The sequence below is a fragment of the Heteronotia binoei genome, chromosome 6 (assembly GCF_032191835.1).
Source record: "Heteronotia binoei isolate CCM8104 ecotype False Entrance Well chromosome 6, APGP_CSIRO_Hbin_v1, whole genome shotgun sequence".
NCBI classification, from domain to species: domain Eukaryota; kingdom Metazoa; phylum Chordata; class Lepidosauria; order Squamata; family Gekkonidae; genus Heteronotia; species Heteronotia binoei.
The window spans coordinates 41,282,831-41,571,188 of NC_083228.1; the positions used below are offsets into that span (position 1 = coordinate 41,282,831).

Sequence of the window (288,358 nt, forward strand, 5' to 3'; positions counted from 1 at the left end):
AGTGCCTCACAATCCTCTCTGGTTCTCACCACCCTGAACAATTTAGTGTCATCTGCAAACTTGGCCACTTCACTGCTTACTCCCAACTCCAAATCATTAATGAACAAGTTAAAGAGCATGGGACCCAGTACTGAGCCCTACGGCACTCCACTGCTTACCATCCTTCGCTGCGAAGACTGCCCATTTATATTCACTCTCTGCTTCCTATTAATTAGCCAGTTTTTGATTCACAAGAGGATCTGTCCATTTTTTATCCACAAGAGGACCTGTTCATTTTAAAAGGCATCCTGTTAAACAGCTTCTGCCTGGAATTGAAGAGTTACTGTTAAGAGTTATGCATGACTTCACTCCTTGATGTTTTGTGGTTGGCTTCCTGTCCTGTGGCAGCTATTTTGTGTTATGATATCTGTCAGAACTTCAAAAATGCCCTCAGGCTCAAAAGGTCTGGGGACCCTTGTTTTAGCTGGCTTTATAGTTTGGGTTCATTTTTCATTACTTTGGGTAGGCAGAAAAGGAAGAAAGTGATTTACTTCTTCATATCTAGTTTAAAAACTAAAACATTATGCTGGCTAACTTTTTGTGTAAAATTATTTATTAAATAATGTCAAGATGTAAGTAAATGCTAATTGTCCAAGTTCTTGGTGGACAGTCTAGTCTATTTAGCCTGATTGGCCAGGGCCAGAAGGCTGGAAATTAGGAGCAGGGTTGCTGCTTAATGAATACTGGATATGTCAGTATAGGACTGCCAGTACATTTCCTTCGTATCTCTGTTAGGATTGTTAGAAACTGCTACCTGTTCCTGGAGGGAGCACATAAAAAGTTGGGGGAGAATTTCTGCATACTCCTCCTTCACACTGCCAACCTACATTTCACACATTTCCCAAGGATCCTCTCATTAGAAGGTTTCTGGTGTGGAACATCCAGTGCTGAAGGAAGAAGAGGATAGTGAGTGGATAGGGCTGGATCTGGGGGGAGCAGAGGGGGTGCTTGTCTCGGATGCCGTCAGAGGGATGTCCGAATTGGGTATGGAGTCCATTTTATTCTATGGGCCCATAAGATAGAATGAGCCTATAAGCAGGCATCATTGTTTAATTTTGCCCCCCCCTAAACCCCCCCCCACACAAACGCATGAAGATCTGGTCCTGTGAGTGGAGCTCTTCTTGTGGTTGTTCTGATCCAATTCATAATATAATAATAATAATAATAATAATAATAATAATAATAATAATAATAATAATAATAATAATAATACTTTTTATTTGTATCCCACCCTCCCCGCACAAGCAGGCTCAGGGCGGCTCACAACGTATAAATGCAATACAATACAATAAAATCATACATAGCAATAAAATAATCATAAATCAATATACAATTATATTAAAATTAACATTAAGGTGCTAAATAGGTCTTCATAAGTTCAGTGGGTAGAAAAAGAAAACATACACAGCGACATTATCTTAGCTCAGTATGGGCGAAGGCTATTTTGAAGAGGTATGTCTTACAGGCCCTGCAAAATTGGTCTAAACATCGCAGGGCCCGTACCTCCTCCGGGAGTTGATTCCACAGCAGTAGGGCCGCAATGGAAAAGGCCCAATCCCGGGTGGTCTTCAATCTGGCCTCCCTTGGCCCAGGGATATTCAGCTGGTGCTTACCAGCTGACCTCAGTGTTCTCTGGGGCTCATATGGGGAGAGACGGTCCCTCAGGTAGGCAGGCCCTCGGCCATATAGGGCTTTAAAGGTCATGACCAGCACCTTGTAACGAACTCGGTAGACCACTGGCAGCCAGTGCAGTTCGCGCAGCCCTGGCTGCATGTGCTCCCATCTTGGGAGCCCCAATAGCAGCCTAGCCGCCGCGTTCTGCACCAGCTGCAACCGCCGAGTTCAGCACAAGGGCAGCCCCATGTAGAGGGCATTGCAGTAATCCAGTCTCGAGGTGACCGTAGCATGAATCACCGTTGCCAGGTACCGGCGTTCCAGGAAGGGGGCCAACTGCTTTGCCCGCCGAAGATGAAAAAACGCGGACTTGGCAGTGGCCGCTATCTGTGCCTCCATTGATAATGAAGGCTCCAGAAGAACCCCCAAGCTCCTGACCCTGTGGGCCGCTTTCAGTGGCACACCGTCAAGAGCTGGCAAGGGAATTTCCCCTCCCAGAGCACCACGACCCAAGCAAAGGACCTCCGTCTTCGCTGGATTCAACTTCAGCCCACTCAGCCTGAGCCAGCTAGCCACGGCCTGCAATGCAAGGTCCAGGTTTTCTGGGACGCAGTCAGGTCAGCCATCCATTAGTAGATAGAGCTGGGTGTCATCTGCATATTGATGGCACCCAAGCCCAAACCTCCGAGCAATCTGGGCAAGGGGGCGCATGTAGATGTTAAACAACATCGGAGAGAGGACTGCCCCTTGTGGCACTCCACACACTAGTGGGTGCCTCTGGGACAGCTCTCCCCCAATTGCCACCCTTTGTCCCCGACCATCAAGGAAGGAGGAGAGCCACTGTAAGGCCGACCCCCTAATCCCTGCGTCGGTGAGCCGGCGGGTCAGTAACCGATGGTCGACCGTGTCGAACGCCGCCGGCAGGTCTAACAACATCAGCACGGCCACGCCGCCTCGATCCAGATGCCGCTGGAGATCATCCACCAAGGCGACCAGCATTGTCTCCGTCACATGGCCTGGACGAAAGCCAGACTGGCAGGGGTCTAAGGCGGAAGTGTCATCCAAAAAAACTCTGTAACTGTAGTGCCACTGCCCTCTCAATAACTTTACCTAAAAATGGTAAGTTCGAGACCGGTCGGTAATTCGCCAATTCGGCCGGATCTGCTGTACTTTTTTTTAGGAGGGGGCGGACCATAGCCTCTTTCAATGATGTTGGGAATTGCCCTTCCAAGAGGGATCTATTTATGATATCCCGTACAGGATATCTAAGTTCTCTCTGGCAAGATTTAATTAGCCAGGAGGGACATGGGTCAAGATCGCAAGTTGTAGGGCGCACAGTAGAGAGAATTCCGTCGACTTCCCCTAGGCTGAGTGTGTCAAAGTGGTCCAAGCTAAGACCAGAGGACAGGCACGGAGCCTCGGGTTCTTGTACTGCATCTAATGTGGCGGGAAAGTCCTGGCGGAGCGACGAGATTTTATCTGCAAAAAATTTCGCAAAAGCCTCACAGCCTATTTCTAATTCCCTCATATTTGGTCTGCCTTGAGGCAGAGTGGTCAAATTCTCGACTATCTTAAATAATTGTGCTGGGCACGAATTTGCAGACGCAATCCTAGTCGCAAAGTAGTCTTTCTTTGCGGCTTTGACTGCCATCTCATAAGACTTCATAAACGTTCTGTAGGATGTTCTCATAGCTTCGTCACAAGTATGCCGCCACCGCTTTTCTAGTCGTCTGAGTCCCTGTTTCAGCTGGCGCAACTCCGAGGTATACCACGGAGCCAGCCTATTACGGGGGCGCAGAGGACGCTGGGGAGAGATTTCGTTGATGGCCTTAGATAGCCTGTCATGCCAGGCCTCTACCAGGTCATCAAGGGAATCGCTAGGGGGCCAGGGATCCCGCAGAGCCATTTGGAACCGCTCAGGGTCCATCAGGCTCCGCGGGCGAGCCAAAGTAGGCTCGCCGCCCATACAGGGTCGGGGCGGCGCACCCACACGAGCCTTGAGGGCCAGGTGATCCGACCATGGTACCGCTTCTGCAGCGATATCGTCCACCAGATAATTTAAAGAATGAATGCTGAACATTCAGGGAAAGGGACTATGAGGCATAATCCTTGCAATTCCCTTTCTTTGAATTATGACCTATGTTAGAAACTAGGGTTGCCAACGTCCAGGTGGTGCCTAGGGATCTCCTGGAATTTCAGCTCCTAGAGAGGAGAGAAAATGACTTCTTTGGAGGGTGTGGCTTATGCCCTACTGAGGTCCATTGCTTTCCCCAGGCCACATCCTAAAATCTCCAGCAGTTTTCCCAAACCAGAGTAGACATTGCTTCTAGAAATGGAGTGCTGGATAAGAAGTCCTTCTCCCCACACACACCTTAATTGTTTTGGCTCTTATTCTAAACTGGTTTGGCTCATTTGAATGAGGGTTGCATAATGTAGGCTATCTGCTTTAGCAGATTGATTTTTTGCTGCACACATGCTCTTTCACTGTGGTGCTTATTGTGTACATTTGTCCTCTGGGGCTGGCTGATGGGTGGTGTTGACTTTGATGAAGGTTTGGGCATAGTGAGCTATAGATCTTTTCCAACAATAGCTGCCTCATTTTGGCTAGAGTCCAATTCTGTTGCTGCCTTCTGTTCATTTAGTATTGCTTTTGTTATATTTTAGCTTTCTATTGTTTAGGTTAATTGTCTGTTACTTTGGGTGACTTGAGGGGAGAAACACTTTTAATATATATACCAGATAATCCTAAATGCTCCTATTGGGGAGCAAGTCCCACTTAGCTCGTTGGAATGAACTTCTGCAAAAATATATTTTGGATCACATTGCACATCTTGTCTCCTGTGTTATGTTATAAACAGTGGAACTCAAAAAAATAACAATAAAATATGGACATATTTAAAACCTACTTGGAAATACAGATAGTAGAGCGAATAGTCCCTTTAGGGATTTAAACATGAGGCACTCATTAGGCTTTCTCTGATGTTAAGTGTGGGAATATCTAACCATGTAAACCTGAAGAATGCATTCCCACTAATCCTTCCAATACACAAAATTGTCATTTCATTTGAACAGAGTTTCTGTTTAATCCAAATGGCAAATATCAAGGTAGTGGGAAGATCATGGGTAGTGTATATTCTTAGTCCCTATGATTAGATACCTCCAGGGCTTTTTTTGTAGCAGGAACTCCTTTGCATATTAGGCCACACACACCTGATGCAGCCAGTCCTTCAAGAGCCTTGTAGTATGGGGCCTACTGTAAACTCCAGGAGGATTGGCTATATCAGGGGTGTGTGGCCTACTATGCAAAGGAGTTCCTGCTCAAAAAAAAAAAAAAAAAAGCCCTGGATACTTCCAAATGTCACACCTGAAAAAAGTTACTGTTTGTATAGCAAAGGTGATTAGGGATCTAAAAATACTCAGCTGGAAAATTTTTAAATTTTTTTATGGTGATAATAGTAGTGACATGTATAATTTTTTATGTGTAACAGTCAACTCTGCATGAAATAATGCCTCTCTACAGTAGATCAAATGGCCTAGAACCTGATAGTGCATTCTTAGAATGTGTGGTAGGAGAACAGACATATTGCTGCAATGCTAGTTATCTGCTCATTTTCTGAGACTCTGATGGAAAAGTTCCCAGTATGTCCCTTTGGTCTTTTTATTTTGTTCTTGGGTTCTTCAGCTTGTATTTACAGAATGCAAGAGGCAGTTAATTGATTTCTGCGCTCTGCTTGTGGTGTGCAGGGGAATCCTTTGCATCTCTTCTTACAGTTGAACACCTGTCTGGTTTTCTCTGAGGCAAATGGAAACAGAGATCTCTTTCGACCTCACCCCAGCTTTTAGTTCTGAATGGAGAGTTCAAAACAGACACCCTCAGCTGAAACTCACTTTGCTGTGAACACCCTGACACTTTTGCTTAGTTAAAAAAGTAAAATGAACCAGAAACTTGCCAAACAGCAATACTTGAGAAAGCATAAACCAGAACTTTACATTAATTAGACACCGATATGTAAGGAAGGGAAGGAAAGGTCCCCTGTGCAAGCACCAGTCGTTTCCGACTCTGGGGTGACGTTGCTTTCACAACGTTTTCACGGCAGACTTTTTACGGGGTGGTTTGCCATTGCCTTCCATTTAAGGAAGAGGACATTCAAAATACAGTAATGTGCATATATTTTTATTTGCTTTTTAACCTTGTAATATCACACATTACTTGCTTTTGCCAACTAGTGAAAGTTGTGAGCAAACAGAAACCTTCACTATCCCAGATTGGAGGCATACAAAAGAACCACTAAAGAAGGTGGCATTTTTCTTTTCTATAAGAATAATAGACTTCATTAGTTAAACACAGTGGGTTCTCTTGCGTTTTCCACCAGTTTTGCTAATCTACATCTATCTTTATTAAGTTACAGCCTGTTTTCTAGCATTGATGTTACATTATGCTTTGTGATCATTCATTATGTAAAGAATAATACTAAAGAATAATAATTTGAACACAAATGTGAACCAAAGAGGGCTCCATATCTACAGTGGAAACATAGCATTTATAAGGATTTCCTAATTACAAGTAGTAACACTGAATGGACAAAACGGTTATCTCAATATTAAGCTGTGTGAACTAGAGGGGCCCCTGCAATTAAAGCTGATCTTTCAACATCACTTGTATAGTCTGCTTTTTTGGCTGAGAATCCTATGGGGACTCTTTTTAAACTGTTCATTGTCTTATGTTGTTTTTATGCCCAAGTTGGATTTTTCATAATTAGGTTCTTAATTGTTAATTTTTATTGCACTGAGTTTTGTTTGATTTTGTAAGTCATCTCTATTCAGGTGCTCTGGGGAAGCAGCATAAACATTTTCTAAATAAATAAAATCTCCATAGTTTGGATGCAATCCAATGTTTAATGTAAAACATTATTTTAAACCACTGAGGACTATGTTGGACTTCTCAGCTCTGTAAGCATATACTCTTGGATGCATACATTCAAATATAATGTATTCCAGGAAGACCTTCACTGTTCTTTTCTGGTCAATATGAATACTTAACTTGAGATCAGGGTGCTCTGTTGAGAAATATAAACAAAGCTAGAATTTTGCTTTTAAGTCAAAGAATTATAAATTCAGACTTGCATCCTAATATTGGACAAGGCGGGATTTAGAGCCAACTTGTAAATCAAATACTTCCATGGTTTGCTATGCGCATGTCAATTGCTGTCAAAACTCTCAAATGCGAACCCAGTGAAAGAAAGGTGTGCCCTGTTGTCCTTGAAATTAACAGAAGAAAGGAGTTGTCATTTCAGTGAGATTTAAGCATAACTCACTGCGGCTGCATTAGAATGTCAGTGTGCTGCACTCACAGTCAATGCTAGAATAAAAGCAAAGGAGATATTGTACTTGAGTCTATTTTATGAAACTGTATTTCAGAAGATCATGGTTTTACATATACTCTTAAGAATTGTCTTGATGGACCTTACCAGAAATACTAGGCTGGTTCAAGGTATTGATCAAGCAAGGTGTACTCATGATACCTTAGCTCTTGGGCCCTACTACTGCCATCTGGGTACAAGCCAAGATCTTGCAGTAGGGATGCCAACTCTAGACTTGGAAATTTTGAGAGATTTAGGGATGGAGCCTGGGGAGGGTGGGGTTTGGGGACCAGTGGGGTCCAAAGCAGCCACCCCCCCCCCCCCCCCGGAAACTGATATCTGTAATCAGGAAATCATACAATTTTAGGAGATCTCCAGGTCCCATATAGATGATGGAAACCTACCCTGCAGCCATGCTGATGATTGAGCCTTGGAAGCACATTGGTACCCTCTTTGTCGTGCCACCCTGAGCATTTGCTTGGGTGGCTGAGCCAAAAAACCAACCTCGTAAAAGTCCATCTATCCATTCTATCAGTCTGTCTTATATCAGTAGTTTGCCAAATGCCCTGTGACTCTCAAAAGCCATGGCATATTCCCTCTAAGCTGTGGAGTCTTTTGAGATGAAATTCTACTTAGTGAACTTCTGGCATTAAAACTGTGAGCTAGTGCATAAATTAGTTTGCTCTGGGGTAATTTTCCCTGAGCTAAAAAAATGTGTGAGCTGGAGGCTAAAAATCTGTGAGCTAACTCACACTAACTCAATTTACAGGGAACATCGAAGATAACTATCACTTTTAAAAATCCCACTATCATTAGAATATTTAAAAACTGAGGTATAATAACAATGCATTCATCTTTATCCCCTACATTGATTTTTTGAACATCACAGAAATGAAAATGGCAGCTGTGTTTAATCAGCTAAATCAGGTAAATTAATCAATTACAATTGCCTGATTGGTTAAAATGGTGTCCCAAATTAAACAGGAAGCCAACTTTTAAAAAATCAATTATTTTTCAACACAAGTGCTTACCAAAGCTGTAGGGGGCAGGAGGTATCTTAGGGAAGGTGTCCCCCTTTCTCCCTTGCCCAGCAGGGAATGCTTCTTCTAAGATGGTTCGTGCTGTGACACATATCTGCATCACTAAAAACAAAGAAACAATATTGTTTGGACTGTGCAGGACTGTTATTTCAATTATATGAAAATGTATGCAGATTTAATGCATTTATGAAGTACCAACAATTAAGATACCTTTAATGTCGGTGACATTCTTAAAGATACATTTGTTGCCTCATTAATTTTTTTTGCTACTATTGATTATTTTTTAGTATTCAGTTTTTAGAATATCCCTGATTTACAAAACAGAAAGGCTTTTTGCAATTCAACTTCAGTAAAACTAGACAGGACTTTGGTGGTTCTAGTACTGGTCAATGACTTCAGAGAAGGCTGGAATGTACTCATTGTGCTGGACTCAACACATATTTTCTGATGATCTGGAGAATTTTTGCCAGTTCATCCTTCCACTGTGCCCCCCCCCTCAAGTTGTACCTGGGGGTCTTTCGGGGCTTCCCCTGATCCACTGGAGCAATTTTCAGCAAGCATGGTATGCTGCAGTGGGCATGGTGGCAGAAAAGTTCCATTCCTCCTTTTAGCTCCATTTGTAATACTATGGCTATGATCACACACACTAAATAATGCACTTTCAATGCACTTTCCAACTGAATTTTACTGTGTGAACTGGAAAAATTCAGTTGAAAAGTGCATTGAAAGTAGATTGAAAGTGCATTATTTAGTGTGTGATCACAGCCTTTAATTCCATCCCTTTGCTGCTGTCATTCGAAAGATTAGAAACTGCATGTAAACATGCCTATATCATGTTTACATACCAGAAGTGAATGACAAAGCACTTTGATTTAGACTGAGTAGGCACAATGGGAAGCTTTATTGCATGCAATCTCTCTCCAATATTCTTTTGTGAACTAAGAAGTTGCATGATCAAGGTAAAAGTAAGATCAATACATCCATCTTATCACTTGTGTACATACACATTGGACTTGACAGTGGAGGCTTCATTGCGGCACCTAGACAAGTGAGGTTTAGGGCAGATGTTTCCCAGTGCTGCCCCTCCTTTTGCACAGCAAACTATACAGGTTTGACTGTTATTATTTTAAAAATTCACACAGTCTTAGTATCTACAGTCTGATCAACTGGATAAGTTCAGAATAAAAGATTTGTAGGGTTACCTACACTGCCCCCTCCATGATGGCAGAGCACCTGTGCCTTAAACAGCTATATAACTTTAAGAAATCATCAGGTGATTCATTTTATACATACTGTTAATATGGTAGGAAAAACTCACCTTCTAAATTTATGTATCTACTTACTGCGTTTTTACCCCTACCCCTACCTATGGGCAGCCAAGTTGCTTCACATTATTCTCTTCTCATCCGTTTTATCCTGTATTTAGATTTCTACTGTCCTATAGTTAGGGCTTTTTTGTGGACTTATTTGCATATCAGGACTTATTTGCATATTAGGTCACATCCCCTGATATCACCATTGTTTCGCACAGGGCTTTTTGTAGAAAAAGCCCAGCAGGAAGTCATTTGCCTATTAGACCACACACTCTGACACCAAGCCAGCCAGAACTGTGTGCCTGTGCGTTCCTGCTAAAAAAAAAAAGCAAGAAAAAAAGAGCCCTGTCTATAGTTGATAGAAACCCAGGAACCTCTATGGCGTAATCGGAAACTGTGATCAGTGTGTGTAACGGGGATTACACATGGTTTCTTTAGCACCACATTGCCTGAATTAAACTTCCACGGGTACTTTATCATAATTTATATTTGAAAATGCTGGCAGACGTTGTCTCCACAAATAGATACATAATGGTGCACTTTTCAGGAAGTGTTTGCTGATGCAGCAATTACTGTCCAATACCTCTGATCAGGGCTATAAGTCATGCGAGTCCTCTGTGTGCACCTAGTGGAATCCTATCTCCTTTGAGCCTGATGTGATGGCAATATTTTGCAGCAGCCCCGGGGCTGCCAACTTAACAATGACAGCAACTACAACTAATTAACACTTTACTCAGACAGAGTTGGATTATGAACAGAAGTTTCAAACTGTAATGAATGCAGAATCATTCCCTGGTGGTAATTGGAACAGATGCCTGAAGTGATAGTAAATTAAGGTGGGAGGAAGTAGAAAAGCAGATTTAAAGTGGATCTTATTTACCTGTCTTATATCTGGGCTACAGGTATCTGTTTTATGTGTACGACTCTGTGCTAAGCAACGTAATACTGAAGAGATGATTGTGTAACATGTGTACTTCTGTTGTGAAATTATTTCATTGAGATTTTATTGAAAGATAAAGAAAAGAACTGGTGGTATGTGGCTTCTAAATGTATAGGTTTTGGGTAGAAGCACCACTGGAGACAGATGGAATGCTCAGCAGTAAATAAAAACCCAGATCTCAAACACACAGCAAGCTCCCCTAAGAGAAATAAATAACAGACCGTCTGCAGAAATGACAATGAAAATATCCTAAGAAACTGTGGTGAAAAATGCAGCATTTTTTTAACATGCTGGCAAAGACAACACAACCTTACAACCTATTTAAGATTATTCTTGAAACAAAATCATTCTAAACCCTTTGAGCCAGTGGAATTTAGATATCTAATAGTGATGTGTGGCCTCCGTCTGCAGATATTTAAATATGTGGATCAGGGCCACACTGGCACTAAACGGATTTTCCTGCAAACGTGGAGGAACACCCCCCCCCCCGCTGTTTTTCAGGGAAAAAATAGTCCTGGCCTGGCTAGCCCAGGCTAAGCTGATCTCATTAGATCTCAGAAGCTAATGAGGGTTGACCTTGGCTTGTATTGGGAGGGGCAACTTCCAAGGAATACCAGGACTGTGATACAGAGGCAGGCAATGGCAAACCACCTCTGAAATGTCTCTTGCCTTAAAAACAAGTCTAGTTTGCCACCTAATGGTGCATAACGCTGAAAGAGCTAGAACTTCTGGCTGCCAGACAATCTTAGACTCTCCTGTCTATATGATGCACAATGCTATATGATAATAATAATTAATAATCCAGAACAAATTCAATCATGAAAAATACATTTGAGGGTTAGAGCCCCTTCAAAGAAAAAGCATTGTCTGTGCATGTGCAGACAATGCACTTACCTTTAACTAGAGCTGGTTGCGGTTGCCAGAAGGCTCTCTGAGCCTGGCAGTAGCAGATGCCAGGAGGCAACCTGGACTTGGCTGCTGTTCCCAGACACCAGTGGTGCAGCAGCTGGGCTCAAAGGTGGGCAGTGGGGTGTGGAGCTGCACTGGACTCAGTGATGGAAGGGAGATGGGATTCCCATCCCTGAGAGTCTCGCTTTCCCCCAGACGTGTATAACATAACTCTGTTCAATTGAAAACAAACAAACCTTTAGCTCACCAGTTGAATCTTATAGCCCTGCTTGTTGTGCACGTACCTTCATAGGGCAGCCAGAGACAGAGCTTTATTAGTAGTGGCACTTTGCTTGTGGACTGCCCTTTCCTTTGAGGCTCATCTGGTGCCTACGTTGCATTCTTTTAGATGCCAGGTTAGACTGTTTCTGTCCACTCATGTTTTTAAGTAAGGGGCTGATGTTTTTCTATCTTGTTAATTTTAGTCTGGAAAGTGGTATTTATTTTTAAGTTGCCAGTTTGGTGTAGTGCTTAAGTGTGTGGACTCTTGTCTGGGAGAACTGGGTTTGATTCCCTGCTCCTCCACTTGCAGCTGCTGGAATGGCCTTGGGTCAGCCATAGCTCTCGCAAGAGTTGTCCTTGAAAGGGCAGCTTCTGGGAGAGTTCTCTCAGCCCCCACCTACCTCACAGGGTGTCTATTGTGGGGGGAGAATATAAAGTAGATTGTAAGCCGCTCTGAGACAGGGACTGATTTCACACTCACCTTACATTGCTCTCACATTCGTCTTCTCAGTGCAGCTTCCTTCTGATTTCCCACTATCTGCCCCATGGGTGCAGCAAGCGTCACCGTTTTTGTGCAGCAAACAGAAACCACTAAAAACCAGTTTCTGTTTGCTGTGCGAAAACGCTGATTTTTGCTGCAGCCCCGGGGCAGATAGTGGGAAATTGGAAGGAAGCCGTGCTGAGAAGGCAAACGTGAGAAAGGCGTAAGGTGAGTGTGAAATCGGTCGGGGTATAAATCTATGCAGGGCTTTTTTCGTAGCAGGAACTCCTTTGCATATTAGGCTGCACATTCCTGATGTAGTCAATCCTGCTGGAGCTTACAGGGCTCTTCGTACAGAGCCTCCTGTAAGCTCCAGAAGGATTGGCTACATCAGGGGTGTGTGACCTAATATGCAAAGGAGTTCCTGCTACAAAAAAAGCTTGAATCTATGATCTCCGTCTCCTCCTCCATCATGCTATTGTGTTCTGGTTGGTTGGTTTATGCTGGGTTTTAATTAAGATTTTTGATTGTTTTATTTTGTTAGCTGCCTTCAGCAGGTTCCCTGGAGATGAGGCATACAAATCCTCTAAAGCAGGGTTTCTCAAGCTTTTCTTTCCCATGGCCTGATTATTTTCACACTTCTTCCTTGTGGCCCACTAAAATTTGGGGGTGGAGCCAGGAGACTTTGGGGGTGGAGCTGGGAGACAGAAATTATGTCATTTCCTGTAGTGTCAAGGACCAAGTGATGTCACTTCCGAGACACACTGAACCAAAATTCCACCTTTTCCTGTAATGTCACTTCCAGGGCACTCCCCCAAACCTGCTTCTTCTTCGGAAGTAAATTCATTTTCAGAAAAATCTCTCTGAATCTCATGCTGAGCCAAAATGGGGGTGGAAAGTGGGTGGTCCTCTCTTTTCATCTCCACACCTGCATGCACCTATCTGTTGTGTATTCCTCTCCAGCTTGCAAGCACTCCTAATGCCCATGTTCAATTGCCTGCACCATCTACACATCGCTTCCTCAACAGCACTGGCCAGTGTATGCAGTTGGGAGTACTGTTGCCATTGCCATCAAGAATGCCAGCACTGTGTACCACCCACACTGGGCCCTGGCAGCTGCTCTACTCAAAATATGCTGACAAATTTAGTATGTCCTTCCTTCAGCTGCTACTACTGGAACCCTGCCTCAAGCTACAACCAAGCTTGGTTGGTTTCAAGAAAATCTTTTGACAGCTATTTTTCATACTTTTCTTTGGTTGAAACACGGGGAAATTGATGTGAAAGGTAGCAGAGAATTATACTGCAATTAATGAATTAATTTCAAGTTATATGAAGTTCATACAAGCTTTCCTGCAGTTATCCCAAAAAAGGATATTTATGAGGGACTTGCAGCTTTTTACTGGCTGTGTTTCCCATGCCTTTAAAAGCTACCTTTTGTGCAGATACTTAGCCAATGAACTACTTTCATCTTTTTTAATATCTACAGGAGGAGTTTAATTTTGGTGTCAGACAGCTGTTAAAAGCAGGACCAGTAAAATGGTGCCAGTTCATAGTACTATCTCTTCCAGTGCTGTTGAGATATACCACAGTAATCTCCAATAATCTCTTTCTGCCCCACACCTCTTACTCTCACTCACTCACACAGAAATCTCTTAGAAGGCCACCTGGCTACAACTAGGGTTGCCAACTTTTCATTGGCAGAGCTCCTATGTCTGCAACAACAGTATGATGAACAGAAAAGTTTCATGCAGTAAAAATGGAAGCAAAGAAAGGGAAAGAAAGAAAGGGAAAGAATGAAAGGAAAGGAAAGGAAAAGAAAGACATGGAAAGAAAGAACATAAACATAAGAGGAGCCATAAGAGGAGCCATCAGGCCAGTGGGCTATCCAGTCCATCCCAAAAAGCACCAGAATGTCCACCAGTGGGGCCAGGGCACTAGAAGCCCTTCCACTGTTGCTTCCCCCACCTCCAGCATCAAGAATACAGACAGAGCATCAATTGCAGGGAAAGAAAGAAAGAAAGAAAGAAAGAAAGAAAGAAAGAAAGAAAGAAAGAAAGAAAGAAAGAAAGAAAGAAAGAAAGAAAGAGGGGGGCAAAGAAAAAAAAAAGCCTTCCTCACCATCAGATGACCCCAGTCAGCAAAAATTCTGCCCAGGGGTCGTTTGGTAAAAAAAAAATAGCTACTGGGATGCCCCTGCCCCTCCTGGCTGAAAAAAACCACACATCCCCTTCTTTGCCACCCAGGCCTCCCGGGGAAATCTCCCCAAAGAGCATACTGCAAGGCCCATGAAAGCTCATATCCTGAAGAACACTTCATGGGTCTAAAGTGCCAGTGGATGCTCGCGTTTCTCTCAAACACTGGGAGCGGGGGAGAAGGAAGGGGAGTCAGCCCAGCTCCTCTCTGCACAACACAGAGATGGGGCGGGGCTAGCTTTGCTGGGGGTGGGGCTAGCTTTGGTTTTCTTGTGGCCTGGTAGTGAGGCTTTTGTATCCCTGTACCAGATCATGACCCTGCAAATGGGAAACACTGGTCTAAATAAATAAATAACAGTTAAGACTCTCATATGTTCTCTGTGCACACCAAAAATTGCAGCAACATCTTCCCATGGCTTTCTGAGCAACTTGTAAATGAGTTTTTAAAGTTTGGCTGTGGTCTATTCGCAACTTTTGATGAATTAGCCATGCTGTCTGAATCTGAATCATTTTCCTGCACAGAGGAGAAATATTCTTTTCTAGTGAACTAAACAACCACCTCAAGTTCCTGCTGAGCCTAGTATAAAAAAGTACCATATATGAGTTCTAAGTCATATGAGTTCTAAGTCAGCAACTTTTAACCGGAGTCTCTCTTTGAAACCCTTGCCGAAGTCTTTAAGTCCATTAGTAAATACCCAAGGAGGTTGAAATGCTCTCCCTACTGATTACTGGACAATCCAGCAAATGTTACATCAAGATCCTATAAAAATATGTGATATTCAATTCACAGGGCTTTTTTTGAGAAGGAAAGCACAGGAATGCAGCTCCAGCTGGCTTGGTGTCAGGAGGTGTGGGGTTTTTTCTACAAAAAAAGTCCTGGATATTCATAATTACTACAACAACATAATTTTTAGTTCAACTCCCAGTGAATTAAATGAAACTTAACTTCTGACCAACAAACCATCTTAAGACTGGGTCATTCTGTTGCTTTTCTGGAGAACCTCTAGGTACCTAACTTTTACCAGCTAGTATGTCTGTGTGCTAATACTAAGCATCCAACTCCTTTGTTTAAGTCTCTTTAGCCCTGAAACGTTTAAGTCTCTTTAGCCCTGAAACATCTTTGTAAATAAGATTTAATACTCCTCCTCACTTCTCTTCTGCACTTGTTTCTTAAGCAAATGGAACTATTTTCTTGAGAAACCCAAAGAAACCTATGATGCACACTGTATAGCAAACAGTTCTGTGGCCATTGTGGTTTTATACCACTAATCATGGGTAGTGAGGAGTAAGATATTGCATATGATATTGTGACTCAGATAACGGAAAGCTTTGTAGCAGCAGCTTCGCTTTGGACTGGCCTTTTGCCAGCCCCGATGGCTGTTGTTTGTGGTGACCAAGGGAAAGTGTGTGTGCTAAAATTCCAATTAGATATTTGCTAATTTCTCAATATATAAACCAACCCATCTCTTTTCTCTTTTTTATCTGAATATATGAAATTAGTGCACCAAGTTGCCTAGAATATAACACAGAGTAGATAACTTATAGTAGAGGGCCACATGGGAGAGCCACGTTCAAATCTACTCTGTGGGGTGATCTTGAACCAGTCATGTTCTGTCAGCCTAATGTATTTCACACAGTTGCTCTGAGGATTAAATGTAGGAAGAGAGAACCATGCCTAACATCCTAAAGGCAAGATAAAAGGTAATAGACAGATAGCACATAGATGTATCTAGGGCTTTTTTTTGTAGAAAAAGCACATCAGGAACTGGTTTGCATATTAGGCCACACCCTTAATGTCACCATTGTCTCACATGGGGCTTTTTGGGTAGAAAGAGCCCAGCAGAAACTCATTTACATATTAGGGCACACCTGCTGATGCCAAGCCAGCCGGAACTGGGTTCCAGTGCGTTCCCGCTCAAAAAAAGTCCTGGATGTATCATTGCTATGAGGCATCGGGCTTTTTGCTGTTAATCGTTGTTCCTATTTATTGTTTTGTTTTTGATGGTTTTCTGATGTAAGCCACCTTGCACCCATTTTTGGGGTAGGAAAGGAAAGGTCCCCTGTGCAAGCACCAGTCGCTTTCGACTCTGGGGTGACGCTGCTTTCACAACGTTTTCACGGCAGACTTTTTACGGGGTGGTTTGCCATTGCCTTCCCCAGTCATCTACACTTTCCCCCCAGCAAGCTGGGTACTCATTTTACCGACCTCGGAAGGATGGAAGGCTGAGTCATCCTCAAGCCAGCTACCTGAACCCAGCTTCCACCGGAGATCGAACTCAGGTCGTGAGCAGACTGCAGTACTACAGCTTTAACATTCTGTACCATGGGGTAGGGCAGGGTATAAATCAAATACATGAAATGAAACAAAATCATTATGTTGAAGAAAGAATATTACAAAATGAAGGTTCTGATAGGTTTTGTTTTTTAAAAAATCTGTTTATTGCTTACAGCTTATCTGCTTAGTTTCCACTGATAGTGGGATGAGAATATTAAAAGGACACTGAAAGAATATTTGGCCATTTTCCATGATCATAGCAGATGTATGGTGGTAGTTCTTGGCTTGTGGACCAGTGGCACCCACGACAGAGCAAAACATGATGTGCCAGGGTGGAACTACACGTTAGCTTTGCAAATGCTTGTTCTCAAGCCTGTGTTTGCTAAGAACATGAATGAAAGAAAGAAGGGAGATTTGCAGGGAGAAGTAGCATGAGGGATGGGAGACACCCGGGTGTCTTCTGACTTTCCCCAGCCAATGCCTTTTAATGGTAAGTTTCTCCCCTCCAGCCAGGCCTACATCTGGGTTTGGAACCTGGCTGAGGAAAAATGCTAAAAAAACTCCCTGGGAAGGCATTTGCAAGCAGAATAAAAACTACAAACCCTTCTATCCTTGTACCATACAGTTCTGTACTCATTGACTGTAAATATAGTGAATAGGTTGTGTGATATGCTCAAAACAGCTTTGGAAGACTCAAAATAAATCTAAGGAGGAATTTCCTTGGGACTACTATCAGTTACACTTTTAAAATTGCAAAAAATATTTTGCGTAAATGCACAAAAAAAGCCTCACCTACTGGCCTGGTAAGTCCATGATCTAGTTCTTGATTAAAAATGGTGCCATACCTGTCAACTCTGATGTAGTTACTATCTATACCAGGGGTGGCCAAACTGCAGCTCGGGAGTCACATGCGGCTCTTTCACTCATATTATGTGGTTCTCAAAGCCTCCACCATCCCATCATTCAACTTGGAGAAAGCATTTCTCTCTTTAAATCACGTCTCCAAGCCAAACCAGCTGGTGGCTTAGCTAATGCATTTAAAGTTACAGTTGCTTTCTTTCCATCGTTCCCTCCCTTATCTATTTGCCTTCCTTCCTTCCTTCCTTCCTTCCTTCCTTCCTTCCTTCCTTCCTTCCTTCCTTCCTTCCTTCCTTCCTTCCTTCCTTCCTTCCTTCCTTCCTTCCTTCCTTCCTTCCTTCCTTCTCTTGCGGCTCTCAAAAAGCTGACATTCATGTCTTGTGACTCTCAGACATCTTACATTTATTCTATATGGCTCTTATATTAAGCAAGTTTGGCCACCCTTGACCTATACTTAGTTTTAAGAGTGGTTCTAGATGACATTGGTAATGATCTGCAATTGTTTCTCCATTATTCACAAAGTTTTTCTAGGAGGAGAACTTTGCATCTTTTGTTGTTGTTCTGGAATAGAAGCACTGTTTTTGTGGCATGGGCATTCTTTGCGGCATTTCCTGTTCATCGCAATTTCCTGGCCTTTCACCGCCAAACTATGCAGTAGCACCTGCTGCACATGTGTGTGTGTGTGTAAAGTCCTTGGTACTACAGTATCATTAAGAATTAGCACCATTTCTTAACCATCTGATTTCCAAGGTGAAAATTTGAGAGCTTGGAGCTTTTGACTAGACTGAAATTTGAATGCAGCCTTCTTCTTGAGGGGAGGGGGTTGCACCAATTGCTTCCTGGGAACTGGACACAGGTTTAGAGGATTTACTGATTAATTGTCATACGGGGATGGTGGGGTAGTAATACGATTCCATAAAGTAATAACGCAAATCAGATTTTTTAAAAAGGTCATGAAGAGATATCTTAGCAGATGTCAGTAACTGCTGGCAGGGAGTAGAGTTATGGCCAACATAAAAATGTCACATCTGTATAGATGGGAAATTCTGGAAGATGAATTATTTTAGTGACAGAACATTCACTGATGTGGATCCTGCACTGTTTATTCCATGTGCAGTTAAAGGCATAATAGAAACCACTGAGCAGTACAAAAGTGTAATATGGAACCACCCTGAATGAAATAAAACCAGTAGTTTTATTGTCCATATGGAGAGAAAATCCAGAAACAAACTCTAAAGTTATCTGAAATTCTGTGACTATTTTTTCCCTGTTAGTTTTTTTTCCAGGTAGAATTAAGAGAAATGACAGCTTCAGTTTTTCTGCTTGTCAGACTTGGAGAAAGTTTGCAAAAGGCATTTTGAGTCATGACAGGGTTGAAAAGCAATTGATCTGTTTACTCTGTGTAGCTTTGTTTCTGACTTGGAAAGAAAAACAGAGCAAAATGACATCATGGGATGGTGGCAACCAAAAACTGTCTTTGAGCTGATGTTTTCCTGAGTGAAGTTCAGGTTTCAGCCAACAGCAACAGAAAGTGCCTGTTGTGCCACGGATAAGATCCAAATGACAGATGTTCTTCCCAAGAGGAAAAAGCAGAGAGGGATGCAATTTTCAGCACCTACAAACAGCTACAAAATACAGTTCAATGACATTGTCATTTTTATTCTGGAGAAGAAAATGGGAGTGACCAGGCGTATGTTCCTGATGGACCTAGCAAGAAGAAAAGGCTTCAGAGTCGAAAACGAGCTCAGGTATGGGGGTGGATGGGTGGGAGAAATCATGCATTGTATTTTGTGTTTTGTTATGTGTAGACGAAGTCTAAAAGCTTTCTCGTGGAATGCTAATGCACACTAATAATCCTTGATTATTGCTTTGTACAAGTTATTTTCTGTATTCAGAAAATTCAAAAAAGGTCCAGGAAGGTAACAGGAATGAGATTTAATTTCGTTCATTCTGCAAGCCTAGAATAAGTGGGATATTTGTGAGAAAGTTCAGTTAGCATTTCTCTTTATTGTTCGCTTCTTTTCAAACATATGAATATTCACTATGTGGACCATGTATTCTGATGGTCAATTTCCACAGGGAATTCACAGGGAATGAGAGTGTGGGGTCAAATGTGATTTGTGTGTTCTTCTCTGTTGTCACATGTGCTGTTCCTGCTTCAGATAAGACTGGGGCACACATGTAAAAGGACTGTCTTCCCATGATGTTTTCACCAAATACAAATGGTCTGTACGGAGGTTTTTTGGCTTGTTGCAAAAGACCATATGACCATAGGTTGTTCCCCAATGTTTAGTTCTGTCCTTGGTCCATTTCTGTTGGTGTTAGAAATGAAGGGGGAACATTGAAGCTCCTATTGTACGTATGGCTCCTAGGGTTGCCAGTCCCCAGTTGGGAGCAGGGGGCCTCCTGATTTCGATGCCCTCCCCCCACTTCAGGGTTATCAGAAAGTGGGATAGGAATGTCTGCTGAGCATTCATACCCTATGGAAACTGATCACCATAGGGTATAATGGAAAATTGATCCATGGGTATCTGGGGCTTGGTGCCCCCCCCTGTTTTTCTGAGGCAGAGGCACCAACTTTTCAGCATAGCATCTGGTGCCTCACCTCAAAATCCTTCACAAGTTTCAAAAAGTTTTGGATCAGGGGGTCCAATTCTATGAGCCCCAAAAGAAGGTGCTCCATCCCCCAGTATTTCCGATTTATATATTTTTATTGGTTTAGAAAAATAGGGGGAAAAGGGGAGGGTGAAAAGGGAAATAAAAAAGATAAGCTATTACATATCTGCACTACGTAGTATACATATAAAAGCAAAGAGAACGCTGAACGTTCTAATCACAAAATAGTTACAAACCATGGCTGAAAACATCAACATACATACAGTTATAAGATTTAAAAAAGTATATCTTGAGAATATTCTAATTGGGTTATCTTATGTAACTTCCTCCTACAAATGTACATCCCCCAGTATTTCCAATTGACAGAAGGCATTTAAAAGGAATGTGATTCCTTAAAATATGATGGCCTTCGGAATTCAATTGTGCTTGTCACAGCCTTGCTCCTGGCTCCACCCCCAAAGTCCCCAGATATTTTGTGAGTTGAACCGACCCTACATATGACATGGCCCAACCCAGAGCAGGAACAGCACACGTGGCAAGAGATAACACACAAATCATGCATTACCCCATGCTGTCATGCCCCATACTCTCATTTTATGCATTCTATTTTATGCATTTTATCTGCATTTTAAGCCACCTTTAGATCCATAAGGTAGAAGGTGGCTGCTAAATGTTTTAAATGAATAAATAAATCAGTAATACCTTGTGAACTCCAGCTCTTGGCAAGAGAGGTGAATATGCAAATCATATATGACTGTGGTGAGGTTTACAGTTTGAGTGCCCCACCCTGTGAAGTCATGGAAATCATCCCTCAGTTAAATGTATCCTTGGACTAATTTTTTTCCATCACAAATCAATGTTTATTGAAATTTTGAGGAAAAGCCCCCTTTCCGAACATCTTACCAGCCCGGTTGCCAGGGCACCTGGAGAAGTACCGTATTTTTCGGACCATAAGACGCACTCCCCCCCCCAAAAAAGTGGGGGGGAAGTGCGTGCGTCTTATGGAGCAAATACCGTACTTTAAAAAAGGAGACAAGGCAGGGGGGAGGGGGCCTGCAGCCCCCCGGAGACAGGTGCCGGGATCGCTCCCTCCACCCCCACCGCAAACCCAGCACTTCGCAGGTGCTGGCAGGACACGTGACCCTTGAGCAGCGGAGGGGGCGGTGTGCTTCCCCCGCGCCTGAGTGCCTGGCTGGGAGACAAATGCCAAGATCGCTCCCTCCACCCCCACCGCAAACACAGTGCTTCGTGGGCGCCAGTGGGACACGTGGCTCTTGAGCAGCGGAGGGGGCGGCGTGCATCCCCCGCGCCTGCATGCCTGGCTCCGGCTGTGTGGCCCCCGGCCGAGGCAGCCCAAAGGCTGCAATGGCGCCCGCATCCCCGACGGCTGTGCTGGGAGGCGCGGGCAGCGGAAGATGGCCGTTTTCACACGTAGATGAAGGTGCGTCTTATGGTCCGGTGCGTCTAATGGTCCGAAAAATACGGTAACTCACACACGTCTGGCCAGAGAGTGTGGGTAAACCTATCCAGGAACATAAGGGACTTATGCAGTACAAGCAGCCATAACGCCACAAAAGGCACTCTAGACCGGTACAAGAGTGCCTACCAGCAGCATGAACGTCTTCTCATCGTTCTGTGTATCAGCCATAGAGTGGAAGAGACTGCGCCGCCAGGAGCTATCCAGGTGAACGGTTATGAAGTTCTGACCATGGAATCCACCATGGAGGGCTAACACCACACGTAGCCATCTTCCCAACAGGCTTGACTCCAGTTCATCCCAGCAGAAGGCTCACGTACACAGCAGATGTCACCTTTGGCCTACAAGCAACCTACCCACCCCAGGAGTGGTTAATAGTCCAACTGCCACTTTCTTTGTTTAACGGAACTCTAGACAAAGACTGATGCCTAGAAGAAGACAGAAGAAGAGGAAGACCATCTTCAGCCAGAGCCAAGTTCCTTTGTACATGCTGGGTGTTACCTAGGCCACAATTAGACTCTCTATTGTCACCCTTTCAGATAAGTTCCCTAATCTTAAAGTGTTCCCCATTCAGTAGTCATTTCTATTCTTCTTTCCAACTGTCACTTTGGAGTCACCCCCTGGTCCGTTTCAACCTGAAAGTTCTCTCAGGTATACAAGATCCAGGTCAGTCCATTGGTCAAGAGCAAGCACCCAATTAGGTGCCACCAATGAACTTTCTATTGGCTACTGCAGTAGTCCAGTCCTTATGGTAACTGCAGAGCCTCCCCTTTCTCCTCCCTCGTACCTCCCATTCCCTGAGGGCTCAAGAGAGTCCTTATAATCTGTGGACTAGCTACCCACAGGTGTGCTTCTATCAGTATCCCAACCTCTGCTGCACAGATCCATCCCCGATTCTAAGGCCAAGTTTCGGGTCCCTTCTCCCATTTCATCGCTTGTCGCCATTGGAGCCTTCCTTGAAGACAATGATAGGTAAATATCACCCTGTTGTCTACCCATGTGTTCCTCTGTCTGTCTGTCTGTCTGTCTGTCTGTCTGTCTGTCTGTCTGTCTGTCTGTCTGTCTGTCTGTCTGTCTGTCTGTCTGTCTGTCTGTCTGTCTGTCTGTCTGTCTGTCTGTCTATCTATCTATCTATCTATCTATCTATCTATCTATCTATCTATCTATCTATCTATCTATCTATCTATCTATCTATCTATCTATCTATCTATCTATCCTAGGACTGAATGTGTGTTTTGATGAGTATTTTAGCTTGTATGGAGGCCTATATTTTTCCCAATAAATTATAATTGCTTTTACTAAATTAGAGTCCCTAATATTTTAAGCATTGCTTTCTGGACGTGTATCTTGTATACATTGGTAAAAGATCCCTAGTGAGCCAAGTGCCAACATAATAATTCCCCAACCTCATTGTGAGGGCATTTCGGCTTACAAAATGACATTGCTTTTACAATACTGTATCTTAGTTTTTACCAATACAACAAATAAGCATCACCACAAATTTTAAAATAAATCATATTTTTGTATACAGGATTAGAAGGTATGATTTCTTCTTGCTTTAGATATGTAATGACTGGATACCGTGTTGCTATGACTAGACTAACCCTCTTGTCTTCTAAAAGAAACTGTTCTACCTAATGTTATCACTTAGGGATGCCAGCCCCAACATGTTACCTACGGATTCCTTGTCCCCAGACTACAGAGATCAATTCCCCTAAAGAAAAGGGATGTTTGGAGAGTGGACCATATGGCATTGTACCCTGCTGAGGTCCCTGTCCTTCCCAGGCTCCATCCCTAAATCTCCAGGAGTTTTCCAACCTGGATCTGGCAACCCTACTTTCCAACCCCACCAGTAGTCAGGGTGAACCTGGCAACCCTATTAACATTACCAGTTTGGTGTAGAGAGCCAGTTTGTTGTATTGCTTAAGTGCGCAGGCTCTTATTGGGAGAACTGGGTTTGATTCCCCACTCCTCCACATGCGCCTGCTGTTGTGGCCTTGAGTCAGTCACAATTCTTACAGAGCTGTTCCTCTCAAGAGCACTTTCTTTTAGAGCTGTCTCAGCTCCACATACCTCATAGGGAATCTGTTGTGGGGAGGGACAGGGAAAGGAAACTGTAAACTGCTCTGAGACTCCTTCAGGTAGTGAAGGGCGTGGTATAAATCCAATCTCCTTCTCCTCCTCCTCCTTTGGAGATAAATAAATTTTCTAGTTCTCAGTGTTATGAGCATACCTATGGTTTTAGTAACTCAATCTAACATTTTGTGATCACTTCAAAGTGTGTAAGTCAACTGTCAGTCCCATCAGTGGATATAAAAGGTAAAGGTAGTCCCCTGTGCAAGCACCAAGTCGTTACTGACCCATGGGGTGACATCACATCATGACGTTTTCATGGCAGACTTTTTACGGGGTGATTTGCCATTGCCTTCCCCAGTCATCTACACACTTTCCCCCCCAGCAAACTGGGTACTCATTTTACCAACCTCGGAAGGATGGAAGGCTGAGTCAACCTTAAGCTGGCTACCTGAATCCAGTTTCCACCAGGATTGAACTAAGATCATGAGCAGAGCTTGGACTGCAGCACTGCAGCTTACCACTCTGCACCATGGGGCTCCTCATATAGCAGCCTTAAAAAGCAGAGAGCTGTATGGAGCTGCCTATTAGGATGAAGGGGAAAAAACTCTGTAGAAGAGCATTGAGTATCAGTGTTCACACTGTGCTTCTTTACCTATAAAGAGCTGCTGGATTGGTGATGAGCAGACCCACAACCAGTGTGAGGACAGTACAGGTGGTGTCTCCTATCAATTTTGCAGTGCCCCCATAGATTTTTCTGCCCCCTCCTATCTCCGCCTTTATTCTCTCTCCATGGATACCTCATGGCTCATGTGGAACTTCTCTCACTTGCTGCCATGGAACGGCTGGCCCACCCAGCTCAGTGCACCCTCTGGCAGTGGGCAGGCACACCCCAGTGGGCCCAGAGTGCCCATCTTCCCCATGGCAGGAGGCTGAGTGAAGTGAAGGCAAGGAGGAGTCAGCAGCTGCCAAGGGGGGGGGGGGAGGAGGTTCAGCATGGAGTTTGGAGGAAGCCGGCCCCTGTTACTATCCCCCTATCCAGGAGAGGCTCACATTGCAAATCCTGGGCTCCTTAGGGCCCCCACCACCTGACCAGAGGCAGACATGTAGGTTGGGCTTGCAGAGGGCTCAGGGCTTGCTTTGCATTGAGGGATGCAACCAGGTGGCAAGAGGCAGGCGGGGAAGGTGGCCAGTAAGAATCAGCCTCCAGATGCACTGCTGGGAGGTTTTGCTGGGTCCTACATTCTGTGAGTGACAAGAAGAAGACAGGACACCAGCTGAGCATGGGGGTGGGGGTGGGGAGGACAAGCAGGGAGTCAGAATGTTTTAGGACTGGGGGAAACAGAGACAGGAGGATAGAGGAGGTTCATAGAGTAGCTCCAGCATCCCACCCCATCCCTTTGGAGGATCCAGAGGGAATTCTCAGAGTCTGAGACTTCCAGAGATCTGCTCTGCTGGTGAATGATTTTTTATTTTAGTTTTGTGATGTCAGTCAGTGATGTGATGTCACAACTCCTCAGTCCTCCCCCCTCCCCCCAAAAAAATCCTGGCTGTGGGGCTTGTGTAAGAATTCTTCTTATAGATATAGAAACTTCTGATAAAGAGCGCCGAGTTTTAAAAAAGTAGAATAAGGGTTGTTGGGGAAATAAATATTATTCTGCATAGAATCTGGAGAGTTGCTTTGGGGTCACTGTAGCTATCAGAGTTAGACTGAGCAGTTTTCATAACATGCATTTTTCTGCTAGATGAGAGCCTATTGAACAACTTAAAGGAAATTAAATTCTGGTACTGACATTGAATCTTGACATCATAGTGCTACAGTGTATTAGGATGAGACCTTTCCTTGTGAATAAATGCTCTTGAAGACTAACTGTTATTTATGGAGCTGCCTATTAGATATTCATTATTTCATTGTTAGTTGTCATTGAAGAAGAAAGTAATGTGGCTTTCAGAAGGCAATTACTTTCATTTTTTTATGTACATTTTCTGGCGATGTTTGCCATTTGGATACAAAATTATGGAAAATATGAAGTGCTGAGTTTTAGCAAATGCTTAATGGTTTTAAAATGTACTTGATTTCTATGATTTTTAAAATGACAATGTTCATTGTTATGCAAAACTGTGAGAAACAATCACTGAGCTGGAAAATTCCCAGTTCAAGCCTAAGTTTAGCAATGAACTTATTTATGCCCTTGTTCTTTTCAGTCTTAGGTCCCTCTCTGTAGCTCTGATTAATCGTTTTGACCTGCCATGCAGAGCTGCAATAAGAATAATGTAGAATGTATATGAAGTGCTTTTTTACTAAACAAATACAACATATATGGCTGTATAAATTCTAAGTACCGGGCATGATGGGTCACCTGCTGGTTCAGTGATTATCCTGTTCATGGGTCGTGACCAGGAAGCCAGTGTTTTGCTTTTCAGAGACATCCAAATGGATTCAGTTGTATCTGTATGATTAGGCTGCTTTCTTGCATGATTAGGATTAGGGATGGGAATGAACTGGGAAAATGGAGGTTCATGAAGGTTCATGAGATCCCATGATCCACAAACCTCCATTAACCTTTTCATTTAATGAACCAGTTCGAGGTTTGTGGTTTGTGATGTGCTGTAGCTTGCAAAAGTAAATTAAAGGGTCTCCTTTAAATGGCTTTTGCGAGCCATTTAAGCCAAACAATGTTGGTGAGTCTCACAGTGGTGGTGCAACTTGCCAGAACCATTTAAAGGGATCCAGCTACCTGGGAGGTTTGTGAGGGTGGGATGGCACAAACCAAGCTTTGCAAGCCACAAACCAGAATCATTCATGATAATTTTGGTTTATAATTTGATTCATGACCATCCCTAATTAGGATGCTTCCTCGTGTGACTGTACCTCTCCCTATCAGTTTCTAGCAACTTCAGTTCTTGATAGGCAAATAAATCCATGTGATATTTTTTGAGGTAAGACTTACTACTCAGATGTCTCTTTCCGTCTTTGATGTAATCTGCCCATGAATCTAAATAATCTTGGGCTCGCTAAATGAATTAGATGTTTCTGACTGTGCAGGAACAAAAAGCAGGCAAGGCAATGCTTCTGATACTGGTAATCTAACAGGTGGATCAAAATGTACAGGTGAAAAGGGGAGCTGAACTACAAGCAATTATGTCTTTGACAAGTAACTCTCTTTAATGACCCAACTATGATCCAATGGATATGTACCTCTCATAATTAATAAGATGTATTCAAGTTTTTTTTTTTATTGAGGAAAGTGGATGAAGAGCTCACCTTATGTGCCACTGAGGAAGTTTGATCAAGATTAGTTTGCCTGGTGATTGTTTTTGTGTCAAAGTTCTCAGCATGCCTAAAGATTCTTCAAAGTGTATCTAATGTCCTTTAAAAAAAAGGAGCGAGCAGGACTGTGATATGCAACATAAACCATTGGTGTGAGTATGTGTGTTAGAGAGAGAGATTTCATGAATATCTTCACTCTCTGTGCTTTCTCAATTTTGCCCCATCAGTTGGGAGTCTTGAAAGACATTTTGTTTGAAAGGCTGAAAGACGTTAGGGAATCTGTACTTGTCCCAAAATGCATGGAGATTTTAGTGCATATCGTTGGAGCAGAAGTGGCAGCAAAAAGAGAGAGAAAGCAGAAGTGGCAGCACAAAGAGAGAGAGAGAGAGAGAGAGAGAGAGAGAGAGAGAGAGAGAGAGAGAGAGAATGTTTGTTTTCAGACCCAAGATATCCATATAACATGATACAGTTCAGTCAGTTTCTCTCATCTCTGCACTACAATTCTGGGGAGATAATACACAATTTTTATTATTAGAATCTGAAAGGAAATGAATTGGTTTCCAGACAATTTCCAGATTATCAACCAGAGCGTATAAAACTGTTTTCATTTGTTTATGTACCTGTTCCCTTTTAACTGCTTTGAAACCTTCTACTTTCATTACATTGTAGAATTCATTTCAGTTATCTCCTAGCCTAACTTTTGCTGAAGTTTGAAGAGACCCACTGTGTTCAAACAACTTTGCTTTTAGAGAGTGGACTGTTCAAAATAATAATTTTTGAAAAGCTGAGCAGAATTGTTTGATGACTTTTTCATTCCCTAATAATTGTGTGTTCTCTTCTAATTGCCATGGGGCTATGATCTATTTTAACATTTTTGATGTCTAATTTATATCTAATGCTTACAAATGTCTCCTAATTTCCCCCTTGCTATGAGAATAAGGGTTGTCAATCTCCAGGGATTGCAACTGGTCTCCAGGTGACAGAGATTGGTTCCCCTGAAGAAATGGCAATTTTAAAAGGTGAACTCTATGGCATTATATCCCATTGAAGTCCCTCCCCATCCCAAACCCCACCCTCCCCAGTCTCCACCCCCCAGATCTCCAGGTATTTCCCATCCCAGAGCTAGCAACCCCAGAGAATGTCCAGTTCTCTTGTGCTGATAATGATTCTCATCCAGATATCCTGAATTCATCACATGTGCTTTTATTTCTGGTGTGTCACTACCAATGTTCCTTCTAAGCTGCAGAGTCTTGTAAACAAAAATTCTACTTTGTGAGCTACTGGCATTAAATTTGTCAGCTACTGCAGGGGTGGCCAACGGAAGCTCTCCAGATGTTTTTTGCCTACAACTCCCATCAGCCCCAGCCATTGGCCATGCTGGCTGGGAATTATGGGAGTTGTAGGCAAAAAACATCTGGAGAGCTTCCGTTGGCCACCCCTGAGCTACTGCATAAATTAGTGTGCTCTGGGGTCATCCTTCCTGAGCTAAGGCCAAAATATGTGAGCTGGAGACTAAAAATCTATGAGCTAGATTATATTAATTCAGTTTAGAGGGAACGCAGGTCACTACTGGGTTGAAAGTAGTAAGTGCGAAGAAGCAGAAATCAGAAGCCAGCAATCATTCACTAGGAATCAGGAAACAATAGACAGGGCACTCTCGTTTCTTAAACGAACGTTCTGTTTGACTTGGAAGCTTTTGTAGTCAGGAAGTGTTAGTGCAGAGACTGCTGTATATGTTTTAGTTGGTACTCATATTAAAGTTGTTCAAAGTCATGCCTCATTCAGTTAATCTTTATCTAGCCGAAATCCACATGGATTTATGGCCTTCCAGTTTTTTAGCCCTGGTCTATCCTGTCATATTTATTTATCTGTTTAAATATTTATATGTCTACCTTTCTTCCAACCATATCAGGGCCCAAGGCAGGTAACAGTAAAATCAAATGCATTAAAATCTTATAAAGTATGTCTCTTTGTGTCTTTAGTGTTAGTCTGCTCATGAACCTAGATAATCTTGTGATCACTTTATGAATTAGATGCTTCCGACTGTGCACTGGACATATATAATCATGTAATTCTATGTGGCAGTGGGAAAAGTGAGGAAGAGCCTACTGGCTGGCTAGCAGGAAGTGCCTGGAGATTTCCAGAATCCTGGAATTCCACCTGACCTTGGACTACAGAGATAAAATGTCGGCTTTGGAGGGTGGACTTTATGGCATTATACCACCTCTCTTAAATCTTAGGCCCCACTTCCAAATTTCCAGGAATTTTCCAAGGCAGAGTTGCAACCCTTCTAACAGAAGCTGAATGAGATCTGGCTAGGCATGCATGAGCAGGTTCAGAGGTGCAAACTGAACAGCAAGAGCCAAAGGGCTCTTGTCTTTTGGCCCTTAGCCTGAGGAATGGTACAGCTACCAAAAAGGTTTGAGCATGGGATGTTACTAGGGTTGCCAAGTCCAATTCAAGAAATATCTGGGGACTTTGGGTGTGGAGCCAGGAGACATTAGGGGTGGAGCCAAGATCAAGGCTGTGACAAGCATAATTGAACTCCAAAGGGAGTTCTGGCCATCACATTTAAAGGGACGGCACACCTTTTCAATTCCTTCCTTCTATAGGAAATAATGAAGGATAGGGGTATCTTCTTTTGGGCTCATAGAATTGCCCCCCCCCCTAGTCCAATCTTTTTGAAACTTGGGAGGTATTTTGGGGAGAGGCACTAGATGCTATACTGAAAATTTGGTGCCTCTACCTTAAAAAGCAGCCCCCCCAGAGCCCCAGATACCCGCAGATCAATTCTCCATGATTTTCTATGGGAATAAATCTCCATAGGGAATAACAGAGTTCCCAGCAGACATTTCCCTCCCCTCACCCTGCTTTCTGATGACCCTGAAATGGGGGGAGGGCCTACAAACCGGGGGATCCCCTGCCCCCACCTGGGGATTGGCAACCCTAGCTGTTACAGAGCATGGTCTAGGCAATCAAGGTCAGAGTTTACATTTTTACACGTTTGCCCTGTGACTTGAAAACTCTACTGCAGTTGTGAGTTTCTGGTGGCAGCTCCATTTACAAGTGTTGCAGGGACCCAATTCAGACTGGTACTGTTGCACAAGGGGGGGGGACAGGAGCCCCTCTTCCCCCTGCACCACAGTAGGAACATGTCACTGCAGTATTGTTTCAAGTTGCAGGATAAACTCATATATAAAATGAGATATTTTGCTTGGCTTCAGCAGGCCCTTCCTGAAAGAAGAGAGCTGCCACACGTGATCAGGTTACCAGTAAATCACTGAAAAGAAATTGTGATATGAAAAATCCAGGTTCTGACATTCCATCCCATTATCTTAACATTCTGGCACATTCTAGCATGACCAAGAAATAGTACCAATGCCAGGGCTATATTGATTGCTGCTACTGAAAACCTCATCTGCACCTTAGAAAATGGAACAATCTGGAAAAATCAAGAAACATGTACATCCTGCTTCCTACTCCATATACTAATAAAATCAAGGGTAGATCTGCTAAGAGTTCCTGTAATATTCAGGTCCATTCTTCACACATATTCCCCTTTTCATAATGATGGACATCTTGCTAGTATTACAATGTAGCAAATCTGAAGGAAGTCACATTTTCTCTCTGTACCATTTACATGTTTGCCACTTAGTATGGAGCAATGGTGAAAACACATTCCCTTTTGTATTCATATATGTGTGTTTTTGAGATCTGGGAATTCCATGTTTTCCTATTATAAAATCCTCAGGCAGTGACCTAGGGATGGCAGCCTCTAGGTTAGACCTGAGGATCTCCAGGAACTAACAGCTCATCTTCAGACCACATAGACAAGTTACCCCAGATAAAATGGATGCTTTGGAGGTTGGACTCTGGCATTGTATCCCGCTGAGGTCCCTGTCCTCCCCAAGACCCACCCCCAAATCTCCTGGCACTTTCCAACCTGGAATTGGCAATTCTACCCTTCTACCCCCTGCTTGTTGCCTAGGGAGACCTGGAAACCCTACATATGCCTGATATTCATGAGCATAATGACCTCCCAAGAAATCATTCATTAACAATTTTTGACTGTATGAAAGCTTGTAAGAATCCCTTCCCCCCAGCAGTAGTTACTAAAATGACATTGCCAAAGAATACAGTTGATGTTCATTTCAATCAAACTTGACATGACCACCCCTTTGCAATGGATTTGTGTGTGCTGGCAGTAGAAACAGAGTGAAGGGAGAAGAGAAATTTGTTGCCACTGTTTCCTACTTCCAGTGAGGGAAGTGGAATGTGTTATTTTTGTTTTCATGTATCCGTTTTGAATTCGCTGCAATGCTAACCAGGACCATTTAACTGTACATTTCTTTTTTAAAAATTGTCAACAATATCAGGACATTCTCCATTTCTTACATGTTTTTGCCAGGAATATGATGCAGCTGCAAAGGTATCAGAGGAAACTGGGGCACAGTTAGCTAACCGCTGCTGTTGTGAGTACAGAAATGGCAAAGTTCCCAGATCTTCAGCTCTGTACAAATGCATTAAATATGCACATTTTATATAAAGGGATATAAACCACAGGAAGCAGAAGTTAAGCATCTCTAACTGAATGTTTTTTGAGACAGCAGTACAGAGCACAGCAGTTTAATTAAAGGGAAATCTAGCAGTGTGTTGGAAACAGAAATTATTGTATTGAATCCTATAATTCAAGTACGGCAATAGTAAAGTCTTACACGCTTCCCTTCTGCAATACGCTTGACTAGTACAATTTATAAAGTGACAAGAAAGATGAATTAGTTTTAGTACATTTTATATGAAACTGAAAACTAGCTTTCTTGGTTATACAGTGCTGGCATTGATATGAATGTAATATGCCAGATTAGATTTAGAAACTCCTGCAACACCACTGATATACCTGAAGATAAATGAAGGTCAACTGATTCCAAGAAGGTACATAGTTAAATTTATTACATAGCCATTGGCCATTACAAGTTAAAACAGCTTACAAATTTCTAAAAAGGTAGGGGTTTCTCCAAAAAGAGACAGAAAGAAGAGAGCAGAAAGAAATAGAGATACAACCAGAGAAGTGGACTTGAAGAGGGGGAAATATACAATGTACCTAAAGGATTAGGAGTAACATCTGATTACTTTGTTTCCCATGTTACAAATTCATTGTTCTTTCAGTTTTTCAAAAATGCTGTGTTGTACAATATTTTGGGTAATATTTTTGGGTTCTACCAACTATGCTGGTCTTGAAGTTCCCCAGCCCAGCCTGAGCTTCACTTTATACCTCATGCAGTTGTGCTCTGTTATTCTAGGGCAGCAGGAAAATGTTGCTTCAGTGTATATGGTACAACTCTGGTGAGCACCCGGAGAAATCAGTTTGAAGTTAGACATAGGCATGAACTGAACCATGAATCATGATTTGTGCGGGAATTGAGTTGATTCATGGTTTGTTCTGAACCAGTCTGGACCTTGGTGCTTCATTTGGTTCATTTTTGCAGTTCATTTTCCCAGACAGCCTGGTACTGATTCAATCAATTCCAAGCAACACTGGGGGTGGACTTCTGGGAGCCCTAGAAACACACACAATAGCTTGATTGGCAGCTCTGGGAGCCAATCATGGAGCTCCCATTCTGCAGCACAAAGCATTGTTGTGAGAGTTAAACTTTCCTGGGGGTTTGGGGGGCTATAACTTTGGGGGGCTATAACTCAGACATTCCAAATCTAATCTTCACCAAACTTGGAGGTTGGGTGGAGGAGAGCCTCCTGAAGACTCCCAGAGAGTTTTATACATCTTGAACCAAACAAACCAATGAAACACAAACCGGATCAGAAATTGAATGAATCATGAAATGAAATGAACCACCGTTTTCCCCACTTCATGCCCATTCTTAGTGGCAACCTTCAGACCAGAAGATAGGGACCATAGAGCCTTCATGGACCTGGGACAGTAACCCCTTGAAAGTTCATATCCTTGAGCCATAGACCTTGCAGGTAGGGGGACTGGATGTGGCACACCTCCTTTGAGCACTAAAGAAGGCTTGGCAAGGAAGAGCGTGAGCTGTGCTCACATGACAGCTCAAGGCTCTAAGCCAGAGTGGCCTCACCCATAAGATCAGGGATGCACGAAACAGAGGAGACCTGACTTTTCTGCATCCCACCAATTGCCTCTGCTGCCATTAGCTCTCGAATGGGTTTTTGGCCTGTGTGCACTGCAGTTGGAGCAATGAAAATAAAGTTGGCCCTTTGATCATCCCAGTTTATGGTGTTGGCTCTCCTTACTCCACAGACAAAGACTAGTGTGTTTGAAAATCAACAACAATGTGTTTCAGATGTACATTTTCAATAGCTATGTTTAAAAAGTACAAAAGGGTTATGGCAAAGTGGCCTTGCTTTAAATCTCGCAGGTTCCAAAGTATTATGAAGCTCTCTGTCATTGAATAGACACACTATTTATTCTCAGAGCTGTCAAGTAGTATTAGGGAGGCTCTTCATTACAGTAGTATGTGGGCAAGCCAAATGTTCTCCATGCTGTAGGCTCTGATGTGTAGAATGCGTCTCTTGAAGATGTTAATTGATACTGACCCTGAGTGTTGGAGAATGTTCTAAATACAATTTGAAAATGCCTTTGAAGATATTGTGATCAAATCACCTTCTATTCCTGTCAAATCACCTTCCATTCCTGTGATAGGTACAACCTGTTTCTTAGGAGGGAGGTAAAAACTTGTCTTTATGTTTCTTTTTCTAGTGATTCTGTCACCCACATTGTGGCAGAGAATAATTCTTGTGCTGAAACATTGCAATGGCTGCAAGTCCATGGGACAGAGGACAGCTCACGATTCAGGCTCCTTGACATCTCATGGTTGACAGCCTGTATGGAGGCTGGGAAGCCAGTGGATTCAGAGAAGTACCTGCTCCTGGTAAGCTGAGTATGCCCAATGTGAGAGCAACAGATGGAGCAACATGTTGCATAAACCAGATCACCTTTGTAATGAACAAATGGTTATGCCAGTTTGCTGGGGCTTAAATTGATCTAATGCTGACTTCAATGGAGCTAAATTGGCTTAAACTCAAGTACTTAACTTGTTTGTGAGTCACAGCCAAAATCACTATACATAAATTATATTCTGCCAAAACACAGCTTTGGAGTGACCTTTGAGAGAGGTATGAAGCAGTGACTGAGTGGGCCCTGGAGGGAACTTTGGCAGCCGTGGTTTTCTTCTATCCAGCAGCAGCGGCGGCCGTGTGGCAGGAGAGCTATGTGTGTGTTGAACTCCATCAAGCACACATGCTTTGTTTCTTTGAGTGGCTGCAGTGGCATGCCGAAAGCAAACCTAGACTGGCTTCCACACTTGGCATAAACATTTATGCCACTGCTTTGCCAAAGTAGAAATCTTCACCAATTGATTGGAAACTGAGGCTGCTGCAGTTTGAGAGAGAATTGTGTGCCAACCCTCAATCACTCTAGGCTAATTTGGATTGATTGCCTATGGCCCACTGAGTGTCTGCTCAATATTGTTAATGAATAAGGAGATGCAAACAAAATACAATCACATAGCAGAAAACAGTCCTGGCTATCACTTATGAACCCTTCAAAGCCTTGGCCCATCTTATTTGTGGGGCTACATCTAGGGATGGGTATGAACAGAACCATGAAGCAAAATTTGTCATGAATTTTTGCCCTGTTTGTGGTTCATGAACAAGCTTGTGACAGGCCTACCATCATGAACTTCTACAAACTTTTAAAGCAGTTCATAATTCATGGATAGAGCAGAAAGCAGGGCTTTAAAGGGACTCTGAGGCCCTTTAAAACCCTGCTTTCTGTTCCCTGCAAAAGCTGCAAAAACAGCTGAACAACAGGGAGGCACTCCCGGTCGTTCAGCTAGTTTGGGCTGTCTTGTGCAATCCCTTTAAACAGCTGCATGATGGAGAGGCACTCCCTGCCACTCAGCTGTTTCAGACTGTTGTCTTCAGTTTCCTTTACTTTAAGGGGACTGCACAAGGCAGCCTGAAACAGCTGAGAAGAGCAAGCTGCTCTCCCTTACTCCACTGTTTTTGGGGCTTTCATCATGTCCTGTTTAAAGGACCTATGGTCTTTTTCAACAGGGGTTACAAGGCCATGAACCACAAACTGGTTTGGTTTAATGTGTCATGTTAATACCTATGCTATGCTTCAGTTCTTTCTGGTGGTTCCAGACTTCTGAAATCCTAAAGCATTGGTTCTTGAATATCCCATTTGGTTGATTGTATTGACTCACTATGTGTAATCATCCTTGAGTCCCTATGAGAAAGGTGAACTATAAATAATGTAAATAAATACATTCACTATCAATAATGGGAGTATCTAACTTTGTGTTGGAAGTCTGTGCTATAGATCTTCATCAGGGCTTTGGTGTCTGGTGTTAAACTCTAATAGATGCCAAGTTTTACAGTACGTATCCAGGACTCATTGTTGTCAAGGTATGCTTAAAATTGCAATCTCTTGCTTTATTGTTTAGTGAAGGAAATTTTCTGCCGTAAACTAGTGGCTCTCAAACTTAAGCTACTGAACTGCTTTGATTTAAAATATTTTGCAGACCCTCTCCCCTCAAGAATCATGGGATGTGCAGGGCTTTTTTTGTAGCAGGAACTCCTTTGCATATTAGGCCACACACCCAATCCTGCAAGAGCTTACAGGGCTCTTAGTATAGGGCCTAGTGTAAACTCCAGGAGAACTGGCTACATCTGGGGTGTGTGGCCTAATATGCAAAGGAGTTCCTGCTACAAAAAAGCCCTGTGTGTAAGTATAGCCATGTAGGTTGTATGGGAATGCAGTGAGGAGAGAGAAGAGTATGAAATCAGCCTTCCTTTACAATGGTGTGGTATTTGCACATATTCCAACCCATATTGAACATTATGATATTATTGGTGGTTCATACACCATTAAGAATGTGCTGAAACCCACAAGACATGTGCCCATGTGCCCAGGAGGTTCATTCAGCATTTTCCAAAACAGCAGCCATGTGTGGTGGGTATAGAGAAAAATTGAATATGTAGCTCTACAGGTCTCTTGAAGATGGTGTACAGTAAGTTCTTAATATAAATTAGGGACAGTTCATGTACAGTATGTCACAAAAGTGAGTACATCCCCTCACATTTTGTAAATATTTAAGTATATCTTTTCATGTGACAACACTGAAGAAATGACACTTGGCTACAATGTAAAGTAGTGAGTCTACAGCTTGTATAAAGGTGTAAATGTGTTATCCCCTCAAAATTATGCAACACACAGCCATTAATGTCTGAACTGCTGGCAACAAAAGTGAGTACACCCCTAAGTGATAATGTCCAAATGGGGCCCAAAGTGTCAGTATTTTCCAGCACTGCCTTAACCCTTTTGGGCATAGGGTTCACCAGAGCTTCACAGGTTGCCACTGGAGTCCTCTTCCACTCCTCCATGATGGCATCATGTAGCTGGTGGATGTTAGAAACCTTTCATGCCTCCACCTTCCATTTCAGGATGCCCCACAGATGCTCAATAGGGTTTAGGTCTGGAGACATGCTTGGCCAGTCCATCACCTTTACCCTCAGCTTCTTTAGCAAGGCAGTGGTCGTTTTGGAGGTCTGTTTGGGGTCGTTATCATGTTGGAATACTGCCCTGCGACCCAGTCTCTGAAGGGAGGCGATCGTGCTCTGCTTCAGTATGTCACAGTACATGTTGGCATTCATGGTTCCTTCAATGAACTGTAGCTCCCTGGTGCCAGCAGCACTCATGCAGCCCCAGACAATGACATTCCCACCACCATGCTTGACTGTAGGCAAGACGCACTTGTCTTTGTACTCCTCACCTGGTTGCCATCACACACACTTGACACCATCTGAACCAAATAAGTTTATCTTGGTCTCATTGGACCACAGGACATGGTTCCAGAAATCCATGTCCTTAGTCTGCTTGTCTACAGCAAACCATTTGCGGGCTTTCTTGTGCATCATCTTTAGAAGAGGCTTCCTTCTGGGACAATAGCCCTGCAGACCAGTTTGATGCAGCGTGTGGCGTATGGTCTGAGCACTGACAGGCTGACCCCCACCCCCACCCCTTCACCTTCTGTAGCAATGCTGGCAGCACTCATACGTCTATTTCCCAAAACCAATCTGGATATGACGCTGAGCACAGGCACTCAACTTCTTTGGTTGACCATGGTGAGGCCTGTTCTGAGTGGAACCTGTTCTGTTAAACCACTGTATGGTCTTGGCCACCGTGCTGCAGCTCAGTTTCAGGGTCTTGGCAATCTTCTTATAGCCTAGACCATCTTTATGTAGAGCAACAATTCGTTTTCTCAGATACTCAGAGAGTTCATTGCCATGAGGTGCCATGTGGAACTTCCAGTGACCAGTATGAGAGAGTGAGAGTGATAACCTGCTCCCCCTTCATACCTGATACTTTGTATCACTAGTGAGTCACATGACACCAGGGAAGGAAAATGGCTACTTGGGCCCCATTTAGACATTATCACTTAGGGGTGCATTCACTTTTGTTGCCAGCAGTTTAGACATTAATGACGGTGTGTTGCGTAATTTTGAGGGGACAGCACATTTACACTGTTATACAAGCTGAAGACTCACTACTTTACATTGTAGCCAGGTGTAATTTCTTCAGTGTTGTCACATGAAAAGATATACTTAAATATTTACAAAATGTGAGGAGGTGTATTCACTTCTGTGACATACTGTATGCAGTGCCACAAAATTCCTTCCGGGCAGTCATCCCATGTGATTTCAAAGTGCAACATCTATGTAGCTAGAGAGGCTAGAATGCTTTCCTCATCTTCAGCAGCTCTGAGACTGCTGCTGTGACTGTAGGAACCACTTCAGATTTATGTACTCTTTTAAATCCCACTGTTTTGCACTTAATGCGGTTGTGGATGAGAGCAAGTCAGAGGATGATCACACGAAAGGAGCTGAGCAGCGCTGCGTGTAAGAGAAGATATGTTTGTTAACATACAGGGGTGGAATTCTAGCAGGAGCTACTTTGCATATTAAGCCACACCCCCGATGTAGCCAATCCTCCAAGAGCTTACAAAAAAGAGCCTTGTAAGCTCTTGGAGGATAGGCTACATCAGGGGTGTGTGGCCTAATATGCAAAGGAGCTCCTGCTAGAATTCCACCCATGTTAACATATATTTGAGGAGGGACAGTGGCTCAGTGGTAGAGCAGAAGGTCCCAGGTTCAGTCCCCGGCATCTCCAACTAAAAAGGGTCTGGGCAAATAGGCATGAAAAACCTCAGCTTGAGACCCTGGAGAGTCACTGCCAGTCTGAGTAGACAATATTGACTTTGATGGACCGATGGTCTGATTTAGTATAAGGTGGCTTCATATGTTCATATGGTAACCATTCATTCCTTTGCTCACTGAATGAGTCAAGGGTAGGTACAATAAACATAGAAGTGTTTCTAATTAGTTAGTTATAAAGGGGTACAAATCTAGGGGATAGTAACAGCTCTAGAAAAGTTTCATCAGCAGAAATCCCACACTGATCTGTCAGTCTTTTCTTAACCTGAACTGATAAAAATCCAATACTGTTCCCAGACTCTTTTTGAAAACTCTGTTCATTACAGACACCACACATTCAAAGTGTCGTCCTAAGAGCATTTATGAAGACATGATAGGGGGCAACTCATCTATGCTGATTAATGAATGTGAACAAGATAATAGGCTAATAATTCTAAGGGTCAGACAACTTCTTAACTAATGCAACTTTAGTGTCTTATCAAAAGACAAATGTAGCCACCAGATGGAGCTATTGTTCTCAGCTCTAAATATTTTGCATTTAGTATTTATTGCCATTGCAATGGTTGAAGAGAATTTCTAAAAAATGCAAATCCCACAAAGCATGATGCTTATGGTTGACATGTGTTTGTTTTACTGTATTTGGTCATATACATACATGTGTACAATTATATAATCATCCACTGCATAATATGGGAGGTTTCCTAAAAGGTTTTGACTTAGATCCCAAGGTTTCATTCTGTTGGTGTACCACCTCTGAAATGGCTTTTCCATTTGTGGAGGAGGGAGATTTTTGCTGATTTCCTTCCAATGACAATTCTGCCCCAGAGCCCAGCAGGCCACACTTACTCCTTGCTCAGGAAAACAGCCCTTGTTCAAACAAGACAGATGCAGGCCTGTTCAGAAGATAGGACAGAAGTAATTCATTTGGTGAGGGCAATCCACTTACCTCAGCAGAAATCCCTCATGATTCTCCAGCCTCCTGTGAGGTGGGGCCCAAACAACTCTCCTTTAATAGCCTTCGCTACCTCCTGTTCCTAGCCAGGAGGAGCTGCCAAGAAACAAGGAATGTGGATAGGAATCAAGGCAATGACATCTTAATTAATCCCACTTTATAACTACAGGCACAACTCTAGAATTAGTACAGTTTCAGGACTCAGCTACAGATTAAGAAAACAAATACAGGAAGGTTACTAACCTACTTGAGACTAAGAATCCTGGCATCTGATCTCCCAACCCTGTTAGGAGATTCAGATGGATAAACGAGTAAAAGGGGTGCTGAGCTTCTCACAGTCTCTCCCCACCCTGCTAAAGTCACACACATGGACATTAGGGAAAGCTCCTTTTCAGATCTCCTCCCATGAGCGTCAAAAAGGGCTTAATGAATCCTGTCCTTGGGTTCTGGGGCATAAAGCCCAACAGAACCTGCTTAGCCAACAGAGAGTCATTAACATACCAAAAAGATGGCCGTGTTTTCACTATGAGTCTTAACTAGACAGATGAGGTTTCCCCTAGCCATGGGGTGGCCTCAAAGTTGATTGATCGTCATAAATCTTCTTGTCACATCTGCCCTTCATCCATCACACTCTCTTCCTGCTGCAGACTTCAAAGCTGCTGCCAACACTGTTCCATTGTGCCTACTGACCTGCAGCGATACAGTCTTGGGGAACACAGAAAGCTGTAGTGAGAGGGGGTAGGTTAGAGTAGTTGCCACTTCCTGGTACAGCTCCACCAGTGCACTGCTGATGATCCAGATGTTTCAGTTTGCATCGCAGCCCCAGAATGGAATTGCTACATGGACTGTCAGAATGACCAGTAAAGCTAGTAACAGCAAACAGTGCTTGTGAGCTTGTGTGTTCACAGCGAATGAGTTCTGCATGATTATTGCCATCAGCATTAAGTTATATCCAATACTTTACCATGCCTTTTAAAATTACAGGAACAGATATGAAATGTATGAAATGAGGAGCTTTCATTTGTCCCTGTTCTTGTAGCCTCTTGTGATCCCTGGAAAGATCACATGGAGGATCATTTGTACAGTTTGGTGGGCTGAAGTGAGGGAGAATGGGGGACTAGTATAATCACCCCTCTTTCCTCTTCTTGCAATGCACTCCACTGGGGTCAATTTTATCCTCTTGTCCCTCTTCACTCCAGCCTACTGACCGGTATTGCTAGTCCTGTGCATGGATCCTATGATCTCCTCTTAGGAATGATCTTTCCAGGGGTCAGAAGGGACTCCAAGAATTGAGAGGAGTGACAGAAAATTCTGTGTGCTTTCCATGCTTGGATGGTTTTGTTCCTGCCCTTTAAGAGCTCTGCATCCATACTAAACTAGAGGGTAGCGGTGAAAGAGCTGGCTGATTATTTCTATTTCATATATCAACTTCAGTCTGAGTCAGCTCCTGCGTATGCGAGTGACTTCCTTCTGATTGTTACCTCTTCCTATATAATCAGAGACTGCGGGTAGCTGTGTTGGTCTAACAGAAAATCAGAAACAGAAGCCATGTTGTGCAGTTAATTAAGGCTAATCAAACAACACAGAACAGCATGTAAACTTTGAAGTACTCCAGCATTCATCAGGCTGTATATTAGAACCCAAGGAGCAGGGAAGGAAAAAAAATATTTTGGGCCTCTTGAATGTATCCTGTATAGAATGCCATGCAGGCTTGGATTAGAAGGTTCTGCATGTAGCTGGTTTCCAGTTACACCTTGATTCTATGATGAAGAGAACTGATGAAGAGTGGTGGGGCCTTGAAAACTTGCTATGGTGATCTTGCCCTCTACCCTCCTTCAAACACAGGATTTTCCCTCTGTTTTTTCTTTCTTTCTGGCTGAGCAACCCCTTTATCTGTTTTATTCTTATCTGAAGGTTTATGGCTGTTGCACCCTGTCACGTTGTAATATTTTGATGCTGTCTTAGCCCAGGGACATGAGGGAAGAGACAAGATCACCTCCTTGACTTATACTTCTGAAAATGGCACAGAATAGGCTTCTGAAAAGTTTAAAAATAAACAATATATTTTATTCAATGTAAGGAGAAAAGGTCAGGTAGAATCAGTGATAAAACATCTGAGGTAAATTAGTAATGACTCTGAGGTAATTTAGTAATTTCACAAACTTCAGTTAATATATTTTCAACAAGTAAGAGTTTTACCCTGGATTTTTTTTTAGTTTGTTTTTTTTTTGCCTATTCCGCTCTGAAAACAGTAACAGGAAATCCACCAGTTTCAACAGTGGCTGAGTACTAGTATGTTGATGGTAATAGTGTGGGTGAAGTAATACAGCTTAGATGAGCCCCCTGGAACATCATTTGGATGGTGAAGGGTTGTATCACCACCACCACCACCACCACCATCAACTTGGCTTTTTGTAGCAGGAACTCCTTTGCATATTAGGCCACACACCCCTGTTATTGCCAATTTTCCAAAAGCTTACAGGGCTCTTAGTACAGGGCATACTGTAAGCTCCAGAAGGATTGGCTACATCAGGGATGTGTGGCCTAATATGCAAAGGAGTACCTGCTACAAAAGCCGCCGCCGCCATCATCATCATCATCATCATCATCATCATCATCATCATCATTACTGTTGTTGTTGTTTCAATTTACTGCAGGGCTCTCGGTGATATACAGAAGCATTAAAAACATTTGCCAAATAAAACAGAAATATATAAACAGATGGTGGATACTAATACAGTAATTATCCAGATTTGCAGACTGCTGGCCTCTCTGAGGGCAGTGGGGAGAGGGGCAAAGCAAGCATGAAGAATAGAGGAGGGTGCCAGCAAAGATGGGAACGTTTGTTGTCCTCAACTGAAGGCCTAGTGGAACTTCTCTGCCTTGCAGGCCATGTGGAATTGCATAAGATCCCAAAGGATTCTGATGGAATTTGGCAGAGAGTTCCTCCAGGTTGGGGCCACAACTGAAAAGGCCCTAGCCATAGTCAAGGACAGCCAGATATCTTTAGGGTTAATCCTCAGACCAAGCCTGGGGCCTTGGTGACTTCATGGATTTGGGACAGGAAGCCCTTCAGCGATACCATTATCCTTGACCAATAGACCTTCCGGCTAGGGAGACAGGAAGTAGTGCACCTCCCTCTAGCATAATGAAGGCTTGTCAAGGAGAAGTCTGAACCGTATGTATGTGATGGCTCAAGTGTTAGAGCCAGGATGGCCTCACCTATAAATTCAGGGATGCACAAACAAGAGGAGGCCTGATCCTTTTGCATCCCACCAGTCTCCCACACAGTAAATGGATTTGGAATGAGGTTTGGCTGGTGGATTCCATGGATCCCCTTTGATCAACATAATTAATTCATTAGTTAAACTTGGCTTTTTAAATTGCCCAACTGAAGGTGTCAGCTCTCCTTATTCTGCTAGGTTGATGGGATGCCAGTTCTGTTTCTTTTCAAAAATGTACTGCTCTAGTACAAATACAAGTACAAATATTATACAGTGCAGGTATTTCAAAGATTGGAGTAACTTGTAGCTAATTGTTCATGCTTCTTTTTTACTTTCTTATGAATACATTGCTATTAAGAGGTGCAGTAATGATATCTCTTTGATTCGGGATGGCACATTTTTAAAGAAAAGCATGAACAGCTACAAAAGGAAGGAGGGTGATGTCCCAGCAGACCTTCATATTATTAGGGTGCTAGTACTTTGTGTAATAAATGGCTAGTAGAATAAGAAGTACACTAGCTAGAATAAGAAGTACACTAGCTAATTAGCATGTATCCAAATGAACTTTGTCTAATCAAGACACTTATCAATGTAATAACAATTTTAATGCAATAGAACTGCTGCAAATAATACAAGGGGAGAGAAGACCTGATCTTTTTCAGCCGCTTAAAAGCTGCTCATGATGTCGCGCTGCCCGAATGGTAGAATTGTGCAGATACTCTGCTGCCTCGAGGACCCAGTAAGAGTTGAAATAAAGGTTAATTGGTTTTTAAGGGTTTTCAAATTAATTTTTTGTTGTAATTTAATTGGAGCGACATGAAGTAGAAATTTGTTTTAGTACGATCAGCTAATTTTAGACAAGGGTCAGGGACAGCATAATGGACCCTATGAGGGTGTGGACTTTTCTGCTACAGGGTAGCTGGTGAGACAAGACAAGGTCAAGCTAGCCCAGGAGGTGGAGAGCTGCAGGAGGCTGATGCTACAATTAGGTAAAACAAGGCAGCTGTCTCAGATTTTGAGCCCCATTAAATATTACTGATTTGTGATTTTTTTTAAAAAAAACACACACCACAATTGCTGTACATTTATTGTTGGGGAGGCAAGATTTTCCATCTCAGTGTGTCCTGAGTCATCTGTCCTGAGGGCTGGAGCACAGAACCTTTGTGGTCAGAGGGTTCTGGGATGATCAAGTCATTATTTAATTCTACTGGTCAACCAGTAGCAATTTTATCAAAGTAGTTTTGGGGAAGCAAATGGGCGGAAAGACAACTGTCAGTAGAGCAAGGATGTTGCTTTACTTAGATGATTTCAGAAGCAATGTCTGAAGAGCCTCTCCTTTTAAAGGGAGCCTTGTTAAGGAAGACACAATGAGCCATTTTGTTGAATGGCAAAATATTTGCTTTTTTGGGAGGTGTTCTGTTCCCCTTATGGGATACCTCTGAGCCCCTCTTCGCATTTACTTTGACCCAACCAACATGATTTGTCTAGCTGTGTAGGCCCATAGAGTGTTCAGGGCTCCCCAACTTGTGTTCTCATAGCTCCCCCTCTTGGCAGCCCTGATAGACTCCTGGGTTCTAGGACTGGGCCTTCCTGCACTGGCTTCTCAGGTTATGGTTGTCTCCCAGTTCCAGACTATGTGGCAGAGAAGATCTGTGCAACTTGAACATTAAGGGGCAGTGGTCCAGAGGCAGAGCATCTGCTTGACATGCAAAAACTCCCAGATTCAGTCCTTGGTATCTTCAGTTAAAAGTACCAGGTAGTAAATGGTGAAAGATCTCTGCCTGAGAACCCGGAGAACTTCTGCCAGTCTGAATATAAACAAAACTAGTAATTTTGATAATCCAATGGTCTGATTCAATATGATACAGATTCACATGCTCATGTGTTTGTGTTCAACATTAAGGTGGAGATCACCCAAGAAACAATCTCAGTATTACTACCTCTTGCACATGGATGGACTTACCCAACCCTGTTCTTTGTCAGACAGAGGCAGCTAAGGGATTGGTCTGGAGAAGCAATGGTTTCTGCTTATTGTTGGAATGGAGGATGGGAGTGAGTGAATCAGGTGTCCTTAATTTGGTTGTCAGTTCTGGCTTGGGAAGTTCCTGGAAATTTGGGGGTGGTGCCTGAAGAAGTCAGGGTTTGGGAAGTGGGGGGAGCTCAGCAGGGTTCCGATGCCATACAGTCTGTCCCCAAAAGCTGCTGTTTTCTCCAGGGGAACTGATCTGTCATCTGGAACTTTTAGGATTTTAAGATATTGTGACTGAAAACTGGTACCGTTTTCGCACACAGCTTACCATGTGGTCACGTTCCTGTTCTCTCCGCAGCGTCCGTCGGATTTCCCACTATTTGTGCTGGAGTTACAGGAAGTGCCGCGGCTTTTGCGTAGCAAACGTAAGCTGGGTTTTAGCGGTTTATGTTTGCTACGCAGAAGCCGCAGCGCTTCCTGTAACTCTGGCGCAGATAGTGGGAAATCTGACGGATGCTGTGGAGAGAACAGGAACATGACCGCATGATAAGCTGTGTGCAAAAATGGTCTGGGTGTGAGATAGGGTAGGCAGACCCCAGGTCCAGTCAGGGAATCCCCCAGTCTTTGGGGTTCCAATCTGCCACCAGCTGGCCAGCAGGGGAAATCCCACCCCCAGATAGGGATGTCATCACGTGACATCTCTGATGCAATGACGTCACTAGGAAGTGATATCATTGCCTCACTGATATTGCATGACAAGGCTCTGGTTTCTGGACAAACCCTATGGTTTTATAGACAAAAAAACCATATAGGTTTTGCCCAAAACATAGAAAATCAAATGTGACATCAGCAATGTGATGACATCACTTCTGAGAAGACTCCCAGGCTGGCTCAGGATCCCCGCCCCCCAGGCAGTGAGGTAGGACCTGGCAACCCTAGTGTGAGAAAATAGAGGGAAATATTTTTAGAGGAAGTGCCTGCTACTTCTTGGTACCTCGTCATCATTGTTTTGAAAGGGGATAGTACACACAGCATCTAGGTGTCAGCATTCTAGTGAGGAGGCCATTTGAGTAATTTTTGGTTTCCTTTCCAGGTTTAAAGACAAATTGACCAGGTATTGTAAGCACCTTTTCATCTTCTAGCCCACTGAGTGATAAACAGAATGAGATTTATTTAAGCCATAACAAAATGAAATGAAGTGGGGAAGATACAGACGTAAATATACAACATAAAATGCCATTGGTCTGATTTCATTTCAGCTCACAGAAATGATGGCTTTATGGATAACCATTGGAGGTTATTTGAAAATAGAAAATCAATTGTATATCTGTTAGACTAAGACAGCTTTTCCATCAACAGGGCAGTGAGGAATCTCTCTCACACACTCTGTATTATGGGATGGCAAAGCCAATAATGTAAAAAACCTTGATTTGTCCTGTTCTGCAAACCCAGTGACACTGACTGCAGGCTGTTTCACAAAGTTTCTGTCTGAAATAGTGGTCTCCAGAGGTATAAAGTTTCCGCAGAGGGAGCTTGTTTTAGGTGATTAAACAATTTTCCAGGCCATGTTGATACTTAATCATGTTGTATTAAGGGGCCATCCTAACTGAAGCCATGGTTAATAAATCACACTTGAACATACACTTTCTTCAGCCAGCTCTTGGATTATATAGTTGAAACTGCAGTTCTGAGGAGTCCTAACTTTGCAGGTTCTGAGATGAATTCTGTTAATTTCCGATCATCAGTATTGCTTCCAAATCTTTTGAATTGCAATGGTGTTTTCTGGCATGCCAGCTGGCTGCAACATAGTGTGATGTCTGCCATTTAAAGATCACCTTTGAATCATAATTCATACACTGTATTATTATCATCTGAATAATTTTGTTGTAATCTACTGAATCCCTTTGAGCTATTCACCAGGGAATGCTCAGACACGCACAGAGTAATTTCTTTCCCTTCAAAACACACAGCGAAAATTGCCAGAAAACTGTGCTTACTACCATCATTATAAATTATCCTAATACAAGTACCACTGAATGAATTTCTGGTCTCCACTGGATCATATATAATGGCAACTTCTCCATGAAATAATATTAGCATAATAGCTTATCTAGTGCAGCAAAACTCTTTTGTCCCATATATTACAGTCATGTCTCTCTTAGAGGCACGGAAGAAAGCTTCCCACTGTGTACCTGGTTCCCTCCACTTTCCCCCCTTAAATTTGTCAATTCAGAACTAATCCATCTGGAACAACTGTTCACATGCTTTCAAACTGAGCTGTTCTATACTTTTAGTTTGTGGATCAATTTATTAAGAAAGGAAGGAGCTCTGTGCGTTCATGACATTGAATTCTTTGCTAAACTCGGTTATTCTCTCATGCAAAAAATATTTTGATAAGTCGCTAGCAGAGCAATCCAAAGCAGAATTACAGTTTTTAAACTGCACTGAAGTCAATGGGCTTAGAATGCTATAACTCTGTTTAGGACTGCATTGTAGTTTCCTGGCTATTTGTTTCTCTTGTAGGGTAGCGGAAGTGTTAAATAAGCTTTCATAAATTATAAAAGCATTTTAAAATGGAAGCTGTTCTGAATTTTGGAATTAGAACCATTTAATTTTCCTAATTAAAATGTTGGCTTTTATTCAAAAACAACTCGGAAACAGAACATTTGACAGCATTCAGAACACACAGCAGGACTATGCAGTATACCCCATTTCTCCTGGGTTCTCTAGTCATGTTGTGGGCCAGTATACACCCATCTTCTTTGATATTGCTTGGGCAAGGCTGACCTAGACTGTCTGGCCCCTCAGGCAAGGCGAACTTCCGGCACCCCCCTCTGCAGTGATAATGTCACCGAGTCACATGGGGATGCCCAATTCGGTGCCCCCAGAAGGCTGGTGCCCTAGGCAATCACCTAGTTTTCCTAGTGGCAAGGCTGGCCCTGTGCTTGGGGATGGGGCACGTTTGCCACTGGACGTTTCTCAGACACCCTTCCAGTTTCTTATGTTTTAAAGTACTTGTGTTGTAAGTTTATATGTTCTCTTCAAATTTTGTTTATAGAAACACACAATTAGATGAAAGCAAGCATGGTGTAGTGGTTAGAGAGTCAGACTGCAATCTGAAAGATGCAGGATTGAATCCCCACTCTGCCCTGAAAGCTAGCTGAGTGATTCTGGGCCAGACATATTCTTTCAGCATAACCTACCTCATAGATCTTGAATGGAGGTGGGGGAAATGATGATGTAAGTTGCTTTGGGGACAAAAACAATGTATAAATAAATAAAGTGTCCCTAACGTACCTGATGTGCGTTTCCAAATGTTGTAGCCAGAAGGCAGATCAGTACCATGGGGACTCCTGACTTGGCACCATCCTTGTGGCAGATGTAATGTGTGCTCCAGCTGTTGGTGATTTTGTTTATTAAAACATTTCCTCTGCACCTTTTGCCATTTCCAGCCCTCAAGGCAGCTTATCTGTTACTTAAGATAGCAATGATATTAACAATAAAAGCAAGAAAAAAAATGTAGCAGAAAAAAAATGAACTCAACTATTGCCAATAGAAACCCATAAATTGCCAAGAGTCACAGGCTACTGAGAGGTGTAAGTAAAAATGAGTTTTCATAGATACCCAAATGTCAGTAAAGTGAACATCTGATAAAGGTGCCTGGGGAAAACATTTATCAATCTGGGTGCAACAGCTTCCCTTGTCTTTGGTAGCTGGTCTCCTAACTTCTGAAGGTGGGGGGAATCCAGACCAAGGCTTCAACAGATATCTCAAAACTTGAACAAGCCCATATGTGACCATGTGGCCCTTTGAGAGGTTCAAAGCCATGTCTGGTTCAAAGCCATGTCTGTGAGCCAAATGTTGAGTAACTTCACTCAATAAGTTTGGAGATGATGTGAAGTGATGTGATAGTTCAATTTGTGATGGTATGAATGTGTTATTCAGACATGCAAGTTATCACAAGATACTGCAGTCAATAGAGTCGCATGTGCTTGTGAATTTTCATTTGCTTTAGTTTACATGTAGTACATGAAGTGTATTGGCTCTGTATTAATTTTCTATATTGTCAGTTTCAGAGCTTGTTGAGCTCCTTGTTGATAAAATAATTCCCCATAAGAAAAGAATATTGTGAGAACGTATCTAATTTATTTTGGTTAAAAAGCACCAGTGTCTTTATGAGAGTGGCAGATATACTTGTTGCTAGATCAGGCCTTTGACTGTTTGCGGCATGGCCATAAAAAGGATAAACATATTCCAGAGAAGCAGGACTCAGGTTTCAAAGTAAATTTTGAGTTGACAAACTGCTCATTTTTCTCCTCCGTCTAGGTGACTGAAGAGCATTCTTCTGCATCTGTGCATCCATTGGACACTTCATTTCTTGCCACCGTCTCCCAATATGCATGTCAGAGGAGGACAACTTTAAATAATTATAACAAAAAATTCACGGTAATGTCTAACTTTATTCTGAACCTGGATTATTGTACTGAACTGCAGTTGCTTTTAAATATCATGTACTGTTTTTTAATATTGTTCACAAAGCTTCCAGGAAATGGTGACATCTGATGAGAATACATGCTATCAGGGTTTTTTTTGTAGCAGGAATTTATTTGCATATCAGGTCACACATCCCTGATATAGCCAATCCTCCAAGAGCTTACAGGGCTCTTAGTACAGGGTCTATGGTAAGCTTCAGGAGGATTGGCTACATCAGGGACATGTGGCCTAATATGCAAAGGAGTTCCTGCCACAAAAAAAAAAGGCCTACATGCTATGCATGTTTACGCAGAAGTAAGTCCTGTGGAGTTCATTACTCAGGATCTTGGCACAATTCTGCTTAAAACAATTTGCATGATTGAGTTCCACTTTTAAAAATGTAAACTCCTATCCTCACGTGTTATCCAGTACTAAAACTGGTGTTCTGTTGTGTGCTGATGGCACAGTCATTATTTTTCAAAGTACACTGGTGTTTCATGGGAACTCAAACAATTGTTACAAGGGTACTTAAGAAGTGATACAATGGCTTGGATCCTGAACAGCATTTTGGAAAGTGCAAAGATTTTCAGCCTGTTGAGTATGACTTTCTCTCCTCTCAATCCTGTGACAGCCACAGGTGCCTCCCAGAATCCTGTTCCTCAGTGACAGGGGTTAGGCCCCTATCAATATGTACATAACATTAGGACTATTTCACCCCAACATGCACAACTTTATACATACTTATATTGAATCTTGTTTGCCCAAGCATTTGGCCACTCACCAAGTTTGGAGAAATTATCTCAGAGCCCTTCACAATTCACTTAACCCCCCCCCCCCCTCAGTTATAGCTAGTGAGCATGTGGTTGTTCCCGTCTTTAATAATATTTTGGGGTTTTTTTCTAATACAAATGCAATATAGACTTGAAATTGTTTTCTGTAGTTATACATTTAAACTGGATTTCTATTCTCCAGGGAACATTGGGAGACATAGGTCTCTGAGTTTAGACATTTTTAATAGGTAATTTGCAACACATTGCAAACTACAGATCCCAGGACTGCTCCGTGCAACCCGTAATAGTAAAAGTTATGTAAAACTAGTATTAGTGTTCAGTGCAGAGTTGCCCTATAATGACTGGCAAGTTGCAGTAGAGCCTGCTCTTGAGGTAAAGAACAAGGAGTTGTACTTACCATGAAGCTATTCAGAAAAGCTTTAAAATTTAGACCTTCTTTCCTGCTGTTTCTATATCTGGGGCTGGTGCTATGGGTGTAATTCATAGGCTTGGGAAAAGATGTTCTAAAAGATTGTTTTTTGCACAAATAAGGATGAGAAATGACGCATCAGTATAATCTACTTATACAAGCTGTGGGCAACCAACCATTAAATGACGCATTGTCTTGGGCTGAATGCCATGTTGCTTGCAAATTAGGTCCAAACCATCTTGAATTATGTGTTGGTGATGGCATCTTGTTATAACCGCTTTATTTTAAGATATAAATATATTGCTTTCCCCCCTTTCCCTTTGTAAGTTGGTGATAGCTTTACTTGGCTTAGCTATTTTTAGCTTTTTATGTTAGAACTGCAGTCTGTGTTAGGCTTTGCCGGCTTTGATAAATACAGGGATTTTTCACTTAGAGGTGACCCATGGGAATCTGAAACCTCACTTTCCCCCTAGTTTTCTCTCTTAAAAGAGTAGCTGTTTTATAAAGGCAATTAAATGTGACATTTTCCATGCTGTCAAGTGAAGCAAGAAAACAGGTGTTTTGTTAACATGGCAGTTTCTTGAGCGTAATGAAGCTTAAATAGTCTTTCTTAGTTGTTGCTGAGTACTTTTAGGTGATTAAAATTTGTGTTATTTTGCATTCTGAATGCTAACCAATGTATGCTTTACAGCTGATATTTGAATTGGTTTTAATAGCAACAGCATAGCTTTGTATATATATAATTAAAGATCTAATTGCTTTGACCTGTGTCTACAATAGGAAATATTCCAGATTTGTTTGTACACTGTTTGCTATCAGTTTATGTAATGTGTATCATATCATGCAGTGGTAATGCTATATTGGATTTCAGATATTATTTCTAATACAACACAAAACCGTGGCTTATTTTCATTATGATTAGCATGTGAAACCAGGGTCTGGATTGTAGATGACCATTATCTTATCTCTGGTTTATCCTGATTAATCTGTCTTGCTATCCCAGAACAAACTGCAACACAGGGAAAAGCATCATAGTGTCATCCACTAATTTATCATTGGCTAGTGGCACTGCAGGGGTAGGGAAACACAACTCTCTTGGCCCAAGCCTCTTGATATCCAACAGGTGAGATTCCACAATCGGCAGACTTCTACATTCTGCTGCTTAGAGGCCGCCTTGAAGCCTGGGAGCAGGAAGGCCAGTCTGGAAACAGTGTGTTTTCCATACCTGGCCAATAGTGGAATGTAGTATTGGAACTTGGAGATCTCCCAGAATTTCAGCTTTACCCCATAGAAAAATGGCAGTTCTGGAAGGTAGATTTTAGGGAATCACATCTCTGCTGGGTTCCCTCCACTCCCCAAGCCTTTCACAGGCCCTGGGCAAATCTCCAAACATTTCACAATCCAGAGTTGGCAACCTAGTGCTGTATATCTCCCAGACCTGATTCACCACCATCTTGTTTGGGCAATGAAACAACTAAAGCTTCCTTTGATTTTGATTGCCACATGTAAACATGGAGCATGCCAACATTCCTGTACCTTTAAAGAAGACAAGACAAAGACAAACGGGGAAACTGCTACTGAGAGGCAGTGAAAGGTGACAGTGGAATAAGTTACGAGGAGCTCTTGTTGGGTCACTTGGTAGCCTGAGAACTGGCAAACCAGAATGAAACATGAGTGGGTTTCCCATTTATGGGCAACCTGAAGCCACAGTTAATGACCATTGTTCTTAATAAATTAGCTTGAGATCCTGGCTCAAGGTAATTCAACTAACATGAGTAATTAAACTAATGGTTAGGGTTTCCAGATTTGAGCTGGGGAATACCTGAAGCATGAGGTTTGAGGAGGGGAAGTACATAAGTGGGGTATAATGCCATGGAGTCTGCCTTCCAAAGTGGCCATTTTCTCCAAGTTGCCTGGAGATCAGTTGTTATCCCAAGAAATCTTCAGTTCCAGGTGGAGGTTGGCAATCCTACTAGCTGTTAATTAGTAGAACGGAATTAAGAAGCTAGCTATTGATAGGTTAATTAAATCACAGCTTCACATGATGCTTGAACTGACATATTACAGTTTTGGGGTCTGTTCTGTGTCTTGAATACTATTAATTCAGGGCTTTTTTCCTGGACAAAGAGGCGCTGGAACTCTCAAGAGGGAAATGGAGAAACACATGGATTCTCCCCATGATCACAAACTTTTAAACATTTTTTTATAATTCTGTTTCCTCAAAGAGGTTCCAGAACTCCAGTCCACCATGTTCCACCAAGGAAAAAGCCCTGGTGGTCATGTATAATATAATTCTACTTGAAGACTCTTCTAACATTTTGTTTTTGTATGTAAAACAACTATATCCTGCCATTCAGTATACAAAAAGATCTCTGTGGGGTATGATATAACATATAAAAACAAACAATGAGCCCTCCCCTTCAAGAAATCATAATTAACAGCCTACACACAAAATAAACAATATTAACATTTATAATCTAAAAATCATCTGAAACAGTGTTTCTTCTAGAAAGACAGCACTGCGGGGACAAGGCAAAACTCCTTCAAAGTATTCCATAATGCTGGAGCTTCCTTCTATCAGGTACCCAGCCATTTTACTTGCCTTGACCCCCCCCCCAACAAACACCAATTTTACCTCTCATGGACACCACCCCTGCCCCCATTTTTCACTTGTACAGAAAGTTTGAGTAGGCAATGTGGTGTTTCGACAACTCTGTTCCTTTGTTTCAGAACAGTGTTTTAGACTGTCCAAGTCCACTCCAGGGCTTATTGTGGTCAAGAATGGGGAGGAAGGAGGTTGTCAGCACAGCTCCACACAGAAAGAACCTGTTTTATTAAGTTTTGCTCCTCTTTGAAACTATGTTGCCTCCTTATTCTGGGGCCTGGCATTAAGGACACAGCAGACTACATGCTGGGCAGTGTGGCTTTTTCAAGACCACTTCCAATATATGTTCATTGCTTTTTATGGTTGCTGATTAAAAGGGATCCCTCCCCTGGGCCGAGATCAGACGCATATAAACTGACGAGATGGGCATGGATGAAAGCCAGATGCATGTCAGATTTTATGCGGTTGTCCAAACATCAGCATCTGGCAATGGTCGTTGGCTCGTTCATGTCCTGCACTGCCACGACTGGGATGCTGACTTTTTTGATGGTATGTTAAATCCGGACCAAGAATGCCTCCGACGACTCCTGTGCGTACTTTCTATGCTTGAGCGCTCCATTGTAGCCGACTCTTCGCAAGTGCACATCCGCTTCCCTGCGAGAGCCCACTCCAAATGATATCATTGCACCAGCAATTGTTGACTCAGCCTTCCAACCTTCCGAGGTCGGTAAAATGAGTACCCAGCTTGCTGGGGGGAAAGTGTAATGACCGGGGAAGGCAATGGCAAACCACACCCTAAAAGGTCTGCCGTGAAAACTTTGTGAAAGCAGCATCACCCCAGAGTCGAAAATGACTGGTGCTTGCACAGGGGACCTTTCCTAAATGGGGGTGGGGGTGGGGAGGCAGATTGCCCACCTTTGCTGTCTCCCTGCCAGGCAGGGAGATGGCAAAAGCAGTTCCCGGGCTTCCCACTCCCCCTTTAAACACCCAGGCAGAGAGATGGCAAAGAGAGTTCCTGTGCTCCCCCCCTATTTAAACACCCTGGCGGGGTGTTCATTTTTTGTGACAGTCTACGTTGTTTGATGCCCATTCCAGCCTGTTCCGGTCCATTCTGGCTTTTACCTTGTCCCGTTTAAATGGGGGGGGGGAGGAAGATGACCCACCTTTGCCGTCTCCCTGCCAGGCAGAGAGACAGCAAAGAGAGTTGCTGTGCTCCCCCCCATTTAAACACCACGGCAGGGTGTTTAAATGGGGGGGGGGGGAGGAAGATCACCCACCTTTGCTGTCTCCCCGCCAGGCGGAGAGACAGCAAAGAGAACTCCCGGGCTTCCCCTCCCTGGCTGGGTGTTTAAATGGGGGGGGGGGGGGGGGAGATCGCCCACCTTTGCTGGCACCTTTTTTTTTAAAGCCAAGCACGATATCCCACGGTACTGCGCTTGTGCGAGTGTGGAATGCCATCTCAAAAAATGAGGTCTGGTTGGGACCTCTGATCAACCAATGACGGGACCAACGCTGCTTAGAACTGAAGGATGGAGGGACGTCTGATCTGGAAATTCGTTGTAAAAAAGCTGCGGGGTATAATAGCGACGGGTTAGGGATGGATTTAATGGTGAGTGTGAACACGGCCCTGGAGTATCTGGCAAATTTCATGACAGTTCCAACAGCAGCAGTATTGACTGTAAAAGCATATCATCCTGTATTCTTCCACCACAGAAGAACATAGAAGAGCCCTGCTGGGTCAGACCCAGTGGTCCAGCATTCTGTCTCAAACAGTGGCCAACCAGTTCCTCTGGAGGGCTAATAACAATGCATAGAGGCTGAGGCTTCCCCTGATGTTGCCTTTTGGTTTTGGGATTCAGAGATTTTGTACCTCTGAACTAAGGTTTGGAGGCCCTCCTCCTGCTTTAAGGTTATCAGAAAGCCAGTGTGTGTGTGGAGAAGGAAATGTCTGCTGGGCACTCCATTATACCCTATGGAGATCAATTCCCATAGGGTACAATGGGGAATCGATCTGGGGGTTTCCAGGGTCTTGGGGGGGTTGTTTTTTGAGATAGAGGCACCAGATTTTCAGCATCTTTGGGATGGTGCTGATTGCTGCTTTCTGTACAATGTCACGAATCTCCGTCCATAGTTCTTCAGGCACTCTGTCTGTCAACTCTAGTTCCTTAAACCTATTCTTCCCCTCCACTGTATATTCATAAAGGATGTGATCAAGGTCCTGCATGGTCTAATGGCTTCCCCAGTTTTCTTCAGTTTAAGCCTGAATCTTGCAATGAGTAGCTCATGATCAGAGCCGCAGTCAGCTCCAGGTCTTGTTTTTGCTGACTGTAAGGAGCTTCTCCATCTTTGACTAAAGAGCATATAATCAATCTGATTTCTGTGTTGCCCATCAGGTGAGGTACATGTGTAGAGTCATCTCTTAGGTTGTTGGAAGAGGGTATTTGCTATGACAAGCTTGCTGTCTTGACAAAACTCTATTAGCCTTTGCCCAGCTTCATTTTCTTCTCCAAGGCCAAACTCGTCAGTTGTTCCGGTTACCTTTTGACTTCGTACTTTGGCATTCCAGTTCCCTATGGTGAGGAGGACATCTTTTTTTGGTGTTAGTTCTAGAAGGTGTTGTAGATCTTCATAGAACTGATCCTCTTCTGCGTCAGTGGTTGGGGCATAGACTTGGTGTAAGCCAAATTGCCCTCCAGAAAGGTTAGAATTAGTTTGGTAGGCAATGAAGGCTTCAGCGAGATCCAGGACCTGTGTATACAGGAGATATTTCCCAGGAAAGTCACCCAGTAATGAGGAGATGTTGACTAAATCAATGGTTTTTATTATAAAAATACAATCACACATAAACAATCAAATGTTCATGCACACCAGAACTAAGAAAAATAGAGATGAAACATATTGGGATATTTAGGAATATTGCAGAGGGAGGGGGTTGATATGATCTCTTCCCATGGATCCTTGAAGCAGAAGACATGATGGTGAAGGAGGTGCAAGTCTGTGGTAGGATAAGACAAGACACACTAACTTGTCATGTGCTTGGCCTTATATTACCTGATTTGTGTCCTCAGGGGGTAACCAAAAGGGCGGACAGGAGGAGGAGGCTCCCAGTAGTTTCAAAGGATTAACAAGTACTTATGGGTTTTACCTATTGAAAAACTATCCTAAACAAAGAAAAGAAGTTGGTGAATTTAGAGCCAGATTGCTATCTCATTGTAACACCAGAACAAGCACAATTGGGCTCTCGAGCAGCAGTTACTTCCTTGGGTTAATTCTTTGTTTCCAGGGTCCTCTTTAGGGTTGCCAATCCCCAGGTGGGGGCAGGGGATCCCCTGGTTTGGAGACCCTCCCCCTGCTTCAGGGTCGTCAGAAAGTGGGGGCCTTCTGACCTGTGGGGCTCATCTTCCAGCACCATATCTTTTAGCCTTTTGTAACTGTCCATGGGGTTTTCTTGGCAAGAATACTGGAGTGGGTTGCCATTTCCTTCTCCAGTGGATAGCATTTTCAGCATTTTGTCTGGGTTCTCAGCTGCGGCCTGTCCATCTTGGGTGGCCCTGAATGCATAGCCCACAGCCTCACTGAACCATGCAAGCCCTCTCGCCACGGCAAGGCAGCAATCCATGAGAGAGCAGTGCTTAGTTCCCTCCATTGTGAAAACTGTCCATTTATTCCTACTTGTTGTTTCCTGTCATTTAACCCATTTTAATCCATAAGAGAACTTCTCCTCTTATCCCGTGACTGCTAAGTTTACTTAGGAATCTTGGGTAATAGAAGACCCTGCTTTCCAAATGATTGGCAATGGTGGAGAGTTCTGAAAATTACTTGGCTAGTAGGGCCTTCAACTCCCCCTTCTATTCTGCTTTCTTTCTATTGCACATCTCCTTCACCACCCAGCCCTCTGCCCTCTTGGCTAAACAGCTTGTGGCCGCACACATTCTTTCTCCCTCATTGGCTCTCCTTTCTCACCATTTCTGTTTTTATTTCTCTACTCTTGCTCAACTGGTTGATTGCATTATCCACTTTCTTCCTTCCTCTTATCAATACACCTCCTTCCATCCCCTCCCCACACTACTACTTTCTCCCTCTACTTATATTTTTCTATGCAGTAGCCACTCAAAATGCTAACCAAGGTCCCCCTCCCTCAGCAAACATCACTGTTCTATTTTTTAAACAACTTTGAGGAAAATTTCTGCAAACCTAGAGGTTCCCTATCTATCCGTAGCTCTGTGATGTGGGTTTTTGGATCCATGCTTTGGGGCATGATAAATTTTGGTTGTTTGATTCTTCCTCAGTTTTGGTTTTCCATTTGGGTTGGTTAAGAGTTGGCGGGTAGGTTTTGCTCAGTGCTCTGTTTTTGGATAAGCATTGCATAAAGTATAGCCCACTCAACTCCTACTTGAAATTTTTTAAAAATAACTAATCTTAACAAATTTTAATAGCAGTCTGTGCTTCTCCCTGTATGGCTATGGTTTAATAAATGTCCAAGACTGTAAAATCATATGACAGTCTTTATCCAGAGATAGTTTAATATCTTTCTTTGCTCCTGTAATGAAACATTAATATGGTCAGTGACCATGCTGTAATAGCAAATGATTCTTCTTGCCTTCATGCACTAAAGCCTTGTTGCGTTTCCATCTCCTTCCATAAGGCACAGTTCAAGCCTGTAGTGTGATTTTTATGTGGTAAAATAAACACTGTCATTCTTTCTTCCTCCCAAGAGGGTTGGTTAGCATAGAATATTAATACAGAACTGCAGTAAAATTCAGGAGGGCATTTTTCTTATGGACAAATACAGTTTAATTCTGAGAGGAGAAGCTAGTTAACCCAGGAGTGTACAGTTCTGTGATCCTAAGCCTCATCATTTACAAATGCAGCTGAGTTGTGCTGGCCTTTTATCATTACTCATGATAATAAGAAAGTAAATGTTTAAATACTGGAAAAACACCTGTTGTGTTTCTGTACCTGGGGAGTCCCCCCCTATTTATTTTGTATTTTGTTCTTTACCAAAAAAAGTCAGCTGTATCTGGTAAACAAATAAATTTTAATGTAGTTTTAATCAACTACATCAGGGGTGGCCTGTCGTAGCTCTCCAGATGTTTTTTGCTTACAACTCCCATCAGCCCCAGCCATTGGCCATGCTGGCTGGGGCTGATGAGAGTTGTAGGCAAAAAACATCTGGAGAGCTACGACAGGCCACCCATGAACTACATGACATCCTTGCTTTGCTTTATAATAGAATTTGGCTTCTTGTGGGCTGAAATATACTGAAGAGAATATATCCTCTAAACAATGTCTTCTTTGTTCCACCGAAAGTCTTTAGGGAAAAAGAAATCCTCAAGTCAAAAAAGTGAAGTAGAAATATGTTCTCTGTGAATCTAAGCAATAACTTAGAGTTGGTTTGTTCTGAGCAAGCAAGATTCTTTGCTTGGGGCACAATCCAGTAGGAATGTGTCCTACTCAAGAGGTAAATGAGAAAGCCCAGAAGTATATTTCTGTTCAACTCATGTTTATTTTAAAAGATTGTGTTTAGAAGTTACTCATAGACTTACAGTGCAATTCCCAGAAGATTTACACCCTTCTTGAGTCCATTGAAATAAACAGATTTACACTACAATCCTATGGGGAATTACTCCAGTCTAAGTCCATTCGTTTCTCCAGTTTAGACTAGAGAAACGCTCCTTATGATTTCACTGTTAGGATTGCATCATTAATGTATATGGTTTCAGTGATGATGTGAAATAGAGGATAATTTGGATGTCTCTGAAAAAATGGGTTTCTGTCAATGGAGTATGATTCCTCTTCCCTCCTCCTTTCTGTTGCAGCCCTGATACTCCTGAAATGCTGCTCCTGGGAAATAGGGGTGGTAGTCAAAGGTGTGCCAAAGCACAGATACACCTTTCTAAGTCAATGTAACTTTAAAGGGTATATCTCTACTTGGGAATGTGCTGTATAAGCAAACTTTGGCTGCATTAGTTTAATGCCTTTAATTCTTTAAGATGTTTATCTTTTAAAAGAACAGGAAACATGAAAGTTTACTATTTTGCAAGGGGTAGTAAAATCTTTTTGTATCATATAAAAATGAGGCATTGCACTAGGATGGAAGCTATACAATATCTAATATTTGTTATGCCTGTGCAATTCATGATATATATATTCTGCTTTTTAGAATGGCCAATTCAGATTATAGCACAGTAAACAGAAAGAGGGGCAGTGAAATAAAAATTGCATTTTCATCTTGAGTCTATCAAAACAAACTGATGCACCGTATGAAAAAAAAATGCAACTCTATAATCTATTTCAACGTTTGTAGTCAATGTTTTGTTTAGGGAAGAATATACATTCAGTGTTAGTCTAATTGTTTATTTAACATATCTTAATGAGCTCTGGGTAGGCTGAGAAAATATTGAGCAATGAAAACACCATTTAAAAAAGCTTTACTGACATTGTGCGGTTGACTGTCAACAATATTTGACTAGACGTGGCATTCTAGTTTTCTTAAGGCAATAACACATTTCCCCCCAAGATCTGTCCACCCACTAGCAGAAAACAACACGTATCCAGTCTAAAATAGCAGTGGCATTATGTTTTATATCATTTATCTTGATGGGCTGTGCAGCCTTACTTGATTAAGGGATTGTTCTGTCTTTTGCTCAGTTAGGAGAGTTGCCATTATTCTTTAAGGCAAACATTAACATTTCTTGAAAAACCCTCTGATGTTGTGCTCCTTTCGCTAAGTGGTATTCATTTCCATTGAGGGGTAAGATGTGAATTTCATTTCCCCAAAAAGGCATTGTGAAGGGTACATTTCTGAAGGCGACCCAAGGAATGAAGATCAGTGTGTGTGCGTACATACAGAGTTTTGTTTCAAACACAGATACTTCTGTCTTAATATCATAAAAGCCAGCTGAAAGCACAAAAGTTGACTGAAAACACAAAGACAAGAGAGAGGGTAAATGAGGCATCCCCAGACATAATGTAGTCCCCAAGCGAAACATCTGCTGCATTTGTATATGATAGAAGGGGAAACAGGTGTTGAATGAGCAAGGAAGAACAGATCATTTCTAAGTATATGAAGAAGACAGAAGCAAGCCCTAAAATATTTTATTTTCAAGGTGTTCTGTAATTTTGATCTAGTCCTTACATTGCAACTTACAGAAGTTACATTTTACAATTAAAAGCATAATTAGAAAAAATAGGAAACAGAATGCTAGAAATGTGGAGAACTAGATCAAACCAAGATAAACTGGCATAGGTATGGGCTTTTCTGCATTCTCAGGCCTGGCGCGGGGGAGTAGGCCATGTAGGCAGCTGCCTAGGGTGTTGCATGGCCTACAGGTGCTACAAGGCACCCCCTCCCCAAATGCCAGCCAGCGCAGCTCTGTATCTTTCCCCCACCCAAGACTCGGGCGGAGGAAAGAGGTGGTTCAGCCTCGCTTCCAGGCTGCCTCCCCTGCAGGAAAGACAGTCCAGGAGCGAGGATGAGCTCCTGCACCAACTCTTTCCCCTGCCCAAGATTCGGGCAGAGGAAAGAGGTGACTCAGCCTTGTTCCCAGGCTGCCTCCTCTGCAGGAAAGTTGGGAAACAGGGGAGACCCATGTTCTACAAAAAAGTAAATTTCAGTGAAATTTACAAAACTATACTGCAGTTGCTCAGTACAAAGAATTTTTTCAAAGGCTGACTACTAAAGGAATATCTCATACTATGTTATAACATATAATGTATATATCCAAAATTATAAATCAAAATTACAATAGAGCATTTGCCATTTTTCACCATGAAAGAGTCCATGTAAAGACTCCAAAGATTGCAAAGTCCTAGTAGGTGCACGACCTCTCCTGATGGATGATGATGTTGCCAATGATGTCAAAAGCTACTTTGCAGTTCGTTGAAGACTTAGCACATGAATCTTCAATGTACTGCAAAGTAGCTTTTGACATCATTGTGCAAATATAACAGTAGTGGGGGGATGGAGGATCACAGTTCAGCCTAGGGGTGCAGGCACCCCTAGCACCGGGCCTCTGGATTCACATTTTACTCACTGTTAAGTCCCTGTTTCTCTGGGTTTTCCCCCATTCTATACATCAGGGGTGGCCAACGGTAGCTCTCCAGAAGTTTTTTGCCTACAACTCCCATCAGCCCGAGGCAGCATGGCCAATGGCTGGGGCTGATAGGAGTTGTAGGCAAAAAAACATCTGGAGAGCTACCGTTAGCCACCCCTGCTACACATGATTTGCTCCCTCTAGTGGTAGATTCAATATCAAATAGCTTTGTTTCCAACCTATCTCATTGCAGATTTTGACCATTGACTTGACCACTAGAGGGAGCAAAACACATTTGGAATAAGATACTCCCCCCCCCCCCACAAAAAGAAACAGGAACTTAGTAAGACAGGAACTTAACTATGAGTAAAATGAGTATGTGGAAAGGCCTATAATGGTTTGAAAACCAAGTTTAAAATGTGTACACAACACATGCTTTGCCATTCATTAAATATCTGAATTTGCAGATGTTAGTTGTTATGGAAAAATAGAGCTGGGTGTCATCTGCATGTTGGTGACACCACACTCAAAAATCCCTGGATGACTTTTCCTAGCAGTTTCCTGTAAATATTAAATAGCATGGGGGACAAGAAGGAGCCCTGTTGAACAGCAGTCCCTCAACACCACCTTCTTGAGTCAGTTGGTCAAGCATTGGGGTCCCCTGCTTCCCAGCCCAGCCATCCTCTCCAGAATGATACTATGACTTCTGAGAGGTCCAGGAAATCAACAGTGGCACACTTTTCTGGAAAAGGCTATCTGTTAGGGTGACCAGTGCAGTTTCCATCCTAAAGCAAGGCCGGGAAATGGGTCTAGATCAGGGGTGGGGAACCTTTTTTCTGCCAAGGGGCATTTGGATATTTATAACATCATTCACGGGCCATACAAAATTATCAAATTAAAAAATAGTGCTCCACTGAGGGAGAATGATTCAGGCCAGCAAAATCAATGCAAATAATTGTTTTTCTATTTGAAGTCATGTGGGGAGACCCTCATTTGGCACACACACATCATGCCTGCCACCCTAGGCAAATGTAGAAAAAGCCAAGAGAGAGGAAGAGAGGGAGAGCCTGAAGCTGTGTAGGCACCACTCACTCAAGCATCTCCTTGCTCAAGAATGGAATATTAGCTACTGGGCAGTGATCATTAAGGTCATTCAGGTCCAGGGATACCTTCTTCAGAACGGATACCATAACTGCATTTTTCAAAGTGGTCACAAACTACAACAAATATGTATACAGAGACACATTTATTACCTCCTCCTGGCCTTGGTCACCAACCCAACTGGCACAATACTATTAGCCATGAGGGATGAGGGTCAAGATTGAATATGGTGGGCTGCACACATCGAAGCACCTTATCCACATCATCATGCTTCATCTACTGAAAGTCACCCACACAGTTAGAACTGATAACAACCTGAGAATGAGTCAGTCCAACTATGGTATCTCAGCTGTGGCAGATGGGAGCAATTTTATTTGCAAAATGTATTGCAAAAGAATCACTGTGGACTTGCATGTTTTCCAGGTCAATATCCTCTGGGATTTGAGGTAAAAGCCCCTTCCCAACCTGGGAAAGCTCAACTGGACTGCATTGTGGAGATGCAACGGTGGTAAAAAAGTAAACTCACTTTGCTGCCATCACCACCACAGCATTTCCCTCCACCTGTTCTCTGTCTGCGCAACCATTTTCATCACCAGAAACTTCTCATTAAACCAAAGTGCATTCTGGACTCTTTGGAGGGAGAGAGGGTCATCTCTGTATTCCACATGTCAATCAGGGCTGCAATAGGAGTGCCAACTTTTTTCTGATCTGAAATCCTCAAGAGACATCAGGAATTCCTGTGGTTCCTTCAGCTTTCTGGGGTGACCCATCCTAATTTCCTCTCTACCTTTATGGAGGTTCTGAGTGTCTGAGAGTGTAAATCTCACCAGATAATGGTCAGACTGTGACAAAGTCAGAGTGAAAAATTCCCCCTTTACCGAACCATGTACCTTATTGCCAGAGAAAACCAAATCAAGTGTATGACTTGCTGTATGCATAGGTACCAGACCGTTCTGGGACAGCCCCATAGCTGCCATGGTGGACATGAAGTCTTGAACTGCTCCTGCTAGGGCAGGTTTGGCATGAACATTGAAGTCCCCATGGACAGCAGACCTCAGGGTTGTCAGTAGCAAGTCCAAGACTGCACATGTCAGCTTAGGAAGAGAGACTCTTGGGCTGTGGTGTGGGTGGCACATCCACAGAATGCATGTTGTGATTAAATTCTTGCGTACATGGATTAAATATATTTACTGATTTTGGTATTCCCCCCCCCCTTCTTTACCTTTCCCTAAGAAATCAGAATATTGTGGATTTTGTGAACATTGTAGTTTTATAAAAACTGTATGAAGATACATCTTTATACACACACACACTGTTATGTATTGAGTGGTATAACACTTGTTGTCTGAGCTTGAGGTATTCACTCATTGCAAACCAGGATCCTGATGCCTACATTCTGATTGGCCGTTCTCTTGGAACCAGCCAATCTGGACATGAGGCATTTCACAAGGAAATACAAATAAACAATCCTGAAGAGCAGAACTGGATTGGTTAGTGCATGACTGCTGGACGTGGTTTCCCCTGTTCCAAATGTATATAGTTAGTTGTTGCTGCCTATTTGTTTATGACTTTTTTGACTAAGAGCTGACTGAACTCACTTTATAAATTTGATGAAATAAATAACACACAAACCTCAAAATTCTATGACATCTGGTTAATTTGGCTGATGTATACTGAGATATTCGAGCAGCAAATGTATTTAATGTGGAGGAGGTTCAATGATTAGAATGGAGGTGTGCTTAATTCCTGTCTTGTTCACTCATTCTTCATTACAAATGTCCTTTGAGTGTTTTTTCGCTCTCAGCCAGGCTAACTTAAGAATCTGACATAAGAATCTGGTCCTGCCAGATTTCGTTCATTGTTTTGAAGAAACACAGATACCATGCAGTGACATTCTAGGCAGGAAATAGGAACAGATTTCTCAAAACTGCAGTAACTAGTTCACTTTCTCAGGCTCTGGAGATTTGCCCAAATTGGTGGTTGTATGTCAGCTCACTCTCTTAAGGTCAGAGGCCATATGGTGGTTCACAGAAAAGTCCTTTATTAAGCATACCTGTGAGCAAAATGTCACAACAGGTTAGTTGTTTTGTATTTGCTGCGGTATGAAAAAATCTGCACAACAGCTTACAAGTTTTAAACTTTCTTGGTAGCTTGTGGAATGCATCAGTTCTTACTAATTTCTCTCTCTCTTTCCCACCTCATCAAGGATGCCTTTGAAATATTGGCTGGAAACTATGAGTTCAGAGAAAATGAAGGCCCTTGCCTTGCATTTAGGAGAGCAGCATCTGTGCTGAAGCACCTTCCATTTACTATAGCGAAAGCAAAGGATATTGAAGGATTGCCCTGGGTGGGAGAACAAGTCAAAGGAGTCATTGAAGTAAGTACCTCAGCGACCTCTGAGCCTGCAATACTAATATCTGGTCTTTTTCCCAAATCACCAGACAGTAGCAGCTGAAATTACTTGCAAGGAAAGAGGCTAACAGCTTGGCCTTGAACAGCTACAACAAAAGTAGGTTCTTTGAGAGACAGCCCCACCTTCTTGGAGTGCCAGTCATAGTGGGGCTTAGGGACAGGAAGAGGATGGATAACAACAGTGCTGGAAAGTATTACTCTTTACCAGCCTTCTGCCCCTCAGAAGAGAACACACATGGCAGGTGAAGGTGTGGTAGTGGGTGACTGAGGAACTCACTGGCAGTAGCAGTTGCTTGCTATTCTAAGGTTAGAGGGAAGATCAAATCAGTCTGGATGGTTCCCTGTTGGAAGGCCTAGAAATATAAGTACCAGGAGTAAGCTATCTCCCAGCTTCTCTGTTTGGTGGTCTTTTCCCCTAATTCCGTTCCTTATTTGAGTTTTCCTTATTTCAACCTTGTTTGATGTCAGGAGGCTGAGTTTCACAGTGCTGGGGTGATGGAATGCCAGCTTTCTCTTTCTGGTTGTTGGTATGTCCTCGCTTTTTGTTACACCCTTTTTGGGCTCACACCAAGCCCAAAACAACTATCCAGGAAAACCTTATCAAGGTATATAGTCTTGCTCCTCCCTGGTCCACCCCCTGGAAAGAATAAGATACAGAAAGTCATATGACTTAAAATCTTTTGTTGTGTTTACTGCAATTGTTGTATGGAGCCAAAGTAATACATGAAAGAAAAAATTCTTGTTGGCTATATAGTAAAGTCACCGATATTGGGCCCTGACCTGTATAGTTTAGGCTATCCCAGTCTTGTCAGATTGAGGAGCTAAGCAGAGTCAGCCCTGGCCAGCATTTGGATGGGGGATCTCCAAGATATACCATGGTCATGCAAGGGCAGGCAGTGGCAAACCGTATCTGAATGACTCTTGCCTTGAAAACTGCTTAGAGTCACCATAAGTCAGCTGTGACTTGACAGCATCCCCCCCCCCCCCAATTACTGGGGACTCATGACAATAGGAGTGCAAACAAACAATTAAATAGATATAAACAAAAAAAAATCCAAATCTAGTAAAATTCTAGATAAAAATATCAAACGTAATTTTTTCTTGTTCTCTGAATCTGAATTGTATTTTTATTGAGTTCATTTACAAAATCAAAACAATGCCCCCCCACCCCCCAGCTGGGTAGAGATATAGGATGCAGGTACTAATTTTCCACTCCCCAAGCATTTTCCTTCTCCTCTAATCAAACCAGTCACAATATGCAATTGTACCTTTGCATCATAGAACTATTGAATCTTAGAGCTGAAAGGGACCTCGAGGGTCAATGTAGTCCAGCCCCCTGCAGGAAATTCACAAATACCTCTCTGCTGCCATCCTAATGACCCCTGCCCCATGCCCGGAAGATGGCAAAAACTCCAGGAACCCTTGCCAAACTAGCCTGGAGAAAAATTGCTGACTGATCCCAAAGTGGCAATCAGAATTTCCCTGGGTGTGTAAGAAAGGGCCACAAGAACAAATCACTGATGCAATCCTTCTTGCTGTCAGATGGCCAACTAGCCTCTGCTTAAAAGCCTCCAAAGAAGGGGAGCCCACCGCCTCCCGAGGAAGCATGTTTTACTTTACCAGCATTATGTATAATACCCCTCCTACATTCTGACTGGGTTATAAAGACTCAGAGATCTCAATTCCTACTTGCATCTAATGAAGGGATCTTTGACACTCAGCTTTTACTCCAAAAATCTTGTCTCTAAGGTGCTACTGGACTCGAATCTGTTCTACTGCAAACCAGCATGGCTACACTCTGAAATTATTTTATATCATGTTATTTTTTATCATTTACATTTGAAGTTGGCTGCAAAGTATCGATCAAAATTCTGTACGATATGTCCATACACAGAAAGGGAAGATGTTTCTAGAAACCTGGGGGGAATGTCCAGGTTTGCAGAAAACCCTTCAAAGTTAATAAAAAATAGTGTGTGTGTGTGTGTGTGTAGGGGGGGTGTTAACTCATCAAAATAGAGAAGTGAGTGGAAGGGAGAAAGTGGTAGCAGGAGGCTCGAGGGGAGGAACAAGAAGGTGGTGTGCTGGTGGAAGGGAAGGAGACCTGGTGTCAGGGAAAGGCAGACAAGGAGGAGGCAATGGCAATGGAGTGAGCAAGAGGAGAGGAATCAGGAATCAGAAAGGGGAAGGGACTTCCCATCCTTTCTAAGTTCTTCATGGCATCCTGCTTGCATTCACTTGAACTAGAATTGTCAACATTAAGAAGCTGAGGACTATGAATTTGCAAAACTGAATGTATTTGCATAACTTGTACATTGTGCATTTTACATCTACAGGATATTCTAGAAGAAGGAGAGAGTCCTAGAGTGAAAACTGTCCTAAACTGTGAATACTACAGATCATTTAAGGTATAGCTATTTTTCTATATTTTAGGGTTGCCAGCCTCCAGGTTAAGCCTGGAGATTTTCTGGTTTTACAACTGATCTCCAGCTGGAAGAGGTCAGGTTCCCCTGGAGAAAATGGCTGCTTTGAAGGGTGGATTTTATATGGCATTGTACCTTGCTGAGGCCCCTCCCCTCCCTGAATACCGCCCTCTCTCAGTTCCACCCCCAAAGTCTCCAGGTATTTTCCAAACACAAACCTGGCAACCCTAACTGAGAAGGGAGACTTGCACATATGTGGCAGATATTTTGCACACGTTTGGAACTTGTGTGTTTCTGTGCAACAAAGCACTGCAAGAGGGGCCCCCAACCTTTTTGAGCCTGTGGATCTTTGGAATTCTGAAAGGGTGATGAATAAAACTACAAAATGGCTGACACATGGTAGAACCAATCACAAAATGGCTGCCACAAGAGACAAAGCCAACCACAAAATGTCAGGGAGTGAGGTCATGCATAACTCTATGGTAACTCTTCAACATTCCAGGAAGAAACTGCCTTTTAAAATGAACATATTGTTTAAAATATTTTCTTGCTTATCTTCAGTTGTACAATGAAAATCCTTGTGCTGTGGTGGCAGCTACTGCCAAAGCAGCTTTTAAAAATTCTATAAAGCCAATCAGTTCTACAGTGGCGAGAGGGAAGCTCTATTGGCAAAAGACCCACTTGGCCTGACCACTTTCTAAAAGTGCTTAATGGGCACCAGGAAAAGTACTGATGGGTGCTGCTGTGCCTATGGACACCACTTTAGGGATCCTTGCCATACAAATAATGTGGAATCATCCTGGAAGTTGGCTTAGTGGAACCACTTGGGATTGACTTCAAAGCGTATTGGTTCGGGCTGAGGTATAAATGCTTTTAACATGACTGACAGGCAGCAAACTTTACCAAAAGTTTTTAAAGAAACAGTATTCTCTAGAGACAAAAAGCTTTAATTTTGTTTCCTTTAGTGACATTGACAGAGTCCATGGGTTTTTTTTTTTAAAAACCCTATTATTTTATTCAAGAACTAATACAACTACTGTGAATTCTTCTGATCCCATTTAAAGCCTGTTGAGCAAACAAAGTACTAAAAAAATTACTAGATAAAAATCTAAATAATGTTTGAAAAATGAGATTGCAAAATATAATCACACTTCCTTACAAACAGTGAGCTTTCCACAAAGGCTAGGTAATTCCACTCTTTGTGTATCTAAAATGTAGAGTAATATGTATTTTAAATTGTCCGGGATTTTCATCCTTTGCTTTTCTTTATCATAATTGCTTCCAAAAATTAATCTCATTAGAAAGAAAAGATAAAATTAGCATGGCCTCCATTCAAAAGCAGGAGATTCATCACAAAGGGACAATTATAACAGGGGCTGTACAGGCAGTTCTCTGATCCTGTGAATGGCAGTGAAACTTCTGGAAGACTCTGCACTGGCAGAAATGTGTATAAATAGCATGACATGCATTCTGCTTCTGGGACATATACTGTATACCTATAACAACATTCCTAAAACAATAATCCTTTCATAAAACTACAACAAAACTGAGTAAATAGGACAAACACAAAAACATGGCTGTGTTTTTTGAGCAATTCCCAGTGCTCTTGGCATAGGACAATGGCTCCTACGCATCATCTCCTTGTGTGCTGCTGCTGACTCAGTCTGAGTTGGACAGCCTTTGCCAGGCAGTGCACAGGGGCTGCTTCACTTCACAGTATGGCAGAAGTCAAGCAAGTGAGCCTGAACCTATTGTATTTGCCACTAGCTGGGTAGGAGCTGAGCGACATTCTACAGCACTAGCAGAGATAGTGAGATTTTATTTGCCTCTGGCTACTGCTGGACTCTAAGGTGGACTCACTGGGAGCTTTCTGAGTAAGATAAAGGACCAGTCTTCCCCTGAACTCAGTAGTTATTGTTTGCTATGTATTTGGGCTAAGACTCATGCCTTTGTATTAAAATGTCAAACTGATACTATGAAAAATTGTTGGTTCAGGTAGGAGATAGCCAAAAGTTCTGCAGCTCAGTAATTTGAATGTTTTCCCCATTATCTTTAGCAATTTACTTCTGTTTTTGGAGTGGGGCTAAAGACTTCTGAAAAGTGGTACAGGATGGGTTTGCGGACGCTGGAAGATGTGAAAGAGAACAAGAGCTTGAAACTAACAAGAATGCAGAGAGCAGGTAGAACAATATATACATATTTATAACAGAAATTTTGGAGGGGGGAAGTTGAATTCAGCTCTGTTCAGCTGAAGATGCTTAGACTTTTCTGTCTTATAAATCTGAGGATGTCCCATACCTAAATCCCATGACTCAAAAACTTTCAAAGACTCTTAAAGCATCCTTTCCTTCTCATGATTGATTTGTCCTTGGCGTTCTTTCAAGTATGTCTGTTTATTTGTTATTGCATTGTCCATGGATTTGTTTACTAGGTACAGATTTACTTCTTAGGGGCCATTATAGGTTTAAACGACTGGATGAATTCACGGTCTTTATTAGATTATTGTTATAGAAATGTTATTATAGGTATATAAAGCCACTTTTCTCTCATAATAATGAAACTCAATGCAAAACAACAATAAAACCATAAAAACTATTAAAATAGTTTTTATATTTTTAAAAGTCTAAGCCATTTTCTTCAAAGTCAGAGTATTAAAAACATTCATCCTACATGCGACCCTAGCACATAAGTCCCATTAAGCTCAATAGGCCATACTCACAAGGACTGCAGCATGAATGCCCAGGAGAACACTTAGCCTGTCCTCTCACCATTTTTAGTCATCTAAAAGGAACAGAGTAAAAGGGATGGAAGGCTGAAACCTCTCCCCGTGTCATGCCAGTCTGCAGAGCAGCATGGGGGCAGAAAGTACTTTTGAAGGTAAGACTCCACAGTCATATCTGATGCGAATCAGATTAGATGTAGGGATGCCAGCCTCCAGGTGGCACCTGAGGATTCCCTGCAATTACAGCTCATCACCAGATTCCAGATAATCTCATTTCCCCTGGAGAAAATGGGTGCTCTGGGGGGTGGACTCTGTGGCATTGTACCCCAGTGAGGTCCCTGTCCTCTACAGGCTTCACCCCACAAATCTCAAAGCATTTCCCAACCTGGTTCTGGAAACAGTATCCCCCCCCCCCTTGCATCCCCTGTCAGTGGTCAGGAGGGGACCTGGCAATCCTAAATGAGACCCTTCATGAGAAAGGCAGACAGTTGTGCTTAAAACAGACTTCATATTTCCCCTGTTAATTACAGTTGTGGTGCTCTGTCTTGGTTGTAAGTGTATTGAAATGTCACTTGTATTTCTATGGCAACTTCCCCATCACACCCACACTCCACAGCTATTTCTATATGTATTTATGCTAAAGTTGTAGCCTCTGAGATTGTGTTGGTTTGGTTTTCAGGAAGAATTTTAAATGGAACTGCTGCTGGGACATCTCAGTGGGTTCTTCTTTTAAAACATAAGATGCAGAAACTTATGCTTTGCTGTTGGAGGTCTTTTGTTTCACTTTTCAGCAACATTTCATAGCTTCTGGCTTCATAAGAGCGCCATTCCTGAGAAACGAGTCTGTTCTTTACTAAAACCAGGGCTTTTTTTTTTGAGCAGGAACACACAGGAATGCAGTTCCGGCTGGGTTGGTGTCAGGGGGTGTGACCTGACATGCAAATAAGTTCCTACTGGGCTTTTTCTACAAAAAATGTCCTGACTAAAACTAATAATTGAGCATTCATATTTTCAAAATATTTTTTGCCTAGATCATATAAGAAACATTTAAAAACTAATATGTAAAGATAGCATGACGTTCTTCTGCGGTTCACTGGGTTTTAGAATGCAGGTTTGGATGCATTCATCCTCGCTCTTCCCCGTTAACTTCTGACTGAGGACCACCTCTGCCTATATTGTCCAGCCCACTGATTAGACTTCTCTTCTGAAGCCATTCTCTCTGTGCCAGAGGTCAAATGGGTTGCAGACGGAGATAGGACTTTTTCAGTGGTGGTGCCTAACCTTTGGAAAGCCCTCCCTCCTTGAGGCTTGCCTGGCACTAGACCAAAACATTCCTTTTGCCCAGGGTTTTATCTAACTCTTGTAGCTGTTGTGGCAGTGTCATTTGAGGCTGCTTGATGTGTGTTTTTCACTATTTTTATGTCCTTGCTTGGTTTTGTTTTATTCTTTGAGCTGTAAGCTGCCTTGAGCTGGTCTCAGGAGATGTGGCATTAAAAACTTTTCGAAATATACTAATGAATTATCAAGATTCCAGAAGACTGCTGGGCCTTGTGTTGCATGTGTTTGTGACTGGCTGAGTATACATATGCTGGGAAACCCTGGTTGGAGCTAGGTTAATCATTTAGTAATTTGTAGCATTGTTGGAATTTTTTTTTTTTGCAGAAATGGTTTATTTGCCTTAATGCATTTCTGTGGTTTTTTTTTTTTTACTATTGTTAAAATCCTGTAAAGTACCGTATTTTTGGACCATAAGACGCACCCCCCCCAAAGTGGGGGGGGGAAGTGTGTGTGTCTTATGGAGCGAAGGTACATACCTTCCTCCGGGGGGGGGGGGGCGATCCGCTGCCTCCGCCTCCGATCCTGGCGCTTCTTCCAGCAAGCGCTGGGATTGCTCCTGCCTGCTGGCTCCAGCTCTGATGCTTACAGCAAGCGCCAGGATCGCTCCCTCCGCCCTCCAATCCCAGCGCTTGCTTTAAGCATCAGAGCTGGAGCCAGGTAGACAGGCAAGGAGGAAGCACACTGCCCTCTCCACAGCCGGCGCTCGCGAAGCACTGGGTTTGCGGTGGGGCCACGTGGAGCGATCCCAGCGCTTGCTGGAAGAAGCTGGAGCCAGGCAGGCAGGCGCGGGGGAAGCGCCGGGATCGGAGGCGGAGGCAGCGGATCGCCCCCCAGGAGGAAGGTGCATCCTATCGTCCGGAGCGCCTTATGGTGCGAAAAATACGGTAGCTAATATTTAATCTGATCGACTGCAACCAAAAATGAATGATGGATCGGCTTCAATTAGTTCATGCTTCATCTAGGACTTGAATGTAGGCTAGAGTTAAGCCTAATATGTTATCTTAGATTATGCCTATTATACCAAACTTATCCTATAACATCGCTTTCCAGGATTACTATACTATGAAGACCTCATAAGCTGTGTATCTAAGTCAGAAGCAGATTCCATTGCCATGACTGTAAAGGATACAGTGTGGAGATTTTCCTCCAGTGCTTTAGTGACTTTGACTGGTGGCTTCAGAAGGTAAGACTAATAAATCATGAGTTTTGATTTGGTGGGGGGGGCGGGCACAAAGAAAATATACCCATTTATTAAAATATTTGTCATATTTATTAAGGAATACTTTTTGCAGTAATGGTGATCTTTTAAAACCCTTAAAATGCTATAGCTTGGTTCACAACAACATCATATTTGAACAAGGAATTGGTATGCATAATGGTATGTGAATAAATTTTTCATGTCCTTCTGATGCTGGGCTGAACTTGATCCTAATACTATTGGGATTTTTTTTGGTCCTGTCTGTTCTTAAGAGAATATAATTGTTTATGTTGACGTAGGCATGCTAAAGAGGAACACAGGTGGAACATCTTGAAGGCCTTTTAATTTTTAGTTTTGAACATAGCATTACCTGGTTGGTCCAATGAGTGGGCACTTGTCAGGAATCCTCTGGAAATTCAAGCTCCTTAACACATGTATCCAGTTGAGACAGTGATCCCTATTAGTTGCAATATTTGTCCATATTTTAAGGTTGTTAACAATAAGCAGGAGAATAGTGTATAGCTCATCTGGGCAGTGGGCACAACTGAACTTTAAGCTGGATTCATCAAGAATAGTTCTCCAAAGTGTCACCAATGAAAACAGCTAAGGAATCTTCTAGAAGTCTACTCTTCATCACCGTGCAAGGAAGGGTAGGACCTACCTGAGAGTTGCTTACAAATCTTAAATTGGATGATGGATACCCGTAAGATGCATGAACATGAATGTAAAAAGACATTGGACAATTTTTTAGTATTAATGAGAAAAGAAAAATATTGAACTTTGATTGGTTAGCGGTACCTTTAGTATTGAATTTAAAATTTATAACTTCGGGGAAGTCGAATATTGGAGGGAGGGGGGGTTGAAATATCATATGGGTTAGCATAGAAAAGATACAATTAAGTTTTGTAACCATATGCTATCAATAAATTGTTAAAACACATGAAATATAAATACAAATACTTTACTAATCTCACACCTATACACGGGGCATTTTTTGGAGAAAAAGCCCAGCAGGAACTTGTTTGTATATTAGGCCACACCCCTGATGTCACCATTGTTTTTCACAGGTACCTTTAAATGCCTCTCTATGCCTTCCTCAGCTCACCCACAGCAGCAGGCAGGCAGAGGAAGGCTGGAGGGATGCATCTTTAATTGCCTCCCCGTGCCTTTCCCAGCATGCCTGCCATGGCAGGCAGCCTGGGGAAGCCTGGAGGGATCAGGGATGCACCTTTGAATGCCTACCTCCTCTCTCCCCAGTCAGCCTACCAAGATGGGCAACTGGGGCAGTGAAGAGAGAAGGGGTTTAAAAAGTTTAAACCCCTTCTCTGTTTATTGTACCTTATCAGATCCCATAGGCAAGATCATGTCCAACTGTGGCGTGACTCCAGAGGAGGGGTTTAAGCTTTAAACCCCCTTTTTCTTGAGTTGCACCACAGTGGTGGCATGATCTTTCCATTGTACCCTATGTCCCCATAGGGGACAATGGAGAGATTGCACTGTGGTGTGACTCCCCAGCCTGCTGGAGAAGGGAGGGGACGGCATTTAAATGCCTTCCACTTCCTCCCCCAGCCATGCTGCTACTGCCTTCCCTTCCCCACCCAACCTGCCTGAATGCACATCCCTAATCCTCAATGCTTTCTCACAGCAGCTACTACATTTCAAAATCCTAATTTGGGTCATAAGAACATAAGAGAAGCCATGTTGGATGAGGCCCATGGCCCATCCAGTCCAACACTTTGTGTGTCTGTGCACACCTTTTGCTCATCCTCCTCCCTTTTCATGTTAAAGTTTTATAGTTAAAGAATTATAGTTAAAAATGAAGAATGAATGCAGGTGTGTGGATTAATTGGAACTGAATATTAAGCAAGAGATCTTAATGCAGATTATATGCACTCTTAAAATTTCAAGTGCACATCCCCAGATCTTAAGGATTTAGAAATACTGTGTTGCAATAAATCTCTATATTCAAGGAAAGACAGATTGAGGGCAACACTCTGCACAGCTTTGGAATTTCTTCTCTCTCGGGTATAGGTCTATTGCTCCTTCATTATCTTTTTCTCTAGGCTCGTTCATGATTCCTAGGATTGCTTTTCTGTTTTTCAGGTTCTTCCATATTGCTTACCTGATGATAAGGGATCGCAATATCTGTTCACCTCCTTGATAACCTCAAAACTGGACCAATCCTGATTTGAGGTTGTGATGCACTGCATTTAGAAATGTTGTTGTGAGGGACTGTCAGGGTCGGCAGATAAACAGGGACCATTTTGAATTTTGTCACATCTGTCCAGTACCAGAATTAACCCTTGTTAGAAAATAATGAAGGCACTGATAGCATTTTAAAGTAAAAAACCAAATATTAAGTTTATTAAGTACAGAAGGCAAGGGAGGGAAGAAATAATAACTGTTGGATGCTTATGAAAATCAGTTGGCAGGTAGGAATTCAAATAACAAATGATCTTAGAACACTAAAGATGTTGGCTGGCTGTAGTTGTAATATAATACAAACAGGTACACCTCAGAATGTCGAGCAATACCCGGGGACTAACACCCTTGAGGGCTATTCACACCAGCACCTCAATCCCCTTGTGTTAAGTTCCATACAGCTAAGATCCCTGTCTGACTTCTGGAATTTCCACACAGCCACAAGAACTTTTTGCCTCTTTCCCAGTGTGTTTGTGTTCTGTGTTAGAAGCAGGAGTCTGTCCTTTGGCACTGACAGAACTCCTCAGCAGAGTCTTAAAGTTTCCCTCTGCCTTGTGACACAGCTTTCCCTCAGGAAGAGTTTTAGATTTGTCCCCTACTCACAAATAACTCTCTTCCAGACAGAAGCTATAAATAACCAGTTCTGCCTTAGGAACTGTTCTGTCTCCTCTCAGCTCAATCTCCAGTTCCATCTCCTATCAGCTCCAATCTCTAGTGAACTAAACCCTGAGGAGATTTTCTCCCTTTTCCAGCCTCCTTCCACTGGATACATTCATTTACATGGAAGCAGCTCAGCCAATCAGAGTGAGTTTTTCCACACTCACCCAGATAGACTGCTTTAAGTCCATCGCAGTGCTATAAACAGATATAGAAACACAGAGCCTTGAGTGACAGGCTGCTCCAAGGAATCTGATTGGTTAGCATCAGCTGAATACAGAAAGACTCAAGAGATGAATGCTGAGGAGAAATTCAATCTGATTTCAGCCCTAGCTGAGAAGAGCTGAGTACTGACCATATTTGAATTCAACCCTGACTGAGAGCAGTTTAGCACAGATGGAGTACTGGAGAGGTTGGCAAGGAAGAATGGGTAGTTAGGAAAAGACTCCCATTCAAGCCAAGGAAAGGGGATAGATCTCCTAATGAGAGAAGAGTTTCCCTACCCAGTCAAAACAGGAAGATAACTTTAAAGAGTGGTCTGATGTGGGTTAGGGACTGCCTTGTGAAATCTTAAGAGTCAGTTGAAACTCAAAAAGAGTAGCAGTGTGTTAGAGAAGGGCTAATGTATAGTGTGTCTCAGCCTTGTGGAAACCAAAGAGTTAGTGAATACTCAAAGAATATGTACTGGAGTACTTGGGAAACACTAGGGGCGTTTTCGCACTGACCTTACTCCGGAGCGACATCTGCACGGATTTCACACCAATTGCTCCGCAGAACCCGGAACAGCCGCAAAGTCCCGTGGCTTTTGCGTCACAAATGTAAACTGGTTTTTGGCGGTTTACATTTGCGACGCAAAAGCCGCGGGACTTTACGGCTCTTCCGGTTCTGCGAAGCAATTGGTGCGAAATCCGCGCAGACGCTGCGCGGTGAAGAGGGACGTCGCTCCGGAGTAAGGTCAGTGCGAAAACGCCCTAGAACTAAAGCCCTTTCATCATAAAGATTTTAAGTCAATGTGAATAGCTTAAGAAACACATCAGCCTGAAAAATATGAACTGTAGTCTGTGCATTTACTGATTTTACCTCAAAGTTATTTGAGTTAGTTACCTCAGAAATTTTACCACTGATTTCATCTGGCCTTTCCCCTCTTGATTAATAAAATATTTCATTATTTTTGAATTTCCAAAAGTCTTGAGTGCCATTTCAATAGTTTAAGTTAAAGGGGGCTCTTGACCCTTCCCTCAGGTTCCTGGGCTGAGCGAGCAGTATAATATTATACTGTGACAAGGTGGGACAGCCAGAGTTCATCAGCAAAGAAGAAAACAGATGACTAAAGTGGCTCAGTCACAAAGGGAAATAAAAATGGAGGGGAAAACGTGCCTCTGAGTGAGGGAAATGGATGGGTGCATCATTCATTTTAGTCACTATAATGACATGAATGTGTAGAGTAGTGTTTGCTAATTGTCTTAGAAATATTAAACTTTCTGAGTTTTCTGATACATATATCAGAAAACTCAGAAAGCTCCCTCTATATCAAAAGCAAAAAGAGGAGGAAGCAAACAATATTCAACATATATGTATGTGTGTGTGTATAGTTTGCTTCCTCCTTCTTTTGCTTTTGATATAGAGGGAAGCATGTGTTACTCATTTAATTTTGGTCCCAAGGTTCTGATACCAGCAAAATGTGACAACACAAGCTAAAATAGTTGTCAGCAATCTGTTCAGCCCATGCGGTATGTTTATTTGTCTTGTTAAATGTGCCTTGAGATATTATCTATCCAACTCTTTGATTTGCAAAGAATTGAGATAAGCATATTTTTTTTAACGAGACATACAAGTGAGTATTTGAAACTGACAACTCGCTGGTAGTGTCCTGTGATCACACTTTCACAGCAGCAGAAATGTAACGTTTGCTGCAAATCATATTGTATATGGAATCATGCTATATGGCATATCAAATATTAACTATGTTTTGTTGAGACTGAGGTTTGACTCAGTCTAATGGTTAAAAAAAAATCAAACTAGACCTGAGTATGTCTAAGGGTGCGATCACACACACTAAATAATGCACTTTCAATCCATTTTCCAACTGGATTTTACCGTGTGAACTGGCAAAAATCCAGTTGGAAAGTGCATTGAAAGTGCATTATTTAATGTGTGTGATTGCAGCCTAAAAGTCATAGGACCATGCAGGGAGATTTCCTCCTGACAAGTGAACATCCTTATTAATGGTTGTGATTTTGGTAATGAACCCAGGAAGGGAGATAAATGGTTGGAACAATAGATTGCAGTGAGGTAATACAGAAGATGGCAGACATTTCAACATCCCCTCTCCCACATGCTCCTTCTATTGTAATTTCCTCCATCGCTTTATACATTAGTAGAGTATATGTTAAAAGACACATGGCCGCTAGCTTGATACTAAGGTTACCAGGCTAACAACCTTCTGGTCTCTTGTCATTTTGCTCACATGAAAGACCACAGATCTTGGTTGAGTTCAGCTGATAGGATGTAAAAGTCAGTTGCTTTTAAAATTATTCACAGTTTCTGGAAAAGAAGAAACATGTACTTGACAGGGATTTGATATTAATTTTTATATCCTTTCATATGTCAAGTCATACTAGTCAGCTCAGAGCAGTTAAATTTGACCAAAAGCAATGTAACAGCAGTTTCCAGTTCAGCCAATGATTTCCACAGTCTTATATTCCTGTACACAAATCAAGTTGGTGCTCATTAATGTGAAGTCAGATGCAAGCTATGTGAGGACCAGACTAGATGATGAGATTGAGGTGAATGATTAGTTCTGCTGGCTCTTTATCCTTCCAGTAATAAAAACACGACAGGGGCTTCAATCACACACCCTAAATAATGCACTTTCAATCTGCTTTCAGTGCACTTTCCAACTGGATTTTACTGTGTGAGCTGGCAAAATTCAGTTGGAAAGTGCATTGAAAGTGGATTGAAAGTGTGTTATTTAGTGTGTGTGATTGCAGCCAGGGTTTGCACTGGGGTGCTGGGGGGAGTACTCTTTCCTTTGGCAATTTTTTCCTAGTTAAAAATTTACCCAAAGCCACTATTTGTTCTGATAGGGAAAATGAAAGCAAATAGCAACTTTTTTTTTGGGAGTGGGGGGAGATTTACCTCAAGAAAATGCTGCAAGAAAGAGCGAAATCATGCTTTATTTTCTTTTCCTCTCTCTTGTCTCACAGCTGCTATTGTTCAGTAACATTCGTTGTTACTCTTGTAACCCAGCAGAACCCTGGCTGTATAGATTCCTCTCCTAATTTTTTCCCCTGTTGGAAATGTAGGAATAGTTCATGCCCATACCTGACTTATAATATTTCTTCAACAACATTTAAGGTAGTACAGCTTTCAAGGTAACATAAATTTATTGTAAACACAACCATTGGTACAACTGAATCTAGGGTTCCAGAATTACAACTATTCTCCAGACTAGAGATCAGTGCCCCAGGAGAAAATGGCTGCTTCAGATGGTGGACTCTGTGTCATTATATCCTACTAAGGACCTTCCCCTCTCCAAACCCACATGATCCAAACTGAAATTTCCAGGAAGTTCCCTACCCATAACTGGAAACAACTGAATCGTAAGTGCTGTAAACATAGCAACATTTTAGAGATAAGATCTTCAGAAAGGGCACTATGAAAAAAGGCAAATCCTAACAGACTGTTCCCTGTAACACAAAGAATATAAACTGAGTGCTTTCCCACATTCTCAGTTTCTTTGCTCGTGTGTTACTGTTGTTTTAAGGGGTCCCCTCCATTTCCCTCCCTCTAGTGGTTAATTTGATATCATATCCCTTTATGTCCGGAATATCTCGCTGCAGATTTAAACTGCAGGTTTTTATGCTGGACATAAGCAATGTAGTATGAAACTGACCACTAGAGAGGGCAAAGCAACAGGAACACACAAGCAAGGGAAATGAGAATGCAGAATAGTCCTTAAAATGTGCAAGACCTCTACTGCTGGTGTGCTTGATGTCCCCCACCACCACCACCTTGGGCCTGCAAAGCAGTTAGCAGTTCCATCAATTAAGGTCTAGGTCTAGGGCGTCAAACATATAGCCCTTGGGCCAAAAATGACTTGTCCACGGCTCTTATCTGGCCCATGATGAACTGGTCATTTTCTTTATTGCCAGATGACAGGGACTGTATGTTATGTCCCTGTTTACTATCTGAGTGCTAATGAGTAATGGGCAATGGAAATGGGAGGATGGGCATAAGAAATACTGTAACAGTGTTAAAAATAATATCATTACTTGGATCTGCCTGTGTCCTTTATAAAGTTTATATCTCTTGTACCAGGTATTACATTTTATGGCACGCATGGTCTCACTCGACAAAGTGACATTTATGTCAGAACCTACCCTTGTAACAAATGAGTTCTATACCTCTGCTCTAGGCCTTCTCTCTTCTGCTGCAGGTCAAAACTGACTGAAGGGAGGCACTTTTACAGTTGGTAATATAAGAACAATTTTGCTAACTGCTTATGCATTGTGACATTTGCTCCCTGAGTCCAAACTAACTGGACTGTTTCCCTAAACTCCAATCCTTGTAACAGAAACAAAATAACATGTTAAAGAGAAAGTGACTTCAGTTGCACTCTGCTGTGTAAAGACATTCCCTCTATGTAGAGCACTGGGCCCATAACCCGCATCTCAGACCTATGGAACACTATACAGATGATCTCAGATTGTGTAGTTCAGGTCTTGCATGCTTATTTGGTAATAAACCCCAAAGAGCACTGTGGAAAGATGTGTAAGATTGAACCTTATTGTAGATGGGTGTGGAATTAAAGAACCCAACTGAATTTCAAGTATTCCTCTTTTACTCTGTGATTTGAGACTTTTATCTTTTGGGTGCCTAGTGCATCAAGCTGGAGAAGCTAAAAATGCCTTTGAGCAATTACACATGTAGCTGGGTGATTTTTGAAACACAAATTGCAGAGCGCCAAGTGCCATGTAAATTTAGAACAGCTGTGATAAAAGATTAAATATATCTCCTTCTTTGTCACCCACACTGTCTGTGTTTACTTAGTGAAGCTGTTGACTGAACACATGAAGCACATCAGAAAATATGTTGCAAGCAATGTACTAAGAATTAGTACAATTGCATTATCACTACAGATTATTATATATGATAATAATAATAATAATAGCTTTTATTTCTATTCCACCCTCCCCGCCTAGGCGGCTCAGGGCGGCTAACAACAGCTCATACGTTAACATAAATAGTAAAACTTTGGATTTAACAATTAAAATTAAACATATAAAAACCAGTTAGTTAAATTAAAATACATAATTTAAGTTACACTATATGTATATATATATCTGGCAGCAATAAGACTGTTCTGGCGCTGGTTCTGTCAGTTTAGATAATATTATAGATGGCGGTTCTTTGTACCAGGCAACTCAGCAGTCGATGTCATTATAGGCTTGTCTAAAAAGGTGCAATAATGCATTATGACAGCTATACTAAAACAGAATTTAAAATGTTTGTAGTGTCAGGTTGTAGAGTCAGTTCTCAGGGGACAACTGGGGCCTTCAGTGTCTTGTGTTTGCATGCTGTCTTCCAAAGACCATTGTACAAGGGTGTTGTCAAACATATGGCCTGTGGGACTGATCTGGCTCCTGCAGGGGTCAGATCCATCCCAAAAGCTCTTCTTGAGCTGGAAGTAGGTGGGTGGTTGGCTTCTTCCCTCTTTTCCATGCAAAAAAGCCAAGCCATTCCTGAAGACTGAAAAAAGCCATTGGGGGGGCTTGGAGAAGGAAGTGGAGATCTGGAATGGGGCCCCTCTCCCCTTTTGGGTGTCTTGGCAAGGTAGGCACTGTTTCCTTTCTTCCTGACAGCTTGCCTGCTCCAGTTTGCGTGCCATCCTACTCCTCTCTCTCAGCTGTGCTGTGTGGGCTCTAAATCTCTGAGGTTCCAAGTGTGATGACATGGATTTCTGAGGCTTAGTTATGGAAGCAACTGCAGCCACCTTCTGCTGTCACCACTGAACAAAAGGGAAGCTTTGTGCATGCAGCAGTTCAGTCATTCCTGCCAGTGCTGGCTGGGAGAGTTCAGCGATGGGAGTGGAGGAGAAAGAGGTGAGCAAAGTCAGATGAGCACCTTGACCAGCTTTTGCTAGCTGATGACATTTCCCTTGCCAGTGCATCTGAGCAAGATTGCCAGGAACCCCAGCCAATAGACTTTGACTGGCATGCTCCCCCCAGCCCCCAGTTCTTGGACTCTTTGCTCAGCTCCTGAGAGCTCCAGGCATGGAGAAGTGAGACAAGAAGGCAGAAGAAGGAGGTCATCTGCAAGTCTGGACTCAGTGCCAGCAAGAGTAATGTCTACTATTGTTCTTGGCTTGGTGAATTGGTGGTGGGGAGATGGCTAGGTGGTTCTTATGGATATGTATAGATATTCTTTTTGTTTAGAATGCTGGCTTTTGCCATCTCTCTTTCTCTCCGTCCATCCATCTATCATCCATCCACCCATCCATTCATCTATCATCTATCCATCCATCCATCTAGCTATCTATCATCTATCTATCTATCATCCATCCATCCCTTTATCTGCTTGAAGCCAAAGAAGAAATTGTCCCACTTTCTCTGCCCTGGAAGCATGAACCTCAAAGGCTGGAGGATGGGCATCACCCTGGTGGCTCGTTTCTCAAGGCTGGCTGGGGTGCCTCTGAACATGGGCAGAAGGACTTGCTTTCTTCCCCCTTCCCTGGCTGTCAAAATGCTCTGGAGTTCACATGCATTTCAGGCAGTGCCATAAACCATGTGAGGAAGGGCTTTCCCCCTGTGGCAGGACTCCTTTGTGAACACTGGCAGCTTGGGGAGACCCAACTTTTCAGGAAAATCTGCCCAATTTTTCTGTGATTTGACAACTCTGGTGATGTCTGCTTAGTTTAAAGTTGCAGCGCTCTGGGTGATGGAATTGCCATAAGATATTTTTTGTCAAAAATAAAACACATCAAACATATAGCTCAGAGTCCAGGGCTCTTACCCAGCCTGCAGGCAACTGGGGGGAAACCAGTCCAAATGTGAACTGGAAGTGCCTATATTAGGACATTATACCTCTGCTGAAGGTTCCTCCTTTTCCCAAATGCAGACCCTTCCCAGAGTGCTCTTCCAGATCTCCAGGGATTGGCCAACTCAGGATTGGCAACCATTAGGGATGAGGAGGGCTGATTTGGCCCCAAACTCTGCTGAGGCAGGATATGGGTCAGTGATTAAAAAGCTCTTGCACTGGCATATGTTTCATGGCACATTTGACCCAGTCCAACAAAGTGACATTTATGTCAGATTTGGTCCTCAGAACAAATGAGTTCAGCATCTCTGACACAGTACAAGAGAGAAAAAGCAGCAATGGTTTGGTGGCAGAGGCACTTTCTATGTCCCAACCCTCACACTGCCACCCTCCCCCCTTTGACCTATCTCTTCCCCTCCCCTTTCTCTTGTTGGAATGGATGGTATCTTTCTTTCTCATTTTCCTCGACTGCCCTTCCCTTTTCTCTTTTGCCAGCATGTACAAATTTTGAGCCATTCATGATATTATCACTAAAAGGTCTGGCACCTTCAAATGTGTCTAGCAGGATTTTGAGATTGAGCAAACACTATCAAGCCCCTGAGTATAGCTTGTCACATGACACTAAACCAGAGTGGTCTAAATCTGCACATCTGATATTCATTGGTATTTTGCCAATGAAACTTTTTTGCAGTCTACTCAGGGAGTTAAAATTACTTCTAGTACCTGGATGTCAATGTAAAATGTTTTGACAGTATCTTAGATGATGCCCTTGCTTGGTGCCATTTTAGGTCAAATATTAGCTACAGCAAGGGGAGAGAAAACCTGCATCTAAATTAGGCGTCCCAAATCTCCCGCCCTGGCGGGAGAACACTGGATTTTGAGCCTCCTCCCCCGGTCTGCAAATATTCGGAAGCGGGAGGGGGGACGATGCTTCCCCCTCACAGCGCCGGGCCGCCGCCGCCGCAGCAACACCAGCGCCGCACCAACATTTGGAGGCGGGGGTGGGGGGTGGGGGGAACTGCTTCCCGCGCCGCCGCCGCCGCGTCAGCTGACCAGAGGGGGAAGCCCCTGCTCCATTGCTGCTGGCCGCGCTTGGCGCCTTGGCGCCCGCAGCCACTCCGCAGGCATCGACGGCTCCAGCCGCATTACCACCCCCTGTGCCCTCGCTTCCTACCAGGGGCTGCAGCAGAGCCACTTCAGGAAACCCCTGGCAGAGCGGGCGCTGAGCGGCGACAGGGAAGGGGGGATCGCGTGATGAGGTGGGGAAGGAGGAAGCGAAGGGAGAAGGCCTGGCTGAGGAAGAGGAGAAGGAACCCCCGGCGGCGCCCAAAGGGAGGCCAAGAGGGCCCAACTTTTCTCCCTGCCCCGTTCCCTCTCGTGCTGGCTGGTGCTCCAGACAGGCCGGATTGGCTCGAGGGCTCTTCGCTCGGCTCTCCCGCTAGCGCCTCCCTCCTCGCTTCTGCCACTCACACACGCCCACCTGCTTTCGCCCTGCCGGAATCGCCGGCAGCTTCTCCTCAGCTCCCCTCCCACTCCCAGGCCTGGCTCCCTTCAACGCGCCGGCCTTTTCCGCTCGCCTGCCGCTTAGCAATGCCTGCTCCTGGGAAAACATCAGCCTTTTTCTAGGGCGCCAGTCGCTGGGCTTTGGCTTCCCCGCTTTAGCGTCCGCAAATTGCAGCCCCCCCCCCCCCCGGCAGCCTTTGAGTAAAGAGCTGCCAATAGGAAAGGGTTGGTCATCAAAGCCTTTGGGATTTCAGCCAGATGCAGGACCATGGCAGAATGCAGATTTGCATTGGGGGGTGGATCCACATGTCACTTGAGGACTTATCACCAGCTTTAAGAGGGGATTGGATAAAAATATGGAGCAGAGGTCCATCAGTGGCATAATTGTCCATCTTGGAGTTCAATTATGCTTGTCATACCCTTGTTCCTGGCTCCGCCCCCAATGTCTCCTGGCTCCACCCCCAAAGTCTCCTGGCTCCACCCCCAAAGTCCCCAGATATTTCTTGAATTGGACTTGGCAACCCTAATCTAAATGCTGTTTCATCAAACTTTTATTTTTTTTTTTAAAAAAATATCTTTTCTTGGAAATTAGTGTTGTGGAAGCTTGCAGCAATTTTGCTCAGTAAACACTTGAGCTGATGGCTTGCATACTCTCTCACGTAAAGCAAATCCTGATGGGATTAGGTGATTCTGTCAAGGGCAGAGGCTGAAGAGGGCCTTTGGATACGTTCCATGCCCTCAGTTCTGCCTCTAGTAAATTACTCCACTGCAGATCAGGATTCTCCCCTGAGGCAAACCAATCCAGTCTGTTACTTAAGCCCTAGAAAAAGAGTTTTGGTCTATAGAAATTTTGTCAGAGGTGTTTATATCAGAAGTCACCACTCCAGCTCATCTTCCAAAGTTCCTTGCAAGACAGAAATGAAGAATGTGTTTGATCACTTATTTATTTAAAAATTTGTACCCCACACTTTCAAAACGAGTGACGATATTGGATTTATATCCCGCCCTATACTCTTAATCTCAGAGTCTCAGAGCAGTCACAATCTCCTTTACCTTCCTCCCCCACAACAGACACCCTGTGAGGTAGGTGGGGCTGAGAGAGCTCTCCCAGAAGCTGCCCTTTCAAGGACAACTCCTATGAGACTTATGGCTGCCCCAACCCATTCCAGCAGGTGCAAGTGGAGGAATGGGGAATAAAAACCTGTTCTCCCAGATAAGAGTCTGCGCGCTTAACCACTACACCTTAAAAACTCAACAATAATGAAAACAAACAAAAAGCAGGCAAACTTTAAACACATTTTTCAGCATCCTAGACCACATAAATAATTTTTTTTGTTTATTTAATTTAGGCAACTTATACCCACTTTTCTCCCTGAAGATGACCCAAAACAGTTTACAACTAAGCAACTATAGTTATGTTTTGGGATGGGCATGAACCAGTTTATGAACTAAAGTTTGTGATGAATTTTGACTGGTTTGTGATTCACAAACTGAAGTTCAAGGCAGATCAACTGGCATGGACTTTCAAGCAGTTTAGTTCATCGTGGTTTGTAAACAGATACATTTCCAGATAGACTGTCTCCCCTCAAGCTAAATGTATACCAAACTTCAAAGCAACTTCAAAGCAATGGGAGGCCCCTGGAATTTTGCAGTCTTGGAGAAACTAATAGGTTCCCTTCAGGGCCGGTGCTAGGCTTCCTGGCACCCAAGGCACCAAGGCATCCACTAGCGCCTCCCCCCCCCCCCCAATTAAAAATATAGGGAAATTCAGTTTGTGACAGATTGTAGTTCATGAATTGGGCATGAACTGAACTGCATTTTCCCAGTTTGTGCCCATCCCTAGTTATGTTGTTTGAACGACAGTTTAAACAAACAGTTTACAACTTACATTAAAAAAATGAAAACGCAAGGCCTCGTTCTGAGCAGGGTATAAACCTTGTGATGTGGCTTACACAATGGTCATAGTTGCAAGCCTTGTTGAGTAATAATTACTTGGTGAGTAATTGTCAGTGTTTGAGTTCCTTTAAGGACTAAACTGCTGAGTCAAGGTTATGCAACTAAAACTATACAGCTGTAATAGAAGTCACGAGAAGCACAGGTGTGGCCCATGTTACCAATCAGGCTTAGGATTGGGTGGCTGCACTATATCTGTGGTAGCATTAGCCACAGCACTTTGCCTTGGTTACATGCCGTGCCTTGGCCTTGGGCGATGCTGTATGAATGACATATATGAAGGAGAAACTCTGTTGAACTGTTTCTTGGAAGGAGTGACTTACTGACTGACTTGCTGGATTCATGTAATGTATTGGACTGATTTTGACTTCTCTATTGGACTGTGATTTGGTGCTGTATATTGGAGGACTGCTATTCTGTGTATGACCATTGCCTGTTTTGACTGCCTCTTCCGTTTAACCCAAAAATATATCTGTTAACTGGCTGTTGTGGAGTCTGTATTTTTACCACAGTGTTCTGGAGTGCACCCAACTATCTACTCACTCAGGGGACCACACCTTCCTGCGCATTCAAACTCTGTCATCGGTTATGGGCCCAGTGCGTAGGTCTCCTGGAGAGTAAGAGCGCTACGTGCCATCAGTTCCTGTGGTCTACTCGAGGTCTACTCGTGAGTAACAGCCATTTTTGGGCGTGGCAGTTTTTTGTTTTTTACACAGGCAGAATGGAGTCCAGTATCCAAGTCTCCGGATTCCTCATCAAGAGGCTGAACGGGGAGAATTACTGCACCTGGTCGGAGAAGGTCACAATGATCCTCAAATATCATGGTTTGTGGGAGTACGTGACGAGTCCACCCAATATAGCCGTGTTAGACGCTGCTGATGACGCAGCTGTTATAGCAAAACACAGGAGTAATGAGGATAAAGCTTGCGCACTAATTGGTCTAACGTTGGAAGACAGCCAGCTTATCCACATAAAGTCCTCCAGCAGTGCAAAGTCTTGTTGGGACGCTTTAAAGTCTCTCTATGTCAGTGAGAGTGTGGGCTCCCACATATACTTAATGAAGAAACTCCTCAGTGCAAAATATGTGCCTGGTGGGGAAATGAATGTCCACCTAGAGTTTATGCAACGTACCTTGCAACAGTTACAGGAGAAGGAGGTGGTTTTTTCTGAGCAGCAGAAAGCCTACATAATCCTTTGCTCCCTGGATGCTAGTTATGATCAGTTTGTATCCTGTTTGGATATCTTGCCAAAAGCTGAGATAACTATGTCTAACATCGCTCAACGTTTGTTGAATGAGGACATGAGGAGAAGGAACACAGTTTTGTTCGGTGTGTCTCCAGCTCATTCAGCCAAGTCTCCCGCCCGGGAGGAATTTAAAGGGGCCGACAGTCATGCAGCAGCTGGGAAAACTTACTCAGTGAGGAGATGCTTTATATGTAACAGCCCTAATCATCTCAAGTGGAGCTGTAAACGTTTCAAAGGGAAACAGTCTTCTGTACCTCCGGTGGGAGGCAGGCATGTGAACCTTGTTGTTAACTATTCTTCCTTCTGCAATCAGTTTTTAATTGATAGCGGCGCGACTGTGCACATTATCAAGGACAAGAGTCTCTTCAACACTTACACACCAATTAAAGGTCAGTGTGTTATGTTAGCAGATGGGCTTTGTGCCAATGTAGAAGGAACTGGGCTTGTTAGCATTCCTTGTCTAAGGAGAAAATTCCAAATGCTTCACGTGCCCAGCATTAAGTACAACATGTTATCTGTCTCCACTTTAACTGAGCAGAGTTTTAAAGTGTCTTTTACAGCTGAGAGCTGCTTGATTAGTGGTGATGGCGTTTCAATGGTGGCTAAAAGGAGAGACAACTTATATTTTCTGGAGAAAGAAAACCTTGTGCAACATGTGAGTATGAACCGACCCCCTCATGATGAATGCATACACATGTGGCACAGGAGGCTGGGGCACATAAATTTCCAAGCTGTCAAGAGAACCTTGCAAGCTGCAGGAATTACCCCCAGAGCCTGTCATTGTTTTGTTGACTGTGAGATCTGCAAAGCAACGAAATCAAAGGCAGCACCCACAGTGTCTCCATCAAAATTCCAGTCTGCAGAAATCTTGGACCTAGTTTTCATGGATCTGATTGGACCATTCCCAACCAGAAGTGTGGGCGGAGCTAAGTTTGCTTTACACATAGAAGATCACTATTCTCGCTATGGTTTTTGTTATTTACTTAAATCCAAGGCTGAGACTTACCAAAACATCAGCAACTGGCTTCGTTTTGTCAACAGGAAAACTGGGAGAGTTCCAAGGGCTATTATTTCTGATAACGGCACAGAATTTTGTAATGACCGCATGTCTTCTCTGTTTAGGAGATATGGCATCAGCCATCAACGAACATCACCTTATAGGCCACAGCATAACGCTTTTGTTGAGAGGAGGAATGCCACCCTCTACAATATGTGTATCTCTATGTTGAGAGACAGTAACCTTCCCATGAGTTATTGGGGGGAAAGTATCATGAGTGCTTCCCATGTGCTGAATTATTCCTGGTCTTCTGCTATTGGAAAGATCCCTGCTGAGGTCTGGTACGGCAGGAAAGTGTCCATTAGCCATATAAAGATCTTTGGGATACCAGCCTATGTAAACATCCCAAAACAGCTACAGCGAAAGGGGAGTAATAAGGCTGTAAAGTTGTTATTTCTTGGGTACTCCAACAATCACCAATCTTATAGATTTTCCCAAGTAGGTGACAAGAAGATAACAACGTCCTGCTCTGCTAAGTTCCTGGAAACCTCTGTCGGTTGGGAGAGAACGTCCTCTACAGTATCCCTACCTACAGCAGTGGAAACTGATTCGCAACTACCAACTGGAGGCGAGAGGCGGAGTCCTTCACCCAGCAGCAGAGCCATCAAGCCGGAACCTGTTACACCTGCGTCTTCTGGAGCGGGAGTGTCACAGCAGCAGCAGCAGCAGCCGGTGAGCCAGCATGGAGTGTCAGATGAGGAACCAGAACCTGTTCTCAGACGATCTACGAGAGCAACTCGTCCTCCAGATCGCTACAGTCCTGGTCAGGCGTGTGTCGTCCTTGCTGAGCCTTCCTGCTACGACAGCATCAAGCATCTCACGCAAGACGAACAGGCTGGATGGAACGCAGCCATGAAGGCGGAGCTTGAGTCGTTAAAAGAGCTACAAGTCTACGAAGAGTCTGTACTACCACCTAATCATAAACTCTTGGGCTGTAGGTGGGTTTACAAATTAAAATCTGGGGCAGACGGAAATGTATGTTATAAAGCTAGACTAGTAGCACAGGGGTACTTGCAGTCCATGCAAGATTATGACGAAACATTTGCCCCCACACTCAAAGCTACATCAATCTTTTGTGCTCTGACTTATGCAGCCAGGCATAACTGTGTTGTAAAACATCTAGATGTTAAGACCGCTTACCTACACGCTCCTCTAGAACACACATTGTATATGAAGTTGCCACCTGGTGTTTCTGGTGGAAATAACAATGTAAATGTTTGCTGGAAACTTAAAAAATCACTGTATGGTTTAAAACAGTCTGGGCATCAATGGAATCAGTTCTTAACTGAATGTTTAAAGAAGCTTGGTTTTAAGCAAGGCATAGCTGACCCTTGTATATTTCTCAAAGGAAAAGGGGAGCAGCAATGTGTAATCCTTGTCTTTGTTGATGATTTAGCTTTGATTTGTAGAAATGAAAAAATGATGAAATCTGTTGTTGAAACTTTGAATGAACAGTTTACTGTGAGGGATCTGGGCAACATCAGACAATATGTTGGCTTAGACATTGAACCTGTAAATGGTGGGTATCGTGTCTCACAGAAGGGTAAAATAGCTCAGTTGCTAAAGAGCTATAAAATGGACCAATGCAGGGGAGTGCAATCTCCTATGCTGCAGAACTTTGACTTAAATGATAGTAACAGTCCACTGTTTGACCAAAGCATCTATCAGTCTTTGATTGGAAGTTTATCTTATATAGCTAACTGGTCAAGACCTGATATAGCTATGGCAACTAACCAATTGGCAAGGGCTGTAAAGGAGCCAAGACAATGCCATTGGATTGCTGCTAAACATGTCCTTAGATACCTAAAGCATACTCTAGAATTAAGCTTGTATATAACACCTGTTAAGGATCTAAAGGTGCATGCTTACGCAGATGCAAGTTTTGCTAGTGATCAGAGCACCCGACAGTCAACCACCGGTCTGGCAATTTTCATGGGTGGTGTCCTGGTAGGGTGGAGATCTCTGAAACAACGACATGTGGCTCTCTCGACATGCGAGTCAGAGTATTCCGCACTCAGTACAGTCTGTAGTGAGTTAACCTGGTACAAACAGCTACTAGCTGACCTTGGTTTGTTTTACATAGAACCTATCACTGTGTTTGAAGACAATCAGGCGGCTTTAAAGCTAGCAACCAATCTTGGAGTTAAATCAAGATCCAAGCACACAGACGTCAGGTTCCACAATGTAAAGCAATGCTTAACAGACAGGCTAATCACTTTGGAATACTGTGCAACGAGTGACAATATTGCAGACATTTTCACAAAGGCTCAGACACCATTTAAACATAAAGACAACTGTATAAAACTTGGTCTGAAGTGAAGTTGCAATATTACTGCCATGTTGTTGATATGTATGTGAACTATGAATGTAAATAGTTTATGTTACCTGTATAGAATGTTTTTAGTTCCATAAGGGGAGGATGTCAGTGTTTGAGTTCCTTTAAGGACTAAACTGCTGAGTCAAGGTTATGCAACTAAAACTATACAGCTGTAATAGAAGTCACGAGAAGCACAGGTGTGGCCCATGTTACCAATCAGGCTTAGGATTGGGTGGCTGCACTATATCTGTGGTAGCATTAGCCACAGCACTTTGCCTTGGTTACATGCCGTGCCTTGGCCTTGGGCGATGCTGTATGAATGACATATATGAAGGAGAAACTCTGTTGAACTGTTTCTTGGAAGGAGTGACTTACTGACTGACTTGCTGGATTCATGTAATGTATTGGACTGATTTTGACTTCTCTATTGGACTGTGATTTGGTGCTGTATATTGGAGGACTGCTATTCTGTGTATGACCATTGCCTGTTTTGACTGCCTCTTCCGTTTAACCCAAAAATATATCTGTTAACTGGCTGTTGTGGAGTCTGTATTTTTACCACAGTGTTCTGGAGTGCACCCAACTATCTACTCACTCAGGGGACCACACCTTCCTGCGCATTCAAACTCTGTCAGTAATCAACAGCTACTCATAGAAAAGCTCAGATAGAAAGCTCTGCTTTGAACAAGTCCTTAAAAATTAGGGAAAAGGATGAGGACCTCTCCTTTTCTGGGAATCCAAAAGCCTAACCTTGCATGATTTAAAAGTCTCAGCCAGCAGATATGCACAAGATTTTGTCCAAAAGTTGCGTGCTTTCTTTCAGCATTTCCAGTTTACTAAACTGTGTACATAGGATTGCCAAAAGGTTTACAGAAAAATGGCCTGTCCCTTTAAGAGAGACTTAATTTGCTGAAATGGGCAGCTGAAGCTTTCCAGGGTAGGGAAGTAAATGATACCCTGATAACCCTCTATTAAAGGGCAAGATATATTTTCTCCAGCCAGCTGGCATGTGTCTACCATCACATGTGCACAGGTTCCATGAATCTGGGCTAGTCCAATGCCTGTTTGTACAACAGAGAGTAAATATAATAGAACAGCCACACTTCTTTGAGAACAGTATGGCATACCTAGTTCTCCCTTTCTCATTTTATCCTCACAATAACTATAACAAAGATTAAGTTGAGCAAAAGTGACTGGCTCAAGCTTACCTAGCAAGCTTAATGGCAGAGAGGGATTTGAATTTGGGTCTCCCAGCTCCTAGCCCAACATGCAACCACTACACTAAAACCCTGCTATCCCCAAGTCACTAGTATAGGGATTCCCATGCTATGTTAAGGTTTAGTATGGTGTTGAACTGTCCCTAGGAGTCAGAAATAATTGCAAGCAGATATGCCCAAAGGTACCTGGAGGTCAGTTTTGGATGTGGAAGAAATCCTATATAATAATAAATAAATAATAATAAATTTTTTATTTGTACCCCGCCCTCCCCTGCCGAAGCAGGCTCAGGGCGGCTAACAATACGGTGACCAATGGTGCACCAACAATAAAACAGCTACATTAGAAACATTAAACATTAATTGACCTTAAAAACCTGATTAAAACAATTAACTAAAACATATTATAACGCTATCCTTGACGCTCTTCTAGTTGATGCTGATGGCGGATTTTCTTCGTTATGAGTATAATTCAGTTATTCATAAGCTAATTTAAAAAGGGTGGTCTTGCAGGCCCTGCGGAACTGATCAAGGTTCCGCAGGGCCCGCACCTCCTCTGGAAGTTGGTTCCAGAGATATGGGGCTGCGGCCGAAAAGGCCCGAGAGCGAGTGTTCTGTAGTTTGATTTGTCTTGGCCCAGGGGTAGTCAGTCTGTTCTTTCCTACTGACCTCAGTGCTCTCTGGGGTTCATACGGGGAGAGACGGTCCTTCAGGTAGGCTGGTCCTCGGCCATATAGGGCTTTAAAGGTGATAACCAGCACTTTGTACTGGACCCGGTATACAATCGGTAACCAGTGCAGTTCGCGTAGCCCCGGCCGTACATGTTCCCATCTTGGGAGACCAAGCAACAGCCTGGCCGCCGCGTTCTGCACTAGCTGTAACTTCCGGGTCCGGCACAGAGGCAGCCCCATGTAGAGGGCGTTACAGTAGTCCAATCGTGAGATGACCGTCGCATGGATCACCGTTGCTAGGTCCCAACGCTCCAGGAAAGGGGCCAACTGCTTTGCCCGCCTCAGATGGAAAAATGCTGACTTGGCAGTGGCTGTTATCTGGGCCTCCATTGATAATGAAGGCTCCAGTAAAACACCCAGACTCTTCACCTGCTGCGCCGCCTTTAGCTGCACACCATCGAAGGTCGGGAGGGATATTTCCCCCCCTGGAGCGCCGCGACCCACACAGAGAACCTCTGTCTTTGCCGGATTCAGCTTCAGCCCACTCAGTCTAAGCCACGTTGCGATAGCCTGTAACGCCCGATCCAGGCCTTCCGGGGGGGAGGCGGGCCGGCCGTCCATCAGCAGATAGAGCTGGGTGTCATCTGCATATTGGTGGCAGCCCAGCCCAAACCTCCTGGCAATCTGGGCAAGGGGGCGCATATAGATGTTAAATAACATCGGGGAGAGGACTGCTCCCTGAGGCACCCCACAATCTAGTGTGCGCCTCTGGGATCGTTCACCCCCGATCGCCACCCTTTGTCCCCGACCCGTGAGGAAAGAGGAGAGCCATTGTAAAGCAGACCCCTTAACCCCAATGTCGGCGAGGCGGTGGATCAGTAGCCGATGGTCGACCGTATCAAATGCAGCCGACAGATCTAATAACATCAGCACTGCTACACCGCCTCGATCCAGTTGCCGTTGGAGGTCATCTGCTAAGGCGACCAAGACCGTCTCCGTCCCGTGGCCCGGTCGGAAGCCAGACTGGCACGGGTCTAGGAAAGAATGGGAAAGAATGCTCCTCTGGAAGAATGTGTGAATATTTCCCATTTTGTTTCTTATCATATTGCTTTATAGCTCAATTTATTGTTGCACAAATAAGGTGGGCAAATGTGTACTCTTTTTAGAAAAAAAAATCAGTGCACAGAAATAGAAAATGCTTTTAAAAAAACCAACTGTATGTTCAACACTCACGAGGGAAAAGCAAAATTGAAACAGGCATATTTGGGTTGAAATAGCTGGGGTAAGAATGTTAAAATCTTCCCTACTCTAATAAGTACAGCAAAGAATGATAATTCCTAAAAGAAAGGTATATATCTGTTGTAGGGCATGCATTTAGGCAGTCAATACTTTTTACAAGATCACTTAGTTCCTTCTGCTTTGCATGTGGTATTACGAAGGAACAGACTCACAAGCCCTTCCTTGTTGCTTCTGATTGGACCCCTCGAAGGTCAGAAGATTCCTGTAGCCACCTCAGGTCTGTGGTCACCAAATAGACATGGCAAATTTCCAGAGATCAGACTTTAGAGAGTTCAGAATATAAGAAGTTTAATAAACAAATAAAAGAATACACATATCTTGTTTAAGTTTTCAGGTTTAGAGGTGAAAACACGCAGAAAACACACACTTTTTGAGGTACTTCCTAAATGAAATTTGATGTAGGACAGACTGGCTTTACTTCAGGTTGCAGTAAAGAAGAGTTCATCGTTACCTTAGGTCTACAAGGTGGGACTCCTCTCCATTTTCCCTTGCCTTGTAGCCAAGATGGAGCCCCTAAGTGAAAGTTAACCTATCATGGCTTGTGCCCATCTGAAGGGCTGCCTAAAATGGAAAAGGCACGTCTTTCTCATTTTTGAAGTTTTAATAACCTCTCTTTATACCACCCCCTTTAGAGGTTACATTTCCTGTCCCAAAGGAAGAGTTTTCCTTCTATCACTTTAATCTCCCCACCCTTATGGCTCTATGTATGATGAACTAGCAGGAGCCATTACCTTAACTAAGAGCTCGATTGCTCTGAGCTGGGATTCTGTCCTCTCTTATCTCTCATCCCTTTCCCTTCTCTCCACTACAATTCTGCAGTAGAGCTCCTGTCCATGGGCAGGAGTCACAGTTATTGAAACATAGAGGTGAATTCTTAGGTGGAGGGTGTTTCTCCACAGACATGCTAAGCAATAAACAATGGCGCTTTCCAAAACACTAAATAATGCACTTTCAATTCACTTTCAGTGCATTTCACAACTGGGTTTTACTGCATTAAATGGTAAAATCCACTTGTAAATGGTCACTGTGAGGATTGAAATAGCATCATTTAGCATGTGTGAAAACGCCCATTTGAAATGTGAAGAGATCTAACTTGGGCTACACTGGTTTTGAAGTATCGTATTGAGTCTACTGTTTAACACCACCTACCCAGTCATCCTGAGACAGACAGAGATCCGATATGTATATCATCTGGATTAAGCCTAGAGCAACTACTCCTTGTCAGGCATTCCCAACTGATTGGGATGTGTGTGAGAGCTATTATGGCAATGTATGGCTGAAGAATATGCAAATGAGTTCCTGCTGGGCTTTTTCAACAAAAAACACCCTGTGCAAAAACAATGGTGATGTCAGGGGTTGTGGCCCCAATATGCAAATGAGTTCCTGCTGGACTTTTTCTACAAAAAAAATGCCATGGAAGAAACTGTTTTAAAACCAGCAAGGGTGGTGGTGGGAGGGATAAACATGGTGCTTCTCTTGTCCTATCTGATCATATGCTACCCACTCTTCTCTACAGGGAACCTTATTCCTTCTGTATTTTCCTTGAGTGAAGATGTCTAGAGTACCTGGTGGTATCATAGCTAAGCCTCTAGGCAAGTTTGGGTGGTGAATTGAAAGGGGCTAAAGCTCTATTCCTAGTGAATTTCCTTTCCAGGATCAGATATCTGCTTCTGCTTCCCCAGAAGTTCTGTTTTCTGTCATAGAATAGGAAAGAAAAAAAAAGAAATGGGGGTGATCACCTTGTTCAGCATCTGGAGCGACAGTTCTTTTCCTGGTCATTTTAATGCATTTTAAATATTGTTCAAGTGAGGTGTGAATGCATTTAATTCTGTTTGCAGTCAGCGCCAGATTCAGTGAACTTCACACTGGAGTGGAGAGTAATATAATTCATGAGCATTCTTTAATTTTCTTCATCATGAGCAAGCTGATCCAAGGAGTAGCTGCTGATTAGCTTGATTCTTTTAAACTAAGCTCATGGTCATGAGCAATTATCTCTACTGTTCAGATGCCCATCTGTATGATCTCCTGCAGTGTCTCAGTGGATAGTGGTGATGATATGCAAACAAGGTTCACAGGAAAGGGGAGGGGATTAAAACAAAGCAAGAGAGTGAAACGCATAAAGGAAGAGCTGTCTGTGAGCAGCAAATCTGGATGATCTATCTCCTCTCTGCATAAGAGGAGGCTGTCTGGTCCCCATGGGAGGCAATGAAGTTATCACCTTTGGTTCCTTCTATCATTTCCCCTTAAGGTCATGCATTGTCATTTTTCCTGCACCAGGGCTATCCACTTGACAACTCTGAGCTTCTAAATTATATGGGCATATTTTTAGAATGCCTGCCATTGCATAAAACCAAAATGTTAATGGCATTGCTAAGTCAAATTAAATTTTAATGGCCCCGGTTTAATTTTTCTTTTAGCTTGTTCACATCCTTTAAATAGCGTTTAATGTGATTCTGTCAACTTTAATACTGGGGGCTGACCTGAGTAGCCTTTTCAATTAGCCTTTTCAGGTGAAGCAAATCTGATACATTTTAAATAAATAAAGATAGTTTTTTTATTATTGGTTAAACGTTGATATTCATGGCTCATTTAATCCATTTATTACAAAGCAGTGTCAAAAAGCAGTTGTGTGTGTGGCAAGGATATCCCTGTTTATGTAAAATGTACTCTGGGTAGAAAAAGCCTCCTCAGTATTTTTGAGCATATAAAAGAAACCACATTCTCAATAATATTAAAGTATAATCACTTGAAGCATGTGAATGATAAGGATGCCAGCCTCCAGGTGGGTCCTGGGGATCCCCCCAGAATTACAACTCATCTTCAGACTATAGCAGTCAGTCCTCATGGAGAAAATGGCTTCTTTGGAGGGAGGGGTAGACTCTACTGCATTGTACCCAACAGAAGTCCCTATCCTTCCCAGGTTCCACCCCCAAATTTGGATCGGGCAACCTTACCCTCCCATCCCCCACTGGTGGACAGGGGGAGACCTGGTAACCTCTTAAGCAAGCCATGCAGAATGTTGTGATTAATTTTGTTTTTTGTGGAATAATTTGGAAACAAGGTCTGAACTTTCCCTGTGATCCTTAGATCCATTTATTCTATGTCCCTGTAGTACAATTTAACAAATTCCTCTGTGGCCAATTGTACACCTTTTAAGACCAATAAGTTTTGTACCCTTTGAAATCCCTGTCCTCCTGAGGCTCTACCTGCCAAATCTCCAGGAGTTTCCCAACCTGGAGCTGGCATCACTACCCCCCAGTGTCCATGGGGGAACCAGTCTATCAACTGGTCTCTCTCTCTGTCTCTCTTTTAAAGTGGAGCAATGGTGCAAAGGTACTTAAATCTTGTCCCTTTCTGTTCTACCTGGGCTTCTTCCTCCCCACTTTCTGCAGCTCTCAGGAGGACTTGAACCATGGGCTACATCAGGACTTTTTTGTAGCAGGAACTCCTTTGCCAAGCCACAGCAGCATTATTTCTTCTTCCCCTGGTGAGAAAAGATGTGCCCAGTTATGTAGCCCAGGTCTTTTTTTTATAGCAGGAACTCCTTTGCATATTAGGCCACACACCCTTGATGTAGCCAGACCTCCAAGAGCTTACAGGGCTGTTAGTACAGGGCCTACTGTAAGCTCTTGGAGGACTGGCTACATCAGGGGTGTGTGGCCCCAAAGGAGTTCCTGCTACAAAAAAAAGACCTGGGCTACATAACTGGGCACATCTTTTCTCACCAGGGGAAGGAGAAATAATGCTGCTGTGGCTTGGCTCCTATACCATCAAAGTAACATAAGAGTCCCATTCCAAGTTCATCTGGCAGCAGAGAAAGTGCAATTTGAATTCTGTGTAATTCAGTAGGACGGGAAGCTAAATGTTCAGCAGGGGAAGACAAGAAACCATCAACAATGTTCATTTTGTCTAAGACATATATTCTCCCAAATGTTCTACTCTCACTGAAACTCACTTGCCCTCAGGCACTATAAGAATGTGTTAATGTACTGCAGTGGTAATTTGGTGGGTTTGCAACCACAGTGAGTTATCAGGATGATTTTAGGTGCTAGAGTTCCCTTTTCAAATACTTCTGCTAAGCTTCTGCTCTTTATGTGTTCTGATAATTTATGAGCAGGATTCTACAACGCAGATGTTGTGAGAATATCAGGCTCATGTAAAAACATCATTTGTATCAAAGAGAAATTGCACAAGTAATTTGTCTGACATTAACATGCATGGAGGTGAATTTTGAATACAACATGTTTTCAGAATGTATATGTAGTCCTGTATGAGCAAACCTCAAGCAAATTAAGTGATGAGATCAGTAGTACTTTATGACAATGTCATTATCAAGTGGTTTTCCTGGTAGTTTGAAGAAGCCACGATTGGTCTACTCAGGTGCTGAAACTTCCTTTTACGTGCTTGTAGCATTAACTGTGACCATTTCTGCAAAAAGAGCAAACCACCGCTTTCATGTTCTTAAATAATTGAATTTTGCAAAAGTTTCTTCACAAAATGTTGTCTCCCATGGAGTAAAATGTTGCATCCCTTTACCCCACATTTTTATAATCCTCATATTCAGCATTTAAAAAAAAATTTGGATCCTAACTTCACAGTTTTTTAATGAGAAATTCTAGTGAAAAAATACAACACATTTCTGATTTTTATAACAGGGCAACATTTTTTTTTTTAAAACAATGCATGCCCTGGCCATGCCTTCTCACAGCAGCATCTTTGAGCTGACCACCTCATAGCAGCTGAGGGGCACAGGTGCCTGGCATGGCATGTACAGGTGAGACTGCAGCTGGTGGGTGGCTAGATCAAATCCTGGGGAGAGCAAAAGGTAGACTCCTTCCTCTTGTTCATGATGCCTAGATTCTTGTGAAATATCAACACGGTAGTTGCTCTACTTTGCTTGCCTCTCATTGAACCCTCTAGAGAGCCAGTTTGGTGTAGTGGTTAAGTGTGTGGTCTCTTATCTGGGAGAACCGGGTTTGGTTCCCCACTCCTCCACTTGCACCTGCTGGCATGGCCTTGGGTCAGCCATAGCTCTGGCAGGGGTTGTCCTTGAAAGGGCAGCTGCTGTGAGAGCCCTCTCCACCCCCACCCACCTCACAGGGTGTCTGTTGTGGGGGAGGAAGGTAAAGGAGGTTGTGAGCCGCTCAGACTTTTTGGACTGGAGGGCGGGATATAAATCCAATATCTTCTTCATCTTCTAGAGATCACAGGGCCAGTGTGCCCATTAGGCAACCTTAGGTGGTCACCTAGGGTGGCAACCCTGGGGGGTGCTTATCTGGTCACCCCCTAGGAGGGTGGAGGCTGCCCCCTTCCAGGCAATTTAAATTGCCTGGGAGGGCCCTAAGAGCAGCTGCTACCCTCCCACACCAGTGAAAGGTCCTTGTTGATCAGCTGATTGGTGGGATCTTTCTGGGGAGCACAGGCAGAAGCAGCTGGTTGGCCTCCCCCTTCATTTAAAGAGCCTGCAGACCAGCTGGTTGGTGGGGTCTTTAAATTGTGTAGGGAGGTGTGTGGCTACTTCTGCTGCCTCTCCTGCATAATTTGGATCACCGGCATGGGCAGGGGCTTGAGAGCTGCCCCCACCAGTGATTCAAGTCATGGGGGAGGGCTGGCATGAACAGCTGCAGCCTCCCCATGTGATTTAAAGACCCCACCAATCAGCTGCAATTTGAATTGATTTAAATTGCATGCAATTTGAATCACCAGTGGGGGCAAGGGCTGCCTAGGTGTGAAGGCTGCCACTACTCCGTTGGCGATTCAAATCATATGGGAAGAGCAGCAGGAGCAGTTGCATGCCTCCCCGCACTATTGAAAGAACTGGACAGCACAGTCTTTAAATCACGTGGGGATGCTTCTGCCAGCCCTCTTGCGTGATTTGAATAGGTGAGAGCAGGGGCTTGGGAGCCGCCCCTACCACGTGGGGCAGCTCTCAAGCCCCTGTCTTCACCAGCACTCCAAATCACGTGGGAGAGGCAGAAGAAACAGCTGCATGCCTCCCTGCGTAATTTAAAGACCCCACTGAGCAGCTAATGAGTGACCTCTTTAAATGGCAGAGGAGGCTGGCCAGCTGCTTCTGCTGGCACTCCCTGCACCAGTGAAAGGTCCCACTGATCAGTTGATCAGCAGGGACTTTTCAGTGGTGCAGGAGGGCAGCAGCTGCTCCTGGGGCCCTTCCTAGGGTGCCAGGAAGACTGGGGTCAACCCTGAGAGAACATTCCCCCATTCCGAAGTGAGCTTTTTAAATGACACTGTAGTAGTGTTGTGACATAACTGAGCATGCACACAAAAAAAGGAACCATTACTGATGAACTGCATGTTTGGCATGGCCCCCTTTTGAAATAACTGTGGAACAAATTGGGCAGGTCTGATCCTGGAAAACTACAAATGAAAAGCCCTATTGTGAAAGGAGTGCAACGAAGTTGAAACATCAGATGGGAATTCAACTTGCTGATAAAAAAGATGTAAGACCGTAATGTGGGAATGGTCTATGTTAGTGTACATCGGAAGCAGATTATGATAAATGTTGCCATCTTTGCAAAATAAATACAGACTTTAATTTTTGCAAGGCAGAGTGCTTCTAGGTCTTTTTTTGGTGTGGCATACATCAGACTGAAATATAAAGATGAGACAGGTTTTAAGTAGAGGTTAACTAGGCCACAAAAACCCCTTGGATAAAGAAACTGGTTTCTTGGTTCTTCGGAAAGCTCTCACCAAATATCTGTTTCCAAAGTTAAGATAGCCTTGGCACAAAAGCTGATGCTGCAAAGTAGACAAAGGGTAGGCTTTTAGAGACACCAGAATGAGATGCAGTAGTTTATCAAAATTCATTAAATGTCTTTATTGGGATCTTTGCTTATTAACTGGTTGCTATAGACCACAAAAATACATGAGATATATCAAAATTTGCACACAGAATTATTATTGTGCTCTATCTGACTATCAAGATGTGTCTGCAAATTCAGTTAAACCATGATTTCCTCTTTCCTGGGAATTGTAATACTGGGCAGTTAAGTGTCTTACGCAGAATTCTAAGCACCATCACCAGACCATAATTCCCAGAATTCTTCAAGGAAAGCTCTAACAGCTGCTATAAGTTCGTAGTGTAGATGTATACTTGCAGATGTATACCTCTCATGCAACTGTGAGAATGTGTATCACATAGGGTTGTCAAGTCCAATTCAAGAAATATCTGGGGACTTTGGGGGTGGAGCCAGGAGCAAGGGTGTGACAAGCATAACTGAACTCCAAGGGAGTTATGGCCATCGCATTTAAATGGACAGCACACCTTTTTAAATGCTTTCCTTCCATAGGAAATAATGAAGGATAGGGGCACCTTCTTTCGGGGCTCATAGAATTGGACCCCCTGGTCCAATCGTTTTGAAACCTGGGGGGTATTTTGGGGAGAGGCACTAGATGATATAATAAAAATTTGGTGCCTCTACCTCAAAACACAGCCCCCCCGAGCCCCCAATACATGTGGATCAATTCCCCCTTATTCCCTATGAGAATCGTTCTCCATAGGGAATGATTGCTCAGTAGACATTTCCCTCCCCCCCGCCGCTTTCTGATGACCCAAAAGCAGGGGGCCCCCTCCAAACCTGGGGATTGGCAACCCTCTCTCTCACACACACACACTTACTGGGTCTGGCTCCTCCACAACGGCATCTGAAAAGAACAGGGGCTATGCTGCGCTCTCTCTCTCTCTCTCTCTCTCTCTCTCACACACACACACACACACACACTCTTAGTTGCTCTGAAATGAAAGCAAAACAAACTGAGGGACTGAGTTGCTAACCCTTCCCATGAAGTACTTCCTGCTCAACCTTAAAGGCACACAGACACACACACACATTTTGAAACGGACCTGTTTGCAGGTTTCTAAACCTGCCCAAGATGTAGAGCTGCATGGTGGCTGTGGGGGCGGGGCTTCCCCTGCTGGCCAGCTGGCTGGGGGCGGGGAGAAGCCTGTAAAACCAGGGGATCCCTCGCTGGGACCTGGGGATTGGGAAGCTAGTATCACAGTAGAGGACTAAAACACAAAGCTTTTAAGTGATACATGATGTACCCTGGAAAACATTAATCCAAAAATATCTAGACAACCTTGAGTCCAGCACTGGGAGGTGGTACAGCATAGCAGCCGAAAGAATTAATCCTGGATCACAACTTTACGAGTTCAGATCTCATCTCATGATGCGATCTTCAGCAAGCCACTGTCTCTATGTTTCAATTCCCCATCTGCACTATGGGGATAATAATACTGGTTTACTTTAAAGGGCTATACTGTGTAATGTATATGTGTGAAGCAAACTGAACACTGAAAATGTCATATAACCATTTTGATCCCACAGAGTGATTCTATGGACAGAAAGTGGATTTTTTCTTTTTCTTTTGCAATTCCCTCTTCTATTACAGACTTTTAACCCTCCCAACTATTGCTCAAGTACCCTTTTCTACCATGATCAGCATATTAGGGCAGGGGAGGGGAGTCTTTTTCTCTGCCACAGGAGGGGCAAGCAAGGAAGTCCTGTTCCAGTCCTGGAAATTTTCAGTGGATCCAAGCCCCAATGCCATGAATGATTATTCAAGCTCTCTATTGATACTCAAGGTACTTAGATTATAATATGCTCACTCTAGGCCCATCCTCTTCCCTTTTCTTGAGCTTTGTATTAGCTGTTAATAAAAGATGCTTTGGTGAAAATTTGTAAACATCTTTGCCCCTAAGAAGTAGACATGTTTGGTCTGGAAAAACTGAGACAAGAGATACCATATTGTGTCAATCAGTGGATACAGAACCAGGAATGTATCTTGCAGGGGGATGTATTTTTTTAGAATTCAGGAAGGTTCCATGTTGGTTTTCTGGATTATTTGAGTCCCCAATACAATTTTGGAATTTGGATTTTTAGGGGGATTTCTAAAATATGTTGAGGTTATTTGCCATGAGGGAGTATTTCTGGGTGACTGGATTAGCTGTTTTTCAAATATCCTTGTGGCTGTCCAAGGAATGGCTACAGGGGGTCCCTACCCAGAAAGGGAAACATTGGAGGGGAGCAGGAGAGCTATAGTCCCTCTCCTCTCATGGATCCAACATGTGTCTTTTGGCCTGCAAATGCAGCACCTGCTGAGAGAGCTCATCTCACCACTGAATGAGCTGGTCAGCATGCTTGGCGAGGCTGCCCTAGATATGCAGCTCACATATGTTCACCAACATGTAGACTTTCTGTTTGGTGAGATTCCAGGCAGGACTCTATGCCTCCTTGCAGCCTCTGCACCGCACATACATTGCTGGAAGAATGTCTACCTGTCCTATGTGTGGGAACAGAAAGGAGTCCATCTTTCCCTGAAGTGTTTGGATCAAATGAATGATAAGTCCTAAGCTCGCTGTGTTAGACGAGTGCTTTGGTGAACTCCTTAAAGAGCCTAAGGATGTCTACTGGCTGGGTGAGAGCTAGCTACTCCTCTTGCACCCTTGCACAATGGCAGCCTGAAATATGGAAGACAAGCTGTAACACAGAAGAAAAAAAGGCCTTGGGAGCCTTTAAATGGTCATCCAAAATATTCCCAGATTTTTTCAGGACCTGATTAGTCTGGCAAACTAAAATATCATCTGAGAGCCAGTTTGGTGTAGTGGTTAAGTGAGCCAACTCTTATCTGGGAGAACCGGGTTCCCCACTCCTCCACTTACTGCTGCTGGAATGACCTTGGGTCAGCCATAGTTCTCGTAGGAAAGGGCTGCTGCTACAAGAGCTCTTTCAGCCCCACCTACCTCACAGGGTGTCTGTTGTATGTGGGGGAAGGTAGAGGAGATTGTGACCGCTCTGAGACTCTAAGATTCAGAGTATAGGGCAGGATATAAATCCAATATCATCATGATCTTCTTCTGGATACCCAAACACATAACAATATATAGATAAGGTAATATTTGGACCAGAAATACATAATTCCCATAATGAATGCTCTTCCCTATACAGAATGCTATCAGATGGAGCCCTTACTAACAAACTATTGCCATTAGTATCATTTTGACTAACAGAGACTGATTAGGAGAATTAATTATAATGTCAAGAAAGGACAAGCTTAATGTTTTAGTTGTCCCTTCTACATAATCAAAAGCACTGGGAAGCTGATATCTCCCCTTTGTTTCCGATCTTCTTATTCATTTACACTTCCCAGACTCCCTCATCTTTAAATAGCATTGTTTGTTCCTCCTGCTGAGCAGTACAAGTAAAAGCCTGACATTCTGTTGCTATTCTACTGCTGTTTTGTTTCTTTTCACTCCTGTATATAAATACCTTTTTTTCTTGTCTGTCAATATTTTATTCATGTAGGTTTGTGGATCTTTGCAAGGAAGCTGTCTTTTGTGTGTAAGGAGTTTCAAATACTTTTCAAATACTAAGCCCCAAGACTACAGTAGTGAATAGTAGGTACGCACCCATGGAAATGCTGTACTGGATCCAACTCACAGTTTTTCTGTATTGAAATAATTGTCAAAAAGATAGATGTATTAACAAATATACATTAAGGTACATGCCTACTAAGATTTTCAGTATTTTCTGAATTGTTGTTCTTGTTTTCTTCAGTCTACATAATGGATGCAACAATAGGAAACCAGACTTTTGTTTTGCCATCTAGATGGCTAGCATATGTTTGACTCTAATTATTGCTATTAGATGATTTTGAAACAATGTATTGTACTATTAGATGTAAGCAGGGGTGGGATTTTAGCAGGAGCTCCTTTGCATATTAGGCCACACCCCCTGATGTAGCCTATCCTCCAAGAGCTTACAAAAAAGAGCCTTGTAAGCTCTCGGAGGATTGGCTACATCAGGGGTGTGTGGCCTAATATGCAAAGGAGCTCCTGCTAGAATTCCACCCTGGGCATAAGAAATGGAAAGACACAAGAAGAAAGGAAATGAATGAATGAATTAGTTTAGGCTTGTTGAATATCAAAGTGTCATCACTTTGTTTAGATTCTGTATTCTAATATCAGGAGCCAGATCATTCCAGAGAAATGATCTAGAACTAGAAAAAAGGGTGTGTAAAGAGATAGCATGAGTGATTTTGGTTTTTACAAGATGTAAAATGCCAGTAAAATGCAAAGAATGAGTGAGAGAATAAGGGTGTAATCACACAATATGCCATCTCAGGTCATGGGTGCATGATCAGACTCACAGTCAAACAAACATCAGGGAACTCACCTTCAAAAGTGCTCATTTGCTCAGTGCTGTGAAGAAGGTGAAGGAGCTTCCAGTTTTCTTCCTGCTCCACTTTCATCCGTAGAATGGGTGATGGTGGGGTTGCCCCTTTTTTCTGGCTGCACGTGTCCTTCCTCTTTTGAAGGTGACTTCCATGACCTGACACTTGTCAGCCATATTGTGTAGTTTGTCCCTAAGAGAGATAAGGGGATAGAAACTTAAGAAGGAAGCAGCATACAGAGGCATTCATCAGCTATCAGAAGGCATTTAAATCAAATCCTACAGAGACATGAAAGCCAGTATAGGGCACACGGAAGAGGAAAATGGAAAGAAAATGGATAAAACACCCCCACCCACAATATAGCATTTGAAACAGTGTAGATTTCCCGGGGATAGAATAGCTGATAAAGTTACATCCATATTGCTATCCTCCTGAGGATCCATTTATATAAAGGACAACATGTTTGGATCTGTTTAATGGTACAGACTTTTCCTATAATGATGCCCCATTTCATAAGTTTAAAAAAGCTCTTGGCCACAACATATAAAATTTCAGGTGTCTGTTAGGAAATATCTTCACCATGAAGGAAACTATATACAAACGTTTAGACAGCTTAACTTTCTAAAATGAATCCCTTTCATGTCTCACTGGCTTGGCCAGATGCACAAACAGCTGTGCAGTGGTTGCAACTATCCCTGCACCAATTTATGGAGAGAAGCAACACAGTTCCTATTTGATGGTGAAGAACTGTCCAAACAGTGTGATTGTCTTCTTCTGAGCAAATTTAGGCAACCCATTTTTTCATTTCAGAGGGTTTTAATGGGAAAGCTGTCATGTTTATGTAACTTTGACTACAGCAGAGCAGGAACTCAATAGCAACCACTCCTCTTATGGACAGCTGCTTCCCTGGGCTAGTTAGCCAAACAGGACAGGACAGTTTGTGTTTTGGGATGTTTTTGAAACTATCTGTACTTTATGTTTTCTGCTGGAACTGCATTCTTACACTGGCCAAATTCATTCAAAAAAGAGGGAGCCACAACATGTGCATGCATGGAGCTGCGCTTCATTAAAATTAATAGGGTGGACCAGTTATATAGGAGTTGCCTGAATTCATCAGAGCATGCACAGAGCTATGGACTAGATTGTTATTGTTTGAAAGATTCAAAGGAATTGTTTCATTTTTTGACATGCTAGAATAGATGTGCATTTTTAAAAGCTTGTTGTTGAAAGTTTCAGTGGTGAAGATGACAACGAAATAATTCATTGGCAACTCTGAAAAGGGGATGGAGAGAGCTGGAATTGAATGCGCAGTTCACCCAGCCCACCAAAATGCATTAACCCAGCAAACACAACTGCCATTAAGTAATTTGTTACTTTTATTAGAGCTTCAATAAAGAAAAATATTTTCCTCTTGCTTCCCCCACAATAAAATATAATAGCTCAGACTTATTCGTTTATATATATTAATGAGATTCTGAGTAAGGAGAATAGAAATATAATTCCAAAACAAACAACTCTCTTTTGGATAATAAAAATCTGAAATAGCAAATGGAAATTGCCATTGCTTCAAAATCTTCTTCCTTCCCCTTGTTAAAAAAGGGGGCAACAAATAGCTTCATAAACTCAGGGTTTTTTTTTTTTTAGAATATGAAGCTTTCATAATTAATACCCACAAACACTGCCCACTTATTTCAGTAAATAATTTTTATGCAGCTGACCTTTCTCTTTTCTACTGCTATATTATTAATGAAACTAAAGCAATCACTAGGTTATTGTTTGAGCAAATCTGTCCATGGCTTGGACTCTCCACTAATGTGTTTTATAATTTAGTAACTTCTTGGTAGTTTATGTGCTAATAAATTCACAATCTCTGATATTTAAGATAGGAGAAGTGAGGGGACTTGATGGTGAAACTTCAAAACTAAATACTCTTGGTCTGGTTCCTAACGAGGTCTTCCATTGGCTGAAGGAACTTCAGCTATCAGGAAAAAAAGGAGGGGAGTATTTTCGTCGCCCTCTGATTGCAGATTCTTGATTCACTTCATTTCTGTTTCTTGGGGTTCATAGCCCTGTTTTTTGGAGGTGGACATAGCAGACTGCAGTGAGAGTAGGGAGACTGAAAAGTTTGATACTAAAAGCACTGTTCAGCTTCTACTAAATAGGATCCAAGCAACTGGAAGAAAGCATTGACATTGATAAAAGACATAACTGAAGATATTCTGACATTAGACCTTGCACAGTGAGATTTCTGAAAGAAGATGTAGAAAGTAAAGACCCAGAACAATTTACATTTAAAAAAAAAATACTTGTAAGAGCTTGCAAATGGAAAGCATAATTCAACCATAAGTGGAACTGCTATGAAAAAAAATGCAAATAATGCAGAAATTATGGGACTTGCTTACCTTGTAAGAAACAGGGCTGGTACATTGTGCAAATAATTTTGAATTAAAATGGATTAAGAGTCTAAATACGTGTTACTTACATATGCATGTTGCACAAACCTGATGGCTGTTTTTGTGGTTTTGGGAAAGGTAATCTGATGCTGAGAAGCTGCAGGGCATATTTACTTAATTTCCCCTCCATATTTACCACTCCCCAAATCACATTCTTCAATTACAGCTTGTTTTTGAAGGTAAAACAGCTGGAGAGCCCACATAGTTTATTAGACAAAGGATGCTACTAAGAAATCTTCTTCTACTCTATGTTCAAGGCCTTTAACACCTTAGAGACCAGCAAGATTTTGGAGTATAAGCTTTTGGCAGTGAAAGCTCCCTTTGACTCTTGAAAGCTTACACCAAAATTTTTTGTTGAGCTCTAAGGTTCTACTGCAAACCAACATGGCTGCCCTCTGAAACCTATGTATGACAGTGCAATACATTGCCTGGCCCCAAAATGACACAAAAATGGATGCCAGCCAGAAACAAACCTGGGCTTATAATTTAGAAGTGTGAGTAAAAGTGGCTGCCTAACTGATGGCCTCCTCCTTGCTCTGGAGAGATGAATAATTTAGGACAATGGGCCTCCCAAGAACCTATTGCCTCACCTTGGATTAATCTCGTCAAGACCCAGCCTTACTTCTTATACCAATTTACCCTAATTAAAAAACACTTAGCACTATTCATCAAACCTAGTTCCTATCCAATACTTTCAGAGTCATCAAGCACTTTTTACTCTTATAATCCACCTCGGATAAACCCATCAAGCATCTCTCACAAATCATTGTTCACCTCCAACCCCCCCCCCCCCATCAAGTTATTGTTTCTGGGGCTAATACATCAGCTTGTCCCAGGGAGCATTTTGCCCTTTATTTGGAGTCCCTAACCACCAGTGCTGTGTGTGTGTTCTTGGATCTGTATACACCTCCCAAATCAATTTGGGCCTTCTCTTCTTCCCTCCAAGTAATGCTGGTTGTTTTGCTGCTGCCTCCATGGAGCTCTATGTTCAAGATTGATAATTATAGCCTTCCCCAAAATTGCTTTCTTCCCTTCCTGATTTTCTCTTAGCTAGCTCGCATGTTTTAAGTGTGTTTGTGTGTGTTGCCCTTTTATTTCTCTTTTAATTAAAAAAAATGCTTTCCAGCTAAACATCTGCCTGGTTTCAGAATTCTCTTAAGGGAAAAATCCCTGTAAACATAGGAGGAGAATCCCAGTTACCCCCTCTTGCTCATTCTCCTTAAAGCTAATTCCCTCAGCTAGTTAGGAGACTACCTATTTGGGTAACACAGGGTGTTGGCAACCTTAACTACAGTTCTAAAGAACCTAATCATGCACTATAATTACCTATCTGAGTACTCAGTCTGAGATTATGGCTTCTTTGCGTGTGCGTACACACACACACACATTCTCTTTCAGAAAAGCTGCAGTGGTTTAGCAGCATTGTGACCTGTTATTTGTGACTCAGTATTTAAAAAGGTCACATTTCTAGAATCTGCTTCATACCATTGCACATTGCATCAGTTAGAAAACTTGCTGCATAGAGTTCTAAAAATGTGCTGACAGTTACTTTGTGTGTATGTAAACCTAGATAGATGTTTAAGGACTGAAGCTTTGCCGCCTGCCGCCTGTATGCTCTTAACATTTTAGCTGAGTACAGCTGGTCCCAAATCTGCATCAATATTCACTGAAGTGTATATCTTTTTTTGAACCAGGAGAAGGGTTTTTTCCCCCTTCCTTCAGCATTGATTGGCACTCTCAAAATTTATGCATGCAGGAAGTTGCCATGATGTCATTTGAAATACTTGATTGGAAGGGAATGCAATTTACAAGATCTGCCAAGACAGCAAAAGGAAAACTCGAGCCATGTATTTTATGACTTCATATAAAACAGTGACAGATTGGTATGTTACATTTCCTAAGATTTAAAAGCTTGAAATTCAAGGGATGGCTTCCAGGTACAGTTGTATTATTTACACGAACCTGGGACTGAATTGCCAGTGAGTCAAAGCTTAAGCACAGTGTTGGTTTTGGATGGTAAAAATATTGGATTTCTTCCACTGATGGAAATCACCCCGTCTGGATAGTTTTTTTGTACTACATCTTGTACCCAAGCCAAAACAGGAGCAATCTTCAGCATAAGAGCATAGCGAAGGACTGCAACATCTGTAAGCTTAAGTACCAGCATTGGTAAAAAGGGTTTTGGCTTGCCGCCTGAGAATCTAGATCATTATTGTATCCCCAGGTTATACCTCCTTTGCTTTTTCACTGTGGCTTTTCTGTGGTGCTCATATAAATAGATTTTTATATTTATTTACATGTAAACATTGTTTGAAAATAGTTTGCACTGAGAGGCAAACAACACTGACAGTGCCATCCTAAGTAGAGCTACACCCTTCTAAGCATTGAAATCAGTGGATTTAGAAAGCTATAACTCTTCTTAAGATTATACTGTGAGTGTGGATAATATAGAAAGAAAGCATTAAAATAGCTTTTGTGCTGTTACTTCTTTTTAGCATGCTATACAACCGCGGCTGCTGATTCAGCACAGTGGTAATGGAATTTCCACATTTCCCCACATATTTTCTGCCCTAGTTCCCTGTAGCCACATTCCCCACCCACTGGAAGGATTTTTTTTTAGGGTATAGCTTCCCAGCTTTCATTTTCAAAAAAGAAAGCTTCTAGCCTCTTTTGTTTTGGAGTTATAAGGGGAAAGGTACAGGCTGAACAGGACATACACAGCTCTGTAGCTAGGTGAACAATTACGATAGGGAGGGACAGTAGCAGGGTAATTAATGAGAGGGGGGAAATGAAGATATGAGATAAAGGCTCAGTGAATTGAAATGGTGGTAGCAGCAAAATCCAAAGTCATAAAGTGATGGTTTGATTAGAAATATTTGACTAACTAAGCATGTAATCTGTAATTGAAGCAAAGGTCTGAGAAGTTAGTATCAAAATGGATGTCCCTCCCACTGCAGCCCCAAAGCCCCCCCCCCCCCCCAAATGCTGATCATTGCGCACAGAGGACCCAAGGAGCTGCATTTTGGGACACATTTGGGGCAGCAATGAAAGGGGAATGTGAGAAAATGATGCTTCATGGGCAAAAATTCTTCTGTCCGTGCTCTGGTGAATCCAAGCTCTGTTGTATACTAATCTTAGATGAATAAATCATGGTATGGTATGGTGACTGAGCCGAGCCTTACTGTATTTTCTCTTTTCTATCAGAGGGTCTGTTGACAAACCAGTTGGCTTGAAAGTTACAGGGGGACAGATGAGCACTAGTATTGCCATAAGCATCAAACAAAGACCCATGGATAGTACCAAAGTAGCCCACCCGCAGCTTTATGCTTTCATACCAGTGGGCTCTTGTGTACAAATGGTGTCATTTATCCAAGAAATAGCACATTGTTGTGAAAGGAGCTTCATAGAAGAATGAAGATACACTCTCTATTGTTCCTTTGAAGAAAATAGATTTATTCTATTGTAATAATTCAAGACTTAGGGCTTTTTGAGCCTGGGTTCTTCAGCAGGACTAGTACTACTTTATGTCTCTGGTATAGTTCCCCAATGACATCGCAAGAGATCTGTTTGAATGAAAGTCTAGGCAGAAGGGTATGCAATATCAAGCTAGTATAGTCCAGGAAAGTAAGTAGGATTTAATGGTGCACAAGCCTTGGGGTAGCCCTATGTGCTAGAGTAATTTTTATACTGATAAAGGCAATGGTTTTATCAGATGGCCTCTGTTTGTTCAGAGCTGATGTGAATGGATAGCTGCAGAGCACTTGCTATAGAAGAAAGTGCTGCTGTAGACCTCTCTGTACTCTTGGCATATAAAATTATTTGCATTACTTGTCTGTTCTAAGATAGTCCCCAGCCTACTACAAAAGGTTTTTTTCCCCTAAATAAAAAATGCAGTTTTGAATCTGGGAAGAACTATTGTGGATGGCCTTTGTGATGTCTGTCACTCCATGATTTTTAGTATACCCTGCCATTGTGATTCTTTGTTGCTTCTTACCAGGTATCGAGATGAATTAGAGACTGAAATCCTGCCTCTGGCTTTGTTACCAATCATGCGTCTTTGTCCCCTGTTGGCAGATGAAAGAATAAAGATAATAAGGCAAATGCTGAAGTGAGTTTGGACCCAGCGATGGCTTATATGATCAAATGCCCAAGATTTTAGAGCTTGTACAACTGACTCTCATTCTGCTCCATCTCTGTTTTTAACAGAGTGTACAGTAGAAGTCAGACCTGGGGAGAATTCTTTTTTTGCCTTATATATTCCCTACGCTGGTGCTTTGGGGACCATTACTTTTGGTTAAACCATTTTCTGGAATTTAGCAAGTGTCTGCAGACTGAGGGATGAAGGAAAGAATAAACAACAGACCACATTGCTTTGGAGGCCACAACTTTTATTGTGTATAATCATAGGAGCACCAGTGTGGCATAGGGCTTGGATCCAGCATCAGGTAACCTACCATTTTGTTGATGATCCACTTCCCTACAGCTGACCTGCTGGGGGAGCAACTGCAGGATGGCAAGTCCAGCGGTCCCACATGGGTGTCATACACTGTGTAGTTCCCTTGCCAACTGAGGGTTATTGCCCATAGTAGGAAGAGAAACAGGGTGCCTTTCCTTGCTGGGAAACTCTCTTAGATAATGGGTTCACTGGAAAGTACCCTGGTAAACAGCTGCCACTACTCAGGACCTCCTGAAAACATCTAGACTGACCCACTGAGAAGGCAGTCTTCCTGAACAGTACTAAAGTAGTACCAAAATAACTGTTCCAAACTGGATTGTTCTTTGTCCTAAAGGAATTAAGTCTGCCAGGATGGTCCAATGTGGAAGGTAAATGAATAGCTCATTTAAATGGAATCTGGGGTCCAAACATTGCAGGTGGCACCCTTGAGCCTTGATAAAATTTATTTCTATTACACTGGACACCAGCCTCCAAGTTAAGTATAGTGTGGCCAGCCCCACCCTCAAGATGCCTTCCAGGGGTCTCCAAGTTGACTGTGAGACCAGCCTGGGCTACAGCTCCCCATATATTGGAGGAGTGGACCAGACTGAAACCCAGCATCTGATTGGCTGCCCAAGCCTGGCCAAGTCTGGTCATCCCAGCTCGTGTGCTACAAAACTGAAGAGGAAATCCTTTCCCTTCACTTGGTTCCCACTGAAATAGGGTTCCCATTCCTCTGCCTCCAAAGAGCTCCATCATCACTTGATGTTCCCAGAATGATGACATCACCCGAAAGTGATGCCATTGCACCAGGCATGTCACATGGGGGATGCTCTAGTGCAGTGGTCCCCAACCTTTTTGGCACCAGGGACTGGTTTCATGGAAGACAATTTTTCCACGGACTGAGGGAAGGGGCAATGATTTTAGGATGATACAATTGTGCACTTTATTTCTATTATTATACTGTAATACATAATGAAATATCATACAACTCATGGCCCAGTTGATAACAGGACATGGACTGGTACCGGTCCATGGCCCAAGGGTTGGTGACCCCTGCTTCAGCGTATGGGTAAAAAACTCTGTTTGCCAGTGCAATAACATCACTTCCAGGTGATGTCATCATGTTGATGCAAAAAATGCTCCCCTCTGGCAGCCATGAAAGACCTGGTAACCCTATTCCCAGCGCTGCAGCTGCAAAAGCAGCCCTGGGGAAACCCCAGTGGCTGTTGCTTATTTTTCCATTCTACAAATATATGTATGACAATTTCACTAACAGTGTGAAAATATGGAGCTGACTATAATGCGAAGCTGTCACCTATATTGTCCTGGCACTTCAGCAGATGCTGAATCACAGGATTTGGTCTTTAGGTGGGCATTTTCATATTTCCCTGGCTGGACATTCAGCTGTCATGCTTTCCAAGAGGGGCACAAAAACACTTCAATGTATCCCCCATGCAAAATATACTAAAATTTATAAAATGTATGATACATTAACTATATTCAAATTATTCGTTGTACATTGTTGTACACTGTTCAGTCATTGTACATTGAAAATCACGAGAGAGATAAGTGAAACACAAGAGACACATTCTTTTTCTTCCAAGTCACCAAAGGGAAATAATATACAAATAGAAGCAATGGATTGTGTATCAGGTGGAAATGTAACACAAAATGTGTGGCTCTCTTTATATACCCCCTAGACTGTAACTCACTAGTAGACTAATCATAATTCCAAAAATTACTTTAGAGCACCAGTTAACTCTCTCCTTAACTGAACATATTGCTCCCCATTCCCAAATGTTAACATATCTTTGTGTATTGTCTTTAGTTTTTATTTTAACCAGCTTATTTCTAAAGGCATTCTCATATAAATAAAACCAGAATTTAACTATTCAAATGAATTTCAGATGGATTCAGAATATACTCTTTGGTTTATATTTTAAGTGCTGCAGTAAATATTTGTTTAAGCCATTGCCATAACCCCCCCCCCCCCAAAACCACAATTTAAACAATAAGTTAAAAAAAGCTGAATTCATTCTGTACAGGCCACTATATGCAAGTCCAACTAGATCTGCGATGGCATCATGGCTATCAAAGCAAAATTGGCTGCTGTCCATGTGTTCACTATTGTTCAGTCTTTCCATGTGATATTCTAAATAACAGAAATCTGTGTTTTGGGTCTTGACTGATTATTGCTTTGTTTTTTTTAAAAAAAAAAGATTAAAAGATTTTGATTAAAACAAAACCAACCAAAAAGGTAATAGGAGAGGGGAGTGAGAGGTTATAGAAGCAATATATATTTTGCAGTGCTGGTTGCATAGCCTGATAACATTTTTCAGCTGTCTAGCCAAATAGCTATCATTTTCTGAAAGCTATTTCCCTGTGGCAGTTTACTTTCTTTCCTTACTAAATAAAGACAGTGAAATGATATGACTAAAACTGTCTATTAGCATTACTAATACAGTTTGAATGTGTGAAATGCGGGTATGACTCACTCCCATTTTCTTCACACTTGCAACACAAAAATACTATTAATTGCCAATGCTTATTTCAAGAGCTCAAGAAACAAAACCAAAGAAAGGACAGAACTCAGTTTTTATCATTGTAAGATGTTATTGGTAATGGTAGTGGTAGAGTATCTGCTTGGGAAGCAGAAGGTCCCAGGTTCAATCCCTGGCATCTCCAAAAAAGGGTCCAGGCAAATAGGTGTGAAAAACCTCAGCTTGAGACCCTGGAGAGCCGCTGCCAGTCTGAGAAGACAATACTGACTTTGATGGACAGCAGCCAAGGGTCTGATTCAGTATAAGGCAGCTTCATATGTTCATATGTTCCAGTAGCAGTGTGCTACATGTGAGAATTCAGTGGGCATGGCGAACCCCCTTGCATGCAGGAGCTTCCCTTTCTCATATGTTTGTGTTGAATTTAAAACTAGAGAGGCCATAGAGTTGTCAGCACAAAGGCTAAAAGGCTAATAACTTGTAGGGATAGCAGTCTCCAGGTGCGACCTGAGGATTCCCTGGAATTACAATTCATCTATAGACTGCAGAGATCAATTCTCCTGGAGAAAATGGATGCTTTGGAGGGTGGACTCTGTAGAATTGTACCCCACTAAGGTCCCTGTCCTCCCCTAAGCTCCACACTCAAATCTCTTAACAGTTTTCCATCCTGGATCTAGCAATCCTACCCCTGATCTCCTTCTGGTGGCCAGGGGAGCTAGCAACCCAACAAAGGAGAAAGGGCGGCAGTGAGGAAGGAATGAACTAATTTTGAGTTTCATGAGAATGTTGGTGCCTTTGAGAGATAGGAAGACTTTGAAACTGAACTGATGAGCATGACTGGAAAAAAATGGATCATTTGAATCTCAAGGAAAGAACAAGTTTCAAGAAAAGAAAGGGATACAGAAGTGGGAGTGAAGTAGAGAGATATTATGAAGAAGAAGAAGATATTGGATTTATATCTCGCCCTCCACTCCGAAGAGTCTCAGAGCGGCTCACAATCTCCTTTACCTTCCTCCCCCACAACAGACACCCTGTGAGGTGGGTGGGGCTGGAGAGGGCTCTCACAGCAGCTGCCATTTCAAGGACAACCTCTGCCAGAGCTATGGCTGACCCAAGGCCATGCTAGCGGGTGCAAGTGGAGGAGTGGGGAATCAAACCCGGCTCTCCCAGATAAGAGTCCGCACACTTAACCACTACACCAAACTGGCTCTCCCAGATTGGTAGACTGAAAGAATTAAACTATGGAAGTGAGGATAGAAGAGAGAGAGTGGAAGCAGGAAGACTGAGAAGAAGAAGGTTAAAACAATCTATACAAGAGATGACACAAACATGGTTTTAGACAGGGGTCCACAACCTTGTTGAGCCTCTGGGTGTTATCAGAATTTTGAGAACCAGGAGTGGGTTGGGCCATCACAAAATAGCTGCTGTGGGTAGGTGTGTGACAAATCACAAAATGGCTTCCATGGGGAGGGTCTGGCTTCAGTCACAAAATGCTGGAAGACTTCAAGTCAAGCCTCCTTCTGTAATAGAGGCCGTAGTTTTTGAATAGGTATTCTCTGTAGGTAGAAAAGTGCTGCCTCTTCTGAAACATCTCCTAATCCAATAAAATGGAGGAAATCCAGGACTGGTTGTCTGATTTGGAAGTGAGATTCTTTGGGGACAAAGCAAGTGGATGCTGGGAAATACATTAGTTGGCACATATGAGCTCCATGGGGGATCACTGACTTCAGCTTTTACTGAAATCAGAAAAGAAACAGGGAAGCATTCTTCACATTTTAAATCAAAACAACAAATGATAGCCAAATAATGGTCACGAGGGCAGTAAGAAAACCAACAAGATTCTGAGCTTGGGTAGAGGAAGAAACTGAATTATCAAGTACAAGGGAAAGAGACAGGGCAATGGTAAATGCTACACCACAGATGAGGTTTTTTTGTCCTCCTTTAATAATCTTTGTTAGATAATTACTCTTTTTTTTGCTTGTTCTAAGAGCCAGTTGTCATGTCAGCTGAATAATGATAGCGCAAGATGATGATAAATGATGGACAGGTATGGCCAATTGAACTACTGTTGCACAGAGAGTGCTTGAGATCCTGCCAGTCCAAGAGTCTGACAAAGAATGATGAGGTCAGCACAGTCTGAATGTTCCAGGAGTTTTCCCAGGACATATTCTCTGCCCTCCAGTACAGCGTTCCACTATAAATCCTCAAATAAATTATAGCATAAATAATGCATGATATTTTAGGTATAGCATCATGTATTTTAGAACAGTTGAAAAAAAATTACTGTCCAGTACAACTAGTGCAATATTTTAGGATGATCCATTCCTATATTTCTGTTTCTGTATGAACTACCTTCTGATAATTACATTCATAAAATATTTTGATATTGCAGGATGTGATCCAAGAATTCAACTGATGCACTGCTTCTGAAACACTGCTTTTAGAGTAGTTTTTAAAAGAGCACGTAAGATCTTCCCATCATTTCTGAATATCTGTATAAGCATCATATCCTGCTGCAATCTATAAGCAATTTAAGTAGGATGTATTGTATATCATATTGAATATTTATAGTATTGAATATTTATAGTAGTCAAACATCAAAAGGTTCAGCATTTGGGAATTGCAAGCTATAAATAATGAATAAGAAGCAGCATTAGAATACAATGGCAAAAAAAGAGAGAGAGGTTACAAAATATGTATTTGGGTCTCTGGCCAGGACATCAGAACAGACTTTGAGAGCATAATCTGGTGTAACATCTTTTTTTTCCTCAGTTACTAAAAGGAATGAACACAATTCCAGGAGATCTAACTTTCTATCATCCATGGAGAGGGCTTGATACCCTAGGGAAATACATTAAGGACTATAAGTAGGTTGTGTTCTGTCGAACTTTCCAAAGGGCTGTGGATTTAGTCTAGAGATACTGCCTTTAACTCTACTTTCTGTTCATGTTTTCTGGTCACATATCTGGTTAATGCAGGCATTTAATCTTGCGGGCATGTGATTTGCTGTTAGTTCCTTTTCTTACACTTCAAGGAGTTGGAGGGTTACAACAAACTGATAGTTTACCTGGAGGCAAGAGCAGAAATGGAAGTCCAGTCTTCCCCTCTGTAAGCATTTGAACTCTATATGAGCATGAAAATTACCAAATGGTTTGCAAGGTTTTGACAGATTGTCACGCTCTGTGAAAAGAGTGTCCGTGTCTTTCCATTAGTGAACGCTTTGTAGATACTGAGGGGAGGGGGACAGTTCCTTAGAACTGCAGCAGAATATGGTAGTGTCAGAATATGGTGTTCTCTGAGCTGTGTCAAAACAGATAATTAGTTTGAATTCGTTCCTAGTTGATACTCGCAATAATCTTTAAGAAAATGATTTGGTGGTGGTACTTTCTTTCCCACAGACTCCCACAGCTATAAAATGCCTAGTGTTTAGATAGTGGGATTTCAAGGGCACAAAATGTGTATATGCACTGTTTTAGGAATCCTTACAGTTATGCCATTAAAGGTTACTGGAACTGGACTGGAATCCTTACAGAGTAGCTGTAGGTCAGTATTACTATTACATGTTATTAAAGAATATAAGGGTAATATGTATTGTTTGTAGTACTAGTACAAAAAACTGGAAGTAGAGATGGAAATCAGTCCAGGATAGAGAACTGTTTGTAAGCTGTGCAAATGTTATGTGGTATTCACTAATTATAACAAATTGCATAAGATTCTGTGCCCTTCATAAGGAACATGTAATGGTAACTAGACTAATGCACATGAAGCATATATCGGATCTGATGTTTTGCGTTGGCCTGGAGCAGGAGACCCCAACATGATGCCTATCAATGTTTCCTGGCCCTTGCCAGGTGCTTTTAGAAAGACGGGGCTCTTGCCCAGCAGGGCTTCTGATTGGCCACTGGCTATCTGATTGGCTGAGCAGAAGTATCTTCACCATGTGATTGAAGGTAAGTTTTCATGTATTGAAGACAATTTTTTAAAGCAGTCTGTTAATTTCAAAAGTTCTGCTGCTTGAAATGTTGCAGAGTTACTATTAGAGTTATATATAACCTAGATCTTTTGTACTTCATGGTTGGCTTTGCATCCTACAGCAGCTGTTTTGTGGTTGCATCCACCACAAAAGGGGGAGGGATAGTGGCTCAGTGGTAGAGCATCTGCTTGGTAAGCAGAAGGTCCCAGGTTCAATCCCCGGCATCACCAACTAAAAAGGGTCCAGGCAAATAGGCATGAAAAACCTCAGCTTGAGACCCTGAAGAACACTGCCAGTCTCAGTAGACAATACTGACTTTGATGGACTGAGGGTCTGATTCAATATAAGGCAGCTTCATATGTTCATATGTTCACCACCCTGTGTCAGAATTCCAAAGGTACCTACAGGATGAAAAATATTGGAGAGCCCTGGGCTGGACACATGTAGTTACTGAGCACACTGAAAGGCTACCATTGCTATGATTAGACTTTTCAACAGTAGAGATCTTGTTAAGTGGTGGCCCTTTCTGGGAGTTTATAGATCAAAATCTGATTGCAGAGCCCTTTTTGGAATATACTTACTAAACATAGTGGCTTCTGTGTTGGTGGCCTGTGAAACAGCAGGTGATCATGTGAGCCAGTTTGGTGTAGTGCAGGGGTGGCCAATGGTAGCTCTCCAGATGTTTTTTTGCTTCAGCCAACATGGAGAGCTACCGTTGGCCACCCCTGGTGTAGTGGCTAAGAGCATGGATTCTAATCTGTGAGAACCAGGTTTGATTCCCCACTCCTCCACATGCAGCTGCTGGAGTGACCTTGGATCAGTCATAACTCTCTTGGCACTGTTCTTGTCACTCCAATTCATTACTCTGAAAAAGTTAGCCCAAGTTTCTCATTCATCCAGTCCTCTCTGTGGACAACAGGAAGATTATCTGCACTGTTGGCTTTCACGTTCTTGCATCTGAACAATCTGGGAACAGATACTTGCACAAATCCAAAAAATAACTGGCATTGAAATCTTACCTACTCCAGACAAACTCTTTCTTGAACATATGAAGCTGCCTTATACTGAATCAGACCTTTGGTCCATCAAAGTCAGTATTGTCTTCTCAGACTGGCAGCGGCTCTCCAGGGTCTCAAGCTGAGGTTTTTCACACCTATTTGCCTGGACCCTTTTTTGGAGATGCCAGGGATTGAACCTGGGACCTTCTGCTTCCCAAGTAGATGCTCTACCACTGAGCCACCATCCCTCCCCCATCTTAATGGATGGTGTTCTGGTTCTCAGGGCCAAATTAATAATTTGGTCAAGTAGGCACTGGCCTATAGGCTCCCATGCCTTTAGGGGTTCCGGGCTGGCTCCCACCCCATTTCCCCCCTCCTTGCAGCCCTCCCAGCAACTGATCCACTGTTTGCCCAACTTGCCTGGTGCAGCTGCTGCTGGCCTTGTCACCACATTTGCCTCTCTCTGCCTCTTCCCTGTAGCTTTGTCAAAGGGGCTTTTGAGACGGTGCCTGCAGGCTGCAGTGGGGGCCATGGGTGGTGGTGCTCTGATAATTTGCGAGGGGGTCCCTGAGATTTTGACTGCCTAGGGGCCTCCACAGGGTTTAATCTGGCACTGCTGGTTCTTGCCCCTCTTTCCATTCTGAAGCCATCTCAGTTCTTCTGTTTGCTGCAACATCAGCTATAGCTTCCCACTGGAAAGATAAAACAATCCTGGATGTATTGCTCTGGCACAAAAAGGTATGGGATCTTTACATCATGGCCAAAATTACTGACCACTTATCATACCTCACCCTGCAAATGTCTTCATCTAATTTTGTAGCAGTTTGGTTCCCTATTATGAAATATTTGATGATGAAAATAATCTATGCCCATAGTAACTTTGGAAAGTCTTTAGGTCCTTCCAATCTCTGGCTTAAAATGGTGTAAAGGAAAACAGAGCAAATAGGATTTAATTACTGCTTATTCTGTGTTTCTAGATTAATTTTTATATATGTCAGTTATTTTACTAATTATTGATGTATTTATGGTGTTGTACTGTATCATACTTCCTCATCTTGTTATATTTATTTTGAAAGAAAATGCAACAAATTGTTTAAAACCTAAAAAGAGAGCTCTCTCAACCCCACATGCCTTGTGTTGTGGCGGGGGGTGGGTGGGTAAGGAAGGAGATTGTAAGCTGCTCTGAGACTCCATGTGAAGGATGGGGTATATATCCAGTCTCTTCCTCCTCCTCTTCCTCATCAAACTTGTAGGCAGGTATTATTTCTTACTCCTTCATTGCCCTGATCCAAGATTAACTGTGCTGTCAGTTAATTCATCTGTCAGTGAAGCAAACTGTTATTTCACAAATATTTTGATAACTCTGTACCCTCCTAAGGAATGGTTCTGGAAATGGTGGCAGCAAGATGGCCATGAACAGCAGAACATCACAAGTAGAAACCAATGTTGATTTATATGCTGAGCCCAACCAGCATTTTGGTGATTGTCTGAGTGCTTAATCCTAGTTAATATACCATGATTTTGCATCTGAAGCTGAATACTAAGACTACAGAGTATAGCCTAAGCAGAATTCAGGGAGAGAGAACAAACAGGTGTCTGGGAGTGCTTCCTTGCTGCTGGTGTTGCGTCCTACTGGCCGGGCTATTCCATAAGATGGGGGAGGTTGCTCAGATGACTACAGCAGAATTGGTGATGGATGAAGCTGTGAGGACACACAATAGAGCCCAAGTGAAGGCCTATGAAGTGGCTGTGAAAGCAGCAAAAAGATATCATTTTGCTGCCTCTATTGTGTCTGCCAGCTCACAACCAGCTGAGTTATTCAGATTGGTTTGACAATTGACCACCTCTTTGTTGTGTCCTAAAACTGGTACTGATTTAGCTCTCAACTGTGATTCATTTGCAAACTTTTTTGTGGATAAAGTCTCTAAGCTCTGCCTGGATTTGGCTGCTGAATTTGAAAACAGTAGTGGGATGGGGGCTCCACTTGATCCATTTTGTTCTTTTTTGGACTCTTTTGGCCTGCTCACCCTTACAGATGTTGACAGGATCTTAAGAGCTGTGAAACCAACAACCTACTTCTTGGATCCTTGTCCCTCGTGGCTGGTAAAATCGTGCCACGAAGGGGTAAGCGGCCCTTTGAAACAGATTATTAATTTGTCTCTCTTGCAAGGTTATTTCCCCATCTACCTTAAGGAGGCGATTGTTAGACCTTTGCTAAAGAAACCCTTCTTAGACAAAAAGGACCTGGCCAGTTACTGCCCAGTGTCTAATCTACCATTTCTGGGGAAGGTAATTGACCAGTGGCCAAGGTGCTCCAGGTTTTCCTGGATGAGACATCTGCTCTGGACCCTTTTTCAGTTGGTCTTCAGCCTTGGCTTTTGGACCGAGACAGCACTGGTTGCTTTGGTTGATGATCTCCATTTACATATGGAGAAAAGCATGCTGGCCCTGTTGATGTTTCTGGGTCTATCAGTGGCCTTTGAAACAGTGGACCATTTGGTCCTGATTGACCACCTTCCTCTCAGGGGGTAAGAGGTACTGCCCTTAGCTGTTTTCCTCATTTCTCCAGGGACATTATCAGATGGTTGCGATTGGGGAGGAGAGATGTTCCTGACAAGACCTGGATTGTGGGTTCCCACAGGGTTTGAGCCTTTCTCTGATGTTATTTAACATGTATAAGTGCCCTCTAGCCAAGATCATCAGGAGGTTTGGAGTCAGGTGCCATCAATATGCTGATGACACTCAGTTCTTCCTCCTGCTGGATAAGCAGCCAGCAGCAGAGCCTTTTGTGCTATCCCAGTGCCCGGAAGTGGTAGTGCAATGGTTAAGGGGGAGCTGACTAAAGTTGAATCCATCCACAAGGGAGGTCATGCAGCGGGGAAAGACTGAAATGATAGCTGGATGGTCACTCCCAAGACATGATGATGTCCAGTTGATAGCTGTAGACTCTGTAAAGTGTGGTTGGATTCTGTGCCCGTGGTAGCACTGTCAGTGTTTTTTCACCTACACCAGGCCCACCAGCTGGCTCCTTATTTGTTTGGTCAGACCTTGCTGCATTGATCCATGCAACAGTCATCTCCAGACTGGACATCTGCAATTCACTCAGATCCAGAATGCAGCTGCCAGGTTGTTGACTGGAGCATCACAGTCAGCTCACAGTCTGTGGTATTAACCTTTAAAGCCAAGGGTCTGGGGACCCTCATACCTATGGGACTGCCTCTCCCATTACAATACCCTGTGCTCTCTTTGGTCATCACCTAGGGATCTCTTGCAGGTGCTTAGCCTCAGAATGGCTCAGTTAGCTGTCACCAGGCAAAGAGCCTTCGCAGTTGTGGCCCCTGCCCTGTGAAATGCACTCTCAGATGACACCTGTGCCATGCTAGACTTGCTTAGTTTCCATAGAGCATGGAAAGCTGAATTATTCAGTTTGGCCTTTGGAGGATAACCACGTTTTGGCTGTTTTAAAAGTGGTATGGTGATGGCCATGTATTTTAACATTTTAATGTTAATATTTTATATTTGTTATTTGTTTTTACCTTATTGGTTTTAATGTTGTAAGTCACCATGAGATCCTTTGGTTGAGTGGCGACTAAAAGATCTAATAAATACATAAAATAAATAAATGGTAGAAGAAGGCCCACGAGCGGAGGAGTTGGTATCATGCCCTGGTCTGAGCAGCTTGGTCTATAAGAGGGATGGATGAAACAGAGATACAAAGAACTGGTGGTAAAAACACTGTAATGTAGACAGGTGAGCAATGAGACCAGAGGAGAACCTCAGAGCATAATAAATGAATAAGAATCTCTTTGCCAAGGTAAATTGACACTTCTTCTAACATAACTCATTATTTTCAAGGTGGACTAGTATAACTCTCTAGAGCACCACAAAATGTCTTTTCTAGGCCTACCCCAACTACGGTATATTTGAAGTTTCATGTTATTTTTAGAGGACTAGTATCTGACCTGCATCATCTACTTTTGCTCCTGATTTCCAGGTAAATATGTCTGGGCTTATTTTTTCTAATGGAGATTTCAAGAGATGTTTGTTTCCTCAAAAAGCACTTGGGAGATGATAAGTGCATAGCGTGATTTTTCTGACAACCTGGAGCTGTAACTTCATATTTGTTGGCTGTTCCTCTCTATTGAAAATGTTACCTGCACTAAACTTGTGTGGCTTCAAAGTGAAATGAATGAACAAAAAAGCAAGAGAAATCCTGTGATAAAATTCTTGCAACAAACACATGAACATGAACATGCATGTGGCTCTGGAGAGCTGATCATATCGAGCTTATACGCAATGACTGACACCCATAGCCCTATTATAACCAAGTGAAAGTCCCTGCATGCAGTACCTGCTTGATGACCATTCATTCATTCATTCATTCATTCATTCATTCATTCATTCATTCATTCTATTAGACTTTTAACCCTCCCTTCCCTGAATTTCAAAACTCAGCATAGCTGAATATATACATCTGGCTGCCAAGGTTCACATAGCTGAGTTGGAGTTGTATCTGTTCAGCACAGCTGATAGAATGTCTCTAGAACTAGTGAGAGCCTCCCTGTCTGTAGATTGCCCCCTGCCACCATTGAGTGAAAATTAATCAGAAAACAGGTTTAATTTCTCAAGCAATACTTGCTATCTATTTCATGGTGTAAACACGTACCATTGTTGTATGGATGTAATCCACTGATAGAATAACAGCAAAAAAGCATTGTGGGACTTTCAGGACTAATTTATTAGAGCATAAGTATTTGTGGACTATTGTCGTTTAAAAATCAAATGCATGAACTGTGTCCTCAGTTGGCAGAAATATATACAACGAGATAGAGAAAAGAGCTGTAAACGATGAAGTTAAAAAGTGGTGGAATGCAAGCATTTCAGTTCATTACTTTTCTGTGTAAAGTTCAAATGTCATTGACAGGATGTAAATGTCTCATGGAGCTCCATGGTGCAGAGTGGTAAGCTGCAGTACTGCAGCCCAAGGTCTGCTCATGACTTGAGTTCGATCCCAGCGGAAGCTGGGTTCAGGTAACTGGCTCAAAGTTGATTTAGCCTTCCATGCTTCCGAGGTCGGTAAAATGAGTACCCAGCTTGCTGGGGGTAAAGTGCAGTTGACTGGGGAAGGCAATGGCAAACCACTCCATAAAAGTCTGATGTGACATCACCCCATGGGTCGGTAATGACTCGGTGTTTGCACAGGGGTCTACTTACCTTTTAGGTGCCTCCTGAGTCCTATTCCGGCTTGGAGGAGAGGAGAAGGATGTAAACTCACTAATCAGAGAGAAAAGTGGGGTATAAATGAAGAAATTTAAATGAATAAAATTTTGGGCACTGGGAGCGAGTATGACATGCAATGTTCCTGATATGTGTGGGTTCTGATACATGTGTACCAAGGCTGAAAATATGTGTTCCCACTCTCAAACAAAATGGTGGTTGTGTGTGACAGGAGGATTGTGTGTAGCACTCCCTCCTGATATTTTTGATTGCAGCACCAGCAGTGTGACACATGAAAAGGGCTTGGGGAATGGGGTTTTCCATGCATGGTGCACTGATCATATTCCTGTATTGTACTGACTTTTCCAAGGTTGTCAAGTATCTTTGCTTAGCAGTCTCTCAGCCCTCAAGGCCACAGTTTTGAACTGATGCTGACCAATGCCTACCCAGGCGTTGTGAGTGGTAGAAATAGAAAGAAGAGCCACTAGAGCCTGATTCCTACCTATAGAGGAAGGAAGAGCTTTGTTATTCCCTCTTTGACCATGTGTCCCATAATTCATTTTTATTCTCTTTTTCAGAAGCAGGTAGAGATCATTTCCTGGCCACTGAAATACAAATAAATGTGCTTAGAATTTTCAATCCTTTGGAGACGCTCTATTGACAACCATTGTTAAAGCCAAAACAGAAAAGGCCTTCATTATTCCTACTGAAAGAAATATTTGAATTACTGGCATTTCATGTTTGCAGAAAAGAAAGAAAATAAATTACCTGTACCCAGACATCCTTTTTTTTTTGTAATTAAAATGTCCATCAAAATTTAAACCAGAACATTAGACAATGACAAGGCTGCTAGACTTATCAGAAATTACTGCCTTGTATTAATAAAACACGTCTAGATCTGTATCTTTATCTCAATTGCGATTTTCCTTATAGAAGACTAATGCCTTTTTTTCTAGGATTAAACAGAAAAAAAGGCAACACCACAATTTACCCAGAAGATCTGTGTTATCTAGTTTGGATAAGAGATGAAATACATCAAGCACTTTAAATTATTGCATAACAAAGAACAGCGACAGATCTCATAAAAGAAATAGGAGATTTCATTTTGATTATGTTTTAGGAAACACTGCTATAATTTTATTCTGCAAGCCATTTTTTTTTTTAAATAATGCAGGGGTAAAATCTCTTTGAAAGTAGGACTTGATAGTGTCAGTAGAAGTTGTATGGTTTTATTTTGCCTTGCATGTTTCTTATTGACAGGGGAAAGAAGGAGGGACATGATGTAGACTTTCTGATTACCATTCCGGGAGCACCGCAGGAAGACAAACTGTTACACCAAGTGATTGACATCTGGAAAAAGCAGGTAGGACAAATTGTCTTAAGATCACTGTATTCAGCACTCTCAGAATGCAACTTGATCAATGTATGTAGATACAGAATGCTTTTCTGTTCCAATCAACACCTCAAGAGGTATTTTTCAATCTGGCAGTGGTTTGTGTTAATTTTGGGGGGAGGGTGCTGAATAAAAGGTGTAGTGGTAATTGCAATCTGCTTTTCTTGCAATTCCCCAGTCACAGTAACTAAATACCTCTCTTGCTTGCCAGAATGACCAGGGGAAAACTGTCCTCTACAAGTTGAAACATGGTCATTCCCACCCTGAAATTTATTTCCTAAGTGAAATCCAATTGTGTAACACTATGCCCATGACTCTAGTTGCTAGCACTTCATCAAAATATCTCCTGTAACTGAAGGGGGAGGAGGGAAACTGTTTATAATCTATAAATCAGCTATACTCAGCAATGTATGGGTCAATATATGTGTAAGGTTACAAGGAGAAGTTATTGAATATACAAAGTAGGGAATCAGTCAGTAGGAATGAAGCAGTAAGTGTGATGTGAGGGAGATGGGATCAATATGATATGAATGGAGATGTCACAAAATTCCTTCCTTCCTTCCTTCCTTCCTTCCTTCCTTCCTTCCTTCCTTCCTTCCTTCCTTCCTTCCTTCCTTCCTTCCTTCCTTCCTTCCTTCCTTCCTTCCTTCCTTCCTTCCTTCCTTCCTTCCTTCCTTCCTTCCTTCCTTCCTTCCTTCCCTTCCTTTCCTTCCTTTCCTTCCCTTCCTTTCCTTTCCTTTCCTTTTTTAAACTAATGTGTGTTTTAAAAGTGCCCCTTTCTCACCATATTCATATTGTGGTGATTGTCTGAAACTGCCTGCAAGGATGAAGTTACCCTGAAAATAATCAGACCAGGTTTATCAAAGTCAGTATTGTCTATTCTGACTGGTGGTGGCTCTCCAGTGTCTCAGACAGAGGTCTCTGAAATCCTCTGCTACCTGATCCTTTTCAACTGGGGAAACCACAGAATGAACTGGAGCCTTCTGCAGGCAAAGGAGATGCTCAGCCACTAAACCACAGCACTTCCACCTGGTTGCTTGTCCATATGGGAATAATTAGCGTGTATCTGCTCAATATACATTTTGGCTTCCACTGGATAGTTTTTCTCCATGCTGCTTAAGTCTCAACAAACAATGTTTAAGGTTAACAAATCTACCTTCTTTGGAGAGCCATAACTCAGATCCCATAAATCCAATCCTTACAAAACTTGGAAGACACATAGAGAAGGGTCAGCTGGACATTTGCTATGAGCTTGATATCTCTAGCTTTCACAGAATCCATTCTATACACCCCTGAACCTGCCCCATCCTAGATTTGCATGCCACCAAGTCTCCAAAGGAAGGTTCTGAAAGACAGAAAGGCAGACTATAATATAGTGAGTTCAATGCAAGGAGGAGATGAGGTTGCAGTGATCATAGCTCTCTTTATTAGTTACAGCATGGTAACAGCTGGACTAGAAGAATGCTTTACTGGGCCAACTATATACTGTTCAAGATTCCTGAACCTGGATGCCATGGGATCATTCAAACCAGCAGGGGGATTGTAATTGGATCAGGGCAGCAGGGATTTGGCTCCTACTGCCCATTGTTCCTGAGACCCCAAACTCAGTCCTCAAGGCTCCAACGAGCCAGGCAGGAATACTACTACAACACACACATTAGTTCATATACACAACAGAGACATTTCCAGAGTTTCAACAGGGATTCCCCAAAATAAGCTTATGACAGCTTGACAGTTACCCCAGTCCCACCAGACCAGTGGAAATTAGACTTTTCCTTTTAAACGATTAGTGATACAATGACAGAAATGCAGACGTGAGAAGTGACTTCTGACGGGCTCCCCACAGTAACCCCACGACAGCTTGGTGGGTACGCCAGCCCCACCAAATCAGCAGAAATTAGAATTTTCCATTGAAAGTGATGATGAAGTAGGTGTTGTGTTATAAGATAGATGCTGTTTCATTAAGTAGGTGTTGATGAGGGTACCCACTCCCACCCAGCAGACGTAGCCATCCTCCCACTCAAGCGCCAAGGGCTCAACCTGCATGGGGGAACACACAGGGAGGCAACAGGAAACCTTGATTTTAGTAGCCCAGCAGGGGGAGGTTGACCTTGAAAAAGCCCAACTTGTCCACTCTGTCCAGGTGGGAGTGGTGGGGACTGAGAATGTCTTCCAGGTGGGAGAACACCCGCTCACTCTGGGCACTGGTGGGGGGCAGGAGAGGAGACTCATGGTCATGCAAAAGAGGTCAAACAGATGGCAGCCTTGTGTGCCCAGTACTCCAGGTGATCAAAAGAGATGGGCTCAGCGGACTCAGCAAGGTACTCCCTCACCCTCACCTCTGCCAGGTCCTCCACCATTGCACACCTGGCATCCCCACTGACAACCAGTAGTGAGGCTTCTCCCTGGCTGAGCTCTTTGAGGCAGAGGAGCCAGACTGTGGTTCCTCCTTCCCCTCATCATCTTCTACTTGCTGTTCCCTCTGGCCACATCTGCTAGCCTGTAGCCTCCACACTTCTTTGCAGAGCTCACACTTCTGTTGCAAAACTTTACATTCTGGAGAGCAATGCTGCTTTTTTAAATCACATACAGGCCATCTTGTATTCCCCTTCCTTGCAGAGAGGATGCAACCTGGTGGTGATACCCACCTGCAATCTCTGTGCCAAGGCTCTGACCCATGGGAGAACAGGTTGGGGTCCTGCTCCAGTACAGAGGCCAGTGCCTGGTCCAGCCCTTGAATCATGGGGATGGCTTGCCTCAGGCTAGCTGACTGAGCACAGAGCATATCAGTAGAGTATTTGGAAGGGCTTGAGAACACACACCATTTGGGAGCGGGTCAGCCAGTTGTTGGAGCTAATGCTGAGCTCCTTTTTCCTGTGCAGGATGGTCATAAAGGAGATGATATGCTGCATTGCACTCTTCTGCTCCACTAAACTCACAATTATGGAATTGGTGGAGTTTCAGGGGGTGAGCAAGTCTAGGATGAGCCAGTGTTCAGGACAGACTATATGAGAAGTAGGTGGCCAGGTGTTGGCAGGTCTCAAGCAAGGACTGCATCTTGAGGATGGAAGCATCCCAGGTGGCCTTGACAGTGCTCCCAGCCCCAGAGCACCCTTTACTACCATGTAAAGCAAGTGTGCCAGGCAGATGATGCCCTTAAGGTGAACAGCCTTCACTACTGCCAACATGTTGGTGCCGGTGTGCATGACTATACAGCCACAGGAGATGTTGCCGCCACCCACCCATTCCCTCAGGCTACTCTGTATCATGGTGGTAATGTTTGCGCTGTGTGGTCTGCATCTATTCCCTGTGTATAGAGCAGAATCACTTTGCAGTCTGGCAGCAGGACTGTCCCCCTTCTGGGGCCTGGGGCCTGGGACATACTCCAAAAGTCTGGATAGAGAGGTCTTCTGGATGCCATCAGTAGGTGAAGAGGGAGATGTAGCCATGGTGCTGGCTGCTTCAGAGGTCTGCCATGAAGTGCATGGTTTTGTCTTGGGCTCTGGGGAGCTCAGCCTTGACCACTGCCACTGTGGAATGGTGCATGATGGGCAAGACTTGTTGGCTCATGGTCCTCTGCAAGGGGGTGGAGTAAAGAACCAGGCATTGCAGCAGCTGGCAAAAGACTGTCCTTCATGAGGGAGAAGGACAGCAATCATTTCACCAACTAGGTGAGTGACTGCTTCCTGGACCCTGCACATAGCCCTTCTAGATGGTACTCTTAGCATCCCTGGGAGAAATGACTTCTTGGAGGCTGGCCTGCCTTGATGTCCCAACCACAGCACCCTAAGAGTGGGGAGCCTTTCTTGGAGGGGCCTCTTGCTCCCCCCCCCCCCGCTTAGTTGGAGTGGGTGTCTTCTTCCTCACAATGGCTGCCTCTTTTTCCTCTGGTGGCAGCATAATGGGTGCGCCTTTTGTAGGTGCCTGCAGAGGATGGAGAAGGAGAAGTATTGGGGGTTTGTGCCTCCCAGACATTGGCATGGCACACCTGGAACTCTGCCAAATAGTTGTCACTAGGGAGGATACAGAAATAATTTCAAAGGGTAGGCTGGAGATATGCCCCCAGGATTCGTGAAGCTGGGAGGGACAGCTGCTTTTCTGGCACTGAGCTGGGAGGAGCCACAGAGGCAGGAGAAGCAACAGGGAGTTGTGTGGAACGGGAGGATGCTTCTCACCCTCAAATCACTGCTAGAGTTGCTGGTGTCTGGGCAGTGCTAACAAGTCTTTTGCCTCCTATTGGTGTTTCCAAGGCTGGAGAATTCCTCCCCCCCCCCCCCCCAGTTGTCTTGGAGTTTTGTAAACAGTTAAATTTAACACAAATACTCTGAAAATGTAATCATTCACAAACCACCACAAAACAGCACCAAATATCATGAAATGTTTGTGCCAGGCACCCTTCCATGAACATTGCTTCATAAACTGCAAACCACGAACCAACCAAATTTGTGACATACTTTACTTTGTGAGCTGGTTTATGCCCATCCCTAACAAAGCTCATATCCCACGTCCCGGAACTTTGACAGGGAAACGGAAGAAGTCATCCTCCTGTCTCTTGCATCAGTAAAGCTAGTGTTTAAGGGAGAGGCCAGAGAAAGCTGTTTCCCCTCCTTAGTCCAGCCCCCTGAGCCATGTGATTCTACACAGGCCCTATGTCCCCAGGATTTCCCTCCTTAGTGCAGGCCTCTGACCCATGTAATTATTAGTCTATACACATCTTATGATCCAAGATTTAACTTTCCTAGGGTTGGAAGGAACTCCTGAGGGTGGAATTGCGGGATCCAATTTGTTATAGGTGGTGGGAGGAATTCACATCAGATTAGCATATCTGAATATATGTTTGAGCCCACTGCCTGAGGTGAATGTTTACAGCTGCTTTGCTGTATGACCCCTTAACTATGGTAGATCAGTTGGGGGACCTTGAGTCCCTTTTAATGTGCAAGAGGGGGCCCAAGAGTTTGAATCAGCTTTCTCATCCTGGGAAGATTCAGACTTGGACCCCAACCCTCCATCTCAGAGCCAGCTGCTGAACTAAAGATCTGTCCCCACCTCAGGCCTCTCTTCAGCCCCTTGAAATACTCATCTCTGTAATTGAGCATGGCACCTTTCAGTACTGGAAGCTTGCATATAGGGCTGCCAAGGATTCTCCTGGGCGGGGGTTCCCCCACCCAGGAGGGTCCCAACCCACCGGCTCACATTGCACCGGTGGGGGGAACCTCTGCCAACATCACCGGCGCGGTGACATCACCTGGAAGTGATGTCATCACCCGACGACGATGTCGTGCAGTGTCCACTCTAGGTGTTTCTGGGAAAACTCTATTGTTTTCCTGGACGCTCTAGCCATTTGGGAGGGAAAACTCTATGGTACAATAAGTTTTCCCAGAAATGCCTAGAGTGGATGCCATGCGACGTCTCCGGCGTGATGACATCACTTCCAGGTGACGCCATCACACCGCGCTTGCATTCCGCACGCAAAGATAGTCCCTCCCACCAGAGGCACAGAGGTACTTGGCAATCCCACTTGCATCTGGAGGGAAGAGGCCTGTGCCTCCACCTCCTTGAAAGAGTATCTAAGACATTTTACTTTCAGCCCTTGCTGGTACAACATCTATAAAACCATGTTGTAGCTCCTGCCTTGACTCCTGGACCTCAGCTACGGGCAGGACAGGTTCTAGATGAAGGTGTATGAAAATTGAGGCCTAAACCAAGCAACTATTGAACATTTTTCATACGACTTCTCACAATGTGTTTTTATGTAGAAATACCACATTGAACTGTTCACCTTGCAGTGAAACATTATTTTTCTCTTGTTACCAGATCCTTCACAAATTTACTGTTTAAACATTTAAGTGTTTTTTCCATAGCAAGTCTAATGCAAAATTGCTTAATATGGCCATATGGTTCTGTCAATGATATTTAATAGGTATTTTGCTCCTGCATATCCAGTACTTGCTGCTGCTTCCACTAAATCCTTTACTTGCATAACTATGGAGTTTGACTGTCCTGAAGACTGAAATTCATAAATAGGTTCAAAATTGAGCCACATTCTTTAAAGGTTTTTTTTAAAGCATGAACAAGAGTAACAACTCTATTAGCTAATCTCCCCAGACTTCTTTGTATTCTTCCTCCCTAAAATGGCATATATTTCACAGAAGATCAATAGTAAACACTGTGATCCTTTCCTACTTGAGATATGTAAACATTGTAGTGTATGGGTCAGGAGCCAAATAGTGACTTTTTTTGTTTTTGTCTTATATAACTTTGTTTAATAGGTTTGCATAATGCATTAACAGAAAAATAGTAAATTAATGGAAATATTTGAAATATTCCACTGAGTATTGCATTTAATTACATCAACTGAGAAAGGCTTGGGAAAAAAAAAGGTTTGCCTAACTTTATTCAACTGAGCTATATCCTTCCCTCTTTTTAAGAATCTCAATTTGATTACCAAAAAGGTTTCTTTTATATTGTATGATCCATTCTTCCATTGGTGGAATAATATATGACTTTTAGTATCTTGCAAATGTCATGTTCACTGCTGTTATCATGTGAAAGATTATAATTAGAAATTATTTCATAAACATGGACATATAGCTTAACAAGTTGACCACAGAGGAACAGGTAAAATTCATATCCAATCCACATTTTATAAAGTCTACAACCAATAGCCAGTATTTTGAGCTGGCCTGCACTTCCATCATAGTCTGCATTTGGTAGTTTGCAGTACTATCATGTGTCATGTGATTTTTAAATGTTTATGCTGTTTTGTGTGGTGTCAAGTGCCATATGGCATCTTTATTAAATTTTCTTGAAATCTGAGAGAAATGCAAAATGATGAATTATGTATAAAAATAATTTTCCATTTTTCCCCTGGAATTTCAAACCGTTTCTCCATTTGGGTTGAAATTGTTGTTTTTACTTGCAACCCTCTTTACACAGAAATTTGCAGTTTTTAGCAAATAGTTTCTCTTGTAGGCTTGCCAGTCTCCAGGTCTGGGCAGGGGATACCTCAGTTTTGCAGGCTTCTCCCCACCAGCAGCCAGCTGGCCGGCACCCCAACAGCCACCCCAACAGCCACAATGTGCCCTTAGATTTCAGCAGGGTTAGAAGCTTGCAGACTGCTTCTGTTTTGGCACCCCACTACCTCCTGCCCTCCCTCTGCTGCGCTCCGTTGCAAGTGCACCCTCCCCACTGAAGCCTGCCATGACAAGGCTGGGCTCTACCAGCTTCGAGGCAGCTGCATATTTTTGAAGCCAGTGCAGGAGAAGGCTTCTCCCCCTCCTCTCCAGAACCGGAAGGGAGGGGGAGTGAAGCCTCCTCTAGTGCTGGCTTAAAAAAAATGCATGGCTGCCTCAAAGCCAGTAGGGCCCAGCCTTGTTGTGGTGAGTGGGGGAAGGGCAGTGGAATGGAGGGGGCTGGCAGCGACAGTAGCAGGAGCAGCAGCAGCTGTGGCAGGGGGAGAGGCAAACTAGGTGGTTGTCTTGGGCAGGAGGGGGCAGCCCAATTCGGCGCACTCCCTCCCGGCACCCTAGGCAACTGCCTAGTTTGCCTAGTGGGCGAGCCAGCCCTGGGAGTATGTATGCCTTTAAATCTCAGACTGAAGCTGCAGGGGGGCAGGGCAGGGAGGGAGACCCTTGTGTGTGAGAAAGCCAGAGAGCCCAGTTCATTTTGCATTCCTTTTAGAAACTGTTTGGAATAGTAAAGAGATAGTTTTTAAAAAGGATAGCAAAAATTAATTAGAAACTGATTATGGGATAGAGAAAAACTCCACTCCCTAGACCTCTCTCTCCTTTAGTTGGTTGAAATACAGCAGATTGTTACATTCAGCAACTCTGGTGAGTAAAGCAATCTATACAATTGTCCCAGGGAGATAACAAAAATCTGAGCATGCAAACTGTTTATTTTGGCTGCTTTGTGAGTATGTGTGTGTGTGTGTATGTGAGCTCACTTTCATTTTAGTGGAAGTGCAGCTGCTGTGGAACCATTTGAATGCAAAAAAAGAGGAGGAGGAAATGAAGACTGTATTTTTTATGTATTTATTTATCTGGAGTAGGAAAATACTGCACTGCTGTATTTTTATTATTTATTTATTTGGAATGGGAAAGTCTGCTGGCTCTACCCCCAAAGTCCCCAGATATTTCCTGAGTTAGACCTAGCAACCCTATGTTCTAGTTCCTGACATATAGTTTTTTTTTAATTTTGTTTTCTTATTCCTAAACCTTTATATAGGGACAAGTAAGTTAAAGCTTGTCTAGCTGTATGGTGATTGGCCTTTGTGGTTTGACATACATACCAGAAGCCATATGAGTTTCTTTGGCAAAACATGGCAGAATAATGTCAAATTATTTGTAGTAATTGGGTGTCAATTCCGTTGTAGTAATTGAGTGTCAGTTCAGGACACATTTGGACATGGACATATGAAGCTGCCTTATACTGAACCAGACCCTTGGTCCATCAAAGTCAGTATTGTCTACTCAGACTGGCAGCGGCTCTCCAGGGTCTCAAGCTGAGGTTTTTCACACCTATTTGCCTGGACCCTTTTTTGGAGATGCCAGAGATTGAACCTGGGACCTTCTGCTTACCAAGCAGATGCTCTACCACTGAGCCACCGTCCCTCCCCTAAACACAAATACAAAAGATATCACAGTAAAGCCTTTACACAATGTTAGCATCATATATGGTCCTTTATAGACTAGGATTCATAAAATGATGGTAATGTGAGATAATGTAAAATTTGTAAATAAAACATATGCATATTGAACAATTGATAAACTCATAAAATTCTAAGATGTTTCTTTGCAGTAACATGGAGTTACCTATTATCCAGTTACATTGAATACAAATCCCATAAAATGTGGATCTTTTCTCATGTGCCTAACTGTGGCATATCCAATTGAATTTCTTCATTCTATGGCTCATTGGAAAGGCAAAAGAATATGCTACTATTAGCTAATATACTTCAGGCTGATATACGTCAGGATGACTGTCTGGATTAGGTAAAGTGCCATATGCAGTAAATCTTATAAAAATGTGGAAAATTGACTTTTTCTGTGATTTATGTCTTATAACACAGAAATGGTAATGGATAGAAATATTATTAGTTATTTGTAGGGGAATTTATTAGCTTTCCAACAGTGCTTTTAAATTTGAAATTGGTTACTTGGTTCAAGAGTTATAGCTTGAATTAGGGCAAGCAGGAAAATTGGCTTTGGTCATCTTGATAACATCATAGCAGGCATAAGTAACCAATCAGAATAGATGGTCACATCAAAATATAATAGAAACAGACCTTGAAGAAAAACACAAAGACGTTTCGCCACCTGTGATGGACTGGATAAAACTCTCAGTGAGTGACAGCTGGAGGAACTCACTGTGATTGGCTAACAGCCTCTAATCATAACAACAGTAATAGTTGAGAGAAGCAGTTAGGGAGAAATCTCTTCAGTCTGAGACACCACCTTACCTGATACCAATATCTGGTCTGACCTATGGACTATTTTGCAAGCTAAGAAAAATGAACATACAATAGTGTATGCAGTTGTGTACTATGTCTGCCTGTCTGTCATTTTTGCTGTTCATGCAAGAACCTAAGAACAAAAGGACAGGTGATGTCTGATAATTCCCCTTCCTTGCTGCAGCCCTTATGCTGTGTCTCCTTCCATTCCCAAAGGCCCACTGACCTTCAGGTGGAGCTTTGTGATGGGATCAGAATAAGAACATAAGAGAAGCCATGTTGGAGGAGTCCAATGGGGAGACATTCTGTCATACAGTGGCCAAAAAAGCAGGTGCCATCAGGAGGTCCACCAGTGGGGCTAGGACACTAGAAGGCCTTCCACTGTTGCCCCCCCCCCTCCAAGCACCAAAAATACAGAGCATTACTTGTCCCAGACAGAGAGTTCCATCTATAACTTGTGGCTCATAGCCACCGATAGACCTCTGCTGCATGTGTTTATCCAACCCTTCTGGAAGCCATCTATGATTGTAGATACCACCACCACCTCCCGTGGCAGTGAATTCTATGTGCTGATAAATTTTTGGGTGAAGAAGTACTTCCTTTTATCTGTAATAACCTGACTGCTCAGCAATTTCATTGAGTGCCCACAAATTCTTGTATTGTGAGAAAGGGAAAAAAGTACTTTTCCCTCTCTACCTTCTCTATCCCATGCATAATCTTGTAAACCTCTATCATATCACCCCTCAGTCGTCATTTCTCCAAGCTAAAGAGCCCCAAGCACTTTAACCTTTCTTCATAGGGAAAGTGTTCCAACCCTTTAATCATTCTAGTTGCCCTTTCCTGCACTTTTCCAATGCTATAATAACGTTTTTGAGATATTATCTTTTTGAGATATTATACTGGAGGGGAAGCAAGAATAGGTGTGTGCAAAAACAATTTGGATATTGGGTATTTGGGGGAAAATATTTGAGGTATATCCACAAATATCAGATTTGGTGGCTGAATCTGATTTGGGAGATATTCAGCTATTCCCAAATATATGACTCTATTATACCCTATGGGCCATTGGAGTCAATGGCAAAACATAGGGTATAATGTATGGGGGTTGGGTTTTTATTCTTGTTGAGGGAATAGCACCAGATTTGCAGGGCAGCTGCAGGAGCCTCTCCCCGCAGAACCCTCAAGTTTCAAAAAGATTGGACCAGGGGGTTTCTGAAATGATGTTGTAATAAAACAGGTTGCTCAGCTTTGTGAATCTTGATTTCAGATTACTGTCCATTCATCCTTTGATATACCCAGACCACAAAGGCACTGGGTTCAGCTGCTGGGCAGTAGTTGGTAGGGTTGTGCCACTGGGCTGGTCACTATTAGGTTGGCACAGGGCTCTGCTGCTTAGCACCACTGTATTCAGTGCACTTTTTCTATGCTTCATTCCTTGCAGAAAGCACACACACAGGTTTGTAATTCAGAGAGATTCTCAGATTTGAACTAAGCCCCTGTGTGTGGCACTGGCACTGCCACAGTGGCATTTTTCTGCTGGACACATAGCACTGTTACACACCTTGCAAACAAGCATCCTCACCACAGTTGACTTTCCATTGTAGAGATTCTTTAGGAGAATCTGATTGCTTCCTGTGTTTGCAACGAAGAATGGGGGCAACCACTTTGGGATCCCATAGAATGGGAACCCCTGGTCCAATCTTTTTGGTATTTGGGAGGGGGGGATCTCTCGGGGAGAGGCTTCTGCAGCTACATGACAAATTTGGTGTCTCTCTCTCAAACCCCCTTCTCCCTAGTGTCAATTTTCCCACTATGGGGAAATTGACACCTTTTCCGTCTTGCCATAGGAAAGCAAGGGGAATGGGGTCACCCTCTTTGGGTGCCCCTAGAATTGGATCCCCTTGGGCGTTCTGTGGGGAGAGGCTTCTGCAGCTGCCCTGCAAATTTGGTGCCTCTTCCTCAGCCCCCCCACCCCCTCAGCCACCATACAGTATATCCTATGTTTTGCCATTGATTTTAATAGCCCATGTAATGGAGGGTATAATGGAGCCAAATGGTTGCCAAATAGACTCGACAGTATTTGAGACTGCTGTAGTCAGCAGCCAAATCAGATCAGAGAATCTGAGTTGACTGTATATGGCACTGAATACAGCCAAATCAGCTGTTATTCAGGGTTGCCAAACCAAATGTACACCTCTAAGCAAGATCACTTCCACAAACTCCCTCCATTTTCATCAGTTTCATCCAAACGTTACTAATGTGATATAATGATAGTGCTGAAGTTGGTTCAATATCTTTTAAATTAACTGTATAATATTCATTTAATATAATTATACTTAATTGTACAATATTAATCTGCCATTCTGTTATTAGATTATGTAGCTGTTTCAGTATGGCTTCAGGCTGGGATTTGGAACAGCTTTGGCTGCTTTGGTTAATGACCTCTATTGAGAACTAGACAGGGGGATGTGATACACCTAGTGCTGCTGCATATCTCATCAGTCTTCAGTGCTATTGACCATAGCATCCTGCAGAGCTGCCTCTCAGTCCAGGCACTAAGGGGCATCATGGTAAGGTGATTTGAGTTGGAGGGAGAAGTCTGGTCTCCCAAGGTGGTGTTGAGGGACTCCTACTCTGTCCCATGGACAGTGGCCTGTGAGGTTCCTCAGGGCTTGAACTTACCCACTCATGCTATTTAATAAAGCCACTGGAAGAGGTCATCAGGAGGAATGGGCTGCCGAGTCACCAATATGTGAATGACATCCAGCTCTACCATTCTTTTTCAACCTAATTCCAAGGATGCTATATACAATGCTTGGATTAAGTAATGGGCTGGATGAGGATGAACAAGCTGAAACTTCGAAGCAGGACAAGCTGGGGACTTGAGATCTCTCCTGTCTTGGATGGGGTTACACTCCCCTTGAACAGCCAAGTTCTGCTTGGCTGCTTGTCACAGCAGTCACTTTAGAAAACCCAGATAGCGGTGGTGGCTCTGAGTGCTTTTGCCCATCTCTGGCTGGTACATCAGCTGCACCCATTCTTGGTTCAGACTGATCTATCCACAGTGTTCCATGCCTTAGTTACATCTAGGCTGTACTGTTGCAGTGCACTCTATTGGGGGCTACTCTTGAAAAGTATTCAGAAGCTGCAGATAATACAGAATGCTGCAACTAGATTGCTGGTTGGAATCAGCTACCATGGGCATGTGACCCCAATACTACAGTTATTACATTGACCAATATGCTCTCAAACCTAATTTAAGATGCCATCTTTGACCCTTAAAGCCCTATATGGCTTGGGACCAGGGTATCTGAAGGATCATCTTCTTCCATACATTCCTACCCGAGAGGACCTCCTGACAGTTCCACCAATCAAAGAAGCTCATATGAAGGGCAAATAACAGAGGGCCTTTTCAGTGGCAGCCCCATGGTTATCAAACAAGCTCCCCAGGAAGGAGTGCCTGACCCCCTCACTTTTGATCTTCAGGAGACAGTAGAAAACGGTTTTATTTAGGGCTGCCTTTGACTAATTTAATTTTTATTTATTGACTGTCCTAATTGAGATTTTCAGTTATGGTCTTTTGTGTGTGTGTTTTATATTATATTTACATTGTATCTGCCTTAAGTTCAGCAAGGAAGAAAGGCAGCTAATAAATGTTTTATTTAAATAAAATAAACAGTTCATATAATTTTATAATCAAGACACCCACACATTTTAGACTTGCACAGATTACAAATATATAGATATGTAGGATGATCCTTATAAACATAAACAGGATCTTACAAAATTATATCAAAAACACAAGTGGGATATATTTTCAAAGCCCCTTAACCCTAAAATAATGGCTACAACCACAATAGATAGTTAATCTCTCTTGCAGTCTTTATTCTTCTTCTATAGAAATGGATTTTTGCATGGTAGAAAAGATACAGTGAAGTAGTTCTTTGCAGCATTTTTTTCATACCATAATTGTGTCTTGAAACACTTATTCTTTTCTTCATCTCCCATCTTCTGAATCCATTTAAAATAAACATGGGCTTGGATCCATCAAAATGTTTTTTGTGGATGGAAGAATTTCCACCTACAGAGGATGACTTTCATCTCCCCTCTTTTTCTCTGCAATCCAAAATGTTCCTGGTCCTGAGGAGCCACATCACTGGTATTTTGGGCTTCTGGGGGAGGGGAAAGTTGTTCTTCATGGATGGAAATCTTTTCATCTTCATAACTGCTTTGGGGGAACCAAGCTAAGGATTCAGTCCAGCCATTTTTCTGCTGTACCGGCTTCCGCCTCACAAGCTGCCAAAGTTCCGGTGGCATTTGCACTGGCTGCAGGTCCGTTTCCAGAGCAAGCTGGTGAAAAACACTCGATCTGTTGATGAGACAGAGCGTCCGCCACCCCATTGCCCACCCCCGGAACATGCCTTGCCAGAAACAAACAGAGGCATCGCAAAGTAAATGACTGCACTAAAGTCATCACCACCGGTGACTTAAATGACAAGGATTTGATAACATGTACCACGGGCATGTTATCACACCAGAAATGGACTGTATGGTTGGCCGGCTGCTAACCCAAAAGCCAAATGGCTACTACAATAGGAAAAAACTCCAAAAAGGTGAGATCACGGCACAACCCACTGTCAGACCACGCTGTGGGCTATTGCTCCGTGCACAATGTCCCCTAAAATATACTTTGCCGCATCCGAAGATATCTGGAGCTCTGCTTCCAACTTCAAGTCATTCCTCCAAGAGGAAATTCCATTGAAGGATTCCAAAAATTCCACCCATACCTCTAGATCCATCCACATGCCTGCGGTCATTCGTACTCTAGGTGAGGGAACCACAGGTGCCCCATGGCATCACATAGGCGTTGCAAGAAGGCCCTCCCAGGAGCCACAACTTTGCACGCACTCTGTCTTTTTGTGGGCCAATGGAACCCCACGCTCCCACGCCAGGTCCTCAAATGACCGCAACAACTTGGCACATTGCCCTGATCCAGCAGGGCCAACGAAAGGTAGGCATCCAGGTAGTGAACAGTAACTCTCAACCCAGACTTGGTCCGAAGTGCCCATTCCATAAAGGAACTAACCGCTCACAAGCAGCACTGAGCATCCCCTGGATAGGGCCCTATCCATATAATACTTCCTTCAAAGGCAAAACCCAGAAATCTTCTGGGTGCAAGGGCAAAAGGCGAAACACTGACTTAATGTCGCATTTTGCTATTGCAGCCCACACATCCCAACCCAGAACCACTCACCGATTGGTCAAACGAGGTGTACCTGACTGAACAGAGAACCTCCGGAATGGAATCATTCACTGATCCGCCCCTGGGGTAAAACAAATGGTGTATCAGGCGACAGTCCCCTGGTGCTTTTTTGGGCACCACCCCCAAGGGGGATACCCGTAAAGTGGGTACTGGCAGAGGACCCTGCCCTCCGCACACCTTAGTTATTTTTGCCCTAACCACGTGCTCAATCCCCACTACCGAACAAAGGTTAGGGGACATACAAGGGACCCAAAGTCCCTGATATGGGATCCTAAACCCATGGGTAAAGCCATCCATCAAATAGACCCTATCCACCATCAGGGGGTAATTGCTCAACAACCACCTAAGTACCCTCAGTCATATTGGACTGAGTCCCCTTTTCCTGGCGGCTGCTGGTTACTTTCCCCCCCGAGGTGTCTTGACTCAGCCCTTGTTTTGGATTTACCATAAACTGAAAAGGCGTGTGACACCCCGCATAGTGGGCACTCATATTTAAATTTGCATGCCTTCCTGGAACACGTGCCCTTAGACGTAAATTCCCGCATAGCAGCCAGGGCTGACCCAACTGGCCCGCTACACTGCAGGCACCCACGCTATTCTGTTGTTTATGTACTAGGTGCCACTATCGGCCCTATCACCTGAATTGGGCTTTGCCTGGGACATCAACTACAGCCAAAGCTGATGCTTAATTAGGTCCCAAGGGAGCCCTGGGTTGACCACAGCCCTGATCCTAAAGGCCTCATCGTATTGCAACCATGCTGCACCGGCAAAGTCCGTATATACGCGATGCACTATGTTGCAATATTGAAACAGAGCTGTGGCCCGTAAAGGCTGTACCCCAGCATAGATCAGGAAGCCTGGCAGCCAATTGGACCAAGTCCTATCCACCTTTCCCCGTTTCAGCTTCTCCTTCTCATCTAGGTCCACCTTTGTCCTTCTTTTCCACCTCTCTAAAGAGGGGCTGAACATGTCACGTATTCACCCCATAAAATCTTATCCCTGGTCACCACTGCAAAGTGGTCCCCCAAGGGCAACGCCATATCACCATATGGGAGGACATGGAAGGGGACGGCCCCATAAAGACTCGGAAGGTAATTCCATGCACCCCACTGATAACCTGACCATGCTCCCTGCTGTAACCACTAGTTTTGCCCCCCCAATGGCAGCTCGCCCGGCGCTGCTTGAGAAGCAGAGGTGCCTTGCGACGACACCGTAGCAACTGTCGGTGGAGGGGACTGTGTGGCGGACCCAACAAAACTCTGGCCTTGAAGGAATGCATAAGCACACCCCAGGCCCATGAAGGTCCCGCCTGCCCAGGCTGCCTGAAAGTTAGCTGGGACGACCGGCCTGTCGCCCTGCGGCACCCTTCCCATGTGGGAGCACCTGCTGCACCCCTCTGCTGCTCCAAAGCATTCTACTGGCCCATAATGGCCTGCTGAAGCTGGGCTTCCATGCCCTAGTCACCCAGGGAACTGGGTTGCTGGGCACGCCCCTTGGCAGGCTGTTTCCCTCTGAACAACGCTTGAACCTAGTGGCAGCTTTAAGACCAACAATGTTTTGTGTTCAAGGTATCAGGTTGTGTGTGCACACACAATTTTTCAGATATGATGAAATGGAAATTATCAGTCCTCCTTACATATAGGTAAAGGGTGAGCAGTAAATTAGCATATGAATATATGAAGCTGCCTTATACTGAATCAGAACCTGGGTCCATCAAAGTCAGTATCGTTTACACAGACTGGCAGCAGCTCTCCAGGGTCTCAAGCTGAGGTTTTCCATGCCTGTTTGCCTGGACCCTTTTTAGTTGGAGATGTCGGGGATTGAACCTGGGACCTTCTGCTTACCAAGCAGATGCTCTACCACCGAGCCACCGCCCCTCTCTGAGACCGCAAGCGGAGGGGGGGCACCTACCCACAACTCAAAATGATGGCGAAAAGACACCCACACTCCTCAGTCTACCCCTCAAGCCCAACCACCAGGGGGGAGGGAAGGGGGGCCCCTCTGGCCTCACCACGTGCCCTACACTCCCTGACTCAGGCTCTTTTCGCCTCCACAATCCAACTCCATGTCCCTACGCTGTGCTGAAACCGGCCAAATGCATGCCGCCCTGTAGCCGCCACTCGCACGAACGTTCCAAGCCGCTCCTTGCAGCCCCGATCAGCTGCTGAGCTGTCGTGGCTCGCACCGCACCTGCTCGCTGCCTCGCGCTCTAAAGCCTCGGCCCCCAGACACTCAAACCAAAGACATGGCTCTCCCTGCCGAGAGCCATGAAAGAACTGCGCTAAATAGGCCGGGACTGGGGCTTTATAGCACCGACACCATGCCCCATCCTCCAACTCCCGGATGGCCAGGAAGCCGAAGTCAGCCTCCCGGGAGGGCAAAGCACAGCCCCCAGCCTATAACTGGCATTGCCAGTGCGGCTGGGAAGGGGCTGATTTACTTGCCTCCAAGTTCTGTCCCCCATCTCTTTGAAGTTTATTAAACATTTAGATAAAGCAGAGGCAGTCTGTCTGGAAATGTATCCATTCACGAACTGCACAAACCTCCACAGACTGCTTGAAAGTTAGTGGAAAGTTTGTGCCAGTTGACCTGACACAAACTGTACTTTGCAAGCCATGAACTGGGCAAAATTAATCACGAACTTTAGTTTGTGAACTGGTTCATGCCCATCCCTACTCAGAAAAGCTCTTCCATATCCTAACAGAGCTGTGCCACTGTTCAAATTACCTCCTCTTTCACCTGAACCTCCAGTCATTTCAATGGTTCTTACTGGGTTTCTCAACCATGCTATCTTTTGGGCACTCCCTGATTCTTTATTTGGAGACAGAGTTCTGAAATTTATTTCTTGGGTTGGGTTATATGCTGAAGTTTCCTTCTGTTTCATAACTGCTGAGATTCACTATTTATTTTGAATAAGGTTGGTTGTCTTACCTGGGTCCACCTGAGGTATTAGGAGGAGTGAAGTTCAAAGCTCCTTGTACAGTCATGTCCAATTTCATCAGTTTAAATTACCTAAAGGTCATGTGATGTGACCTTTCATTGCCTGGAAATAGCTGAAGGGTGGCTTCTTTCTTTACCACTTAAGAAAGTAAGAAGTTTGAGATCACATGGGAGGAATTAATGCTGTAGTTCTTTTTTCATGTTAGCATTGTTCCAGTTTCTGGAAGGGCATCACTGATAACAGAAGAATTCATGGCTTCTGTTTCAAATTACACAGGAAAAAGCCATGCTGCAGCAGCTCCCATGTCACTAAGAGTTTCAGTGTTCCTTGTTTGCAAGTTCCATAGTTGTCAGTACAGAAGTGTAGGTGTCTACAATATTAACTCTTTAAACATGAGAAGAAAGTATCCTGTTTGCAGTTAGCTCTTATCCAGAATATTGTGCTCCCCAGGCAGATTGCAGTTCTCTGAGTAGGTGGGGGAAAATATCCCAAAGTATGATAATTGTTAATACTTTCTGCTCTTCCCAGTACTGGCCATAGTCAAAGTTTACTCAGTAACATAGTTTTAATGTATTTAAGTTTTTACTCTTCAAGTTCAAGATGGGTTTTGATGTTAATGGGAGTTGTAGAAAACACCCATACAAATGAACTCAGCCAAATATATAACAATAAGTTACCCTTTGAATTAGCCCATCAACTAAAAGACCATTTCTGCAGTAGGATCTTGCTGTACTTCTGAAAGATGTCAAGGTTCTAACAAGTCCCCAATGCACCCATTTATTCAACTGTGAAGCAGTCACTGAGCCTCTGTATGCCACTGTTAGATGACCAGGGAACATTCAAAATGTATTTTTTTAGAGTGTATGGCAAGTCTCAGAGGGTGAGCTATCAAGGACCTTAATGCATCAAGGGATTTATCAGCCTTAAAACCACCTTGAAATCATTCTTCAAAGGTACTTGAGATGCACAAAGACCTGAATGAATGCTCCTTGAGCACATTTCTTCATTATGATGCTATAAATGCATGAGTGAATATTTGAATCTGCAAAGACAGAATATGTAATAGAAAAATGATGTGCAACTGAGCATGGTGAAACTTGAAACCCAGTCATTTTCTCTTATTCCTCCCCTGCATTCCCTGTGGTTCATAATGGATAACCCCACTGCCCCACTATGTGGAACTGGCCCGGTGTTGTACCATTTTCATAATCCTTTTCCAACTATCAAGATATCTTCTGCCAGCAAAATCAAAATAAAGGGGAAAAAACAAAGAGGAGAATTATACTCTTTCTACTTTTTCTAAAAAGCATCTTTGATTTCTGTAAAAATGGAAAGCACTTTCATACTTGTGACAGTAAGCCTGCCTCTGTATTCATGCCTCTTCTGCTTTTGGGCAGCTGCTTCAAAGCTTAAAAATGCATCAAAGAATATTGCTGGGGTCACAATGTTGACTTTTTTTCAGCTGCTTTGTAGGAAGGAGGATTCTGCAGCATTTGACTTGTAAACTATGAATAAACCCACCTTCTCCCCTATATTCAGTAGTTAGGAAGGATTCCTCTTTTTCAGCTGAAAGTTTAACATTGTCAAATCTTCCCTAAAAGCTGTTGAAAAACTAATGGGGTAAGTCAACCCTGCGAAGCTCTTTGAAGTGGCATCATTGGGAATAAGAGAGCCTTGGAACAGAGGCAAAAAAACAACACTATCTTCTCAACTTAAAAGGGGAACAATAAAACAGAAAAGCTGCATTGCAGTTGATGGATAATGTTTTATAAAAATGCTCTTAAACATGCTTCATGGGCCTTTTAAAATGACTTCCCTGTGGGCCGCATTTTGGAATGCTGTAGGCTAGTCATTAGTATATATTGATATTCTTTATAATAAATGTATGTAGCCTGTATTTGGTGTAATATTTCAGTATGTAGATGAGAGGATGGTTCAAGAGAGTCCAAGCCTCCAGGATAGTAATTCAAATGCTCTCCTCGTGAATTGAGAAGTTCTTAAAAGGGGAGAACCATATATGGTTAATAAAGTCATATATAAAGCACTCAGACTGGCATATGAATAGAGCAGACTGAACTGAACTGTTGCCATTATAACTGGGGGATATAGCTCACGAAGAGTTGAAAACTCCCATCACTTCTGAATAATGATGGGCAACTGCCCCCATTCAAATTTGATTTTCCTGATTATGAAAGAGGGGGAAAGAAAGCTTGTAATGTTTGGTCACACTGAGTGTTCTCACTGTGCAACTTAGGAATTATTGCATGGGGATGTGCAGGGACCAACATTTAGCCAAAACAGCTGTATTACAATCTTTTTTTCTTCACTGTATATTCTGCATCATAATGTCTGGACTGCTGGATTCCTTACACAGAGGTTTTTGTTTTGATTTAATTGGCATGTTGGTCAAATTTTAATTTGGTTGGCTTATTGGGCAACAGAAAAGCTTTCCCCCCATCCAAATGTGCAAAAAGTCTTCTCTCTCCCAGCAGAACTAATTTCAGGTTTTGATGAACCCTGGGCAGACTGCTCAAATCCCCTTTCCTCTTATGCCCTCTATCAGAACCCCCACTCACAGTACTCTTCCTGCCCTGACCCACATACAATTATTGCACCTGCCTTTGTATCCTTTCCCTAACTGCTTGTGACCGCCTCCCCACAGTCATTTGCTATCCACTACATTAAAAATATCCCTACAGAACAAGGATGTGGCCTATTACTAACCTGTCTCTAATCTGCCCTTCCTGAGCAAAGTGATTGAGAGAGCAGTAGCAGACCAACTCCAAGTCTTCATGGTTTATTCATTCGCTCTAAACCTTTTTTGATCTGGACTTTGGGGTGGACTAAGGGATGGTGATGCTGGTAGGGAAGGTGGAGGTCTAGAAGGACATTGTGCTCTCCATTTTAGATGGCGTTCAGCTGACTCAATCAGAAGCCTTAGGGTTATTTATACTGGATCCAACATTACTGCTGGAGAAGCAAGTTATTGTAGCTGAAAAAACCTGCCTTCTTCCAACTGGAAGAAACCCCCCTACCTTGATATGGATGATTTGGCCACTTGGATCAAGACTAGACTACTGTAATGCACTCTGTGTAATCCTCCGCTAAAAGGTTGGTGCTGAATGTGACTGCTCAGCTATTACTGGAAGCCAGATGGAGTATTTATTTTATTATTTCATTCGATTTATATCCCGCCCTACCCCACCGAAGCGAAGTGGGCTCAGAGTATGTGTTTTACTGCCATTCTGCTCACTCCATTGGTTGCTCAAAAGTTATAGGGCTCAATTTAAAGTAGTAGCTACCACATTCAAAGCTCTTCATGGCTTTAGTCTCTCATAGCTGCAGGATCACCTCTCCCATGCTCCACCACAACAAATTTTGCTTATGTGCAGGGCCTTCTATGGGTGCCACCCTGCAAATAGGCAAAATCAACAAATACATTCTCTGTTGTGGCCCCCATCATATGGAGTGGCCTGCCTGCTGAGGTTAGAAAGGCTCCCTCTCTCCTGCCTTCCTGCAAGCTGTGTAAAAACTGGATTTTCTGAGAGAGCCTTTTGTATAGGAAATAGGACTGCACTATAACAATATGTTCAGAAAGAAACTTGGGTAAAGGTTAGGGACTGTAGACTGCACCACCGTGTATAGCTCATAAAATCTGTTGCAATATGCAGATTCCTACTATAAGTAGCTTTTGCATGTTTGACATGTCTTGTTAATAGTTAATACTTATGCTTGCTTCACCTCTGGTTGCATCCAGATGTCTACAAGTCAAATCCTACTGCATTGGTTATTGGATGTCCCATCAATATTGATTGTACTGACTTTTTGTTTTCTGGTAGTATCTGTTTTCCCATAATATTTTAATACTTTTGTTTCAAAACATTTGTTAAATATCCCTTTTACAAGAACTCAAGGTGGGTTACTATGATTTAAAAATTCATAATATAACAGAGCAATAAAAATGAAATACGATGGAATTATTTTGACATTCTATTTCTTGCAGCTATACAGCACCAGTTTTCGAGGCTTTTTTTTTTGCTGTGTGCAACATTTCATGCTCTGATTGGAAGTACAAACAATAATATGAAAAGTAATAGCCATTGAAAGTCAATGGCACTTTCCCATTTGATTTTGAAAGTCTAGCCCTTGGGCGCCTAAATAAATGTTTTGAGTTCTATTGACAATCTATTGGCTTTTAGCTGTTGAACTCTGAACACAACTACAGTGAAACTTGTGCTTGCAAAGTTCTTTGAGAGCTCATAGACCTCTCCATTTAAAAAATGTTGTTTAATGTTCTAAAAACAATCTCATGTCTGAATGATGTTATACCATTGATGAAAAATCACAAGAGCTGCATCTGCTGTGGTTAAAACAATTAAAAGTTAGTGCATGGCGTTGCATAGTGGCAAGGTAGATTGTACAGGTTTCTGATTCAGGCAAATTGGGGGTAGAATATAAGTTTCCCTGTTTATGTAACTTGTTTGGCAATTTTATTATGTCATCTATTTTACTTTGGTCAGTCATTGAGGGGTGTGTGAGCATGCTGGGCACACCAAAGTTCTACCCCTTGCCAATGAAAATCTTATTCAGTCACCTTTCTGTCTTTTGAGATTTCAACAGGCATTACCCAGGACCACCACTGAACATAATTAAGGGGTTGGAACACCTTTTCTGTGAGGAAAGGCTGAACAGTCTGGGACTTTTCAATTTAGAAAAAAGACAACTAAGAGGCAATATGACAGAGGTTTATAAAATCATGCTTGGCTTAAAAAGATTGGATACAGAGGTTTTTTTCTTTCTCTATCCCCAAATACTAGAGCTTGAGGGCATCCAGTGAAGCTGCTGGCCAGTAAATTCAGGCCAGAGAAAGGAAAATACTTCTTTGCTCCATGAGTGATTAAAATTGGAGTTCCTTGCCAGAGGATGTAGCGATGGCCACAGGCATAGATAGCTTTAAAAGATTAATAGAGGATAGGTCTATCCCACTGCTTTTTGCAAAAAAAAAAAAAAGGGGACGATTTCCAGTTTTTTTTTTTTAACAGTTTGGCCCTTAACATAGAATAGATTATCTTCTGACTAGAGTTGCCAAGTCCCCCGCAGCCTCTGGTGGGGGACTGTACCATACAGTTTTCCCTCCCAAATTGCTAGAGCGTCTGAGAAAACAATAGAGTTTTCCCAGAAGCTCCTAGAGTGGCTGGCATGTGATGTTAACGCAAGATGATGCCACTGCAAGTGACTTCATAGCTCTGGCAACATCAGGGGAGGATCCCCCCCCGCCAGTCCGGGAACTTGGCAGCCCTACTTCTGACCTCCAAATATTGTTGAAGTAACTGGATAGAGAAGAAGGATGCTCACATTTACTTGAATTAAGAGGTCTGAAAATCTAGAGATAGCAAAAACTTGGGTGGATGAGTGGATATGTGTTCATCTTAATAGGCTGATTTACCCTGACATTTTCTGCCTGATCTTTAAGAGGAAGGTAGCACTATAGATTTTTTGTAAGGCTATACCTTGGTCATGGAAAATGAAAAGTTAAATAAGAGTTTAAAATTTGCACATTAGATGGACTCTAGACTTATGCAGTTTGTAATTTTTCCAGGCGAACAATTTCCACGTGTTCCTGTTGGTAGAACAGTGGTTGCCTGCTATGTGAAACAATTACAGTCTCACTCATGCTGACTGGTTTAACAGCTGTCTAAAGATGGAAACATTTGTGCTTGTCAAGTGATGCTAGATGGAGATTCCAGGTCAGATCCTCAGTTAGCTTGAATTAGCACAGCTTCTCTGGGAGTCAGTGGGCTGTTGACATTTTACACTGGACGAGGCCTTGGCATGCTCTTGGATATTATGAATAATGAGTGATACCTTATAGACTTCAAAAATATTGCAAAAACCTATAGGGTGAGAAGTAGTGAATCAGCTGCCAATAATTTGTCATGTTTTTTGAGGATAAATGTAATTATGTTTTGTAATGGTGGCTGAAATGAAGGGGCAAATAAAAGGTGCTAAAAGCCCCAGTTTAATTGAAGAGCATGATTGTGAGACATCTGAACAGATATGGCCAGAGAGGGCAGGAGCCTAGCTTACTCCAGTGACTCTGTTAGTTTCTCAACCCAGGCAATACAGGTAGAGCTTGTCCAGGGCTTTTTTCCTTGGGGAACATGGTGGAATGGAGTTCAAGAACACCTTCATGGAAACAAAATTCTCAAAAAATATTTAAAAGTTCATGAGAGGCACCCATGTGTTTCTCCTTCATTTCTTTCTTGAGAGTTCTGGCAGCTCTCTCTCTTTTTAATGCCCTGAGTTTGTCCTTTATACTTCATCCTGATTGAAACATGTTCCATGGCCCCTGTGTGAGAACAGGCCTTTTAGAAATGGTGGCAACTCAGAACTGTGTCGGCATTCTGAACATCTTTCTCCTCCTAGAACATGACTATCCTAATATCCAGATTCCTCTTAATCTGTCCTCTTCAGTGTTGTTCTTGTATGCACTGGTCTTACAACCACAGGATGAAGTTACAACCACCAAATTTAGCTAAAGAGTTAAAAAGAATGCATTCAGTTTGTAGGTGCATCATCAGTTGCGCTGTACATGGCTAAAGTAGCACAAGTACATCTCTCTTAATAATTATGATCTCTAAACAATGAGGGGAAAAGATAGAAAGTTGTTCATGTAGGGTTGCCAGAAACCCGCTGGGGGCAGAGGAACACCTGATTTTTGGGGTGCTTCCTTGCTGCCTGCCAGCTTGCCTGAGGGGAAAAATCCCACCCCCAATTGGCTTGAAAGGTGACATGCCAACATCACACACAGATGCTTGGGACATCTATGCTTGGGGCATAGAGTTTGGGGCAAAACTCTATGGTAAAATTGGCTACAAACCATAGAGTTTTGCCCCAAAAACTAGAGCATCATCCTCCAACAATGACATGATGATGTCACTTCCAAGTGATGTCATTATGCTGCGCACACAAATCACTCTTGGAGAGGCACAAGTATCTCCCTGCTGACTGCCAGGTAGCACCGGGCAGCCCTATGGTCATGGGATTGCATGCAGAAGTTAAAATATTGAATAAAAATACTGGCACAATAGGCAATATGCAATTTCCAGATTAGGATCTTTTAAGGTTTTTACAGCTAACTGCCTTTGCTCTAAAAGGCACTTTTTGTAACCTACAGAAATGCTGTATCAGCTGCATTCTGTGAAACAAAGGTATTGTCCAGTGCCTCATCAAATTAGGTTAATCAGAAACCTTCTCCCAATGGATATATCCTAGGAGTTGATTGCTATTTAAAAGTGGCATTCTGACTTTGAGTCAGATTTCAGTTGCTTGCTGAGGTCAGCACCTGAGTAACTGTTGCCTAATTGTGTTTTTTAACTGGAAAAAAACCCTGATCTAACTAGTTTGGTAGTTTTTGTATGTTCTTCCTGCTTTCTTTTACAAATTCCTAAGCAGCTTAATGATGGTAAAGCAATAAAGAGAAATGTTTAGTCTTGAAATGCCCTTCTCATCACATTTGCTACCCAGCACCAGCTGCAGATTCTGAAACTATATCCACTTGAGTTTACGTGATTTGATCATCAAGGGGGAAAAAGAGACTGATTCATAGCTGAGTTTTATTACTGACATGTTTAATAGGCCCATAATTGCCTGGAGGGATCCAAAGGGAGTAAAATGTTTTCTGGATGGGTCCAAACCAGAAGATTCCTATAACGAACGAATAATCTCCATTTTGTGTCTCTCCAAAATGGCAGAATACATTGTAAAACCTCAAAATGAATATAAAAGATGCCTAGAGGTACTATCCTAAAAGTATAGCAGAAATCAGACCCAGAAAACAAAAATATAAGACAAATAGCATTACAACAGATGGAAAAAACTGGGCAGCAAAAATCAAACAGCTAGATTTGATTCCAGTAAGAGCTTAGAGGCCAACTAGATTTTTGGGGTTTGAGATTTCGAGAGTCAAGACTGAAGAAGGCAGGTTTGACTCTTGCAGGCTCATACTCTGAGCGCCTTACTGGTCTCTAAGGTGCTACTAGCCTTGAATCTGCAGACCAACACAGCTGCTCTCTGAAACAAAAATCAAACAGTGTCACTCAATATGACAGAAGAAAGGTCAATTTGAAAATCCTATGTAATAAACATTAGCATGTAACCAGTAGAGTAGTGAAAGCTGCCAGAGTGCAGACAGTAGTAGACAACATATTTATCCTCCTCTCATTGTAAATTCAAATGCATGAAACCTTGAAAAAAATAATGTCGAGTGAGAGAAAACAATTAAAATTGATTTCCAAGGTAGTGACATCTGGAAATGTTATGGATTTCAGCTTCTTATAATTTGCTACCTTGTGTTTAGCAATTTTTGCATATAGATAATCTCTATTCATGAAGGCTTGAAACCTGAAGCATCCATGAGAGAGTAAAGTGGGCTTCAGCTCAGTGAAATAAATCAGTGTACATAACTTGGTAGTGCTCTGTACAGCTCTGATGATGGACTGTGGACTAACTGTTGACTTAAGTGAAACCTGGAGTTCCATAGAAAAGAGTCTGTGAGCTGTATAAACACAAGTTTCTTAGCTGCATACATCCTGTACAATCTGTGATCCCCTTCTGTAGAGAAATGCAAAATTTCGCTTTCATTTATTCACCTTTATTACCTGACTGCTACATCAAAGTTTTCAAACCATTATTTGCTGTTTTTCTGTGATGCTGACATTTAATTTAGGAGGTGTTAGTTAGGACTACTACCTTTATTAAAATAGTTTTACCCCATCAGGTTTCCAAAGTATTTACAAAAAACAACCCATTAGAACAATAACATAATATATTTATCACAAAAATCCATGCACAGAATAAATCACCAAACAAGATCAGTATAGATCCTACAGAATTAACACAAAATACCAGCATAAAGGCAAATTTTAACAGTAGTTTGTGCAATGGTGAATAGTGCTAGTACTTGGTGAATGAATCTAGGGAAGTAATTTTACAGCCAGGGTGCCATCACAGAGAAAGCCTTGTCTCTGATAACTAATCATTTTGTCTCCATATATGAGGCAGCCAAGAACAGGGCCTTCACAGAAGATCTTAACTACTGGGCAGTTTTCTATGTATTTCTTTCTTTCTTAGATTTAATGGATTACCCTATCCCTATCAAAGCCAGGCTCTAGGTGATGTACAACAGGGCTTTTTTTTTCCATTAAAAAAACCAGCAGGAACTCATTTGCATATTAGGCCAGACCTCCTGAAGCCAAACCAACCAGAACTGCGTTTCTGTGCATTCCTGCTCAAAAAAAGCCCTGATGTACAACAATAAGAAGATACATAAGTTTAAAACAATAAAACATTCCAGATAAAATATTAAGTCTTATGAACTCCCCGATTGCATCTTGTCAATTTCTACTGTTTCATCACGTTGGGGAAAGAGTAGCTTGGAGAGGTGGAGAAGTTAGATGCCAGTTTGGCAACTGTTGCTGTCCTTACTTGAAAGCCTTGCGAAACATCTCTGCCTTACAGCATCACTGTCCCATTATGAACCTGTTGGTTTCTAAAAAGTCTTAAAGTAATCTAATCCGGATATTATCAAGGCATAGGTAAACATGGGAATATCATGTTTGTCTAGAAAGGTTTAGCTTGCATACCAGCTAAAGGTGCTTGGAGCCACAAGTATTGTTTGGGTGTCCATATACATAGGTCACCAGCTGCAGAATGGATCCTAAATGGGAAGGACAAAACAAGGTGAGTTTAATTTTCCTGGTCAACTGTACATCCTAAGCAACAACACTCTATGCAACAGCACCTCCACTTTACATGCTTTATGTTCCTCAGTCAATGCACATCATTGGCATATTGATAATTTCTCACTCCAGACCTCCCCTAGCAGTTCCATGTAGATGTGAAATAGTATGGGGGACAGGCTGAGCCTAGCAACCAGTGGGAGGGTTGAGCCATTGAGAATGGCACAATGTCAGCTGCTTGTCAATGTCAGTAAAACTACAGACTTTCCAGTGATTTCTAGAGCTACCTGCTGTCACTTCTGTGATTTCTTTGGAAGTGATATAGTGACGCAGCTGCTGTTGCCTGTTTTTTTTTTTTTTAATTTAGGGCTTTTTAAAAAACCTAGTTTTCCTCCATATCAGGTTGTTTGGAAGCCCTAATGGGGAGCGGGGGGAAGTAAGAAGCAGTCACATGGAACCCCATGATATAAACATTATGGGGTGGAATAATAGTTTTCCAGTAGCATCTTTTGTACTGAATCCATCTATAAGAGCACTACTTGCATTATCCCAATTTCTGTTCTGCAAAAACTGGTCTGGAAAGAAGCTGTGGTCATAGAGGCTATGAGGCAGTAGACCTTTGAGACCTAACAAGCAGCCCCTAGTCTTCCTGGCCCAACCAGAAGTATGGGTGGGCTAGATGCAGTGCCACTAATCACAGTGCAGGGAACACTCTCACATTGTTGCTAAGGAAAGCTATCCAGAGGGGAATGCTGTTGAGAGGGAAATGAACCCAGGCAGAAAGGCAAGAGGGGCTAAGTTTGTGCCAGCCTCCATCACCCACACCCTCTAGAAGGTAAGCTTCGTTCCAAAATGGTCCTCACTTTGATCAAGGAAATTACTGATGCATGGGCATCCGGCTCCAGCAAACAGTCAGCCAGGACTGCAGAAAGCAGCTCATGAATAGAACAAGAGTATTAAAACTTACCTGGCTGAAGTGCTCTTTAAGTTGAACAGCTTGACATTCTTACATGGCAGAGTGACTGATGAGTGTATATTGTGCTTATCTTTAGTTAGACAAAAGTTGGCTTTAAATCTGCATTAGATCTTAGCCTTGCCTTAAGTATGAGGAGCAAAATAGGACATTGTTACATTTCCCCCCATTGTCAAGTCACAGCTGACTTATGGCAACCCCATAGGGTTTTCAAGGCAAGAGACATTCAGAATTGGTTTGCCATTGTCTGCCTTTGCATCACGACCCTGGTATTCCTTGGAGGTCTCCTATCCAAATTCTAGCCAGGGTTGACCCTACTTAGCTTCTGAGATCAGTCGAGATAAGACTAACTTGGGCTATCCAGGTCAGGGCATTCTTACTCAGCGAAGTGCAGATGAGTCCAGGAACAAATCACTTGGTAAGATATTCCATCAGTTTGTATTGAATGAAGATTTTTCTCCTTGGGTTTTTTGAAGGCTGAATTCACAGAATACTGGAATAGCATCAGCATGGCTTGATTCCATCCTGTTTCAATATCTGGAGCTCTATAGGTGTGGGTCTCATTTTGTCCTTCAACAGCATTGCAATCACTTAGGGTATGGAGATGATAGTAAGAATGTACCCATTCATTCTGACTCACTTGGATCCCCATTACAAATATTATTGGAATGGTGTGGGTTCAGCTGATATGCTGCTTTGGTAACACATGAATCATTGCCAAGGCTGATTGTAATGTCTAGAATAACCAGACTTCTGAGAGCCAGTTTGGTGTAGTGGTTAAGAGTGGTGGACTCTAATCTGGAGAACTGGGTTTGATTTCCCACTCTTCCGCTTGCAGCCAGCTGGATGACCTTGGGTTAGACACAGTTCTCTCAGAGCTCTTGTCAGCCCCACCTACCTCACATGGTGCCTCTTGTGTGAAAAGGAAGGGAAGGTGATTGTAAGCTGCTTCGAGCCTCCTTCAGGTAGTAAAGGGCAAGGAATAAAACCAATTCTTTCTCTTCTTCTTCACTCCAAGTAGCCAGGCCCTAAACCATTGCTGAAAAAGTGAGATATATGCATTAGATTGTTAGTTAATTGAAATAATTAACCATGAGTTGTTTGTTCTTTCTAGGGTTTGCTCTTATTCTATGACATTATTGAATCGACATTCGAAAAGACAAAGCTGCCAAGCAAAAAAGTTGATGCTTTAGATCATTTTCAAAAATGCTTTGCAATTTTAAAGTTACACAAAGAAAGAGTGGATGGCAGCAATGCCATTGTTTCAGATGATTCAGCTGAGGAAGAAGTGAAAGACTGGAAAGCAATCCGAGTGGATCTGGTTGTAAGCCCATTCGAACAGTATCCATTTGCCCTGTTAGGATGGAGTGGATCAAGGGTAAGTAATCTTTTATAACACTAACTTAACTTTGACAATGCAAGGTAGCCTGGAGATCCCTAGATCTAAAATGTATTTATGAGGTTTTGCTATTGCTTTCCCTCTTTCTGTTATTAATATCCCAGGCTTCTTCCAAGGAGTAGACTACTGTTTTTATCTTCACAACAGGCTGATAAATAGTGATTTAAAAACTTAACTCATTTGAACCTCAGTTTCTCTAATCTGCTGTCAGCCAACAGGACAGCATCATCAACTACATGGCCCAGTAAAGTGGTGCACCTGGAGAACTCTGTAGAACGTGACCTGTTGTCATCTTTTGCTGATCTCCCTAAGGTGGAATGACTGAAAATCATAGATAGGCTGGAAGAGGTGACACTGACAGTTATTGTGAAATGCTAAAGAATTTTTGAAAACTTGCCTTTTTATACTGAAGTATAGCACCACAGAGTTTTTACATTTAACGTTCTGTAATGTTGTGCCTATAATATTGTATTTGTTTTTAGATGCCATTTGGTCTGTTAGCCACCCTGAGTCTGTTTGAGGAGAGGGTGGGATATAAATATGATATAATAAATAAATACATAAACTAAACTAAACCAAACTCTGCATAGTGAATTTAGAGTCAGAATAATTTATAAAACTTTCACTTGTTCAGATTCTGCAGAAATATTTGAAATATTTTAGCAATTGTACAGCATAGGTGACAGTGGTTTGCAGTTTTTAGATTTTTGCTGCTTTTTTGATGGCCCTGGCTAGCTGCATCATGGCAGATCTCAGAAGTTTAGCAGGCAAAATAGTGGGTAGCCATGCTGGTCAGCAGTAGAAGAGTAAGCTTTGAGGCCAGTAGCACCTTAAAGACCACATGATTTCCAGGGTATAAGCCTTCAAGAATAAGAAAGCTCTCTTCATCAGATGGCAAAGTAGGTTTTCTCTTCAAGCCATGCACTTTGTCTCCTCTCCTGTGCTCACTGTGAATCGATACTGCTTTTGTCATGCAAGCTCTGTTTCCTACCCAGAACCAGAGCTTCCATGACATTTTTCCCTTTCTTTTTACAAATTACCCTAATTTAATTTTCAGTTGCTTTTGGTGCCTTTTTCTTGACATCATCTTGGCAGACCTTTATGCCCCGGCCAGGTTATAAAATTGGTCAAAATTGCCTGATTAATTAATAGCTGTTACAGCTATTATGAATTGTCTTTGACTGGAACTGGAGCCTGTATTTTGTGTGTGATTGGCAGATGGTGATGGCATTTGTCTTTCACCAAGAAACGTACACTGTAGAATGACATCTTAGTAAAGCAGGATACTTTGTGCTTCAAAAGAAGTGTTCTTTGCTCTGGAAGAGAGACTTGCAGTTGCTAACCAGCTTTGGATATGTGTAAATAAATTCAGCTGCCACTAGTGGGAGTGGGTCTTGCTGCTATTATGATGGCGTGCCTGTTGAAGATATCTCTATTTCAAAGATTCTTTCCAAATTACAGTACTATTCTGATATTAAAAACTTGCTGTCTTTAAAATTTAAAATGCTCTTGATAAACAAGAAACAAAGATTCACTTTGTCAGTTAATTGGCAAAAAGCAGCCAGTGGGGAACCACCACCCAGGACATAGAGAAACAAAGACAAGAAAAGAATGTTAACAAGAAATCAGATGACCAGAATAGGATAGAATAAATGATCCATTTTAAATATTAACAAAGTGAAAAACAGATGTCTGTTTTTCTCTTGAACTTTGAATATGACAGTTGGACATATTCAATAGTTGAGAATCAATTTTGTCCCTTAAAAGAATGCATTTGCAACAGTGTGTTTTAATTCAAACCAAGGCACATGAAAAATTGTTTAACATCCCTAATGGAAATCATATGCAAAGCAATTCTGCTCTTTAGTTCATGATAAGCATGAAATGATGAGAACTAGAAACATACCAGGAACTTTTTTTTTTAAAAAAAGGAACATATGAAGCTGCCTTATACTGAATCAGACCCTTGGTCCATCAAAGTCAGTTTTGTCTACTCAGACTGGCAGCGGCTCTCCAGGGTCTCAAGCTGAGATTTTTCACACCTATTTACCTGGACCCTTTTTTGGAGATGCCAGGGATTGAACCTGGGACCTTCTGCTTACCAAGAAGATGCTCTACCACTGAGGCACCATCCCTCCTCAAAAAGCTAGCTTTGTTTAAAAACTTTCAAGAGAATAGATGCTTATGCAAAAAACATCCTTGAACCTTTTAGAACTGCATTCATGGCTTCTAAGACTCTTTAATCAACATGTGTCTAAATTGTAGTTGTGAAGTAGTGAAGAGTGTGGAGGAGGGGCAGGTGAAACAGGACAGAAACTGTTCTGTCCCTTTAGCAGTCCTTTCCAGATACAATAGGAAGTGTAGATTAAGCCCTAACAAACACTCTATGGAGTGTGTTTCCTTGGCAGTGTCTTTTAAATGTCTTCAAGCAGGCACCTCTAAGCATTTTGCAAACTTGTGTGCTCACTGAAAAAGTGCAAACACCTCAGGTTTTGACTCAGACAAATTGTGCGAGTCACAAGCAAATGGAGTCCAGTAGGTGTTTAAATTAAACCATCTCTTCTTATAAAACTATACCAATCAGTGAGGCCATTAGTATCAGACAAAGCTAATGTGATATAGTATTGCATGTCAAAAGACAGTTCCTCTGGGTGAGCATCCATTAAGGCACTCGCTTGAACCGTAGGCTACATTCATTATAGGGAAGAGGGTAATGTATGATCACATGTTCATATTTCTTAATGTTATCTCTACAGCAAGAGGGACCTGACAGACTTCCTTGTAAGTGGCGACTGTTTTCCCATTCTTTTAAGACCAGCCTAATGAGATCCATCTTCCCTCTTGTGTTTCCAAATCCAACCAATTTCAAGCCTAAACTTGACATAATTGTGTGTGTTTGACATAGGTCTGCGCTCAATCAGATGCTATGATGGAGTTTTTATTTGCAACTGAGAATACTGTGTCTTCTTAAAGAGCTTCCTTTAAGCAGGTTTGAATTTAATATATTTATTTTGGTTTGTTAGACTAACATTGAGGCTTTTATGTGTTGGCAGCAATTTGAACGTGACTTGAGGAGGTATGCCAGCCATGAAAAGAAAATGATGCTCGATAATCATGCTCTATATGATAAAACAAAGGTATTTTCTATTCTCTCAAATGTCACAAATGCAATTAACCTCCTTCTGAGTGCTGTCTATTTTGACTTATACTTGTCTATCATCATGTCAAACAATAACACCCAATCCTTCGAGCAAACACAACATTTCTAGTATAGTTGCAAATGTGTATTGGAAATCAGTTAATAATCATCTGCACAGCCTGGAATGCATTCACAGAATATATGGGTTCAAATAGGTAAGTCTGGGCACTTCAGTAAGTCCTGGTGCCTTGAGGACAACCTTTCACTGCTTTTAAACTCAGTACAACTGCCTTGCCTTTTATCTCCTGCAAAAATCCATTGCCAAGGAAGTCCAAGCCTTCCTCCTTCCTGCCCTATTGTACTATGGTTAGAATTTACCTGATGATGTTCTTTTGCAGTGCTTTGAAGTATTACTTGGTTAGTGATTTCAAGACGTCATGGACAATAGTCCAATGAAAGTTTTCAAACCTTCTCTCTCATCTAAACTAGTAGTCCCACTGAGCCCCACCTTTATATTTGGTTTAGCAGAAAACACTGGCAAAGAAAGTCTGTTCACTTTGTAAATCATCATGGAGTGGACAAAATATTCATGTCAATACTTCCATAGACCGCTACAGAAATACCGAAGACCAGACGGTCTTCATTATTCACTCACTCTGACATCTAGCTCAAGGCATCAAACCATTTTATTCACTCACTTTGGCAACAAGCATCCAACTGCTGAAGGGACTTAGGGTTTCCAGCTCTGATCTAGGAAATTCCTGGAGGTTTGTGGGCAGTGCCTTTGGAGAAGGGAATCTGAGGAGGGATTGGCCGTGGCTGAGTGGCTCAGGCCGTGGCTGAGTGGCTCAGACTGAGTGGACTGAGATTGAATCCTGCGAAGACAGAGGTCCTTTGCCTGGGTCGTCGGGGACCGGGGGGGGGGGGGAAATCCCCTTGCCAGCTTTTGACGGTGCGCCGCTGACGGCGGCGGATAGAGTCAAGAGCCTGGGGGTGCTATTGGAGCCTTCCCTAAAGATGGAGGCTCAGATAGCAACCACTGCCAAGTCCGCGTTCTTTCATCTTAGACAGGCAAGGCAGTTGGCTCCCTTCCTGGACCGCGACGACCTAGCAACAGTGATCCATGCTACGGTCACCTCGAGGTTGGACTACTGCAATGCCCTCTACATGGGGCTGCCCCTGTGCCGGACTCGGAAATTGCAGCTGGTGCAGAATGCCGTGGCTCGGCTGTTATTGGGCCTCCCAAGATGGGGGCACATTCGGCCGGGTCTTCAGGCTCTGCAGTGGCTTCCAATAACATACCGAGTCCGGTACAAGGTGCTGGTCATTACCTTTAAAGCCCTATATGGCCTGGGACCTGCCTACCTGAAGGACCGTCTCTCCCCACATGTTCCCCAGAGAGTACTGAGGACTGGGACTCAAAACCTTCTCACCATCCCCGGGCCTAAGGAAGTCCGTCTTAAGACAACCAGAGACAGGGCCTTTTCCATAATGGCCCCTACATGGTGGAACCAGCTGCCGGAAGAGGTGAGGGCCCTGCGTGACCTTGCTCAGTTCCGCAGGGCCTGTAAGACAACCCTCTTCCGGTTAGCTTACACCTGACTGGGAAATAAATGTAGCTTATTAGACTTCTGTGAACCATACTGTATAGATTTGATGTTAGGATTTTAAGGTTTTTAGGTTTTTAAATGTTCTGACTTTTTAAATGTTTATATATGTAATAATAATCTAAACTCTGTTTTATTATTTGCTGTGAGCCGCCCTGAGCCATTTTTATGGGAAGGGCGGGATATAAGTAATAGAATGAATGAATGAATGAATGAATGAATGAATGAATGAATGAATGAATAAATAAATAAATAAATAAATTTCACCTAGAATCCATGGCATACTGTAATGTACTCAGTGACGAGACGTGTTGAAGGCAACATACTTTATTAGTGGGTACATCACAAGAGAGAGAATGGCGGGCCGGGTCCTGATTATATACATGCCTCGGAACAACCCTCCGTGAGGCCAGGTCCAATCCTGGTCAGTTAAACTTCCCGCCACAGATCTTGATTGGCGGTGCGTATTAGTGAGCTACATCCGGGGACCAGTGGGGTTCCACTGGTCACCTCTGTAGCATGCGCTGTGCTGTACATAGGGATTAGAATGCAGGACAAACACATACCATTCAGTGTGCCTTTGAAGCTACCATTATCTCTGGGAAGATAGTTTCAGGTGAATAGTCATGTTGGTCTGCAGTAGAACTTCTACTGTAGAAGAGCTACATTCTAATTCAGTAGCACCTAAAAATTAACAAGATTTCCAGGATATTTCCAGATCTGATTAAAGGAGCTTTCACTCTTGAAAACTTAGACCCTGAAACCTTGTGGGACTTTAAGGTGCTACTTGATTTGAATCTAAATTTTCTCCAGAGACACTGATCTATGTGGTCTGGAGATCAACTGTAATTGCCCCCCAAGTCGGAATAAAGAGGTGGACACAAATGAGTTGGTAAAGGGCCACTTTATTAAATGAACACATAAAAGACAAGGGCAACCAGAACTGCGGCCAGGTCAGGGCCAGGGGTCTCAACAGACTGCTCTCCTGCTTTTTAGCGGGCAAGAGACCCGGCCCCCCCAGCTGGAGCTGTGTGCCACAGCTCCCGTCAGGCAGGCACAGCAGGGAGGCGCGCACCGGAAGGCCCAGACACCAGACGCATGTCTGAGTGAAAGGCACCCATCCAATCGAGTCTCTAGGACAGTCTGCATTCACACACCTAGGGTCACCAATACCCAAAGGTTGATCCTGCCAGACTCCTAACTCCCCAAAAGGGGGAGGCTTACCGATCCTCCCCAGGCCGCATGGCACCATAAACCCAGTAAAACCTGCCCTCAGTAAGTGACCAACCTAACAAAGCCACCTTCCCATAGCCAATTCCACAATCCACTGATATGCTATGGAGGGTAGGCAAAAAACACACCCCAGTCACAAGCCAAACGGCTGGGGAGTAAAAAATTCCTACCCGGCTCTTCACTAAATGAGGTGACCAGCACTTGCCTACATAACAAACAGGGCGGGCGGGAGGGCTGAGAGACATCGAGGGACTGAAGAGAGGGGGCGAAGGCTTTCAGGAGCCTGCTCAAGCCCCGCCCCCACAAAAGATGCGCCCAAACAGGCGCACGAAATCTGCTCTCTCTCCCAGGGAGGCAAACGTTCCCCGGCGGCCAAGCCATGTTGCGGCCTGCCGCCAGAGATACCATTCTAAGAGAACTTCTGGCCTTACATGGAGGCTGGCAGCTTTAGGACACATCCTGCCATTCCACTCAGCAAGATTTGGAACTTTCCTTCGGAAAGGAGTGTTTCTCCAACTTTTCAGTGTCTTTTCCACCAGAAGAAGAGTTATTCCATCAGAAGAAGGTTCCTTAGGCTACAGGAGAGGTTCAGACTTTCTTATATTGGAATAATAGGGTACAGTCCATGTTGTGTTTCAAAGCCATATCCCACATAAGCATACCGCAGCCTCCACAATCGCCAAAGGAAACAAAAAAGCATGCTAATCTACCACAGAATTTCTAGAATGAGGTAGAAAGCATGAACACACCAGTTGAATGTACTATACATTACAAATGAAAGCAAATGCCCTGTGAAAACAGAACTGCATATAATAAATATAATAAATAAATGGGCCCAGCCCAATGCTTACAGGGCACGGAATGCTCCTTTGCCTAGGATATCCCTGACAAACCTATGGATCACTTCCGTGTACTCTGCAGGTACAGAGAAAAGAAGGAAATAATGCTAATGGTTAATACAGCTGTAGGTGCCTTATGTATACCATAAAGGGATTATTCTAGTAGTGTTCCTGCAGCAATTATAAAGGTAATTATATTATGTATTATAAAGGTAAGTCTTTAAAAAATTAGCTCAGTAGTATTTAAGAGACTCTAAAGTAAACAATCTTTTATATGTCTTAATAGTTTTATATGGCTTCACTTTACTTCTTTTTTCTTTTATTTTCTAAATAGCTGGAGCACAGCTTTTGAAATTTCAAAATAATAATAATGGTAGCTGAATGACTTTGGTCCTTTTCTATTCTAGCATGCCAGGCTTACACAGGCTTGTTGGTTAATTGCCTTATAAATTACTATTCGTTGTCAGCTTCCTGCATTTCAGCAGTTGCTTTATGGCAGCTTCGCAGCAGTTTGCAGCACTGTGAGTCTTTTGGGACAGATAGCTTTTTGTTTCAGCTAGTTTTGCTACAATCCTAGGCTGTACTCTGGGTTGTCCTATGCTTCAGATAAATTTGGACATACATAAATTCTGTTTTTTTTCTTTTCACATTCTACATTCTGTCTATATCTTGTTACAGACAGGACTCTTTCAGTTATCCAAAATTTGTAGTTTATTTATTTATTTATTTATTTATTCGGGATTTATATCCCGCCCTTCCCAGGAGTGGCTCAGGGCGGCTTCCAACAATAACAATTTAACAATTTAAATAGAACAATTAAATACTTCACATTTAAACATTAAAACCAATACATTTCAATTCATAAAAACAAAGCAGCTTAAAACCAATAACATATCATTTTATATAAACAGATGGCAGGCCAGTTACGTCAAGTTCCATCCCGGCTAGGTGTAAGCTAGCCGGAAGAGGGTCGTCTTACAGGCCCTGCGGAATTGAACCAAGTCCCGCAGGGCCCTCACCTCTTCCGGCAGCTGATTCCACCAAGTGGGGGCCATAACGGAGAAAGCCCTATCTCGAGTGACTTTCAGGCGGGCTTCTTTTGGCCCGGGGATAGAGAGGAGATTTTGTGTTCCTGACCTCAGTGCTCTCTGGGGAACGTATGGGGAGAGACGGTCCCTCAGGTAGGCAGGTCCCAGGCCATATAGGGCTTTAAAGGTAATAACCAGCACCTTGTACCGGACTCGATACATCACTGGAAGCCAGTGCAGAGTCCGAAGACCCGGCCGAATGTGTCCCCACTTTGGGAGACCCAATAACAGCCGGGCCGCGGCATTCTGCACCAGCTGCAGCTTTCGAGTCCGGGACAGGGGCAGCCCCATGTAGAGGGCATTGCAGTAGTCCAACCTCGAGGTGACCGTAGCATGGATCACTGTTGCTAGGTCGTCGCGCTCCAGGAAGGGGGCCAGCTGCCTTGCCCGCCTAAGATGAAAAAATGCGGACTTGGCAGCGGCTGCTATCTGAGCCTCCATCTTTAAGGAAGGCTCCAACAGCACCCCCAAGCTCCTGACTCTGTCCGCCGCCATCAGCGGTGCACCGTCAAAAGCTGGCAGGGGGATCCCCCCCCCCGGGCCGCGGCGACCCAAGCAAAGGACCTCTGTCTTCGTAGGATTTAGCTTCAGCCCACTCAGTCTGAGCCACTCAGCCACGGCCTGTAATGCCCGGTCCAGATTTTCCGGGGCGCAGACCGGCCGGCCGTCCATCAGTAGATAGAGCTGGGTGTCATCAGCATACTGGTGACACCCCAGCCCATACCTTCGGGCTATCTGGGCAAGAGGCCGCATATAGATATTGAATAACATCGGGGAGAGAACCGCCCCCTGGGGCACACCACAATCAAGTGTGCGCCTCTGGGATAGCTCCCCCCCTACTGCGACCTTTTGTCCCCGACCTTCCAGGAAAGAGGAAAGCCACTGTAAGGCCAACCCCTGAATCCCTGCGTCGGCGAGGCGGCACGTCAGTAGCCGATGGTCGACCGTGTCGAACGCCGCCGACAGGTCTAACAGCATCAGCACCGCCGAGCCACCCCGATCCAGATGCCGTTGAAGGTCATCTACTAGGGCGACCAACACTGTCTCCGTCCCGTGTCCCGGGCGGAAGCCGGACTGAAATGGGTCAAGGATGGAAGCGTCCTCCAGGAAATTCTGTAATTGTATCGCCACTGCCCTCTCAATAAGTTTACCCAAAAAGGGCAAATTAGAAACCGGCCGATAATGTGCCAATTGGGCCGGATCTAAAGATGGTTTTTTTAGGAGGGGACGGACCACAGCCTCTTTGAGTGGCGTTGGAAAGTGCCCTTCCGTTAGGGATCTATTTATGATATCCCGCACAGGATATCTAAGATCCCCCTGGCAAGATTTAATAAGCCAGGAAGGGCATGGGTCCAATTTACAAGTTGTTGGGCGAGCCAATAAGAGAATCCTGTCAACTTCCTCCAGGCTGAGGGGTCTAAAGCCATCCAGAGTATAGTCCGAAGACAGGCTCGGGGCCTCAGGTTCGCTAACTGTCTCCAAACTGGCAGGGGGGTCGGGGCGAAGTGACGCGATTTTATCCGCAAAAAATTTCGCAAAAGCCTCACAGCCGATTTCCAATTCAATAGAATTTAACCTGCCTTGTGGCAGCGTTGTAAGTCCTCTAATTATATCAAATAATTGTGCCGGGCGCGAGGTTGCGGACGCAATCTTAGCCGCAAAGAATACTCTCTTTGCGGATTTGATTGCCATCTCATAGGCCTTCAAACTCTCTCTATAAGATGTTCGGGTCACTTCGTCTCGAGTACGCCGCCATTGCCTCTCTAGTCGTCTGAGCTCCCGCTTTTGTTGCCGCAGCTCCCGGTTAAACCAGGGCGACGGTTTCGGGCGGGGGCGCAGAGGGCGCCTGGGTGCGATCTCCTCAATGGCCCTGGAGAGCCCATCGTTCCAGGACTCTACCAGATCATCCAGGGAATCGCCAGCGGGCCAGGTATCCCGTAGAGCCGTTAGGAACCGTTCCGGGTCCATCAGGCTCCGCGGGTGAGCTAAAATACGCTCTCCGCCTAAACAGGTTTTGGGTGACACCTCCATACGGACCTTAAGGGCAAAGTGATCTGACCATGGCACTGCTTCCGTTGCAATATCAGTCACTGATATTCCGGCCACAAAGACCAGGTCTAACATGTGTCCCGCCTGATGGGTGGGTGTTGTAACAACCTGGGAGAGTCCTAGTGTCGCCATGGATGACACCAGGTCCATCGCCTGGCTGGACGCCGCGTCGTCGGCATGGACATTGAAGTCACCCAAGACCAAAAGCCTTGGGTGCTCCAGCGCCCAGCCCGCCGCGGCCTCCACCAGGGATGGTAGGGCGCCGGCCGGTGCGTTAGGCGGTCGGTACACCAGCCAGATTGCCAACCCCTCCCCAACATCCCACATCAGGCCAACACATTCAACGCCCGGAATCTCTGGAGCCGGAAGAGCCCTAAAGGAGTAAGCCTCTCGTATGAAAAGTGCCACCCCACCCCCCCGCCCGCTAGTCCGTGACTGATGAAAGACCGAGTATCCTGGGGGGGCGGTCTGAGAGAGAGCTACCGTCTCCCCTTCACGCACCCAGGTCTCGGTCACGCAAGCCAGGTCCATGTCCTGTTCGGTCAGGAACTCCTGTAGGACAGAGGTCTTATTATTAATGGACCTGGCATTGCATAACACCAGTGACGGAGGCGGGTGATTCAACCTGGCCCCGCTACCTGTCACCTTCGGGATGGGGCGAAGGCTGGAAGGGGGTCGAGCACTATTATGTCTCAACCTCCTTCCCTTATAATTCTGCCTCGTCCCACCGTCATATCTTCCCCTCCCCAGGAGCACTGGAATCCCCAGGCCGATCATCTCCTGTTAATGCCACCTCAATTTGATGGAGCCGTCAGATCTACCCCCTCCTCCACCCCCTCCTCCCAGCTGATCTATCTATTTTAATCCAATCTGCCAATTTACTAATCAGCTATTTAACTAAATCTCTTCCAAGCTTCCCACCAATTGTTAGCTAAATTTAAATTAGTATAATCTAAAAGCTTATTAACTATAAAACCCTCCCAATAATTATCCCTCCTTAGTTAATTTGCCACAAGTCAATTATTAATTCAAAAGCTCATTAATCATAAAAAACCCTCCCAATAACTTCTTCCTTAATTAATTTGCTATAATTCCAACTCTCACTTTAGCCAGTAACAATCTCTAATTAATTTAAATAGCCTATAAATCACAACCAATAATAAATAAATGTCACTCAATTGGCAGCTAGATCAGATGGGCGGGGGATAAGACAGGGGATGTAAACAGTTGAGTAAAGTGCTATGATTTTTAAAGTGCTAGTGCCTATGGGTGCAATGTTCTCATTTTTGCCATGTCCTTATCTTTATCTTCTGGTTGAAGATAAGTTGAACACTGAAGTGTCAGTTGTGCTGTTCTTGTAATGCAATATTATTTTTTAGTTATGAGGATCTCCTGCAAAGGTACCCTGAAATTGTGAGAATAATTTTCCAAGGGCAAAACCTGTGCTTTTAATTGAAACCCCCTCCCCCCACTATTACTGTATCCATAGAGCTTCACTGGGTCTAGGGTTGCCAAGTCCAATTAAAGAAAAATCTGGGGACTTTGGGGGCGGAGCCAAGAGACTTTGGGGGTGGAGCCAGGAGACCTTGGGGGTGGAGCCAGGAACAAGGATGTGACAAGCATAATTGAACTCCAAGGGAGTTCTGGCCATCACATTTAAAGGGACAGCTCACCTTTTTAAATGCCTTTCTTCCATAGGAAATAATTAAGGATAGGGGCACCATCTTTTGGGGCTCATAGAATTGGACCCTCTGGTCCAATCGTTTTGAAACTTGGGGGGTATTTTGGGGAGAGGCACTAGATGCTATACTAAAAATTTGGTGCCTCTACCTCAAAAAATAGCCCCCCCAGAGCCCTCAATACCCACGGATCAATTCCCTATTATTCCCTATGGGAATTGTTCTCCATAGGGAATAATAGAGTGCCTAGTAGACATTTCCCTCCCCCCCCACGCTTTCTAAAGGAAGGGGGAGGGCCTCCATACCAGGGAATTCCCCCCTCCCTGCCCCCTCCCTCTCTCACACACACAAACAAACACTTACCGCACTTGGTCTTCTTCCCTCTGCCTGCTCTGAAAACGAAAGCAAAGAAAGGGCGGGGCCGTTCTCCGAAGCCCTTCCTGTTTCCTCCTTCCTGCCCAGCCTTAAAGGGGCAGAAATTTTACAAACTGCTCAGGACTCAGGAGCTCTACACCAACATGAACGCTTCAGGTATGTTCTCCCCCCCCTCCCCCCCACCCCCCCGCTTCCTGATTTCTGGAGACCGGGGGATGAAGCTGGGAACCCAGGAGCCTCCCGGAAAAGCGGGGGGATTGGGAAGCCTAACTGGGTCATGTGAAAGAATTTGATACAAGTCAGTTTAGCATCTTGGGACTCTTATGTTGAATTGCTTTCCTATTACTGGGAAGCCAACAAAATAGCAAGTCCGGAAGAGAAGTTTGCAATCTCCAGACTGTTTGCACGGATAAAACCTTTACCATTGTTTTCTTCCTTTGTATAAGCTTTACCAAGCTCTAAGACCTACACTGAGCCTGTTCCCTCCAGAAGGCATGTATTTTCCGCAACCAATTTATTACCCTGTGGAGTTTTTGCTTTTTAGAGTGAAACTAAAAAAAGCAGGATAAGTATTGCAGACTGTGCAGCTAAGCATGTCACCTTGCTGAATGCTTAGTGCTATTTTAGACAATCTACTTACTCTCGTCTGTGGAGCCTGAGAGCAGAGGGCACTGCTTCTTTTCTTTGCCAAAAGTAGCCTTTGTGATGCTGCAATAGAATCCTTGGTATCTGAAGAAGCATCACACAATATGAGAGGGGCGATTCACTTTCCGCTGTTGCCCCTGTCTTCTAAAACATTTGGAAAATAAATCATCAGCATCAAATTTAATAACTGATATTCTCATCAGGGGACTCACACAAGCTAAGTAATCTATGTATAAACTATGGTGGGCAACATAAAGGGATCAGGGCTTCATCCACACATCTCTGGGTAATTGCTCCTATTGTGCTCTAACAAGCATTTGCAACTGTAGGGATGGGACAATCTAATTGCAAATGTTTGCTATAGCACAATGAAACGCAGCACAGATGCAGCACAGGTTTAGTGATGATCAGCATTGTGCTTGCCAAAAGAGAGGCCACAGAATCTGCCAATCAAGGACTAGCTCATTTCCAAGCCACTCATACATTTGAAACATATCTGGAGCAAAAATATATATTGACTTGAAGTTAAAATACGTATCTCATTAAAAGCATCTTAGTGGTTGATGTTTTGTCTGAGATGACAAAAACTGTAGTAATTTTTCATTAGTACTAAGAACTGAAAAATGAAAGTTCCATGTTCGCAGGGCTTTTTTTGAGCAGGAATGCACAGGAACACAGTTCCGGCTGGCTTGGTGTAAGGGGGTGTGGCCTAATGTGCAAAACAGTTCCTGCTGGGCTTTTCCTACAAAAAAAACCCTGCATGAAACAATGGTGACATCAGGAGTGTGGCCAAATATGCACATGAGTTCCTGCTGGGCTTTTTCTACAAAAAAAGTCATGCATGTTCTGGAATATCTGGAATACTCGGCATAGTTCCAGGTTTTGGAATATCCACCATATGAAGATGTGTCTTTTCAGTTACCATTCTCCAGAGTTACTGAAGTTTCATTGCTAACCTAAGAGTGGCAGTTCTTAAACAAAGAAACTTCAAGAAGAATTACAATGCAAGACTGCTAAACTTGAACTGGAGGACATCGGATTCTTATTGCAGTACAGATGCTAATTGTCTGTCCCTGAGCATTTCTCCTCTGCTCTAATCAAGCTGATTACAATATGCGTTGTACCATTGCATTCTTTACAAGTATTCTTTACAACATCCCTCCCATCTACTGACTGGGATAAAAAGACTCAGATCTCCACCCCTAGGTGTGTCTGATGTAGGCAGCTTTGACTCTCAAAAGCTTATATCCTCAAAATCTTCTTGGTCTCTAGAGTGCTATTGGACTTGAATCTAACCATAATACTGCATACCAACATGCCTACCCTCTGAAACTTTAGGGGGCTGGTTTGTGATTTGCAAACCATGTTTTCTGGGCTAGTTTCCTGGGCCTTTTTTGTTGTGCTACCTTGACCGTGGAATTAGTTCCCCTCTTCAGTTTCCCTGACATCTGGTTTACTCATTACAAAGTATATCAGTTGGGTTTAGCATCCCCACTTTGTATAAAAGATACCAGTTACAAGTTCTCCTCAAGGCTGGTACTCATTTTGGATTACAGCTTCAGTGAGCATGGAGGATGAGCCTCAGATCGCTCCCCACCAATTTCCCAACCTGCACTTTAGCCGTTGAAGAAATCCCATGTGTACACTCATCACAGGACACTGGTATGGGGGGCAGAACACTAAAGCCCTTCTCCACATATGCCTCAGTTGCAATCTGAATCAGGCATTAAACATCACAAGAAAAACTTGCAACTTGCATTAGATTGTTGTGCAGGACACAGAGTTGGGACCATGGCCCCACCCTGTGCATTCTGCAATGCAAAATCCATAGCACATTATACAGGGTGAGGACTCCCAGGCCAAAGTGTATATTCTATGATGTGCAAATTGGTCCAGAGCTTGCTGAGTTTTAGGTTGTGAGTCAAAACATGCTTACTAGGAGCAGACTCTGAAGTAATATGGCCCTGGAGCAAGCCAGACTGAAGGTTCTTGTGTCCATTGCAAAGTCACTCAGCTAAGTAGACAAATAATGGCATTAGCTCATCCATTGCATCATCCCTCATACTGACAACAGTGCAGGAGAAGGTAATTGTTGAGCTGACATCAGTTTATGTTGCTGTTGAAGGGTCTGTAAGATATGGGCAGAATTTCTGGGGCTAAGTTCTGCTTTCTCCTATCCACCAGCATCTCTCTGGGGTAATGGCCCACTGGGAAATTTCCCTGTAAGGTAAATGGCCAATCCACTGCTAAGGTCTCTTTTCCTGGGCCTTTTTTTGCCACTTTTATCTCAGTTTTTTAGGCTTGCCAATCCCCAGGTCCCAGCGGGGGTTCTCCCGCTTTTCCAGGCTCCTTCCCACTCCCAGTCAGCTGGCCGGTGGATGGAAGCCCCTTTAAGGGAGCTGAATGGGGGCAGGGGGAGTAGGCAGAGGAACATGGCTGCTCCCAGTGGTTGTGAAAGCAGCTCAGACCCTCCGTTGGTTGCACAATTCTTTCAGAGGTCTTTTGCATAGGAAAGGTAAACTTGAACCTTTGGTTGCTCTGTGTTTCTTTGAAGAAGTTGGAAGTTCAGCAACTGGTGAGTAGAGATGCCAGTCCCCTGCTTCAGAGTTGTCAGAAACGGAAGGAGGGGAGGGAAATGTCTGCTGGGCACTTCATTATTCCCTATGGAGATTGATTCTCATAGGGTATAATGGAGAATTGATCTGGGGGGTATCTGGGGCTCTGGAGGGGCTGTTGTTTGAGGTAGAGGAACCAGATTTTCAGCATAGCATCTGATGACTCTCCTCAAAATGCTCTCCAAGTTTCAAAATGATTGGACCAGGGGGTCCCATTCTATGAACCCCGAAAGAAGGTGCCCCTATCTTTCATTATTTCCAATGTAGGGAAGGCATTTAAAAGGTGAGCAGTTCCTTTAAATGTGATGGCCAGAATTCCCTTTGGAGTTCAGTTGTGCTTGTCACAACTTTGCTTATGGCTCCACCCCCAATGTCTCCTGGCTTCACCCCCAAAGTCTCCTGACTCCACTCTCAAAGTCCCCAGATATTTCTTGAATTGGACTTGGCAACCCTACAGTTTTTTGCTTTTATAGAAACTGGTCTTGTTTCTCTCCACTGGTTTTATTGCTCCTCAATGCTGCTGATTACTAACAGCTAAAAAGCCTGCTTGTATTTTATGTGCTTTTAAAATCTTGTTTTTAACATAAGCCTGCTTCTATCAGGTTCTTAAATATTGGGGGCGGGGGGCGGGGGTTGCATGAAAAACTTTTGTATACAATCTGCTTCAATAGCTTTTTCCTATTAGATAGGTTATAAACTTTAAAAGATATTTATATGTCTACAGTTTTGTTTGTATTTCAGGCCATCATTCCTTTAACTAAAATAAAAATTCCTTGTCAGCCTCAGCCAGAGACATGGAATGCTTATAGACTAGCTCAGGGAAATCTAATTTTGAGTTATGAAAGTAGGTTTGATGATACGGTTGATATTTATCTACTCTTGCCGATTATATCAAGCTAATGATAGAGTCAACCTCAAAAGAAAATATCACTGCTTCATTTTTCATATATTGACCTAAAATATTTATCATTGTTCTCAGAGATGCCTGTTTGGGGCATTGTTAGAACAGGAAGATGATTTTACTTCTGGCTCGAAGAATTAAATGGAAAGGGCAGGTTGCAGAAGCAGAAAAAGGTGACTTGAGGGCTTTTATGCTATAACAGTGCCACCTGTGCACCGCTAAAAGTCTTCTTAAGACGGAGCCATAAAAAACCTGCGCATGAATCCAGGAAGCCTTGGGGGACTGACAGCAGAATGAGCACTCCCGAGACTGTTCTGTTCACGTTACCCTCCTGCTGAACCTTCTGCTGCCTGTTTTCAAAAGTAGCAGGGTTTGTTCTTCCACAATGTTGGTGAGAGCTCAGTAGAGGAGTCATCTCCCTAAATCAGCTTGTCAAAGTAGGACTGAACATAGCAGGTAGCAAAATACGAGCCACTCCAGGGAAGCAACAAAAGAAAGCAGTTTGTTTCTTCAGTGCTTCTCAGTTGTGTGAATGAAGGACGTCTGTGAGTTATCTGGAGTTAGGCTACTGCCACTGTGCCCATTCAAGTTCTCTTCTTGGAACTGCTTTCCCCCTGCCCCACCTTGGCTTGACTTGTCTTGGAATCACTCTTCACATTCACAAATACTGTGAGGCATCCAGCTCTCCTCAGCTGTACATGGTGGCAGGCGTTCTGTGGTTATGAAAGTAATATTGAATATTTATAGTTATTATACGGTTCTGTTGTTTTATTATAACTTAAGGCATTGGGTACCAGATGGGACTAAGGCAGATTTAGCAATATTTTAAATAAATAAATGGTAATCAATTCCTGGAAGAAGAAAGTATTTTTAAAAACTCAGATGGACTGTGCTTATGCTACTGTGTGTTAATTTTATAAATCAATTTGTGTAATGGTTTTGTGTATGTATGAGTAGATGAGACTACCATTTATCATATGGGTAATACTTTCGAACATCCTATATGGCTGTTCTTTTTATTATTATTTTTGTGAGTATTTGTGTGTGTGCATACATGTGTGTGCCTGGAGGTCATGGCTGACTTCTGGCAACCCCTAATGGGGCTTGGATGTTTCAGAGAGGTGGCTTGCTTGTGTACTTCTGCATCCTGGCCCTAGTATTCTTTGGAACTCTCCCATCTGTACTTGCCAGGGTTGGCGCTGCTTAGTTCCCAAGATCTGATGAGTTTGAGCTTCCCTGGCCTATCCAGATGAGGGCTCATAGGTCTGTTTTGATTGGATTTACCAGTTATCTATGGGCTCAAGCATGGTAGTCAGTCTTGTCAATCACTTTTTTTCCCCCTCCTGCAAAGAAATCAGGGATGGCATGCATAGTTCTTCACCTCCATTTTGTCTTCACAAGCAACCCTGTGGAGGTAGGTTAAGCTGAGAAAGAGAATGACTGACTTAGGGTCATCCATGGTGTAGTGGGGTTTGAACCTGGGTCTTCCCCATTCCATGGAGGCCAGCCTGCTTGTGGGACCTTGGGATCCCTTGGAATAACAGTTTATCTTCAGACTACAGAGATTAGTTCCCCTGGACAAAACTGATGTGTTGGAGGTGAACTTTATGGCATTGTACCCTACTGAGGCTGTTCTTCCCAGGATCCACCCCCAAATCTCTAGGAGTTTCCCAATCTGGCTGATGATGGCTGAGGGTACCTGGCAACTAAGGTTGCCAATCCTCAGATGGGAGTGGGGGAATCACTGATTTGGAGGCCCTTCACCACGTCAGGGTTATCAGAATGCTGGAGGGCGGAGGGGAGTTGAAGGTCCACTGGGCCTTCAACTCTCTTCAAAGCATATGGAGCAGAGGTCCATCAGTGGCTCTTAGCCACAGCTTATTGTTGGAACTCTCTGTCTGGGGTAGTGATGCTCTGTATTCTTGTGCTTAGGGGGGCACAGTGGAAGGGCTTCTAGCCCCACTGGTGGACCTCTTGATGGCTTTTGGGGTTTTTTGGCCACTGTGTGACACATAGTGTTGGACTGGATGGGCCATTGGCCTGATCCAGCATGGGTTCTCTTATGTTCCATTATAACCTACAGAAACTGATCCCCATAGAGTATAATAGAGAATCAATCTGTGGATCTGGGGCTCTGCCCTAGGTTGAGGCACCAAAACTGCAGCATAGGGATCCCCAAGTTTAAAAAAAAATTGGATCAGGGGGTCCCATTCTATGAGCCCCAAAAGGTGCCCCCATCCTGCATTATTTCCAATGAAGGGAAGGCATTTAAAAGGAGTGCAGTCCCTTTAAATGTGAAGGTGAACTCCCTTCAGAGTTCAATCATGCTTGTCACACCCTTGCTCCTAGCTCCACCCCTAAAGTCTCCTGACTCCACCCCAAAGACCCCAGATATTTCCTGAGTCAGACCTCGCAACCCTAGGTAGCCTTATCCCACTCATAGTCTAGCTACTCTAACCACACAATGCCTGAGCAGTGTGTCCAGTGCTGCTACACTCCTGTAGTTTACAAAAAACAGGCTCCTCTTGCAGTTGATGCAGTAGGGACCCAGCAGACCCCTAGCCTATCCTTGACTTTTTTTCAGACTGCAGTGCTTCACATAGCACAAGATGTTACTCCTACATTTCTCCATTTACTCCAGTAATGATTTTTGGACTATTTTTGGACCTGTGTGGAGGAGGTGGTCTAGGAAGCCCCACCATATGTGGTAGCTCTCTGGGTAGCTGACCTACATGCTTGCTGCAAATCTAGCATCTTAATAAACTGGGGAAGTTGTTTTTTTTCCAAAGCCGTTATCTTTCAGTAGCAACAGAAAATGTTTGTTTTACGTTTGCTTTTATTACAAAGATATTCTAGCGGTGGCTTTGCTCGCCAAGTTAGAGGAGGGCTTTTAATGGGTCTTTACAGAACTGGATGCTATAGCCTAAGTTTGGCAGATGCTATGCTAAAATTATGTGGTGATAACAGAGAGGCAGTCAGTCTTGAGAGAACATCTTGATGAATTAAACATGGTCCAGCTGCAGTGTTTGCTTTAGATGTCTGCAGTAATGACTGGATTAGCCATAAAGTAAACATAAAGATTCTGAGTTTATAATATTGATTTCCAATGTGATTGGTGTTGTTCACACAGTCATTACTACAATTAAACACTGAGTCATTGTAAACAGATTCACAGTCTTTCACTTACTAAGTGCTTCCACTGCTTTTATCTCTTTGGGCAGAAGAGCAATTATGCATTCGACTCTGGGAATTTGCTCTTCTCTGCACCTGGTCTTCTTTAGAAAGCAAGGATTAAAAGACTCTCAGCTCCTCCTCCATGATATAGAAAAAAGAATGACCATGCATTTCATGCCTATTAAAGCTTTCTCTATGACAAACTTTAATGCCTGTTAGAATCTGATAAATCTACTGAATCTAATCTAATCTAATCTGATTTCATAATAATACTGAGATTACTCTGACATGTTTAAAAGCCATTTGAATCGGAAACCAATGATCATGTGGCCAATGTTCTGACCCGGATTTAGGAAGAGGCTTGGTTCCTTCAAAATAATAGCCACTCACTGTCATCCTAACACAATCTCACAGGGTTGTTGTGAGGATAAAATGGAGGAGGGGACAGCAACCTATGCTGCTCTTGCCATCGACTTTCCCCCTGTATGCTCCATTTCTCCTTATTTATCAGATTCTGTCCCTATTTTCTGGTAGCAGTGCCTGAGGAGTGATCATATTTTTGTCTTTTGTGGGGAGCTTCTTCAAGGTTCAGCTACATTCTTAGAGTCTCTGAGTGGGTAGATGCATGTTATTGGTTTGTGTCCCATAAACAGATATCGGTTGCTATTGTATACCATAACTTCATTGCTATTGATTTTGAGGAAAGCCATTTTCTCAATCCTGAGTTTTTAATGTTTATGCTAAATTAGCCTTACACAAGACATAACAGTTTATATTTGTGCTCCTTTGGTTGCCAGTCTCCAGGTGGGGCCTAAAGATCTGGAATTACAGCTGATCTCCAGATGGCAGAAATTAGTCCCCCTGAAGAAAATGGCCGAGGTTCGTCCCCAAACCCTGTCCATCCCAGGCTCCACCCCAAAAATCTCCAAGAATTTCACAACTTGGAGTTTGCAACCCTAGCTGTGATCCAAATTTCATCTAGTTTAGAAAAAGTTAAAGCCACACCTAAAAGAAATGCATAATGGGATTCCAGCTTTGTTAGGACTATGCAGCACAACTCTGGTTATTAGATGGGAAGCAGAAATTCTGCATTTAACTTCGAGGCAGTGTGTGCAAGTCTTCGTAGCCATACCTGCATGTGAGCATTGGATTCTACATGAGTTGTACTCCATTACAGGCATTCAGTATAAAACTGTGGCTGTCAACTTCCTGCTTCCAATAGTGGCCAATAGAAGTATTCCAAAAACCCACAAGCACAGCATAAAAACAATAGCCCTATATGATTGTGGCCCCCTAACAACTGGTACTAGGAACAATTGTTTTGCTGCTTGTTGAACATTCCCATTCATGGAGACAGAATTTATGTGTGTAGAGTTGTATGTATGCAGATGCTGTGCCACATGCAATGATCTGGGCAGGATCTGTGTTTAACAACTTTCCTGACCCATACATTGGGGCAGAACACAGACGTGTGTTCAAGGCTACCCTGTCCGAGATTCTATTTACTTATGGCTAATAGCCACAAATTGGTGGTTTGTAGAGCATCTGCTTTGTATGCATGCATGCAGAAGGTCCCACAATCAGTCTCTGGCATCCCCATTTAAAAAGATCAATAGCAGACACAGAAGATATCTACAGAAGCAGAGTGGCCATTTAAGTAGGGGGAGGGGCTGTGACACAATGATAGATCTGTTTTGTATACTGAAGATTCCTGGTTTAACTCTTGGTATCTCCAGTTAAAAGGAGCAGGTAGTAGTAGATCTAGAAGTCCTCTCTCTGTGACCCTGGAGTGTTGCTGCTGGTCACAGTAGACAATATTGACCCTGATAGACCAATGGTTTTGACTTGGTATAAGGCACCTTCATGTGTTCATATTTGTTAAGCCTAGTTATGTATGTTCATATTTGAGTTCTGCATCTATGTAAGGACTGTTCTCCTCCCCCCACCCCCAAGTTGAAGTCAGGAGAGGAGAATGAGCCTAATTGGCTTGTGGAATTCTTTTTTATTAATATGGTTCTCAGGATCTCCTATTATTTGTAAATGTTTGTTGGTATTCTAAGGTCAGCATCATAAATCTCTGTTATCTAATAAACTCAGTGTGGGGTGACTTTCATAGATTAGGCATTGTAAAAAACTTTCCATATTATAATATATATTCAACTATTTTTTTTCTGATTCTAGATTCAATAAATGTGTTCAGTGGTAAAATGAAACTTGGGTGCATCGTTACTGTTTCCTATTAGCTTCAAAATGTATTCATGCTTAGAATGATTAGAATGAATCCTATTGCATATTCTAATCCCATTGCTGTGATTTTTCTCAAGGGCTCAGAATCAATGGCTTATGCCTGGGAAAAACTCCTCCTTCAATCAGAGTTTGTTATAATGTCATTTCAAAGAGTGATGCTGTTCCATCTACCTTATTTGTCATTATATTTGTAGCTGGATTAGGGAAAGATTAGATCTTTAACGTAGGCGCTGTAATATAAATATTTCTACAACAAAATACCAGTTAAATGTAAAATTTGCATTCTTTGTGTACGGTAATGCCTTAGGCATATCAAATTGTTTATTCTTTGAAGACCATAGTTTCTCAAGGAGAATATACATAAATATATCATGTACAAAATTGTCTTCTCTCTGCACAAATTTCATATCATTATATTTCCCCTGACTTTATCCTGTATGCCCTTCCAAACTTTTCAGGGCTGACTCTAGCCCCTTCAGTTTTCCTTCAGTCTTGGACTCCCTCTGTTATGCTCATTTCAGCTGTTCTCTAACTGTGGAAGTCACCTCTAAGCCTGTATACATCCAAGTTGAACACATAAGGCTTTGTTTACAAGGGAAAGTCCACTATGTGAAGGTTGAAAGTGGGCTAGAGGCCATGACCCCAGTCTCACCATTGATTAATGGATAATACAGTCAGGAAGTCTGAATAGGGCTAATGGCCAATTGACCATCATCACTATCATGTAACAAACTCAACCAGTGTTTGAAAGATACATACTTTCAGTAGTGTTCTGTATGTGAGGCTGACAGAGCCACTTAGCCACAGTACTGATCTCATTCCCAGCATACAGAATATTCATAGTTGGGCAGAGCAGGGGTCATTTTGAAGAAAAAATAGGTGGTGGAGCTCATTAGCATAACTCATTCGCATATGTCACCCCCCCCCCAGCAAAAGCAACTTGATGCAAGAAAGTAGAGCCCCAGGCAAGTGACGCCTGCTTGGGCTGGCTAGAGATCCAGCCAGCCCAAACAGGCCTCATTCACCTAGGGCTCTCCTTGGCTGCCCCCTCCCCAGTCAAAGGCCCGTAAGCCACCCGTCACCCAAAATCACATAAGAAATTGAGAAAGGCTGCCATGGGCTTCTCCAGGGATTAAAGAGGGCTGCTGGGGGCATGGCAAAGTGCCTGATGGCTGGCTGGCTGGCTGCCCGCTTTCCTAATCCAGGGATTGTTATGCAGCTGCACCTACTATTCAATGGACAAGGTAGGTGGGGAGGAGGAGGGGGGCCATCAGAAAGGTTCAGGAGCTGTGCTCCTGTGAGCTCCTGCTGAATTCAAGACCTGGGGCATATTCTAGAAGTGCCACTAGGATGCACTGTATTTGGGACCTCCATCTACAGCATGGATTCTATGCTTGAATCCTTTGAATTCATCTACAGAATGAAGGAACGCTTCAACCAACCCCAAATGGCAAACCAAATGAGCCTTTAGTCTGATTTCTGGTTTTCCTATACAGTTCTGATTATGGAGTGGTCTTATGCTATAATAATTAACTCAAAACCAAATGGTGAATCAAAATGGCAACTCTGACCATTGACTGGACTCAGTTAGTGATCTTACCACTCAGCTTTATGGACAGTTGAACAAAATAACTTGACCTAACCATAGGTAGAGCTTAACTAATATGGAATTGTTTTGAAAGGTGATGAATAAAATTTTAAAAGTATAACCATACTGGGTGCCTCTAAAACAAAGGTTTTAGTAGGCAAAGTGAGAAACTGTGCCAGTATTTTCACTGCAGACTTAATGTTATTTATAGAGAAACTTTATTGACCTTGATATTTTTGTTCTGGAATATTTGGGCTGAGCAATCACATCACTTTTTGCCTTCTGTTGTTATTAGTACATACCTCTGAGCTTATGTCTAGTTTATCATTCCCTATATTGCCTTTTCTAAGTTTCCCCCTATGGTTGTCAGTCATCAGAGCCAGATCTTCCATTCTGTGCTTTTCCTTAAGATTATTCAGTCTTGAGTGCTTTAGGATAGATGCTGCCAAGTTTTCGAGACTCCTGGGAATGGGGTAAAAGTAATTGAAATCGATAGACAACAAGAAAATAATCACTTCCAAGTGCTATTTTAAGACATGAAAAAATGTGAATGCAGATAAGAGAACCATCCTGTAATTGGGACTGTGGCATTTGTTTTGTTAACATTTGATCACTCAGTCCTTTTTGATGGACTTTGCTTTTTTGGAAGGAGGGGGAGGTTGAAAAACTGGCTTGTATGCACCCACGCAGTTAAGAAATCTTAAAGGCACTTCCATCTTTGGCAGAGGGGGCTGTGATTTATGTTGATTCCCCTTACCACTGCATGATTCCCTTTGCCCTGCATACTGCTCTTGTGGGTCCATCAAAGTCAACGGGCTTAGAAAGTTGTAGATCTGCTTAATGGCACTGATAATCTGTGTGAGAGAGTAACTGGCCCCAAAGTCATTCTGTTATTTTGAACCGCAGTCTCCCAGACTGAATCTGACACTCAGTCCCACTACACCATAGTCTATGTGCAAGTGCACGAATTGGACAGATCTCTCATTATCTTGAGGTTCTCTGTGCAGTCCACTGTCTAGTAGCAAAGGCATACTTCTTCCAAAAATCTGTCGGCCTTAAGGTTGATAGGTGACCCTAAGTGTCAAGTGATGCTGCAATCTGTTCTCTCCCTTTCTATCTTTCTTGCTACGATGTGGAGCTGAATCTCACTGTAGCTGGACACTGAAGATGGATTGTTGAAGCTTTGTGATAGGCAGATGGGTAAGACTGACCCTGAGGGGATGAGCCCTGTCCTATTACAGTACTTAATAAGACAAGAAACTTATTTTAAGACAAGATCTAATATTCTTGTCTAGTTGCCTGGACGCAACAGCCTTACATTGGAGATGGCTCATTTTTATTTGAAGGAAGACTGTATATCCCAGAGGTTATCATTACTGTCACCTAAATTTTCAGTGATGTTCTGTCGAGCTTTCTTGGTTGCAAGCCTAATGGACGCATTCCAGTCAGAGCAGAGTCCCCCAACCAGAGCAGCAATAGTCAGGTTACTTATCATTCAGAAAGCTTGTTTGCCAAGGTTCAGGAGAAGGCTATGCAGTTCATCGAAGCTAACAGAAAACTGTTATAGCGTTTATTTTTCACACTTGAATTGGCTTTTAATTCATCGAGGAGGACAAATCCAATATGATGGTAAAATATTTGGGCTTTTCTTTTTGCTAAACGATCGCAACATGTCAAGTTAATGAACCCAGTGCTATTAGACTATAAATGTTGTGTATTTTCATCACCTTACATCTGAGGAAATGTTTTTACAGTTAGGCAAAGTAATGGACTTTCCAAAATGTTCTGACATTTTGTAGTATCTGGCTATCTAGTGGTGTAAGGTCAGATGGATGAAGTGATTGTCATCCATTTATCCACCTTTCCTTAGTCTCATTTTTGAGGTAACATGATTGTAACACTGGATAATAGATGCATTCAGTTTGTCCTGAACATATTAAGCTAAATATACACAGATCACAAAAATAAATAGTGAGCAAGTAAAAGGATCCCTTTTCTGAGTATTCAAGGGAAATAACATTATCATTTCACATTCTTCTAGACAAAAGATTCTGTAGTCTGATCCAGCCAATGTTTATATGCATTTGTTAAATTGATTCCAGTGTTTGACTTCTGTCTGCTGACAACGATCAAAATTAAACATGCTTAATATTAGTTGGATTGTTATTTACTTAAAATATTTTTTGCATTGCCTCCCCATAGAAGTATCTATGGGGCAACTTACAAAAAAGACAAGCAGAATAAAAATAACGTAGAACAACCAACAAAATATTACAGCACTACAATAAAAATGTTCCAACAACAGCACATCAAAACTAAAGATCAGAGATCTTAAAATTTAGTGATCTTAAAGAACAGTAATAAAATTTTATATAAAGACACAAGAGCATAAGGGTGGTAAAACCTCATAAAATGAACCATCTTTTTAGGCACCAGGCAAAGATATTATTTTCCCTGGCTTTTAGATGAGGGTAGGGTATTTCCTCCCCAGTAGAGTTGTTATAGGCTGTCCTGTTTTTATACCTCAATGATATAAAAGAGTTATAAAAGCAGGACAGCCCACAAACACTCTACAGAGGAAATATCCTTATTGAATAGCTATGGAAATGATGATGATTATGATGATATAATCACAATAATAATGTATTTGGCAGGTGCCTAAAAGATTTTAAATTTTGATGGCAAACTGCTTTGGGAAGGGAACTCTTCCCACTACTGAAAAGGCATTGTCTCGTCTCTGGTGCCCACCAACTTCCTAAAGTAAAACCTCTCAAGGTAACTGCAACTGGTGGCATGCTGGAGCAGAAGGTGCTCCTTCGGGGATCCTGGAACCAGACAATTTAGGATTTTATAGGGGATAGCCAGCACTTTAGATTGATTCCAAATGCAAACTGTCTACCTATATAGTTCTTTTAAGACTGGCAAAATGTGTTTTTGTACCTGCTGGCAGCCTACCCATTGCATTCTGAAGCATATGAAACTTCCAAACAGTTTTCAGGTGTAGCCCCACCTATAGTACATCGCAGTAGTCTGGCCTAGAGATAATCAAAGCCTAGACAGGTGTGGCCAAATGCTACTTGAGGAAAGGCAGCAATTAAGAAAGCAATCACTACTGATTAAAATTGTTACTCAACCCAGAAGGGATCTGTGCTTCTATCGGTCAAATGGTGACCATACTCATACTCCTTAACTGAACCCCATCCAGAAGAGGTTGAAGTATATCACAGAACTCTTTCCCATAATACCCACAATCCTCTGCCTCATTAAAATACTAATTTATACCACACACACACACACACTCTTAATATATTTGTTGATCCTTAAATTATATACTAACTCTTTTAATAAAGTCTGGCCATTTGTGAGTTAATACATATAGTGTGTGTAGGGGGGGGGGGGGATGAGGGAACTATGGTTATGAGAACAAGCCCTATTCCCAATCTGCATGCATTCAGTAGAACTGCCCCTATGCATGTACAAAATACTTTCTCCAAGATTCCTGGTGGCATGTACAATCAGGTGAGCTGGAAAAGGCCTCTTGCCATGGTCCTGCTCTTCTGCATGTCAATTCATCATAAGTTAATAGTCTAAAAAGTTCCTGCAAAAGATTGGAAAGTTATGCCTACATACACCCCATGCAGAGTGGATCCACAGCTGCAGAGGCAAGGGCTTAAGTATGGGTTTAAGAGGGCTACACATTCTCCAGTGGGTAAAGCCATAATACAGAATCCCCAGTGGGAACTTGTACAATCTTAATGGTTTATATAAGTGACTGATCCATGATGGGAGTTTAACAGATCTGGAAAACTGGTTCTTAAATAGCGCAGAAAAAAATGGTACTTTTTTTTAACTCAAGCAGCACAAATTTTCACCAGGTTTTTATCCAGATTTTGTTTGGCTATGTAGAACCTTATGTTGTTATAATGACCAGATGTTAGTCCTTGAACCCTTACCCTAATGCAACCCTCTCACAGTCTAAAGGGGAAAAGTGAAGAAACATGCTATAAGAAAGATGCTATAAGGAACAGGACAAAACTTGCTGCATCAGATCAAAGTTCCATCTAGTTCTGGTTGGTCACTGTTTCTAATAAGTGACCAACCAGATGCCACCAGCAATCCCAGAAGCTATGCTGATTATCCCCAAAAGCTGGTATTTGTCTCTTAATATGGAACTCTTATATATAGCTAATATCTGGTGATTAACTGATCCTCCATGACTCTTAAGCTGGTTGCCATCATCACATCTTAATTTTCCACCCCCATTTCTAAATCTTTGATTTATGGTTAGGATTTGGCCTCTCAGTGTCCTTGCACTGGTAAAAGCAGTGACCCAGCTTCAGTTAGCTAACAGCCCCCCCCCCCCCCCGCCATAGGGCTGCTTGCATGATAATTCCTGGGGTTACCTAAACTCACTGAATTGCTTGCTCCCCCTTTCCCTTCATGCTGTAATCTGGCTATTTCAAGATTCCTTCCACCCCTCTCAGCTGTTTCACAGGTGGTCATTTTTCAGTTTCCCTACATTTGTTCACTCCAACCTCGAATGCCCACTTCATTGGCTTTCTGGATTCAAACCATTTCTGGTGGTAATTAACATGTGCAGAGATGATCATATCTAGCTATTTTCCTCAACCTCATTCTGATGCAATAGGGTTCAGATTATTTCCCTGCATTGTGAAAATATGCAGATTCGTGGATATTTGTCACATTAGCCTCAGAAAGGTACCTCAAAATGAATTTTGAAACATGTTTATATTTGCTTCTGCATTTAAATGGCTGGATATGAATGAAACAGAAGCTTTGGTGAAATACATCCAAATATGCAGATGGCCTGCTGTTGACATTTACCACCCCTGTCATCACTTTTCATAGGGCTAGTGACTCTCATAAAGAAATAACTTTCCTGACCAGCATAGAAAAACCAGAAGTATCATGACTTTGGCAGCTGTGACTTGAGAAATGTGAAATCTAGATATTCACTGTCAGATGAATAATGTTTTTTAGTTTGGGAAATACATGTAACTTTGGATGAAAAAAACAGAAGTGTCCCATCCCCTGTCATAGAAATTACGTTACAATGGATGGGACAAGAGGGCAGGTTTATTATTCCATGCTAATGCAGTACACATGAACACACCTTAGACACTGAATCATATAATGGATTCATCAATGTTAGTATTGCTTAGTCAAACTGGCAATGGCCCTCCAGGGTCTCGGGCAAAAGCCTTTCTCATCACTGACTGACTGATGCCAGAGATTCAACCTGGGTACTGACTGAATAGTTAACAACAACAACACTTCTGCATGCCAAGCAAGCGTGCTACCATTGAGCCATGGCCCCTCCCAAATCAGTTTTCACCTGAGATTTTAAATTAGAGATTTCAAAATTCTCTCTCTCCCTGTCTCCACTGGTTTTTACTGTTCTTCTGAGCTGTGGGTTTTTCGAACTGTAAGCTCAAAGCTGGTCCTTGAAATAGTGATGGATGAAAAACAGCAACAAAACTGAGGTGGACAACAGAGATTGCTTTGTTCCTAGTTCTTTAAGTTTCATGGGTTAGGAAGGAAATTGTTCTGTTAATGTCAAATATTTCATGTCATGTAATAATTACTGGTTACTGGTTCTGGGATTAAGTGCCTAAATATATGGACAAAATACCAGTGGTCATTTGAGTTTCCAGATCTTTTGGTTTTCTTTGTCACTCCCCCCCCCCCCCCAAGACATTGGTCAATGAAAATAATCAACAAGTAGATCAGGATTCTCTTTTATATCAATTATTTTGGGGAAAGAACATTTATAATAATAATAGTTAAAAGCAAATTATGATCAGAAATTTGATCCTGGTGCTCTAGCAAAGATTTATTGATGAAAATGTTAACTAAGATTGTTCACTTCACACTTCACTTACTTATTGATCACTGAAGCTAGAATGAGATTAGAATTTATGGAAAGAAATCATTTGGAAAATAGCTGTTTGGCATCAAGTGTAGCTAGCATCAAGTCATGTTAGCAATCACACATGTAATACATGTATTTCTCAGAACAGATAAGGGGATAACTACAAAGGTTTTTTAAATGATTCTAAAGTATTTGCTTTTCTGCATGTACCATACATAATTAATTAGGTTATTTCTCTAAGGACTTTTTTTCTAGTTTTTCCTAATAAAGTCAAGACTGCTAACCTCTCTATAGAAGCCAAGAATATTTCTTGTTTTTAAATTCCTTCTCTGACTTATATTGATCTTTTTTTTAATCCTTACAGAGAATATTTCTGAATGCTGTGAATGAGGAAGAAATTTTTGCACACCTTGGCTTGGATTACATTGAACCATGGGAAAGAAATGCATAGAGAGTTGCTAAAATGTTTTATGAACTCCCAATCTTTTTTTTTTTTTTAAAAACAAACCCCGCCCTCATACAGTTAGGTTTTTCAGGTAAATGTGTCTCTATTATTCAGGAAGGAAATATTAAATATATATATAGTCACTCATTGTAGGTGTAGTTTTCTTCTGCAAAAATGCAGGTTGTCTGCATGCAATCTACTGTACCTGGGAATTGGGATTTAGGATATTGGTTGCCCTAGTTTTTTGCACTTGGAACAACAATAGAATGAATTTTAATGTAAATCTTATTTGAGAATGTGGCAGAATGTACCTGCTCTGGCCTGCAGACCCTATTCCACCCTAACCTCCCAGGTTTTTCTCAACCCCTGGAGAGGCTTTTCTTCCACACTTGAGTAGTTCACCAACACCATCTAACTTTTGTACATAATTGCCCACTTGGAGGGTCAGGACTCCCAGCTTCCCAAGTTTGGAGGCCTTGGAGGTCTTTTGCTGCCTAGCACCTGGGACAGTTTACTGCCTTGTGCACCCCTGGAGGCACAGCCACTTTCTGACTACCTTCCTCTCTCTTGGTACTCCTTTTAAAAGAGGGGACTTTGGAGGAGGAGCCGGGAGACTTCCCTATTCCTTAAAAATAGATAAATAAAAATACATCAGTGCAGGTCCTCTGAATACAGTCTTCATTCCCTCATTTCTTTTTCACATTCAGATGGTTCCACAGCAGCTGTACTTCCACTAAAATGAAGGTGAACTCACACACACACAATCTCACAAAGCAGCCAAAACAAACAGTTCACATGCCCGTATTTTTGTGATCTCCCTGGGGCAATGGTATAGATAGCTTTACTCACCAGAGTTGCTGAATGTAACAATCTGCTATATTTCAGCTAATTTACAGAGACAGTGGTCTAGGGAGTGGAGTAGAGTCGCCAATCCCCAGGTTTGGAGGCCCTCCCCCTGCTTCAGGGTCATCAGAAAGTGTGTGTTTGTGGGGGGGGGCGGAGAAATATCTGTTGGGCACTCTATTATTCCCTATGGAGAACAATTCCCATAGGGTATAATGTAAAATTGATCTGTGTATAACTGGGGCTCTGTGGGGGCTGTTTTTTTGAGGCAGAGGCACCCAATTTGCAGCATCGTATCCAGTACCTCTCCCCAAAATACCCTCCAAGTTTCAAAAGAATTGGACCAGGGGGTCGAATTCTATGAGCCCCAAAAGAAGGTGTCCCTATCCATTATTTCCAATGGAGGGAAAGCATTTAAAAGGGGTGCGGTCCCTTTAAATGATATGGCCAGAACTCCATTTGGAGTTCAATTATACTTGTCACAAACTTGCTCCTGGCTCCACCCCCAAAGTCATCTGGTTTCACCACCCAAGTCCCTAGATATTTCTTGATTTGGACTTGGCAACCCTAGAGTGGAGTTTTCCTCTATCTCATAGGTTCTAGTTAATTCTTTACAATCCCTTTTACTATGCAAACAGCTTCTAAAAGCAGTGAAAAATGAATAGACGGACTGAGTTCTCTCACATCCTCTCTCTCGCTCTCTCTCACACACACACACACACACTTGGCTCTTCCTGCTCACCCCTCCCCACTGCTTCAGCCTCACTGAGATTTAAAGATACACACCTTCCAGAACAGAAGCAGTTGTAAGCTTTTGAACCTGCCTGAGATCTAAAAGCACATGGTGGCTGTTGGGGGCAGGGCTTCCCCCCATAGGTCAGCTGGCTGGTAGCAGGGAGGAACCTGAAAAACTGGGGGATCCCCCACCCAGACCTGGGGACTGACAACCACTATCAGCAGGGCTTTTTTTTTTTGTAGAAAAAGCCCAGCAGGAACTTATTTGTATATTAAGGCACACCCCCTGATATCACCATTGTTCCACATAGGGCTTTTTTGTAGAAACAGTCCAGCAAAAATTTATTTGCATATTAGGCCACACCCCCTGATGCCAAGCCAGCCGGAACTATGTTCCTATGCGTTCCTGCTCAAAAACAGCCCTGGCTGTCAGCATCAAAAGTTAGAAAGTGTTTATTAAAAAGAAGATGTACATAAGTGTAGTGTCTTGTGCTTAACAAAAGCACCGCGCAGCCATGCAGCAGGGGCGACCAGGGGAAATCCCTGGTTGCCCTGCGCAGCGCGGGAAAAGACTCCGCCAATCAAGAGCAGTGGCGGGAAGTTTGACTGGCCAGGATTGGACTGGTCAGCTGGAGGGCTGTTCCGGGCCGAATGTATATAAAGCGGGTCCCGGCCCGCGTTGCCCTGTTCTGTGATGTACCTTCTAATAAAGTATGTTGCCTTCTGCACGTCTCGTCACTGAGTACATTACACTGGCGACGAAGGTGGGATCTGGCTAGGAAGGCTTCCCTAGTGGAAAGCAGCTGACCTGGCTGGAGACGTGGAAGGCGCAGGACCGCAAGAAACTGAGACGCCCGCCGCCACAATGGCGAACCCTAGTGTAACGACGGGCCATCTTGCTGAATTCAACCCCGACCACCCCGAACGGTGGGAGACCTACACTGAACGGTTTGGTGAGAGAGCCAGTTTGGTGTAGTGGTTAAGTGTGTGGACTCTTATCTGGGAGAACCGGGTTTGATTCCCCACTCCTCCACTTGCACCTGCTGGAATGGCCTTGGGTCAGCCATAGCTCTGACAGGTTGTCCTTGAAAGGGCAGCTGTTGTGAGAGCCCTCTCCAGCCCCATCCACCTCACAGGGTGTCTGTTGTGGGGGAGGAAGGTAAAGGAGATTGTGAGCCGCTCTGAGACTCTTCAGAGTGGAGGGCGGGATATAAATCCAGTATCTTATCTTATCTTATCTATCTTATCTTATCTTATCTTATCTTATCTTATCTTATCTTATCTTATCTTATCTTATCTTATCTTATCTTATCTTATCTTATCTTATCTTATCTTATCTTATCTTATCTTATCTTATCTTAATGGGTCGAGTGCTACCTGAGAGCCAACATGATCACGGACGACAACCGAATGAGGGACGTCCTGTTGAGCGTCTGCGGAGAGGCAACCTTTGAAATAGCACGAGGCCTCTCTGCCCCAGCAAAGCTCACTGAGAAGTCATACGGGGAGGTCGTCAGACTCCTCACAGGGCACTTCTCGCCCCAACTGTCCCTTGTAGCCCGCAGATTCCTCTTTCACAAGAGGGATCAGAAGCCCGGGGAAACGGCTGAAGTCTACCTGGCCGTTCTCCGCCATATCGCAGGAAACTGCAGTTTCGACAAGCAGGAGGAGGCTCTGAGGGACCGATTCGTCTGGGGCCTCCGCGATGAAAGGCTGCAGCAGAAGCTCTTCGCCAAGGAAGAGCTCACCCTCCAACAAGCCTTCAACAAGGCGATGGCCTTTGAGAGGGCCACCAAAGCGTACAGCCACCCACATGGAGAGGCAGTCCACCATGAAGAGATGGCACCGGGCAATCGGGAGGATGAAGAGGCTTTTCAGCTCTGGCGGCCACAAGGAGCGGACCCAAGAGCCCCCATGAGACAGCGAGCGATGGAGAGACCTCCCACCATCAAATGCGCCAGCTGCGGCGACCCCCACGAGAGGAGGGACTGTCCATACCGAAACATGGACTGCCGAAGCTGTGGGAAGATGGACCACATTGCTCGAGCTTGCCGGGCCAAGAACAGCCGCCGGCGACCGACAGTGCACCACGACTCCACCGAGGCCCACACAACAGCGTCAACCAGCCTGCAGGTACTGAACTTGCCCCTCTCGGCCCCCAACAAGGTCAAAATGATGGTCCTCATCGAGGGCGCACCATGCCTCATGGAGGTGGACTCGGGTTCCTCCATCTCCATAATTTCGGAGGAAACCCTAAGGGAACTTTGCCCTCGCCACCGCCTCCACCTGAGGCTGGCTGACTTTGTTCTGAGGGACTTCCAGAAAAACCCGGTGCACATCGTGGGGTGGGCCTGGGTACGGGTAGAGAGAGGGAACTTCCGGGGGCCACTGGACATCCTGGTGGTCAAGCGCCAGCTCACAACCTTACTGGGGCTGGCCTGGTTCCAGCCATTAGGGATCCAGTTAGTGGGGGTGGAGCAAGTGCAGATGGGCAGTTTTGAGGACGTCTGCCGGGAGTTCCAGGCAGTTTTTGATGGGTCCCTGGGGAGTTACAAAGGGCCGCCCATCACCCTGCCGCTCGACCCCCTGGTCAGACCGATCCAGCTGAAGGCAAGGCGAGTCCCGTTCGCCTTAAAACCAAAGATAGAGGCAGAACTGGACTGTCTCACAGCCCAGGGTGTCTTAGAACCAGTGCCTTATGCAGCCTGGGAAACCCCCATAGTCACGCTGGTGAAACCCAATGGGGACGTGAGAATTTGCGCTGACTACAAGTGCACAATAAACAAAGCGCTCCAGGACAACCCCTACCCCATCCCGGTGGTTAGCCATGTACTGGCGGCACTAGCAGGGTCCAAAATTTTTGGAAAGCTGGATTTAGCTCAAGCATACCAGCAACTACCGGTCGATGCCAAGACAGCTGAGGCACAGACCATAGTGACTCATAGGGGAGCTTTCAGGGTGCGGAGGCTACAATTTGGGGTTAGCGTAGCTCCGGGGATCTTTCAAAGCATAATGGACTCTCTCCTTAAAGGGATCCCCGGAGTGCAGCCATTTTTCGATGACGTTCTAATCGCCGCCCCGGATGCACGAGAGTTCAGCAGCCGCCTGAGAGAGGTGCTCAGCCGCTTCCAAGTGGCGGGGCTGAAAGTCAAAAAAGAAAAATGCTTGCTAGGAGTGCCGCGGGTGGAGTTCCTGGGGTTCGCCGTGGACGCGGCAGGAATCCACCCAACGGCAGACAAGGCCAGGGCTATTGTCCAGGCCCCAGGCCCCATGTGCAAAGCGAAGCTACAGAGTTTTTTGGGGTTGTTGAACTTTTATCATTCGTTCTTGCCCCACAAAGCCGCCATAGCAGAACCACTCCACCGGCTGCTGGACAAACAAGCCCCGTGGGTTTGGGGGAAGCGCCAAGCCGCTGCGTTCCAAGCGGTGAAAGACCTCCTAGTCTCGAATGCCGTGCTTCACCACTTCGACGAGGGCCTGCCACTGATTCTGGCCTGTGACGCTTCCCCGTACGGAGTGGGCGCCGTCCTGGGGCACCAACTCCCGGATGGGAGGGAGGTCCCGGTGGCGTACTATTCAAGGACCCTGACCCCCGCGGAGCGCAACTACGCTCAAATCGATAAGGAGGCCTTGGCGATCGTGGCGGGGGTGCACAAATTCAACGACTACCTATATGGTAGGCGTTTCACCATAGCCACGGACCACAAGCCACTCCTGGGTCTCCTTGCCCCTGACCGCCAGACCCCACAAATATTATCACAGCGGGTCCTGAGGTGGAACCAATTCCTGAACTCTTACACTTACACATTGGTGCACCGCCCGGGCAAAGCCATGGGGCACGCTGACGCCCTCAGCCGCCTGCCACTGCCCTCGACAGACCCAGATCCTGCCCCAGCCCATCAGGGTGATGCTCATCGAGTCCCTGCCCAAGCGCCCCCTCCACGCCACGGAGGTGGCTCGAGCAACAGGCAGGGACCGTATCCTCGCTCGGGTTTTGGACTGGGTGGGAAGGGGGTGGCCGACGGGGAAGGTGGACAGTGAGTTCAGGCCATTCGCATCCCATAGAGACGAACTATCCTCCCACAAGGGGTGCATATTCTGGAGCAGCCGGGTGGTGGTTTCCCCCCCCCCCATGCGCAAACAGGTACTCGAAGCGCTGCACGAAACCCACCCGGGGATTGTAAGGATGAAAGCCCTGGCCCGAAGCTATGTGTGGTGGCCAGGCATGGATGAGGAAATAGAGGGGTGGGTGAGGTGTCAACAATGCCAGGAGTCCAGGCCCGATCCGCCCTCCGCACCAGTCCACCGATGGGAGTCAAACAGGCGGCCGTGGTCCCGTCTTCGCTTAGATTTCGCTGGGCCATACCAGGGTCAAATATTCTTTATCCTGGTCGATGCCTATACAAAATGGTTGGAGGTGATCCCGGTAGCGTCTACCTCCACGGCAGCAGCCGTCAGAGCCTTATGGAGGGTCTTCTGCACGCACGGGATCCCTGATTCCCTGGTCACTGACAACGGTACCGCATTTACCTCCCGGGAGTTCATCGGGAGATACCTCATAAAGCACATTAGGTCCGCCCCCTTCCATCCGGCCACCAACGGCCAGGCAGAACGCATGGTGCGAACCGCCAAAGAGGCGTTGGGTCGCATTGTCCAAGGGGACTGGGACCACCACCTTGCAGCCTTCCTGTTCCATAACAGGATTACCCCCAACCCAACAACAGGGTCCAGCCCCGTGGAAGTACTCATGGGGAGGAAACAACCAGGCTAGACAGGCTACACCCGGACCGAGCCACAGACGTCCGCAGTTCCCCAGAAGTCAGGGAAGCGGTGTGGGGGTTCTTCCTGGGAGATCCCGTGTATGCGAAGAACTTTGCAAGTGGTCCAGAATGGGTAGAAGGCAGGGTCCTTAGGGTGACGGGGTCCCGATCATACGAGGTAGCGACCGAGGGGGGCCAGGTTCTGAAAAGGCACATCAACCAGCTGCGCCGCCGCACCTTGCCGGAGGAACCACCAGAGGCGGGGGAAACGATAAGCAGGGAAGAACCAGCAATGGAAGCCCCAGAAGCGGCCCCGCCAGCACCGAGCCTGCCTACATACGATCCCTCGAGGCCGGCTGATCCTGAACTGCAACCAGAGCCGGCCCGCCAGCCACCAGGGGCGAATCCACAGGAGGAGACTCCCGCCTCAGTGCCTGCTCCCGCGCCGCTAGCAACCCCGCGGCGATCTACCCGGGAACACAGGGTGCCGGCCTACTTGCAGGATTATGTATCATAGACTAGGGGGGGAGGAGTGTAGTGTCTTGTGCTTAACAAAAGCACTGCGCAGCCATGCAGCAGAGGCGACCAGGGGAAGTCTCTGGTCGCCCTGCGCAGCGCGGGAAAAGACTCCGCCAAGCAAGAGCAGTGGCGGGAAGTTTGACTGGCCAGGATTGGACTGGCCAGCTGGAGGGCTGTTCCGGGCCGAATGTATATAAAGCGGGTCCCGGCCCGCGTTGCCCTGTTCTGTGCTGTACCTTCTAATAAAGTATGTTGCCTTCTGCACGTCTCGTCACTGAGTACATTACAATAAGCATACTATTAGCACAGTACCAGATTAAACAAGGGATTCCAAAAGAATTAACTGAAATGCAAATCCTCTGCCCCCGTCTCTGTACATGCCCTGTCAGATGTTAAAATATGGGACAGGCTCCTTGGCTTTAAGAAGTTGCAGATCTCTACCAAAGGTCTATTACCTTGAAGCTCCCTTCAGCTGTCCAGGCCAACCACATGGTCTATGGCTGCCTCCTCAGTTGAGAATCATGTCTCCTTTCATGGCCTCAGTACCCAAGAAAAAGAGATTTCCTCCCTGTTACAAGGAGTTTTTATCACCTTTCTTCTCCCCACCCCCTGATCAGGACCAGACTTTTCCTGGAGATCTCTAGGACATTTCCTTGCTGGAAGTCCCTCTAGCATTTCTTCCTCCAAATCAATCTTCCCTGGAGAAAGGTGAGCTTGACTGGCCTATTAACTCTCCGGCTAGATCTATTAGGATTTGTATGAAGGGGAGCTGAGATACATCTGGGAAGCAATTGAACTGACTCACCCCCCCCCCTTCCCTGGCCCGGACCTGGTTTCTGCCCAGAGGAATTTTTTTTTTTTAAACACACAACATGGAGGTTTTCCTCAAATCAAACCTCCCAGGAAAAAAAAAATTGCACTTCTTCACAAGGAATATGAGTGATGTATAACTGAATCAAGTTGGTATCATAGGTGCTGTGATTTGATTTCTACAGCAGTTTAGGAGCTTTGAACAACTAAAAAAAAAATAAATCACACAACTGACTTGCCATGCAAATATGGAGACAAACAACAGACTTGGAAAATGGGTTCAATCCAGTCACCATTTTAACTGTTATTATCTTATATACACAGGTCCCAACGATGCTCAGCATAGTCTTTTTATGTCTTCAAAGAGCATCCCTCCTTTCTTTTTCATAAGCAGAATAGTGCCCTGTGGGCAGCAATCATGTAGAGGTTTTACTCAGAATCAGGGCTATGCATGTGGCTTCAGATAAGAAGGTCCACGACTGTCTGGCCAACTCACCAAATGACACAGGCTCATAGCTGTTCTGCCGCTGGTTTGAGCTATCACTGCTGGTAGGAGCTGCCATTCTTAATTCCTTGTTTTACTTTCTTTTTTGACTTTGAAAATCAAATATATTGTAACAAACTTTACTGCACAGCACAAACACAGGTGGCAGCAATGTTTCCTTTCTTTGAATCTACCTGCTCTAAACCCAACCAAGTACCCACTCTATGCTCAGCTCTAAATCCACAGAAATGTGCTGTATAGCCCTGCTTTAAGAGTTACACAGTTCTTTTTTTCTCTTACAGAAGTATCGCTATGTCTACTTTGGACCAATTAGCTTTATTACTCTGTTTTAAATAGAGTTGCAATCTACAAATAAAATTTGTGTTTAATTTTATGCCAAACGGTCTTGTCTCTGCATTCTGCTAGATCCATTTGTGAAGGAACAGCCTACCATTAGTATATGATGGTAAGATAAGTGGCAAACATCAGCTCTCAGATGCAGGTAATGTGGTTAACAGCAGAAAAGACAGTTCTTGGGCTTGTAGCTTAATACTTTTGTCTCTCACCTCTATTTGAACAAAGGCATTTATTTTATCTTTTGCATAATATGCGGTTGTGTACTAATTATTGAAGTGTCATTGTAAAACTAAGAGCAACTGAATTCACTGGGACTGTCCAAATATTTGAAAATTTTCCTGTTAATGCTTGGAGCATCATTAATGGCTGCATATTAGAAATAAAAAGTCATGAGGGATCATGTCGATCAAATGATTTCTTACATGAATAACATTCTGTATTTAATTATCAGTATTCAGCTGGAATGCTAGATTTTAGAAAGTTCCACACATGCATAAAATACAGCACTAATGGAGAAATGATTTGAAGTGTAGCTCTGAAAGGTAATTAAAACCTGGAATTTTTTTTTTGAAAAGCTGCTGTAGAGAAATAGCATTATGTTAGTAAACATGACTGTCAAAAACCCCTTTCACTACATATTTCATTATGCGAGCATTTGACTCCGATTTATTTAAAGAAAGATAGATAACACACTGTGTACTTCTGTGAAGTGTGACCTAATTTTAATGAATTTTTAAAAATCCAAAGATCTTTCGGAAGAATGAGAATCTTGGCACAGTTATATTGTATCTTGTATATAAAGAAAGTTTAGCCGTGTAGTGTTCTTTTATGAACATAGTAGCCAATTATTTTAATGGATCTGTTCATGAAATCAGTGTCTATGAGAAGTGAAGGATAGGAGTGAAGAAACAGACTTTTTTTTTTTTTTGCACAAACAACACAACCCAGAAGTAGTTTTATGCACATACAATTGGTATTTGTCAAACTCAGGGCTTTTTATGCAGAAACCCCCAGCAGGAACTTATTTGCATATTAGGGCACACACCCTGACATCAACACTGTTTCTCACAGGGCTCTTTTTCATAGAAAAAGCCCAGCAGGAACTCATTTGCATATTAGGTTACCTTGCTGACACCAAGCCAGCCAGAACTGCATTCCTTTGTGTTCCTGCTCAAAAAAGCCCTGGTCAAACTGAAGTACATCTTGGACCTCAGCAACTTAAGTAAGCAAAATTATTCAACTACAGCAGTGCTTCAAACAAAGTTTGAACTTTGTATTCCATGGTTTCTTATTTTCTACTTATTTTCTGAAACATAATTATGTCCTGTAGAATTAGATTAATTAGAGGCAGGAAGCGAAATGCAGATTTTTAATTGTGAAAACCTATCCATAATTCATTTCTATGACTGTAATTTAAGCTAAACACATTTACTCTTGAGGAGTCTGTTTATGACAGTGGAATTTCTCATTGTTGAGTTGTCTTAGGTTTCCAGCCACAGATTGCTGAATGGGTAGGCCTTTTGGAAAACTTGTGACTCTGGAAATGCGGAGAAATGCTAAACTTTTGCCAGTGGATCAAGAGGAAATCACATATTAGGTCAGTTTTTCCCCCATTGTTGGTGACAATTTCAATGTTGCATTTTAAGGTACAAGGTACATTAAAAGGTACATTCTTAACAAAATTTATTTATATTTATTTATATCATTTATTTATAAATTAGATGTTTAGAGCGTCCTTCCCTGTAAACACAAGGCTCAGGGTGGTGAATTCTTGATGGGATCTATTATTATTAACTTGAAGTTAATGTCTGGGGTCAGCACCCCTGCTCCCACACTTACCCTGGGGACTGTAAGCCCCACCAAAAGTGTGCTGCATTAGCAAGCCTTGAAGTAGTCTGCCTGATTGCAGCAGGGTGTGGCCTTGACTGAGTCTACTGAGGAGTTAGTAAGCTTGAAGGAACCCAGCTGGCTCTCAGCAGTGTGCTCAGCAGCAATAGCCAACCCAGCCGAATATCTACCAGAGGGAGCCCCAGAACTGAGACCGAGGGGAGCTCTGTCAGGGGGGCAGGGACAGCAAGCAGCACTGACCTTCTTAGAGGAGGTCAGGTGGGACAGCCAACCCTTTAAAGAAGTTCAGGGAGAAAGGCTAGTGAGCTCACTAATACAAGGCAAATGTCCATTGGTCCAGGATCCTGTGACTTCCCATGACTGGGCTGGGGAGAGAGGACTGGCTGAGCCCAGGGTTGGCCCTCATTTGGGGAAGCATTTAAAAGTTGTACCCAGGTGCAGCCAGGGAGGAAGAACCAGACACATTCCTTGGCAAGTGGAAACAGGTACTTGACGGAACAGTGTGGGGAACTTGTGTGAAAGGAAGCCCCATCCTTTTGCTCTACTCTGAGGCTCTAACCTGGGGCACTTACCCATCAGAAAGCAACCTTGGAGACACAGACAGCTCTGGACTCAGACCCAGCTTCAGCAGATCCTGACAGTTAAATGACCAGTTTTGAAGATTGTTTAGTGACTAGGAATAATGCCTGTTGAAGAGAAAAATACAACAGGCTCTAGAAAGAAACTCTTGGCAAATGCCCTCCCACCCTTTCTGTCTTTCCACCCACCCAAGTGAAGGCATTAATTCCCTCCAACCTGGAGCTGATCTCTGCCATCTGGAGAGCGTTTGTAATTCTGAGTGATCTCCAGCCCTCACCTGGAGGTTCGCTGGTTGGGAGGGTGCAATGTATGGCATTGTACCTGTCTGAGGTCCCATCCCTCCTCCAACCCCACCATCTCCAGGCTCCACCCCTTAAATCCCCAGGAATTTCCCAACCTGGAGTTGGCAACTCTGCCTCCTTCCCTTTATCTGCTCCTCTGACTTCAGCTTACTATTGCATCCTCCCCTCCTGGCAGCCTCCACCTAGGGAAAGGACAGTCTCTCCACAGTGGTGGGGACCCAAGCAGCTTACATCATTTTCCTCTCCCCACTTTGATCTGAACAACAACCCTGTGAGGCAGGTTTGGCTGAGAGTCTGTGACTGGTCTGAAATCACCCTGTCAGTTTCCACAGCAAGAACCTGCATCTGGCAGACCCCACTCTGAAGCCCTAATTCCTACACCCTCCACCACAGAATCTCCAGGAATTTCCTATCAACCTGGAACTGGCAGCCTATAGTTAGGAGGACTTGCCGCAATAAGTTCTCCCTCAGAGGCCTTTAGTGATACCTTTCAGACCAACATTCTTTCTCTGATAACGTTGTTGGTCTTAAGCACAGGACCAATTTGTCTCTGTCTCTCGCTTTTCCTCCCTATATCTGGTCTGCTGATATAGGACACCATTCCCTGAACCCCATCTCTGTTTCCGTTCCAAAAGAGGATAGGGAGGAGTCATCAGCCAATCAAGTGAGTCCTCAACCAGTCGAAAGAAAGCCTTCCCTCTTCCTCCCTCTCTCAGCCAATAGTGAGAAGGCTTTCTCTATGGCTATTTCCCTCCTGTGTCCCTCAGCCAGTCAAGGGAAGGCTTCCTTTCTTTCATCTGCAAAGCAGAGCCACAGGCAGATTAGCCAATTGGAGAACAGGGAGAGCCATAAACTGCCAAAACCAAGGTTGGTTGCCTCTGACTGACAGAAGCAGCTTGGCTGGCTAGCAACAGCCACTTGGGTGGGAGAGAGGAGCAGAGTCAACCAGTGAGTTCTCCTTCAAAGGCCAAATTAGGACTTGAAAGGGCTTCCCCACTGCCTTTTACTGAGAGAACCAAACTTGGTTGCTTTTTACTGAGAGAAGCAAATTTGTTGCCTAGCAGCAGCCACTGTCTAGCAGTTTCCCCAGAGGGCCAATCTTCGTCTGTCCTGGGGCCAGCAGTGGGTAGGGGAGAGCAGTGTCAGCCAACACAATGCAAGAGTAGTTGATTAATGGTTTGACAGGCTGAAGTTTGATACATCACAGTTCCGCCCAGTCGCAACCAACGAGGGAGCTCAGATTTGCCAAAATGAAACAGTCTCTTACTATTCTATGCCAAGTGGGGGAGAACTATGTATTGCAAGAACAATAGTAGCTAAGGACACTTATTTGCTCGATCAAGGGAAAGTGAAGGTTCACTGGGACATGAGTTGGGCAATAATATTCCAAATGGATACTATGCAGACTGCTGGGTTCAGCACTTTCCCATGCAATTGGTGTTAGAAGCAAGTGAACAAAGACATTTAAGCAGTGCATATACAAGAGTGAGAATACTCTCCTTGATGTTTAGTGTTCCCATAGAGAACACTATTTCTGTCATCATTTCCAAAGCATTTAAACTTTAATTTACATATGTTTATATTGTGACAGTGTGTCCAACTACAAAGAAAGAATTGCCCCTGAGCAGAGAAGTTCACAGCCTGTAAAGATATCTTTTTCCAAATTCCATCTTGCAACCTGCCTTTCTGCTTTACTTTTCCATAGGGGTTGCTTGCTCAGATTCAAGCTTCATAGCTGAACTTTGCATCTGTGAAGGTCATTCTGCACAAAATCATTTGCCAAGACCTTGAAGAGGGAAGGCAGTGCTCTCGACTGAATATCAATATGCTGTAGTTTTAATTTCTTTAAATGGTCTGAAATATATTCAAATCATTTATAGAACTGGGTCTAGTGTCATTAATGTGTGTGGCACTTTGAAGAAAGACAGGGGCAAAGAAGATGAGTAACTGCCCCAAGGAGCTTGCTGTCCAAATTTCATCCATGAGAGAGACAACAAAATAATGGTTCAGATGTATGAAATGATTGTGACAAAAGGTGGGGGGGGGGATAAGAAAAGGATGAATGAGAGCAATGAAAGCAAATTATATTACATGTTCTTAGGCTTCAAGTAAGTACTTAGCTTAGGAAGCAGCTAGCACTATTTATATAGGAAACATTCTAACTGGATTAATATATATGTGCAGCTCTGTCTGGTTTACCTAAGAAATCCAAATTCTTTTCCCAGGTATCCAAAGTCTATACCCAGGAAAGCGATGCTCATACATAATGTAGTAGTTGATCTGTCCTCCAACCTATGGGATGTGGGATATATATGTAAAATAAACAAGAGATATATGCCTGTTCTCATCTGTCATCAGATCCAGATGGGCAGCCGTGTACATCTGAAGCAATAGAACTAAGTGAGAGTCCAGTGGCATCTTTATGACCAACAAAGTTATAGTCAGAGTGTGGGCTTGTATGCTATTTGCTGTTCAACTTCTGCCTTATGTGTATGGACTGGTAAATTTCATTTCACTATGTCCAAGGAAGTGTGCATACACATGAAAGCGCACACTTTGAATAAAACTTTGTTGGTGTTAAAGGTTCCACTGAACTCCCACTTTGTTCATCTGTCATCCTTTATTCATTACAAAATGGTTGAGGAGTACCTTGGCACAGAATATGAATTTCTTGGGTGGTGGGCCAAGCAGAATATATAGGGTTGTTGTTACCATCTAAATCTATTTAGGGTATAACATTTGTACCAGTTTCTCACTAGCATTACTCCACCCCAGGCTGCTGTTTTCCCTGGTGCAAGTGATCAGTTTCCCACCAGTTGGTCTGTGGGCACATTTTGACATGTGGCTCCCTTCAGTTTTCCTTGCAGCTTTGTGATGCTATCTTTTAAGAATCCATGAGGGGAACTGGAGGGAGCCCTGTGTCAAAATACACCCCTGGGGCAACTGGTGGGAAATCAATTGCTTGTGCCAGGGGAAAACAGAAGCTTGGTGGTGGAGCAATACTAGTGAGAAATCGGTATCACTGTTCTGTGAATCTGAATATTTGGCACACAAAAAATACAATACCAAGTTCTGTGTATTAAATCCAAATTTTCTCAGTTTCAAAACACTAATGGAGAAGTTCAGTCAAAGGACAGGATCCAAATCAACACAAGCATGTTTTGTTCAGGTATCACCAAAGCCTTCAACAGACATGGCATTTTCTCTGTAAGTATATGATTGTACTTATGTGAGTGTAGATTCCAGGAACAAATTATCATCCTGGTTTTCTGCAAGGCAGCAGCAAGGCAAAAATGACTTTTGTGGATACCTGGTGCATCAGATACAGCTTGCTATGCAATAAAGCAACCCTGGCTACATAACTAATATGAAGATTAACAGGATGTGTACATCAGAAAAAGTAATAATATAACATATATAATAGATATTTTTACAGATAATGGAGTGAATACTGTCCTTACCCACACAGCTTGGAGCAAAAGTTGTTTTTGCTAATGATTGCACTAACAAACTAATAGGTTTCAGGAAGGTACTAAAAAGTGCTGTGGCTACTAAAAATATCTTAGCTCGACACAAAAATTCAGTTTCCTCAAACACATTAGCATTTGTGACTGATAATGCAAATGTGAATTATGTCATGGTACACTCAATGTACCATCTGCTCCAAAAGAGAAAAACAGCTGTTGGAAAATGTAAGTTGCAGAGTTGACGTGGTATGCAATATGTTCAAATACTGTATGGAATAAATCTGTGGAATGTTGACACTATATTGTGCTAAAATGATTCAACTACTTTTTATTAAAGTTTGCTAAAAGGAAGCACTCAGCTGCAAGCAGTTTTGAGAAGGAGCAGAGGAAATGGCAATGCAACATCCTGACCAGATGGCTTTATCTCAAGCCAGTCATTGACAGGCTGCTGCATCTGCAATTATATCCCAAAATGCTTTTGGAATTAATTGGAAGTCGAGTTAAGTGGTAGTGTTGGGGGGCTGGTGGGTGAACCTTCATCAGGTGTTTTGAGCTGAAATGGTGTCGGGGACTTGGAGCCAAGTAATGTTAGGAATCCAGCAAATTGAATGTGGCTGACAGTAAAGAGTTAGAGCAAGATTAAAATATAATGAAGCATACCCAGGGAAATGTTGATCACCACTTTGAGGTCAAGAAGCAATTTTTCTCCAGGCCAGTTTGGCCAGGGATCCTGGAGGCTTTTTGCCATCTTCTGGGCATGGAACAGGGATCACTGGGTGTTAGGGTGGCCATAATAGCTGGAGGCCAGCCAGGGACACCTTCCGGTGACGTCATGCCACAGCCGGAAACAGGAAGTGACATCACTTCCTGTGACATCATTTTCCCCGCGCCACCTGCCAGAAGCAGGAAGTGACATCACTTCCTGTGACATCATTTCCCCCAAATGACATCATTTCCCTCCGCCGGCTGTTTCTGATAGCCCTGCGCCCCCTCTTTCATTTGAAGAACTGCTGTTCTTTTGAGGGGTTATAGAGTGTTTCGAGCCCGTCCCTGTGGCATCGGTCCCATCGTTGTGGGACCCAGGGGGCCGGCGCAGCGGCCTGCCGAAGCAGCCTGTCACTAATAACACAGGTCGAGATGCAGGACAGGAACCCGGAAGTGACCGACAGGCTGCTTCAGCGGGCCGCTGCGCCGGCCCCCTGGGTCCCACAACGATGGGACCGATGTCACAGGGACGGGCTCGAAACACTCTATAACCCCTCAAAAGAACAGCAGTCTAGCTCGCTTCCCCCGAGCCCTGCCGCCATAAGCCTCAAGGGGGCTCATTTTGCGGCATCTCCCGGCGGGAGGGTGGCACCCGTACGGGACACATATCAAATGAAAGAGGGGGTGCAGGGCTATCAGAAACAGCCGGCGGAGGGAGTCGGGAGCCCACCCCACTGGGAAGGAAGGAAGGAAGGAGGGAGGAAGGAAGGAAGAAAGGAAGGAAGGAAGGAGGGAGGGAGGGAAGGAGGGAAGGGAGGAAGGAAGGAGGGAAGGAAGAAAGGAAGGAGGGAGGGAGGGAAGGAAGGAAGGAGAGAGGAAGGAAGGAGGGAGGAAGGAAGGAAGAAAGGAAGGAGGGAGGAAGGAAGGCCGGCCGCCCCCTCCCGCCAGCCGCCCCCCCGCTTTCGGCCCCCTCCCTCCCTGCCTGCCTGCCGGGGGGGGCTTACCTTCTCCAGGGCGTGGGTGGCCTCCCCTCTGGGCGGGCGGGCTGGCCGGAGGCGCAGCGGCGGCTGGTGCTGGTGGCGGCGCTGCTGGTGGGGCTGGCGGCGGCTGACCCGGGGCCTCCCGCCACGCCGCCGCAGACGCTGCTGGCCCGCCTCCGCCGCCTCCCCCGCCGCCTCCGCCGCCTCCCCCTCTGCCGCGGCCGGGGCCCTATGCCAGCGAGAGGAGCCGGCGGGCTGCGCGCGGGCGGGGAAGGCGGCGAGTGAGGGAGCCAGCATCCCTGCGCGTGCGCACGGCGTTGTAGCGGGCCCCGCGCATGCGCAGAGCCCGCCACACCGCCATGCGCACGCGCAGGGATGCTGGCTCCCTCACTCGCCGCCTTCCCCGTGCGCGCGGCCCGCTGGCTCCCCGCTGGCTAAACCGGGACTTCTAATGGTCCCGGTATAGCCAGCCCGGGAGGCGGGAATTGGGGGCCAGAACCGGGACTTTCCCGGGTGACCGGGACGGTCTGGCCACCATACTGGGTGTGTATGTGAGGGAGAAGTATCTGTGAATTTCCTGCATTGTGCAGGAACTTGGACTAGATGACCCTGGAAGTCCCTTCCAGTTCTAGGATTCTATGATAAAGTAGCACTGGTTGAGGCTAGCAAAGAAGCTCACAATGTGAAGTTCAGCCCACAAAATGCAAAATGGGCAGAACTCGGTGTGAGTTATATAGATCGTACTTAAAACGTATTTTATGAGCATAGGAAGCTAATTAGAGGAGATTAGTGCAAGGGAGACTTGTTTTATTCAAACAAGTCCAGGAGAACTGTAAATATCACACCAGCCTACCAAATTATTTCAGAAAGCCCGAGTCTGGTCTGTGAGCAGTCTGTTGAATATAACCTGGTCTTCAATGGCTCCAGATTCTGATGTGTTATATATATTACCTCTGATGTGGGAAATTCCAAAAAAATGCCACCTCTGCATTTTGATCTGACTTCTCCCTAGTAAAAACTTGTTGGATCACTCTCCTTATGTTGTGACTGCATGGTGTTGTGCAGGGCTTTTTGTTGTTGCAGGAACTGCTTTGCATATTAGGCCACACCCCGCTGATGTAGCCAATCCTCCAAGAGCTTACAAGGGTCTTATCACAGGGCCTACTGTAAGCTCTTGGAGGATTGGCCACATCAGGATGTGTGGCCTATATGCAAAAACATGCACCTAATGCACACACACACACACACACTAGGCACATAACAGGGAAACATGATATGGGCAAAGTAATCTTGTATAATACAGACAATTATTCCAGATTAATGGATACTCATTTTCTGTTGTATTTAAGGAACAGGATTTTAATTCTTGCTTTAATGACTATGGCCATGATCCATCTGACCTAAAAGGATTCTGTGTGGTCTCTCTCTCTTTGCTGAATAGCAGCCCAGGCCCCCATGCTTCATAGTAAATCTCTTTTGAAAAGGGAAGGGGGTTGCAAACTCAGTTTGAAATGGGGGAAAGAGAAACAGGTCAAACACTTGACTGGTATGTGCCAGCGCTTGGGCTTGCCTAGGGCAACTTCAGGCTTATAATGGAAATGTTATGTTGAAATGGAAATGATTTTTTTTTTTAAAAAAATGTTAGGTTTTTTTAGCCACTTGTTTCTGGACTATGATTCTCATTGAATAACCGATAGCCATTTCTACAGAGCTTTCTGTTGTGGACAAGGGCAGTGTTTGATAGTACAGAATGCTTAGCTCCCTGCTTAGCATTAATAAATATGACTGAGAAAGATGTTATGACTTTTTAAATTCACTTGGAGAAATGATTCATGGAGAAAACATTATAGTTCCGCAAGGAGTTACCACTGACGTGTGTGCCGACCCTCTATGGTCAAAGTGGAAGTTTTACTACTAACATAAGTATAACAAAAAAAATCCTGGTATGCTCCTTTTATCTTCACTGAAGAAAGATGAAGTATACAGTCTACAAAACTATCATTTAAGTAGTATATGCTCCAGCTGCCTATTTTCTGTTAAATGACAATACCAACTTTAGATAATTTATACTTAAAATGTAGCTCAATGGAAGTAAAAAAAGGGGATTGTGCTACATGGATAAACTTATAGAAAGAGTTACACCACAGTGGAAAAGCTTTAAATGTACCGTACATTTCCAGATCTGTCCAATTAACAGTGCAATAGTATGCAGAGTTCCAGCAGATTTTCATCTTGTTTCCTAGACTGAAGTAATTTTGCACAGGATTGTACTGAAAAAAATGATCTCATGTAAAGTGTTAGAAGGACCAGAAGTCCTTGAAGAGCCACTTCCAAATACATGCTGTAATTAGGGATGTACAAATCTGAATGTTTTCTTTGAGGCTTCTTCAGTATGCCTACACATGGACCTTGAGCTTGTTTGGAGGTTCTATCAGGGGAGCGCAGCTATCGTATACCCTTGACCGAAGAACAGTACACTCCTTCTATCTGGGATGGTCGTCCTCTTCCACTGAGCGCTCAGCTTCGGGAGGGATGTACATGGAGCGGCGAGGGAGGTAGGGGACACCCGCCTAGCCAGCCAGATCAGCCAAATCAACCCTGGCGATCAATGGGGTGACAGATGTCGCAGCCAGATCGCCCTCACATCCTTCTTCAGTATTCAATTAATCCAGTGTTGTCCTTACTTAAATTCTTTGATAATTACAGATTTGACTGATGCTTTTACACCTGTATTCCTTCAGATTTACACTTGTATTTTAGTGTGTGCTTTTTAGCTGTTTGGTTTAACATGTCTTTTTAAAAAATTGATTCAAAAGCATTCTTTTTATTTGAAGCATTAAAAAATTTGGTGTAGTGGTTAAGTGTGCGGACTCTTATCTGGGAGAACAGGGTTTGATTCCCCACTCCTCCACTTGCAGCTGCTGGAATGGCCTTGGGTCAGCCATAGGTCTCGCAAGAGTTGTCCTTGAAAGGGCAGCTTCTATGAGAACTCTCTCAGCCCCACCCACCTCACAGGGTGTCTGTTGTGGGGGAAGAAGATAAAGGAGATTGTAAGCCTCTCTGAGACTCTGATTCAGAGAGAAGGGCCAGGTATAAATCTACGGTCTTTTTCTTCTTCTTTTTATCTGAAGCGTTAAAAATTCTCTTTTGTTTCCCAGAGAAGAATAAATAAGTGGGAGGACCATTGCTTCTGCTGAAGTATATTTTGATAGACTTTAAGGTACTACTGGAATTCCTGCTTTATTCTGCTCTTACAGATGAACATGACTACTGAAAAAAGAAATGTTACTCTCTTGTTCATATGTCAATCAATATTCTTTCTAAGTGCCGGTACATGTCACTGCAAGGTCTTCCTTTTCAGATTAATGTTTGCATGACTTCTTCTCTTTTTTCTCTTTAAAAGAAATCAATACTTTTTATAGGCATCAAAAGTATTAAGCTACAATCAGTCAATTTGATACAATCAATTTCTTCTTTGGTACTGTTTCTCCATCTACACAGTCACACATCTTTACCTTCCCTTCAGCTAGGAAAAGTCACTCTCTCCCAGGCTACAGAACTGTGGTCCTCCCTCCCACATTCTAAGTTGATTGATGCGGCTGGCATCTCCACCCTCTTGCAGGAGTACTTAAAGCCTCACTCTATCTCCAGCCTTTTCTGGGACAACATCTGAGCTCAGGTCCCCAGTCATTCCTAGCAATGACTTAGGGAACTGCATCTTCATGTGTTCATATGGCATTCAGATACTAGAAGAAATGGATTCCTGCAAAACAAAGGAAAGGAAAGGTCCCCTGTGCAAGCACTAATAGTTTCTGACTCTGGGGTGACGTTGCTTTAACAACGTTTTCATGGCAGACTTTTTACGGGGTGGTTTGCCATTGCCTTCCCCAGTCATCTACACTTCCCCCCCAACAAGCTGAGTACTCATTTTACTGACATCGGAAGGATGGAAGGCTGAGTCAACCTGAGCCAGCTACCTGAAAATCCAGCTTCCGCTGGGGATCGAACTTAGGTTGTGAGCAGAGCTTAGGGCTGCAGTACTGCAGCTTTAACACTCTGCGCCACAGGGCTCTTAACAAAGTTAACCTCACTACTAAAGGCAGATGAGCCTGTGTGAGGAAAAACCCCTTACAGAACACCGTAATCACCACCTTGGTTGCCAGAGCACCTGGAGAAGTAGCTCACACATGTCTGGCCAGAGAGTGTGAGTAAACCTATCCAGGGGCGAAAGGGACTTATGCAGTACTAGCAGCCATAACACTAGAACAGAGGGCTTTCTGCCGTTCTGTATGACGTCCATCTCGGCTGTGGAGTGGAGGAGACTGCGCCGCCAGGAACTATCCAGGCGAACGGTTTTGAAGCACTGACCATGGAATCCACTGTGGAGGGCTAACACCACATGCAGCCATCTTCCTACCAGGCCTCCATTCCAGCGAAGTGAACAGCTCACGTACTCGCCAGATATCACCTGTGATTGCAAGCCATCAACCCACCCCAAGAGTGGCTAATCGTCCAACTGCCACTGTCTTTGTTCAGCGGAACTCAAGACAAAGACTGGCACCAAGAAGACGACAGAAGAAGAGGAAGACCATCTTCAGCCAGAGCCAAGTTCCTTTGTGTAAACCGGGTGTTACCTTAGATAACAATTTGGCTGTCTATTGTCATTCTTTGGATAACTCAAGTACACCTCCACCCAGTGATTTCTCCCATTCTTCTCTTTATTATCCACTTGGAGCATCCCCACCCTGGTCCATTTCAACCTGAAAGTTCGCTCAGGTATTCAGGATCCAAGCCAGTTCATTGGTCAGGAATGGGCACCCAATTAGGTGCCACCAATGAACTTTCTATTGGCTCTCGCAGTAGTCCATCCCTTATGGTCACTGAGAAGCCTCCCCCTTTTTGTGAGGTCATGTACCAGCTGACCACCTTCCTCCTCCCTCGTACCTCCCATCCCCTAAGGGCTCAAGGTAGTCCTTATAACCTGTAGACTAGCTATCCACAGGTGTGCATCTAGCAGTACCCCAGTTCCACCGTCTAGATCCATCCCCGATTCCTGATCAGTTTCGGGTCCCCTCTCCCACTTCCTCGCTCGTCGCCATTGGAGCCTTCCTTGAAGACTACGATCGGTAAATATCACCCTGTTCGTCTACCCATGTGTTTCCCTATCTCTCTATCTATTTTTCCTTAGGACTGCATGTGTGATTTTATGAGTATTTTATCTTGTATGGAAGCCTATATTTTCCTCTAATTGTTTTACTTAATTAGAGTCCCTAATATTTTTAAGCATTAATTTCTGGAATCCTGTATACACAGGTAAAAGATTCTGATTAAGCCAGGTGCCCACCTGACAATTCCCCAACCTCGTTTTGAGGGCATTCTGGCTTTCACCTGAAGCTATCATTCTCATTGTTTCCAATAAAGAATATTATCTATTTTTCAGGTTTCAAATGAATGAAGGGTAGCAGTATTCATGCATGGAGGCACTAATAGGAGTTGTTGGTGTGATCTTCCCTCCTCCCCATTCTCAAAATGAGATGCAAAATATTGCAACCCATCTAGTAGTGCTGATCAGATGAACAATACAGCAACATTGAGAATGCCTCAGGGAGAGAAGCTGCTCAAGAAAGATATAGCAGAACATCAGCACCCTTGGGGGAGATGTATAATTCCAACAGATTAGGCCTCTGACTGCCAGAATATAGATTAGGAAAACACTGGGCCCAGGAAGAAGCCCTCTGGGGAACATCACAGCTAAGTTTAGTACTCAGCTAAAAGAAAAAGGGGAAAGCCTAAGGTCACAAAGCTGATCACTCTGCATCAAACTAAAAAAGGCCAGAATCACATAACTGGCAAACCCAAACTGCTCAGTGTCCTCAATTAGTGTTCAAAAGCTTCAGCTTTCTGCAAAAGAGCAAAAAAAATGGACAGACCCTGTGCAGTCCCAAGAAGAACCATAACCTCCTAAACTGATTTATTTCAATGGGTTTAAAGGGGTGTCTAGGGTTGCCAGGTCCCTCTTTGTCTCCAGCAGGGGACCTTGGGGGGTGGTTTGGGAGGGGGTGGGGACAACCCCAATGTGGTGACATCCCAGAGGGTGATGTCACTGTGTTAGGACCAGTACCAGTGCTCCAAGCCTCAGGGGTGTATTCCCCCCCCCACTTCTCCCCCAAAGCAGTTAAAAGATCGCTTTAAATACTTTTGGGAAGAAGCGGGGGGGAGGGGGGAAACATGTTTGCACTCTAAGTCACAAATTCATAAAGGCACATGCTGCCCCTTCTTCTTTGCCAAAGCATTTAAAGGATACCTTAAAATGCCTTGGGAGAGAAGTTTCGGGAGGGGATGTGTGTGCACATGTTGCACTCCAAGTCACAAATTCCCTCCTGCAAGATTTAAAGAGCCCTCCAGGTGATCCACAAGCCATGTGCTCCCCACTGATCAGCTGAAGGACCCTTTAAATCTTGCAGGAGGGGAGGGAGAAGGGTGGCTGGTGGTGGTCAGGCTTGGGGGTGGAGCTTCCTCACCTGCTGGCCAGCTGGCCACATGTGGGTTGGAGCCCCTCAAACTGGGAGAACATCCACTGGGACCTGGAGGATGGTAATCCTAGGTGTAACTGTGTTTAGGATTGCACTGCAAAAATATTTTGTTTTATTGCCTTAGTATTATCCCAGGGATTGCTTAAGGTCTCATTTCCTACCCAGCATTAGAACAAGCATACATCAAGAAAAGCATACAAAAAGAAAATCCCAGATTCTGGCAGACTGATTGTTCATCTTTGCAGTCAGTACAACACACAAACATGTTTTCAACCTTAGGTCTAATTTACTGAAGAGATTCCTTCTCACTTGTGCCCATTTACAATTTTTAATGTCTCTGTTTCTATCATTTTAATAATACCCACACACTACATTTAGACATCTAATTTATCATGCTATTTTATATGCATTGTAGATGTATTGTTAATTACTTCAGGCTGTTAGAATGAGGTTTTGCCTGGAGATCTTCCAGAATCACAAGTCATCTCCAGATTACAGATATCTATTCCCCTGGGGAAAAAATGGCTTCTTTGGAGGATGGATTGTGTGGCACTACATCCCACCCTCCCCAGGCTCCACCCTCAAAATCTACAGGAGCTTTCCAGAGCTTACAACCCTATATATATATTTGGTTAAATAGTACACTGTAAAGCTTTGTTGAGCACTCTGAGGCATCAGTTGGTAGGGTGAAGGGGCAATCCTCAAACCAGAGCCCCCCCCCCCCAAATAATGCCTTTTTCCTTGACCCAGAGACCTTGCAGCTAGGAAGAAAGGACCTGACATACCTCCTTTGAGCAATAAAATGCTTGGCAAGGAAAAGACTGAACCATTCACAATTGATGGCTTAAGGCAAGGGTGTCAAACTCATTTGTTATGAGAGCTGGATCTGACCTAAATGAGACCTTGTTGGGCTGGGCCAGGCTGGGCCATGTTGGGCTGGGCCATGTGTGTACCTATTTAAGATTAGGTAGCAGAGATATAAACTTTATAAAGGAGACAGACAAACATGGCTAAAGTTTTTTAACTTTAAAATAAAATGCTTAAAGCATTAGTACTTGTTGGTCTTAAAGGTGCTTTCTTTGTATTTCTCCCATGGGATCCAGGGAACAGGGCAAAGGAAACTCTGGCTCTTTCTCTTCCTCCCCAGGGGACCAGTAGAGGGAGAAGCCTCAACCAATGGAGAAAACTGAGGTTTTGCTCTGTAGGTCCTGTGCAATTGAGCAAGCCTTGCAAAGCAAGCTGAGATGCAGAAGGAAGCAAGAGAGAGGGAGAAGGAAGTAGACAAGAGCCAGTTGCTTGGGGGCATGATAGGAGCCCTCCGGGGGCCTGATTTGGCTCCTGGGCTGCATGTTTGACACCCCTGGCTTAGGGCTAGGGTGCACAGATAAAGGAGTCCCGACTCTTCTGCTCAGCAAAGGAACTAGATATAGAGGCACTGCAGGTCCTGTAATCTATGTAAAATTAAATAAAATTGAACCCTTTTTATTATCCCAGCTGTGTTGGCGCTACTTATATTACACATCTTTCTGCAATCATGTTTTTGTAGTTGCTGAGAGCAGAGATTGTTGTATTAGCTTCTCATAGAGTATCTTCGTTCTGTTCTTATTTTAGCTCTGTACAAAGATTTAGAAATTTTAGGAAAACTTTGTGATACAGGGAAGGTGTAGGCTTGTAGTTCCTGTTTTGTCTCGAAATGTCTACATCATATTATATGCCGATTTGATTTTCTGCCCTGTCTATAAGTGGCTATAAGCTTGTAGTAGCTCTTGCTGGAAATTTCCACTGCTGCCTTTCATTCCCCTACCAGCTTCATCCATCTTTTGGCTTGCTGTTGCTTTCTCTCTTATTTTACAGTGGAAACCTTATCATCATCATTGGGTTTTGGTGGACATAGCTTATTCCAGTGATATACCGAGTCCGGTACAAGGTGCTGGTTATTACCTTTAAAGCCCTATATGGCTTGGGACCTGTCTACCTGAAGGACCGTCTTTCCCCGCATGTTCCCCAGAGAGTACTGAGGTCGGGAACACAAAATCTCCTTACTGTCCCTGGGCCGAAAGAAGCCCGCTTGAAATCCACCAGAGAAAGGGCTTTCTCTGTTATGGCCCCTACATGGTGGAATCAGTTGCCGGAAGAGGTGAGGGCCCTGCGGGACCTTGTTCAGTTCCGCAGGGCCTGTAAGACGACCCTCTTCCGGCTAGCCTATACCTAGCTTGAGAACTTAATGCAACTTGCCAGATTTCTTTTATATATATTTCGAATATTTATTAATATTTATGGTTTTATCTGTTTTACCTGTTTTAAATGTTTATTCCCTTATGTTTAAATATTTTGTAATTTTATGCTGGATCTATTGTTGGAAGCCGCCCTGAGCCACTCGTGGGAAGGGCGGGATATAAATTCTAAATAAAATAAATAAATATCCCTAATATGTCTGTCACTTTAAGGCATGGGCGTAATGCCCCTGCTTAGGTTGGTGAGGTATCAGGAAACTTTCTGGTGAATTGTGGCTCAAAAACAACAACAATAAAAGGTATGCGACATACAGTTAATTAGGAGTAAGTTCCTGTGTCCATGCTCACTGACTCAGCTTCTGCAAGTGAGAGGTGGCTTTGATTTGGCAAGAGTTTAGCATGACAATGAATGTAGAGGTAGTAGATATTCATCTAGAGATACTACAGTAGCATACACTCCTTGGTTTCCAGTTTGATTTTGGAAACCCCTTAATCTCTACTTGATCTACCTACTGGAATGGGGCACGACTGTTCATGTCCCCAAAAGCCCAAAGTGTAGTATAATAAGGTAAGCAGGACCAGCTTTATTGATGGCACATCCTACCATACATTTTTTATGCTTTTTGGTTGCTTATGTAGGTTGCTTGGGTTGCTAATGATGTATCAGGTGGAGGCTACTGTGCAGCTGACATATTAGGAGATCATCTCACATTGCTGTAGATGAATGAAGGTCCATCCAGTCACTTTATGGGGCTAAACAATCATCTCCCTTACAATAGGCATGTGTACAGAGGTCTATAGGAGTAGTTTAGTGGCCTAATTGTCTTTCAAGGCTAGTAGGGTATGTGGAGGCAAAAGAAGTGCTGTGTAGGCACAGCCTGTCTCAAAACAACTTGATCTTTACTCAGGCATTGTTGCTCAGGCTAAAGAGCCTGAACAAGAGAATAAGGTTTTGTAGAGTGGAAGCTACAGATCCCATTGTGGCATATCCGATCTGGAGAATTAGAAGCTACAGTTTTGCCCTCAGTCCTACAGTAACAGTAGCACAACAGAGAGTAGGGCAATATGGGGGCGGGGAAAATCTATTCCCATATATTGCATTGCATTATAAACAGTATTCTCTTCTATTATTCAAAAGAGAAGTGCAATAATCACAAGATTGAAACGCCTGTAGGAGAACATTTTCACCTCCAATAACATTTAATGGGTGACCTCAAAGTAGCTGTTTTATTGCAAAGGAACTTCAGGAACAAGATTGGAAAGGGAAACTGCTGAATTATAAGTTATTACTATACTCAGAACAAACACCCCAGGACTGAACAGAGGTATTGGTTTCTTATCTCATTAGATATGCTAAACTCATTCTCACCAAGAACAACTATACATCCTCTGTATTTTTATGCCTCTCCCCCCCCCCCCCACCCTGCTTTTGAATAATATAATGGAATACTATTTATAATGCAGTATATAGGAATAGATTTTTTCTGACATAACTATAAAGAACAACATATTGGTAAAGTATTTAGTAAAACATATAGTAATTGTAATGTAATACAATGAAACTTGAAATATAAACCCAACCCAACTAAAAGGTGGGGGGGGGGGCTGTTTGTTTGTTTCATGCTTGAGGGAAGATGGATGGGGCATCATAAACCTCAGTTAACTTCCCACAATTAGAAAAGATTCTATTACACACTTATTTCCTATTTTGACACATTGTTTCAAATGTTGCTTCCTCTTAATTAGATCCATACAGCTGTTGACTTTGTACACTTGGCTTGTAGTTCCTGTTTTGTCTCAAAATGTCTACATCATGTTATATGACGATTTGCTTTTCTGCCCTGTCTATAAGTTTGAATGATTTTCTTCCATTTCATTGTATGTGTGCACACAAAAGCTCATATCTTGAATAAAACTCTGTTGTTCTTAAAGGTGCCAACTTTATAGCCATTAAAAGATTCTTTGGTGTCTCAAGATTGCATTATGAAATACCACTAGACTTCCTGAGAGAGCAAAGAAGGTAGTGGAAAAGAAATGTGAAGATGAAGCAGGCATACAATACTTGCTCTACTTTCACAGTTCTGTTGTAGCTTTTCTTTTTGGGAAGAAATTAAACTTGATTTAGATAGAAAAAAGAGGTAAAACAGTTTATTTTTTCTTTTAAGGGGAATATCACGTGAACTCGGAGATACATAGAATAGAAAGCCAGTGGGGGTTAGAGTGCCAGAATAGAATCTGGGAGATTTGAATCCCCACTCTGTAATGGAAGCTTGCTGGGTGACCTTGGACCAGTCACACACTCTCAGCCTAACCAACCTCAGTGGGTTTTTGGAGGGATAAAATGGAAGGAAAGTGAATGATGTAAAGCTACTTTGAGTCCCCCTTGGGAAGAAATGAAGCAAATAAATAAGTAAATAAATGGAATTGTACAATTAACTTGTTCTCATGAGAATCAGGACCTGAATCTCTTGAGCTGCAGATGCAACATCCCATGAGGCAACTACTTCTTGAAAATGAGGCTGCTTTTGAAAATGTTGGGGGAGGTTGTTGCTTGAATCCCACTGGGCATGCCTGAACTCTTTGGATCCCAGACAATGTAAGTCATCATTGAACAAAAGGAAACTTTTTTATTGTATCAATTAGTAAATTGTTCAGGAGAGAATCTGAAAGATGGTTTCAGAGTCTGTAATCGACAGTTACTTCGGAAGGATTTCTACTGAGGTTAGAAAGTGGGCCACTGCAACAGATCTGTGAAAATACAGCAGGCTTTAAGTGTTGACAGTCCATGATAAGCACTTGACTTACATGCCTCACAGCAGGAGAATCAGCAGCTTAAAAGGGCTGGAGGAACAATAGCCTAAGAAATAGCAGCTTGGTTTTTAAAAAGTTGATAACAAGTTGATAAAAAGTTGAACAAACTGTGGGTTGGATCCTGTGTAAAATCCTTACTAATAGAATAAATTTCAGTCACTGGAGCAGGATTTTTCTACCTTCCTTTTCTCACCACAGTCCAAAGTGCTCCCCAAATACTGGGAGGACAGTGGACCCCGGGGAACAGCATAAGTAGGGGATCTGAAGGCTGCCATAGAAGGGAGGGGAATCTGTGAAAATCCCCCCTTCCACCAACAGAATTTTTTCTACTTGATTCCACCCAGTATATAAACATTAAGTATAAAATAATGGAAAGGCACCTCAGTTTCCACAATCATAGCAATCATGTTCTCAAGAAATGTGAAGAACTGAGTAGGTAGAACAGGTATCCTGTGGAGCAGCAGTCTAGTAGTAGGCTTCCCAATCCCCAGGTCCCAGCGGGGGATCCCCTGGTTTTACAGGCTTCCCCCCTTCCCCAGCCAGCTGGCCGACGGGGGAAGCTCCACCCCCACAGCCATTATGCACCTCCAGGAACGATTCCCATAGGGAATAATGGGGAATTGATCCGCGGGTGTCAGGGACTCTGGGAAGGCTGTTTTTTGAGGTAGAGGTGCCAAATTTTCTGTATAGCATCTAGTGCCTCTCCCCAAAATACCTCCCAAGTTTCAAAAGGATTGGACCAGGGGGTCCAATTCTATGAGCCCCAAAAGAAGGTGCCCCTATCCTTCATTATTTTCTATGGAAGGAATGCATTCTAAAAGGTGTGCTGTCCCTTTAAATGTGATGGCCAGAACTCCCTTGGAATTCAATTATGCTTGTCACACCCTTGCTCCTGGCTCTGCCCCAATGTCTCCTGGCTCCACCCACAAAGTCTCCTGGCTCCACCCCCAAAGTCCCCAGATATTTCTTGAATTGGAGTTGGCAACCCTATCTAGTAGATTTTAAGGACATAAGAACATAAGAGAAAACATGTTGGATCAGGCCAATGGCCCATCCAGTCCAAAACTCTGTGTCACACAGTGGCCAAAAAAACTAAGTGCCATCAGGAGGTCCACCAGTGGGGCCATATCTTCATTTCCAGATATGGCAGAGTGGTAGCTGTGCTAGTCTGTTACAGCAAAATAAAACAAAAGTCCAGTGGCACCTTAGCGACTTACTACAATCAATATGAGCCATGGATAATGAAAATGAGCAAAATGAAAAGACTTAAAAGGCCATAAATGAAATAGGCCTTAATTTGTGGACCAGGAGCCACTAAAATACCTACCTAATGTTCCAGTGCTTTCATTTTGTGACAACTTTTTTGCTGCTCCCCTGGGACCAATGAAAACATATCTTCTCTCAGCTGTTGAATTTGAGTTGGTTTCTGGCAAGTAAGGACTCAAGAAATGAAGATAAGTTAGGGGAAGATACGTGAACATAAGGAATAGCTGGGTAGGAAAATATATTTGTCAGTAGGATGTCTAAGGAGAGAGAAAATTCAGGCCATTAGTTTGAACTTAGCTCACTTTTCTAGTTGTTGAACCTTGGGTAAAGAGGAAAGAATTATTTTGAAAGAAATCAGCCATATTATCATAATTATCTATATATCTAATTCTCAATATGGCCCCATTTGTGGATGCTTAAATCCCGAGACTGGGGCCATGAACAGACAATATAGATCTTTCTATAAACCTGAAAAAAGTACTAGTCTTGTAGAAAAAATTGAAATTGAATATATTAATGCAGTTTTGAAGGGTCTGCAAAATGGAAAAGTTCCACCAGGCCTATGTTTGAGGAGGCAGAACTCTAACAATATTGGCCTCCCCAGTGCATTTTCCATCTTATCCTGTTTACTCATCTCCCCACCCCTTGCATTACTACCATCTTATACTATAGTGGGTTCCATTCAGGGAAGAGGCGAGGTAGTAGTGAATCATAAGCTCTTTATTGATTTTGTCATAGGGCGTTTTCGCACTGACCTTCAAGTGGTACGACCACCCTCCTCACGCCGGCGGATCTGCAGGGATTTTGCACCAGAAGCGCCGGCGCACCCAAAAGAGCCGGCGACTTCCGTCGCAAAACCAGCTCAAACGGAAACCGCCAAGAAGCAGGAAAACGTTTGAGCTGGTTTCGCGACGGAAGTCGCCGGCTCTTTTGGGTGCGCCGGCGCTTCTGGTGCGAAATCCCTGCAGATCCGCCGGCGTGAGGAGGGTGGTCGCACCACTTGAAGGTGAGTGCGAAAACGCCCATAGTAAGGCGTAAGTATAAGACTGGGGAAAAGGGCCAATGGGCCAATCTTATATACATGTCAGGGTTCCCACGCTAGCGTTCTATTGGTCCATTCAAACAGCTGGGGGCTTGTGACTGGATCAGGGCAGCAGGTATTTGGATCCTGCTGCCTATTGTTCCTAAGTCCCCAAGCTCTGGTTGTCTGGCTCCAATGAGCCCTGTGGGAACACCCAATTCAGTTCTCACTTGAGTCCATATACATAACACATCTACAACACATATGTGTGGTCCTCCCTCAGGAATATGGGTTTTAGTGGCTCCATAAATGATATTATTATTGACATTTCAGTTAGATTTAATAGCTGTTGATATTAGGCTTCCCAACCCTCCCGCCCTGGCGGGGGACCCCAGGATTTCCACCCTCTTCCCCAGCTCCCCCCAAAAATGGAAGCGGGGGGAGAGGGGGAAAATGGCGCCGAGCCGCCGGATTCTGGAGCCAGCGAGGCCACCGCGCCGCTGCCGTCCCCTCCCCGCCCACTGCAGTTTCTCCTCCGAGATGGGCCCAGGCTGAGCCCATCTCGGAGGAGCAGCCAAGAGGCGGCAGCAGCGCAGGGGAGGGCGAGGCAGGCCAGGTGCATGACGAGCCGCGAATCCGGGCCCTTCTAGGACCCAGACTTGCGGCTCGCCACACTCCCGGCCTGTCTCCACCCCCCCCTCCACTTCCATCCCAGTGGAGGAGCGGGCGAGTCCGCCGCGCTGCTGCCGCCTCTACTCTGCTCGCTGTGGCTGCTCCTCCGAGATGTGCTCAGCCTGAGCCCATCTCGGAGGAGCAGCCACGGCAAGCGGAGAAGAGGTCGCTGCGCCGCTGCCGCCTCTACTCTGCTCGCCGTGGCTGCTCTTCCAAGATGGGCTCAGGCTGAGGCCATCTCGGAGGAGCAGCCACGGCGATCGGAGAAGAGGCCGCCGCGCCGCTGCCGCCTCTACTCTGCTCGCCGTGGCTGCTCTTCCAAGATGGGCTCAGGCTGAGCCCATCTCAGAGGAGCAGCCACGGCGAGCGGAGCAGAGGCGGCAGCTGCGGGGCGGCTCGCCACGCTCCCCGGTGCCGTTTCCCCCCTCCCCCCTAGCTCCACCCCAGTGTCTCCTGGCTCCACCCCCAAAGTCTCCTGGCTCCACCCCCAAAGTCCCTAGATATTTCTGGGGTTGGATTTGGCAACCCTAGTTTATATTAGGGTTTTTTTGGTATTGTTATTGCATTACTGTATTTTATCATGTCGTAACCCGCCTTAAGCCTTCCATTGCAGGGAAGGCAAGCTAGAAACCAAAATAAATATATTGCAGGGTTAACCTATATATAGAAGCAGTGCATGCAGCTTTAAGAAACATATGCTCTGACTGTTGTCAGGCAGCCACAACAGTATTGTCAGTCTTGGGTTTCTGCCATAAAAAGCAAGGGCCCTTTCTAGGGATATTTTAGTCTTTAAGGGAGGACTCATTTGGGCCAGACATAGCAGCATCCACTGGATGGCTTGCTACCATTTGACTTGCATGACACACCCAGGTACTTGCCATTGTTCAACAGCAGTGAACCCATGATAGTTATTGTAATGTAGTAATTAGAGTTTAAATTAGGGTCTGAAAGACCCAGGTTCAAATCTCCACTCAGCTATGGAAGCTCATGGGGTGGCTTGGGACCAGTCACAATTTTTCTGCCTTCTCAGAGTTGTTGTAAGGATAAAACTGAGGACTGGAGAATGATGTAAGCTAAGGTGGGTGTGGGGATTCAGGGGGTTCATTACTGCTTCTTCCTCCCGGTCTGTCTTCATGGTTTCAGCCAAGACCTCAGAGCCAGCAAAAGCAACAAATGCAAAGAGAGCATTTCTCTTGTTCCTCCACCATTCTTCCCAGTTGTCTCCTCCACAGCTTGGAAAAGATCATGTGGCCGCTTACAGGACCCAGGCTTAATCATTCTCATGCACAACAGTATTCTTTGACTTTCTGCACCTGTTCCCATTTTGATTGCTAGTCTGGCTCAGCTGCTTCTTGATAATATATAGAAGCTATGCCTCAGCTGGCCTGGTGATGCCAGCCCTCTAGCCATTGGGGTGGCAGCTCAGAGTTGGGGTGAGGGTCATGGAGCGGGGTAGGTCCAGAAGAAGTTCCAGCCTCAGGTAGGAGACATAAAATGAAGTCAACAATAAATAAAACTGAAGTCTGGGTGAGGGGCAGATAAAAAGGCCAGTTGGAGAGTGGAAAGGAAAGAAGGAAGCAGGGGAAGGGGAGAAGATATGGAAACTACCATGAGGAAAGAAAGAGTAAATAGTTTATGGAAGGGGATACAGGGGGAAATGATGTTATCCATCTAAATCCTTATGGATTCCCCACTTGTGAGTGTATAATTGTATCACCCTGGGGTATGAAAGTATGAATTGCCTACAGCTTCTATAATTCCATGTGAATGCTAAACAGAATTTAGATTTTTGAGCTTACATGAAGGTATTTTATGGAGGGGCAATCCGTAGGGAATAATACAGGGTTGTTGTTGTTTTTTAAAAAAAGATATTCATTTTCATATTTTCAGCCACTCTATTTCTAACACAGACTAACAAACCATAATATTTAGTACCAGTAGCATTCTGGTCTAACAGATCCTTAAACTATTAAATTATATTCTTGGCCTTTTGGTGTCCCATGATTCTTTATATTTTATTTAAAATTAAAGTCAGGAATGTCAAGCATTATTTCTGATCTGAGTAATTATCTCTGCTCCCTTAAGAGCTCTTGCAAAACTGACATTTTGAAAACCAGAAACTACATTTTTGAGTTTTACTGTTTACATTAAAGATTATTTTATGAATGGAAAAAGGTAGGTGATCTTTGCACACAAATGTTTCATTAACAACTACAGAGCTGGCTGAGAATAATCAAACAGGCTTATGGATATATGATATATTCTATCATATTCTAGTAACTACATGATTCCTGAGCATCTTTAATGGAGAATAATGATCCTTCATTCCAGGGGAAGGGGTGTTCTTGATGGACTCATTGTCTGTATTTTTAATGTGCTATTTGTGAGTAGATCCTGAAAGCTTCAAATTAAAGTTAAAACTCAGGGTATAGTATAATGTTAAGAGCATTTGTATGCATACAGATACACATGGATATATGAATATTGATTAATTCTAGAGCTGTGCCATTTGTTGGGGGTTGATAGGAATAGAGTGCTTGCTTAAATTGGTGGCTCAGCAGGAACATTTATCTCACATTGTGACTTTGAAACAAAAGAAAGAGAAGGAGGCAGGAGTGTCCATGCCAAGTGGATTGTTTCTGTATAATGAGACACACTTTGGATTTCAGGGCAGAACTTGGATATGGAGCACAGGGATGAGATCACCTCCTGGTAACAGAAAATTCCTCCCGATACAGACACTTAAGGCAATTGACTCAGACCAAAAATTATATGTACTTGAAATGAAACCATAGTAGCATTCTCTGACTCTGGTATAATCTCCATAGAGAGAATCACAGTACTACACTTGTACTGTCAATGTGTCTGTAAAAACTCAAGAATGTTGCACATAATAAATGCACTATCTCAATTCTGAAGACTAGAGTGTAAGAATATGAACATTTTACTTGTATAAATGTATTACTTAGAATTATCTGCTGTTAAAAGCTCAGAAATTGTTATTGGATATGCAGCCTTTGACCTGGGGGTGGTGTACACAGGTAATAGTGCCACTTTATGCCCCCAGTATCTAAGCTTTCTTGCCTTGAAACATGTGCAGTAAAATGGTAGCAGCTTAATGATGCAAATACTGTGACAACAAGATGGTGGAAAAAGGTTTATAGCTTAGACTGTGGAAAAGGAGATATGAGGCAGATAGGCTAAAATGTTCAAATATTGGAAAGAATCTCAAGAAGATTGGAAAGAATCTAGCCTTCACATGCAACAGAATGGTGGTAAATAGGGTGGCAAAACCTTTGGTGGTAGAATGGACTTACCACTTTGGTGAAGGCCAATTTTTGAATGCTTTCTGGAAGTAGAAAAAAGCAGGAAAAATATTCCTGGAAGTAAAAAATTAGGACTACGGGCAGTAGGCAAAGATAGAATCTCCTGATATTGTAGGGTTTTTGTTGATTAGCAGTGGAGTGTTAGACAAGCGGTTTGATCTGATGTCATTGCTATTCCTCTCTGGTTTTAAAATGCATGATCAGACAGCATTGTCCCTATCTGTCCCACAGTTGGCAGTCTCCCTTTCTCACCTCACTCTGATTGCAAGTTTCTTGACACCTGAGAAAGTGTGATCTTTACCAATTTCACCCCACATTTCTGGCTGTCTGAACTCTCCTGTTGCAAAGTCAAGCCGTTTGGAAAGTCTGAACCTTCTCCTCTGCTTTTGTCTCCTTTTTTTATCAGTTAGTGATGTGTGCATAATTGAATATTTGCCCCAGGGTCATCAGTCACCACTTGCATGCTTCCTCGCCACAATATTTTGCTGTGATTGGGAGTCCTTGCGGGGAGGGGGGGGGTTAGAGTTACAAATTCTGTTGTTTCTTGGGATGGGAAAGTGCTAGAAAAAGTCCCTATTTAGGCTTCCATATTGGTGACCAGGATTCCTCCTCTGGAACTTTACGCCAAGTCATTTTATAATATTGTTCTGGTGTGAGAGCTCTAGAGGGAGAGAAAAAACATTCCTATGAAATGAGTGGGAAAGGAGCAAGATCAGGTAGGGAAAGGAGTGATTTCTGGTGGAGGTATACAGTTGTATAGGAACCAGTGATCATAGTACTTGGTGGAGGGATTGTAGAGCTGTCAAACAGGAGCTATTGCTTTGGGTACGCACTTGTGCGCATGCGCAAAAGACAACAAAAAAGATGTCGCTTGACTGCCCGCTCTGTGATTACCACACAGCAACAATCTAAATGGTCAACCACAAGCAGTCAGTAAGACACTGTTTAGACAAAATTCTCCAGCACACAAAAAAATAAGGATGAAATTAGAAGTATGGCCAAAACACACTCAGACTGTTGTCTTACTTCAGCTATAATGTTTCACTGCAGTCAAAAGTGGCACAGTTCTGCCACCTAAGCTATATGCTATATTAGTATTGCTGAATTCATAGCCTGGATGATGGAAAATAACTTCATAATCTCCTACAGTGAGATATAACAATGACTGTGTACTAGATTTTAGAAACTGTGCTAGCAGACTGAGGTTTAAATGTCAGGAAGGAACTGCTAACTTTAAAATGGTGAGGCACTCTGTGGGACTTCATTAGTTATCGGGTTTTCCAATCAATAGATAGATTCTATTTAAAGCATTCCTTTCTGTCTTCCTTCAGAATAGGAGACTGAGTTCCAAGATGCTTCTTGGGTTAAGATAGGATCCTTGGAATCAGGGAGAACAGTTTAGTCATTACTAAAAGTGCACAATATTTTCCCCCATTGTTTTTGTTTAAAAAGATGTTTTCCATTTCACCTCTTGTTTGAAGTGTTTACATGCCCCTCTCAACATTTAGCATGCCTGAAATAAGAATTAGTCCTTCTATTAGGGTTTTGTTTCCATTAACAAACTTTTCTTTTCCATCCAATTGGGACAAAGTTTTCAGGAATTGTGCCTCTCAGCTGTGGAATCCCACAAACAGGCAGGAGGAAGAGTCCTAATTTTAAAGGCAGAGCAGGAGGCATTTGGCAACTGAAACAGCAGAGAGCATGACTGATCAGAGATAAATAATGTATAAATAATAACATGATGCCCAATACCATATTAAGCAGCATGAAGGTGCCATCTCTGTATTGAGCATGTAGGGATCCGATGGAGATGCATCTGCCAGAGCTAACTCTGACACTGGTGAGTTCTTTCTCATTTACTTTTTGGCATAACTTGAGAAGACTTTAAAGTGCTATGATTAAACCTCCACTTAGCTTTTATTTTCTCTAAAAGCAAGTTTATGTCTATTTTGAATCAAGGCACTGGGGCAAGGCGAGTCTAACTCTTCCCCAGTCCCAGACAAAACAAGTCTCAGACTTCCCATTGTAGTATGCCAGTGCTGCTATAGCTTTCCAGGCCAGTTTTCCTGAATTTAGTAACAAAATGAGTTTCCATCCAACTGTTCTTCATTACCACCATGTTTTGTGCTGTTATTCACCAGTGGTGTGCTGGTGTATTTTTTCTTGATCCAGGTTAGTCTTCATGTCATAGTTCTGTGTTTGATGAAGACCAGGGGTCGTTTTGTAGAAAAATAGGTGGTGGAGCTCATCCAGGATTATTATGCAGTTGCACCTGCTATTCAATGGACAAGGTGGGAAGGAGGAGGTGGAACTCTCAGAAATGTTCAGGAGCTGTTCTCCTCTGAGCTCCCACTAAATCCGAGGCCTGATGAAGACTATTTTCATGTCTGAGGGTTGCATTCAAAGAAAGATTGCCAATTTGCCATGGATGGATGAGAGGTGATTTTTCATAGATTTCTCCCTCCCTTGATCAACCTCAGGCTTCCCACTCATCATTGCTGTTCTCCTAGGAACAACATTTTGGGTTGCAGGGGTAGTTTGGAAGTTATGCTCCATGGATGGAAATGCCTTTTGTCCATAACAATTACTGCTGAATCAAACCCCAGGTCTGTGGCAGTTTGTTTCTGTATGTGTTCCTACTCACTGTTAATTACAGAAACACTACCTTAATTTTTCCCAATAGTGCTGAATCAACCAAGACTCATGGTGCAGCTTACAGTTTTCTGCTTTGTTGGTTATTGTAGTGTATTTATTGTATGCATTGAAAAATCTGTTTTCCCCCTTCTGACATTTGTGTGCATTGGTTTAGTTGCATGGAGTCCCTGCTCAGTTCTTTTTGTTAGATTGCATGATCTCCCTTGATCTGAAACAAGTTGCTTTTATTCTTGTATCCCCTTGCTAATAAATGAATGTTGTTTTGAACACACATGTTTTGGTTGTGTATGACTATCCTGTTTCTGACATGCAAGTATGACCTTCGGGAGCTAATTGGTCTAATCCAGTAGGGGTTGAGTCAATGAATATAGGCTAGCAGTTTAGGGGGATTCTATTTGCTGGGAGCTGTATAAAATGCTGGGCTCCTAATACCTTGAATAAGGTAATTGAAATTTATGTATGTGAAATATTAATTAGAAGGGGGGGTAAATTTAGAATGACTGGTATGATCACCAGATTGAAAAAACAGATTGGCTTGTGTAATGTACAGCTATACCTTTTGTATGCCACAGGAATGCACTGGAAGAAGCTCTCATTTGGACTTGAGGAGCTGGCTTTTGTTTACCACAAAGATGCTCCCAAGAACTAATTGCTACTTGTAGTCAGACTGTATAGTTTGCATATTTCCAGTTGCTGTTAGATCTAGGTTTTTAACTACCTTTACTGAGAGGTTGTTGAATTACAAAAAATTTCTTGTTTAAATTTGACTTGCAAGTTCTGTTCCAGTTAATCCTATAGGATCAACAAAGACAGAGGTTGCACACATAATGAGGAACATCCTAGTCATGAATTTTCATTGGCATTGGTCTACTTTGGTCCATATGACATAATCACTAGTGGCTTTGTGAAAAAATCAAGCCGGGGGCAGTACGCTCAGATTAAATGCCCTCATCTCAGTTCCATTTCACTTTGTAGTCAGTCTTGTTTTGGTGCATAATCTGAGTGTAATATTTTTAAAGTTTCATTTCTGCTCAGTGTATTACAATGTATTCACAACACAGCTTAATGAGAGAGTGCTTGAGAGATTGAGGGAGAGAGCAGAGAGGTGGGGGTGGGAGGTGGGGATGGGAGGGAAAGAGAACCTCGAGCTCAGATGAATGATCACTTGGCAGCAGAGGTTATTTTAATAGATGCATCTCTTTCAGCTAAGCTTTCACCATCTGTTCTGGCTCCTAACTATAAATGCAAAAGCAACATAATTCACAAGTGTACCATAAAAAAGGGAAATATAATTGATTAAATGATCTCTCTGCATATGCATGCATTGGTTATTTGGCATAACTGTTTTCTTTTTCTAAATTTGACACATAAATTGGGGTACTGTATGGTGTTTTTTACAACAAAGCATGTTCAAAAGTATTTGGGAAGATGACGGGACAAAGTTGTAAGCATAATGAGAAATTTTGCAGAAAGCACATATAGCCAATAACTGTCTGTTCATGTGAACTTTGATGCTGGAAAGGCAACATGTACAAGCATCAGAGAGATGCCAAAACTAGTTCAGTTCCATTGTCATAGCATGAAATCGGTGGCTGGCAGTTGAGAGAAACCATCTCTCTATTTTTCCACTTGAATGTTTACGTATCATTTTTTTTTTAAAAAAATGCATATAATCAGCCAAATTTTGTGTTCGATTGATTTCAAAAGGAGAAACAAGCATATACTTAACATTCACATTGATAACCAGTGAGATTTAGGAATTTTGGCTGGATTTAGTCTATTATTGTCAAGCCCTGGCTTCTCTGGGTCCATGAGTGGAGGATCATGCTGCTCCAGGGCTTGATTTTTCTCTGGTACAGCTGACATGGCTTCAGATCTCTGTGAGAGTGTGGGATTCACATTTATCCTGGTCCTTGCCTCTTGTCCCTGAGCTCTATCTCTCAAGATTCATCTCTCTGCAATGGAGGGATGCAGATAGTCCTGGGCTCTTCCTCCCTGACTGGTCAATCTGATCCCATTTAAACCTTCCCATGTCTTCCTCCCATCTGGTACCTCAGTGCTGGGCGGGGTGGGCAGCCCATCCAACTCTAATGCCCTTACTGGCCCCACCCCCATGGAGTAGGTGCCATGAGTGAGGAGGCTGACGTGTACCACTGCGATGCCTCCCCTGCCATGCTTGGCTTCCAGGACAGCCTCTCCTGGACTTGACATCTTCTGGCTTTCCCTCCCAGCCATGGCATGCCTGCTATGCTTCTCACCCTGGTCCTTGGAACTCCTGCCTTCCCCCATTCCTGCGACCAAGGAAGCAGCTTGTGGCAGTGTCCCAATCTCTGATTGTGACTGGTGGTCTGTCTAAGGACAGGGGTGATAGGTGTGGGTTTGTCTTTGGACAATTATCTTCAATGTAAAGGCATAATGGCAATTAAGTGGGGATATGTCTTCTCTTCCCTCTGAAAACTGACTGAAAATGGGGAAATGGCCAGGGCAGTTGGACTTTTTTCCTGGCCATTTGGCAAACCAAAGGCTGAAGTATAATAAACTGAACATGAAAATGCAAGTTTATTTTCTACTTTAAGAAAATCACTTTTCTAAATAATCTTCTCATCTTTAGGTCTGTATCATCATGTATTGGAGCCCTGATGTCATAATTTCTAATTGCCAAATCCAGAGAGAAGTATGCAAGAAAGTACTTTGGCTTGTGCTTGACAAAAGAGCCCAAGGTGTGGTTTAAATGCATGGAGCTTTTGCATCCCCTTGCATGATGGACAGGCAGACTGTCTAACATGCATATAATGTAACATGTGATGTAGATTTACCATGTGGAGGGGAAAATGGGAGGCAAAATGGGCAAGTGATTTGTTTATTGAGCAATCCTGGTAAATTCCCAAAGAATCTCAGGCTTCTGTTCTTTGAAATGAATAATGTGGGTTAGTTTTAACTGAATTCCATAATTCCTGTGTTCAGTAATTTTTACATTCATCAATGTGCAGATTCTTGATGTCTTTTGAAACTCAAGAAATGTATGCAGGGTTTTTTTTTTTTTGAGCAGGAACACACAGGAGCACAGTTCCAGCTGGTTTGGTGTGTGGCCTAATATGCAAATGAGTTCCTGCTGGGATTTTTCTACAACAAAAGCTCTGAATGTATGTATAACTGTGATACTCATTCTACAAAAATGAATGTGATAGATTATAACTTTAATATTTCTCCATTGTAAAATGTTGTTTAAAAATGTCCTTAAAAAGTAGGGCATATTAATCATGGCCTTGAGTCTCTCCATGTTAAACCACTTCTAGGGCATCAGAGTGGATGGAGGCATTGTGAAATGAGACGGAGAGGGCCAGATTTCAAGACATTTTCATGAACAAATTGTTCTGAAACTACATGCTCGCAATACCTTCTCAACTTAAATTACAAACTAGGAATTTGGGTAGCTGAAATCAGCTTGGAATTTTGAAAAGAATTTTCTAATCCTTCTTTAGCAGAGGAAGATTGGTTTCAAATTCTCACCAACATATTAGCAAATAATTCCAAGACAGGTATCTTACTAGTGACTTCTGTTTCTTAACAGATGCCTCCTCCTGAGCTCTTCTGCAACATATCCTCCTCCTGTGAAGTATAAAAGAAGTCAGGACTCCTTTTTGCTTTGAAGAAATGGGTGCTACTTTCACCCAGAGGTGCCAATGTGGAACCTCTGGGTGAAAGTAGGAATGTACATTATGATAACAGCATTACAAACTTTTCCCCCCTCATTGTAGTATCTTTGCAGTCCCATATATGTTACTGTGAATGCACAGGCCTACGATAGAGAAATTTTGAAGCTCAAAAACTCTACAGAGTGCTCTTTTTCCCAACCCAATGCTGCTTTCCTTACCTCAAGTAACATAGCTCAGAAACCTCTCTTTTAAAAATGCACATATTATGGGGCTAAAATCATCCACGCAGACAACCATACTTTATGTCTACTGTGCCTCAGTGAGAGTATGATGTTCCAGGGTGCCTGGTATGTGGACAGTTAATTCTCAAAACAAGACATACCCACTCATCTTCCCCATTATGGAAGGACCGTCAAAAATAACCACAGAGTCCTGGGTCAGACCTGCAATCTGTGCCACTGTTGCCTACAGAACTGAGAACCAATATAGGACCAAGTAGGAACACCACTCCCTAGTAGTCTACTTGATCCAAAGGAAGAATAAGGGCATCCAGAACATGTTCCCTGTAGACAGAGGTTGATAACTTGATGGAGTAGATTGGAGGCTGAAAACTTGATGAAGTAGACTGGAAGATTTATGCCGCCTCTGCCTTGGCAATTGAAAATTGCCTACTGTCAGTGCATAAATGGCCAGATACCAACTGTTCCTCTGGGATGACATTGCCCCCTGTCTGGAACTCCTCCCAGAAAACAAGCATAAACTTGCACTAGAGGCATTGAAGGTGACAAAAAAACAACAACATATTTCCTTTACCAAGCATGTGGTGGATTGCATGGCCGGCAGCCTGGCCCACAGTGATATTGCTCCAGTGCCATTTCTGGCTTCATCCCATAACTCTCCCTATTGAAATGTGAGCCAGAGTAGAAAAATTCCCTTTTGATGGGACTGGACTCTTCGGTGATAGAACTGATGAGGTGCTCACTAAAATGTAGAAAGACAAATTTAAGGCCAAAACTCATCCCCATTGCTCTGAATGTGCAAAGTCTCAGACCATACCTGGGCAAAGGCCCAGGCCTTATCACAGCTCCTACAGGGACAGAGGTCAATACCTTCCTCAAGTAAATCTCTCTTATAGGTCTCCCCGACAATCTTACCCTCCTCTAGTCAACTTTCAACTAGAGGAGCTCACATCTGCCTTCCAAAACTTGGTAACTCAGATTTCTACTTTCCATTTGGGACTGCACAAGTTCCATGATGATGAAAACAGGGTTGCATTTACATTAGGCTTCCCAAATCCCCCGCCTGGGTGGGGGACCCTCAATTTGGAGCCTCCTCCCCCCGCTCGCAAAAAATCCGGAAAGCGGGGGGGGGGGGGAATGGCGGCCCTTCCCACCCAGCCCCGATCCCAGCAGCTTCTCCTTGCCCCTTCCCTTCCCACCGATCCCTGATGCTTCTCCTCATCCCCTTCCCTTCCCACCCTGGATCACAGCAGCTTCTCCTTACCCTTCCCTTCCACCCAGCCCTGATCGCAGCAGCCGTTCTTCCGTTTTCCCAGGCTGCTTCCCGCCCCCAGTCAGCTGGTTGGTGGGGGGGAAGCCCCGCCCTGCCTGCAAAGGACCATGTGCCTTTGCACCTCCGGAGGCTTGATTGAAAGGCTTCAATTTGGGATGGTGTGTCTGTGTTGCTGTGAAGAAGCTGGCAGCAACTCGTGAGTAGAGAAGCCAATCCGCTGCAGATTTGCCAGAGAGGGGGGAGGAGAGGGAAACATCTTCATTATTCCCTATGTGGAGATCGATTCTCATAGGGTATAATGGGGAATTGATCTGGAGGTTTCGGGGCTCTGGGGGAGCTGTTTTTTTGAGGTATAGGCACCAAATTTTCAATACAGTATCTAGTGCCTCTCCCCAAAGTACCCACCAAGTTTCAAAACGATTGGACCAGGGGGTCCAATTCTATGAGCCCCAAAAGAAGGTGCCCCTATCCATTATTTAAAAAGGTGTGTTGTCCCTTTAAATGTGATGGCCAGAACTCTCTTGGAGTTCAATTATGCTTGTCACACCCTTGTTCCTGGCTCCTCCCCCAATGTCTCCTGGCTCCTCCCCCAATGTCTCCTGGCTCCACCCCCAAAGTCCCCAGATATTTCTTGAATTGGACTTGGCAACCCTAATTTACATATAACAGCTGTTCATCAAGTGGTCACTTGTGCAGTCATGTATCATTCCCTCCTGCCCCGCTATTAACTCTAGTGGTTACAATAGGCAAAACTAGATCTCTCCAACAGCAGCAGTGAGGAACTGAGGGAAGAACACTCTGCCCCCTTTTACTCTGGGAAAAGGTGGGAAAGCATGGAAGAGGTGGAAAGGAGTGCCCTCTAGAATTCCTGAGCTTCAAAATCTCTCTGCAGTAGGTCTGCATGTGTGAGGTACTCCATGTGACCAGTCAATGAACAACAGTCACAGCTAAGTGCAACTCTGTTTTTTCTCTTTTAAGGAGATGGAAGGGGACTAGGGAATGCATCATCAATATTCATTTAATCCAGATAATAGTTCCTTGTTTGGCCTCAGTCTTTTTCCAAGTGTGACACAACAACCAAATTGTGTCACATCATGTATTTTGGCTTTTGCTATCTTCCTTCCTTTTCTTGACAGGTAATTTAGAAAACTTGCGACATACAACTGTCCTGAATCTGACTCTGTGAGGTGTGAAGGGAATGTTTGAGATAATGCAGGGAGAGAAAATAATGCTTCTTGCTCCCCACCCCCCGCAACTGCCTGTGAATGATTAAACAAACATTTGTCAAGAATTTCCACAGAAATTCATATGCAAGAGAGATAGAAAAGCAATCTGTCCAAATGGAAATTATAATTTTTCAACTTTTGCTGACTGTTTTAGGTTCATTAAACATACAATAGTGATTTGGTTATAACTGCTGTTGTATTCAAGCACCTGACTGTCATAATCAGAAGCTCTTGGCTCAGCTGTGTGCATGGAACTTTGGGGGAGCCAGAGCGGCCCCATCAATTTCAGTACCAGAAAAAGCTCTTTCTGCATATCCTCACCATAGGTGGAGAGCTTTCTGGGATAAATAAAACTTTGTTGGTCTTAAAGGTGGGACTTGACTCCAGCTTTGTTCAACTGCTTCAGACCAACACGGCTGCCCACTTGGATCTTTTCTGGGATATAGTTAGAAGGCCTTGCTTACACAGATTCCTTTATCTGACCTTCCACATATATTCAGGTCACTGGAACAGTTAATAAATTAATATAGCAATGGGCTTGATCCTGTGAATCATGAATGGGACAACATCAAATGGATCAGTCCTCTTTCATCTCCTGGTGCAAAATTGTTCTGAAGAGTTGGGATATCCTAGTACGGTTGGTTGGCTATGACAAGAAGGACACATTTCCTCTCAAGCAGATAAAAGGAAATACTTCTTCACTCAAAGGGTGATTAACACATGGAATTAGCTGCCACAGGAGGTGGTGGTAGCTACATGCATAGATGGTTTCAAGAGGGAGTTGGAGCAGAGGTCCATCAATGACTATTAGCCATGATATAGATGGACCTCTGTCTGAAGCAGTGATGCTCTGTATTTTTGGTCCTGGGGGGGGGCAACGGTGGGAGGTCTTCTGGAGAGCCAGTTTGGTGTAGTGGTTAAGTGTGCGGACTCTTATCTGGGAGAACCGGGTTTGATTCCCCACTCCTCCACTTGCACCTGCTAGCATGGCCTTGGGTCAGCCATAGCCCTGGCAGAGTTTGTCCTTGAAAGGGCAGCTGCTGTGAGAGCCCTCTCCAGCCCCACCCACCTCACAGGGTGTCTGTTGTGGGGGAGGAAGGTAAAGGAGATTGTGAGCCGCTCTGAGACTCTTCGGAGTGGAGGGCGGGATATAAATCCAATATCTTCTTCTTCTTCTTCTTCTAGCGTCCAGGCCCTGCTAGTCAACCTCCTGATGGCACGTGGGTGTTTTTTTTGCCACTGTGTGACAGTGTTGGACTGGATGGGCCATTGGCCTGATCCAACATGGCTTCTCTTATGTTCTTAAGCTGCTGCTTCCTCTTGCAGCTTCCTGGTGCTCTTCTGAAGGCCCCCCAACTTTCAGGAATAAGGGTTTTGAGGGGTATAGGTGGCTGCAGGGGCAAGGGGGGAAAGATACATCTCACCACCCCTTTCCTGTGGGGGTATATAGGATCCAGTGTGTTGAGCATTCACAAGTGTATTCATTTTTTTGCCATTGTGCTGACAAATTAGTTTTTAAGGTAAAGTGCAATGTATCTCAACATATTGCCATTCCTGGAAGTCCTGTTCTGGTAGCATGATGAAATGGAGGATGTGGCAGTGGCACACCCTGTGTTAGTAGAGCAGTGCTGATCCCACCAGCTTCACAATATTGTTTTGTTGCACAGAACAGGAAGAGATGTAGTGGGGTGGGGATGTGTAAAGTACTGGGGTCGGCGCAGTAAGAGACCAGAGTCGGAGAGTGATTTCAGCAAGCTTTACTTCAGGAACACCAACACAGACTGAGCTCTATTCAAACCTCCCGCTCCTTTATACAATTCTTGCCCCCTTCTGATTGGACCTTAACTATGTACATGGATTGGCTATTTACAGAGGCCTAAGGGCCTATCAGGGTACAGTATGAGCCTAGATGTTGATTGGCTACTTATGTTTCAATCCTTCCCCTGATTGGGCACGCTTAGGCCTTCTCTGGAACCCTGGTGTGGAGTACAAGCTTGGCTTGTTCAGCTTCCCTCCAAAAGTAACAGTTCCCTCCAACAGTAACAGTTCTCCATTTGAACCTAGGACACAACACCCCTCCCCCCATAGTTCCAGCTATCAGGTGACATAGTCCTGGAGATATGCCGGAGGGCGGCGGTCTCGTGTCGAGCGTCGGAGCTCCGAGGGGGCTGGGCGTTCTGACTCGGTTGGTGGTTCCGCGGCTGCAGAGCTGGAGACATCTGGGACGGCGGCCCCGGGAGACCTGGGTTCAGCTGCGCGGTCGGGGGTCTCCTCCTGCTGGGCCGAAGCGGGCTCTACGGAACCCTGTTCTGTGTCAGGCTCACGGGGACTTATGTTGTCCGGATCTGGAGCCTCTGACCTTGGCTCCCCGGCAGGCAGGCGACCTCGGAGTTGGTCGATGTGTCGCCTCAGGAGATGTCCACACTCCAAGGCCACTGCATAGGAGACCAGTCCGGTGACGTGGTCCACCTTTCCAGGGAGCCAGGCGGGGCCAGTGGTGGCATAGTTCCGTGCCCACACTGTCTCACCTGGGTAGAACCCTCTGGGGGCTTTAAGGTGTTCCGGCGCCGGTCGCCTGTCTGGGGCTCGGTCAGGGTGCAGCTTGTCCAGCAGGGTGGTGATGCGGCGGCCCATGAGGAGTTCGGCTGGACTGCGACCTGTGGAGGCGGTGGGTGTGGTCCGGTAGGCCATTAGGAAACACGCCATGTCTTTTGGCCAGTCTGAGGGGCCCAGACGGTTCAAGGCCTCCTTTGCCGTGCGCACCATCCGCTCTGCCTGGCCGTTGGTGGCTGGATGAAATGGGGCAGAGCGAATGTGGCTGATGAGGTTCCTGGCCAAGAAGTCCTGGAACACTGCGGACGTGAATGCTGTGCCGTTGTCGGTGACGATGGTCTCCGGCAACCCGTGGGTTGCAAAGATGGCCCTCAGAGTTGTGATGGTCGCCTGCGACGATGGCGAGGGCAGCTGGACCACCTCCAACCACTTGGAGTATGAATCCACTAGTATGAGTAGAGTCCGCCCATGGAAAGGGCCAGCAAAGTCCATATGCAGTCTTGACCAGGGGGTTTTGGTGGATTCCCATGATTGCACTGGGCCACGTGGGGGGTCAGGCCTTGACACCTGGCATGTCGGGCACCTTTTAACCCAAGCCTCAATTTCTGCATCGAGGCCGGGCCACCAGACATAGCTCCATGCGAGAGCCTTCATGCGGACTATGCCCGGGTGTGCCTCGTGCAGGGCTCTCAGCACTTGGTCTTGCAAGGGTTTGGGGATGACGACTCTGTTGCCCCATAGTAGGCAGCCTTTGTGGGTGGATAGTTCGTCTTTCCGGGCTGCAAACGGAGTAAATTCCGGCCCAGTCGAGCCCTTGGGCCACCCCCTCCCCACCCAGTCCAAGACACGGGAGAGGACTGGATCACGAGTGGAGCGGGCAGCAACATCGCGGGCGAGCAATGGCCTGTCCGGAAGCATGTCCATCAGTAGGATCTGATGAGCCGGGGCTGGATCAGGATCCACGTCAGGCAAGGGCAAGCGGCTCAGGGCGTCAGCATGGCCCATTGCCTTGCCCGGGCGATGCACTAGGGTGTAGGTGTAGCCGGCTAGAAAAATGGACCACGACTGCCAACCCTTCTTTGTCGATTTGGGCGTAGTTCCGCTCCGCCAATGAGAGGGTCCGCGAGTAGTACGCAATAGGGACTTTGGTCCCATCAGGGAGTTGGTGGCCCAGAACTGCCCCCACGCCATAAGGGGATGCGTCGCATGCAAGGACCAAGGGCAGGGTCTCGTCGAAATGGGCAAGGACGGAGTTGGACATCAGGAGGCCCTTGATATCCATCCTGGAAGGCTTTAGCGTGCTGGCGGCCCCACGCCCAGGGTCGGTTCTTGTCTAGAAGCCGGTCCAGGGGTTCGACCACCGCTGCCTTGTGGGGGAGAAAAGCATGATAAAAGTTTAGGAGGCCGAGGAAGGCCTGGAGTTCTTGCTTGTTGGTGGGCGCTGGAGCATCTCTGATGGCACGCAGCTTGGCGTCAGAGGGATGGACCCCCTGGGCATCGATGGAGAACCCCAGGAATTCCACCCGATCCACGCCCAGGAGGCACTTCTCCCGTTTGACCTTGAGGCCGGCTGTTTCAAAACGTTGTAGGACTCTTCTAAGGCGGGCGGCGAATTCTTCAGGCGAGGCTGCTGCGATCAGCACATCCTCGAAGAATGGAGTGACTCTGGGAAGTCCTTTTAAAAGAGAGTCCATGAGTTCCTGGAACAACCCCGGAGCCACACTCACGCCAAATTGCAACCGCTTTACTCTAAAGGCCCCCCGGTGGGTCACAATTGTTTGGGCGTTGGCCATGGCCTCATCCACTGGCAGCTGTTGGTAAGCTTGGGCCAAGTCCAACTTGCCAAAAATTTTTGCGCCGGCTAGGGTGGCTAAAACGTGGCTGACGATGGGCACAGGGTATGCGTGGGCCTGAAGAGCCTTGTTGAGGGTGCACTTATAGTCTGCACAAATCCGCACTTCCCCACTGGGCTTGACTGGAGTCACGATGGGAGTTTCCCAGGTTGCGTGGGTGACAGGCTCTAGTATTCCCTGTGCAATCAGTTTATCCAGTTCCTCCTCAATTTTAGGCTTGAGCGCGAATGGAACTCGCCGCGCTTTAAGCCTAATAGGCCGCACTGTGGGGTCGAGGTGTAGTGTAACCGGGGGACCCGTGTAGCAGCCCAAGGTGCCATCGAAAACGGCCGGGAACTCTTCGCAAACCTTGTTAAAGTCCACTCCGACAGTCTTATTGACCCCCCTTATCTCTATTCCCAGGGGCTTGAACCAGTCGAGACCCAAAAGGTTTGTAAGGTGGTTCTTGACCACTAGCACTTGTAGCTGGCCCTTGAACCCCTTGTATTGGACTGGGACTGGGCCCACTCCCAAGATAGGCACCTTATTCTTCTGGAAGTCCACTAAGGTAAACCCCGGGTCCCTGAGACGAGGCCTCAGCCTGGTGGGGATTTTAAAAAATGTCTCTGCCGCTATAATAGATGATGCTGACCCAGAGTCCACCTCCATTTGGCAGGGCACCCCCCCAATCCCTACATTGACCCGGATTTTGGAGGGCCTGACTGGCGAGGGTAGGTACTGTACCGGGTATGAGTGGGCGTGGAGAGCGTCAGTCTCGAAGTCTGGCTGGCCTTCGGAGTGTGCAGATCTTTGCGGGATGCGTGCTCGGGATGTGGATCTGCAGGCACAGGCGATGTGGCCTTCCTTGTTGCAGAGTCGACAGGTGGCATTCCGGAATCGGCAGGTCTTTCGCTTGTGCTGGCCCCCGCAGCTTGCACATGCAGGTGGTGTCTTGTGTCTCATGCCCTGTGGGGCATGGGTGGTCTTCCTTCCTGCTGAACGATAGCCGGTTTGTAGAGCTTTGTCCTCGTCTGAGTCCTCTGTAGATGGTTCAGGGTTGATCTGGTGTGCCGCAGCCTGTCTTGTCAGCCGTGGCTCTGCTGATCTGCCCTTCTCCCAGCTGGTGGCCACATCGATTGCCTTTGTTAGGTCGCACTCGGAGAGGGACAGGAGTTTCTGTACTAGTTTTTCGTCCCTCAAGCCCCATACAAACTGGTCGAGAAGGGCTTCGTTGAGGTCTGCGAAACTGCATCGGCTTGCCACCCGGCGCAGGCTTGTCAAGAACGCCATCGTGGTTTCGCCTGCCTTCTGTGTCCTTTGTCGGAAGTCCCAGTGCCGGGTGAGCTTGGTTGGCTGGGGCTGGAAATACTTCTCCAGAGCGCTGATGATGTCGTCCACCGGCGTCTCTGAGAGCTTCCTGGGTTGGAGAAGAGCCCTGGCTAAGTCTACGGTCTCCGTGCCACACGTACTGATAAGCAGAGCTCTCTGCATGGTAGTCTCTGTAATCTTCCGGAAGGTCAGGTATGACTGGAAGCCTTCGACCCACGAGTCCCACAGCTCGGGGCGATTGATGCTAAAGGGCTGCAGGAGGTTAGCTGAAGCCTCCATTCTTGGCAGCGTATCTGGGCGGCTTGAGAGATGGGGTGTGCACAGAGTGGAGGTGTGGACCCAGATGGCTTGGATTTAGCCACCTTTCCGTGTTCCTGGTTCTGTTGCTGGTTCTTACTGGCATCCCATCCTCGTCGCCAGTGTAAAGTACTGGGGTCGGCGCAGTAAGAGATCAGAGTCGGAGAGTGATTTCAGCAAGCTTTACTTCAGGAACACCAACACAGACTGAGCTCTATTCAAACCTCCCGCTCCTTTATACAATTCTTGCCCCCTTCTGATTGGACCTTAACTATGTACATGGATTGGCTATTTACAGAGGCCTAAGGGCCTATCAGGGTACAGTATGAGCCTAGATGTTGATTGGCTACTTATGTTTCAATCCTTCCCCTGATTGGGCACGCTTAGGCCTTCTCTGGAACCCTGGTGTGGAGTACAAGCTTGGCTTGTTCAGCTTCCCTCCAAAAGTAACAGTTCCCTCCAAAAGTAACAGTTCTCCATTTGAACCTAGGACACAACAGGATGATAAGAAACAACTCACCCATGGAAATGGCACAGGCACCATGTCATCCCCAGCTGCCTATTACTAGCATGCTTTTATTGCATCTGAAGGGCAACCAAATGACTCACACTTCTTACATTTATCAAACATGGAAGGCTTCTTTGACTACATCATTGCAAGCTATTCTGGACATCATCACTGCCTATCTACAAGACTGGGGTGCCAGACCATCTTCATATTTGATTGTGCACATTACCTATGTCAAGAGATGCACCAACAATGTCACATTATTTGTCTAGGTTATTTGTATAGAACAAATTGTTATCTTTATTAAACATTTTGACTGCAGTGCAGCACTTAGGGATGTCTACTGAAAGCATTATTTATTAAGTTAATGTAGCAAATAAATTGGATAAAAAGTGAAGTAATTCTTTGCAAAATGCACATTTAACTTGAGGAACTCATTACTGCCAGATTTAGTAATAATCTCTATTTTAAAAGGAGGGACTAGGCAAATTCATGGAGGAGGATACCCTTTGTGCCTATTAGCTATGATGGCTATAGGGGACCTGCATCTTCATATCTCTGAATGCCAGGGGGGGGGGGTTGCGGGGGGGGGGGAAACAACAACAAAGGGCCTTCTCAGGCACATGTTGGGCCACTGTGAAAAACAGGATGCTGGGCTAGATGAATCATTGTTTGTGTTGTATGTTTAATGCTTAAGGGGTGGTTGTAGTAATCAATGCAAGTTAAGCATCCTGTTTTAACCACTGTCAGCCAGATGTGGTTAAAAATAAGGAATAAAGGCAATAATCCTCCTTTCTTTCTGTTCCCAGCAACTGATATGCTGCCTCTCATCTAGGGATGCATAAATCTGTAAATTATTGAAATCTTTGGGACTTTTGAGAGTCCCAAGTCATACTTGGAGATCTCAGGAATTACAGTTGATCTCCAGACCACACAGATCAGTTCCCCTGGAGAAATGGCTTCTTCAAAGGTGGACTCTATGGCATCACATCCCCAATGAGGTTTCCCCTCCTCAAATACTATCCCATCCCAAATGTCTAGGAATTTCTCAGCCCAAATTAGCAACCTATGTTCTACTTCTAAAAAATTGGATTTGTAAGGTTTTGCTATACTAGAAGGATGTTATTTTATATTTTTCTTCAGTATTTGGGTTTTTTATCCAACTGGTTTAAGGTGTCTGTTTTGAACAGCATTCTTTTTATATGAACTGTGTTTTATCAAGGCTCCTATCTAGTGTCCCATTGTGATTTGTAATAGTATTGCTTTGAATGTTGGTTGGCCATGTCTGTTAGGTTAATGGTTCAGAATATCTGGCTGATAACTTTCCCAATGGGCTTGATGGTATCCATAGAAGCTTGAAGGGAGGTGATCTTGCATCTGCAGCTGATGGGAGAAGATTTGTGACTCTGTGTGTAAAGAAGCAGCACTGCTGAGTTTGTTATAAACCAGACCATTCTAAATTATGTCGTTTGGACTGCTTCATAACAGAGAGAATGGGTTCACAAAGCAAAGAGTTTTTCAAGTCAAGTCACAATTGTTAACTGCTGGCTAAAAATGATCACTTAAAAACTAAAGGTCTGAAAAAATAATGCCACTGTTAAAAAATAATCAGCTCAAAATGAGGGGGTTTTTTAGCTCATAAAAATTGATTGCAATGAAAATTGATGCCTTTCTTTATATGCATTGACATACACCTCCCCTCTTCCTTCAGCCGGCACATTCACCTCCTCCAGCCTCTAGCCGATAAACATCTAGCCCATCAAGGGGCTATTTCTGAACCATTAACATCCAATGAAAAAGTTTGTCAGTCATTTGGATCCGCTGCCTTAGCAAAGACATGGCTGACCAACTTTCCCGAAGATAGTATTACTGATCACAGACAGACATTTGGTACAAGTTCCTGGGGGGACATATCCAGCAGGGAACCTACCCTAAGTCAGAAAAAATAAAAACAAAGAAACACAGACAAAAAAAGAGGAACATGGGGACTGAATTGAATGGTAACAGAGTAGGAAAAAACAGGCAATAGAAACACTATTTTGCTTTAATTTCAACAAGCAGCACGTTGTTTTCTGATACAAAGGAAACTATTCAAAATTTCATGGTTTGAATCAAGCAGACAAATCTGAGAATTTATTTTGCATTCCTACTCTGAATGTGAAAGCCTGCTGCCTCTGAAGAAGTTTCTATTTAAACAGCACATTTAACAACTTTTAATAGATGTAATATCTATGAATATGTCTGATCCTGTTTTAAAGACATCTTAGCTTACAACTGTCTCCATGTTTTGGGTGAATTCCATTTTTGCTATGTGCTTTATGAGGAACTACTAAATATTTTTTGTCCTGAATCTGTTGACAAATTATTTAATTGGGTTGGAGTGTTATTACGAGAGGAGGAGAAAAACATTTCTCCATTAACTTTCATCACTCCATTTATTGATATATTTATTGTATGTGTTTGTAGTCTGTCAATCAAAGTTCATGAGATGGTTACTTATAAGCATGACAGAATCACAGTAAGAACACAGAAAAAATAACAGAGCAAAAAGGTACATTGAAATAAAAATACTTTACAACTAAATGTGAACAGACAAGAGTGAGAGAAGGTTTTAAAAAGATATGATCTAAACAGTTTTTAGTTAAAAAGTGTTTCAGTCTTTTTTGAAGCCAGCAGCCCATGGGAATTCCCTACATTATTTGTCATATAAATTCATATCTACCACAACCATCACTGTGATAGCTGTTTTACCTCTCACCTTTTGGTAGTATGATTTGTCACCCCAAATGCAAGTTTAAGTGAAAATGGTAAAAAGTTTAAAAAATACATCTGTGGTAGAAATGGGGTCACAATATTGTAGCATTTGGTTCAGGTTCTCAGCTGCCCATACCAGCTAGCGGGTAAGTATGATAATATGTGAACAACTGTTTCATACTAATTAGCTTTGTACACTTTTTGCCCATAAATCATATATTGAACCTCATGGGGCTTCCTTCAGGCATTTGTTCATTTGACAAAAGGTTAATTGTTTTATGAAAGATGCGAGAAAGGGCACCTCCAGAAACAAATGTATGAAGCAATTCAGTCCTCCTATGGAAATTCACCTGTTTGTTTTGTAGAAAAATAGGTGGTGAAGCTCATCCAGGGATTGTTATGCAGTTGCAATACTATTCAATGGACAAGGAGGTGGAACTCTCAGGAGGAGGAGGAGGAACTCTCAGAAAGGTTCAGGAGCTGCACTCCTGTGAGCGCCCACTGAATCTGAGGCTTGTCTATACCAAAAGCACTGTTAAAGTATTCTGTGAGGAGCTGGACTTTTTACCTGATCATGGTAATCTAAATGCAAAATTACACAATTCTGCTAATTTGCCATTTTTAGAATACTTACCATTTTGGCAATAGTTGTCATATTTGCTGTTGAATGAATTTTGACACAGGTGGTATTGGGTAAATTTCTTATAATATGCATACATTCTTCACTGTGTCTATTCATCATGGAGCTGGCGTATATTCCTTAGAATGGCTATGTTTGGGTCTTTCCAGTTTAAAAGAATGGCAGTTAAGGAGAGACAGGGTAGAGGTTTGTAAAAGTATACATGGTATGGCATCAGTTCCTCTACCATACTATGAAAACTCAGGGATACCAAATTAAGTTGATGGGGCAGTAGATTCGGGACAGAGAAAAGACAGTTCTTCACACAATGCACAAAATTAACTTGAGTATCAGTGTGGTATCCTGGTGAGAGGGTTGGATTAGGACGTGGATTCATTCCCCCTCCGTTTTTTTATTTAGAACACTTGTATGCTGCCTCTCCAGGAACCTGGTCAAAGCAGCTTGCCGAATAAAATAAAAAAACTCAAAATATTAAAAAAAATCATTAAAAGTATCATTAAAAAGCCCTAGCCCAGAATTAAAAGATAGACCATAGATCACAGTTTCCAGGCTAAAATATTAGTCTCTTAATTAAAAAGGAATAAACATAAATATTTTGGCCAAGTGCCTAAAAGAAGGCAATTTTAGGTAGTCAGGCAAGCTGCAAGGGAAAGGCCTTCCACAAGTTAATTGTCTCTACTGAAAAAGCCCTGTTTCTGGTTATTACTCTGCCAACCTTACCTGTGAAGGCAGGTGCACAGAGAGCAGGCTTGTAATGCAAATCTTAACCATTGAGATGGACAATATGAGAGGAGGCAGTCTTTCAAGCACCCTGGTGCCAAGCAATCTAGGCTTTAAAGGTAAGAACTAGCACTTTGAATTGGGCCTGGGAACAAATGAACAGCTGGTGCAGATCTTGATATGATCCCTATACCTTGCCTTTGCCTGTTGCGGCATTTTAGATGAGCTGAAGTTTCATGCGTTTTCAAAGGCAACCCCACTTATGCATTACAGTAATCTAACGTGGATGTAATTAGAGCATGGATCACTGAAACCATATCATGCTTTTTGAGGAAGGATCATAGCTGGTATATCAGCCAAAGTTTGATATGTCACAGGGGAAATCTGGACCTCCAACCGTAGCTCAGAATCCATCAGTACTTCCAAGCTCCAAACCTATTCCTTTAAGGAAAGTTTAACGCCCTCCAGGACAGGCTGGCGGCTTCTTGGTTCTCAAGCAGTTTTATCATTGACCAACAGCACCTCAGTCTTGTCTGGATTGAGTTTCAGTTTCACAGTTCTACTGTGAAAGTAGAAAATGGCACAAAAATAAAACTTTCTTGTGATTCATACAAGACAAAATCAAAATGAGGGTTTTCATCTTGAAATAGCAAAGATAAAAAATTGGTGGCATTCTAGTTCTGAAGTATTCAGGTCAACTTGCAGAATCCACAACTACTACTGGGCTATACAAGAGAACTCTCATTCATTTGAATAAGATTTACTCAGGAGAACTGGCAAGTGGATAGTAACTGTACTAATTAAGCTATTTAAACGCAAAAGCAAGCTATCTATGAAACTCAAAGAAGCAGAAATAGGACAACTTTTTCAGTGGATTAATTTCAAAGATATTTCACATTTTTCATCTATTGCTTATTTTTTCCTTTTGGCAAATGAAGGTAAACTGATTTGAGGCAGCAACTCTGAAATCCTTATCTTGGCATGTGGGTAAAGACAACATTGTCAGAAATGCAACATTGATATAAGTGTTGCTAGTGGGGAAAAATCCTGACCTTGGGAAAAAATGAAAAATGAGACCGACTTCAGCAATGTGTGATGAGGTTCATAGATAACCAAAATGCTCAATTCCACCAGTGACAAATCAGTGTGGGAAAAATACCCAGGACAGATTAACATAATTATGTCCAAAGAAACTGACAAAATGCGTATGACTGGAACACATGGTTCTGTATTTGCCTAACAGCAAGTAACTGTCACAATTATTTTTCCTCACTTATGCTGGAGAGAAATTAAAATCTGCTAGGGAAAAGAAAAGCACATGAAAATGAGAAATCTGTAAAGACATGTTCAATAGATTTCAGTATTTATATCTCATTATGCTAATTCATATCATTTTAGCTTTGATGGAATGCTGATGATGCTGTTTTTATGATTAAGGCAGGAAAGATGATCTATATTCTATAACTGAAGTGTCTGCTCTGATAAACATTACAGTGTTCCACTACTACACTTACTGACAAACAGCATGACCAAGCCGAAGTTAAGTGGGTATTAACTTTTAAGATGATGATGATGAAGAAGAAGAAGAAGAATCACAGTCAGATATTTGACTGGCAGATGGTGTTCTGCAGTTTAAGATCTAGCCAACTTCTTGGAACTTACAGATGTATCTTTGCAGGATTTGTGCTGTTCCAAGCAACATTGTCTTCTGGAGCTGAGCCAATGTTATTTGCTCAGTGCCTAGGATGTCCAGGTGTTTCTTGAGACTTCTAGGCACTGCTCCAAGGGCTCCAGTGACAACTGACACAGTGGTAACCTTCTTCTCCCAGAGTGCTCTAATTCTGTTTTTAGGTCTTGGTATTTTATGATCTTCTCGTGTTATTTCTTTTCTGTTCTGCTGTCTCCTGGGATTGCAATGTCAACGATCTGGACCCTATTATTTATTTTCCCCTACAATTATGATGTCAGGGGTGTTATACTCCAAGCTCAAGGAACTCAGGGTCCAATAGTTCTGTGTCTAAAATTGAATCATAAATATTATCAAATATATGAAAATTCAATAAAAACAAGTATAAACAAATTATTACCATCAATAAAAACATCTGTGACCTAAGGTAGAGATTTAAATCAGAGGCCTCAGTTTAGATAACTGCCTGTCTTCTGGTTTGATCCTGGACAGTTTCGACTCACTCGACCTAGAGGAGGTTGACAGGATCCTCTCTACTGCACGCCCAACAACTTGCGATCTGGACCCAAGCCCCTCCTGGCTAATTAAAGCTTGCCAGGAGGAGCTGAGATGTCCTATACGGGACATCATAAATAGATCTCTTTCGGAGGGTTCTTTCCCAACCCCTCTGAAAGAGGCAGTGGTCCGCCCCCTCCTGAAAAAAGCTACATCAGACCCGGCCGAATTGGCTCATTACCGGCCAGTCTCAAACCTGCCCTTTTTGGGCAAGGTCATAGAGAGGGCAGTGGCATTGCAGTTACAGAGCTTCCTGGATGACGCTTCCACCTTGGATCTATTTCAGTCCGGCTTCCGCCTGGGCCATGGGACAGAGACGGTTCTGGTCGCCCTCATGGATGATCTCGGCGACATCTGGACCGAGGCGGTGTGGCAGTATTGCTGTTGTTAGACCTTTCGGCCGCGTTCGATATGGTCGACCACCGGCTGCTGGCCCACTGCCTCGCCGACGCAGGGATTCAGGGGCTAGCCTTGCAATGGCTTTCCTCTTTCCTGGAGGGTCAGGGACAAAGGGTGGCAATTGGGGGGGAGCTGTCCCAGAGACACTCACTTAACTGTGGGGTGCCTCAGGGAGCAGTTCTCTCCCCGATGCTATTTAACATCTACATGCGCCCCCTTGCCCAGATTGCCCGGAGATATGGGCTGGGTTGTCACCAGTATGCGGATGACACCCAGCTCTATCTATTGATGGACAGCCGGACTGCTGATGTTCCTATAAATTTGGACCGGGCGCTGCAAGCCATGGCAGACTGGATCAGGTCGAGTGGGCTGAAGCTGAACCCAGCGAAGACAAAGGTCCTTTGTCTGGGGCGCGGTGGTCTGGAGGGAGGGATCTCCCTTCCAGCTTTTGATGGTGCGTCACTGATACCAGTGCTCAGGGTCAGGAGCTTGGGAGTGCTACTGGAGTCTTCCCTGACAATGGAGGCCCAGATAGCAGCCACTGCCAAATCTGCCTTTTTCCATCTTAGGCGGGCAAGGCAGTTGGCTCACTTTCTGGAGCGCAGTGACCTGGCAACAGTGATCCACGCAACGGTCACCTCGAGGCTAGACTACTGTAATGCCCTCTACATGGGGCTGCCCCTGTGCCGAACCCAGAAACTGCAGCTAGTGCAGAATGCAGCAGCCAGACTGCTACTGGGCCTACCTCGGTGGGAACATGTGCGGGCTGGGCTGCAGGAGCTGCATTGGCTGCCAGTTATTTACCGAGTTCGTTACAAGGTGCTGGTTATTACCTTTAAAGCCCTATATGGCCGAGGACCTGTTTACCTTAGGGACCGCCTCTCTCCATATGTTCCCCAGAGAGCACTACTGGAAATACCTGGGCCAAAGGAGGCCAAACTAAAAATAACGAGAGAGCAGGCCTTCTCTATAAAAGCACCCCAGTGGTGGAACCAGCTGCCGGAAGAGGTGCGGGCCCTACAGGACATTAGCCAATTCCGTGGGGCGTGCAAAACCGCCCTCTTCCGGCTAGCCTTCCAAGATGGAACCTGAAACAAACACCATGCCATCACTAACATCAACATAACCGAGATGGCAATAAGATAAGATGAGATTATTTTAGATTGATTTTAGATTTTTACATTATGTAAACTTAATGCTAAATTTTTAATGTATTGAAATGTATAACTGTATAACTGTTTTTTTGTTCAATATGGCTTTGCCACATTCTGTAAGCCGCCCTGAGCTTACCTTGGCGGGGAGGGCGGGGTATAAATAAAATTTTATTATTATTATAATTTGCCACCGTGGTCAAGTACACTTCCCTTGAATAATGGTTCAATTGTGTATATGTCTCTCCTGGTCAAAAAATCCAAGATACAGTCTGGAGCCGATAGTAATGTAATAGACTACATTACTGTTACTGAGGATGAGTAGAATAGTGGCCAAGTTTGCAGTTGACACCTAATTATTTAGGATGGTGAAAACCAAGACTGTGAGAAGTTCCAAGAAGACCTCCACAGACTGGGCGAATGAGCAACAATGTGGCAAATAAATTCCAGTGTTGGTATGTGTAAAATGAAGCACATTGGGACAAAAAATTCCAGCTGCAAGTATAGGCTAATGCAGGGCCGGTGCTAGGAATTCTGTTGCTCCAGGCAAAAACACCTGCCCTGCCCCTACCACCTGTGCAGACCCAGACAGGCGAAAGCAGGGGGGCGATGCTTGCACTGCTCAGAGCCTTCCTTCCCTTGCACATATCAGGGAATGACTTGTGTGCCAGGGAGGAGGTGCCCAGTGGCCTCCCATAGGTCAGACGACTGCCTATCTGGCCTACTCCCACACACCAGCGCTCGGCTAAGGGGGTCTGAGGGAAAAAGATCTTGGGGGTCAATGAAAGTGTCAACCCAGTGTGCTCCAGCTGTGAAAAAGGCAAACTCTGTGTTAGGGATTATTAGAAAAGGGACTGAGAATAAAATGGCCAATATTGTCTGTGTATAGATATATGGTGTGGCCTCATGTGGAATACTGTGTACAGTTCTGGCCCCTGTATCTCAAAAAGGACATTACAGAGCTGGAAAAAGTGCAGAAGAGGGCAACCAAGATTATTAGGGGGTTGGAGCACCTTCCTTATGAGAAGAGGCTGATGAGTCTGGAACTTCAGTTTAGAAAAGGGATGACTCATGGGGGAAACATGACAGAGGTTTATAAAATTATGCATAGGATGGAGAGAGGTTTTTTCCCCCCTCTATTTCTCCCAAAATACTGGAACTTGAGAGAATCCAATGAAACTGATGGGCAGTAGGTTCAGGACAGGAAATACTACTTTACACTGAGAGTAATTAAAATGCAGAATTCACTGCCATAGGATATCATGATAGCCACAGGAATAAACACCTTTAAAAGATGATTAGATAGATTTATTCTCCAAGAATCTATCAGTGGCTACTATTAGCCATGGTGATGGTGAGGAATCTCCACATTCAGAGACAATAAGCCTCTGAATCCCAGAGCCAGAAGGCAACATCATGCAAAGGCCGTAGACTCTTATTCTCTATTGTTGGCCATGCAGGGGAATTGGTAGGCCATTGTGGTAGACAGGAGGCTAGATTGGATGAACCATCAGTCTGATCTAGCAGGGGTCTTCTTATATTCTTATATTAGTTTCAATTAGGGTTAGTAACAGAATTCTGAATCTTGATGGTTCCAATAGATCCTTTGAAGATGAGAAATAAAACTGCAACATCCTGGCCACATTTAACCATATTAGTTATGCTTTTATATGACTCCATTGTAGGAAATGAAGAATTCCAGATTAAACCTCTTTACCTAAAAATACTTTCTATTTCCTTAAATTTTTCATAAGAGGCCTGATGAATTTTGCTGGTGGGGTTGGCAAAGAGAGGAAATCATGTTTGCCTTCTACTTTTAATCAGGAACAATAAACATCAGTATTGATATCTGTTTTTCCGGGTGTTAGGACTGCTTTTTTCTAAATGGAACCTCTACCAGTTGATTATTCTTTTGTTATGCTAATGTCTCAGAAACTGGTGGAAGAATGAAACTTAGATTTTTAAATGTGGGACAGATTTGGATTCCCTAAACATTAAAGAATCAGAAAGACTAAAAAAAAAATAGCAGGTTCATGCATTGTTAGTAATAATCCTTGCTGTGCATGGGAAAAAAGGATAGTGTTTGATCCTGTGAACTTGAGTGGATCCTACCCTTAGCCTCCTGGTCCATTCAGCAAATTGGATCCTTCCTCCAATTTAAGTAACTGTTCCATTGGAGGATGAATCATTCAAGTTGAAGGAAGGATCCTTAGGATGGAGGCAGGTTTCCTGGAAAATGGTTGGATTTGCACCACAGATGGTGCTTGTGGGCATAGAGCCTTCTTCTAGCAGCCCTTTGTGATCTCTGAAATGCTGATGCTGGGGATTGTAGTAGTCCCATGGACAAAATGTTGTGGGACATGGCAGGGGGGGGGGCTAAAGTGAGAACTGGCTATCACATGAAATCACTTCCCTTTTCTGCTCTTAGAAATGTAGGTGTATTTATGAGTCTACCTATTGGCCATCCAGGGTCAAGCAAGATCCAAATAGTCAGTCCCGCCACTTTGTGTGTTGTCTGGCAACTTCCATTAAGGATTTAGCAAGATCTTGTTGCTCATTATCACTCTCTAACTTGACTCTCTTCTGTGAGACATCAAACTATTTATTGTGCAGGTTAGAATTTTTATTTAATTTGTTAGCTGAGAGGGTAACATGAAAAGCAGTAAATGTCAAGATGTTCCCTTGTCATGAGTACTTCCATGTTAGCTCAGATATTAAAACACTGTGCTATTGTGCTTGTAGGTACAGTTGGTTGCTTAATCATACATATTGTGTCTATGAAACTTACAAGTATCCTTTCTCAGCCTGAGGTATTTTGTATGCCTGAACTTTTCAAGGTCATACTCTCAGAGACTATTGCTGTTTGTGGCTAATGGGAACTGGAATGCAAGGGGAGCAGGCGTGCTGCTTCATTGGTAGGAAAAAGGTGCTCTTTGTCTGAACCAACCTGTATATCTATACCTTTTGTTCTAGCAAGACCTAGTCTTGCCTGATACAACTTTATCACTTAATAAAGTTTCTATGATTAAACAAACATAGAGCCAGCCCCACCATTAATGAAGACTGTGCAGTACTTGACAGTAATATTTTTTTCTGAATAAATAAAGTGTGTATTCAAGAAACAATAAGAAGATCCAGGGCAAAACTTAAACTGATGTAATCAAATAACAAAGCATATCTTGTCGTTTGGACCTTGTTTCTCCTATGTCTTTTAGATGAAAAACAGCACTGGCTACTGCTTGAGAGCAGATGAGACACTGTATTTAATCACAGCACTGCTGAACTTTATAAAGCTATTTGAAGTAAGGGCATGAAACATTTTGCCATAAAGCACACTGCTGAAAAATGACATAAGACACTGTACCTTTCCTTTTTGTGCATCTGGCAAGCTTGTCCCACTTTGCCCATCAAGCACTTGCTTGGAACTCTATGCCTTATGTATAAAACATAGTGCTGTATTTTAAACTATACAGAAACCGGCAAAATAATCTTGCCTTTGCAAATAGGGATAAAGACTTCATAACCTGGCCACACTGAACCATATTTGTTCTTCTTTCATATGACTTCATTGTAGAAAATGAAGAATCTCAGATTAAACCTCTCTACTTTAAAGTACTTATTATTTCATTCTTTTCATAAGCACTCTGCTGAATCTTCAGGTTTTGCTGGTGGGGCTGGCAAAGAGAGGGAATAGCAAAGTGGCTACTTGGCAGGACTTTGCTTGCTTCCTATCAACAGGTCTGACTGGGAAAGCATTTCCCTGCACATGCTTTACTGACTGTTGGAACTATTTGCATGAAAGGCATTAAATGTAAGCGTCAAGGACATCTTATACCACTGGGTGATGTAGCAAAGACAAAGGATAGCTAATTCGTACCCCTCCCCCCCCATCGATAAAAGTAACATGATGGGATTTATGCAGAGAATGTAGATATTATTCACCCAGAAATCAAAAGCAGAGAGAAAAATAACTGAAGATGCCACTGAACCAAGAAAAGTTAATGTGTGCTGCCTATTACTAATAATAGCCATTTCTAAAACAACTTGGAGAGCAGACCTTTGTGAGCATACTGGTGCCCCCACTGTACCTGTCTTTTGCTTCTTCCAGGTCTTAACAAAAATGAAAAGGGGGATTTTACAGTTGGGGAACCAATGTGGATGAGGCAAGAGAACGTCTTGTAACTCAACATAGTGGTCCTTGTCCATACCCTACACATTTGCTTTTTTGGGGTGAAACACACATCAAGGCATCTGATAATATTCTGCAGTATTGGTGTCACAAAATCGTAGAGTTGGAAGGGACCTCCAGGGTTGTCTACTCCAACCGCCTGCAAAATGCAGGAAATTCTGAACTACCTCCTCCCCATGCCCCCAGTGACCCCCTGCTCCATGCCCAGAAGATAGCAAAAACCCTGTCCAGGATCCCTGGCCAAACTGGCCTAGAGAAAATTGCTTTCTGACCACAATGTGGCGATCTGCATTTATCTGAATGTGTAAGAAAGGACCAAATGAAATGAGCACTGATGCAACCTTTCAAGTGGCTCTGTGATATATACTGTGAGTTCAAGTTGTTGACAACTCAGTTTTTTGTCCTGGGAATGTTACTTGCTGTGAATCCTCTGAGCCTATTGAGACAAAGCACCCAGTTTTGCTTGAGAGGAAAAGAGGGATGCCGTCAGATCTCAGTATGATGAAAATTTTAAACAATTGGACACTACTGTTTGATAATTACAATGATTGCATTATAATGGAGTATATTAATTCATATGATAATATGAAGTGCACTTCTGATTGCATTTGAATCCTAGAATACTAAAGGGGATCTACATGGGTCAAACCACCAGATGAGTTGTGGTTCTTCCTGATGTGTGACCTCTTGTGCAAACTGCACAATTGCAGAAGTCAGTTGTGCATTATTTGCACATCAGTGTACAAAAATAAGTCATGGGATCTACACATCAGACTGATACAAGGACTGTATTAGCATTTGCTTGGTACTATGGTCATATTCAGATGGGAAAAACTCTACTACATCTCTGTGTACTGAAATACATTTGTTACTACATATTACGTAAAAGAGAATTACTAGAATAGCCTCTGTGGGGTTAAATGCCGTCTTGCTATTCTAATAATTCTCTTTTATGGTAATATGTAGTAACAAATTTACTCCAGTCTCATCTAAATAATTCCATACTTCATTAGAAATATTTTCCTTGTATTTCTGAGGCACTCATCCCTATTTACCATATTATTTGAAAACATCAACTTGTATATTTTGTCAACATCCTCTGGCTATCTTATATTGATTTTTGAAAATGGCAGTGTAGTCATAAGCCAAGTTTCACTCTTCTAAATCCATTGAAGTCCCTGGGTTTAAAAAGATGTGACCATGTTTAGGATTGTGAGTTTTCTTTCTAAGTATTGCTCCTTGAAATTTTCCTCTAACATAACCTTTCATTTTGAAGGGGAAAAAAAGAATGAAATATTGGGAAAGATTCCTCTTGTATTTTCCTCTTGAAATCAATATAACTTACCCTATTATCATCCATAACTATCTGAATTTTTAATATTAGGACTATGAACAAGATGGTAGGTTATACAATAGTATCTGGTTACTAAATACATTTACTTGGAACTAAGCCCTTTTATTTTTATTCCAAAAGGCTATTCTTAGGACTCTGCCCTTAACCATGTTGAAAGAAAGACTTATTTGAAGCTGCGGGTTAGGTTTGAGAACTGATTATATGCAAACCTTAAGCTTATTCTGTCTTGCATTCCCTGCCTCAGTTTAGATTTTATAGCTATCTTCTTTAAGGACAATTATGAAGCTAATGAGACATACCTTGTGCAATGACTATAGCGATAGAGAAGCAATAACTATTTATTAACATGACAATAAATATCGCTTAGCCTAAAGCACGTGTTAAATAACATTAAAGCATTCAGCCTGCAAAATGGGGAAAAAATGATAGCCAGGAGTCCTAAGATAACTGTCTGGTAAGCTTTATTCCTATCATACCACCACTGTTTGTCTGACTTTTAACTAGAGTTGCTAACTGTGACAATACCCTGTCTCCAGACATATAGACTTTGGCCTTAAATTTCACACCTTACAAACTTCTTTTATTTTCTATACTTTTATAATTGAGGCTTTTGGGACCACTTAATCTTCTGGTCCTCATTGAGGACCATGCTTGGACTAAGGGTACCACTCACCATTCACTTTTAACTGTTGTTGACAGGCACAGAACTCAAACTTTCTACCTAGGTTTAAAATACCTAAAATCCTAAATGGACTCCCTCCCTAACCAGCATGCTACCTTATCCTTCTTGCATTAAAGTCCAGCAAACACCCCAGCACCACCACCACCTTGGTTTTTTCCTGCATGTTTTATTTTATTGGCTGCATTTTGTTATTTTATCTTTGTGTTGGCTGTATTGCCCACCCTGCATTTTTTTTTTCATTCCCCTAGTGGTTGCTTCGATTTTTCCTTGCAGTTTCTCTAGGTTTTTTATGAGCAGCTTTTACATACTTGGAGAAAACCTGGGAAAAGATTGTTGAAAAAAATCAAAACTGTCCCCACAGGGAGCAAAAAACATACGGGGCCCCCTCTCCCCTGATGCTGTATGAGCACACCACAGGTAAAAAGAACACGTGGAAAAACTGTCAGTTTTTCAGTTTCATATCTTTATTGGCATAAAAAACCCTGTTTATCAGTTGGCCAGCAGCTGAAGTGTCAAACTCCTCCTTTTTTTCCTATTCAACATTCCAGTCCACTGTTGGAAAGTGATTCCCTGGGGTGCCTGAAGGACAGAATTTGAAACTGTCACAATAAACAACCAGAATTTTACTGTTCTGACAAGTAAAAATTGTAGAATTATGTAGTTTTTGGGTGTGTGTGTGTGTGTGTGGGGAATGGGAAGCTAAAAAGTTAAAGACTATCTGTTGATTACAAATATTTCTCCATATCTGAAGAAGCTGCTTTAAGATCAGCCTACTAGTGTACAATCGGAATACATGAGTTAATTAATTTCAAATGAAAAGGTGCCATATATGTCACTATTCACCATGAAAAAGATTAATTATTTTCACAGCTTAGCTGGAGTTTTATTTAACCTCCCCATGCTGGGAGTCAAATTCATTAATTCTTTTTTAAAACTACCTTTCCTCTGTTTGCTATGCACTTTTGCTAGAATGATTTTGGAGGACTTGGTAAATAAAAAGACAAATACCTTATCCAGATGGATAAACATAGGAAAAGGGCCTACTCAGCAAGATGGGGAGTGTATGTGTGTGCAACAGTGTACATTCCACTATCAGAAAGATTATCCTTATTTGCCTTCTTTGCTTAACAGTGACTGAAGTATAGTGGACAGTAAGTCTCTTTTCATAGTCATTTTTAGAAGCTACGTCCACAGAATTCATAATAAGGTAGATCAAAAGAGAAGACTGATATTGCCTCATTTATACAGCATATGCTAACACATTTGCTGTTAGAAGTATATTTATATTATAAAATTTATATCTCACCTTTCTGTCCTTATAAGGGCTCCATGGCAGCTAAAAAAATTAAAACATACATAATAAAATCACAACTTAAAAATTATTAAAACCAACAAAATACATCATTAAAACAATTAAAACCGGAGCTAAAATATATGCAAAATATAAAAACAGCAATTAAAACATTGGGCAGGAAGGAAGGAAATCACTGAAGGAATGCAAAAAAAGGAGAAAAAGCAGCAGCAGCAGCAAAAAAGGTCTTCATCTGCTGGTGGAAGGTACTAATAGAAAGGGACAGCCAAGGCTTCCTGAGTACAGAATTCTAACATTTTAATGCCACGACTGCCTAATCTCAGAAAGCATGGGAACCGAAAGCAGGGCCTCAGAAAATGAACATAGTGGCCAGGTAAATATATGACATATCTAATTCTGAACCATGCAGATTTTAAAAATTCCACAATGGCCAGGCAGAGATACAGAATATCCTTCTGTGGGACCTGAAGGAACCCTGCCCCCACCCTGGTTTGCAGAAAAATATAAAAAAGAAAAAAAGATTTTGCAGAAAGGCTGTTTTATTTTTTTTTATTCGATTTATATCCCGCCCTACCCCACCGAGGGAAGAACAGCTGCTGCCACTGTTTGAACTAGGTGGTTGGCAGAGGTGGAAAATTTGGTGGGAGAGGAAGGCACTCCCTTCTATTGTTGTTGCCGTAGGCAGGGAGGCAAGCAACAGGAGGAGCGACTGCTCCTGCCACCATCTCACCACCTTCACCACATGAGCTAGTTGGGTAGTACTGCAAACAAGCAGGTGGACCAGCAGATGGGGAGGGGGACTGGAAGCCGCTGTGTCCTCCCCGCCCCTCACCAGCTCCATGTGATCAACATTGGTGAAGGTGATGTGGGCAGGCAAAGGTGGCAATGCCACAGGTTGGCTAGTGCAGAATGGGATTCTTACTTCCCCCAAGTCCTGTGTGTACTAAAACTGACCATTCCAATTAAAAGTTAAATATTGTGTCACCTTTTTTTTTTTTACATCTGCAGTAATAATGGGAATAAGCTTTCTTTTGCTCCAAAGAAAGAGAGATGGTATCTTCCTTTGCAGCAAAATGAAGCTGTATTTTAGTCCTGAAGTTACCACGCAGCGAACGCTACAGAGGTGACCAGTGGGAGTCCACTGGTCCCCGGACGTAGCTCGCAAATACGCTCCGCCAATCAAGATCTGTGGCGGGAAGTTTAACTGGCCAGGATTGGACCTGGCCAGGCTGAGGGTTGTTCCGGGGTATGTATATAATCGGGATCTGGCCTGCATTTCTCCCTCTTGTGACGTACTCTCTAATAAAGCATGCTGCCTTCAACACGTCTCGTCTCTCAGTACAATACAGAAGCATAATGAAATTGCTTTTGGTTTAACTTGACTTTGAAACTGGGAACTTTAGCAGCAAGACCCAGTTGCCTTTGACTGTGCACTGGCATACAGACATGCCAGTAAGCTTGTGGTTTATCAGCACTGTAGCTGATGATCTGAGGCTAATATTGCAACTACTAGCAAGGTTCAGGTGACACAGGGTTTCCACCTATTCCTATAAAATTTCTGATTCTGGGCTGTCTCCTTGATCTAAGTAATGTATTCCTCAAGCACAAACTGAGCTGTCCATGTGAACACATGAACACACATGAAACTGCCTTATACTGAATCAGACCTTGGCCCATCAACATCATTATTGTCTACTCAGACTGGCAGTGGCTCTCCAGGATCTCAGACAGAGATCTTTCACATCACCTACTGCCAGAATCTTTTCACTGGAGATACTGGGGATTGTACCTGGGACCTTCTGCATGCCAAGCAGATGCTCTAGCATTTGGATTATTTCTTGATACTCCTATATTTCTTGAGCCACTTGGCATCTACCAGAGCCTATTCCTTTTCTAGCTCCCTGGAGTAAACACCCTGAAGAAGTGGCCATTGTTAGAAGTTTTTAGAAGACTTTATAAGGCCATTTTATTTGCAAGGTGTTTTAATGAAGTTTAAGTTGCAGGCATTTTCTTGAAGAGTGGAGGCAACTGAGGCTTTACTATATTTTTTATGTTTTTTTTTAATTTTTAGAATTGTAAATTACCCTGAGCCACAAAGGAAAGGTAAAGTAGAAATATTTTAATAAACAAACTGCAATGCAGCCACGTTATTGGCAACTGGCATGGTTGGTGACATTGAATTCCTCAGGTTAATAAGGAACAGGATTTCTCTTGAATTAAGCATGTTGTTCCTTAGGTTTGTCAAGGACCCCAGATTCTTTTAATATATGAAAGCATGTGAAACACTTCCTTGTTCAGGTTTCACAGTATCAATTAAGTCTGTTTTAATCATGAGGATTAAATGGGAGTGATGTTAGTAAACTTGTTTTTAATTTCAGAACTATTGAGTTTATGAAATAAATGACTTGTCATTGGGGTCCTTTCAATGCAAGATTTGCCATCTAATTGTGGACATCATATGCTTTGACATATGCTAGATACTCAATAGGTATTATTATTCTGATCTTGTTTCTTCTTTCTAGTTTTGGAGTGGGAGAAATGAGACATGCCTCTGAGTTAAGCATTACCAGCTTATTAATTTTGAAAATACACCAGCTTGCTTCTGAACTCACTGATAAAATTATGGCTTTGGAAATGAAAATGGGATTGCAAAGTACTGGCTACAACATTCAGCAGTACAGTTTGTGTCTTTATCCACTGATGCTTTTATCACCTGCCAGCCATGCCTGTTTATAGTTTACAGCAGCCAGACAAGAGGATCGCTCTTATATAAAAGAAGGAATAAAAGCAAATCAGAAATAACATAGAAAATAAACACCATCAAGTGAAAAGAGAAAAAACTGCAAGCACAAAAACATAACTCAGTCAACCACTGAAACAGTTAGGCAGCAGTTTCAGATCAGACAAAAGAAAGCCCTTATTCAAGCGATGTGTATTAATCTATTGAATTCATTGCTGCATTGTGTAGTTACGGCTTTCAATCTAGGTCTAGTCTTCCCAATACATTCCGTGCACACGATGCCAATTTGTATCAGAAAAATTGTGGAGGGTGGAAGCAAGAGCCTCTTCTCCTCTGCACCACATTCCTGAGCCGAATCAGGGCCCCACAAGGCTTTTAAATAGAGTTACTACTGGGAATGACAATAGGGCTCTGAGTCCCTGTGGTGAACTAACATAATTCATAATGTGTTGTTTGACCCTAACAGTCAACTGTTGACAGAATCTTATGTGTAATAGTTATTAGTGACTGATAGCTGACATTTAGCAGCTGTCTTCGTTTCATAGTACCTGATATGCAGCAATCAGAACTGGGCAGCATCTTACATTTAACTTACAATGTCAACATTGGACAGTGCTTGATATAATATAGCCAGCAATTGGCAAGACCTGACAGCTGTTTTGCAGTAGCATTTAATGAATCTTATACTAATTTTATTAATCCACTTAGTAATCAAGAAACATGCCTTAAACAGATGCAAAAACCCTGTGCATTTTAAAATTCAGGTTCAAATTGCACCGCAAATAATTCAAATCTATTCTTCAGGAGAGATTCCATAACCATATATTCAAGATAGTTTCAAAGATCCCTCCTGAAAAGGTGAGCCAGAGTTTAAATAATTTACAGTGCAATCTGAAGAAGAATCAATGGGTTTAGAAGGGTTAGCTCTGCTTTGGATTGTACTTTTGACAACCAACCATCTTTAAGGAGGCACTCAGAAAACATTTCTTGAAGAAGCAGTTCCTGGACTCAAATGGTTTGATCAAGTACCAGTCAGAAAACCAGTATCTCCTGCCTAGAGAAGGTGCTTGAATGACTGGTGGCTATGAAACTCCAGGCTTTGCTGGAGGAGACAGATCATCTAGATGTGTTTCAGGCTGGCTTCCAACCCAGATTTCCATGTGAAACTACCTTGATTGCCATGCCCTCTACTGGAACAGAGATTGGGGATGGGCATGTTTATTGTATATGGACCTCTTAACGGCTTTTAATATAACCATCTGTATTACCTTTTGAACTGGTTAACCAGGATGGGAACAGTTGAATACAGCTAAGTGATTCTATTCCTATCTGGCTGATGGGTTTGAGAAGGCTGTGCCGGAATCAACTGCTCATGTCTGGAGCACAAACTCTGAGGCCCATGGAGTTCTATCTCCCCCTCCCCATTTGACATCTACATGAAATGAACTAGACCTTGATGTTTGGAATGAAGTGTTATCCATATATTGATAGTGCTGAACTTCAGTTCTCCTTTTCAGCTGAGTCATATGACAACGAATGTCCTGGAAGAATTCTGGAAATGTAACAATAAGCAAAAGAGACAATTGAAGTTCAGTTCTACAATCGGGTGATGAACAGAGTTGCTATTTAAGGGCACTGCTGGATTTGTGCCCTCAAATGGAGGTACAGGCCTCGCCCTTGGCAATGTAGTTCCTGTAGACAGTTTCAGCTAATGTGAAAGCTGTTGCTCTACTTTTAGAGAAAGATTGACCTTGGTTTTGCAAGCTCTGATCATATTCAGATTACATTACTGTGCTATACACAAGGCTGCCTTTGAAGACTGTTCAAAAGTTTCAGCTTCTACAAAATGCAACAGCTACATTGTGTGCTAGTGTACATTCTGTAGGAACATATATCACCAATATTAAAAAAAAATACATGCCAGCTACAAATTCACTTCAGAGTACAATTCAGAGTAGAGGTTATTAAAAGGTAAAGGTAGTCCAAACACCAGTCGTTTCTGACTCTGGGTTGACGTTGCATCACAACGATATTTTCATGGCAGACTTTATTTTTTATTATTGTTGTTGTTATTTTTATTATTATTTTTATTAGAGGCCTAAATATCTTGGGACACAAAGTTTTTCATGTACTGTCTTATGAGCAAACTCATCAACAAAGATATTCTTCTGACAACCTACTCTTTGCATAGAGGCAGGGTAGATGAGCGTTGATTGCACAGAGAGACTTCTTAGTTGTGGCACAATAGTTATGGTGCCAAGCTTGTTCAATTTTGGGAGCCAGATGAAAACTTTTTAATTTTTTTTCAAGTTTTCTGTTCATCCTCCCCACCCCCCGGCCTTGAATTTAGTTTTGGTGGGCTTAAATAAATGCTGAAAGCATTCAGAACTGTTTAGAAGCATGACTATGTAGACTTGCTCTTTGTCCTATCAGTGGTAGTCCATTTTTAAATTTGTTTAAAATTGACCATTGAAAACCACCTTGGGAGCAGAAGCAGAAAGGATGGGATTTCAATATCTCAAATAAATAAAACCTTAAGAATTGTGTATGAGATATGAAGTGCTACATGTTCTAATTCTAAATGCTTATGGCAGCATCGACACATATGAGCAGACATTTTATTACAGCATGTGTCAACTGATGTCATGAAAGTGATTATCACCTGTATTGGTATTATCAATGAAGTACTGCATATTCAGATACAGACCTGGAGGCTCCTGTCTATCACCTCCTCTGAAATGATGATTACTGCATGCGTTTTTTGAATATGCATACCCTTATGGGTTAACTCTGCCATTTCTTATTATGAGTTAACTTATCATTTATGTGCAAGAAACATTTAGAGAAAGATAACTAGAAGATTTTAGATAATTTACTTATGGGGTTGTATGCCGCTTTTTCAGAAGAGATCACCTTTCAAATCACTTTTAAAGGCAAAAAAGTTGCCTTTTTTGTAATGATAGGTTTGACTGACATATACGCATGTATACTGCAGACTGGATGTTTGCTTATAATTGCTTTGTTGATTTATCCACTGTCACCTCTAGCCAGTCAATGTTCTACTAGGGCAATTATGACAATGTAATTCTTCTTGGTTTCCTGCCAGTTTGGTAATTTAGCAGTTCCAGTGGTCAATCAAAAGTTGCATTTCTTTCCAAAGCTTCAATTATAAAAGTGCCTGCTTATTTGTGGGAGTGATTTCGACTTCTGAAAAGAATGTAATGGTATAGTGGAATACTTAGCTTCTGTTAATGTTCTGCAGAGCAGAAGACAAAACAGAACTCTGGCATCCAGGGTCTCTGGTTACAATTTTAATGACAGGGTGCATCTCAGGATTCAGATTTGTGTCTGAAGACAAGTGAAAAGTGTAATATCAGAACTACATTGCCTACATGTATCTGGGGGGAAAGGATATATACTACATGATTTCTAAAAGTAGCTTGGCAATTCATGCAGCTGTAATTTACTTATGATTTCAAAGATTTCAGGTTTTCACAGCTGGTAACATCATTAGGGTTTGTAGAATCTTTCGGGCTCATGTGCCGTGTTCTACTGGAGAAAGTTTTCCTTCCAGACGTTTTTTTCTCAGCTGCGGAGAACATCCTCAGTGGCGTTGCAGCTGGAGCAGGCGCTCTGACCTTCTTGGCTGCTGTGCATTGAGTGGGCCACTCAATGCACAGCAGCCAAGAAGGTCTGAGCACCTGCTCCGGCTGCAACGCCACTGAGGATGTTCTCCGCAGCTGAGAATGAAACGTCTGGAAGGAAAACTTTCTCCAGTAGAACATGGCACTTGAGCCCGAAAGATTCTACAAACCCTAATACTTATGATTTCATAGGGAAAAGGAGTGTGTGGATATGTGCAGTCTGATCCAGTCTGAAGTTGATAAACCACAATTAGATAGCATCTGATTGTATTGAATGACATGGTATAGTGAACTCAGGTTATCCCAAGAACACACTACACCTTTCAAATATATTTGCTCCTGTCGCAAGGGCATGGAGCAAGTAGAAGGTTACTTTCATAGGCACATTCTTCACTGAACTTAAGGTTTTCACAAAAAAAGTGTTGTTGGCAGTTCTCCACCTGTTATCCTTCATATATACTTCCTAGCACTGACTTAGAAACTACGTTGACAATGAACCCAGACTGTACCAGCCAATCATTTATTTGCGGAGGTTATATTCAGGGGATCACCTGGTTTGGAGGCCCTCCCCCTGCTTCAGGGTCATCAGAAATTGAGGGGTAGGGGAATGTCTCCTGGGCACTTCATTATTCCCTATGGAGGCTGATTCCCATAGGGTATAATGGAGAATTGATCCACGGGTATCAGGAGCTCTGAGGGGCTGTTTTTTGAGTTCGAGGCACCATATTGTCAGCATAGCATCAGGTGCCCCTCCTTAAAACAAGTTTCAAAAAGATTGGACCAGAGGGTCCGATTCTATGAGCCCCCAAAGAAGTGCCCCTATCCTTAATTATTTCCAATGGAGGAAAGGCATTAAAAGGTATGCAGTGGTCCCTTTAAATGTGATGGCCAGAACTCCCTTTGGAGTTCAGTTCTGCTTGTCACAACCTTGCTCCACCCCCTAAATCTCCTGGCTCCACCCCTAAAGTCTCCTGGCTCTACCCCCAAAGTCCCCAGATATTTATTGAATTGGACTTGGCAACCCTAATTCTGACCCCCTCCCTCATCATTCCCAAACAAACAAATGACAGTAGCTACAATCTACTGGCTTGTGAGTGTGTGTTAAATGCTGGCAAGTTGCTTCTGACTTAGTGACCCTATGAATGAATGCTCTCCAAAATATCCTATTATAACAGCCTTGCTCAGGTTCAGCAAACTGAGGGACATACTTCCTTTTTTTTTTTTTTTTACTCAGTCCATCTCATATTCTTTTTGAGTCAATCCATCTCATCTTTTTTTCTGCCTACAACTTTTTCTAGCATTATTGTCTTTTTCACTGGCTCTGGTCTTCTCAAGTGACCACAGTAGCCTCAGTGTGGTCATTCTAGCTTCTAGGGATTTTATCTAGAACCAACTTGTCTTTTTGGCAGTCCCTGGTATCCATAGCACTCTCCAGCACCACAGTTTGCCCTCTTAACCCACCAACTACATCTATTTCAGCCCACTGTATTATATTACCTCGTCTGAAGAAGTGTGCTTTTAGCACACTAAAGCTTACATTCTGAATAAAACTTTGTTGCTCTTAAAGGTGAAACTTGACTCCTGCTTTGTATTTTCTTCCTGTCTGTTTTCTTTATTTTCTGACATTCACATCCATACATAGTAATTGGAAATATTATGGCATGAATTAACGTGGTCACCAATGACACAGCATTACACTTAAGGATCTTTCTAGTTTTTTCCATGGCTGCTCTTCCCAGTCTCAATCTCTTTCCAGTTTCTTGGTTGCAGTCCCTTTTGGTCAATGATTAAGCCAAGGGCATCTAGAGGCTATCAAATAATTGCATGGAGTATCATTCCAACATTTCATATATCTCTGGGATAGCCTTTGTGTTGAGCAAACCTGAACCAATGGATCAGTTTTAGCTGCTGCAACTCAACTACACTTTGTGATTCAGCAGCAGAAGAGACATTGTTTATAGTGGAGACAGGCTAGACATGCCCCACCATGCCCAATTTCAGGAAGATATGTCTTCTATCCTATCTCCTACCTTCACATGTAGTCACTCATGTACCATCTTTGTGACTTCCATAGCAAAGCACAAGGAGAGCAAGGGACATGAATAACAATGTGTCTTAAAACTTTGCATCTAGTTACAATAATGATTGAAACACCAACCCAATAATTTTGCATGATTAGAAAAGTGATACTCACGTTGATCCTTTTTCACATTTCCAACAGCAATGGGATTTCTGTCATGCTGTGCATACTATTTATCTCATAAAACTACTAAGTGCATCTTACCTTTCAGTCTCCAATCAACTACAGATGCTCTGTACTGTGTAATTGTTATGACAAGCTTAGATGTATCAGAATTATACCTTAGCCATTTTTCCACACTAGTGAACCTCTATAAAGACTTCTATATAAAGAGGAAAAGGGCTTATCAGCCTTGTAGTGAAAATGAGATTTTTAAAGCAATGTTTAATATTTGTATAAAAGAGGAAATACCTTGGTATGGATGAAAACGTTCTTTTTACACTAATGACTAAGCTTTTTCATTCCAAATCTCCAACCACATCTATGTTTGTGCTGTAACAAATAAGCAGGATCTATAATTACATATGTTGATGATTAGTTATTGATTTTGACTGACAACCAGCAATAAAATAGTTGCTTACGCACAGCATCAAATGCCTGTGCCAATTAAACTTATCTCCTAATATACTGATACAATTTATAATTTAGAGATGATCCCTCATATTTAGCAGTGTTAGGGAACTTACTTAGATTGGGCAGCACTCTGCCAATAGTATCATTTGAGGCTGCAGTGAGGAATGTTGCATTTCCCCCTTGTATGCAGTGAGAAATGTTGCATTTCCCCTTCCCCATCCATAGAAAAGCAACATGCTAGGAGAAATCTGCAAGGGTGAACTATTCTTCCTTTTTTGGGGGTATTTTTGTAATTTTGTGTGTGTGCACGTGCACACGCACACACACACACTCCTGGAAGTCATGGAAACCTCTGGTGATTAATCCCTACTGGATGCATAGAGGATATTCACGGAGGTGGCTGAATAAAGCCTGCCGCTGCCTCCCAACTGCTGGTACTCCAAGGAGGTCTCCCATCCAAGTACTTGCCAGAGTCGACCTTGCTTTTAGCTTCTGAGATCTGATGAGACTGGGCTTGCTTGGGTGGTGAATTATTCTTCCTGATATGCTGGTTCTCAACGTTTGGGAAGTTTCCCCCATGACTCTCTGGAGAATCATCTCCATCATTTCTCCAGATATTGATTAGCAGCATTCACTAGATATTTTATCTTATCCTTTTCCCAAGGACTTCATAATGGTGTATGTGATTCTCCTTTCTCTATTTTATCCTCACAACAGTCCCGTGAGTTAGGTTTGAAGAAGACGACTACAGATTTATGCCCTGCCCTTCTCCCTGAATCAGAGTGGCTTACAGTCTCCTATATCTTCACCCCAACAACAGACACCCTGTGAGGTGGGTGGGGATGAGAGGGCTCTCACAGCAGCTGCCCTTTCAAGGACAACTTCTGCAATAGCTATGGCTAACCCAATGCCATTCCAGCAGCTGTAAGTGGAGGACTGGGGAATCAAAGCCAGTTCTCCCAGATAAGAATCCGCACACTTAACCACTACACCAAACTGGCTCTCAGAATGGAAGTAACTGGACTAAGGTAATACAGAATGGAAGTAACTGGCCTAAGGTTATACAGCAAGTTCCACGGCAAAATTAGTCTACTCTCCCCCACCACCCTAGTCAGATGTCTACCACTCTCTGGCTCTCTGTGCAATTCACATTTTTATGGGTTTTCTGATGATCTCATAAAATAGTACAGAAGAGCAAATGAACAAATGCATCTTTGTCTCATTTGCTTGGAGACTTGAGAATCTCATATGGATTATTTTTGTAATGCGACACCCTGCAAATTCCAAGCTGCCTGAATCAAGCACAGCAGCGTCACTAGGGTGGGGCCAAGGGGGCCATCGGCCCTCCCCCAGAGCATTCTCATTGGCCCCAGTTTGCAGAAGGCCGGGCCGAGGAGCAAATGTCAAAGGTGCAAACGTAAAGCGTGCTTTTGTCTCTTAACAAACATCGTACCCCTATTTAGGATTTAAGTAGCGTTATGCATTTGCATTCTTTTTTTTAGAACAGTTTTCAATATATATCGTAACCCACCCGCAGTCTTCTGGATACGCTAGGGGGGGATTATTGAATCTAAATGCAATATCATATTTTCAGGGGGGGAACCCTCTGGAGACGCCGCTAACAACTTTGCACGCTGCTTTCTCTTCCCCCCCACTCCCTCCTTGCTCCCGCTCCCTGCGAGGACTCGCACCGGCTCTGTGTTGGGAGCGCTAGCTCCCGCAGGCTGCTGCTGCTGCATGAACAGTGCATGGAGAGAAAGGAAGCGGATCAGCTCCACACCGATCCCAAAGGCGAAAGGGAAACTGAGGAGGGCCGGAACCAGCAACAAGAAGGGCAGAGGGGGTGATGCAGCCCTCCAAAAGGGGTGATGACCAATGGGGGGGGTGACTTGAATCAGTTACACCCCAGGGTGCAACCCACCCTAGTGACGCCTCTGATCAAGCATGTTCTTTTCACACCACAAAGGGACTTTTTAACCATTTCTATAGGAGTTCCCTGCTGTTCAGTCACAACTAACACTTATAAGCACTCTGAAAAGTACAGTGATGGAGGAATACAACACTTCCTTGGTGTGTAAAGAGAGGATTCATTTATCCACTGTTTCTGGTTCTGATCCGTATGCACTTTATCTCAAAATGACTGCCAATTTATCTGTAATCCTATAAAGTCAACTCAAGAATTTCAAAAAAGTGTTTGGAGTTCTGGAGGCCACAAAGGACCACAGTCAACAGATGACATGTATAGTAATGGGGGTGAAACCTGTGGAGAAATCAGTCTTCCAAAGAGTAAAGACTTTCATATTCTGAAGCATTAAAAATTGTACCAAGCCTTTTCTCATGTTCCATAGCTTTGATGTTATATAGCTTTTTGACAGGTTGAAACATATCAAAACATGGTTTTGCCTTTCTTTCTCTGCATCACTGAAAATGCTTTGAAAGGAAGGAAGATTTAAAGTCATGGAACTGGATAGAGGTGTCTACAGTTTTCTAAGTTATGAAAGGATTAGTATAAATTACTCTGAAGTAAAAGTTTTTAGAACTGGGGTGTAAAGTTGTGCTCATCAGAGAAGTTGCTCTACAGCCAACTTGCTGTAGTCAATAGGACTTGTTTGGTTTCTAACTACAATGCTTTAACATAATGTATAAGAGTAGATGTATAATCAGTGATAATATATGCAGTACCTGAAAGTAGGAATTTTGTGTCAGTGTAGTCACTGGACTCTTATTCTCATGTTCTCAAAAACCCATATGGTGATGAGAGGAACTGCAGTGAGGAAAGAGAAACAGATACCCCTCCTTTTCCTTCCAACTTCTGTTGTTGCAACAGGAATAAATAGCTTTAGAAGGGGATTATATAGATGCATGGAGTGTAAGTCTATCAGTGGCTACAAGGTATAGTATCAAGCCTGTTCCTTTTTTACTCTGAATCCCAGAGCCAGGAGGCAACATTAGGGGAAGGTATCAGCCTCTATGCCCTCTTGTTGGCCCCAGAGTAACTGGTTGACTGGTGTGTAAGTAGACTTGCCAATTCCCAGGTCCCAGCAGGGGTTCCCCCACTTTCCCAGGCTCCTTCCAGCTCCCAGTCAGCTGGCCGACGGGGGAAGCCCCGCCCCCACAGCCCTCATGTACCTTTCCACCTCCAGAGGCTTCAGACTCCACTGAAAAGTGGAGTTGGGATGGTGCGTCTGTGTCTTTAAGGCTAAAGGGGGCCGAGGGAGCAGGCAGAATAACATGGCTGTGAAAGCAACCCAGACTCTCCGTTGGTTGCGCAATCGTTGGAGAGGTCGTTTGCAGCCCAGACCCTTCGCTGGTCGCATAATCTTTTCAGAGGTCGATTGCTCTGTGTTACTTTGAAGAAGTTGGAAATTCAGCAACTTGTGAGTAGAGATGCAATCCCCCACTTCAGAGTTGTCAGAAACGGGGGTGAGGGGAGGAAAATGTCTGCTGGGCACTTCATTATTCCCTATGGAGATCGATTTCCCATAGGGAATAATGGAGAATTGAACTGGGGGTATCTGGGGCTCTGGAGGGAATGTTTTTTGAAGCAGAAGCACCAAATTTTCAGCATAGTATCTAATGACTCTCCTCAAAATGCACTCCAAGTTTCAAAAAGATTGGACAAGGGGGTTTAATGAGCCCGAAAAGAAAGTGCCCCTATCCTTATTTCTAATGTAGGGAAGGCATTTAAAAGGTGTGCGGTTCCTTTAAATGTGATGGCCAGAACTCCCTTTGGAGTTCAGTTGTGCTTGTCACAACTTTGCTTATGGCTCCACCCCCAAAGTCTCCTGGCTCCACCCCCAAAGTCCCTAGATATTTCTTGAATTGGAGTTGGCAACCCTATGTGTAAGGCAGGATGCTGGACTACATGGTTTTTATGTTCTTATGAGAATTCATTGTCATCAGAGCTTAAGGGAGGGCAATCTTATCAGTTCCTCCCATCTCACAAAAGTTTTGTGTGCTATATGGATTTTTGTTCTTGGATCCTGAAGCAATGCAGTTACGAGCAGGGGAAACCAGGAAATATGTGCTTTTGAGAGTTCTACTCATGGTTTGCAGAAGCCAAGCTTTTTGTTTTTGTTTTTATTGTTAGACTTCAAGTTGCTGTACAAAGGATAAGAACAGACAACTAGTGCTTTCGTGCTTGAAATATAAGCAATTATGTATATTTATAGCAAGAATATTCTCTGAAAATATTGTGGCATGCTCTGGCCTGGGATTTAAGATGATAAGAAAAGCTCCTTTCTTTTATCTTTGCTTAAGGCACCCAGGTTTCCTTACTTCTGGAATGGATGAATACATTTTCAGTTAAACGCAAGTATAGTTTGAGGCCTAGTTTGTAGATATTAGCCTGAACTTGGTTTGGCCAGCTGCTATAGAATATCTTTTCTATTGTAACAAATACCCATTTATCATTGACTTTTACTTGGTGAGACAGGAGCTCTCCAATGTATTTCTACAGGGTCATATTTAGAAGGGAAAATTGCACTTGGCATGACTTCTGCCATCAGCACTCAAATTTATGCTGGCACCCAGCGAAGACTAATATTTCTCAAAGGTTAAGCTGCCGCACAAGAATGAAGACCAACTTGCCCTACTCCAGAGGCAATGTCTGAGTAATAGGAAAGGAAGATTGGCTGGTCACATGCAAATGCAGAATTAGAATATACTTACTGTGTCAGGATTTTCAGAAGTAGAAAAAATGTCAACCACAAATATTTCCATTTGCTTTTAATTTCCATGCTTGGACAAGCTGGTTAAGATCGGGGGGTTGCTTTAAAAGTTGTTTGTATGAAATGCTTCATTCCAAACGGAAAGGCTAATGTATATCCCCATGCAGCATGAAGAAGATGAATTATTTTCATTAGTTGTTATTATTTTCATGGAATTGGATTTAACCTCACTGTGCTTCATTAATTCTTTCACTAACTTTCCTCTGATTCTTGTTCAGTTTTGTGTGAACAATTTGTAACATTGTAAGTTACTTCCCTTTGATTTTCTTTGCATGCCAAATAATTTTTTAAAAAGATCATCTTGTTTGGTTTCAGAATATTTTCCCCTATGTTCATCCATTTTTCTTTCTTTGGTACTGTAGCAGTCTATTCCATCCTCTAGAACATACTTTTTTGAGCTCTTCCAAAGCAAAACCAATGATCAGACGATGAACTAGTTGTGGATTATCCTAGTGGTTCCCAAATTTTTACGCTGATGAGTGCTACTAAAAAAAATCTGTATTTTTTTCAGAACCAACATATGGTACCGTCACCTTGGAGTTGTGTTCCAAGCCCACCCAGGGGACCTGTAGCCCAGTTGTGGGCAGCCTCAGCAGACTAGGTCTTGGACAGCTGTCCATGTCTTCACCCTTGAAGTACTCATTCTGAGTTTGAAAACTCCTTTATTCCAGTACTTTGCCAGCCAAGGTCTTTAGAGTAAGTCCACCACTCCCTTTCTCTAGCTGCCGATGCAGTCCTCCTTTGCTCACAGCAGCCATTCCACTATCACACCTACTCCTCATATGCGCTGTTCATACCCTGTACTACTCAGCTTATCTCTGGGTCCACCCTTAAATCATCCCCCAGTTTAGAGCCCACAGCTGCCCAGTTTCCTTGTCTTTCATGTGCTCGGCAGCTGCTCCATCCTAGAAACACACTTACAGTCATGCTCCTTACAGTGCATAAACTCTTCCTCTGCTTCATTCTTAGAGGTGTAGGACGCAACCAGCTTCTCCCCAGCTGATGTCCTTCTGGTCAGATCCTATCAGTTGGACAATACATGTCCCAGTGTGCTCCACTGGTTCTTAGAGGGCCCCTGTCCCCTATTAGCCCTTCCATGTCACAAGCACTCAATATAAATGTTTTTTATTCCATAGAAGTCATTCTTGTATCCTTATAACCCCTAGACCTCAATTGGTCATATGATAAGCCAGTACACTGACTCCTTGAATTGAGCCCACCCTTTGATTTATTTTGTTTAATTTATTTAAAATATTTGTGTGTCACCTCTCTGCCCAAGGTTGTGAACAATCAAAACAATGTTTAAGAGGTAGATAAAATGTCTTCTCTCTTTTATTTAACAATCCATTGACCCAGCAGTCTTGAACAGAACAAATCTTACAACTACTTCCTTTATTTCCATCCTAGAGGCCACTGCTGCCATAATGTATAAATATCTAAAACAGTAACATATAAATACACACACACACACAAACAGGGAGGAGGGCCAGTAAGGGTTAATGAGGGAACAACAAATGAAACAAAAAAAATCACTTGCTGGCAGAACAATTGAGGGAAACAGACAAGTCCCCCCTGATGTGGGACTTCTAGAGTTCTGGAGCCATAAGTGAGAAGTCCCTTTCTTGGGTTGCCACTTGTCTAGCCTCAGAAGAGGAGTACCTGAAGACGACTGGAGCATTTGGGTAGGTTCATATACAAGTAGGTGGACCTTGAGGTATGCTGGCTTAAAGTCAGTGCCAACACCTTGAATTGGACCTGGAAACAAAACTGGAGAGCTAGTGTAGATGGAACAAGACTGGAATGATACCGTCCTACTCCAATCAATGTTCTGGCTTCAGCCTACAATACCAATAGGGGTTTCTGAAAACCCTTCAAGCGTAGCCCTACATTGCAGTAGACAGAAGGGGGCAAGGCTTATACAAACAGGTGATAGGTCTCAGACTTCCAAACTGTCTACAACTTCAGAATAAATATGCTGAAAGGAACTGGAAAAGTTTGCACCCAGGAACCATCTGATCTCACCACTGTTAATGTAGAGTCCAAGTCAGAACAGACGTGAGAGATTTATCTGAAGAGTGTTAAGCAAAATTGTTTCAGCAGGCTGTAGAAGAGTCCAGAGAGTTGACACATGTACAGACATCACATGATCTCAGGAAAGAGTGATGGGTGAGCAGTCCTCTATTTCAATTGCAGCTTAATTGCCTGTGATAAACCTGGAGCATATGTAATTCAGGAGCATACACCAATACAGGCTACCTAGCCAGTTGCCATTCTGAATGCTGCTAAATACTTGGGCTTAACCCAATTTGAAATGTTGCTTATTTTAAATTGTGAATAAATCATTGTGACCATGTGGGCATTCAACTCAAAATAAAATGGGTAGTCCAAGCAAAGTAAGTTCAGTTTTTGAATATCCTATGTGTGATAATTTAAATTTGGGGAGGGATGGTGGCTCAGTGGTAGAGCATCTGCTTGGGAAACAGAAGGTCCCAGGTTCAATCCCTGGCATCTCCAAAAAAGGGTCCAGGCAAATAGGTGTGAAAAACCTTAGCTTGAGACCCTGGAGAGCCGCTGCCAGTCTGAGAAGACAATGCTGACTTTGATGGACCAAGGGTCTGATTCAGTATAAGGCAGCTTCATATGTTCAAATCTGAACACTCATTTCTCACTTGAATTGAGAAATGGCTCAATTAAAGTAGTTTGTATTTTGGTTGACAGTGCTTGGTATGAAAGTCTTAATTGTAGTGATGATGTGTGTAACCTGCCCAGCAGTGTTCTTACCTTCATACCTGGGACTGAGTAAGCTAGATTCATTCTGGCTGGCTTCTCATACTTCTGCATTTCCTTAAACCAGTTTACAGCTTTTGTCTGTGCTCAAGTATCTCCCATAGGCTGCTCCTATTAGTGACTTTCAGTCTTTTAAGCACAATCCTGGCTCTGATGCCCAGTTCAGTAAACTGCGGTTGGTGCCTGCTCTTGGAATGGTCTGTTATTTCTGACAATTATTCTGGGTTTGGCTTTCTTGAAATAGAGTAGCAAAACTGTATCACTGAGCAGGATTATTTATGTGGACTAAACATCATCTGTCCCATTGCCACCCTTTAATCAGCCACATTATGGAAATGACAGGCACACTAAAGACATTTAAAGCCCCGTTTCCATTGCACAATTGTGAGTTGTCCATGCTTAAGGCCCATGTTTCCATAGCCCAACTGTGAGCTACCCATGCTTAAAAAGGGTCCCTTCTCAGCAGTCTCCTCCTATTTATAAGATTGCCAACTGCCTGGACAAAAAATGTTCCTTTAATTCAGGTTTAATAAAATTATGTTCATGCCTGGCCATTTCCAAATGCTCCTTGACTTGATCTGGAGACATTGTAAATGGCTGCAAATGTTGTGGCCAACAGTGCAATCCAAAACAGAGTTATGCCCTTTGAAATCCATTGAAGTCAGTGGGCCTAGAAGGGTGAAACTGTTTTATGATCACACTGCAAATGTTGTACTGCCAGTGCTTAGGGCTGATTTTTCTCATTTTGGTCCTTTGGAAAGGAGGCTATTGGAAATGTTTTCAGAGAGTGTCAGTTGCATATTATTGTTGCTATGGATTGGGTTAATCCTCTCAAGCATTTCCATGCTAACATTCTGCATTTCTGGTAATCACTTAGATTGGCAAAAAGATTCTCTGCATGGCTGAACCAGTCCACATATTAAGTGGCTTACTGATGTTGGTTAAACTGCATGTGACATTGCGGATCCTTCATTTGATTCTTCAATGTGTAATTGAGACACGAGAGGGTACGTGGATGAAGAGGAGGGGGTTATGGATTGTGGCTGAGATCCTGGGGAAAAGTGTGGGTTAATCTTTCTCGCAGGCCATTTCCCTAATCAGAAATGCCCTCCCTGCTCCCCGTTGCTTTAAGTTCCACTGGGGGAAAAGGCAGGCTATGACTGTCCTTTTCTTACCAGGCTTAAAGCAGCCTTGGGGGAGGGGAGGGAAGTGGTGATTTCTGATCAGAGTACTGGCAAGGAGAACCTCCTTCTGCAGTCCTTCAGCCTCAATCTCTATATGCTAATCCACCATGTGGCTGCTGGTTGGGGCTATATTGAGGTTCCATAAATTCAATCACAGACCCCTAAGGTCATTATGTTTTTTGGCCCAGTGGCAGCCCCTGTGCGGAGCTGTTACCCAGCAGAATTTTCCCAGCATACCCTATATAGGAGACAACTAGATTTCATTAAAAATGAAATGAGTTCAGGTTTCATCTATGAGTACGTCTCATCATCCTGTTTTTGCAAGAGAGCCTTTCTCTATTCTCTGGCTTTTCAACAAAACTAATTTCTGAGTCAACAAGATTGGCAAACTTGGACAAAAAAAAAAAACCCTCTTGTTCCATGCGGCTGAGTTTTGCTAACTTATCTGTGCTTTGAAAATAATCCTATCATCTTTGAGTAGCCACACAGAGTTGAAGATGAAGTGAAGAAGCCTTGTATTTGTTTTCCTCTCTTTTGAGAAACGATAATTTTACAGTTGTTAGAAGCTCTCTTCCCTCAAAGATATAATGACATGTTTTTCTCTTATCTGTCCTTAAGATGTTAAATCTTTTATATGAATTGCTTGACGGGGTTTTTTTTTTTTTGAAGGATAACCTTTTCAACGTCATAAAATAAATGGAGGTGGTGAAGGATTTAGATTCTGAATGCTCTACCAGTGCACTAATAATTTGATGAGCACCTCTATCATTTTTCTAAAATGGCACTAGATTAAATCTTACTCTTCCAGCAAATTCCTTTGAAAAGGCTCACCTTTAAGAGCAGATGCTACTAAACAGACATGAAATGTGATGGTGATTGTTGAAATGTCCTCCACTGTGGAGTCCATTTCCTTAGCTCTGCATTTTGAGCACTTTGTATCTCTTTCATTGGACTTGGCTTATTATTTTAAAATGTGTTTACAAGGGCCTTGTGTGGTTTTCTTGCCACGGTTCACTGTTGGGCCTTGGAAACTTTAGCACAAGGGGGCTGTTTTCTGCCCTCCCCCCCAGAATTTATGTCAGCAGCATGAAGCCATGATGTGATAGGAAATTGCTTCCAGTCCCTCTAAAATTGCTTGCTTGGCTTGAATTAATCTTAATCGAATTTCTGTCCGAGATGTTTAAAAACCTTACAGAACCTCATCGTTGGAGCACAGCTCTGCTAATTTGATTCCATATAAAGCATTCTTAAAAGTGACGACAGCTTTTGTGGCACAGCAGGTCTTCTGTTGCTGATAATGTTTCAGTACAGGGGGCAGAGCCCTCTGGAGGCGTCGTGGCTTTATACTTATAATGAGTGTCCACCTAGTTAGCTGTGGATGCAAATGTATCATTTTCTCAACTGATACTGGAGGATCCGATGGTGCAGAGAAACTCTTAAGAAAGATGCTTTGGAGAAAAGGAAATATGTTGTGTCTTTATATACTCAGATTAAGGAAGCAGATTCCTAAGTGAGTGTCTTCCACAGTGTGATTTATTTTTAATCATTGCTGCAGGCAGAAAGAGTAAAGAGATGTATGATGATGATATTGCAGAATGATTGGCCATGATTCTGAACGTATCACTTAAACCTCCATGGACTGTGCTGATCCATTTCAAACAAAGAGTTGTATCACAGCTGTATGATTGCACTGTGGTATGCCCTCAGCATTTCAAAAATAGTAAACCTGCATTTTAAACTAACTATACTACTGTAATTCAAGAGGGGTCGCCATATTAATCTGCTGAAGCTAAAACAACAAAGAGCCTTGTGGCACCTTTATTTATTGGATGTTCATCCTGCCCTCTTCTGCACTGTTACAACAAACAGATATAATAGTCAATTAGAACATCATTCCAATACTTAAATACAGCAACAATTACAGTACACCAGATGGCAATCCGGCACAGTTGGGGAGTGCTCCCCAAAATTTCTGCATTGTAGGTGTGCCCATGGTGGACCAATTTTGGGGCGATGGGCAGAGGCCATCAATATATCAGATGAAACAGTGTGTGGGCCATGTAGCAGGGCAGAGCAGAACAAGGAAGGCCAGTGTAATTTAGACACCCACTACCTCAACCAAGGCCTGGTGGAATTATCAAAGGACCGACCTGAAAGTCAAATGGATTTATTGTGGCGGAAGCTTTTTTTTTTTAGCCAGAGCCGCCTTTGTCAAGAAGAAGAGAAGAGATTGGATTTATACCCTGCCTTTCACACAGTCTCCTTTCCCTTCCCCTCCCCACAACAGACACCGTGTGAGGTAGGTGGGGCTGAGAGAGATACTTCAAGAACTGCTCTTGGGATAGCAGCTCTTTCAAGAACTGTGACTGACTCATGGGCACATCAGCAGGTGCATGTGAAGGAGTGGGGAATCAAACCTGGTCCTCCCAGATTAGAGTCCATGCACTTAACTACTACACCAAACTGGCTTTCAAGGAGTATGAAATGTTTTCCTGACTGGACAGAAGAATACTTACTTGGGAATTGAAAAAAAGGAGGAGAGGGTATGTGGGGAGGGAAAGGTGTTATTACAAACTGCAGCAGGAAAGCTCAGCAATCCAAGATATAAACTCTACGCTACTGTGCAGAACACAAATGAAAACAAGATCTAGTCAACAAAGACTCCAATCAAAGCAAACTAGTTCCTCCCCATAAGCTGCCTTATACAGAGAGAGTCCATTGGTTCAATGTTTTGGTCTCTGACAGCAGCTTTCCAGGCCCCAGGCAAAAAAAAAATGTTATGTTGTTATCCACTGAATATGAATGCAGCTGATGAAGTGTACAAAGCTTAGGCACAATAAATGTGTCTGTTTCTAAGGTTCCACAAGACACTTTCATACCACTTTATGGATAAAATGTACAAGAAGTTGGGGGCCATATGATGTTATTCCTAGTGTCTTTAAAAATAAATATTGGTCATTCTGGTCCCCAGTTTAGGTTGAAGCTATGTATGCAAGTGAGAAGTGGTTTAATCTTTCTGCATCCACAGGCTTTCTCCTCTCAGAATTGTGTGCCTCCTTTGCTATTAGCCATGGTGAGAAAGAAATGATGGAAATCCATATATTTTTTTCTTTCAGTGTTAATAGCAGTGTGTGAAGGTGGGAGGGAAGAGGACAGAAAACCAAGCAGAATGTTTCCTCTCCCCACATGACCATGATCTGTTCTGTGACCCCACATAGCTATAATTTAGCTTTAAAAGATATTGAAAAAATCCAGTCTGTTTTGACCATTTTGTGATTTCCATAGTCAATTATTCACTGGAGGTCTTCTTGATGTGACCTATTTTCTATTAATGGCCACCTTTTAGGTTCAGTTTTCTACTTCTATATTTTCTGTCTCCATGATAACAGCCAGTTACCCACATTTTCCTCCAAGCATAAGGTCTAATTTATGACATCTTCTATTCAAAAATATTTTTAGCATTGACACAGGCAGGTCAAACAAGTGGGGTTTTTTTATGCTTGTTAAAGCAAAACAACAAAAAAATTTCTCTTTCTGCACTATATTCTTGAAGTACAGATGCTTGCAGCCATGATGAAACACAGAGTGCATATCCCATTACAACATGCTACAACCTAATAATGTTAGGGAAATACGGATGTACTGATGGAGTCAACTCCATGGTGATTGCAATGTCTGTCAGGATGCCATATGGTAGTTAATCTTCCCATGAGACTCTTCACTGACTAATTTTATGCTACACAATAGTTTGTTTTCTATGTTTTTCAGCCACTCTGCCATCTTATACAGTGCAACATTCCAGAATCTGGTGATATGTTCCATCCTGACTATTTTTGCCAGTGCTGTTAGGTCACAAAATAGAATCATTAGCATTATAAATGAAGAAATGTTATTGCAATTATTTTGTGGTATGGAAAAGGTTGGCAACCCTATTGACATTGCTGTAAGCCTCTCATTTGATTGGACAGATGAGATTCTGAATTACTTTTAGAACCACCTCGATAAAGAAGCAATTCTAGACTGAATCTTCTCAAAGAGTGAGAAGGGTGCACCTGGAAGCAACAATGACTGCTATTCAAAAAACGACATGTGTGGTTTACCCATTCATTTCTTTAAACAGTTATTTGATAAGTGTAATATCTAATCTAGAGAGAGCTGCTCAATAGAAACAAGCACTGCATTTTGCCTAGCAATGCTTCCCATTGTTTGTCATTTATGTCATACATCAGATGACAACATGATGCACTGTGAGGAATGTAATGCATCCCAAGAAGTTATAAATGTGGTGATGGTTTGGGACATATTCTGTATATTGTGAATGTTATATGATACTTGGTGAACTAAACCTGGCATTTCTCCCTGAATTCAATGAATTGTATAATAATTCAGCTAGTTCATTTACAAATGTGGGCAACTGCATGATTTATAGGATTCCAGGACCCAAAGAAACTTGAAGGTAACAGAAGAAACCCCTTTGACTGAGACAGGAGATCTAACTAACAGATTGGTCCATATCCAAATCATGTTGTTTTGCTTCAACCAGGGGCCAAGATTTAGTAATGAAAATGTGTCTATAGGAGAACTCCTCCTCCTCAGCAAGTCATGTCACAGGCAAAAACAAAGCAAAGTGTTCCCTAAAATGAAAACACCTGCTGTGTCATTTTAAAAAAAGTTTCTTGGCTTCATGAAGAGGGATGGGTGGCTCTTTACCAACTTAGTCTCCTCCCAGTTTCCTAGTACAGCATTAACCTAGGTTTGATGGAAGGGAATGGCTGTTGTCAATCAGGACTTATGACACTTGTTCCTGATTGCTGGGACTTGGGATAGGATAGGGATTCTGTTGGTATACCACCCCCTCACTGGCCAGAGGTCTCACTGCCCAGAACTGATGGATTTGACATGGAGGACCCCAAGGTCTGTTGCCCTTAGGAGCTTAAATGTCTGCTTCAAGGCTGTCCCGACAGGAGAAACACAGGACTTCATGGTCACTATGACAACCATGGGGCTATCCCAAAACATTCTGGTCTTTAAGTACATAGCAAAATACACACTTGGCTTGGCTTTCTCTGGGAATGAAATACACATTTTGGTAATGGTGGATTTTTCTGCTCTGCTTTGCTCATGAACTTCCCATTATTTGGCGAAGTTTCAACTTTCAAATACTGAGAACTTCCATAAGAGTGATGGGCCACTTAGGATGGTATGCTTCAGAAAACTGACAGATTTGGGTAGTTCCCTGAGTTCTTTTGGGAATTTTCCATTTAGCAAGGCTGGTGGTCCAGTCACAGCCCTGGTCAATCTATGGAATGCAGAGATGTCCTGGGCTGTGGATATGATTGCTCCAGAGCACCCTCTTCGCTGTTGTGAAATCTAGAATGCCCCTTGGTTTACTGAGATCAGAGTGATGAAACAGTTCGGCAGAAATAAAATCTGAAGTGAATGTGATAGGTAATAGGTCAGAGTGCTTTATCATGCCTACTCTGTGGTTGGTATGATGGGTGTGAAGGAATGCAAAATCTCCACCATGAATTTTTAAAAGTTTCTCTCTGGGCAGAGAACAGGCAGGAAGAGGGAAGTCAGTTCAATTCCTTTCCAACCTTACCTCAATCACCCTTTAAGAAATGCTAATAAATATAGCAAGAGGTAATGGGATGGTCAAACTCCCCCCCCCCCCCACACCCACAGCAGGGAGCAGAGATTTGGAGGAATTAAGTGCTAGAAAAACTTCAGGAAGAAACTTCTGGAGACTTCAGGAAAACCCTCTTTGATCCAGCTTGATCTGGTCAGGGGATGGAGAAAGAAGAATGATAAAAATCCTAGGAGAGAGGAAGAGGGGGCTCTCTTTTGTGCTAATTCCATTGAGACAGGTAGAACTCTTAACAAAAATCTGTGGGAAGCAGCCATGTGATGACCTGCATGCCTGAAAGAAGTAAATGTAACCCTATAGAACATCTGTAACTTTCTAAGCCTAAGGAACTGCTTTATATTTACCATTTGCTAGGACATATGCTAGGGCATGTATTGGGGAAAGCAATGGCAAACCACCCCATAACAAAAAGTCTACCAAGAAAACGTCATGATGTGACATCACCCCATTGGCCAGTAACAACTCGATGCTTGCACAGGGGACTAAGTTTTACCTTTAGGACATGTATAGAGGGAGGGACAGAGGAATTGTGTTTTACCCTTTTATTTGAATACCTTTCTTAATATGGTGTTATGCTAAGAGTATTCTTGTAAACATTTCTTTTTATATATATATATAAATTTCATAACTTTTATATATATAAATTTCATAACTTTTATATATATATGTTTCATAACTTTTTATACTATGTACCACATAGACCTCCACCATCTTAGACATGCTGTTTAAAAAGGAGCACCAGGAGGAAGGGGAGGGGCAATCAGTTGGCAAGTGGCTGCTCTTCTAGTGGTGCACATGGCAGTAAGCTGTGCCATGATAGCCAGACACCGGTCATGAGAGACACAGAAGCAACATCTCAGAACATGGAAGGGAAGATGGTAGTCCTGGCCCACTAGAGTTGCCAAGTCCCCAGCATTGCCCAGTGGGGGACTTTTGCACATGCACGATGCAATGATGTCACCCAGAAGTGACGTCATCGCGCTGGCGAAGTTACTCGCGGTCACTCTAGGCGTTTCTGGGAAAACTCTATGGTTTTCCTGGAAATGCCTAGAGTGGCTGCTGCGTGCTACTGCCATCACAATGACGTCACTTCTGGGTGATGTCATTGCACCGATTATGTCAGGAGAGGTTCCCCCCGGCGGCCCAATGTGGACCAATGGGTTGGGAACCTCCTGGGCGGGGGAACCCCCACCCAGACCGGGGGCTTGGCGGCCCTATGGCCCACCCAGTAGGCTATTCCTACAAAGGCCAGATGGTGGTGGTGGGTGAATAAAGAGAGAGAAAAGTGGTTTAGAAATAAGAGGTATCATGTGCTTGACTGACCAATTCTAAAAGATGGCACTGAGGAACTCCTGCTTGGCCCCATGGGGCAAAACTGAAGCTCAACCCAGACAATTTTATTTGCTTCATTAGCTTTATACTGTGCTTTTATTCCCCCCTTACATGGGTCTTCAGGTCTCCGTTTCATCCTTACAACAATCCTGTGAGGTAGCTAGACTGAGAGTGTGGCTGACCTAAGGCAGAGCAGGGATTTGAACTTGAATCTCCCAGATCCTAGTCTGACACTCTAACAAGTACACCATACTGCTCTCTGAGACTGAGGAGCTGCTGGTTAATGATAAAGTTGTTCATGGAATGAGGAGTCAGCCTGTTTTGGACTTCTCCCAAAAAAGCAAGTTCGTAGCTTGGGGAGGAGGATGCCACTGGGTTCTAGCTTATGGTTGGAGGCTCCACAATGGTGCATAGCACTTTTTATCAGTTTCAGCTGATGTACCTCCTTAAAAAGCAAGATCCAGTCATATAGTGATCCATGCTCTGATCATTTACAGGTATACCTTGGAAGGTGGGATAAAAAACCACCTCAAAAATAATAATAGTGTTGATTAAACCTGTGTGTCAGCTGACATTTTCTCCAGAAACATCAGGGAATTTATAAGTACTGATGCAACCAACGGGTGAGTTTTATTAATAAAACTATTCTTGAACAGTGTTGTTTCCACCATGGATAAATGTGCTTTCTTTAATTGCAAACATATAAATGTGTTCTTTTCCCCTCAGGAGCTGAATAGCATTAGGTTCATCACCAAATATAGCTGCAGCAAGTTTCTCTTTGAAGTGATATCCACTTGTTATTTTATTTCTCGGGGGAGTTTTCTTAATTTTGATGAGTTCATTATATGCTATTCTGTTCCTCTGGTTGAGCCAGTAGTGTCTATGGACATCTTGATGAATTGCTGTGTACATGTAGGCCCTGTTGGCCAGTATATTAGGACTTCCAACCAATTACAATATGTTTAGTTGATTGATCATTAATAATTTAAATTAGTTTTATATTAGACCTACCTTTATACATTGAAGGGAATCTATGAGAACTTACAATTAAGTAACACCTACACTCCTTACTCAAAGGAAAGGACATTTTTAAAAATCTCTTTTTTTCCCTACATAAACATGAAAAAACCTTGATATCTATTTGTAACTCTCAGCCCACCTAATTAACATTTATCCTATAATTTAATCTACGGAAAACTGAGTTGTAATTGAAGGCAGGCTATATTGCACTGAGCTGAATTCTTTATTATCAGAAATAAAGCTAGTTGTACCCAGTCACCTGACATTTTGAACCATAGGTTGCCAGTTGCGATCTGCACAATTTAAACTTCAATAATCAGTTTACCAGTGTTGTGTGCAAACAGTTTTGATCATGTTAGATTTGGGTGAAAAGATTATTATGCATGTGTGATTTCATTCTGCTTTCACCCAGATACCTCACTTCACTACTTTGTTTGCCTCCCCATCTGCAGATCTTCATTGGGTGGTGGTGGGGGGGGCGGGAATAAGTGTCTCTGGCAGGCTAACAGTCTGAATGTGGATGGCTTTTCATGTCACTCTCACACAGCTTCATGGGAATTGTGTTTTCTCTTTCCACTTCTGCCTCATTCTCATTGTTAAAAGTTTAATTTATTTTTCCTTATTTATAAAATGTGTATCCTGCATTTCTGCTCTCACAAGGCCACCAAGGTGGCTAACAAATCAAAACAGACATAATAAAATCTTGTTTTAAAACCACTTAAAATCAGCACCCCCCAAAAAAAACCTCAGCATCATTAAAACAATTAAAACCATAGCAAATATGTGAAAAGACATAAATTGACTCTAAAAACATAAAGTGAAACATTCGAAAAAGACATAAAAGGCACAAAGACATAAAACATTGGTTAGGAAGGAGGGATCATTTGAGGGAATGCCAAATGAAACAGAAAACTCTTCACCCAGTGGTGGAAGACAGCAACAGAAGGGGACAGATGACATTCCCTGGGGTGGGTTCATAAGGGAGCGTATACCATGCCTTCAAGTATGTAGGTCCCAAAACATGTAGGGCCTTGAAGATCAAAATCAGCACCTTGAATTGTGCCCTGAAACAAACTGGGAGCCATTGTAGATGGGCCAGGCCTGGTATGACATGGTCCTTATGGCCCACTCCAGCTGACATCCATGCTGCAGCATTCTGTACCAATTGAAGTTTCCGAACATTTGTCAAGAGCAGCCCCACACAGAGCGCACTGTAGCAGTCTAATCTAGATGCAATCAAAGCATGCATAACTGTGGCCAGCCAGAAAGGCCGCAGCTAGCTAACCAGGCAAAGCTGGTAAAAGAAACTCTTGGCCACAACTGCCATCTTATCCAGCAGTAGGACTTGGTCCAAGTGCAGCCCCAGACTACGGACCTGTTCCTTCAAGTTTCTGCTCTAAACTTGCATTTCAGAGTTGTCTGGCTTGTGTCCTTGGTCCATCGCATCTGCATGTCTGTGTTTTTAACAGGAAAACTCTACTGTGTTGTTTATTAGATAATCTCATGCTGTGTCAAATAATTTGATTGCATTGTTTTATATCATGTAATCCCCATAAACCTCAGTGAGAAAAGTGGGTTATAAATAGAGAAAATAAACAAGATCAGAAATATTTTGTGAATGCACATTCTTTTGCATCCCTCAACAAAACTATAGTTACTTAGCTGGATGGGGAAAAGGTACATTATTCCCTATGCAGCTGCAGAACTCCCATCCTGCATCAAGGCAAAGTGTGACAAAGAGCTGACCTGATTAACTGTCTTCACAGGTTCATGACTCTATTACACATGAAGCCCATGTATGCAGGAACGTCTGAAGAAGCACCTACTTGCTTTATCATCAACTTGCTTTTGCCAGGCCTGTGATTTTCCTTGTTCCCCACATAATCACTTTGGGCTTTGGAATTAGTTAATCAGTAAGGGCCAACCCCAGAAACATGAAGATGAGTAAACCTGAAGATGAATTTAACTTTATTTGGGATGGATTAAGCCCTCCAAAACAGATTCTAAGTGAAGGTGATAGCCCAGCAGGATTTTTTTCGTACAGAAAAAAGCCCAGCAGGAACTCATTTGCCTATTAGGCCACACCCCCAATGCTAAGCCAGCCGGAACTGTGTTCCTGTGTGTTCCTGTTTTAAGAAAAGCCCCAGTGATAGCAAACATTTGAAAAACCCAGAAGGCAGGGCATTATCCCAACATTGTAAATGGGTGTCCAAAGTGATTAGCGGGTGGTATCTGATGAGCAGTGTACAGGTAGTTGGTGGGTGGAATTCTGCTGTGCATGTCAGAACATGCACCAGTTTTGTGTAGCAGTTCAGTGTACCTTCATTCTCAGGTTGTTGATTTTGGGGATTGAACAAGGGTTTATGATTATTATGATTGTTTAGAGTTGTATTTGAAATTACTGTTAAATCATCCTGGAGAAGTCATTTGATCTTAACAGAGCAGCACAAAGCTGTGCTTCCTTATTAGTAATCCCCTGCTGTGCTTGGTAGCGGTGACAAAGTAATTTCATACTTTGCTAACATAAGAAATATCTCTGCAAGTCACAAAAACAATAGGCAAGGCAATACATCAGGAAGCCTGGATGAACCTATTGTTCCTATATTTGTCCTGATGGCTTTCAGAGTGATGTGACAGCAACAAAGGTGTATAGATGCCTGTAACAAATGTATGAATTTGCTTGAAGTCTATAGTATTCTCAGGCACAGCCATAGAGCTAAGAAAAGGCTAGACTGGCACATATTATAGTCTTGACTTTCAATCCTCGTTTGAAATCCACCCTTTAGATAAGGAGAACTATAGGAAATACACTCCTGGGCAATGTTCCATCAGGAAACACTAATTCACATTCACTGGGATCCTTTGGGAACAATGCTATTGGACCAGCTATAAAAGACAAAACTCATCCTTGGTTTGTTTCTTGGGGACAGGTAATTCAGGGAAGGGGCAGCCCAGTAACTTTTTCTTTAAATAACTATAATTTTGAAGACATGTGCCTTGGGGTTTGTTAACAAATTTTTTTAGCACAAATGACTAACCCTTAAAATGTGAAAAGTGTAAGACAGAAAAGTGTAAGTTCCCTCCTCCTTCCAAACAGGGATCTTGTCTTATGGTTCCTGAACATTTTTTTCATGGAAGGCAGCTGATTTCTTTTCTGTCATCTGAGATATGGGAGCTAAAAATGTAGAACCAAGTTGCAAGAACACAGATATTAACAGTCCAATTAATAGAGCTGCAACCACAAAAATTTAAAAAGCAGCTAAATCTGTTGAAACAGTTTACTCTCCACCTAATGCTCTTGGGAATAAGACTGTCTAACATGGCTTCATTAATATTGCTGGCGAAGATGCCATCCGTGCTCACTCTGGTAGGCCATTCCAAGGGATTGGACCAGATATGGGAAAAGTCCATGATCAATATGTTGCACTACAGACACCATGAGGAGATGGGTTTCTGAAGAATGTTGGAGTATATCAGGAGAGGTAGTTCAATAACTATAAGAGCCTAGGCTGTGAAGAAGTTTCAAGGTAATAATAAGCACATTGAATAAGGCCCAGAAGCAAACTGGTGACCAGTGCAGTTGACCAATCATTTTGTATCACCAGCATTTTGTATCTCTTGGAGATTTAATGTCATTTTCAAAGGCAGACCCCCATATAGCATCTTATAGTAGTCCAGTCTGGGGATTATGGTTGTATAACTTAGGGTATGGAAGCAATGTTTTAGTAAACAATTTATGAACTAGACATAATTGAAGGAAGAAGCTTCCTAGCATTTGATCTATTTGCCCATCAACAAAGCCATGTCGAACAGCATCTTCAAGCGCTTTACATGGTTTATTAAAGATGGCTTATATTGATGTACATCTGGTAGATCAACACCAGCCAAACACTCTGCTTTCTTCACCTGTACCTAAGTTGACCAATGGTCTAATGGCAATCATATAATTCCAGTTGCCCCAGGAAATGGTTAGGACACTTTTGACCATGTAGGGCTGGAACCCCAGTCTCTGCTCACAAACAGCTCATGATCATGGACAATGAAATTTCTTCCTAAGGAACTTTGTATCAGTGTTGTGCTGTGCAAGTATCTTCTAGTCAGGCCCATGCCATTGAGAAGTAATAGTTTCTAAAGCAGAGGCTAATTTACATGAAATAATATTTTCAACTTCTTTTCCACATGCATGATTGTGGTAGAACTTGGGATAGATTGTTGTTTTTTCCTGGTTGACCAGCAGCAGAAGGATTTTTTGAGCAGTATTTAAGCCATCATGAATCAACATGTTGTTGAAAACATTCAGCTGTTTGGAAGTGTGAATTATTCCTTCATTAATAATTTGACTGACAGCTTACATACTTACAATGGAATACACAGGTCAGGTCATCCCCAGTCAGATAAGAGTTGTGGGTTTCCCTCATTTCCTATGTTCACAGTGCCTGATTTAGATTTGGATAATGGCTTTTCAGTCCCCAGGTCCTGGTGGTTTTGCAGGCTCCTCTCTGCCACCTACCAGTTGGCTGGCAGGGGGAAGCCCCACCCCAACAGCCATGATGTGCCTTTCCACCTTGGAAGACTTAGAAGAAGCTTGGAAACTTAGAATGTGTGTGAGCCTTTAAATCTCAATAGCAGCAAGTCTGAATGGGGGTGTGGCAAACTGATAGAGCCCACCTGGCTGTGGAACTGTGAGAAAGGAAGAGAACCCAGTCCCTTCATTTGTTTTACATTCCCTTCAGAAGTTGTTTGCACAGTAAAGAGTAAAATAGAACCTTTCATTTCCTGTGTTAGTCTGAAGAAGTTGGTGGAAATACAGCAGATGATTATGTTCAACAACTCCTGTGAGTAAATTGCCCCAGTGAGATCACAAAAATGTATGCTTGTAAACTGCATTTATTTTGACTGCTTTGTGAGTGAGTGTGTGTTCACTTTCATTTAGTGGAAGTATAGCCAGCTGCAGGGGGATGACGAAATTAAGACTGTATTCAAGGGAACTGCACTGCCGTATTTTTATTTATTTATTTTAGGGAATGGGAAAGTCTCCTGGCTCCATCCCCAAAGTCTCCTGGCTGTACCCAGTTATTTTCTGAGTTAGTCCTGGCAACCCTAAATGCATAAAGAAAAGGCTTCAGCCTTTCCCACTCTGTTTTATTGACCTGAAACAGTCCTGGGAGATGCTGCTTAGCCTACTGTGGGAATTTCTCCAGTGGTCCAAATAGGCCTCTGGGAATGTACAAGCTAGGACAACAGAGAAGCAGAGAGGATGAAGCACAACAGTTTCATTCTGAATGAGGTTCCACACACTGATAATTGAGGAAGAGCCTATAACTCACATCTGACTGTTAACACAGGTCAGGGACCCCGACCCAAATTGTGTATTCCATAATGTTTGAGTTGATCATCAAATTACTCCCAGCTGGTGATCATCACTTGCAAGTTTTCTCTTCGGCAGGGGAAATACCTCACATGCAGCAGGAGGACCTCAGTGTGCTGTTCCATGCAAGAATATCTAGGCCAGGACTCATAGAGTCTATTGCAAGTTTGTATGCAAGTTTGTACATTGTATCGCCTATCAGTTCCAAGAAATCAGTTCCACAAAGTCTGTTGTGTGAACATTTGACCTCAAAATCATGGACAGGATGTGGCTCCTGAGTGCTTCATATTTGTTTCAATGCAGCTTGAACTTATTTTGCTCTTTGAGTTTATGATTTGGAAATTGCTTTGTTGGATAGGCTAGCAGGTCTTAAGGCAGGCATTTCCTTACAGCTTCCCATGGCCTCTTTCCACCTTCTCAGTTAGTGAAGAGGAAAAAATAATCCCCTAAGGCAAGGCAGTCATTGTTTTTTTGTGCTGTGTTTTCTGCCCTTTAGAATTGTTCATCTCAAGAACCTTTTACCAAAAATGATTTTGTGAAACATTTATCTCTTTGGTGACCCACGTAACCATCTTTCATGCCAAAAGTAAAGATAATACTTCAGTATTTCATGTTTCATTGATGGAAATCATCAAATCCACATTATTTTTCTGCTTGGCACTGTTCTGTCATCTAGTCACCAGGAAGCTATCAAGTTAAGCAAAAGCAGTAGTAGAGAGTACGCACCCAGAGAATGCTTCCATTACATTATATAGCTTTCCTATAGCTGAGAAGAGGAACAGGGCATTTTTGTTTAGAAGCATGAAATACAGAGACAGATGTGGGTCTCTGATTGAGAGTCTCTTCTCTCCCTCCAAAACACAAACTAGGCTGTTAAATTATATACATGTGCAAGTTTAATAAAACTCAAAAAAGCATGCTCTTGCTTTATTAGACACCGACATCACTTTTCCAGTCCCAGATAAATGCTAACCCAGCAGCACTTATTTACTTGTCTTTGAAAATTGCCTTTATTGTTTGTCACGGGCTGTTTGATTGGGCCATGGCAAATGTACTTGCATTCTGTGGCTGGAAATGAGGCCTTTGTAGCTATTAATGTTCTTTCCAAGCTGACAGAGCTGAGTTTAAACTCATACTTGGGTGTTTTTTTCACAACCTGACCATATCAGCATCAACCTCCTGATACTATCTGCCTTGCGTACTGTCAGTTCTCGTTCTCATTCGTTATGTAACTTGTGTCAGCTTTTCTTGATTGCTGGCAAATCTTTTTTTTATTATTATTATTTTCTGGTCCACATTCTGCTGTTCTGACCAACAGGAGCTTGCTTTAATGCCAGTGTCCCTTCCTCTGTATCCTACTGAGAACTTGTTATTGTACATAATTTATCTGAAAGAATGAGCGTTATATCAGCAAAAGGCCAAAGTCTGTGACAGATCTCTATCCAGTTGTAAAAGCTTTCCTTGTCATTGTATCTGTGTACATGCTATGGGGAAAAAAGTAGAATTTCAGTTTGTTGGCTGATCCTCTATGTAGTAGCTATGTGAAATGCACAGTATATGTGTACATGATTTAGAAACAGATCAAGTGAGCCATGGCCTACCTGGGGACATAGTCTGGGCTTCTGGCTACTGTCTAAAGTGCACTGACTGCAGAGCTTTGCATCCCACTAGATTTTAGTGCCAAGTCAATCACTGTGTAAAAATTTCATTTTCTAATTTCACAGCAGGGATTTATCCCTATGCCTGGGCAGCTAGAGGACAGTTGTTACCTACAGGTATGCCTCGCTGACAGGGCTCTGATCCTGTCTATTTCCACCTCAGGTATGAAATAACTGAATCACTTTGGCTTCAGATCGAGGAAGCCAACGTGTCTGCTACATGACAATCCTTCCTATAATAACTCAGCTGTTATTTCTTCCTGGGGAGTCATCATTGGAACCCAACATTGGGAAGAGATATACCCCTTTTGGAAACCCATCTATTACAAACACAGTGAGAATAAAGTGGGAGATTTTACTGTTGTAGGTGTATGCTTGCCCACTTGTTATAATAATAATAATAATAATAATAATAATAATAATAATAATAATAATAAATTTTATTTGTACCCCGCCCTCCCCCGCCGAAGCAGGCTCAGGGCGGCTAACAATACGGTGACCAATGGTGCACCAACAATAAAACAGTTACACTAGAAACATTAAATTAACATTAAACTACCTTAAAAGCCTGAATTAAAACAATTAACTAAAACATTTTATGACGCTATCCTTGACACTCTTCTAGTTGATGCTGATGGCGGATTTTCAGTTATTCATAAGCTAATTTAATGACATTAATTCCCATGAGTGGGCACCGGGGCAGCTGCTCTGGGACCCATGCTGGGGGCTCCTCTGGAATGCCATGCAGGTGTATTGGCTGCCAGTGCTCTCTGCCAACATTTCTAGTGATGGCAAACAAAAGATGCTGGGGGGTGGGGTGTCCCTGACAATGGGAATGGGTTTTTTTTGCTATGTAGCTGTCCTCTCTTTCAGCCAGCTAATGCCAAGGATTAGGGAGGGAGCAACTGAAGGGTGCTGCACTCTCCAGCTGTCCCACTTGCTCACTTGCCTTGCTTAGTCAGATCTGCCACAGGCAGCTGAGCAAGAGAGCCATCTTGCACCATCCTTCTCTCTTGTCACTGTCTGGCACCTGTGCACAAGGGCAGGAGTGGTGCTACTTCACCTGCCTGCTCACTTTAGCAGCCCTTATCATCCCATTGCTCACTGGCATCTGCATGTGCCATGCATGACAGGGCAGGGGTGTGTGTGCTGGTGCAAATACTCTCCTCTTCAGGTGATGAACCATGGGCCGGAGGAACTGGTAAGGGGTTTAGCAAAGCTGTGTTGGGCAGCTGATCCCCATAAATCACGATGGTCATGGTAAGTCATTCCCTTTAATCTCATCCAGTGGGTTGAGTGGGAATAAAGGGGGGGTATACCAGTCTTTTACCCATGGCTGAATAGGTGGTATCCCAGGGGAAGAATTTGGGATTGGGGACAAGTTATTGTCCATTGTGCTAAATTGTAACATCACTTACAGTTTCATGCTGGAAGTGAGAATGTATGAGGCTGCTAATTTTTAAAATTCTAGTTGAAGCTTCTTGATAAAAGTCCCTGCACTAGTAAGTTTTCCAGTGTGTAAAGTTACGATCCATTAATGTTATAATTTGAGGGGCTGGGTACAAATGCTAGCAATATCTAACCCCTTTAGTCTTGCAGAATGAGATCAATTCAAGTTCTGTTTTTTTTTCTCCCTGTGAACAAATCTTAAATCAAATCTTTCTACTCTGATATCACTTTGGTATTTGTTTTAACAAATCTGGGTAACACACAGGGGTGGAATTCTAGCAGGAGCTCCTTTGCAGATTAGGCCACATACCCAGTGTAGCCAATCCTCCAAGAGCTTACAAGGCTCTGTTTTGTAAGCTCTTGGAGGATTGGCTACGTCAGGGGTGTGTGGCCTAATATGTAAAGGAGCTCCTGCTAAAATTCCACCCCTGGTAACACATATTGGTGTTTAGATATTTTAAGAAGTTATGCATTAGCCTAAACAGCTCTTTAATCAATTTAAATTCATAATACAAATAAAATGGACTGATTTGACCTTATAGACACCATAAATCAATTAAGGCTGTGTAATCATAGTTTGTTATTTTAATTGTAAATTAATGGGAGTTTATGTTATTAGTTGACTGTAATAGCTGCTGTGATTAAAACATATGACAAGGATAGCATAACTGTTCACATTTCTACAGGAAACACAATGTCTAAAGTATTCACCTTTGGGGGAGAATTTCTCCTTCCAAGCTGTCTTTTAGCCATCTGGGATTTTTTTTTTAAAAAAATTCCCCATTGCAACAATGGCAATTCCAATCATAGACCATGTGACCTAAAGTAAAAAAAAATGATAGGAAGGGTGTAAATACTGGTATTGGATGTGTTCAGATCCATCACTACCATGTTGGGATTTGGGATTCTGGAATTTTTCAGGCTCCATTATTGGAGACTATTGCCAGGGGGCTGGGGGCTGTTTTGTAGCCAAATGACACTAAAACTGGAGGAAGCATAGTCCTTCCTGTCCACTAAAGACTCCAAAGTTTTAAGCAAATTAGATCAAGTGGTCCAGTTCCTTGGGTACCTGAATAAGGTACCTCCAACCATCCTACATGGTACCATTGTTTTCTATGAGAAAAAAAACACACAACTCCTATGCTTTCGCCAGGGCACACACACAGGAGCAACAGCTGGCCAAAGGCCTAAAATGCAAACAGGACCAAGAAGCCCAACAGAACCAACATCAAACCAGAGAACCCCAGTAGAACCATGGGCCAGCGTGGAAACTCCATCACAACCAATATCAAACCATAGAAGGCAAGCAGAGTCCAGGACCAAATATGGCAAGCTCAACACAATGCCAAACCAGAGAAACCAAGCCAATTTAACAAGCCAATGCAGAGGCAGTCAGCCAGACCTTAAGGCACTCAGTCTCTCTCACACACACACAGGCACACACATTAACACAAACACTGTAACATCACTTCCCCAAGGAAGGCCTCAACAAGCAAGAGGGAGGGGTGGGGGTTTTTTGGCATCCACATTTTCTTCTTTCTTGCACTATCAGAGGATATTCCAGAAATATTCATGAATTACACAGATCAGGTGCCAGCATTTGCCAGCAGGGGCTATTTTTGCTTTCTTCCTTGCCCCTTTCTGTGCTTCCATGGTTTTATGGGCTTCCCTACTACTTTTGTCAATTTCAAACAAGTCTTTTCAGTTTCAAGAGGTCCCCCTTTGCCAAGTTCCTTTGTGTTTTCTTTCCATTTTCTTGCCCAGAGCTTGGAAAATCTCCCAGCCTTATTTGGATTTGTTATGATTCTGTGCTTTGAGGCTGGACATAAGTCCTCTTAAGCTTGCACTGTCACAGTGGTACTGGTTCTGCTAGGCGCTCTGTATACTGCAACTGGTTCTACTGGGCTTGAAAAATACCCCCCTTCAATTTCTGCTGCAGAGATTCTCTGGTTTCATTTTAATTCTTTTTGGCTTGACACATTGGCTTGTGGTTCTGCTGGAATTACTGAGCTTGCAGTGGTTCTGTTAGACTTGCTGTTTGTTCTCAGTGATTGCTACTTGCAGGCATGGCTTTTTGTTTTGTTTGTTTGTTTCCATGCCATATAGGAAATACTGGTGAACAACTGGGGCACCATATTCAGGGACCCAAAAATTGTGCTCTGTGGTTCAATCAACTTGAAGCCTGGTGATTATTTAAAGGACAGGCACCAGCAGCTCCACTGCAATTTTTGTGCCTGTGCCTCTAAAAATAACTCCTGAATATTAGGAATACCAATATTTTCCTGGTTCAATATACCTGAACCCCCCCAAAAAACCCTGGTGGTTTGGGGTTTTTTTTTGTACCACTATTGATTAAGCACTGCTCTGGCACACTTGTCAGTGCCTCCTTGTGGTGCTGCAGATGGACAGTCTTCACACTGTGCAAGAGATGACTCAAGACTTTGGGAGGTCTGGAGCAGACATTGGAAATGGAGTCAGGCTGCAGCCAAGCCTGCCTTTTATCCCCATTGCCCATAGTCAGAAAGCTATGATTGGGCAGAAAGTTAGAGCTCTCCCTAATATGTGATCTCATTTGCCTTGGAGAGCTGCTTCATCCATCCTCCCTCCTGTGGCCCAGAAACCCATTAAAATTAAAAAAACAAACCATGTATGCATATTAGGCCACACACCCCTGACACTAAGTCAGCCAGAATTGCATTCCTGTATGTTCCTGCAAAAAAAAGAAAACAAACAAACCCTGCCAAACACACATTCCTATTGGTGTGTCTACTAATACTGGAGGCAACCAGGTTTGAATCCCCACTTGCGGAGTGATCTTGAGCCTATCACAATCTCGCAGCCTAACCTATCTGAGAAAGCACAAAGTCCCCAAAACTCTACTGTGGTAATCTTGAGAAAGTTTGTCTGGACTATGTACTTTTGAAGTACTTGTTCAACCAGTGCAGATGTGATTAAGGGGGATCTATGTTTATTTGTCTTATTCATTTATATTCCTCTTTTCTCCCTAATTCAGACCCAATGCAGCTTCTCATTTGTTCTCCCCTCCTTTTGTCCATCTTGTGAGGAAGGCAGGATCACAGAGAGCGGGGCTTGAGAGGCAGATCTTAACTGGCAGTCTGGATAGTGACATCATATTGTACAGCTAGGTACCAGGTTGAGGCTACAAACATATATAAAAAAGATTAAACAAAACAAATATTTAATATTTCAGTGCATAGATAATTCATAAAAAAAACAGGCCATGCACTGTGCAGTAGACATAACATACCATGCAGAATACTTTAGTAGCACACTTTGCAGTACACATTACATATAATGCAGTATAATCTTATGTCATGCCCTGGGCCTAGGCCATGAGGCCTAGAGGGCAGGGGAAAGCCTACCTTGACTGCTAGTGGGCCTGCATCTCCCAGGATTGAATCGCAGAGAATTAGGAAGGAAAACTTGTCCAATAAAGATCAGAGCGATGGGACCTGTGAAGAAAGAATAAATAGGCCAAGCTGAAGACAGGGTTGTTAGCATTAATTTAAATATGCAGGAGATAAATTGTGCACATTCATTTAACAAAAACATTCTTTAGTGTGAGAGGGCTTCTTTTTTCAGAAGCATTTGAGGTGGGAAATGTATAAAGAAGGAAACAACCACATATAGTATATATGTGTTCAGGCTTCTGGATTTTCTTTACTTGTGGAAGTGCAGAATCAAAATGACAAATCTAGAAGTAAATGCAGTTTAGCGGATAATAGTCAATAGCCTGAAACAAAAGGCAAGAACTTGTTTTATGACTAATGAGCTCTTTACTTTTCAGAAGTGAATTATTCACTCACTACCAATGTATTGTTCATGATCAGGGATAAAAGACCAATAATATATTCTAACAGGAAGGGGGAAAAATTGGAGAGCATACCGGGGGGTGGGGGATATATATATTTCAGCTATATTAGCCAATGAATTTTATCTTAGTACATTCCCAGTGAGAACAATTAAAAGAAGCAGCTGATGAACTAAATTTGAACTTCATTATCTGTGATGTTCAGAAGCATGCCTAACAGGATTTTTATTTTCTGAATAATCTCAAGTGATTGCTAATACAACAAAATATCTGATAGTTGACTTATGTATTCCAAACAATAGCTTCTTTACATGAATGAGAATAAATTGGGTAAAATAAGAGGAGTATTTATTTTAATTAAAACATTTATAAACCCACCTTTCTCCTAGATAACAGGAACCCCAGGCAAATAACATCAATTCCAGATAATATTCCAAGACACCTGGGAGAATACTGAGTCCTGTTCCAACCCTATTTTGAAGGCAAGAACTTGTATATTTAAAAAGAAATCAAAAGCATTTCACAGAGTCAAAGCAATGATTCATTTAATCTAGTACCCTTGTCTCCAGCCATCTTCTACCAGATATCCTTGGGAAGTTCACAAGTAATGCCTGATGAAGATAATAATCCTTCTCTTGTTTTCTTCCAGTATCTGACAACCAGAAAAAGAGCAGAGCCGTAAAGGAGAAAAGGATAGTTCATGGACATTTACTCCCTTTAGCTTCAGGATCTATAAAAGTTCCTTATTTCTAATCAACAAAGCACTGCAAACTTTTATTTATGTATCTGGCTTTTGTCTCACCTTTTCTCTAAGAAAACCAAAGTA

At 43.2% G+C, this 288,358-nt stretch overlaps 1 protein-coding gene across 1 annotated transcript; it reads left to right on the top strand.

Annotated features, from left to right (window-relative positions):
* Positions 1-18,752: 18,752 nt before the first annotated feature.
* DNTT (DNA nucleotidylexotransferase) lies at positions 18,753-184,364 on the top strand. Its single transcript, XM_060240826.1, has 11 exons — positions 18,753-19,030; positions 33,453-33,624; positions 48,444-48,563; positions 63,739-63,909; positions 66,278-66,349; positions 68,421-68,544; positions 71,475-71,607; positions 124,809-124,911; positions 154,424-154,687; positions 157,762-157,845; positions 184,145-184,364. The coding sequence occupies exons 1-11, from the start codon at positions 18,843-18,845 to the stop codon at positions 184,229-184,231; spliced, it is 1,518 nt and encodes a 505-aa protein (XP_060096809.1). The 5' UTR covers positions 18,753-18,842; the 3' UTR covers positions 184,232-184,364.
* Positions 184,365-288,358: the final 103,994 nt, after the last annotated feature.

Coding starts and splice junctions, on each gene's coding strand:
- DNTT (XM_060240826.1), top strand. CDS start 18,843: ATGACAGATGTTCTTCCCAAGAGGAAAAAGCAGAGAGGGATGCAATTT. Junction 48,564..63,738: donor ATTATAACAAAAAATTCACG/GTAATGTCTAAC, acceptor CACCTCATCAAG/GATGCCTTTGAAATATTGGC. Junction 157,846..184,144: donor CTCTATATGATAAAACAAAG/GTATTTTCTATT, acceptor TAATCCTTACAG/AGAATATTTCTGAATGCTGT.